At 39.9% G+C, this 223,471-nt stretch overlaps 6 protein-coding genes and 2 pseudogenes across 22 annotated transcripts; 3 read left to right on the top strand and 5 right to left on the bottom strand.

The window, feature by feature from the left end:
- Positions 1 to 13,804: 13,804 nt before the first annotated feature.
- On the top strand, positions 13,805 to 23,449 carry LOC109554446 (L-lactate dehydrogenase A chain). The gene is made up of 8 exons (XM_019954957.2): positions 13,805 to 13,959; positions 16,214 to 16,363; positions 17,906 to 18,023; positions 18,965 to 19,138; positions 19,801 to 19,974; positions 20,618 to 20,735; positions 21,986 to 22,109; positions 22,689 to 23,449. The coding sequence occupies exons 2-8, from the start codon at positions 16,238 to 16,240 to the stop codon at positions 22,851 to 22,853; spliced, it is 999 nt and encodes a 332-aa protein (XP_019810516.1). The 5' UTR covers positions 13,805 to 13,959; positions 16,214 to 16,237; the 3' UTR covers positions 22,854 to 23,449.
- A 4,473-nt stretch (positions 23,450 to 27,922) lies between these two features.
- LOC109554479 (L-lactate dehydrogenase C chain) lies at positions 27,923 to 60,941 on the top strand. 5 transcript variants are annotated; one of them, XM_070783077.1, is made up of 8 exons: positions 27,924 to 28,034; positions 28,371 to 28,505; positions 34,087 to 34,204; positions 39,478 to 39,609; positions 43,616 to 43,789; positions 45,081 to 45,198; positions 54,222 to 54,345; positions 60,668 to 60,941. In XM_070783077.1, exons 2-8 carry the CDS (start codon positions 28,380 to 28,382, stop codon positions 60,830 to 60,832), a joined length of 957 nt encoding a protein of 318 aa, XP_070639178.1. In that variant the 5' UTR covers positions 27,924 to 28,034; positions 28,371 to 28,379; the 3' UTR covers positions 60,833 to 60,941. The 5 variants fall into 5 exon arrangements, with proteins under 5 accessions (XP_070639179.1, XP_070639178.1, XP_070639180.1 ...); XM_070783076.1 differs by having other exon boundaries at positions 27,925 to 28,034; positions 39,436 to 39,609; XM_019954998.2 differs by having other exon boundaries at positions 27,964 to 28,249; positions 39,436 to 39,609.
- On the bottom strand, positions 59,848 to 60,672 carry LOC139180723 (WW domain-binding protein 2 pseudogene; annotated as a pseudogene).
- A 14,209-nt stretch (positions 60,942 to 75,150) lies between the features above and the next one.
- On the bottom strand, positions 75,151 to 116,846 carry TSG101 (tumor susceptibility 101). Of its 3 annotated transcripts, none has more exons than XM_070783075.1 (11): positions 116,689 to 116,846; positions 111,749 to 111,833; positions 109,492 to 109,557; positions 105,842 to 106,005; positions 99,088 to 99,214; positions 98,892 to 98,984; positions 95,705 to 95,771; positions 92,878 to 92,969; positions 78,430 to 78,632; positions 76,960 to 77,199; positions 75,151 to 75,508 (listed from the first exon to the last, which is right to left on the bottom strand). In XM_070783075.1, exons 1-11 carry the CDS (start codon positions 116,728 to 116,730, stop codon positions 75,419 to 75,421), a joined length of 1,269 nt encoding a protein of 422 aa, XP_070639176.1. In that variant the 5' UTR covers positions 116,731 to 116,846; the 3' UTR covers positions 75,151 to 75,418. The 3 variants fall into 3 exon arrangements, with proteins under 3 accessions (XP_070639176.1, XP_019810552.1, XP_019810553.1); XM_019954993.2 differs by having other exon boundaries at positions 98,958 to 98,984; positions 116,689 to 116,845; XM_019954994.2 differs by lacking the exon at positions 98,892 to 98,984 and having other exon boundaries at positions 116,689 to 116,845.
- A 116-nt stretch (positions 116,847 to 116,962) lies between these two features.
- LOC109554016 (NADH dehydrogenase [ubiquinone] flavoprotein 2, mitochondrial pseudogene) lies at positions 116,963 to 121,248 on the bottom strand (annotated as a pseudogene).
- UEVLD (UEV and lactate/malate dehyrogenase domains) lies at positions 119,535 to 186,638 on the bottom strand. 9 transcript variants are annotated; one of them, XM_070783073.1, is made up of 13 exons: positions 176,729 to 176,851; positions 169,826 to 169,920; positions 169,263 to 169,347; positions 161,755 to 161,820; positions 156,147 to 156,310; positions 149,973 to 150,108; positions 149,151 to 149,269; positions 144,657 to 144,759; positions 137,226 to 137,396; positions 136,024 to 136,197; positions 127,069 to 127,132; positions 124,679 to 124,802; positions 119,535 to 122,919 (listed from the first exon to the last, which is right to left on the bottom strand). In XM_070783073.1, the coding sequence occupies exons 3-13, from the start codon at positions 169,300 to 169,302 to the stop codon at positions 122,752 to 122,754; spliced, it is 1,329 nt and encodes a 442-aa protein (XP_070639174.1). In that variant the 5' UTR covers positions 169,303 to 169,347; positions 169,826 to 169,920; positions 176,729 to 176,851; the 3' UTR covers positions 119,535 to 122,751. The 9 variants fall into 9 exon arrangements, 8 of the variants coding, with proteins under 8 accessions (XP_070639174.1, XP_070639173.1, XP_019810595.2 ...); XM_070783072.1 differs by lacking the exons at positions 169,826 to 169,920; positions 176,729 to 176,851 and adding an exon at positions 186,560 to 186,638; XM_019955036.2 differs by lacking the exons at positions 169,826 to 169,920; positions 176,729 to 176,851 and adding an exon at positions 176,959 to 177,092.
- MISFA (mitochondrial sheath formation associated) lies at positions 176,943 to 192,046 on the top strand. 3 transcript variants are annotated; one of them, XR_011564979.1, is made up of 4 exons: positions 176,943 to 177,074; positions 186,054 to 186,541; positions 187,355 to 189,345; positions 190,008 to 192,046. XR_011564979.1 is itself a non-coding variant. In XM_070783080.1 (3 exons), exons 1-2 carry the CDS (start codon positions 186,856 to 186,858, stop codon positions 187,445 to 187,447), a joined length of 162 nt encoding a protein of 53 aa, XP_070639181.1. In that variant the 5' UTR covers positions 186,808 to 186,855; the 3' UTR covers positions 187,448 to 189,345; positions 190,008 to 192,046. The 3 variants fall into 3 exon arrangements, 1 of the variants encoding a protein (XP_070639181.1); XR_011564978.1 differs by having other exon boundaries at positions 176,996 to 177,190; XM_070783080.1 differs by lacking the exons at positions 176,943 to 177,074; positions 186,054 to 186,541 and adding an exon at positions 186,808 to 186,924.
- On the bottom strand, positions 192,018 to 211,146 carry SPTY2D1 (SPT2 chromatin protein domain containing 1). The gene is made up of 6 exons (XM_019954907.2): positions 210,914 to 211,146; positions 201,660 to 201,774; positions 199,066 to 200,589; positions 197,312 to 197,486; positions 196,072 to 196,149; positions 192,018 to 195,132 (listed from the first exon to the last, which is right to left on the bottom strand). Exons 1-6 carry the CDS (start codon positions 210,971 to 210,973, stop codon positions 195,039 to 195,041), a joined length of 2,046 nt encoding a protein of 681 aa, XP_019810466.2. The 5' UTR covers positions 210,974 to 211,146; the 3' UTR covers positions 192,018 to 195,038.
- Positions 211,147 to 223,471: the final 12,325 nt, after the last annotated feature.

Genomic DNA, 223,471 nt, shown 5'->3' with positions numbered 1-223,471 from the left:
CTAAGTGTTTTGCAGGGCAAATCAGCTTCCATCTCTTCCCCACGCCCCTCTGTGAACACTTGAATTTCATCTGGTGCTGGTCACGCTGATTTCAACCTTCTAAACAATTGTCAGCAGACCCCATCTGTGGTTGTCTCCTCTTCCAGTCTCTGGGTCTTTGTATGATTATACTTTTGTATGTTCTTTTCCCATTACTTTAGTGGGATCTAGGGAAGGACCTAAGATAAACATGTGAGTTCAACCCACCATGTTTAACCAGAGAGTCATTATTGAATTTTGGTGGTTTGGTTTTAGAATCAAGATGAATGTTCACCATTTCATGACTAGAGGCCCCATAAGATGATTGCTTTAAACTGGAGGGAAAAAAAAAAAGCACAACCAAAAAGCTTGAGAATTACATTTTATTCAGCAGACATACTGAAGACTTAAGCCCAAGAGACAGACTCTCAGCTCTGAAGGACTGTCCTGAGCAGGTAAGGGAAGAGGCAGGATATATAGGAGTGTTGCGAAAAACAAACCAGGTAGTTGAACACGAAAAGATTTCTGCAAATTAAAGAAAAAAACAAATATCTGAAGTTAATGAATTTAGCACTTTGTATGGGAAGATTCACTTTGTCTAGGCTTAATGAAATTATTCCTTTGGCATGCACCTCAGCTGTCTGGTGTGAGCATCCTATTCTTTTTCATCTGCTCAGGGTGCACTGTTGGGAGTGGCTACAGTGGCTGATGACTTGATGGCCACGACATCCTTTGTTCACTGATTTGGCCAGTGATTTGGGTTCTTTGTCCACAACCCAAACCCCTAGGAGCTATCTTCAGGTCCTTGTGATAGAGCAGCAAAGTTACTGAGCTCATGCTTTTACCCCTGATGTGTGTATGAGCTTGTCACATGACCCAACTGCTAGGTGTCCACTAGCCCAGTGTTTTCTACGGTGTGGTTAGCACCCCTCCAGGGGCTTGAGTAAGGATCAGATAGAGATATCAGTTTAGTTCAGTTCAGCCACTCAGTCATGTCCGACTCTTTGTGACCCCATGAACCACAGCACACCAGGCCTCCCTGTCCATCACCAACTCCTGGAGTTCACCCAAACCATGTCCATTGAGTCGGTGATGCCATCCAACCATTTCATCCTCTGTCGTCCCCTTCCCCTCTGCCTTCAATCTTTCCCAGCATCAAGGTCTTTTCAAATGAGTCAGCTCTTTGCATCAGGTGGCCAAAGTATTGGAGTTTCAGCTTCAACTTCAGTCCTTCCAATGAATACCCAGGGCTCATCTCCTTTAGGATGGACTGGTTGGATCTCCTTGCAGTCCAAGGGACTCTCAAGAGTCTTCTCCAACACCACAGTTCAAAAGCATCAATTCTTTGGCACTCAGCTTTCTTTATAGTCCAACTCTCACATCCATACATGACTACTGGAAAAACCATAGCCTTGACTAGACAGACCTTTGTTGGCAAAGTAATGTCTTTGCTTTGTAATATGCTGTCTAGGTTGGTCATAACTTTCCCTCCAAGGAGTAAGCGTCTTTTAATTTCATGGTTGCAATCACCATCTGAAGTGATTTTGGAGCCCAGAAAAATAAAGTCAGCCACTGTTTCCACTGTTTTCCCATCTATTTGCCATGAAGTGATGGGACCAGATGCCATGATCTTCATTTTCTGAATGTTGAGCTTTAAGCCAACTTTTTCACTCTCCACTTTCACTTTTATCAAGAGGCTCTTTAGTTCTTCTTCACTTTCTGCCATAAGGGTGATGTCATCTGCATATCTGAGGTTATTGATATTTCTCCCGGTAATCTTGATTCCAGCTTGTGCTTCTTCCAGACCAGTGTTTCTCATGATGTACTCTGCATATAAGTTAAACAAGCAGGGTGATAACATACAGCCTTGACGTACTCCCTTTCCTATTTGGAACCAGTCTGTTGTTCCATGTCCAGCTCTAACTGTTGCTTCCTGACCTGCATACAGATTTCTCAAAAGGCAGGTCAGGCGGTCTGGTATTCTCATCTCTTGAAGAATTTTCCACAGTTTATTGTGATCCACACAGTCAAAGGCTTTGGCATAGTCAATAAAGCAGAAATATATGTTTTTCTGGAACTCTCTTGCTTATTCGATGATCTAGCGGATATTGGCAATTTGATCTCTGGTTCATCCGCCTTTTCTAAAACCAGTGATATACTTTTTTGTAAATTAAACGAAACTGGTTTATCAGGCACATACTTGTTAAAGATGAGACTGTGTAAAACAGTGAGTTTAGGGAAGTGCATTGAATAGGGTGGTGTAAGTGCTGTTTGCGAATGGCAAACATTGTGACAATGACTGATATTTGCTGAACACCAGTGCTGCTCAGTTGCAGCTGGCTAGTGCTACACGATTCAGAAAGAAGACTTAAGAAACACATTTCTTTCCCAAAAAAGCCCTAGGCCCTGTGCTCTTCCTTCAGCTGGAATGGAAACTAAGACTGTCCGGTGTGGGCATCTGTCTGTCTGTTGTTGTGGAATGGGTGCAGAAATCCTTCCAGCCTGACTGGAGTTGGCCAGTTGTGCATTGCAAGAGGGTGTCTGCCGAGTGTGGGAACTAGAAGAGCAAAGCAGGCCTGTGGAGACGGCCTTCCTCTTATCTGTGTTTCTGTCCCCAGAGACCTCCCCTCCTTGGCACCTTTGCTCCCGTAGCTCTGAGATGCAGCCTGAGCACATGGAGGGGCTGGTACCCGACAGTTGGCTGGAGTGTCTGGTTCTTGGCCTCAGGGAGGCTGCTCACTTGTCTCAGAATGGCCCTGGCCCAGCTCCTGCTCAGAGGAGGCAGCGCAGGTGGGGAGGCAGGTGGTATCATCGGTCTCCCCCGGCTCCCGGCGACCTTTCTCTTCTTAGCCCGGGGCTCTCGAGGGCTTCCTAGTGTTAGCGCCTCGGTGGTGTCTGACTCTTTGCCACCCCCATGGACTGTAGCCCGCCAGGCTCCTCTGTCCCTGGGATTTCCCAGGCAAGAAACCTGGAGTGAGTTGCCTTTTCCTTTCTCTGGGGGATCTTCCCAACCCAGGGATTGAACCCAGGTCTGCTGCATTGCAGGCAGACTCATTACCATCTGAGCCACCAAGGAAGCCCCTAGGAAGTGTCTTCAGTTCAACATTCCCGATTGCCCCACAAGAATTGAAAAGGAAGCTAATATTTATTGGGGACCTACTGGGTGCTGGGAGCTTTACATTTAAAGCTATTTCACAACCTATGAAAAATAATACTATCCCCATTTTACAGAGGCTCCATGAGAGGAGGTAATTTGCTCAAGTTCTTGCAGTGAGTGGCGGAGCCAGGAATCAAACCCAGGGCAATGTGAGGCCAAAGCAAAGAGCCTCCCTGAGGGAGAGACACCAGCATGACTGTCCTCTGGAGACAAGGGCCTTACACTGCTGCTCTGTCTGGACACTGTATGGCTGTGTGCCTTTCCAAACTGTGAGAAAAACACCAGTGAGGGAGGCCAGGGTCTCATGGGCAGAGGCTGCCTTTCTGGGTCCATGCAAAGGGTGGAGACCAGCCGGTGTGTGGCAATGACCAGGCAGCATGGCCAGGGGTGGCCAGAAACAGCCACATGCTTTGCATCATAAGCTAAAGGATTATGCACAGAAAAATTAGGAAAACTGTAGTCCCTCCCTGACCAGCCCAGACTTGTATATACAACCAACTGTAGTACTAGGTAATAAAGTATATTAAAAAAAAAAAAAAGGTTGGATAAGGCAGGTATGCACAGGTTCTGGAAGAGCTTCACCTAAGGAAAGGGTCGAGCTATGCCTGGGCGCAGGGCCAAGAAGAATGCTCAGAACCAATTAGAGTCCAAAGTAGATAAAACACACTGTCAGACCAGTGACCGCAAACTCGACTCTCTCCTCAGCTCATTTCCTGAGATAGGAATATGGCCTATTGAGCAATTTCCTTGTGCCAAGTAATTCTGTTGGCCTTAAACCTATTAGGTGGGTACTACTGGTTTTCGTATTTCACCGAGGCATGAGGTTTAGAAAGTGACTTGTCCAGATGGAATCATGTCAGAGCTTCCTGTGGGAAGGGTGGTTCGAACCCACTGACTCCCAAACCGGAGGCTCCCACAGAGACCCTCTTCCTGAGGGACAGTAGGTCTGGAGCCACAGAGGAAGGCAGTACAGATGGAGGCTGTGCCATCTGCCCCTCCTTGTCCCTCAGGACTCTCCAAGTGCTGGGAGCTTGCCAGGGGATGTTTGCATTCTGAAAGGCCTCGACAGAAAGGTAGACAGGGCCCTCCTCAGAGGGGGTTAATCTGGGCCGTGTGTTCCCCCACGCATCAGTCCCAGGACTCACAAGAGGCTGACAGGAGCTGTCCTAGATGATCACGTTAGCTCCCGGCACATTCCTGACGCTCAGAGCCGAGGAGGGGCAGCTTCCATGGAGCCATGCCTCGTGACAGCTTGGATTTTCTGCTTTGCTGGATCAGTGAGAGGTGGCGGCTTCCACAGAGAGCCCTCTTCAGCGCAGCCTAGCAATTTCCAGAGAGGAGCTCCCCATCGTGCTTGCTGTACCTGGCCTCCCTGCAGAAAACTTGCCTGGACACCACCCGGATTTCATGCCTTCGAGGCCAGGTGACAGCTCATCTGGCTGTGTGACTTTGGGCAAGTGTCATTACCTCCTGTGACTCAGTTCTGTTTCTGGAAAATAGGAATAATGATGTTCCCCTCTCCACAGGGCAGTTGGGAAGATTAAATCAAACAATGCCTTCAAAGGTTTTAGTAGGAGGGCTGGGAGGCTTCCCTAAGTGGCTCAGATGGTAAAGGAGACACAGGTTCAATCCCTGGGCCCAGAAGATCCCCTGGAGGAGGGCATGGCAACCCACTCCAGTATTCTTGCCTGGAGAATCCCATGGACAGAGGAGCCTGGAGGTCCAGGAGTCAGACACGACTGAGCGGCTGACCAACAGCAACAAAAAGGACTGCTGGGTACATACATATTAAGTATTCCAGAAACATGAGAGTGATTATTATTACAATTCTCACAAAGTCTGGATCCACGAGGTTTAGTGTCCTAGCACTGACTAGGAAGCACCCTTCAGCAGTCACAAGTAATTTCCAAATAGCTCAAACCTGAGACTTGCCCTTTGGCAAAGTGAGAGGGGAGATTGATGGTGATGACCATGGCAGCACTGACCATGAATTCTCTGTCCTGTCAAATCTCCTCTCATCAGTCAGCAGAACTTAGGGCAACTCTCTTCCAATTTCCCACCTCCACTGCCTCCAAAATTTCCTTGAGATATTTTCTTTTTCTCTTTATTATATAGACTAATACCCTGTAGACCCCAATCCTTCTTTCCACTGCCAGTCCAACCACAGAATCTTCCCCAACTGGGTATTGATTCTGCATTATAAAAGCCCAACGAACAAGATGAGCAAAACCAAACTCCCCTCCCCCGAGACTGGGAAAAGAAGTTGACAAGGAGAAGGAATCCCCCAGGGAGCAGAGAAGGCTGTGAACTGTGCCTGTACAGTATCCACACAACTGAATTTCAGGTTCCCTCCCGGAGATTTGCAGAGGGCAGAGAGGAAAGGCAGGTTGAACTAGGCACAGATCTACTTTGCATTCTGATTTGGCTTTCTCCTGGAGATGGAATCTCTAGGAAGAAGCCTCCCCAGTTCTTGACATTGTGGTGGTGAATTTCAGCTCCATTTATGCTCCCGGGGTGCCCACCCCACCATCCCTTTCACTCTCGAGTCTTTGACTCCACATGGATAAACACCCACCTGGTTAAGATCCTGCCAGGTCCTCAAATGCCTCAGAGGTCATTTATCGGGTGGGGGTAGCAAGGATCTGGGATTGTTGCCTAATCCATTGCAAACTGTCTCCTGTCCACCACCAGCACCCCTTCTGCCAGGGAGAGCAAAGTCTAAAGCCAACTAGCACACTGTGAAATTGTCAACTTTCACCCATTACCCTAAAGAAGGTTTACCACCAGAAGCCCCACAGTCTGCCCTGAGAAATCAATGGGAGGGAGAGGGTGGATTCCAGTGAAGAGCCTTCCCAGCCTGCCCCGTTCCAGGACTTTTCTCAGAGAACTCCCAACGGGTCTGAAGTCTTCCAGGGAAACTCAGCTGGGCTTCCTCCCTAGGCTGTTCCTAAGTTCCAGGAAATGACAGCAGGGTGTGATGGGCCCGCAGCAACAGTCAGCCCCACTGGGGTCTGCAAGGGAGCCCTCCACGGGTCTTGGCTCTGGATCATCGCCCAAGGCAGGAAACAGGGGCCTCTGGTTGCCATGGAGATCTTGGCACAGCCTGTGCCCATCTGTGGCTGATAGTCAGCCTCCCTTAAGAAAATGAGGAGGAGAAATTTGGTTGCTTGAGAACTAGCTCAGCTGAGGGGAAGGGTCTGTGACATTATGAGCCTGCAGCTGAGGGAGCTGCAGAGGAGGCTGAGTGTGGGAGCTCTGCAAGAACTGTGCTCCACTGAGATGGCCTCCTGCCAATCCTCTGACTTTAATGGCTGGGGTGTGGCCTCCTGCAGAGTGAGGTCTCTCTGTCAAGCTGCCAATCCAAGACAGGGCTATTGGAAGAGGCTCTGGTACAGTGGAAAAACCCCAGAAGTTGAGCTGGGAGTGGAGCCACACCCACAGTGCTGGGAAAGAGCCCAGGCTGGTGGAGAAGGCTGTGGTGTCTGGTGCAGAGGAGAGAGCGCTAGACTGGTTGGGAGGTTCCTGTTTCTTAGTCAACACCCTGAAACACTAAAGTAGGGTCAAGAGCATGTCACTGCCCTCCCCTTCTCCCAGCCCTACTTCCCCAACACGTAATGATGGCTTCCCTGTAGGCCCATCCTATTTGAGCGTGTAAGCAAAGAGTGTGTGCGTGTGAGGGGCTTGCCTCCCTCTGATTCAGGGGGTAAGGGAGGGCCAAGGCTGCGAGGGCCTCTCCTAAGCTTTCATCCCTTCTGTGGCTAAAACTGGTAGATGAGCTCAGTTAACATGTCCTTTAAGATGCCTGACACTGCAAGTGTGTTTGTGCAAAGGGCACGGCTTAACCCTGCACACACGTGGACTGTGCAAGGCTAATGGAGCCCCAGGAAGAGGGAGGCTTTATTAGAAAGGGCCCTGAAGCAGCCCTGGGGGCAGGTGAGCCATCTGGACCTTCCGGCAGCCCTGGATGGGGTACCTTGCAGAGGATTTATCACAGTCACCCTTTGATATTCAGGGAGCAAGGGGTCAACTGCTCCCCAGTCAGTGAGCCACCCCAGGAAAGACTGAGGCACAGAGTTGTGGAGGAGAAGGAAGACTAGGGCAGGAGTTTGAAATCCACCTGCCTGCCTTCCATCTATGAGGGCTGAAGTGGTTACACTTTTGAGGCTGGGCAGTGTCACCAGTGAGACAGAGGTAAAAATTCTTGTTCTGCTTTCCTCTCTTGGTTGAGGTGAAAACCTTGAGAGAATCAATACGAAAGCCTGCCCCGTTCCCACAAGCTACACATAAAAGAAGGACCCAACGAGCTTTATCCAGCTGCAGGGAGGCCTTCTCCACATCTGGACCCATTGTGGCCTCTGGTCCCTCCTGGGTTTCAAAGGAACTCTCTTCTGTTCTTCTTAACACAAGCATGTGTGTTAGTCACTCAATTATGTCCGACTCTTGGCAACCCCACGGACTGTAGCCCACCAGGCTCCTCTGTCCATGGGATTCTCCAGGCAAGAACAGTGGGGTGGGTAGCCATTTCCTTCTTCAGGGGAATCTTCCTGACCCAGAGATCAAACCTGGGTCTACTGCATTGCAGGTGGATTCTTTACCATCTGAGCCACCAGGGAAGCCTTCAACACAATCCCAGGCTCCCTTCTTGTACCCTTGAAAAATGAGGTGGGTCTACCTTTTCAGCTCAGGGTCCTCTGAGCAGGCTCAAATGACAGGGCAGAGGGACTCCTTCTCCAGAAGACCCTGCTTTGTGAGGTGGAGCTAGATGAGTGCCTGAGCAAAATCTTAGGACCAAAATTTCAGTGAAGGTGCTCTGCAGTCAGCAGCTGCACAGACAAGAAGACCTCCATTCATTTCCCACACCCTGCCCCAGGAAATTACCAATAAACTTCCCTGGCCATATTCCTATTTACAACTGGCTTGATCCTCTTGGAATTTTAGAGGAAATTGTTCTTCTTCTTTGAGGTAGGCTTTGGAATGTAATTCTCCATTTGGTAAGGTTTAAAGGTTTGAAACATCTACCCAGGAATCAAAGAGAGATGGGCTCCTGTTATCAGTGATTCACTTTCACAGCCCTGTGAGACTGTTTTTATTAACAAATCCGGTACCCACCAGAGCCTTAGGAATGTTGGACCCCATTTTGGAACTATTATGGGGACAAGAGAGTGCCAGGCATGGATTTCCTGTTACCACAAGTGGAGCCAGGAGCCTTGAATGTCTGCTTCCGGTCCCAGAGCAGCCCCAATCACTTTCCAAAGTAGGAGGGGGCCTTGTCATTGAGTCCTGAGCAAAACTGTAAAAATGAAGGTGTGTGCGGAGGCTCAACTCCCTAGCTCTGAGCTTCCCTGGATGTTTGAACTGAAAGAGACAGACCCTCTTCTGTTTACAGTCAGGGATGCTGGGACTACTGAAGGAATCTGATTGCCACGATATCTTCATGAAAAGCTGGAGTGAGAACCCCAGGTCAGTGTCGCCTTTCTATCAGGCCACTCACTCATCTTCGCTAAGCCATGACTGTCACTGTCCTTGCCATCCAACCTGTCAGAGGGAAAGGCTATTAAAGGTTCCCACAGTTCTCCCCTGCTGTGATTAGATAAGGGGCACATTCCGTCACAATGAGAATTGTCTGGCTTGGAGAGGTCCTGAGACTCCCTCTGCAGCACCGATTTCTGAAGGTCTCAGTTTGGAAGCCACTTACATTCTGGTGAGTCTTTGCCTTGGAATCCATCAATGGGATGGAAGACTTGAGGCCTAACTCCCTGCCTCTTCCTACTGTCCATGGGGTTCACCAGGCAAGAGGATGCAAAGGTTAAATAGCACCATCAACTCAACTGACATGAATTTGAGCAAACTCCAGGAGATAGTGGAGGAGAGAGGAACCTGGTGTGCTACGGTCCGTGGGGTTGAACAACAACAACGATAAATCCCTGCTAGGAGAGTGTGAAGATAAAAGGACACAGGTCTAATCTCTTTCCTGGGGTAGAAAGTGGCTAGAAGGGTAATGCTTTAGTCTGTTCAGGCTGCTATAACAAAAGACCATAGACTGAATGGCTTATAAACAACAAACATTTCTCACAGTTCTGGAGGCTTGGAAGTTTAAGAGCAAGGTAATGGCAAGTTTCTAGTGAGGGTCTGCTTTCAAGTTCATAGATGGCAATCTTTTCGCTGTGTCTTCACATGGCAGAAGGGACAAGGAATCTCTCTAGGGTCTCCTTTATAAGGGCACTAACTCTATTCATGAAGTCTCTACCTTCATGACCTAATAACCTCCTAACAGCCCCACTTCTAAATACTAGTGTCTTGGGAATTAGCTTTCAACATATGGCTTTTGGGGAGACACAGGCGTTTTGCATACAGCAAAGGGAATCAGGAGTTTCTGAGGGCCTTCTATTAGGGAGTCAAGTGAGGAATGAACTCTGGAGGGAATGACAGTCTAATTCAAAAAGAGAAACAGAGGCAGCATCCAGTGCCTGACGGTGAGCCCAGCTGGAAGGAGGGGAGAAGGAGTTGGGGGTAGGGAGCCATCAGGGTTCCAGAAGAGATGGCACCCAGGAGAACTTGAGGAGTCAGGGCAGAGTCTTCAGCTGCTACTCCCATCATGAGAGAAGTAGACGGGGTTGGGAGGGTGATGTAAAGTGGTCTCCCACTTCATGAGCAGGGAGGCACCTGCTCTCTTCCCAGAGAAAGGAGCTTCCACTGTGGCACATACACAGCAGGCCCTGGTCTGTCAGAGATGGAGACCAATAAGGCAATCTGCATCTTGGACCCTGCAACTGTGGAAAGTCATCAGCTTTATAGTCATGGAAAAGGTGGAAAAAAAAAAAAAAAAAGTCAGGCTGTCAGTGAGTCTTCAGAGGGGCTGTAGGGGCATGCATAGTGTGTTAGAGAAGTGAATGTTTCGTCCAGAGTTGGTTGGAACTGTGTGTGTCCTATATTTTCTGTTGTGTATATGCAACACTGCCCTTACTCAGCCCTCAACCATCACCTCTCAACCGTCTTGCTTTCACCCCATCTCTCCCATTCCCCCAAAACTTCGGTGACTTCCATTGACCACCAAAAACCAAAAAAGCAAACTGCCAAATCTCTTAGCCTGGCATTAAAAGCTAAAGATTCACCAGATACACCTTGAATTTCCTGACTCCAGGCATTTGTTTTCTGCTTTTTCAACACCTGATCTTCATTGGTTCAAGTCTCTCTCTCTCTCTCTCTTTTTTTAAGGCTGAGTTCAGATCCTACCTCTTCCAGAAAGCCCTCACAGGTATCCCTGGCCAAAGGACCTGTCTCTCATCTGAATGCTAGAGCATTACTTTCTACCTCTTTTGTGTCAATGCTACATTTTATCTTGCACTTTAATTACTGAGTGGGATGCTGTTGGTTTTCTCCATTAAATTTGTGGAGAAGCCTTATAAATTTGTCTTATTCATTTTTGTATCCCCAGCGCCTATAATGATACTCTTTACATAGCAGGCATGTAATCTGAAATATATTTATTTATTAAACTAAATGCTGGTGATATGGAGATAGATGAATGAGAAAGTTTCTGCCCATTAGGAGCTTACAATCTAATCCGAGAAAGAGATGCACAGAAGTAAGAACTAATTTAATATAAAGCCAAAGGAACAGCGCTTGACCTGTGGAGGTATGGGGTTTGGGTGGGCAGGGATGGTGGCAAGGGGGATTATGTAGATTGAAGGAACTGCCTAGGTGGAAGTGAGTGGCATATTTGGGGAATGTGGTAAGTACCCTTGGGAATGGCATGCAGGAAAATAGGAGATAAGGCCAGAGAGGGGATGTGGGCTTTGGATCATAGAAAGTCTACTGAGCCTTTTCAAAGAATTTGGATTTTATTCTGGAGGCCATTGACTGAGGGGCCACTGAATGCTCTTGAGGAGGAAGATAATATATACTTACTGGATGAAGGTATGACATGTGTTTTGGGTAGACACCATTCTCTGGCCAAGGTCACTTTAGGAAAATCTTAGGTTGGATGCGGAACAGCACCCATTCTCTGCTCAACAGCCAGCTTGTCCCCTGATCACATCACCTCTTTGTGAGATTTTCCCTTTTGAAGAAACTGCCCCTGCCCCCCCCAAAAACCACTTCGTCAGGATGAAAAGTCTGTTCTGCCTTCTGAAACAGTTTCCTGCCCCACCCTCAGCTTTGACTTTAGTACAGAAATTCTTGTGTTTGGATTGCATTAGTCAGGATTCTGTGTTAGTCAGGGTTCTCCAGAGAAAGCGAATATTTATATATAAAATGAGATGTATTGTAAAGAATTGGCTCACGCGATTATGGAGGCTGAGAAGTCCCACGATCTGCTGTCTGCAAGCTGGAGATCCAGGAAAGCAGGTGGTGTGCATCCCAGTCCCAGCCAAAGGCCTGAGAAGTCGGAGTGTCAGCAGTGTAAGTCCCATGAGGATCAGAGACCCATGTCTTGGCTCAAGCAGATGGGCAGAGACACCCACTGACGCCCACTGCCTCTCACTGGAAACTCTGAACTTTCTGAACCTGGGACTGGCTTGGGCTCCCCTATATGATTTCTTGGCCTTTGTGGAATTGGTGGGGGGTGAGGGGTAGGAACTCCAATACTTTGGCCACTTCATGCGAAGAGCTGACTGATTGGAAAAGACCCTGATGTTGGGAGGGATTGGGGGCAGGAGGAGAAGGGAACGACAGAGGATGAGATGGCTGGATGGCATCACCGACTCAATGGACACGAGTTCAGGTAAACTTCGGGAGTTGGTGAAGGACAGGGAGGCCTGGCGTGCTGCAATTCATGGGGTCGCAAAGAGTCGGACACGACTGAGCGACTGAACTGAACTGAACTGAGGGGCAGGAGGGGGACAACATCCTATAGAGGAAAAACTCCTAGTTTGGAGTCCTCAGCCTGGATTAAAGTGCCAGCTGAAATCAATGATTAGCTGTAGAACTTTGGCAAAACCAGTAATCTGTTTGTGCCTCAGTTTTCTCATCTGAAAAATCAGGATAATTATGTCTATTCCAAACAATTAAAGTGAAGATGAGGATGGGGACTGTCTAGCTTGCTGCCTGACACACAGGAGGTGCTGAGTAAACAGTACTTGTTTGATTCATATTTGTAGAATAAAATAGAAGCTCCAGTTCTACATAAACAGAGGGAAGCTGTGCTTGGAATGAGCTGTTGTTGGACACCTTAATTTAGAGGACTGCAAACTCTCTGCCTAGATTATCTTCAGAGGTGGTCCCAAAGCCCAACTGTTGAATGTTCCTGTCTTCCCAGCCTAACCTCTGCTCTCCAGGCTCTGCCCTCCTACTGACAGCTGTGGTTGCACTGATAGGAAGGCAGGGGCCCAGCCCTGGCTGAATGAGCCCCTTGTTGCAAAGGCTGATGAACCACAGACACTGCTGCAATTCGCCCTGCCCTGAGGAACCCTGGAGAACCTGTGGCTGGCCCTCAGTCCCTCCAGCTGTGTGTTTGGGAAGACAGACTAGATTCCTGAGCCTCCTGGAGTGGTGGGAAAACTGTTTTTTGTTGTTTAGTTGCTAAGTCATCTCTGACTCTTACAACCCCATGAATTGTAGCTGGCCAGGCTCCTCTGTCCATGGGATTTCCCAGGCAAGACTACTGGAGTGGGTTGCCATTCCCTTCTCCAGGGAATCTTCCTGATTCAGGGATCAAACGCGTCTCCTGCACTGGCAGGTGGATTCTTTACCACTAAGCCACCTAGGAAGCCCGGGGAAACTGTTAGGATGTGCTAGAAAGCTGCCCTGTTTTCTGGAGCTGAGCTTAGAGTTTTCCCTTCAAAACCAAGGAACTCACCAGTAGGGATATTTTTCACAGCTGGCAGCTATTAATCGGTGCCCCAGGTGCATGGAGGAAGTGGATTCACCTATACCCTTAAAACATTCATGGGCAGGTAGGACAGGTGAGTCACACACACACTTCTACTGCAAAGCGGTTGGCAGGATGTACAGACTGGTGTGGTGCAAGCAGACAGGAGCGGGATACCAACTCTGTGGGTGTGTGGGGTTGCGGGGAGGGTGAGAAGATGGGTACAGTTGAAAGAGACAGCAGAGGAAGGCCGGCCAGGAACCAGGGTGAGCCAAGGCTGGACGTAAAAATATCACGTTAAAAACATAAGACCTAGGCTGCTCTGGGGCGTGGCTGGGACACAGGTGCTTGACCGGTAGGGCAGCAGGGAGTGCAATCAAGAGGCTGAGGTTTTACTTTGAGTTGTGAGACTTGCAAGTTTTAGCCCTGGGGGACAGGCAGGGTCACGTTTTGGAAATCACACGACTTGGGTTAAGTAGACTGACGCTGTGCTAAGAATTTTCTTTTTTTCAACAAATATTCTGTCGAGTGTCGGTTATGTGCTAGAAGTTGGGCAGTGGGGAACTGCGGCAAAAATTCAGGTTGAGCATTCCTTGAAAGTAACTTCCACATTTTATGGAAGAGGAAATGGAGGGTCGGCTTGATCCCGGCTTACGGCTCTGTGTTTTGTGCCAGAGATAGCACACCTCTGCTCAGTCCTTCTGAAGTCTCGGCGCACGTGGGTCGGCCCGCCTGCGGGTCCTCCGCCTGCGCGCGCCGCCGGGGCATCTTCACCGCCCAGCCCGGCTGGGAGCCCGCCCCCACCCCAGCGCACACGTGGGTTCTCGCACGTCCGCCCGGTTCCCCCTTGACGTCAGCCTCGCGGTTCCATTTAAGGCCCCTCCCGCGCCCCACTCCGAGTACCGGAGCTGCTGCAGCCAAGTCCGGATCCCACGCCGTGCGCCTCCGACGCCCGCCCGCTCGACGGTCACTCCCGGTACGGTCCGGCCTGGCGCTCTCTGCGCCCGAGGGCAAGGGCGATCGCTCTAGGCTTCACTGGCCCAGGCGCTGCCCATGGGGGGGTCCCCGCTCTTGGGAGGTGTAGGCGCTGCTTCCAAAGGGCATAGTCCTGAGACCTGGGCGGTGGCCCCACACTACCAAATGGTCTCGGGGGCCGGCTCCTGAACGGCTGCTGCTGCTCTAAGTGGGCACAATGGCCTCTGGCCGGGCTGGGGAACCAAGGAGGTGGTCACACCTAACCTGGGGTCGAAGGTCCGGGTAGATGCAGACGGAATAGGAGACGACTGGTTGGGGAGGGGGGATTGGGGGATGGAGTACACCCCCGGGCTTGAAATGAGCAAGCCGCACGGAGCTTGAAGTCAGGTTGCCGGAGTCCACGGAACCGAAAAAGCTTCAGCAGTCTGGGGCGGATTCCCGGAAGCTGGAAAGCCGCTGGGTGCGCTCGGATCGCATTGTAATCCTGGCATTCTTGGGAGGTGGGCTCCTTGGGGCAGCCGCTGCCTGCAGATGAGAAGGAGTTCTTGGCGCAAGTTACTTTTGTTAAGCAGCTGCCGCTGTATCGGTCGCTGAACTAGACGTGGTGCATATAAATACGAAGGAGAAAGGGTACCAGCTCTCCCGCGTCTCAGTAGAATCAGAGGATTATCTGGTACCTTCATCTCCTTTTAACAAACGGGGAACCTAAGGCCGATTAGGGCATCTCTAAGGTCACAGTGAGGGCCTGGCAGAGTTGGGGGGAGATAGACCCTCTTTCTCCAGGGCTCCACTTCCCATCCGTATCCCCACACTGAAGGGAGCGTTGGAGCCCAGAGCTTCGGTTTTGGTGAAACCAGGAGATGTCTGCAGAAAGCACTCCCTTCCCCCTGCCGGGCTGCAGAAACCTTTCAGGGCTGTCTAGAAATAGCAATGATTTGTCAGGAGAGACTCGATTCCAGCTTGGTGACTCTGGGCTGCCTGCCTGTAAGTCCTCTCAGATATTTTTGCCCTTTGGAGCAGTGTCAAGATTAGACGTAGTGCTTTCGGGATGCAATCTATGAAAATCTCTCCAGTGAACGCAGAACCACCCCTACCCAACCCTACCCCCCACCCCCCACCTCCCTGGCTCTGGAAATCGAGGCTTCCACCAAGAGGAACTTTACTGATGAACTTTAGGGGTCTCTGCAGCTACTGCTACATTCCCTGTAGTAACAAAATTTCCTTATATCAGTCCTCACGCCTTTGCAACTAAGATCACGGCAGAAGCCACGCGAGGTGCCTCCATGTGAATTGGCTAACAGCCCCTGGTGCCTGGTATCAAGATTTAAACTCTGGTTCTGGCAGCGCGCCAGGCCGGGGAGGCAGCCAGCCGGGCTTCACGAACAAGTGTGCTTCAGAGCACGAGTTCAGTCTGGAAAAGTCTTTTGATTCCGAGCTCATTCAGACCCACAGAGCAGTAGACTCCCTCCTTATCAGGTCCGCTTACGGGCGGGGCTCTGCAAGCCAGCGCCGGGCTGTCCGGGCTAGCGCTCACCTCTCAGTAGCCAGCGGCGCGGAGGCACTCGGCTCTGGCCTCCACCCAGCGCTGTGAAGTGCGCTTGCGCACAAGATGAGCGGCGCGGTGCTTGGGTGGGGGAGGGGCGGCCGCTAATCTTCCGGGTCTGGGCGGGGCGTAAACTCCGCGGGCCTCTGCACACTGGCCACTGGATGTTCACTGCTTCTTCGGGGCGGGGGTTGGGGACAGGGAGGCGAAAACTAGAGCTGCGCATGAGCAGAGCTCCCACGGGTTCCGGCTAGTGTGTGAAGGCGGTTAGAGCCGCTTTATGCACGTATCTGTGGTCCTTGCAGTGCTTGGCAAGAGTCCTGGGGATTGGAATAGAGCTGTACCTGTGGTCCTTAAGGGCTTGGCAGGAGCCCAAGGTGGGCCGGCGGCTTATAGCGATCTTGTTTGAAGAAAGGCTAGCTCCACTTGGAGTTAATAAGTCAAGATGAGTAAGCCTTCAGGAGGCTATACTTATACCCAAACTTCTGTATTATTTTTCCACGCCAAGGTGAGGAACTTTATACCAAGACCAGAGCCCGGCATTAGGCCTTTCAGTTCTTCTTTGTCTCTTCGTAGGTTTCTTCCCTCCTCCCCCGCTTTTAGTCATTTCTTGTGATTTTTAGGGGCAGGTATCCCAAAAAGAAGCAAAAGAAGCTTTTTCAGAACAGTTTTCGGAAGGATGCAAGTGACAGGGCATGTTTTTCCCTTATAGGTTCCTTTAGGGTCTAAGTCCAAGATGGCAACTCTCAAGGATCAGCTGATTCAGAATCTTCTTAAGGAAGAACATGTCCCCCAGAATAAGATTACAATTGTTGGGGTTGGTGCTGTTGGCATGGCCTGTGCCATCAGTATCTTAATGAAGGTAAGTGAGAGCCTTGCACTTTGCAAGTCCCTTAAAGATACCTTGACTCCACCCGTCTACCATTTACTCTCCAAGATTGCATTATCACATTGTATATACAAATATATAAGCTCATGCACTCACTGAAAGAACTTCATGTGAAACAAACTTTTTAAAACCTGATGCTAAACCAAAAGGGTTATCTAAACTACAAAAATTAAAGGTTTCTAGGTTGGAAACCCAGTTCCTTAAATTCGCTGTGCTTTATTTAACCTCGTTAGTTGCCTACAAATGAAAAAGTAGAGTCTATGCCTTTAAGCAAGCTAAAATTATTTAAAAGTAATTTTTGAATTGAAATTGATGCATATACATGGTAAAATTAAACTGAATGTGGGAAGTCTTTTGCCCATAGTAATCCCATCTGCCCCGCTCCTTGGGTAGCAGTTTTGGTATCAATAGTGGAACTAACATTTAATTAGAAAAAATTTGTGAATGAATAAAAAACACTTTTTATAGCATTCAAGCCTGGTTTGTATTAAAAAGAAATTGAGAGAGCTTACAATATTAAAATATTTTGAAGTTCAGATTTGGAGTTACTAGTAAGAAAGTGAAGTGATGAATTCTGGATTCTGAACAAAAAGGACTGAAATGAGAAGGGACTGAAGGCAGAAATGAGCTCTGCAAAGGTCTTGTAATCACGAAAGTTGCTGTGTGTGTTCTTAAAAGAGACCACATGTTATTCAAAGTCTTCATTTGGATCAGACATTGATGCCATTTATTTCTCCCAAACCAGTGAACCACCTGTGGTCGTTTTCTGTGATGCCCCCTAACTCAGGTGTGGCTAAGAGTAACTGGCAGACCACTTATTACACTGTAAATGATTAGGGGTAGATCTGCACCTCAGCTCTTATAATCTCTTTGGTTGTGATAGTCCACATTCCATTTGTATTAAAGCTATTATTGGTGCTCCTTGTCTGAGATGCACCTATGAACTTCTGTAGGTTCACTTGAAAGGATATTTTTCACCAACATTTTGTAATGCACAAATCTGTCTATAAGTAAAACTTTTATGTTGATTAACATATGGAAAACATGTAACCAGGGAATGATCTAGAATACCACTTTTTAGGCCTTAATACTAGTTGGTATCATCTATTTAATGACTAACAACCTAAAATCAATGTGTAAAACTGAATTCGAGAGACTAAATAGAGCAGTTTCACATGACGGGGGGGTACTCACTGCAAATTCGGTGTTCTGCTTCTAAATAGAGCAGTTTCACATGACGGGGGGGTACTCACTGCAAATTCGGTGTTCTGCTGCTGTGCAGTGGTGGTGGAGCCCTTGCCGAGGGTGCTCCAGTGAGAGAGGGGGTCAGTTCTTTTTCCTATGTATATGTCATCTATGAGTGAGCTTTTAATGGGAGCCTGCCTCTACTTTGAGGTACGTACTGATGATAAAGTAGCAGAATTCTCCTATACCAGAAATATGGAAATTTTTCATGCTTGTCTAAAAATTTGGAAATGGCTATTTTCCACTGAACTAAAATTTTATGTCTTTCAGGACTTGGCAGATGAAGTTGCTCTTGTTGATGTCATGGAAGATAAACTGAAGGGAGAGATGATGGATCTCCAACATGGCAGCCTTTTCCTTAGAACACCAAAAATTGTCTCTGGCAAAGGTTGATTTTGGCAAATTTATATTACATTCTGTGTCAGGCTTAATTCTTTATCAGGCTTGAAAATCCTATCAGTTCTTCAAAGACTTCTTCTTTATACAGGATAAGAGAGCCTTTTGAACAATTTTGCATTGGTATCTATAGATATCAATGTTTGAATTTCCAAAAGTGTTTTTAAATGAAAACCCAGTTTGTCCATGATGTGGAAAACATCTGAATTATAATATAACTAGCAAAGCTTCTTGGGTTCATAGTTTACCACATTGCTTCAAATAGTTAAATACACTTACTTCCATTACTTCCTTTCATACACTAACACAAGGTAGAGACCAGGGTAAATGAGCCTGTTCAGATATTCCTGGCTTGACCCTGTCACACTTTACAAGCACCAGCCAGGAAACGGACATGGGCCGAAATAGTCTGTTTTAACACTTGAAAACCATTGACCATTTATCTGATAGATTACTCGTTTCATTGTCTTCAACCCAGGATTAACCATACTGTGCCACAGGATATATAGAAGCAAGACATGCTTGATAAGTGTGAAGTTGCCTCTGCTTTAAAGAAAAAACCCATCCCTGAGCTGATATGACCACAATTAAGTAGAAATAGGAATATGGAAAAGTGTTAAGCTCAGGCGGCAAAAAATTGGGGTGTGTCTCATTTGATATGAATGTGAAATAAATGTGATTCCTTTCAGCTCCCCCCAGTCATAGTTATATAAAGCCACAACCTACTTACATAATACAAGGAAGGTGTCGGTGTAGTCTTCCTCCATGTAAGTGGCCACAGTGATAAAACTCCAAAAGTAAAGGAGTCTGGGCATATATATGCCACATACACAAAACCCTGATAAAACTGTCCATTTAAAAAGTTAATGGAACAAATTTTTGCTGGAGTTTTCTTAAAAGCCTTAATCTAGTTATTGTTTCTCTTTTGTCTAGACTATAATGTGACAGCAAACTCCAGGCTGGTTATTATCACAGCTGGGGCACGTCAGCAAGAGGGAGAGAGCCGTCTGAATTTGGTCCAGCGTAACGTGAACATCTTTAAATTCATCATTCCTAATATTGTAAAATACAGCCCAAATTGCAAGTTGCTTGTTGTTTCCAATCCAGGTGAGACTTTTAATGGCATAAAAATAGATGAGCTAGAGTAAAACTGATAGTATGTATCATAATCTATATATATTTCTCATATTTTTCATTTTCCTCCTGAGAGTGAATTTGTGTTTTTGTAAAATAGTTACATTTAAAACATCAAGGGGAAACAAAGTCTTTAATGTAGTTGGCACTTTAAAATTTGTAACTTGCCTAGGAAGACCTTGGATAAGGAATAATTATGAATAATGTGTTATTGATGCACAACTTATTTTCATTAAACTACACTTCTTGAATTCTTAATGTATTTGTTATACACAATACAGAGGCTTAAAAATATTAACAGAAATATTGATTGGTCATGATAAATACCAAGATCTATACAGAGCCATGAATCTTGAGTAGTCAGTCATTAGCTCATGATTCACATAGTGAAAATGTTAGTCTCTCAATTGTGTCCAACTCTTTGCGACCCCGTGGACTGGGGCCTGCCAGGTTCCTCTGTCCATGGAGTTCTGCAGCGAAAATACTGGAGTGGGTAGCCATTCCATTTTCCAGGGGATCTTCCCGACTCAGGGATCAAACCCGGGTCTCCTGCATTGTGGGCAGATTTGTTACCTTCTGAGCTACCAGGAAAGCCCAATTTACATAATACCTCTGCCTAAATGTTTTCTCCACAGTCGATATTTTGACCTATGTGGCTTGGAAGATAAGTGGCTTTCCCAAAAACCGTGTTATTGGAAGTGGTTGCAATCTGGATTCAGCTCGCTTCCGTTATCTCATGGGGGAGAGGCTGGGAGTTCACCCATTAAGCTGCCATGGGTGGATCCTTGGGGAGCATGGTGACTCTAGTGGTAAGTATGACTTCTTTTATTGTTTGTAAAAAGATTGTGTAAAAAAATTGACAGGAGTATAATTACTGAATCAGAGTCTAAATCAGATATCCATTTATTAGGGTAGATGGTTTCCAGAAATCTTATCTCTTGGTATAATTATATGCTAGAATTGTTAAAGATTTTAGCCATTTTTGTGTGACATATTTTGGTATAAGGGATGAGGAATGAAATTTATTACAATGAACATATTAAATAAGATGATAGTTCTTAATATCACAGCTGTTTATAGGCAAACTGCTTGTCCTGAAAAGGTCAGCTGATCCAAATGCAATGTATGAGAAAAAATCTGTTATCACAGTTGAAAGATGTTATAATTTGTGCAGAGTTCTCGGTTCCTATGGCAAGAAAATTCCTCTTAAGATCTCATAATATCCCGTCTCAATATTTCCCATTAGGAAAAAGCAGATTAGCATACAGTGAAAATTCTTAGCTTTACATAATTTAATCAGAGAAAATCTAAAAGTATTGGTAGTCTTGACCACCTACCAAAAGGGGATAATCTTCCTCAAATAAGAAAACACAGTTTTTGGAGAATGGGTCAGAATTACTGGTCAGCTAGGCAGTGCTTGGGAGTGAATATATTCTGTACTCTTTTGTTTAGTGCCTGTATGGAGTGGAGTGAATGTTGCTGGTGTCTCCCTGAAGAATTTACACCCTGAATTAGGCACTGATGCAGATAAGGAACAGTGGAAAGCGGTTCACAAACAAGTGGTTGACAGGTAATAGATCTCATAGTTTGTAACAGGTTAAAATTTATTATTTTTATTTAAGAAATTAAAAGTTTTGGAAATGCCCTGGTTGTCTAGTGGTTAGGACTTGAGCTTTCACTGCCGAACTTGTGAGTTCATCCCTGGTTGAGGAACTGAGATCTGGCGAGCCCTGCACGTGGCCAGAAAGATAAAAGATGAAAAGTTTAATAACCTGTGCATTTGGTAACTGTCAGAAAACTTGTTTTCTAAAGCTTGTTAAAACTCGTACTATAAAACAGGTAAAGGTATTAGATATTGCAGGCATGTGTTAATGTTACAGTTTATAGTATGATAATTCTTCCTGTATTTGTAAACGAAGATATAAAACAAGTCTACCTGATTTGAGATTCAGTCTTTACTTCAAAAGCATGTATCATTGATTTAGTTAGGAATAAGAATTTTTTAATCTAAGTTCTTATAATCATGAATACAAATACAACTAGCTGCTTGTTTACTCAGATTATAAAGTTTTAAGCAAGATACAAATTCATCATGGTACAAAAAAATAATTAACTGTTAGAAATTGTTCAAATAAGGAAACTTGCAACTTACTGGCATTATTTACTTTAAATAAGGTAGCCATGTGTAGACCTCAGGTCTATGGAATTGAAGAATGAATCATGATTGGTCTAAGCAAGGCCCTCTGATTTGTATTTATTAAAACCTGTGACCCCATCATCCAACCCAAGAAATGTTGACAGTTGCTGTCAACTAACTGTAGTGTTTGTTGAATTGGAATTCTTAGGCTGCTGGTGCTTGGAAATGAGTGGATTCTGTGCTCTTCCCACTTACCTCTCTACGCCTAACCCCCCACCCCCACATACACACTCCTGAGATAATCCCAAGTCAAGCATGCAATATGTAATCTTCTCGGATCTGCTTTTTTAAGTTTAGCATTGCCTTTATAAGAATCATCTATTTTGTTGCCTGAGCCATAGTTGTTTGTTTTGACAGCTATGTATAATTTATCCATCCTCCCGTTGAAGAGCACTGGGGTTGTTGCCAGGTTCTTGCTATTACCAACAGTACTATTGTAAACATCCCCATACATGATATCCTGGCATACATGTGCAAGGGTTATACTTAGGTATATAATGCAACTTTATTATTTATATAGTATTACTTATTATATCAGTGATTTCTTATAAAGCACGTGTTCAGTGAAAGCTTTTTCTTTGTTCCTCCTACCCTACTTTTTCCTGTCCTTCGCTATCCTACAGTGCTTATGAGGTGATCAAACTGAAAGGCTACACATCCTGGGCCATTGGACTGTCAGTGGCCGATTTGGCAGAAAGTATAATGAAGAATCTTAGGCGGGTGCATCCGATTTCCACCATGATTAAGGTAGGTCTGTGTAGTAAAATGTACTTGAATGCCGTTATTTCCTGTTTTGTTTTTTTTAAACTCATTTCAGAAAGCAATTAGATTAAGGTAAGTCCTCAATCATTGATTTGAGTGAAATTAGTACACCTGCAGCTTTCTTTTTTGAAAAGACATGGTTGAGCTTTAGGATTAATGTCTACTAGTACTGTGGTTATTAACACATAGCTACTTAATAATGACCTGTTGACTGAAAAACTTGATTCAATTTTGTTGATGAGTGGAAGACTATAAAAGACACAAATTTTTCTCCTTTGGGGAAAAATAGAAATCACGCTCAAAGTTACCAAAGTGTCAGACAATAAAAATTGGGAAGTATGAGGGGTAATAGCAATAATATAGATTTTCTTTTAGAATGGAAGTCTTGCTGCTATTTTAATGACTTTCTTTTACACTGTTCATTACATCCTAAGTGAAAATCTAGGAAGAAATTTTACTTGCCAAGTTGTATTAAGTAAGCTTCATGATTGTAGAGAATAGAAAGTCTTGGGAGATCCCAGAATGCATAGAAAAAACATAAAATATTTTTCATTTCATCCTCAGGGTCTCTATGGAATAAAAGAGGATGTCTTCCTTAGTGTTCCTTGCATCTTGGGACAGAATGGAATCTCAGACGTTGTGAAAGTGACTCTGACTCATGAAGAAGAGGCCTGTTTGAAGAAGAGTGCAGATACACTTTGGGGGATCCAGAAAGAACTGCAGTTTTAAAGTCTTCTAATGTTGTATCACTTCACTGTCTAGGCTACACAGGATTTTAGTTGGAGGTTGTAATTCATATTGTCCTTTATATCTGATCTGTGATTAAAACAGTAATGTTAAGACAGCCTAGGAAAAAATCAATTTCCTAATGTTAGAAATAGGAATGGTTCATAAAACCCTGCTGGATGGCAAGGAATGGTTCATGAAACCTTGCAGCTGTACCCTGATGCTGGATGGCACTTACCTTGTGTGGTCCTAAATTGGTTTGTCAAATAATTCAACTTCCTCAAGAGGTACCACTGCCCATGTTGCAGATGCTACAGTTGCCCTTCAAACCAGATGTGTATTTACTGTGTAATATAACCTCTGGTTCCTTTAGCCAAGGTGCCTAGTCCAACTTTTTTCCCTCCAGTTGATCACTTCCTGGGATCCAATGTACAAATCCAGTATTGCATGCCATGTGCATAACTGTTCTAAAGAATCTTATGTACTGTATGTATCAGAATAGTGTACATTGCCTTGTAATGTAAAAAGGGAAAATTACATAAATAATGCAACCAACTAAGTTATACCAACTAAAACAATAAATAAAGCTTGAACAGTGACTACTCTGTTAATTAAGATACAAAGTCGTAAAGCTGTTATTTGTTCATTACATAAATGGGAGCCACTGGGTTATTGGGCTATACTACACTGATTTTTTTAAGGGGTACTGTTTACTAATAATGAGACTTTATTAACATATTAAGGGTGTGATTAGATTGGCTAGACTGTTTTGTTACCATTTCCATTGTAATCATTTTAATATACTAAGCCCTCAAATATTATGAGATAATTTGATTATAGTGCTAATCATAACTGGTACTCTACAATTCACATAGGTAATACCCTATCAGTTCAGTTCAGTCAATCAGTTGTGTCTGACTCTGCAACCCCATGAATCGCAGCATGCCAGGCCTCCCTGTCCATCACCCACTCCCAGAGTTCACTCAAACTCATGTCCATCAAGTCGATGATGCCACCCAGCCATCTCATCCTCTGTCGTCCCCTTCTCCTCCTGCCCCCAATCTCTCCCAGCATCAGGGTCTTTTCCAATGAGTCCACTCTTTGCATGAGGTGGCCTAACTATTGGAGTTTCAGCCTCAGCATCAGTCCTTCCAATGAACACCCAGGACTGATCTTTAGGATGGACTGGTTGGATCTCCTTGCAGTCCAAGGGACTCTCAGGAGTCTTCTCCAACACCACAGTTCAAAAGCATCAATTCTTCAGCGCTCAGCTTGCTTTATAGTCCAACTCTCACATCCATACATGACCACTGGAAGAACCATAGCCTTGACTAGATGGACCTTTGTTGGCAAGGTAATATCTCTGCTTTTCAATATGCTATCTAGGTTGGTCATAACTTTCCTTCCAAGGAGTAAGTGTCTTTTAATTTCATGTCTGAAATCACCATCTGCAGTGATTTTGGAGCCTAAAAATATAAAGTCTGACACTGTTTCCACTGTTTCCCATCTATTTCCCATGATGTGATGGGACCAGATGCCATGATCTTCATTTTCTGAATGTTGAGCTTTAAGCCAACTTTTTCACTCTCCTCTTTCATCAAGAGGCTTTTTAGTTCCTCTTCACTTTCTGCCTTAAGGGTGGTGTCATCTGCATATCTGAGGTTATTGATATTTCTCCTGGCAATCTTGACTCCAGCTTGTGCTTCTTTCAGCCCAGCATTTCTCCTGATGTACTCTGCATATAAGTTAAATAAGCAGGGTGACAATATACAGCCTTGACGTACTCCTTTTCCTATTTGGAACCAGTCTGTTCCATGTCCAGTTCTAACTGTTGCTTCCTGACCTGCATACAGGTTTCTCAAGAGGCAGGTCAGGTTGTCTGGTATTCCCATCTCTTGAAGAATTTTCCACAGTTTATTGTGATCCACACAGTCAAAGGCTTTGGCATAGTCAATAAAGCAGAAATAGATGTTTTTCTGGAACTCTCTTGCTTTTTCCATGATCCAGTGGATGTTGGCAATTTGATCTCTGGTTCCTCTGCCTTTTCTAAAACTAGCTTGAACATGTGGAAGTTCATGGTTCACATATTGCTGAAGCCTGGCTTGGAGAATTTTGAGCATTACTTTACTAGAGTGTGAGATGAGTACAATTGTACAGTAGTTTCACATTGTACAGGAGACAGGGATCAAGACCATCCCTATGGAAAAGAAATGCAAAAAAGCAAAATGGCTGTCTGAGGAGGCCTTACAAATAGCTGTGAAAAGAAGAGAAGTGAAAAGCACAGGAGAAAAGGAAAGATATAAGCATCTGAATGCAGAGTTCCAAAGAATAGCAAGAAGAGATAAGAAAGCTTTCCTCAGTGATCAATGCAAAGAAATAGAGGAAAACAACAGAATGGGAAAGACTCTCTTCAAGAAAATTAGAGATACCAAGGGAACATTTCATGCAAAGATGGGCTTGATAAAGGACAGAAATGGTATGGACCTAACAGAAGCAGAAGATATAAAGAAGAGGTGGCAAGAATACACAGAAGAACTGTACAAAAGAGAGCTTCATGACCCAGATAATCACGATGGTGTGATCACTCACCTAGAGACATCCTGGAATATGAAGTCAAGTGGGCCTTAGAAAGCACCAGTACAAAGTTAGTGGAGGTGATGGAAGTCCAGTTGAGCTATTTCAAATCCTGAAAGATGACGCTGTGAAAGTGCTACACTCAATATGCCAGCAAATTTGGAAAACTCATCAGTGGCCACAGGACTGGTAAACGTTAGTTTTCATTCCAATCCCAAAGAAAGGTAACACCCTATACACAGGTGTAAAAAACATTACTTGCCAACTGAACATAAGCAGTGGTTCTGTGCCACTACAGGGGGAGATTTTGTAAGAACCTTCACTCTGGAGGCCAGTAACAACTGTTTTTCAGTCACTTAGTTGTGTCCAACTCTGTGACACCATGGTCTGCAGCATACCAGACTTCCCTGTCCTTCACTATCTCTTGGGAGTTTGTTCAAACTCATGTCCACTGAGTCACTGATGCCATCCAACCATCTCGTGGTACTTAATTTTAAACCAAATAGTCCTGGTAGTTATCTATTCAAAAATTTTCTTTAGATCTCCCTCAAAATATTTCTATAACTATGACCTTCTTCAGGCCTAAAAACCATACTTCCAGAGGTTAACTAGAACAATGTTATGGTCATCACTTCCAAACTTTCCTATTTGAGAGACAGTTAAGAGAACTATGTTTTTTAATGGGTCTCAAATGTAGAAGGATAAGACGAGCCTACATAGGCCTTACAATTAGCTGTTATAATAGGATTTGCCTTCCTATAGACTTCAATAGCCTTAAGATATGTTACAGAGCACAAAATTCACTCTTTTAAAGTGTATAGTTCTATGGATTCACATAGTTATGCAACTATTACCACTAAGAACTGTTAATTATCCCCCCAAAGAAATATTAAGTTATTCCTATACCCTTTTGTAGACTCTGATGCAGTCTTTTAAAAAAACATATTTACCCTTATTTCGTGTTCACACAATAAATTAGCTAATATCAACATGACAAAATGCTTAACAGATTAAATATTTCATGAATTTTCAGATTTAATCTTGTAAAGCTTCCTTACTTTCTGGCACATTACATGTTCCATGTTCACCATGTATCTTCCTGCCCTAGGCAAGGGTAGGCCAACTCTGCAAGGAGCCCTGATTGTTTTTAATGGAATATGATCTCATTTTAATAACCTTGGGAAGTGGACAAAGCAGGCCTTAGCCCCATCTTAAAATAAGTCGCCAGTTGGTAGGAGAAGCAAAGGGGATGTTCAGAATATGTGCCTTGGGCAGGTATGAAGAGCCTCTTTCTTCACCTAAGTAGGAGTTTGATCACTATGAAAATGACACTTCTTTTGGCATGCAGGTGTAGAGCTTGGATCTGGAAGTCATCCAAGTCAGCACTATCTCACAGTCTCTAGTAAATGAGGTACAAGGGCCAGAAGATGTTGTGGAAGTAAACAAGCCAAGTAGTAGTACAGATTCAGTAGCCACTGCCACACCTGAGAAGCCCTTGCCTGGGGCTAGTAATAGGTTGTGAAAAGTGCCATAAGAGAAACGAGAGATGTTGGGAGGGGAATGGTAGTTGATATATTTGTCAAGGAAAGTTAGAGGAACTGCCGTTTTTGTTCAAAACAAAATGAGGAACCAACTTTTGACAAGGGCTGGTGAGGGACAGGGAGGCCTGGCCTGCTGCGATTCATGGGGTCGTAAAGAGTCAGACACGACTGAACGAGTGGACTGAACTGAACTGAACTGGGGAAGAACTTTGCTGACATACGCAACAGCAGAAAGTCCTGAAATGGGAAAAAGCTGTCCAAAAGCTGGAAGGAAGTGGTGTCTTGAGAAGTTGGAGGGATGAAAGGAGGCCACGTATTGACCACTTCTTAGATTGTAGTAAAAATTAGTTAAGTGCATCAGAAAGCCATTGAAGGATTTTAAGCAGACTTACTGCATGATCTAAACTACATTAAAAAAAAAAAAAAAAAAAACTACTAGCTTTTATACAGAAAATGGATTATCTTTTATATTTTGAAAAGGGATTCAGATGCAAGTGATGACAAAAGATGACAGGTGAGGTTGTGTCCCAACCTGTGAGTTATAAATTCCTCGCATAAATTAAAATCACCTTAGAACACTAACCATGCCCTTTTCATTACCACCTTGTTTTCTCAATTCAGCATTTCGAAGCATCGTCCTCAGGATGCTAGTTTTAGCTGGCCCACTGGTGAACAGGAGGTGCTCGCCTGAGAGTTCTTTCCCACGAAGGCTTCGAGCTTGCCCCCTTGCCCCCCAGGTGGGTCTGGTCTCCGAAGTTTCAGCTTTTAAATCAGTCTCAGGCCTAGACCAGCCGAAGGAAATGAAACGACACACCAATATCCCTCTCTTGCACAGTCTTTGAGACCAACTAAAATTCCTTACACGAAGATTACGACAACACGACAGCAGGTACTCACGAACCCACTCACACCAAAGGCCAAGCCCCTGCCAATGCGCCTGCGCACGAGGCGGCCATGGGGCGGAGCTTGTGTGCTGACGGAGAAGAGGCGTGCGTGCGTAGGAGCGTGCTTGCCTAACGGTTCAGACAGTAACGGTCGCTGGGCTTCACGCGTCTACTCACATCGCTATGTAGGTTTTCGTGGTGTAGCTTAAAAAGCGACTTAAAGGTCGTGCGTTGTGCATTCCGGCCTTGGGCCACAAGATAAGCGTTTGTGAGTGACTGGGACTGGAGCGAAAGTGGTGGCTTGGGGCAGGGAGACGTTTTAAAAACTTCTCGGTGCCCCAGTCTCTAACACTGATAGATACACTCGTCGGTTTTCTACCCCTCCACACCTGGCGAGCAGGTATTTTTTTCCTTTGGCTTCCCCCTTCTGACATTCTGCAAACTCAAGAGGTACTTCCATAGATATTAGAGTGATTAGTTCAGGGAGATTGCTTCCTCTGAAATTACATTATCTCTATCAGGTTCTCAAAATGTCATCTGTCAAGGAGCAGCTTATTGAGAATCTAATTGAGGAAGATGAAGTCTCCCAGAGTAAGATCACCATTGTTGGAACTGGTGCTGTAGGCATGGCGTGTGCGATTTGTATCTTGCTGAAGGTAAGTGATAAGCTTATACTGTGGCTGAAAATAAATGAGCACTGATAGGTCTTGTAGATGTTGAGCGCAGGGTTGCAGGGTTAACCCCTTGACAGCAAAGAAGTATCACCTGATTTTTTACTTAAGAAACATTTATTTAGAGTTTACCATGTGTGAAGCATTGCCAGGCTGTGTAAATTTATTCATAGGAGACACACTGATTAAATTATTTTTGTTAAGATTAAAATGTAACCTTAGCAAAATAATGCTAATATTACGGGCTTCCCCGATGGCTCAGCTGGTAAAGAATCGACTTGTAATGCAGGAGACACAGGAGACCAGGGTTCAATCCATGGATCGAAAAGATCCCCTGGAGGAGGAAATGGCAACCTATCCCACTATTCTTGCCTGGAAAAAAATCCATGAACAGAGGATCCTGGCAGGCTGCAGTCCAAAGGGTGGCAAAGAATTGGACATAACTGAGTGACTAAGCACACATATGTGTTTAGTCAGACTATTTAAATTTATTCATAGAAACATTTATTACATTATTTTGTTAATATGATATAACGTTTTCTGTTAAAGTAATTCATCACTTTGCCTTTCTTGAAGAGTAATGTATGAAAATCATATTTCCCAATGGCTTATACTTACATTTTTTTAATTATATAAGCATTACCTGCTCATTATAAAACAAAAGCACCTAATTTGATAAAATAACAATGGAAGTCCTTTAATTTTCCTTACTATTTCCAGAATATCTTTCCACGTGCCTGTTGGCTATTTGTATAGCTTTGAAGACGTGTCTGTTTCAAATCTTTTGCCCATTTTTAAGTTGAGTTTGTTGTTGTAGGAGTACTTTTTATATTCTAAATATTAACTGCTTATTAGGGTAAATGATTTTCAAATACTAGGTTTCCCTTGTGGCTCAGCTGGTAAAGAATCCACCTGCAATGCTGGTGACCTGGGTTTGATCCCTGGGTTGGGGAGATCCCCTGGAGAAGGCAAAGGCTGCCCACTCCAGTATTCTGGCCTAGAGAATTCCATGGACTGTATAGTCCATGGGATTGCCAAGAGTTGGACATGACTCAGTGATTTTCATTTCACTTTCAAAATTTTTCACCCATTCCTTGGGTTTCCTTTTTGTTCTGTTGGTTGTGTCCTTTGATACACACAAGTTTTAAATTAAAAAATTTATTGGAATATAGTTGCTTTACAGTGTTGTGTTTCTGCTGTACAGTGGAGTGAATCAGCTATATGTATACATTTTTGTTGTTCGGTTGCTCAGTCGTGTCTGACTCTTTGCCACCCCATGGATTACAGTACACCAGGCTTCCCTGTCCTTCACCATCTCCCAGAGCTTGCTCAGGCTTATGTCCATTGAATCAGTGATGGCATCCAACCATCTCATTGTATGTCGTCCCCTCCTCCTCCTGCCTTCAATCTTTCACTGCATCAGGGTCTCTTCTAATGAGTCGGCTCTTCACATCAGGTGGCCAAAGTATGGGAGCTTCAGCTTCCAATGAATATTCAGGGCTGATTTCCTTTAGGATTGACTGGTTTGATCTCCTTGCAATCAAAGGGACTCTCAAGAGTCTTCTCCAACATCACAGTTCTAAAGCATCAATTCTTTGGTGATCAGCTCTTTTGGTCCAACTCTCACATCCATACATGACTGGATATGAGAAAAACCATCCAGACCTTTGACTACTTTGTGGGCAAAGTGATGTGTCTGCTTTTTATACGCTGTCTAGGTTTGTCATAACTTTTCTTCCAAGGAGCAAGTGTCTTTTAATTTCATGCCTGCAGTCACCATCTGCAGTGATTTTGGAGCCCAAACAAATTGTCTGTCACTGTCTCCATTGTTTCCCAGCTATTTACCATGAAGTGATGGGACCGGATGCCATGATCTTAGTTTTTTGAATGTTGAGGTTTAAGCCAGCTTTTTCACTCCCTTCTTTCACCTTCATCAAGAGGCTCTTTAGTTCCTCTTTGCTTTCCACCATAAGGATGATGTCATGTGCATATCTGGGTTATTGATATTTCTCCTGGCGGTCTTGATTCCAGCTTGAGCTTCATCTAGCCCGGCATTTCCCATGATGTATTCTGCATATAAGTTAAGCAGAATAACAACATACAGCCTTGACACACTCCTTTCCCAATTTTGAATCAGTTCAAATTGTTCCATGTCCCATTCTAACTGTTGCTTCTTGACCTGCATACAGATTTCTCAGGAGGCAGGTAAGGTGGTCTGATAGTCCCATCTCTTTAAGAATTTTCCACAGTTTGTTGTGATTCACACAAAGGCTTTAGCATAGTCAATGAAGCAGAAGATGTTTTTCTAGAATTCTCTTGCTCTTTTCTATGATCCAATGGATGTTGGCAATTTGATCTCTGGTTCCTCTGCCTTTTCTAAATCCAGCTTGAACATCTGGAAGTTCTCGGTTAACATATTGTTGAAGCCTGGCTTGGAGAATTTTGAGCATTAGTTTGCTAGCTTGTGAAATGAGTGCAATTGTGTGGTGGTTTGAAAAGTCTTGGCATTGCTTTCTTTGGGATTGGAATGAAAGCTGACCTTTTCCAGTCCTGTGGCCCCTGTTGAGTTTTCCAAATTTGCTGACATATTGAGTGCAGCACTTTTAACAGCATCATCTTTTAGGATTTGAAATAGCTCAGCTGGAATTCCATCACCTCCACTAGCTTTGTTTGCAGTACTTCTTCCTAAGGCCCGCTTGACTTCTTAGGCAGAACCCATTTGAAGAAAGGCAGATTCCAAAGCAAATACATAGTTTCATTAACATAGCTTAAGAAAAATATTTCCATAAGAAAAATGCATTGGTTTGTTGAGCCATTAGCAGCTCAAAGTTAAGTTCAGGTGTAACCAAGTGTCCCGACAACACAGGATTCAAGCCAAATAATCTCAAGACGGATAAATAAAAATCCCCATCTAGACACAGTCTTGTGAAATTAGAAAATATTAAAAACAAAGAGAATTTTAAAATGATCAGAAAAGAAATTACCTACAGAAAAGGGAGCGGGAGGCAGACTGACTTATCAAGATCTTTCTTTCCTCTTAACTCTACAAAATCAGAGCTGATATGGGCTGCTGCTGCTGCTGCTAAATCGCTTCAGTCGTGTCCAACTCTGTGCGACCCCATGGATGGCAGCCCACCAGGCTCCCCTGTCCCTGGGATTCTCCAGGCGAGAACACTGGAGTGGGTTGCCACTTCCTTCTCCAGTGCAGAAAAGTGAAAAGTGAAAGTGAAGTCGCTCAGTCGTGTCCGACTCTTAGCGACCCCCTGGACTGCAGCCTGCCAGGATCCTCCGTCCATGGGATTTTCCAGGCAAGAGTACTGGAGTGGAGTGCCATTGCCTTCTCCGAGGATTAGAAGAGAGAGAAAAACGTCTGCCACTTGCAGTTTATTTCCTCCTGCCCCTTAGGGATCCCTAGCCTTCCTACCTGACTGTCATTCCTAGCCCCTCTTTTTTGGACTTCCTTCCATTTAGATCACCACAGAGCACTGAGTATAGAGTTCCCTGTGCTATAGAGTAGGTTCTCATCAGTTATCTATTTTATGGATAGTATCAATAGTGTATATATATCAATCTCAGTTTCCCAATTCATCCTACCTCCTTCTCCCCCTTGGTGTCCATATGTTCTCTACATCTGTGTCTCTTATTTCTGCTCTGCAAATAAGAGTTCATATGTACCATATGTACCATTTTTCTAGATTCCATATATATGCATTACCATGCAATATTTGTTTTCTTTTTCTGACTTTGTAGTTCAATGTATCTTTTTATTTTTGTTATTGTGCTTTTGGTGTTATATCCAAAAATCACTGCCAAACCTAATGTCGTGAAGTTTTCCCTCTATCTTTTCTTCTAAGAGTTTTATAGTTTTGGGGCTTACATTTAGCTCTTTGATCCATTTTTGGTTAATTTTATCTATGGTATAATGTAAACAGTCCAACCTTATTCTTTTGCATGTGAGTGTGCAGTTATCCCAATACCATTTGTTGAAAATGCTGTCCTTTCCCTATTGAATAATCCTGGCACTCTTGTTAAAAAATACCTGACCACATATGTGGGAGTTTCCCCCCTGGACTCTCTTGTGCTGCATTGGTCTATATGTCTCATTATGTCAGTACCACACTGTTTTGATTACTGTAGCTTTGTCATAAATATTGAAATCAGGAAGCTTGAGATCACCTTCTTTATTCCTTTTGAAGATTGTTTTGGTTATACAGAGTCTCTTGAGATTCCATAAGAATTTTAGAATGGAATTTTCTAATTCTTGAAACAAATTTTGTAGTGGTTGCATTAAATCTGAAGATTGCTTGGAGTAGTATTGACATCTTAATAATACTTTATCTTCCAGTCCATGAACATAGGATGTCTGTTTATTTGTTTCTTCTTTAATTTGTTTCAGCAGTTTTGTAGTTTTCATTAAGTTTTTCACCTCTCTAAATGTTTTAAAGGTATTTTTAAATCTTTATAACAACCTTAGGAGGCAGGTACTGTTATCATCTCCATTTATAGATGAAAATACTGAAGCATATATGTTAAAGAGCTTGCTCCTGGTCACATGCCTAGGAGGTGAAAGGGCCAGAATTCACTTCCACTTTCTAAGCTCACAGACACTGTGCTCATTTGTTATGCCTGGGCCGTATGCCCATTTGTGAAGTAACTGCTGAGTCCAGAAGGAAGGATGAAACAATTGGTTGGGTCTGGGTGTATGGTTACTTACCTGCCCCTAAGTTGGAGGGCTAATGTTAATTGTAATATACCAAGCTACATGAAGTGGTTTCCCAGAGGTGCCTACCTTTCATTTTTGGCCATAAGGATTCATACTAAAAAACAGCTTCAAGTTCAGAAATTAGGCATAAGGGTTAAATATAATAAAATCCTTTGAAAGGATTTCATAAGTTTTTGTTTGTTTTAAAGATGTTATCTGAAGTGGGGAGAAAAAACAATTCTAAAAAACTTAACAATTACTTGAAGGCAAAACAATTAATACTTTTTGCTGCATTCTGTTGTTTACCTTAACTTCTGGTGTCTTTACTACATTCAGTTCAGTTCAGTTGCTCAGTAGTGTCCGAATCTTTGCGACCTCATGAACCGCAGGACTCCAGGCCTCCCTGTCCATCACCAACTCCCGGAGTTTACTCAAACTCATGTCCATTGATCAATGGTGCCATCCAACCATCTCATCCTCTGTCGTCCCCTTCTCCTCTCGCCTTCAATCTTTCCCAGCATCAGGGTCTTTTCAAATGAGTCAGCTCTTCGCATCAGGTGGCCAAAGTATAGGCACATTAAAAGACTTTTTTTCTTTTTGGCCAAGCCTTGCAGCTTACAGGATCTCTGTTCCCTGACCAGGGATCAGTGAAAGTCCAAAATCCCAACCACTAGGCCACCAAAGAACTCCTGTAAAGAATTATTATTTTATACCACTTTTTCTACAAAAATGTAGCACTTCTTTGCAGATTATTTACCATCTGAGCTATAGGGAAGTCTGATTATAAAATAACCACATAAACTTTTTTCTTTTTCTCTTAAAATTGAAATGGGAACATTTTTTCAGACCTTTCATGTATTTTAGGATTTGGCTGATGAGCTTGCCCTTGTTGATGTTGTGACAGACAAACTGAAGGGAGAAACAATGGATCTTCAGCATGGCAGTCTTTTCTTTAACACTCCAAAGATTGTCTCTGGAAAAGGTTAGTTTTATAAAATTATTTTCAAAACTTAAAAAAAAATAGTGAAGTCTATCAAATTGTTGTCAATAAGTATAAAATTTAAAATAGCACCTTTGTAATTAGGACATATAATTTAGAAGGTTAATATTTTTAACAAAGAACATTCCATTCTGATTGGAGAATATTTGATAAATATAAAAACAGTATTAAATTTTTAAAATCTCTCTTGTTAATGGTTTTGTGTATTTCTTTACTTTTTTCTATTCATTTGTTTTTTACACAACTGACATTGTATTATATAAATGCTTTTTAAGCTTGTCATTCAGTTGTATATGTTTTCCCAAAGATATGCAGTCTCAAATAGTTTTTGTAATATTATTGATACATTTATCTATATTCTTGTTTTTTTTCATATGTGTATCTATATTTTTTAACCAGTTTTTTAGACAACCAGGTTTCAGGGTATAGTTTGAAGCTATAGAAGAGGAAATGGAGAGCTTAGCCCGATTAGCATTAACATTATGTTTTGGCCAACTAATAATTAAATAATTATTTAATCATAAAGTAGTATGTATAGTGTGCTTTTTGGTAATGTGATTCAACAGATTTACTTGCTACTAGAAGTCCTCTTGTCTAACATGATTGGAACTGAAAGTGGTTCAGTTCAGTTCAGTTCAGTCACTCAGTTGTGTCAGACTCTTTGTGACCCCATGAATCACAGCACACCAGGCCTCCCTGTCCATCACCAACTCCCGGAGTTCACTCAAACTCATGTCCATCAAGTTGGTGATGCCATCCAGCCTTCTCATCCTCTGTTGTCCCTATCTCCTCCTGCCCCGAATCCCTCCCAGCATCAGAGTCTTTTCCAATGAGTCAACTCTTCGCATGAGGTGGCCAAAGTACTGGAGTTTCAGCTTTAGCATCACTCCTTCCAAAGAACATTCAGGACTGATCTCCTTTAGGATGGACTTGTTGGATCTCCTTGCAGTCCAAGGGATGCTCAAGAGTCTTCTCCAACACTACAGTTCAAAAGTATCAATTCTTTGGCTCTCAGCTTTCTTCACAGTCCAACTCTCACATCCATACATGACCACTGGAAAAACCATAGCCTTGACCAGACGGACCTTTGTTAGCAAAGTAATGTCTCTGCTTTTCAATATGCTATCTAGGTTGGTCATAACTTTCCTTCCAAGGAGTGTCTTTTAATTTCATGGCTGCAATCACCATCTGCAGTGATTTTGGAGCCCAATTATTTACTTTTAAAAGTAAGTGCCTGTTAGAACCATCATAAAATTTTATGTTGACCTGAAACATGTAAATGTACAAGAACTTCATTTGCTAATTTTCTGATTGGAGGGTAAGACCTTTGAGCATGGCTCAGCTGATTGGAGTTTTTGCAGTATTTTTTTTTTTTTAAATAGCATACCAGTAATAATCATTTCTATTTCTTTAAAGTACTATAATTAGTTTAAAGATACTCATGAAGCAGTCTAATCACAAAATGCTAATAAATTTTTATGGTTTTTCTTCATTTTTATTTCTCATAACTAAAAGAAAGATTTTTAAACAGCTTTATTTTAACATGTCTTTCTAAAGCATTCAACTTAATTTTCATAGTAACAGTCATTAAAAAATTAACTATGAAATACTTGAGACATAAAAAAGAGCTAGAGCTTAAGTATAACAAACATCAATGCAGCCAGCACATAGCAAAAGAAGTAAAACATTACCAATTCACTTGACACATTCTCTGTGTTAAATCTATTCACATCTTAATCCTGAATGTCGTGTTTACTATGTATTTCTTTCTCCTTCATATTCTAGTGGTTTATGTCATATTATGTAATTAATATATCTGGCCTAAATATGTTTGGGTAGAAACATGACAAATTCTTGATATGCAGCAACTCACAAGCACAGAAGTATACAGACATACTAGAAGTCTACTATTAATAGTTGAGAGTGTTCAATATACCTTGGGTATCAGTATGTTTTACATCAGTTAATCTGTTGAATTTGTTGAGCAGAGTCAAGTTAAAAAGCTACTCCTGTATTAAAATACTTTTAAAAATCATTCAGCTTTTAATTTCTAGTAATATGGCAGGATAAGTACCTGAATCAATCCTTTTGCTATAAATAACAAAACTTCTGCAAAAAATATGAAAGAATAAATATCAATACTTAAAGAATTGATAAGCTCTTAATAAAGTTAAGACATTTTCAGAACAGGGACTGAATGAAGGCAGGAAATGGTAGAGTTAAACAGCACTGTTGCTAGTTTTCACTAGCTAGTGTTAGCCAAACCTAGGGAACTTGAATTTTGGTTTTCCCTGCCTCAAAGGAGTTAGCAGACTGGAGACAGCCTAATTTGAGGAGGTGCATAGGAAATAACCCCATAAAGCAAGACCCCAGTGGACTACACCAGGGATCAGTAAACTTTTTTCTGTAAAGGGTCACATAGTAAGTATTTTAGGCTTTGTGAGCAGCATAGTCTCTGTCAAAACTTGCAGCCCTTCTGTTGTATTAAAGCATCCATTGACAGTACATAAGCATGTGGGTGTAGCTATATTCCAATGAGACTTTATTTACAAAAACAGGTAGTAGAACAGATTTGGCTTGCTGGCCTTAATTTGCCAATTTCTTAATGTAAGAATGACCTGGAAATAATTCCCTTCTCTGTATCTCTGGGAACTACAAGTAAAATTGACTGTCTCAGAAATGCTTTAGTAAAAGAGGGAAATGGCTGCTAAGGATTTGGAGCCACAAGTTGGCCCTTAATTCCAATAAAAGCTTAGCAATCTTAAGATAGTCTCTGGAGGAAATACATTTTATTTAAGGCTTCAAAGAACTTCCCCAAATAAAGTTTCATGGAAGGTAAACATCTCACAGTATGAATAATTAAATCTACAAGAAAAAATGAGCAGGAACCAACAGAGGCCGCAGTAGATTTCTGATAAAGAAATTATAAAACAAATTATAATTTAACTGTGATTATTTAAAGAATAAAGTGCAAGCTTGAAAATATCAGGATAAGATAGGAAACTATAAGAAAAAGAACAGATTTTTAGAAATAACCAGATATTAATATAACTTCTGAATGTGAAATGGAATGAAATAAAAAATTAATAAATTTAATAATAGAGCAGACATATTTGAAGAAACAAGTGGTGAATCTAAGGCAATTACCCAGAAGATGGCAAGAAGGAGAAAATATGACAGGTTAAGAATCATAGCGTATAGACTGAGACAGTGTAAAATACTACTTAGAAGAGTGAATCAGGCAGAGGAAATACTTGAAAAGATTTTGATTCAGCATTTTGGAGAACTAATGAAAAACAACCCATGGATTCAAGCCAAATAATCTCAAGACAGATAAATAAAAATCCCCATCTAGACACAGTCTTATGAAATTATAAAATATTAAAAACAAAGAGAATTTTAAAATGATCAGAAAACAAATTACCTACAGAAAAGGGAGGGGGAGGCAGACTGACTTATCAATAGTAGCAGTGAGAGCTGAAAACAATGGAATGATATCTTTAATGTGTGTCTGAACTTAGTTGCCCCAGGCATATGGGGTTTTAGTTCCCACACCAGGGATGGAACCTGACTCTTCTGCATTGGACCGTGGATTCTTCTTTTTTTTTTTAAACCCTTATGTGGAGGTCTGACTTTCAGTAGATTGCTGTAAGGGAGCCACTCTGCTACGTATGAAACCCAGACCCAGAAGCAGGTCCTCTAGGAATGGTTTAGCACCAGGTTCCCAGAAACCATGCTGTGCGTGTCAGGGGAGGGGGCAACCTCCTTTCTGGGCTGTACACTGTGTTCCAGGATGAAGCACTCTCTGCACCGGACCCTAGTCCCTATGTGGTGGGTGCACAGCCCCAAGGGACGTGGGTGGCAGCCCAAGGAATGCAGATTCTTAACCACTGGACCACCAAGGAAGTCCTATAATACTTTTTTAAAAAGTCCAATATGGGATACTGAACATCGTGTTGTTGGGCTTTATAAGTGAAATATTTTACAACTGGTCATCAGATTTAGAAGGTTAATTTTCTTATGTGAATGAAGAACTTTTTTATGATCTTAAGCATAGCCCCTCACAATAATCGTTATACATTCTCACTCTTTGAATCCTCAAACACACATAAATTCTCAGAATTCTAAACCTCTGATTCATATGGTATTTCTAAGAATCCAGAGAGTTGAGTTGCATTGCCTCAGGCTTTAATAAAAAATAGAAATGTGGGCTAAAAGGGATGGTAGGTTCTATTATTTTGTTTTTTTAAATCATGTGAACATTGGTAAATCATTAGTGACAAGATTTCCTTCAGGTTATACTGGGTAACACTGTTGTTCAGTCACTCAGTTGTGTCCCACTCTTTGCAACCTCATGGACACCATGAGCAGGCTCAAGCATGCCAGGCTTCCCTGTTCTTCACCATTTCCCTGAGTTTGCTCAAACCCATGTCCATTGAGTCAGTGATGCCTTCCAACTGTCTCATCCTCTGTCACCCTATTCTCCTCCTGCCCTCAATTTTTCTGAGCGTCAGGGTCTTTTCCAATGAGTCAGCTCTTAATAATCAGGTGACCAGTGTATTGGAGCTTCAGCTTCAGCATCAGTCCTTCCAATGAATATTCAGGGTTAATTTCCTTTAGGATTGACTGGTTTGATCTCCTTGCTTTCAAAAGGACTCTCAAGAGTCTTCTCCAACACCACAGTTCTAAAGGATCAATTCGTCAAGGCTCAGCCTTCATGGTCCAACTCTCACATCAGAACATGACTACTGGAAAAACCCTAGCTTTGACTATAAGGACCTTTGTCAGCAAAGTGATGTGTCTGCTTTTTAATACATTGTCTAGGTTTGTCATAACTTTTCTTCCAAGGAGCAAACGTCTTTTAATTTCATGGCTTCCCTGGTGGCTCAAACAGTAAAGAATCCACCTATGATTCAAGATATGCAGATTTGATCCCTGCGTCAGAAAGATCTCCTGGAGAAGGGATTGGCTACCAACTCTAGTATTCTTGCCTGGAGGATTCCATGAACAAAGGAGCCTGGCAAGCTATAGTCCATAGGATCCCAAAGAGTCAGACGTGACTAAGATAACACTAGTGTGTGGAAAATCTGTTCATTTGGAAGTGTGAGCCATGACAGTAGTGAAGTACTTTAATACCATCACCATACAATAGACTTTTAAAGAATTAAGGCACAGAGATCATGGCAGTCTTGATCTTTTGTTTCTTTCTTTAGATTACACTGTATCTGCAAATTCCAAATTAGTTATTATTACAGCAGGTGCACGGCAGCAAGAGGGAGAAAGTCGCCTTAACCTGGTCCAGCGTAATGTGGATATCATGAAGTCAGTCATTCCTGCCATAGTCCAAAATAGTCCTGACTGTAAGATGCTTATTGTTTCAAATCCAGGTGAGTCTTTTCTATTCCCTTTAACTGCATAAGGATGATATTTCCATTCAGTTCAGTTACTCAGTCATGTCCAACTCTTTGCGACCCCACGGACTGTAGTACGCCAGGCCTCCCTATCTGTCAGCAACTCCCAGAGCTTACTCAAACTCAAGTCTATCGCATCAGTGATGGTATCCAACCATCTCATCTTCTTTCGTCCCCTTTTCCTCCTGCCTTCAATCTTCCCAGCATCAAGGGTCTTTTCCAATGAGTCAGTTCTTCACATCAGGTGGCCAAAGTATTGGAGGTTCAACTTCAGCATCAGTCCTTCCAATGAATATTCAGGACTGATTTCCTTGGGATGGACTGGTTGGATCTCCTTGCAGTCCAAGGAACTCTCAAGAGTCTTCTCCAACACCACAGTTCAAAAGCATCAATTCTTTAGCACTCAGCTTTTTTTATAGTCCAACTTTCACATCCATACATGACTACTGGAAAAACCATAGCTTTGCCTAGACAGACCTTTGTTGGCAAAGTAATGTCTCTGCTTTTTAATATGCTATCTAGGTTGGTCATAACTTTTCTTCTAAGAAGCAAGCATCTTTTAATTTCATGGCTGCAATCACCATCTGCAGTGATTTTGGAGCCCCAAATAATAAGGTCTCTCACTGTTTGCATTGTTTCCCCATCTATCTGCCATGAAGTGATGGGACCGGATGCCATGATCTTAGTTTTCCTAATGTTGAGTTTTAAGCCAGCCTTTTTACTCTCCTCTTTCATTTTCATCAAGAGGCTCTTTAGTTCTTCTTCGCTTTCTGCCTTAAGGTTGGTGTCATCTGCGTATCTGAGGTTCTTGATATTTCTCCCGGAAATCTTGATTCCAGCTTGTGCTTCATCTAACCCGGCATTTCGCATGATATACTCTGCATGTAAATTAAATAAGCAGGGTGACAATATACAGCCTTGACGTACTCCTTTTCCGATTTGGAACCCGTCTTGTTGTTCCATGTACAGTGCTAACTGTTGCTTCTTGACCTGCGTACAGATTTCCCAGGAGACAGGTCAGGTGGTCTGATATTCCCATCTCTTTAAGAATTTTCCACAGTTTGTTGTGATCCACACAGTCAAAGGCTTTGGCATAGTCAATAAATCAAAAGTAGATGTTTTTCTGGAACTCTCGATTTTTCAATGATTCAGTGGATGTTGGCAATTTGATCCCTGGTTCCTCTGCCTTTTCTGAATCCAGCTAGAACATCTGGAAGTTCATGGTTCATGTACTTGTTGAAGCCTGGCTTGGAGAATTTTGAGTATTTTGCTAGCGTGTAAGATGAGTGCAATTGTGCAGTAGTATGAATATTCTTTGGCATTGCCTTTCTTTGATATTGGAACGAAAACTGATCTTTCCATACCATTTCTTTTTTTTTTTTCTTTTTAAAACAATGTCATTTAGCAAATTTATGATGATAAACCACACCCATCCAAAGTACACAATACTTTTGTTTTTCCCAGAATTATTGGTATATAATTGACATGTAAATTTTATGCATTGTTGTTTAGTCACTAAGTTGTGTCCAGCTCTTGTGTGACCTCTTGGACTGTAGCCTGCCAGGCTTCTCTGTCCATGGGATTTCCCAGGTAAGAATAAAGGAGTGGGTTGCTATTTCCTTCTGTAGGGGATCTTCCCAACCTAGGGATCAAACCCATGTCTCCTGCACTGGCAGCTGGATTCTTTACCACTGAGCCACCAGGGAAGCCTATCATATGCTGTGAACTTATCATATACAGATGAACATATCATATACAGATGAACTTATTTACAAAACAAGTATAGTCACGGATGTAGAAAACAAACTTACGGTTTACCAGGGGACGGGGAGGGAAGGATAAATTGGGAGATTGGAATTTATGTATGCACACTACTACACATAAAATAGACAACTAATAAGCACTAATGTATGGCACAGGGAGCTCTAATCAGTACTCCATAATGGCCTATATAGGAAAAGAATCTTAAAAAGAGTGGATATATGTACATATATATATATTGTTTTGTGTGACTTTTATGAGTTAATTCTATCAAGTCTGTATTCTTTATTATACATGGACACAGAAGTCTGTTTCATCTGTTTAGTGATCTACCAGGAGTGGATATAGGTATAACCGATTCACTTTGCTGTGTACCTGAAACTGACAAAACATTGTAAATCAGCTATACTCCAAAAAGGGGCTTCCCAGGTGGTGGAGTGGTAAAGAATCTGCCTGCCAGTGTAGGAGACACGAGAAACAGATTCAATCCCTGGGTCAGGAAAATCCCCTAGAGAAGGGAATCGCAACCCACTCCAGTGTTATTGCCTGGAAAATTCCATGGACAGAAGGAGCCTGGTGTAGGCTACAGTCCATGGGCTTGCAAAGAGTTGGACAGGACTGAGCACACACACAGAATACTCTAATAAAAATTGAAAAAAATATTTTATTCAAAAGAGAATAAAAAGACAGTAAAGTGAAAATAAAATGATGGAAAAAGATATTGCATACAAATAGGAGCTAAAAGAGAGCTGGAGTTGCTATACTGATATCACATAAATTAGACTTTAACACAAAAATTATTGTTGCAGACCAGAGTATTATATAATGATAAAAGGCTAATAGATGCAGATAAGGCAGTAAACAAAATTCCACACTGAATTATGATTTTAAAAAATAATTTACTAACCCATGAATGAAAGGAATTTTCTTCAACCTCATAAAAAAATATTTATGAAAAAACCCCAGCTAGCCTTATACTTTATGGTACTAGACTGAATGATTTTACTTCTAAGACCAGGAATGAGGCAATGAGACTTGCTTTTGCCACTTCTGTTTAGCATCATGCTAGAAATTCTAGCCAGAGTAACTGAATAGAGATTTATCAGATATTTTAAATGAACTATTTTAACTGTGGTTAACGAACTAAAACAAAGCATGTCTAAAGAACTAAAGGAAATAATTAGTCTGATCTCTCACCAAATGGTGAATATTACTAAATAGATAAATATTATTTTTTTAAAAAGAATAGAAATTCTGAAGCTAAAAAGTTAAATGAACATTAACTGGAGGGACTCAATAGCAGAGTGAGAAAGCAGAAGGAAGAATCAGTGGACTTGAAGACAGGGTAGTTGTTTAATGCCTGGGCTTTCTCAGGGACAGTTCCTGTTGATGTTTTTTTCTGTTTGTATGACATGTATTTCCTTATTTTGTTTCATGCCTCATAATTTGTTGAAACTTGAACATTAAAAAAGTACAATAGGGAAACTCTGTAAATGAAATTCTTTCTTCTCAGCGTTTGCTCTGCATCAGCTTGTTGTTTGTTTTGTGACTTTTATGAGTTAATTCTGTGAAGTCTGTGTTTTTTCTTATATGTGGACCCAGAAGTCTGTGTTTCATCTGTTTAGTGATCTGCCATTGATTGGACAAAACTTTCCTTAAATTCTTGGAACCAAAAGATACCTCCCAGTCTTTGCTGCAGGGCTCTGTGTACAAGTTGGGGCATGCCTTCAATACTTAGCCAGGCAGTTTATAACTGTGCCTTTGCCTTTACTTCCTGCTTTCATAGAACCTCATGATTAGACAGAGCTAAAGTTTACAATCTTCTCTTGTTTTTCCTGAGCATGCACACACCTGCATACAATCCTAAGCATGCGTGTGGCTTTATTCTAAGTAGGAGACTCTGATAGTTTACATGAGGCCGTGGTGATGGAGAGGAAAAATCTAGGTGATCTTAAAGAGATCATTCACCGATCATTAAATATACAGAGGCATATATGTTATTTCAAAAAAGAATCTTTCATTTTAAAATTCTGATGGTGAATCATTTAATCTTTTAAAACCCATCTGAGAGATTATCTTTTTTTCTTTGTTGACTTGCTTCATTTTGAACTCTAATGAATCTATATTTGACTCTAAGTCAATTGATCTGTCTATTCAGAAAATCAAATTGTAAGAAGAAGTTACTATGAATCTTTCTCTAACAAGAAATTTTTCTTCCTAGTGGATATTTTGACATACGTTGTCTGGAAGTTAAGTGGTTTACCTGCAACTCGTGTAATTGGAAGTGGTTGTAATCTAGACTCTGCCCGTTTCCGTTACCTAATTGGACAGAAGTTAGGTGTACATCCCTCCAGCTGCCATGGTTGGATTATTGGTGAACATGGTGATTCTAGTGGTAAGTGTAAACTCATTACAATTATATAATCGCACTTCTCATCTTTAATAATGCTTATTGTCCTTAAAGTGTTGGCATTTTACTGTTTGTTTTCCTTAACTTTCAGTCTTTTGTGGCATTGATTTAGCTACCTCACACAAAATAGTGCATAGAGCATATAGCTATTTTAAAATTCAATTTTTTTTTTTTGGTCTGGAGCACTTTCATTGTGGTTTTAAGGACAGAATTATTAAGATATAATACACATCTCATAAATTTTACCCATTTAAAGTGTGTAATTCACTGCATTTTTATTCACAAAGTTGTGCAACCATCACCACAGTCTAATAGTAGAAAATTTGCATCACCCCCAAGAACTCCCATTCCTGCACTCACGCCCTGCCCTAACCACAGGCAACCATTAATCTACTTTGTGACTCTTGAGATTTGTTTTTCCCTGACTTTACACAGAAATAAAAATTTTTAATGTGTGATTTAAACTATTACTTAGGTCATATGTCTTGGCTCTTTTCCTAACTTAAACATTTAATCTCTGCTACACAATTAGAACTTCATGCTTATAATGCTCTCTAATTCTGTGATGTGTATCAGTCTTCTTTCCATAATGCCAGTAGATCCATTGAGAATAGGCACCATTTATTCTTTTATTCAATCATCCATTTGTTCAAAACATTTAATAAGTAAGTACTTCTCTTTTCTTCATACTTCAATGGTCATAGTATAATAAGTATTTTTTATTTGATTTAAACACAGTTTTTTGACCAGTGCCTTAATTTGGCACCTTTTGGCTTCTGTTATTGTCTTAGCTTAAAAGACAATAATCATTAAAAATAATTTTCCAGATATGTTTTAATTTCTCCCATTTAATATTCCATGATTTTATTTTTTTAAAAACTCTGTATGGTTTAATAGTATGATATTAATTTATTGCTCTTTGCCCTCTTATAATATTTTGTAATTTCTTATAGATTATTTTCTTTGTGTATTCTATATTTGTATCTTGCTTTAACATGCCTCCTTACCACAAATTACAAATAAATTCTACTGCATATTTTATGATACTTTATAATTTTAGTTTTTACATTTCTCTCTTTTGTCTATTTGAAACTTATTTTTATATATGGTGTAAGGTAGGAACCTAACTTTATTCTTAAAAACCACACTAAACTTACCATATATGTATAAATTAATAAAATATGATAAAGCCAACACCTGGGTAAAAAAAATCCACTGCACTTAAACAACTGAAGTATTGGGAAGAACGGTTCCTTATGAGATTTATTTCTTTTAGTGCCTTTATGGAGTGGAGTAAATGTTGCTGGTGTTGCTCTGAAGAGTCTAGACCCTAAGTTAGGAAGTGATTCAGACAAGGACTCTTGGAAAAATATCCATAAGGAAGTTGTTGGAAGGTAACATTAGTTACTCGCTTTCTTAGTACCTTAATAATCAGTTGTAACAACATATTTTACAGACAAAAAGTATAAAAGTTGATTTTTGCTTTTTGTGAGGTAAATAACATTCTGAAAATTCCCAAAGTTGGACTCACATAATGCATAGCTTTCTTTTGGAGGACATTTTTCAAACAGAAAAGAAGACAGTAAGTACTTTCTGTTTCTATGATTTTGACTAAGTATATCATATAGGTGGAATCCTTCAGTATTTGTCTCTTAGTGACTAGTTTATTTTGCTTAGCATAATGTCCTTAAGGTTCATCCATATTATAGTATATGTCAGAGTTTCCTTACATTTTAGGACTGAATAATATTCTGTTGTATGTAAACATACCACATATTGCTTATTCATTCATCTCTTGATGGATTCTTGGTTGGCTTCCATGCTTTAGCTATTGTGAATAATGCTGCTGTGAATATGCATGTACAGATCTCTTTGAGACTCTGTTTTCAGTTCTTTTGGGTATATACCCATAAGTGAAATTGCTGCCGCTGTTGTTCAGTCGCCCAGTTGTGTCCGACTCTTTGCAACCCCATGAACTGCAGCACACCAGGCCTCCCTGTCCCTCACCATCTCCTGGAGTTTGCCCAAGTTCATGTCCATTGCATCGGTGATGCTGTCCAAGTGTCTCTGATGCCCTCTTCTCCCTTTGCCCTTTGTTTTGAGGAACCACCATACTGTTTTCCACAGTGGCTATACCATTTTACATTCCCATCAATACTGTAGAGAAGTTCCAATTTCTCCACATCCTCACCAACACTTGTTATTTTCTCTTTGACAGTGGCCATCCTAATGGATGTGAGATGGTATCTTATTGTAGTTTTGATTTGCATTTCCTTGATTAGTGATGCTGAGCATTTTGTCCTGTGCTATTTGGCCGTCTGTATATCTTATTTGGAGAAATGTCTATTCAAGTCTTTTGCCTAGATTTGAATTGGATTTTTTGTTGGTTGTTGAGTTTTAAGAGTCCTTACTGTATTCTGGATATTAATCTCTCATCAGACAATTTACAAATATTTTCTTCCATTCCATAGGTTCTTTTTTAAAACCCTAGTCATAGTGTCTTTTGATGTACAAAACTTAGAAATTTTCATAAAGTCCTTTTGTCTGTTTTTTCTTTTGTTGCCTTTTGTGTTCTATTCCAAGAAATTGCCAGGTGCAATGTTATGAAGTTTTGCCCTGTGTTTTCATGTAAGAGTATCATAGTTTTAGGTCTTATATTCAGATCTTTGATTATCTTGAATTCGTTTTTGTAAATAGTTTTAGGAAAGGGTCCAATTTTAATCTTTTGCATGTGGATATCCAGTTTCCCCAGAATCGTTGGTTGAAATGACCGCCCTATTCCCATTCAGTGATGTTGGCACAATTTTTGAAAACCAGTTGAACAGATTTTCAGATATGGAGGTTTACTTCTGAGCTTTCTATTCTATCTCACTGGTCTATATGTTTATGTTGATGCCAGTACCATGCAATTTTGATTACTGTAGTTTTATAGTTTAGTAAGTTTTGAGGTCAGAAAGTGTGAGTCCTTCAGCTTTCAAGGTTGTTTTAGCTATTCCGAATCTCTTGAGATTCCATATGAATTTTAGGGTGAGTTGTTCAACTTCTGCAAAATCTATCCTTGGGAATTTTATGGGAATTTCACTAAATCTGTAGATGGTTTAGGGTAGTATTAGCATCTTAATATATTAAGTCTCCAAAGTAATTAACCTCCAATTAAAATAAATAAATTAAAAAAATATATTGTCTCCAATTCATAAACATAGGTCGTGTTTCCATTTATTTATGTCTTCTTTAATTTCTTTCATCAGTGTTTTGTGGTTTTCACTGTTCAAGTCTTTTACCTGCTTGGTTAATTCTGAAGTACTCTTTTTTTGGTGCTATTGTAAATGGGATTGTTTTACTAATTTCCTTTTTAGCTTGTTCATTGTCATTAAATAGGAATGCAGTATTTTAATGTTGACTCTACCTGCTGCTGCTGCTGCTGCTGCTAAGTCGCTTCAGTCGTGTCCGACTCTGTGTGACCCCAAAGACAGCAGCCCACTAGGCTCCCCATCCCTGGGATTCTCCAGGCAAGAACACTGGAGAGGGTTGCCATTTCCTTCTCCAATGCATGAAAGTGAAGAGTGAAAGTGAAGTCGCTTAGTCGTGTCTGACTCTTAGCGACCCCATGGACTGTAGCCTACCAGGCTCCTCCATCCATGGGATTTTCCAGACAAAAGTACTAGAGTGGGGTGCCATTGCTTTCTCCCTGCTACTTTCCTGAATTCGTTTATTAAAAGTTTTTTTGTTGCTGTTGTTGTGTGTATGGAATCTTCATGGTTTTTGTATATAAGATCATGTCATCTATAAGTAGAGGTACTTTTATTGCTTCCTTTCCAAATTTGAATGCCTTTTATTTGTCTTTCTTATCTAATTTTCTGGTTAGAACTTAGAATGTTGTGATGAATGGAACTGGCAAAAGTGAGCATCTTTGCCTTATTCTTGATCTTAAAGGAAAAGCTTTTAGTTTTTAACCATTGGGTATAACTTTCACTATGGGCTTTTCATATACGGCTTTTATTATGTTGAGGTAATTTTTTCTACTCCTGGCTTCTAAGGTGTTTTTATCATGAAAAAGTGTTATAAATTTTATCAAATGATTTCTCTGTGTCGATTGTAATGACAATGTGGTTTTCCTCTTTTATTCTCTTACTGTGATATATTACATTGGTGGATTTTGGTATGTTGAACCATCTTTGCTTCCTAGGACTGAATCATGGTGTATAATCCATTAAATACTGTTGAATTCAGTTTGCTAGTATTTTGTTCAGGATTTTTGCTTCACTGTTTGTAAGGGATAACGGTCTGTAGTTTTTTCTTTTCTCTCTTTCTCCCCCGTCTGCCCCCCACCGCCGCCACTTTTTAACTATTTTAATTTAAAAAAAAATAGTGACTTTGTCTTTCTTTGGTATCTGTGTAATGCTTAGAATTAATACTAATGTCTTCACTTTCATTTCTGATTTTAGTAATTTGAGTCTTCTCTCTTTCTTCTTAATCCATCTAGCTAAAAGTTGTCAATTTTGTTGACCTTTTCAAAAAACTGTTGATTTTTTTTTATTGTTTTTCCATTCTTTATTTTGTTATTTCCACTCTAATCTGTACTATTTACTTCCATCTGCTAGATTTGGGTTTAATGTGTTCTTCTTTTCCTAGTTCCTTAAGTTGTAATGTTAGATTGTTGATTTGACATCTTTCTTGCTTTTTAGTGTAAGCATATATGGCTGGCTATAAGTTTCCCTTTAGCACTGCTTTCTTTGTCTAATAAGTTTTATCTTATGTTTTCATTTCCATTCATCTCTTAAATATTTCCTAATTTCTATTGTGATTTCTTTTTGACCCATTGGGTTGTTATAGTGTGCTTTTTAATTTCCGCAAATTTGTGAATTTTTCAGTTTTACTTGTGTTATTGATTTCTAAATTCCCCTGTTGTGTCAGAGAGTATACTATGATGCCTGTCTTATTAAATCTGCTGAGACTAGCGATTTCCCTAGTGGTCCAGTGTCTAAGACTCCATGCTCCCAATGCAGGGTGCTCAGGTTTGATCCCTGGTCAGGGAACTAGATCCCACATGCTGCCACTAAGAGTTCACATGCTGTAACTAAAGGGTCCTGCATGCACAATGAAGATTGAAGATCCATGTGCCACAACTAAGACCCGGTGCAGCCAAATAAATGAATATTCTTCAAAACTGAAAAGAACTAAATCTATTGAGACTTAATTTGTGGCATAACATTTAGTCTACTCTAGAAAATATCCCATGTATACTTGAGAACACAGATACTGTTGTTGTTGAGTAAAGTGTTCTGCTAGATCTAGTTGGTCTATTGTGTTGAATTCTCAGTTTCTTTCCTTACTTTCTGATTGAGAGTGGGGTATTGAAGTCTTCAATTATTCTTGTAGAACTGTCTATTTCTTCCTAATATCTTCACTATTTGTTTCATGTATTTTGATGGTTTGCTATTAGATGCATATATGTTTATATAATTATTGTTTTATTTTCTTGAACCTCTGGTTAGTATATAATGTCATTTGTCTATTGTAAACTCTTTGATTTAAAGTCTGTTTTGTCTGACATTAGTATAGCCACCCCTGCTCTCTTTTGGTTACTATTTGTATAAAATATCTTTTAATCTATTTGTGTCTTTGGTTTTACTTACTTTTAAATAAGTTTCATGTGATAGCTTGTACTTGGTTCATGTGTTTTTATCCATTCTGTCAATCTCTTTTGCTTGGAGAGTTTAATTCATTTACATTTAAAGTAGTTACTGATAAGGAGTGGCTTCTGTCATTGTGCTCTTTGTTTTCTATATGCCCTAGAGCTTTTGTTCCTCATTTCCTGTATTACTGTTTTGTGTTTATTTTTCATAGTGGAATATTTAAATTTCTTTCTTATTTTCTTTTGTATATATCCTACAGCTATTTCTTATAGCTGTTTTTATTCTGGTTGCCATGGGGGATTACCTTTAGCACCCTAAAGTTATAATACTTTTAACTGAATTTCTACCAGCTTAACTTCAGTAATGTACAAAACCTCTGCTACTTCATAGTTCCATCCTCACCCCTTTTGATTGTTAATATCATAAAATTGCATCTTTATACACTGTTTGCCCAAAAATATAAATTAATAATTCTTTTAAATGCAATTTCTTAAATTTGAAAATGAGAGTTACATATCAAAGTCACAGTGATACTACCTTTTTGACCAATTGTTCTTTTAAATGTATTAGTTTCTAAAATTATGCAGAAAACAAAAAGTGGAAGTAGAAATTATTGTTACCATATTACTAGCTTTTATAAATATCCATGCATTTACCTTTATTGAGATCTTTATTTTTTCACATGACTTAAAATTACTGTTTATTTCACCCTGCAGGACTGCCTTGACTAATTCTTGCAGGGCAGGTTTAGTGGCGATGAACTCCCTTTGCTTTTATTTCTTTCGCAATGTCTTAATTTTTCCCTCACTTTTAAAAAATAGTTTTGCCAGATGTAAGATTCTCGATTGACATTTGTTTTCTTTTTTATCAGTTTAAATATATCTGCCCAGTACTTTCTGGCTTCCAAAGTTTCTGGTGATGATCTTATTTTTCACTTTTCTTCAAACTTTTTTCTTTCTGTTTCTCAGGCTCAGTTATTTGCATTGTCCTGTCTTTTAAGTTTGCTGATTCTGTCTTCTGCCTGCTCAAATCTGTTGTTTAATCCATCTAGTGATTTCTTTTTTTCATTTCACTTATTATACTTTTCAGCTCTAGGATTTGGGGCCTAGGGTTTATTTTTAGGTTTTATGTTTCTTTTTTGGTATTTCCATGTTGTTCACTCATCATTTTCTTGACTTTCACTATAGCTTCCTTTAGTTTTTTGAGCGTCTTGAAGACAGTTGTTTTAAAGTCTTTGTCCAGTATATCTGCCATCAGTTTTTTTCCTCCAGGGACAGTTTCTGTTGATTCATTTTTTCCTTTGAATGGGCTGTACTTTCATGTATCTTTGTATACCTTGTGATTTTTTTGTTGTTGAAAACTGGATGTTTTAATCTAATAATGTGGCAACTTTAGAAATCAGAATCTATCCGGTCCCCAGGGTTTGCTGAGTTTTTGTTCTTGTTGGTATTGCTTTTGTTTTTGATTGTTGAAAGCTGTTTTTGTGCCAAGGACCAGCCTGAGTTGTAATCTTATGGTCTTTGATGTTGTTTCTAAGCCTGTGCACATAGGTGGTTACTTTCTAATTTCCTCAAAATATGCAATTGCTTTTGTATATTCTGGTCTTCAGTGTCTGGCTCCTAAGTGGAAATAAGAAATATTAAGGGAAGAGGAAAAGGGTACTTGCTCTTTACATTCCCTAGAGGCCACCTGAATAAAAAGGGGAGAAGCTTGCAATAGTTGTGGGGAGATGAAACAGTAATGGCTTTGCCCTCTTTGTCTCCACCTTTGTTATCAGAAGCAGTAATCATTCATTAGAAAACAGATCTCCGATATTTGAAGAAAAGAGTCCTTTTCACAGGCTGTGCACAAGCTGCTTTGGGTACATGTGAACAGCTGCTACTGTGCTAAGAGCTGAAATTAACCACAATTTAATATACAAGCCTTCCCTTGGAAGTTTTGAGCTTTCAGAAGACTCCAGAGTTTCCCCAAAAGTTATATCAAACAGAATCTGGCATTGCATTTATTGTCTAGGTGGAGAGATAGATTCCTGGTGCTCCCTACTCTCCATCTTCCTAGAACCCTCCAGTACTTGAAGGTGAAAGTTGCTCAGTTGTGTCCAACTCCTTGTGACCCCATGTACTGTAGCCCTCCAGGCTCCTCTGGTCCATGAAATTCTCCAGGCAAGAATACTAGAGTGGGTAGTCATTCCCTTCTCCAGGGGATCTTCCCAACCCAGGGATCAAACCCGAGTCTCCCACACTGCAGGCAGATTCTTTACTATCTGAGCCACCTAGGTTTTTAAACCTAGACAACTGTTTTGTGAAAAAGCATACTCAAAGCCATCTTTCCAGATACTCTTACATTTACCTTGATATCTCATCATGACCTGGGTGATTATCTTTGTGTTATATATTGCTCATAATTCTTATGACAAACATGTCCTAATATTTTATACATAGAAAAAAACAAGCTTTTTATACCTATAATCACCAGAATGTATAAGATCAAATAGGTAACCAAAATCCCTCACCAGATGTTTTGATAATTCTTAATTAATTGTACTATCTTATTTTTCCTTTTACCATCATTTGTACCTTATTAAAGTTATTTGATAGCTGCATTTAATTATGTGTTCAGTTTCTCTGAACCAAACTTATTTCCTCTTCTGGTCAAACTATTCCCACATCAATTGGAAATTTCAGGTTAATATCCAAAAAATATCTTTTCTTTGATGGTTGTTAGTGGTATGTTTTATTTTCTTAAATTTTCTTAAGAGGACCTACAAACATTTGTTATGCCATATAGCTTTGGATAAGAGATTAAATTAATGCCTACCAAATGAAATGTATGTTAATATTACAGAATCACTTCATATCATTCTCAACAAAAATGTCCCTTTCCCCTGTCTACTATATATTTCCCATTATAGGGGCTATTGGGAGCTGTTTCCCAGTAAATGCAGGAATCTATCTGATCTGGCAGGACAACTATAACCTAGACACTAAGCAACGTGTTTTAGCCAAGACTGGTTTCCAGACGTCACGGAGTAACCCATCTTTATAGGGATGTTGCATTGTTGGACTTTTGTCTGCCCAGTCCCTGATAATTGTTCTACAGGGACTGTTAGTTTCTTTTTCATTTGAAACACTGTTGCTGTAAGGGAATAGTGATTAAGATCACATTTTCCACTGAAGTCCTGTGTGATCTGAATACCAAATACTGCAACACATTACAGATCAATACTCATTCCAGTTAGTCCTTAACCATGCAGTGTCCAAAATTAAATTATTTACCCCTTTTTCATTTAGCAGAGGGTCTATAGTTATAAAGACTCCTCAGGATACTGCTAGTACTTTCCTTAAAACAACTCAACTCTTACATTACTCAACTCTAATTTTTCAGTGCCTAACTAACAATTGCAGGGGAGTGACAACATGATTTGATAGGATGTCCTTCCAGTTTCTGAATGGAGCATTTACTTTACAATATGAGTCAGTTTTTGTCTTAAAATACCTGCCTTAAAACTGCTTTTTCTTGATTCTCCCTTTTATATCAGCAGTTTTAATTTCATTAGGAAGGTTAACAACAACTAAAGGATTATGTTCTTAGCCATTTTCTTCTGAACCCTCTTCTCCAGATTCCACTATTAAGATTTGTTCTCAGTTACCTAAGGCATAGCTTTCTTCAGCTTTAAACACCACCAGTCAGTCAGTCACTAGGCTAAACTTCCTTTCCTTTTTTTTTTTTTTACTTACCCCACAAAGTCTTGGTTATATTGAGAGTCTGAAAGTTAATCTTAATTTTGATACCAATCTTCACGGCCTCTAATAGTGCCCTGGTTTTGGATTGATAGTCAAATCACAGGACACCACAATAAGTATAGTCCATGTTGAGTTGATACATTTGCTACTGAGTGTGTTGTGTGCAGTCCTGGAGCCTTGAAACTGTGCCTAGGTGGTTGCAAGAACCCCTGATACAAATAATGATGCTGTACATTCTGTGTTTCTTGTCTTGGATCCTTTTCTCAAAAATATATAAAATCCGAGCTAAGTTAAAACGTCTTTGTCCTTTAAGTTTTACTGTCAATCCAAACTCAAGATTGCTATTGGTGGCAATGCAAAAATAAAATACATATTTATTACAGAAAATAAGAAAATTCATAAGCATAAAGAAGAGGTCACCTGTAAGCCTGTTACTCAAAAATAATCATGTAATAATTTGGTGGATTGATTTAATTCTAAAGTTCCTATAAAAGTACATTATGTTTTTTACAAGCCTGAGATAAGAAATTACATAATATTTAGGATTATGCTATTTTCCTTTGACAAAATATCAAAACATTTCCCCATGCTTTAATATATTATTGGTTTAATAATATATCCTTAGGGAAAGTATGTAACTTAAAATTATATAAAGTTTAAAGTTACATTGACACCTTAAAAATTTTATGTGGTCAGCAAGATATATATGCTTTCAAGGTGATCAGATTCTATGTTTGGATATTTAAGCAAAAATACAAAAATTTGAAGCTAAGTTTCATTTCGAGTGGCACAAATGACCTAGTTCTCTGCCTTTATGGTAAACAAAAGATAAATTACTACTTACAGTGAATAATGAAGTTTATGAGAATAATATAGAAATTTTTATTGCCTATTCAGAGATAATTTCAAGAAGAGATCTCTAAGAAAATTTTAAGAGTGTTATTGACATATAGGTTGCTTTAGAATGGATGCTTGAAAAATATGTTCTCTCTGAATCAATTCTCATGAATTTGATTTTCTTACTTTCCACAACTGTAGTGCCTATGAGATTATCAAGCTGAAGGGGTATACCTCTTGGGGTATTGGACTGTCTGTGACAGATCTGGTAAAATCAATTTTGAAAAATCTTAGGAGAGTGCATCCAGTATCCACTATGGTGAAGGTAGGCTTAAATAGAATCTTCACTTATCATTCTTTTAATAATGCTGAGTCCTTACTATGTGCCAGTCATTACACAAAATGTTGAGAATATATTGGTGAACAAAACAGTCAGAAACCCTGACCTTATAGAGTTTAATGAAAGATAGCAACTTAATAAAACAGTTACAAAAGCAAATAATAACACATTTTGTTAAGTGCCATGATGACAAACTATGAAGTTCTTAGAGCATACAAGAAAAGAATTTAACTGCTCTGGGGAGGGGGCATTCTTGGTACAGGCAGGCAAGCTTTTCTAAGGAAGTAAAATGTGACCTAATCTGAATAATGAGTAGGAGTTAATTTGGAAGGCTGGACTAATATTCCAAGCAGAGGGAGGAACACATGTGAAGGGGACCTGAGGTAGATATAAAAAGAGGACACTTGAGAATCTGGAAGGAAAAAAAAGGTCAGTTATTGAAATGCACAGAGCAAAGGGAACATAGGGAGGTGTATGATAAGGCTGGGGGAAGTAGGCAGGTTGGGCCACTGAAAGTCTTATAAATGTTATAAAGGTGTTTGGGTCCTTACCATAAGAGCTATGGAAATCTACCAAAGAACTTAAGAAAGGAACTGGTTTTACAGTCTTTGTTTTTGTTGTTAAAAAGATTCCTGGGGTTGTGATAGACAGAACAAATTTGAAGGGGACAAGAGTATAGGTGGGTAAACTTGGGAAGAGGCTGTGTATTACAGAAAAAAGTAGTAGTAGAGATGAAGAGCGGAGAAGGCAATGGCACCCCAACTCCAGTTCTTTTGCCTGGAAAATCCCATGGACGGAGGAGCCTGGGAGGCTGCAGTCCATGGGGTCACTAGAGTCAGACACCACTGAGCGACTTCACTTTCACTTTTCACTTTCATGCATTGGAGAAGGAAATGGTGACCCACTCCAGTGTTCTTGCCTGGAGAATCCCAGAGACGGGGGAGCCTGGTGGGCTGCCATCTATGGGGTCGCACAGAGTCGGACACGACTGAAGTGACTTCAGCAGCAGCAGCAGCAGCAGAGATGAACAGATGGGGACAAATTTGAGATACATTGTGTTTAAGAGGTAAAATTCATAGGTCTTGGTAATGGAGTGAGGTGGCAAATGAGGGAGACAAAGGTCATTTTTAGATTTCTGTTTTGCACAGTTAAATGGTAGTATAATCCACTGAGGGAAGGCATATTCAAAGAGAATCAGATTTGAAGATCATGTTTGCAATTAGGGAGAAATTGAATTTGAGGTGCCTTTGTAATGTCTGAAAAAACAGGCAGTTGGGTACAAGCTTCTGGAATTCATGAAAGAGTTTTGGGTTGCAGTTATAAATGTGAGCATCATCAGCATGAAAACGGTAAGCAACAGAAGCCAACTCAAACTAGCTTAGGCAAAAGAAGATATGTTGACTCATGTAACAGAAATGCCAAGGAGGCCTGAACCACATGCTCAAATTGTATCATTAGAGCTATTTTTTCTCTCAATCTCAATCTCAAAGCTATTTTTTTCTCGAAACAATCTTTGCTCATCTTTTCACTCTTGTTGGCATTAATATCCTGTGGACATTTTTCATAGAACAACAAAGATGGCATGCTTAGAGCCGACAGTAGCAGTACCCTGCCTCTCCATTGCCCATATTAATTTCTTGATAATTGGCTTTTTGGGGATTACTTGTCCATTCCCATGATACTTGTCGGTTAGGGAGAGGAAGTTACTGAAAGGAAAAGAGAGGTTCTGTGCTAAAAAAAAAAAAGATAAAGAGATACTTGACAGGCAAAGACAATAGATATCCCTTACACATGGTAACTGAAATCATGAATTTCAATGAGCTTGCCTAAGGAGAGAGTATAAAGTGACAAGACCGATTGAGTCTTGAGGAATTTCAGTTTTGAAAGCTGAGTTTATAGTATGAGTCCACGGAGCTGACTAAGTGGTGGCCAGAGTTAAAAGAGAAACCAAGAGAACACAAAACCATGGTAAGCAAGTGAAAGGAGGATGCCTTAAAGATGAAAGGATTGGTTTTCTGTTGTTGATTGATGTGAAGTCATGTAAAAAGAGGGTTTGAAAATGCAAGGAAGATACAGTCACATATGTCATTGAAAGCCTTAGCAGGAGATGTTTAATAAAGTAATAGGAATGAAAAAGTCTGATTGGAGAACACCAGGGTCGTCTTAACTTTGGCAGTATTGACTTTCGGACCAGGTAATTCTTCATTGTTCAGGATGACTTTTGTGTTGTGGGATGTTAGCAGCATCCCTGGCCTCTACTCATTAGATGCCAGTACATATCAATTTTGACAATCAAAAATGTCTCCAGATATTACCAAATGTCCCTTGGGAGGCAAAATCATTTCCACCTGACAGAACCTCTTAAGTAGCTGGGGAAATTAAAGCCAGTGTGGAAGTAACTCAGTCATGTCCAACTCTTTGCGACCCCATGGACTGTTGCCTGCCAGGCTCCTCTGCCCATGAAATTCTCCAGGCAAGAATACTGGAGTGGGCAGCCATTCCTTTCTTCAGGGGATCTTCCTGACCCAGGGATTGAACCCAGATCTCCTGCATTGCAGGCAGATTCTTTACCATCTGAGCTACCAGGGAAGCCCAAAAGCCAGTGTAAACAGCTCTTTTGACGTAAGTGACTGTGAAAATAGAGCAGTAATTGGGGAGGAAAATCAGGGCAAGGCAAGTTTTTTTCTTTTAAAAGATAAGACGTAAAGAAGATATTGGAGATAGAAATAATAAGCAGAGAGAGTGTTGGTTAATAAGCAGAGCATTTGTGAGGATATTAGACCTAGGAATGAGGAGGAATAGATATCTGTTTTAATAGAATGGATGTGAGAGTTGGACTGTGAAGGCTGAGCGCCAAAGAAATGATGCTTTTGAACTGTGGTGTTGGAGAAGACTCTTGAGAGTCCCTTGGACTGCAAAGAGATCCAACCAGTCCATTCTGAAGGAGATCAGCCCTGGGATTTCTTTGGAAGGAATGATGCTAAAGCTGAAACTCCAGTACTTTGGCCACCTCATGCGAAGAGTTGACTCATTGGAAAAGACTCTGATGCTGGGAGGGATTGGGGGCAGGAGGAGACAGGGACGACAGAGGATGAGATGGCTGGATGGCATCACTGACTCAATGGATGTGAGTCTGAGTGAACTCCGGGAGTTGGTGATGGACAGGGAGGCCTGGCGTGCTGCGATTCATGGGGTCACAAAGAGTCGGACACAACTGAGCGACTGAACTGAACTGAACAAAGAAAACAGTGAATCACAGATTTGTAAGTTTGGCATTAGAAGCATCTGATGATGTCTATCTTTTTAGTGAAAGGAGACAAAATCATCTGCTACAAGTCAAGGGAGATAGAGAAAAGTCAGATGTTTGAGAAGATTTGAAATCACCGTTGTAGATAATAAGAAATAGAAGTTAACAGAATCAAGGCAGAATTTCTATCAAGTGGACTCATTTGAGATTGAAAAGCATTAATTTTAACATATTAACAACTTTGTTGTGTCATTTTTCTCTAGGGATCTGAGTGTAGGAATGGAGAAATAGCTGAATTCATTGGGGTTTGGGTTTTATTTTAGGAGTGTTAAGGAGAGAGAGGAAGACTGAGATAGATATAGGTAGTTTTGGTTTCTACACGTTAAAAATGAGTTTGACCTTCTACTAAAGGGTCACTGTCAAGTTCAAGACCTTTGCCCTTAAATATTATATACATACAAATGAATAAATTACAAAAGAAAATGATTAATAAAGATTTAAGAAATATTTATAAAAGCTAAAAATTAAAATAGGCAAAGGGTCTTAGAGTATGGCAAAAGGGTTACAGAATGGACCCAAGAAATGAATCTTAAGTTGGAAGAATCTCATAACAAAGTTCAGAGTGGGATACTTGGGGTGGGAAGAGAGGGTCTCATGAACTAAAGAAAGAAGACAAGGAACTGGAAAGAAAGGGAATTGGTTGATTTATCCACATGGACAATGACATCACCAAGGATAAGGGCAGAAACTGAGAGGGAAGATTATTAGGTGTTAGAGTCTTTTATGAATAACATGAAATACTCAATAGGTTTGGAGATGGTGATTAGAAAGAGAAGAGCTAAATAAGATGAGCCTCAAAAAATAGGGGGAATTTTTTTAAGAGGGCAAGGGATTAATAATTTGGAAGAGATGGGAGTGATTCCACACACTGTTCCTCTTTTGAGGATACAAGGGGCTCTGGGAGAATAAGCAATTACCTCTAGAGGGCTCCTGAAGAAGAGTTAGGTATCAAATGAAGGCTCCTCAAAAAAGATTGAGTAATTTGGGAATTTCTTAGTCACTACTGAACAAATCAATAGATGAGTTATATTTTATAGGAAATACTTAAACATTTGACATTAAGAGCAGAATCACTTGTATGCTGTTATTCTTTTTTCCCAGTTCATTTTTATTCACATTTTCAGCAAATAAAGTTGGCAATAGAGTTTATTTATTATATTAACTTGACTTTTTTTGGTCAATAAATAGAGAATTCTCTTTAAATAACCATTTCCTCACTTCATGGCCAGTCTAGGAGAAAAGGAAGCAAATTTCAGTGCATCCAGGGGTCATATTGCCAGCCAGGCATGATGCTTAAAGGGAAAGAGGGTAGACTGAGGGGCTGGCAGCAGGTCATGGTCAGCACACAGGGATAGGTCAGGGTAGGGCCCTTATTTCCAGTCCATCCAGCAGCCCCCAAGTGGGATGGACATGCATTTCCAGTTCTAAGAAGCCCCTTCTATAGGAAGAGAGACAGTGAAAGTAGAGGGAACAAATTCCTGAATCACTAGCAGGGAAGGAGAATGGCTTCTGCTCCAGCCACACTAGCCTTTTTCCTGATGCCACCCAACCAACCCCTGCAGCTCATGTTCAAGCTCCAAAAGGCATTGTGCTACACAGAGGTAGCACCAGAAGGACCACGGACAGGAAAGGGAAGTGGGAGGAGGTAAGTGTAACTGGAGCTGGAATGTGACTGGGAAGGGAATGTGCGCTGGCAGTCTGGTGGGCCAGTGGCCTTCCGTGGCTAGGCATAGACCAGAGTGAAGTGAATGTGAGTAGAGCCTGGTGGGGAACCCTGCCAGGAGAAGACATGTAACTAGTCTGAGGAAATCATGAGGTTGAGTATCACGTGGCTACCAAAATGAGGGAGTTGGACTGCAGTGGAGGAGATGGATAGGGAGTCCTTCTGTGGGCCACTAGAATAAAACAGGAACACTGAGCTCCTGAGGAGAGCCCCAGAGATGGTGAGAGGGAGGCTTGGTTGAGTAGTGCCAGTAGACTCTGAGCTATCAGGGGAAGCTGGGAGGCACCACTCCAGAGTCAAGGAGCCTCTTCCCTTGCTCTGTGCTAGTTCCTGGTAACTTAACAGTCAGATTTGGAGGAAGAGCAAGACCTTCCCATTGCCGCCTCCAACCCTGTGTTCAACCCCAAGGGGTGAGGTAGGAAAATGCAATGGGTAGTGGGAGGCAGAGGTGTGAGATCTACTGAGTCTTCTTATCTTCCAGGGAGGAGGTGGAGGCTGGTGTGTGGTCATGTAGGCATTGTGTGAGTTACCCAGGTTGTAATAGGCTCTGGCAGCTGCCTCTATGGCCTTGGCTTCAGCTCCAGGGTTGGAGGGAACATCAGGGTTGCTGATGGAAGGTTCCATGGCCCCAGGATAGGGTGGTGGCCATGGCTGCACCTATTCCATGGCCCTGTCCATCATTGAAGGACCTGGATAGAAGTCAGGTGCCAGCCAAGAGGGCAGGGGTGCATTCCATTAGTGACTGGCAGGGAGATTACATAAACCCTGCTGGGCATGTGAGAGGACCTTGTACCCTTAGGCTCTACCTCTGGAAACTTGAGAAGCCACCTGTTAGCACCTGTTGTCCAAACTTAATGGCATCCCCTGGTATAGAGATTATGCAGAGCAGAGCTTTTCTAGCTACTTCCGCCTTCACTGTTCTCTTATTTTACACCAAAAAACAAACACAGGCTGCTAGATCTCACAGGCTGCATAGTCCTTCATCAGACTGCATGACATCCTTTCGCTTAGACAGAAATATGACAAAGGTTAGGGGTAAAGTAGACAATGCCTTTCTTTGTTCCTTTGAAGTCCTCTGGAATGTTCTTTGTGTCATTAAACACAAGTTCTTACATGGTCTTAAGACATTAGGATGCTTTTGGTGGTATGCTCTCCACTGCCCTCAGTGACTCTTCTTGAGTTCCATATTCTCTCTGTATATTCTAATTCTGAAGCTCTCTTGCGTAGCAGCTTTTCCATATCACATTACTGAATAATAACCTAATTTTGCCTTTTAGGGCTCATATGGAATAAAAGAAGAAATCTTTCTCAGTATCCCTTGTGTCTTGGGACGAAATGGTGTCTCAGATGTTGTGAAAGTTAACTTGAATTCTGAGGAGGAGGCCCTTTTAAAGAAGAGTGCAAGCACACTTTGGAACGTCCAAAAAGACCTGAAATTTTAAAACTTTTTAATGTTCCGTGTTTTAGAGAACAGAAGATAGTAGGCTGTATATTTATATTTTGAAAGTATTCTCACCTGATCTGTAAAAAATAAAAAGAATATTGGACCTATGACATAACTCCAGTCTCTCAAGACTAGAAAAAGGAAATGGTAAAGAATTTCTCCCCTTTAGGAATCTCTTATAGCTCTATTCTAATGGGCTCAACCTGTACAAATGTGTCATAAATGTAAAAGTTGGCTTCAGGTTTATTAGAATATGTATAATAGTCCATTTATACAGAGCTTATGATTCTTCTCATAAAACAATGGGATTTCTAGTATTGAAATTTCATCTTGTGCTTTATTCCATTAAGACATCAGCATATTCACTTTATATTGCTTCAGTAACTTCATGCATTTACATATAATCATTACAATTAATATCAATGTATATCAGAAGGAAAATAGAAATAAAACTTTATGGCCTAAAAAAATTAAATGAGGTATCTTCACCCTGCAAGTATTATAGCAATTAATATAAACTCAAATAGTTGATGTGGTCCCACTGTTAAAATACCACACAGGGAGTTTAGACCAGGTTATTAATTTAGCAAACTACTACTCTGCTTGCTGTATTATGGTTATGAGGTCAGTATGACATGATTTCTGCCTTCAAGTATCTCACAGGGAGATTTAGGGTACCTCATCTAACTGGTTATAGATGGATGCTTGAAACAGTCAACTGGTAGCTCCCTCTTGGTGTCCAATGTTAGGAGTACATGTGCTTCATACGAAAATATATATTTCCTTGATTCCACAAAGAATTTAAGGCAGCTATAGGAAATAGACAATGAAACAAAAACTGAAAAATCAGGACCAAGGTAATTTATAAATTAGGACAGGATCAGTGGGAAAATTAGAAGGCATATATACAGGCCCTGAGGACTTACATGGCTCTAGTGGAGGCAAACCCATTTGGTTAGAGAATTACGGTTCACTCTCTTGTTATTCTTGCTATTTAATAGCTTTCAGTCATCTACTACAGAATGTGGTTGGTTTCCCATTATTTTGTTCTCTTTCCTTTTTTTTCACCTCTTCCCTTGAATGTACAAAATATGGTCGTGAGTGAGAGTTTCATTAGGATGGGGAGGAGGGGAGTCTAATGTGGGTTTGTCTTTTTATTTTTTAAAGTTCCTCTTGTATACCAAATTAAAACTTCATTTTAGGAAAACCTTGCAGAGATTAAAAAAAAAAAAAAGCTGCAAAATATACTTTCTACAGGGAATATTCTAGGGAATAAAATTGCTCTACATTGTGTGTTCTCAACTGGACCATTATTGTCCCAAGGGGTGAAAATTGGTTCTTGGGTAGGAGGTTGGTGAAAAGTCTTTGATATTACAAAGGTTTGACTTGCCAAAGTTCAGGCCTACCAGACAAAAATCTCATTCTATAATACTTAATTTGACGATGTGGGGACGGGTGAGGGAGCTGAACTATTAGGGATAATGTCTGAAAAAGCTTTTGAGGAAAAGACAATGAAAATAAAAAGGTTGAGAAACACTGCCCTGCATTTTATAAAAGAATTTGTCAGATGTGTATTATGTTTTATGATTCACAAGTGCGTTAGAAAACAGTCAAGTAGAATGTGGTGGGAGAAGTAAGGAATGAGGGGGGATTTTATTATATTCTACATTTAACAGACTTCATAAATAATGAGTTGTAGAAATGGTTATCAGTTGTGTCTATGGTTATCAATTAGCACTGCCCTGATCAAAGTCTTAGTTTTGCATCTCACTTAAAAAATCTCTTGCATAGAGAGGGTTTAAAATTTTTTTCTACTTCACTTCAGCTCATATTTGTGGGTGGTAAAAAGTAGCCCTGAGATTCCTTTCTCCCACAGCCCTGGTGAAAAATTCCCAGTGAAAAAGTGAAAGTGACAGTGTTGGTCTCTCAGTCGTGACTCTTCTTGACCCCAAGAACTGTAGCCCGCCAGGCTCTTCTGTCCATGGGATTCTCCAGGCAAGAATACTGGAGTGAGTAGCCATTCCATTCTCCAGAGGAACTTTCTGAATCAAGAATCAAAAGCCCTTACTTATCCTATACATTTAGACAAGGTTTGTTAAAAATAAATTGACTTGGGCTCCCCTGTAGCTGGATTCTGGGCAAGGAATGCTGTGTGTGATGGCCGAGGCCTTTTGGTTCAGCGTGCCTGCTTCACCCCGTGCGCTTGGAGCCCAGTGAGCCTCTGAAGCCCGCCGGCCAGAAGCCTCAGCCTGCAGGCCGCGCAGGTGGCAGGCAGCGGGCGCGCCGCCTCAGCGCTGAGTGGCCAGCGCCCGCTCCAGGGGTCCTTGGCACCGCGAGCTGTGCGCGGGCTGGCCGCCGCCTCGCACAGCCTCAATAGCCAGCGGCTGTCCTCTGAGCTTCCGCCAGCTTTCTCCATCTTCCTCTTCCTCTTGCGTGGGCAGCCGGAGTTGGGCTGCGGGAGTCACGTGCACCTGTGGGAGAATGGGGGGCTGTGGGAGTGAATTTCTGTTTCCTGGCGTTGACTCCGTGTTCCCTGCGGGCTGGTGGTATGCCTGCCGGTCAGGGGAGGCTGGCTCTGCATCCATCTGAAGGTGGGCCGAGGTACTGCGCGCCTGGACCTTCTGGCCTGGGGCCTGTGAACTCCCCATGGATGCTGGGCTCCAGCCTGGAGCTAAGAGCTGGGGAGGGCAAATGGGAGGAAGAGCTTTCCCAGTGGTAAGTCTCATTTTTGGTGGAGCAGCCCCTTTTCCTTCCTTCATTCCCTCTTAACTCCTCTCTACTGCACCTTTTTCCTCCTCCTCCACTTGGTTTGTCTTCTGGATCATTCCCTAAGTGTCTGCAGCACCTCCTTCCCCACTGGCGCCCAGGAGTTCTGTATATGCCCCCTCTCACTACAGACCAATTCCAAATCGGAAGAGGCTTTGCAGTTTTTCCTCAGGATGGCCACCATCAAGTATGAACTTCAGAAGAGGAAGAGCTTCACTATAGGAAGTGGATTGGTTGCCACGGCCTGTGCAGTCAGCATCTTACTAAAAGTAAGTTGTACACTGTTCTCAACAAGTCAGTGCAATCAGCCTCTTAAGAAAAAAAAATTAAGCTTAGGGGATCATATATAAGCTAATACGTGATAATAGAAATTAGCTATGCCAGAGAGCCATTTGAGTACGTTGCCTTTAAAGAGAAAGTTTTTTCATCTGCCTGTGCTGCCTTGCTCCATGGCTGCTTCCTAGCACAGTCAGCTATAGCCCCAGGAAAGCAGCTGTTGCTCAAGAGCGGTCAGTCGCTTGCTGCTTCAGCTCTGATCAAGTCTGTCAGGTGCTTGGACACATTGAAGAAGCAGGTGGGTAGGTATATGGCATTTTCAGAAGTGGCGAGGTCCTCAAGTGAGTTACCACGTCAGCAAAATAACTCAATTTTTGACAGATTATGAACAAACCAGAAAACTTCTCTTCATGTACTTTATTATTCTAAAATAAAATATATACATATTTTAGAAAGCTGCTTTAATAAACTTTCCTTTAACCATTTAACAAGCCTAATCTTGACTCAAGCAGTGAAGCCTGTAAACATAATAAATGAAAAACAAAAAAGTGTCATTTATAGCCTGTCAATCTCTTACTGTCTTCCAGCAAAAATAAACAGCCTGGTGGAGAATTATCTTCATACCTGCAAATGATGGAGGCTGTTTTTGTTAAGGCTGTCAGAACACAATTATGACATACAGTCCAAAGAATGAAGTCACCTCCTTATCATGTTAATTAATTGTTCTCTTTTGAAGATCTATCGTGTTGACTAATTGAACAATAATTCAAGTAGAGTGTCCCAGAAAAACCACTTGAGCTCCCTCTTTGGAATCTGGCTGGTGGCTCTGAGATTACCAAAGGCCCTGACTCACCCTGACTTGTGTCCTCTTTTAGAGGCCTCATGTTCTGCGCGTGGCTTCTTTCCCAGTGGGCTGGAGACAACCAGGGATTGTATTTTTTTGGCCAGGGCCTATAGAACAGTAGTGTTCTAGTGAAGTAGCAGATACTTATTTATGTAAGAATGAAAAACAAAAAACAGTAATATCCTTTCAGAAATTTCTAACTCCTTTTAACTACGTGACTTAACCTGGTGATAAAAGCAGTTATTAAAAGTCTGCCTCCTCTCCCCCTTCTCCAGATAAGTTATGTGCTCTGAGCCCTGGCGGGTCAGACAGTGAAGAATCCGCCTGCAATGCAGGACACCTGGTGGGTTCGATCCCTGGGTTGGGAAGATCCCCTTGAGAAGGGAAAGGCTACCCACCCCAGTAATCTGGCCTGGAGAATTCCATGGACAGAGGAGCCTGCCAGGCTACCGTCCATGGGGTCGCAGAGTTGGACACGACTCAGCGATTTTCGTTCATTCATTCTGTGCCATTGGGTTAAGCCAACTTTCCTCAGGTGCAGGCAAGTCCACTGCATGTGGTTGTGCAGGTTGCGTCTAGTTCAAGAGGTGAGTGGGGGGCCTATCCAGCCCTGTTGGCTTACCCCAGAGCAACAGGTGCTGTTTTCTAATTGTTCCATCCAGAGGGGGGCTGCTTTTTATAGTTCTTATGATGGTATCCTCTGTGTTAGAAACATCTCTATGTGAAAGCAGGTTGGTATTTGACTTTCACTCATGTAGTAACAGTATGAGGTACCCCTTTGCTTGACTAGGAAACTCAGCTCACTAGAACAACTGGAGAAATAGGTAGCAGAAAAAGAGTGTGCAACCTGTCAGTTGACAACTGTGTCCTTTTGACATACCTCCAATCAATATAGAATTTTTGTTTTGAGCACTTCCTTAGTTTCTGGCATGTAAGATGTCTCAGCTTCTTCATCTCATATATTTCCTGCCTCGATCATAAATCAGCCTTTTTATCAGGGAGCCTGATTCCTTTTCTTAAGAGTATGATATAATCTGAGTGCTACGTGTGCTCATTTCTACAGAGCATTTTAAAAACTATGTTTTGAAGGTAGTTTTGTCAGTTCTGCTCCATGCTACTAAGTCTCTGTACTAATTCAGAGCATCTAGAAAGCATTGGCGTCTCATTAAGCAACAACCTTTTCCTTGTGATACAGTTTTGACTTCTAGGCTAGTAAGTTATAGTCTAAAGTGCTTGACTTTGAAGTTCCACTAATTAGAATACAGGAAAAAGATCCAACAGTATAAGCTGGACATGTACTTTAATTATGGATACTTGATCATTTATTTCTAAGTACTAGCTCAAATCATTAGGTTTTTTTTCAGTGCAAATTTTAATGATATATACTAAAGATAATATGTACTTATCTACAACATTATTTTTCAAAAGGTAATACATTCACAAGGTTAAAAAATAAAAGTAATATAAAAAGATATGCATATGTCATACTTTCATTCTGTTTCCATCCCCTAAATTCCGCTTTAGGAAACCATTTGTCTATTTCCTGTATATCTTCTAGAGTTTCTTTTGCAAATACAAATATATTATTTCCCACCTTTATTACAACAATGTAGCATGCTAGAAATATATAGTAGTGATTCCTTTTTGCAAGTAACATTGCCTGATTAAAGAGCTATAAAATTCTAAAGTTGGAAAGGGCCCTATATTTTAATCTACTTATTCAGAAAACTTACTGAGCTTCTGTATGCCAGGTAAATGCTAAGCACCAGATGAGTGAAAATGAATGATTTCCTCTTCTCTAGGAAGATGTCATTAATTTTCTCTACTGACTTTCTATTTTTTACTTCCATTCTAGCCTTTACTATTTCTTGTTTTCTTTGCATTTAGGCTGCTCTTCTTTTTCTTGTTTCTTAAGATAGTTATTGATTTAAGATCTTTCCTGTTTTCTGTTAGGCATTTGCAGGCATTTCTAAAATTAACTTATTTGGCTGCACCAGGTCTTAGTTGTGGCATGCAGACTCTTCCATCTTTGTTGCGGCAAGCGGACTCTTAGCTGCAGCTCATGGGATCTAGATCTCCAGCCAGGGATCAAACCTGGGCCCCTTGCACTGGAGCACAGTCTTAGCCACTGGACCACCAGCGAAGTCCCAACGGGCGCTGAGTTTTTCCCTTTAAGCACTGTATAAGTTGCACCCCATACATTTTGGTATGTTGTGTTTTTGTTTTCATTTGTTTCGGTATTTCTAAATTTCTCTTACAATTTTTCTTTTTTGAGGTACAGGATTAAGTTTTTTATTTGTCATTTCTTAAATTTGAAATACTCCTTGATGACATCCTTGGCCTGAGATTCTTTGCCACAGTTCTTAACTATCACAACTTCAAGGAAGCTCTTTACAGACTTTTTTCTTCTCTATTAATTTTATAGAGGCTATCCATTACCCTAGTTTCTTGTTTTCATCAAATTACTTTGCTTTGGTGTTCAACTCAGAGGTCCTCCACCAATTTGACATATATAGACTCATAATTGGATGCAAACAAGCAAAGATGGGTTTAGTGCTTTTCAAAGGCTTTGGAAAATAGTACTCAAAAAAAGGTGCCTCTTCTAGAAAGCAGTATAGATCTCATTTTATTCAGTGTGAAAATCTCTGCATTTTGAATGGCTTGTTTATTCACATTTAATGTTATTTTAATGTTCGGATTTGTGCCTGCCATTTTGCTATTTTTCTATGTCTTGTGTCTTCTGTTTCTTGATTTGTCCTTTACTCTTTTTTTGCCTTAAGGGGATAGTTTCTAAAGTGTCATTTTAATTATTTGTTGTTGTTTAGATGCTAAGTTGTGTCTGACTCTCTGAGACTCGACTGCAGTGCGTCAGGCTTCCCTGCTCTTCTCTATCTCCCAAAGTTTGCTCTAACTCTTGTCCATTGAGTTGGTGATGCCATCCAACCATCTCATCCTCTGTTGCCCCCTTCTCCTCTTGCCCTCTCTTTCCTAGCATCAGGATCTTTTCCAGTGAGTTGTCTCTTCTCATCAGGTGGCCAAAGTTTTGGAGTTTTAGCTTCAGCATCAGTCCTTCCAATGAATATTCAGGACTGATTTATTTGAGGATTGACTGGTTTGATCTCCTTGCAGTCCAAGGAACTCTCAAGAGTCTTCTCCAACAGCACAGTTCAAAAGCGTCAGTTCTTCAGTGCTCAGACTCTTACATCCATACATGAGTATTGGAAAAACCATAGCTTTGACTAGACGGACCTTTATTGGCAAAGTAATGTCTCTGCTTTTTAATATGCTGTCTAGGCTTGTCATAGCTTTCTTTGCAAGGAGCAAGTGTCTTTTAATTTCATGGCTGCAGTCACCATCCACAGTGATTTGGGAGCCCAAGAAAATAAAATCTGTTACTGTTTCTACTTTTCCCCTTCTATTTGCCATGAAGTGATGGGACTGGTTGCCATGATCTCTTAATTTTTTGAATGCTGAGTTTTAAGCCAGCTTTTTCACTCTCCTCTTTCACCTTCATAAAAAAGCTTTTTAGTTCCTCTTTGCTTTCTATTAAGAGTGGTATCATTTGCGTATCTGAGGTTGTTGATACTTCTCCTCACAATCTTGATTCCAGCTTGTGATTCATCCAGCCCAGCATTTCACATGATGTACTCTGCATATATGCAAAGTTAAATAAGCAGAGTGACGATATATTTAATACATTTTAAATTCTGTTTTTTGAGGATCTTTTTTTCTTTAGGGTTTTCTCTTGCGGTTACAATATCAGCGTAAAGTTCCAGGACATACTTCATAATTTTGCACACTTAATTCTAATAAAATACAGAAACTTTGCTCCATTATAGCTTCAGTATCTCACCACTTTTGTGTTGTTTTATATGTCTATATGTATTAAAAATGTGATAAAGTGTCACAATTGCTTTATATAATCTTAAGTCTTTTGTAGAAGCTAATAGAAAAAATGTAGTTTTTTTTATATTAACTTTTTCATTTTTTGGTATTCATTTCTTTGTCTAGATATGAGTTACTGTCTGGTGTCACTTCCGTGCTCTACTAGTGTCTTTCCCTTCCTGCTTTGGATTGCTGTTGTCAAATACCTTCTGTATCTTGTAGGCCCAAAAATAAATTTTATAGTTTTATGCAGCTGTGTTTTAAATAAAAGAGGTATGTGTATACATTTTCTGCTAGACACATCTACCACCTCCAATAAGGCCTTTTTTCTATATTTTATAAGACCTTTATCTTTTTCCTGTACTACTGCACTGGCTGTAGGAACTCCAGTAAAATGTTAAATATAAACAGTGATAGTGGGTATCTTTGTCTTGTTCTTGGTTGCAATGGAAATCCTTCTAATTTTTATTCATTATTTGTGATGCTTGTTTTGGATTTTTGACACCTTTTCAGGTTGTTTCCTTTTCTCCCTAGATTGTTGAAATTTACTTTTATTAAACTCAATTCATTTGGAATTTCATCAGGTTTTTCTACAACTCCAATGATCTTTTTCTTTAAATCTCATATGGTGTGATATATTAATAGACTTTCTGATACTGAACCATCTTTGCATTTCTGGGTAAAACTTTCTTGGTCATGAACTATTTTTCAAAACCCCCACTTATTTGTAATATTTTATTTAGTATGTGTGTATCTGTGTAAATAATATTTACTATTTTTCATGTGCTCTTTGCTCAGTTTTGGTGTCAAGGTTTTACTATGTCCCCACCAAAAGTTTTTTCCTATTATCTAATCAAATAGGTTGCCTGAGATAAGAATGAACTGTTCTTGAAATTTTGATAAAACAATTCGAAGGGTGAAGGGCTAGATTTGTGATAAAACTTCATCAATGTAATTTGTTCAGATTTTCCATTCTTAAGTCATTTGAGGTTATTTTTTTTTTTTTTTAGGTTATTTTTTGAGTTGTCCCTTTCGTCCAAGGTTTAAAATATACTGGCAAGTGTTTTATGAGTTTTTAAACCTCTACTGTATCTGTCCTGACCTCTTCTGTTTCCTATTTGTTGGGGATGTTGTGCCCTAGTATTGCTAGTTATTTTTCTAATTTATTAGTCCTCCTCTCCCTAAGAATTAGCTATTTTATTGATACTGGTGTTTTTAATCTTACCACTTTCAGCTCATTTATAAAAACTTCCTTTTACTTTATGATTAATACTCAATCTTTCTTGTTTAAAAAATGCATTTAAGAATATAAACTTTAACAGTACCACATTTTGTTTTGTGGTACTTTTACTATCAGTTATAAACATTTTGTAACTCCTAGTTTTCTCTTTGATTCAGTGAGTCATTTAAGAGTATGCTTTTAGCCTTGAAGCATTTTAAAATGTGTTATATTGTGGTTGATTCTAACTTAGCTGAATTGAGATCACAGAAATGTGGGTTAACATTCACCTTCTGAAATCTGTTAAGGTTTACACTGTGACCCAGGTAACAGACAGTCTTTATAAATGTTCTTTATGTATTTGGGGGAGGGGGATGGACTTAATTGTATCATCTTTCTGTATCCATTCACACTTACTGACTTTACTATTTAGTTTTACTAAATTACTAATTTTTAATGATCTGTCAACCTCTGATAAAAGTAGTTAATCAAATCCATTTAGCATTTCCTAGTTTTTTTTCCAATATATTTTGAGGGCATTTCATGAGTTGTGTCTTGGTTCATTATTATTATATACTGTTGGATTGTTTCATATTTTGTTACATAGTACTCATCCTTATTAATACTTTTTTATTGTTGAAAATTCTCTTTTGTCTTCCATTACTACATCTCCACTAACCTTTTGGCTAATAATTACCACTTTTTAAACTCAAGAAGAAAAAAACCCTGATAAAATAACGTTTAAAACGTCAGACTGTGTCAAGTTGTTTGCCTTGTCTAGAGGGGCAGTCATATTCCATGTTTAGTTGTTTCTGTTTCCCTTTCAGCTAAGCTTTTGATCTAAATGGATTATTCCTGACAAAAATTATTTCAAAGACTTCACAAAGGAATATTATTTCTTAAATGTTTTATGGAATGAATGGATATGTTTTTGCACAAGAGGCTAAGAGGAGTAGCAACAAAAGTTTTTCATAATTTATTCTTATTGGGTAAATATTGTTGAAACTATGGTACACAGCTGGAGCTGGATAGAGAACTATGTTTTTTTCCTCCATGAAACATCAGACTTATCAGTTTTAATTTAGGTAAGTGTAAAAAAGTTTATCATTTAAGATGAGAACTTTTTCTGTCAGTGGCTATCTTAACTTTGTAGCATGGAAATTAAAAGCATTTCCCCCAAAACTCTTGTTACTGGGAGCAGCTTGTCACCGAGCAGTGATCTGGCCACTGCTCCTGCTCCTTTCTGGAGAAGGTGATGGCACCCTACTCCAGTACTCTTGCCTGGAAAATCCCATGGACGGAGGAGCCTGGTAGGCTTCAGTCCATGGGGTCGCGAAGAGTCGGACACGACTGAGCGACTTCACTTTGACTTTTCACTTTCATGTACTGGAGAAGGAAATGGCAACCCACTCCAGTGTTCTTGCCTGGAGAATCCCAGGGACAGGGGAGCCTGGTGGGCTGCCGTCTATGGGGTCACATCGAGTCGGACACGACTGAAGCGACTTAGCAGCAGCAGCAGCAGCCTGCTCCTTTCTGTTTCTTGACTGGGCAGAGGCTTGGTGTCCAGTCTGAAAGCTGTTGTGGTTTTTGACCTTTTAGAGCACAGAGACTGGAGTGGTAAGCCCAAAAATGCCACTGAGCTATGCACGCACTCTGAAATATATTTAGACTATATTGATCATATATTTAATCACAAAATACCTCTTGAGTGGGGAAAAAGGACTTTTATCCTACTTTAGGCCCTTGAGTAGTGTTTAAAATTTTAGCAAATTATTTTTATAATAAAATAACTTACCAGAAATACAGGTTTGAAAAAAATGAGAATGTTACCATAATCCTGCGTATGTATGATTAAGAGTATAAGGCTTTCTTATTAACACAGCACGAAACAAAATGTAGTTTATATTTAACTTGGGATACTCTAGTTCAGAAAGGTCAGAAATAATTCAGTTAACATGAATTCTATTTCATGGAGAAAATTAAAGGGAAGAGGAGGAAGGGGTGCTAATATGATAGCAGTCCTTATTACCATCTTAGTTTCTTCTGGCTAAGAACCCTTGAAATCTAATACAAACCCTGGCTATGGAAAAGGACTTGAAGTGATAAAAGTTAAAACTTAACTTATAGTTGGCCATTTCAAACTGTCCCTTTTTTGTTTGGTGTCTCTCTGCCAAGAGGATCAAATTGTAGGCTCCATCCCTGAAGATTTACATTTAGCTGATTTGGGATAGGGCTTAGACATCTGAATTTGTTGAGTTTTGCTAAAAATTCCTAGTTGTAAACCTCTCAGGGCAATTGTAACAGTTTTGCTAAGGTTTTTTAAAAAAAGCAAAACACTTGTTATATATAACACTATGTAATAAATGGATTTGGGGGTATTTTTTCCTTAGTTTCTGTGTGAATTGGGGTGAACATTACTGGGGTCTCTCTGAAGGATCTAAACTCAGATAAAGGAACTGATAAAGATCTGAGTAGTAGGGCAATGTCCACAAAGAAGTGGTTGCCAGGGCAATATGTTAGTTTTTCATCTTCAGTACCTTGGAAGTTAGCTATAAGGCTGAATTGTGCCACAGGGATGAGATTTGGGTCCCTTAAATACACGTTGTTGTGTCTCCGATACTTTTTTTTCATTAGCACTTTTTATTTTTGTGTGATCATATTCACCAGATAATAAACTCTTAAGCAGTCAGGAACTAAGTCTTTCTTGCTCCTTTCTGAACCTAACCCAGTGTCTACCATATTGTAGGCACTTATTTGTTAAATTCTTGTTTAAAAGAATATATTTTTAAATTGTTGCTATAAATTCTTTACTGTTAATAGTAAAATTGATTTCACATTAATTTCTAGGTCTCGTAACTCTCACTTATCCTCATAACTATTTTCTACCTTAAATAACCAAGTCCTGTAAGAAATTCCTAGGAAAAATTACTGATGGAAACAATTCAGATTTGTGGCATTGTCAGGCTGCCACATATTGACGTTCAAAGACACATATAGTGTACAGAAAGGGAGCCCTCTCTTGGGTCCCAGCTAGTCATGTACTTATGTTCATTTCTTCCAAATCTACAGTGGCTGTGAGATGATTAAAAAGAAATGGGGTGCTGCCCTATCTGTGCTGATATAACAGCAAGTATTCTGAACAGTCTTAGGAGAGCATCCAGTTTCCAACATGAATAAGGTAGGATGTTTATGTTTGAAAAAATGTGTATCATCAACATAAAATGAGATAAAAGAGCATTTATGGGGGATAATTCCTGAAGTTGATTCTGTGGAAGCACCTCTTCCTAGAATATATTCTTTACTGCTGTTGAAGAGAGACAAAGGGATGGGTGGTAGAGGAGGAAGAGACCTACCTTTGTAGACCTTTCTCCTGGCCTAGTGTGGTATGTCTTACTATATCTGATTAGATGAAAGTAAGTCTTATTGCATCTTTGTTATTTAACTAAGTGAACTAGCTCTATAAATATCTAGTAACATTGGGAACCACTGTGTGGGTAGGTCTTGTACTATTTTGAGTTGTTATCTAAACGTTTTCAATTGGTCCAAGAAGAGACCTAAGAAATCAGCACTGGTCACAAAGATATCAGCAGTTAAGTCTCCTGGGGTGGGGGAAGTTGGGGCCCAGGTATGAAGCCTCCGCTAGTCTGAATGGGAGAGGGTAAAGTAAAATAGAATTAAATCACTGGGAATAAAGTAACAGAAGTTTTAAAGTAGTTCCTTATAGGAAGTGGACTGTGGGCAAGGAGATAGGAAAAGAAGGGTAGGTCTCAGCAAACATGGCAAGAGGTTGGGGCCTGTGTGGAAAGATGGCAGATGAATCTGAACAATAAATGTCTAGTCATCTGTTTTAAACTATTCTTTCCTGGTGGTCTTTTTTTCTGCCACAATTCATACTACAAATCTGTTAAATACTATTCACCCAGCAACTGGTGTTTCTCATATTGCAGACCTTTGTTAGAAAAAAAGAAAAAGGAATACTTTTTAAGTCTTTACTTTCAGGGCCACTACTGAATAAATGAAGACTATACCTAGTGTTCCATGCGTCCTGGAGAGAATGGCACTACAGACCTCGTAAAGGTAAAGCTGACCCCTGAAGATGAGGCCCATTTGAAAGAAACTGCAGAAACTCTTTGGGAAATTCAAAAGGAGCTCAAGCTTTAAAGTTACTTAAAACTACTATTCTGAGGTTATTGAAAAAGAGAGGGTAGTTACAGGCTTACATATGTCAAACTTCTGAATAAACCTGAATTCCTAAAAGTTGGAAAAAAGGGGGGCAGAGTGAGTCCTCTATTTAGCCCTCAGCTCTTTTAGTTATCATCCAACATTTGGAGGCAAATCCCTAAATGACTGCATCAGAGAAGGTGTTTTGGTGCCTCTGATATATCAGTACTTGCCTTGTGTATTATATATGTAGTAGCCATTTGGTCCAAAAGGATGTTACAATGTATGTTTACTGTGTTAGAAACTGATGCTTTTCATCAAGTTTATGCTAATTATTTTGTTTTGGCTGGCTGATATATCCATGTTCATTTATATGCTGTAATAAAGCTGTAACTTCCTCTACCATGTAAAAATAAAAGTATATTTACCCAAAAATAACTCATATAAATGTCAGCTTCAATCCTGACACTGAATTAAACCTTGTTAGTTTTTATTCTGATAATTTTTACAAGTGGATTTTAATTTTTTAAGAGTTAAACTATAAATTCTTCAGTGATGAGACGAAATTGGTCTTTCTTCTCTTGGGAAAGATTGCTTCACACCCTACATACCTTAAAAGTATCTTAAATTAGAACGTTCGTTTCTTTAGAACCTGCCAGCTCTCACCTGACAGGAACACTGTTCTGCTGGGTTACCTCTATGGGACATATGGGACGTATGGGTGACCACAGTCTTACCCAGAGTCACTCACCAGGGAGACTGGCTGCAAATGACAGTAAGTGCAGACAGGCAGTGTACACTGTACCTTCCTCCTGTGGCCAGGGCATCCTGCTGAGTTAACATAAACTCTCAGATGTGTAGCTTGGCACTGGCCACTGTGCTACTTTCATGATGAAAACAGTTATGGTTCTGTCAGGTCTGAAAAGGAAAAAAACTACACAGAATTTGGCAGGAGGATATGAGGACCTTTCACAGAAAAAGTCATTCAAATCCAAACATTTGAACATTTAGATTTCTATGTATTATATCCCATATTGAGTGGAATCCACTTTATATGCTAGAGAATAATACTAAATTTCAACTCATGTTGGATATTATACTTTGCTAAATTAGAAGCTGAACTTTACTAAGGTTTCACTTATTTTGTTTCATATATTCTGTTCAGTAAAGAAGAGAAAAATTATGCAACAAATTTTATTTAGCATAGTCAGTCCCAACATTCAGCACAAAAAGAGTTTACAGAGGATAGAAAGTGCATTAATAAAAGCCAGTCTTTACCAAAAGAAAACAGAAAATATATTATTGATTCAAAATATTTTACACTTGAATGATAAACTGCAATAACTTATTTTGGGCACCTACTGATATAAGAGAAAGGAAGAGAAGAAAAGAATACTTTAGAAGAGTTCAGTTTCCATCTGGTATCAGAGAAGTCAGTAGAGGTCACTGAGACCGGCAGTCTTTCTTGCTTTCTGCATTAGTGCCCTCAGCTGGAACTGTTTACGGGACAGAAGACGTACATGCTGTGAGGGGGAAGAAGTCAAACAGTTTAGAGTAGCCCTTATCCAGGTCCAGGCGTAAACTAGCAGACAGTTTGTAACCTAGTGGGAGTTAGGAACCCTAAACTCATCAACATTCCTTTGGAGCCCAATACTACATTTTATGTGGCTGTTACCTCACCGGATTGATGCTGGCAGGCTGTGTTAAGGAACCTGTGGAGGCTTTCCTGGTGACTCAGATGGTAAAGAATCTGCCTGCAGTGCAGGAGAAACGTGTTCAATCCCTGGGACAGGAAGATCTCCTGGAGAAGAGAATGGCTACCCACTCCAAAACCCTAGCCTGGAGAATTCCATGGACAGAAGAGCCTGACAGGCTACAGCCCACGAAGTCGCAAAGAGTTGGAAACAACTGATCAACTAACACACTTGTACTCAGGAAAGTAGTCTTCTGAGACCCTACAATGTGTCACAGGGAAAGCACCCCCATGCAGGATCTGGCTCAGTTCAAGCTACATCTTGAGACAACCAAGATGCCAGGGAAACTTGTACTGTGATCCTAACAAAAGTTAACAAAAAACTTTTAGAACTGACTGTCACTACTTAGCTAAAAAAGGGGAAGTGCAGGGATGAGTAGCACCAGGCCACCTTTGGTCCAGTGCCTAGCAACAGCATCCTTTCCTCACCTCTCCATGTTTATCTTGGCCTCAGTTATGCCACCCAAGCAGAGGACAGCGTACAGAAGGGAGCCCTCTCTTGGGTCCCAGCTGTTCATATGCTTCTACCAGGTCCAAGAGTGGTTTGGCCATACACTCACAGTGAGATAGGCAGGGTCAGCAGGCAACCTGACCAGCCTCGCAGGGACACTGAAGCCTCAGAAGCAGCTGTACTGAATATCCAAAGGGTGGCTGTTATCCCTAAAGCCATGCTCTTCATGACCCAACAGAGAACAGTAGCCAAACTTGGCTTACAGATCTTCCACGTCTGTACGGTAGCATTAAGCCTGGAATCATTTAGAAGGGCTCTATTGCTAGCAGGGCAAGCCCCATACTCTACAAGGGGAAACAGGTATAAAAGTATGCAAGTCTAAGAAAATTAACAGAGGGAAAAAAGAAAGCAACAAGGATGGCGCAGTCAATGATCTTAATTTAGATGGTGTGACCTGAAAGAATGGAAATCTGACTGTGCCTGCGATCCACCCGGGTGCAGCAGTAAGAATTACATTCAGCTTGATGCCGCCTTGGGGCAGGAACTGCAGCCACCAAGCCCACTTTTCTTCCCATACTCAGATTATCCTCAGTCCTCTCTGCAGGTGGGAAGACACTGCTCATAGCCATTTACCCCACCTGCTTGCTTTTGGAAAGAAAAAGAATTTTAACTCATCCCCTACAGACAAACCCTCTTGATTTGTGGTTTTCAGCAACAGTGGTTCTAAAACATGTTCCGAAACTCTGGAAAGCAGAGTGAAGAAGACATACCTTTAGGAAGACATCTAAGTCTATGACTCCCCGCCTCAAGGCTTCTCCCAGGTAAAAAATAGTGTCTTCAATAGCATTTTCCTCTGCATACAGATTTAGGATCTGTTTGTATAGTGGGGCTGTGGGAATGATAACTTCATCAATATCATTGTTTTCAGACTGATTTTCCATTTTCTCCAGAGCAGAACTGAGTTCTTCATCCTTCTTTCTCAAAAGTTCTATGTTTTTATCAACCTCAGCCTGAAAACAGAACAGTCCAAGCATGATGATTTTACACTAATTGTAATTATCCATTTGTCAGACATCTACAACTCAACTTCATACAAGCAGACTTGCTAATAAAACAATGCTTAAACAACTCATGGATGAGATTCATGTTTCAAATACAACACATTTCAAAGTTAGAGGATAAGGTGTGCTCTAACATGCTAAGTGCAGACAGGAGATGCTAAGCTGAGCACTTTTGGCGGCAGTGATAAGCCTGTCACTTACCAGTGATAAATACTGCAAACTAAGCCATCACACAAGACACTTTCCAGAGGAGGTTTCTTAAAATCATAAAAGAAGCCCTTCTTTCAAAACAAGTGGACATCTGCCCCAGAGGAAGAACTTTCCCCAGTCTATACAGACAATTCAATGCACAGAACCCCACAAACACTTGAATCTTAGTCCCAAGATACAGCAGGTGGTGGCTGCAGGCTCTGAATTGTACGGGTGCCACTTCCCTCATTTGAAAATAGCTGACTATCAAGAAGGCCGTTTTACACCCCAGAACCATTTATTAGACTAACGTGTACATACCAATCACTTTCTCCAAAGCCCTCAAACACTCAATAAACTCTCTATCCTTTCATCAAAAATGCACACTTCCTGGAACAGATTCTCCCTCACAAGAATGAAAGTGAAGAGTGAAGCTGGTGTTCAAATTAAGCTAGTGCCTCTACATCTTTAAACAAAAGAAGGCACAGGGCTGACTTCTACTGACTCTTCAGGGCACAGCAGTCTGATAAAAATGTGAGAAAGCTGAAGAGCTAAAGGTTGCATACCAAAGATACTTTACATATAGTTCAAACAATGTTTGGAAACAAAAAAGAACTGATCCTTAAGTCTGCACCCCAGGTCTGCAGATCTTTATCATGGCTTAGAACTCTCTCAAATTCTTATTTCTGGATTAACCGTCTGGTAACATCAACACTCAAACAGTCCTCCTATGGGTCAAAACATTATCCCTCAGCGTGAAGGTGCAGGCGAAAAATCCTCTAAAATACATCCACTTCCCAGTCAAAGAATGTATTTCAACCACAGGCTCTGTTCTTTAACAAGCTGTATAGGAGCTATGTTCAAGTGCTTAAAGACTGTGTACAATCGTTTGAACTCTAATACCCACAGTACTCAGGGTAGCCATAGTACATACAGGAAACTTTGCTATAGCTACAATTAAGATATACAGTTATGCAATGAGTTACTTACTACTTCTTGATCTAAACGGTTAACCATCTCCTCGAGTTTCTGGTGACCTTTTTTCAGGTCTTCCTCTGTTCGTTTCAAGGCGTTGAGTTCTGCCTGGGCACGATCCATCTCCTCCTTCATCCGCCATCTCAGTTTGTCGCTGACCGCTGAGATGAGAGAGGCTCGGATAGTGTCCTCACTGATTGTGCCATCTCTACTGGGACCTACAGGAGGAAAAGGCAAAACGCTTGCTTACTTTCCAACCTCTCTCTATTCCTTTCACGGGAATCATCACAGAACAGGACAAAATACGAGTCAACACTTTAAAAGTGTGAGGAAAGAAAATGTTGTATGCTGCAACTTCATTAAACATAACATTAGAACAGGAGCTGATTCAGAAATACCCTCCCCATGAGAGGTTACTTCTTGTTCAGTCACTAAGCCGTGTCCAGCTCTTTGCAATCCCATGGGACTGCAGCATGGGAGGCTGCAGTGGAGGCTCCTTTGTCCTCCACTATCTCCTAGAGTTTGCTCAAATTCATGTCCACTGAGATGGTGATGCTAACCATCTTATCCACTGCTGCCTGCTTCTCCTTTTGCCTCAATCTTTCCCAGCATCAGGGTCTTTTCCAATGAGTTGGTTCTTCACAAAAGGTGGCTAAAGTATTGGAGATTCAGCATCAGTCCTTCCAATGAATATTCAGGGTTGATTTCCTTTAGGATTGACTGGTTTGACCTCCCTGCAGTCCAAGAGACCCTCAAGTCTTCTCCAGTACTACAATTTGAGATTACTGTTTATCCATATTTACCCACTTTCTTGGCTTACAGCCCAAACAATTAGCTATTTTCTCAATGAGACAGAGGCTCATTGAGAGCCTCTACAGATATCCCTACAGATTACAAAGATCCCTAAATCTCCAACAAATGGAACAACAAATTTATAACAAGGAAAAACATCTGATTCAGGTCAAGTCCATTCTCAGGCTTTACTGCTAAGCTGAAGGGAAAAGGCACCACCCACTCTAGAGGCCATTAAGATTGAGAATGGGCAGTTTCCTTAAACTAATGTACAGGTTAATACGGCTTCCTTTCTGTAAGATGTTTATTCCTTTACCAAAAGAACAGGAAAGAACAGATGTTACTGGTTTCAAAAATAGAGTCTAAGTCTACAGTTCTGTTTTCCCCCTCTTTTTTGTTTCTACCACAGAAGAACTGTTTTTTTGTGACTTGGGTTCTATTCTTCTTGCAAGTGAAAATGAGCAAAAACAGTATCTCCCATGGCCAGGTTTCCCTGAGGAGTGTCCTTCGTCCATCTGTGCTAAGGACACTACATGTATACGGTACAAGGAAAAGCCCACCATCAGACTCTCCTGCTAAGTCTCCCTCTTTCCTGTTAGGAACGTCCTGCTAAGAAGCACCCAAACAGCACCCATACTCCAGCATTTACAAAGAGGCAATTAATATTTTTGATTATTACCACATAAATCCATATATGCTTTTCAGAATTTACTTCCAATTTTATAGAAGTATGTCAGCTTATTATTTCACATTTCTGAGAAGCAAAACTATTAACTTTCAGATGTGTGCTTTGGAATTCAGAGTTGTAAAGCCAGAGGGTAACTTGAGGTCTTATTTTTCATATCCCTGACCTCTTAATACCTGACTTTTCCAAAGTGTTCTCATCAATTTACAGTTACTGTATCATCTCTGGGCTCATTCCCCTCAAATTTTCCCATAATCTTCCTCAGTGACCACTTCTCTATTCACATCCTCTTGTACAGACACCTCTTAGCAACCTCCCAGAATTCACCAATTCATATCTCCACTTATTCCTTCTCGTACCTTTGACCTCTTGCTTCTTCCACTCCTGTTTCCCATGAGTACCTCCCCTCAGTCCTAACTTCTTGCCCATCTCTTAGTCCTGAACACAGGCTGCCTGCCATGACAGCCTCTCTCTCATTGTGTCAGATCACCAGGCATCTTCCAAAGGCCTTGTCTGCCATAACATAAACTAAAATCTTGATCCTTTGGATTCTTTCCTAAAGCCCTAAGCCCTCTTTCATCTTCTCATAAAAGAAAAAACAAAAACTAAAGTCCTCAGAACATGTTCAAAGACTGAAACTACCAGATGGGAGTCTTCCACTCTCTTCTCCCATTCTGCTTTGGAACAAGAATCCTAATCCTTTAATTATGTGCCTGACTCCTCACTATTCAAAAGCACTCACTTCCCTTTCTCAGGAAGACAACCTGCTTTCCTCTCAGTATGACTTAAAGATTTAGCTGTTTTAGACAAAACATTTTTGACCTAAATTAATGTCAATCTCCCAAGACAATAGAAATAAAAACGAAAATAAGCAAATGGGACCTAATCAAACTTACAAGCCTTTGCACAGCAAAGGAAATCATAAACCAAATGAAAAGACAACCCACAGAATAAGAGAAAATATTTGCAAATGATGAGCGCGATGAGGGCTTAAATTTCCAAAATATACAAACAGCTCATCCACCTTGACAATAAAAAAACAATCCAATTGAAAAATGGGCAGAAGACCTAAGTAGACATTTCTCCAAAGAAGAATAAAGATGGTCAATAGGCACGTGAAAAGATGCTCAACATCGCTAATTATTATAGAGAAATGAAAAAAGTACAATGAGGTATCACCCCACACCAGTCAAATTAAAAAGTCTACTAATTACAAATGCTAGAGAGGGTATGCAGAAAATGGAAACCCCCTACACGGTTGGTGGGAGTGTAAGTTGGTGTAGCCACTGTGGAAAACAGCTTGAAGGTTCCTCAGAAAACTAAAACTAGAATTACCATATGATCCAGCAATTCCACTCCTGGGCATATACCTGGAAAAAATTATAGTTTAAAAAAAAACATATACCCCAATGCTCACAGCAGCACTACTTACAACAGTCACGACATGGAAGCAACCTAAATGCTCATCAACATTGTATGATGATACATACATATGTACATACATACATAAAGAGGATACAGTGTATATATACAACAATACCACTCAGCCACAAAAGAACTAAATAATGCCATCTGCAGCAACATGGACGCAATGAGAGGTTCACACGAAGTGAAGTCAGAAAGAGAAAGACAAACACCAGATGGCAGTACTTCCATCTCACATGTGACACAAATGAACCTATCAATGAAACACAATCAGTGACAGAGAGCAGACCGGTGGCTGCCAAGGAGGCGGGTGGGGGAGAGACGCTTGAGAGTTTGGGGTTAGCAGACACCAACTGGGGACGTCCTACTGCGCAGCTCAGGGCATTATATTCAACATCTTGTGACAGAGCATCATGGGAAAGAAAATGAACAACGTGTGCATATGCATGCATAACAGTCATTTTGCTGAACAGCAGCAATTAACACTATAAACCAACTCTACTTCAATTTTTAAAGAAGACTTTAAGAAAAAAAGACTTTATTTGGACAGAATTTATGCCAAATCAAAATCTCTAGTTTTTCACATTGCATTAATTTAAGTCCTAAGTGACAGCAAAAAAGGGTACAACAATTTAGAATTTTGTGCTCAAAAGGTGATTTACAAAATAATGACTAGTAGAGATGGTACTTCACTAAGCCCTCATTTTATGATAGATGCATTAACAATAGGAATTTTAAAACTTTTTTCTGAAAGAACTTTCTTATTACGCCCATCTGAAACGTTACTATGATTCCTGTGAGATACAACAAAACTATTCCGAGAGATTAGGAACCCAAATGATATGAATATGGTTAGGCATTCAAACATGTGGTCAATCACATGCTGTCAAAGTGTCCCAATCATCTGTGCAGAAATGATCTGAACTAGTACAAACTTAAGGGTCTTCTTGGAACTAGTCTGGATGTTTTACACATAGACACATCAACAAACTTTGGTAAAATTATTATATTAAAATGGATCAAGTTATACTGATGCTAAATTTTCAAAGCCCAATTAAAAAACTTTAAGTCCTGGAATTTATATTGTTTCTCTTATAAAATACATTAGGGCAAATGAAATGCTACCATACAGGACCAAATAAGTCCTTTGAAATAACTCTCCAGCTAAAGCCACTAACATTCAAGATGAGAAGGAAGCTGAGGCAGCAGTCACTTGGCTTTCAAGAAAGGTCACAGTTCACCCGAGGTGCCTAGAAATGCCAAGGCTAGACCTAATCCTCTCCCTTATCACACAGAGACATGTACAGTATATCTGAACATTTTAAGATATGTTCAATATATGTGAACATTTTAACATCCATCAACTTTCTAAATAGAAGAAATGAATTGTAATTAAGTTATGAAATGTGAACGCCAAGAGAAAAGCCCAGATTAAAGTTCAAAATTAAATGAACCATGACAAAGAGATTGTTTATGGGGGGTGGGAGGGAGCTTCTAGAGGGAGGGGATATATACACACAGTGATGACTGATACACGATGTATAGCAGAAACCAGCACAATGTAGAGCAATTATCCTATTAAAAATGGAAAATAATAAAATACATTTAAAAAAAGATTGTTTATATAAACAAGTAAGAAAAAAGTTTGGTAGAAAATTCTTTTCTTCTTCCTGATTACATTTCAAAAAATCTTTTTTTCTTCTCAAATGTCTTAAGAGAAATTTTAATTTCTGTTATAATGAGCCTTGGATTAATAAGAGTTTATGGCAAACTGCCAAACCTCAAGTCCCTACACATTGACCTTTACTCATGCAGAATCAGATTTCAGACGTGCCTTTCTACAACTCCAGATTAGCAGCAATTGAAAAGGTAACACAGATTTTGAGAAACAATCCTAAACAAAACTTAATTTAATTGTCAGATAGGATTCAATCACTAACCTTAATGCTTAAGAAGTGAGATAATTTTTCTACTATTAGGAAACCAATACTCTACTCAGTGAATCTGATAATTCAATTAATAATTTGGGCCTTCCTGATTTAGAACCATTTTTTAAACATTTAAAGATAATCAGTTTTATTTATCTCCTAACAATACTTACTGATGATCACTACTTTCTACAACTCAAAAAGAAGCTCATTAGAGAAAGAATCCATGGTAACCCCAAGGAAAAATACAAAATAACTAGTAACTTTTCTGACCTCACATCTAACCAGCAAAAGTGAGTCATTTGCCCCCCAGTATTTTTACTTCTGATGTTACCTGCTCAAGACTCACATAATCATCTTCAGTAATAATGGTATTTGTGCTACAGAGCAAATTACAGAGCCTAAGCAATCTGAAACAGAAGCTTACTGACCATCTACTCAGAAACTAGGTCAAGAGGACCCTGGGGATCACCGGATCAAGCCCATGTTAGTTCCTTTTATAATAAAAACAAAAAAACAGGTCGCTCTGAAACAGAAACATTTCAAACAACTATATGAGCAAAGTCACTCTGATTTATGCTATTAAACACAAATCAAGCAAATTCATTAAGCTGCTTACAAAGGGCTTTTTATTTATAGTCTATGAACAAGTAAGCTTCTAATACTTCTGGCCAGGCTCTGGGCAGGTCATGGAACTTTCTTCCAAAGAAATCAGGGGACCTTAATTTTTCTTTTTTAATCTTTTAAATACTATTAGAGCAATACTCTAAAGTTTTTATAACCACAACCAATGAGAAAAAAGGAAAACATGAGCAGGTTAACACTTCTTGAAAATAAACACAGCAGAAAAAAAGATTTAAATTAATTTACAGAACAGTTCAAGTATTCAAAAATGAAGGTTAAGTACAGACCTTATTAAAATACGATACCAAAGTACTATTTTAAAAAAATGGTGCTACTATCATAATAATGAAAGATACTACTGGCAAGGTTTGAGCACAAAGGCCAATTAATTTGAGGGACAGATTCCATCCTTAAAAAAATGGGTCAGAATCAGTCATTCCTTAAGATTATTTTGTGAAGGAGCACAATTAAAGTCTATAATACTAAAGAACAAAACCAGAGGTATCGTGCTCCATGATTTCAAACTATAGTACAAAGCTTTTCAGTAATCTAAACACTATGGTGCTGGGATAAAAACAGACACAAAGATTAATGGGACACAACAGACAGCCCAGAAATAAACCCACACTCACACGGTCAATTGATATCTCACAAAGGAGGCAAAAATACAGAACGGGAAAAAGACAGCCTCTTTAGTAAGTGGTTTTGGAAAGACTGGACAGCTTCATGTAAAAGAATCAAACTGAACTACTTTCTCACACTATATACAAAAATAAACTCAAAATGAATTAAACTTAAATGTTTGTAAGACCTGAAACAAGACGCCTAGGAGAAAACACAGGCAATACTAGGGATGAAACATACAACATGACTAATGTAATCAACGGTGCTATACAGGAAAGCTGTTAAAGAGTAAATCCTAAAGAGTTCTTATTTTTTTTAGTATTTTTTTCCTTTTGTATCTACAGAAGATGGCAGATGTTCATTAAACTTACTGTGGTAATCATTTCATGATGTATGTAAGTCAAATCATTACGCTGTACATTTTAAACTTATACAGTACTATATGTCAATTATATCTAAATACAACTGTAAGAAAGAAACTTTAAAAGAAAACATAGGCAGTATACTCTGTTTGACACTGGTCTTCACATTTTTTTGGATATGCTTCCTCAGGTAAGGGAAACTAAAGAAAAAAAAAGCACCTCCCCCCAAAAAAAACCCAAACGAAAAAACCAAATGGGACTACATCAAATTAAAAAAGCTTCTGATTAGCAAAAACTATCAACAAAACGAAAAGGCACCCTACTGAATGGAAGAAGATACCTGCAAATGATATATCTAATAAGGGGTTAAGATCCAAAATATACAAAGAACTCATACAACTCAGGATTAAAAAAGACAACCTGATAAAAAACGGGCAGAGGACCTCAACAGCCGTTTCTCTGCAGAAGACATACAGATGCCGTGAAAAGTTCACCACCACTGGCCCTCAGGGCGCTGCAAGCAAAGCCAGAGTCAGAATGGCTGTTACCAAAAGGAGAACACGTGCTGGTGAGGATGCGGAGAAAAGGGAACCCTCGTACATCGTAAACTGGTGCATCCACTACAGAAAACACTATGGAGGTTCCTCAAAAAAAATTAAAAATAAAACTACCATGTGACACAGCAATTCCACTTCTGGGTATTTTTCTGAAGAAAACAAAAACAATGATTCAAAACCATATATGCACCCTATGTATTGTAGCATCATTTACAATAGTCAAGATACGGAAGCAACCTCAGCATCCATCAACAGATGAATGGGTACCCCTCTTCAGCACATGTGACCACGTCCTCTATCCTCACACAGGTCCAGGCCACCATCTCAGACCTGGAGTCTTTTAATGGCCTCTTCAAGGAGGCCACCGTTCCCTCCCAGGGTCTGGCACAGAGGTATCTGTTAGAACATCAATCAGATCAGATCACTCCTCTGCTCCAAGCCTGCCCATGGCTCACCAGCTCACACAGAGGAAAAGCCATAGGCCTCAACCTGACCCACAGGGACTTAGTTGAGCCAGCTGTTTCCTCTCCAACCCCATCTCCCCACACACCCTTAACTAACACCACTGGCCTCGCTGCTGTTCCTTGAACCAGAAACATACTCCCACATCAAAGTATAAGGTGTAGAAGCCTTTTTCCAGGCTTGGAGAGAACTCTTCAAGCAGAGGTAACAGCAGTGAATAGATCTCCAGATCACCATACAAGCAAGCAGAGCACAGATGGGGTTGAAACAGCAAACCAGGGTGTTTGCTGCTCAGGGGGCTGCAGGAAGCCAGTGGTGTAAGCAAGGTGGATGTAAAGGAGGTGAGAAGAGGAGGCAGTCCTCCCCGTCCAGGTCTTCCTGTGCCCCTCTTCAATTTGAATGTTTCTAGATGGCATTCACCTGGGTATCTCCACCTGGCACACTGAGTATTTTCTGTAAGTTTGTTTCCTGTCCTCCCTCACTGGAACGCAAACTCCATGAAGGCAGTAAGTTACTTTGTGTTGTTCCCAGTGGGGTTCTTAGTCCTGGCATGTAGCAAGCACTCAGTAATTATACACTAAATGACCACATTAATAAATAACTGAAAAAAACCAAGGGCTTCCCTTGTGGCTCAGCTGGTAAAGAATCCGCCTGCAGTGCAGGAGACCTGGGTTCAATCCCTGGGTTGGGAAGATCCCCTGCAGAAGGGAAAGGCTACCCACTCCAGTATTCTGGTCTGGAGAATTTCATGGACTGTAGAGTCCACAGGGTTGCAAAGAGCTGGACACGACTAAGCAACTGAGCAACTTTCATTTCACTTCAACTGAAAAAACAGATGAACAGATAAAGAAAAGGTGGTATGTGTATGTATGTGTGTGTTTGATGAACTGACAGTACATCCTCTAATGAACTTCATAAGGGAGCCGGTGTGTCGATGGACTTTCTTCACATGTATATTCAAAACGTGCAGGTTTCACTGAGTGGCACCATACTTTTCTGGGTACCATATGGGACCACACTTCAGTAACATTCTTGAACATTTGCTTGATAAATCTTAAATCTTTCTTAATTTGGACTATCATATCCAACAACTTCATCACTCCTAGACTGCCACCTGGGTGCACCCCCAGCATGCCGGAGTCTGACAGAGTGCTACATGTGAATCAAGGTGGGAGTGACTGGTCCATATCACGCCACTCTTTGCTATCCAACAGAGTTTGGCCTTCTCCATGGGAATGCCCTGCTGGGGACCAAAGCTTTTCAAGGTGCCTGTTTTTCAGCCCTGAAAACATACAAATGACCACATATTCATACCTGCTTCTGCTTTTTTCTGGGATCTGCTATTAGAACAAACAAATACTAATGCTGTCTCCTAAACTTATTCTTTATAATTTGGTGATGGTCAAGTAGTTTTAAGCCTTTAAGATCAAGTTCTCTTATAGTTTTGGCAATGCCAACTTGGTAAAAGTTATATGCCCAGTCCTAATAAAAATGTTTGAGTCTTAAAGAAATATATACTTGAATCTGAAAAAACAGAAATTAAAAATTTTAAGATTTTTTTAGATATCAAGGAAAGTTCACCTTCCTTCTGATGTTTTGTTAATAAATAATGGGCCGAAAATCTCAGGAAAACCATCCAAATTCCTCATCTTTTCCCACTGATCTTCCAGTATAAAATGTTTTTGATAGTCAAGTGCAAAGATGACATCCAAAAAATAAACCTGATTTTACAAGAACTTCAAGGAAGAATTTAAGTTACAGATCAAAATTTCTCCCTCATTAAATTATATAAATGTATTAAAATATCACTACAGTTGCCCAGACCTGATAGAAAAGCACCATCAAAAGGCTTTTCTTTATTCAACAGCTGCTGTCACTGTTTAGTCAATGCCCTCTGCTGCTGCTGCTAAGTCGCTTCAGTCGTGTCTGACTCTGTGCGACCCCATAGACGGCAGCCCACCAGGCTCCCCCGTCCCTGGGATTCTCCAGGCAAGAACACTGGAGTGGGTTGCCATTTCCTTCTCCAGTGACGAAAGTGAAAAGTTAAAGCGGAGCTGCTTAGTTGTGTCCGACCCTTAGTGACCCCATGGACTGCAGGCTACCAGGCTCCTCCGTCCATGGGAGTTTCCAGGCAAGAGTACTGGAGTGGGGTGCCATTTCCTTCTCCAAGTCAATGCCCTCAGTGACCATCAATCTCATGAATGTAGTTTTAAAGGTCAGGTTAGGCCAGAAGCTGTCTGAGAGGTAACCAAAAAGGTATAAAATGAGATGACAAAACAAATTCTCTTATTTTCTTTTAAATGGTGTTCAAAATCTACATGGAATGGAGTCAGAAAGAGCTGTTTTAAGTCCCAAGATCTGCATCAATCCTCAGTCTTCTGTATTATTTCAGAAGAGACTGCTATACAGAATGTAATTTCCCTCTTCCAGTAAGCAGCCTAACTAAGGTGACCTCTAAAAATGATGTGCTATTCACTTGACCCAGAAAACTCCACAAAATCCAGCAAACCAAGGAGTTCAAATCTTCATGTTCCCTTTAAGAACACTTGTGAAACTACCCAGGGCACTAAGCGTACGCATATCCAAAAAGCCACCAAGTATCTGAAGGATGTCACTCTACAGAAGCGACGTGTGCCATTCTGTCGTCAATAGTACAGTGGAGTTGGTAGGTGTGCACAGGCCAAACACTGGGGCTGGATGCAGGATTGACAGCCCAGAAAGAGTGCTGAATTTTCATTGCACATGCTCAAAAATGCAGAGAGTAAAGCTGAACTGAAGGGCTTAGATGTAGATTCTCTGCTCACTGAGGACATCCAGGTGAACAAAGCCCCCAAAATGCGGGGCAGGACTTACAGAGCTCACAGGGGGATCAAGCAGTACCTGAGCTCTCCCTGCCACACTGAGACGATCCTAACTGAAAAAGAACAGACTGTTCCAAAACCAGAAGAGGAGGTTGCACGGAAGAAAAAGATATCCCAGAAGAAACGGAAGAAACAAAAACTTACAGTCTGGGAATAAATGTCGCCAAAAAAAAAAAAGCAAATAAAAGTGTTGGTTACATTAAAAAAAGTAATCTCTATCAATTCATTTTAAGTGGTTCTTTTACTTCTATATTGTTCAATATTGCACAAGCATCCACACTAATAATAAGGTACGAGTTAATTAATGATGCCTTGAAACAAGTCTTTGTTTTATATCATAAGATCAAATCTTTAAACTATCAAGATCCACAAAAGATAAATAAACACATCAATTCTTTCTCATGCCTTAATAGTACAAATCCTGAGGACCACAGGCAGATTGAGAAAATGCTGACTACTTGTGAACTCTATATTCAAATGATACTTTTATGTTTCTGCTTTCCTTTATGACAATTTTGAAGTTCAAGAGTGTTTTTCACAATGTACTACTAAAATATGATGAAAAAAATCAAGTAGACAAGCAACAAAGGGTAAAAAGCAACATACATTAATGGATATTCTAGATAATCATAGAATGATAATTTGTTTCTAGACTTTCTAAGAAAGTACTCTTAGAAATACAATAAAATATTGCTTTGATAACTTGTTCTAAAAACAAACAGTAGATTTAATTCAAAATATACCATTTTCCCCATATTCCTATTTCTTGTTATATGGATGTCATTTATTCTAAGCTATAAAATGCTTCATACCTATTGCATTGAAATAGGTTAACATAAAAGATCTTTGGAAACTTAGGTTCTCTACAAATCAGACACCATCATCCCAATGAGAAATAATATGGGGTTAACAAACAGCACTATTAATTTATTGATCATGCCTGAGCCCAAATGGAGAACCTAACAGGAATTAGTACGTTTTGCTTATTGGATTAAGGATCGCCCATCATCAGGTTTCTAACCCAAGCATTTAAATTACATGGTAGGACTTCCCTGGTGCTAAATGGATAAGAATCTGCCTGACAATGCAAAGGATACAGGTTTGATCCCTGGTCCAGGAAGATGCCACATGCTGCAGAGCAACTAAGCCAGTGAGTCACAACTACTGCACCTGTGCTCTACAGCCTGCGAGCGCAACCTCTGCGCCCACGACTAGCGAAGCCTGTGCACTCAAGCCTGTATTCCACAAGAAGCCACCGCAGTGAGAAGCCAGTGGCCACAAGGAAGGGCAGCCTCCGCTCACCACAACTAGACAAAGCCTGCACACAGTAATGAAGACCCAGCACAGTCAAACACAGATAAATAAAATCACACTGTAAAAAAAAAAAAAGACCTGTATTACAAAAAACAAAACCAATGCCACTAGAATCTCAATAATTAGAATGTATCAATGACGAAAACAACTGAAGAAAACATTTTTGCTGGAGGGAGGGATATTTACAACAGATATCAGGATGGTTACAATCTATCAGAAAATGTAATAGAAAAATAAACTTCACAAGATCTATTGGGTTGGCCAAAAAGGTCGTTTGGCTTTTCCCATTTTACAGAAAAACCTGTATGAACTTTCTAGATGTTCCACATGTTTGTATACGTGTGCAGGGTGGTGGTGAGAATAGATTGGTCAGGGTAGGCCTGACTACTCCCTGCAAAGGAAACAGGCAGTGGACAAATCCTAAAACCAAGAGGAGGAGGGGATGAGTCGGAGATGAGGTCAGAAGTAATGGGGAGGAAAGCAGGATCCTAAAGGGGCTTCTAAGCCTCAGAAATGTGGAATGAATTCTGAGTGAAACAGCAAAACCTTGGAAGGTTTTGAGTAGAGAAGTGATATAATTTATTTATCTTTTAATAGGCTCATTCTAGCTGTTATGCTAAAAACAGATATGGGGCTAAGGACAGAAGAAGGCTTTTGAAGTAAATCAGATGAGAGAACGGTGATTTGGATCAGCACTGGATATGATCAGATTCTAGATATATTCTGAAAACAACAGGTTCCTGATGAAAAATCAAGGATGATGCCAAAATCAGAGTGTTAAGTAGGAATCATGGAGGTGATACCTTCAAGGATCACAGCCTTGTCATGGCAAAGGGGCCTGTATAACTCATTGAAGCTATGAGCCGTCCTGTGCAGGGCCACCTAAGACAGATGGGTCATAGTAAAGAGTTCTGACAAATCGTGGTTCACTGGAGGAAGACATGCAATCCACTTAAGCATTCTCGACACGAGAACCCCATGAACAGTATGAAAAGACAAAACAGATATGACACTAGAAGATGAGCCCCCCAGGTTGGAAGGTGTCCAATATGCTTCTTGGGTAGAGAAGAGGGCAATTATTAGCTCCATGAAAGAATGAAGCAGATGGGCCAAAGCGGAAACAATGCTCAGTTGTGGATGTGTCTGGTGGTGAAAGTAAAGTCCAAAACTGTAAAGAACAATACTGCACAGGAACCTGGAATGTTAGGTCCATGAATCAAGGTAAATGGGAGGTGGTCAAGCAGGAGATGGCAAGAGTTAACATCAACATCTTAGGAATCAGTGGACTAAAATGGAAGAGAACCGGCGAATTTAATTCAGATGACCATTATATCTACTACCGTAGGAAAGAATCCCTTAGAAGAAATGGAGTAGCCCTCATGATCAACAAGAGAGTCCAAAATACAGTACTTAGGTGCAATCTCAAAAACAACAAAATGATCTTGGTTTGTTTCCAAGGCAACCATTTAACATTAATGGTTTAATGTTGGACAGTAATCCAAGTCTATGCCCCAACCACTGATGCCAAAGAGAGTTGGCAGAAAGAGTGCCTGAAAAACAATGGACAAGAGATTCATAACATTGTTGTACAGGAGACAGTGACCAAAATCATCCCAAAGAAAAAGAAAAGCAAGAAGGCAAAGTGATTGTCTGAGGAGGCTTTACAAATAGCTGAGGAAAGGAGAGAAGTGAAAGGCAAGGGAGAAAGGGAAAAATATTTATAACTGAATGCAGAGTTCTCAAGAATAGCAAGGAGAGATGAAAAGACCTTCTTAAATGAACAATGCAAAGAAAGAGAGGAAAACAATAGAATGGGAAAGACCCATTCTCTTTAAGAGTAGGGAAAAGGCAAATACGGTGGTACAGGTGGTAGTAGATAGTCAGGAAGGGTGGTGGGAGTCTGCAGAAGTTCCTGTATCACTTTCATTTTCTCAGTTGAAGAAAATTACATTTCAGGTGACTCTACTAATAAGCAACATAAAAAAGCAAGAACTACTGGTCAGAAATAATAGGTCTTACCTGACCCATTCATATTTCCCAATGGTGATTTCTTCTCCTAAAAATGCACATTTATCTTTACATATAACCAGGCTGGAAAACCCAAGAATCTTTTGATAGTTCAACATATACAAGGTTCACCAATAAAAACACAGGAAAAAGTGATTAAGAATCAGTCAAATTTATTTCTATGCTCTGGTAGAAGGCTCATTTATATGATGATAAATCACTTCAAGATTTAGAGTATAGGGCACTGACCATTAAGAGCTTTAGTTCTAAAAAGAAAGAGTACTCTAACAATTCACATATAAAAGTGAAATGGGAGGAGGGTGATAAAATTGATGGTATTTAAGGGTAAAAATCTGTAACAAGTAATAAACCATAGGGGTTTCCCTGGTGGCTCAGTGGTAAAGAATCCTCCTCACAATGCAGGAGATGTGGATTCAATCCCTGGATTGGGAAGATGCCCTAGGGAAATGGCAACCCACTCCAGTATTCCTGTCTGGGAAAGTCCGTGGACAGAGCCTGGTGGCTTCAGTTCAAGGGGTCACAAAAGAGTCAGACATGACTTAGTGACTAACAGCAAAAGCAGCAGCAGTAAACCATAGTAATCTAATGCACAGCATAATGGATATAGAATATAATAGTGTACAATAATTATGTAATCACATTATAATATATAAATCTATCAAAATAACACACTGCACTCCTTAAACTTACACAACGTTACATGTCAAACTTACTCAATAAAAAAGAAAAGTGAAATGCACTTTTCACAACAGGAGACTGAATTTCCTTCTGAGCAGAAACACAATTTTGAAGGGTACTTACCAACAGTGGTCACAGGAGGCTGGGAAGGGTACTGGGAACTTGTTGTGGCAGGATACTGACCACCAGGTGGGTAAGGACAGCCTGTGTAACCACTAAAGAAAAGAACAGAAAACATTAAATACTGTGATGGCCCAAACTCTACAGTATCTTTAAGAACCCCAGGAAGCTAAGCTGGATATTCTGTTGTTTTACAAATTAATGACTTTCCAGTTTTAGAGCTACAGTCGTCTATTTAAGCAAAGTTCTACAGAAATTCCATTAATGACACTGGATTCAGTGAATACATTTGCTTGGCCGTGGTTTTTGTTTGCTTTTTCTTGCCCCACAGCATGCAGGATCTTAGTGCCCCAATCAACTATGCCCCTTACAGCGGAAGCACAGAGTCTTAACCACTGAACTGCCAGGGAAGTCCCTTGGCCCTGGTTATTTGAGGGCCATCTTCACAGTAGCAGAAAGCAACGTGAGTTTTTCTAAAGGCAATCCAACAATATCAGAACTGAAAGCAACAGGTATTTTGTGAGAACTTTTCCATTCTGATTTCCTAGCATGTAGTACTCATATTCCATGAAAATTGCACCTTTATTCTTTCCAGTTCTCCTACTCATAATCCTGTATTTTCCTGCCATATTAGGGTGTTTCCTTATTCTTTGCTGGGTTTTTTTTTTGTTTTCATATCATAGCTGTGACTACATAAATGAGCTGCTGAATTTGATGACCAATAAGTTTCCTCTCAGCTATAAAATGCTATTACTGTTTGCTGCTCCCTCCACCTCTAAATGGAGAAGGAAATGGCAACCCACTCCAGTGTTCTTGCCTGGAGAATCCCAGGCATGGGGGAGCCTGGTGGGCTGCTGTCTATGGGGTCGCACAGAGTTGGATACAAATGAAGTGACTTAGCAGCAGCCACCTCTAAATGCTTTCTTTTCTTCTTAAGGTCATCCTCATAAATCAGTTCCTTCATGTATGAAGCCACCTCTGAGCTCCCACCTCCAAATCAGATGTGACCTCTCCTTTAAAGCTCAGTTTATCACAGTATTTACCATTTTCTGTCTTTTCTGATATCAGAAACTCTAATAATACATGCTTGCTAGTATATATACCAAAACTGAAACAACTATTCTTGACATATTTTTTAATTCCCTTGTATACATGCTGCAGGTGCTAAATAAAACTTTCAAAAGATCTTAAAATTTGAAAGAGACCTTAGAGGTTATCTAGTCCAACTTTCTACAACAAGAATAAATACTCTCATATTCACTGTTTTAAAAATACAGATTCCTGAGTCATTGACTTATTAACTCTCCTTTAGGATAAAGGGAGAAGGGAAAGAGGTTCTCAAGCTCTTTTGCCAAGACCTTTCATATGCTGAAAGATATAGATACCAATTTTAATAAAGTTACCCTTAACTCATAGCATGTCATGAGATTAAAAGTTATATCACACACACACACAACTCCATTAAATCTTTGAAAAATAGCTGCCTCAAAAAGCAACTTCTTACCAATAACCTTACAAAAGACACTTTGAAGGTTATGTAAGATTAAGTGAATATGATTCACATTCTGTCAACAGTCAATATTTTCAGCCTTCATTTTTATCTACAAGTCTTTTATGAAGTGGCTTTATTGTTCAGAAGTCCATTTCCTTATTGTGCTTCTAATAATCATTCCCTATATACCTGAAGTTCATTCTAGTTTACTAGAAACTGTTGATTATAAAGGCTTCAGACAAAATTCCATTTCTGTAACTTAATCAGAAAATTAACAGCCTTAAGAAATCTAAAACTGATAACCTGTTACTGTATATAACAACCACAGGAATCTGTCTCTCTTGTCTCTGATGGATGTTCATCTAGTCTCTGCTTACTCATCTAAATGTAAAAGAATATTTACTACCTTATTAAGCTAGTCCCTGAACTAAGAAAGGCTCCCAAATAAATATGCTTGCTAAATTTAACTTATAAGAGCCGGCGTATTAGGTATGTACATACATATGTTTATTTATGGCAGGTGTTGAGGAAATTTGGCTGCATTTATTTGTGAGGTTTTTCTGAAGCTGAGAAGAATTGAGGGTTAAAATTTTGGTAATTCTTATTAATTTCTAGTAGCTGTAAATTTCTTCTAGGCACCAAGTGCAGGCCTGTCTTGCATTCTAAGCTAGTCCCAAGACTACCTTGGATTCTAAGTTAACCCCAAGGAGTGGACACTACTCCTAGACTACCACTGAAACAGGGACACATTTAAAACATGGGTTAATAATTATTTCTTACTGATTTTTCTCACATGTATTATTCACAGACTGATTTTACTATTAATTTACTTCTATAATATTACCATCATATGGGTAATAAAGGTTGGCAATAAACTGAATAAAGAGTAGTCTATGAACTGAATAAATAAATATCATGGGGACAAGAGTGAACCCATCATATGAACTATTAATTCATTCCCTATAGTTTACAGAAAAGGTCAGTTTTTTAAAAAGGATATTAAAATATTTTTCTCCATGGCTGAATTCATCATAATTAGTATTCCACTAACCTTTCAGCTATTTACAACGGATATACAGCGTTCTCAAAAGTAAAGAAGCAAAGATTTCAAGGTCCAAAACTAATCAAGATTATCGTCATTTCCCATTCCTTTTCTCTCTGTAAACAGAATAGAGCTGCATTTCCTTAGAATGGAAAAAACTCCTGTTCAACTATGTACATACCATAAAATTTCACCAATAAACTGAGTTTTACCTTCCATTAAATTACAACCCATTATTTTATTCTAGATCTAACAGAATTTCTAAAACAATTATTCAAAAGATATTTTTTCATTACCTGGGATTGGGAGGGTACCCGGATGGGTATGCAGAAATCCCACTTGGCATGCCTGGCATGTAGGAAGCTAAAAATAAATTTTAACATTTTAAAATAATATGCACAGTCCTGGATATACAGGTTATTAAATAAGACTTACATCACCATCAAACCACAGCAAAATTTCATACAGGTAAAGAATTCAAATCTTGCCAAAAAAACAAATACTCCATCCATATTAGTTCTTTACTACAGCTAATAAATATCTTCAAATCACATAATTCTAAAAGCATTAAACATGAGTTATGACAACACACATGACAATCCCAACAAGGAATAACTGGCCAACAGGTCAACTTGGTTAGCTCTTTAAGCCTAAAGGAGCCTACAATCTGAGAGACAGGAGTCAATTCAGTTTGGAATTTGGAGGAAGGGGTCTAAGGTCAGCTTCTTACAAAGTGACCTCTTTATTATATCTAAGATATCTTTTGATATTTCTTACAAGATTATGTTGACCAATTAGCACAGTTGGTTTTGTTGGCTTGAGTGAAGATTTTAAAAGACATCAGATTACTATTAAGAAGTCCTACACAAAACTTATACTCACCTCAATTAGTTAAAACAAAACAAACAAAAGCTTGGAAATACTAAGGGGGAATACTAAGGGGTTCAAAGCTAGTATGCTTAAAGAATGTTTTATATACATTTTAAAGAGAACACTAATGATATAGAAGCTAGTCAGTGGTGCCAAGAAGCTAACCAACACTGAAGAAGAAAAAGAGAATTTCAGCCTTAACTGGAAATGACTTGTCTGAGAATCAAATTATCCTCAATGAAATTTTTCTCACTGAATATAATGATGAATTAGCTATTAATTCAATCAATAAATATTTTAGTGCCTTCCTATGAAAGGTATCAGATTGAAAAAAAAAAAGACTTCCTGGCCTCAAGCTGCTTATAGTCTTATGAGATAAACAAAGGAATATCAATACAGAGGGACAAGTTGTTATGACAGGGTGAGTACAGAGTGTTATATACGGGATCGTATAGGAGGTAGCTAATTTCAACATAGGACATGGTGGTAAAGAAGAGTGATCGAGTAGATGAATAGTATACAAAGGCTTGAAGAGAGGCAGAACCTTCGAGAAATAAATTTTTGGAGTACATAATGCAAGTAGATGGGAAAAGCTTGCTGGGCTCTGACTACAGGCCTTAAAGTCTTTATCAGAGTTGCTGAGCTTACATCTCCAAGTATCAGTGTTCATAGTGTTCTTGTTAAGTTGAATCTATAGGTGTCAGAAGTAAATTTTTTCTTAAGAAAAATGAAGCTAAGGATGATGTTTAATGCTATTTCAGAAAGGGAAAACACCTTCCAAAATGTCACAACTGCTAAATCTCATAAAATATTTCTTCTTCCCGGGTCAAAACACGGTTGATCTTTATGAACATCAAATGATGAGGCCGGCTACTGTTAGGTATCAGCAACATGTACAGTCACTTACTAGTTTCTCTCTCCACGTTAGTTTCTCTCGCACACATATAAATGACATTTCACCATTATAAGCAATTTTCTCATAATCATAAGTAATTTTCCTTTTCTAAGGTTCTGCAAAGCTATTAATTTGACCAAACTCTTCAAATTTTGATTTTGGGAAACAACAAAAGTTATCTGAGTCCAAGACTGATAAGGAAGCAGATAATGAGATGAAATAATTTCAGGGCTAAAATAAAATGGAATACAAATAAGCATAACATATATAAGGATTAAATAAGAACTAATACGAAGTGTTTAGCTGTGTCTCACAGTTACCACTGATTAAGTGTTGACTATTACTGTCAAAAAAATGAGGTTTGGCCATAGCACACTTTTTTGGTGTGACTTCTACCAAAGATCAAAAATATTTAAAGATAATGATGATAATAATAATAGAAGTACATAATTTTTCAACTAGAAGATCGTATTTGTTTAAGTATGGATCCAAATTTGTGGGCTATTCCTTGATGTCTATTTAGACCTTCATTTCTTTGCAGTCATACCTAATAATAAAGAATATTATTTAAATGTATAAAAAGTATTGAAACTGTAATGGGTAGACAGTAAGTTGGTCTCTGAGTAATTCACATATATTAGCTCTAGACTGTTTAGTGATTTACAGTGAGTGAGTACAAAATGGAACTGTAACAGTAATCTATTTAGTGAGCTCTCTTTCTAGAGTGCTGCACTTCCAATGTTAATATAAAACTAGAAGAAATTTAGGAAAAACGTGTTGCGTAGGAGACTAACTTTCTTACCTTTATCGTTAAGTGGTCACTGGCTGTGTTATTTGAGCAAATAAATATGAATGATGAGCTAGGAAATATTTGGCATTTCAAACTTAGATGGGCAAGATTAATCTTGTATATTAAAATCAACAGAATTTATTAAGATGAAAACAAATTTCTGGACCAAAAGAATCCCTAGAATCTACTTTATTAAAGGAGCTACAAAATGCTACAACCAAACTTTTTCTGGGAAAGTAGGGAAGGAAAAGGATTCAGGAAATTCTCTTAGATTCCCATTCAGCTTGTGAGTCAAGATGCTACTCAAGATAGAATGAATTAAAGAGGAAGAGGATAATTTTCAGCAGAAGGAAAATGAAAGTTCATGTAATCTAACTTATAAGACAAATAAATTTGGTTAATTATAATAGTAAACAAAGTCTGTTAAAACAAACAAACCACAGCTCAAAACACAGTAAACAGGTTTAGTAAAATCAAAACAAGTACAACCAACTCTCAATTATCTATGGTGATTTTAAAGTATCAGTAAGAATTATTACAAAAAAAAATACCAGAAATAATAGAGATAACGTACACCAATTAGGGGAGAATTGATACTGACTCCATGCCCCATCCCCTGGACTCAAAGTAAAATGAATTGGCTGTACTCAAGAGAAGAAAGCTGAGAGCTAGAAGGTCATTGTGTATACCCAGAATAGCTGAACATGAATGATATAGTTGATTTTATAATTATTATCTACAACACTGATCCTGGAGTTGCAAAGAAAAGGAGAGGTCAGATTGCCTTTCAAGTTGTATCTGCCTCCAAATTGATCAAATAAAGCTATTCCATGGCATGCATAATTAAAAAAAAAATTCCAGCTCTATTCCAGCACTCTTTCTTCTCCATTTTGGAATCCAGCACACCCATAGTTAGATTTCTACCCACAAACGAAAGCCCAAATGCCAGTCTTTGTTGGGAATCTGTACATGCAGATGTGGGGCCTCAGAATACCTCCAAAAAATCCACTAACTTGATAAGCTAAAAAAGCAAAGGGAAGTCATTAAAAAAAAAATTCTTTTACAAGATTTTCTGTTTTCTTTAGTTTATATGAGTTTGAAAATCAAATCTCAATTCTACTTACTATTTGGTGGCCCTGTTGCCTGGTATGGTGGATAGGATGCTGAAACAGTAGGACGAGAGAAGACCGGAGGTTCATCTCCAAACACCACAATCATGACTTGAATAAGCCCCAACAAGTCTGACTGTGGCTAAAAATGGAAAACAAATTTAAGGCAGTTACAGATTTAATTTTTGGTAAACAGGAAATGTCTGGCTGGTTATCTGTTTTCAACTTAGCTCCACAATTTTCTTTGTAGGACTCCAAATGTGAAAATTACATTTAATTAACAGAGAGCTATGTGATTTCTTATTATTTATGTGTAGCAAGGCTGCTGTTTTATGTATAGAAAACCAGCACTAGCAAAAGCACTATACTGCAAAGTTCAGATAGTAGTGTTCTTCATGTGACTCCATACAGCTAACCAAGATTTATTATATTTCCAGAGGACAAATTAAGGATTCTGGTACAAATTTAGGTACAGATGTAAGCACTAGTCACAAATACTATTTAAGGCCTTTGAAAACACATGTTCCTCAACTAATTTTTATTAAAGATAGTACTGGAATTTCTTAAATTATAAGTAGACTCCATCTTAGAAATTACTAGATTGTTGTACAGAAGATACAAATTGTTAAAGGATCTTTCCTTCTAATACCATAGTTACAAAGAGAGTGCTGTATCCCATAAAGGCTGCTAAACTTTTTTCTCAAATATCTAGTGATCACTAATTTAAGACAAACTATGCTAGGCAAAGTCGTTCAACCTGACTTATCTGATGATCCCGTTTCCACCCCTTACTATATTTTGTGTGTAGCTCATCTCACATACTTTATTCATGAGTTCATCAAGTTCTGAAGGATTACTCAATGATCTTGATCAGCTAACCATCTTCATAACTTTCCTTCTCCTAACAGAAGAATTTACTACCTGTTTTCAACTTTCCTAAGCATCAATTTTGTTTACTTCTGTCCCAAATATGGTCAATGACAACAGATAACATTTCAGAAAGCTTCTTATGAAAACTTACTGATTCTCACTAGTCCAATATCTTTCTTATGTATGTCTGTGAATTTACACGCTGAGGCTGGGAGCAAGCATGTGAAGTACCTGTGTAGCACTGAAGACAGTGGGCTAGAGACCATGGCTGGTGTGTGTGTGGGGTTGCTGTTGAGAACCACAAAATGTAATCTTTTACTTTTAGTCCAAGAAAACTCCCAGACTAACTCATAAAATGATTTTAAAATCATGCAACTTAAAAACTGAGATATAGCATAAAATTTACCATCTAAAGGTATACAGTTCAGTGGGTTTTTTCCCCCTATCATCACTATCTAATTCAGAACACTGCCATCATCCTCAAAAGAAATCTGTACCTATTAGTGATCACTTCCAATTTCCCCCTCCCTCCAGCCCCTGGTAACCACTAATCTATTTTGTCAATGGATTGCCTACTCTGAATATTTCATGTAAATGGAATAATATAATATGTGTCTGACTTTTTTCACTTAGCATATTAATTTCAAAGGCTCACTCATGTTGTAGTATGAATAACTACTTCATTTATACAGTCTCATAACCATCATTTTGTCAAGATAAGGTTTATTTTAATTATCATACCATTCCTTTCATGTTAGTTCTTGAAGGAAGGAAAATGAATTGTTTATATCTACTTCCAGGCCTATTATAAAGCAACAGGTCATTAATATTTCAGAATGACAAATGACTAATTCGGAATAATACAGGAAGGATACCAAAAAAATAGCAAGAATATTAGTTTATTTTAGCTCAAATGCCTAAAGGTCAACTGAAACATATCTTTATAAAACTGCTTTCCTATTGAAAACCTGCAAAGAGCAAAACTGCTTCCTTCCCTCTCCCTTTCTGTCTGCTTTTCCAGAAAACAATAAAAAGGTTAATTTTACATTCCAAGCAGTATATATGTTCAGAATTAAGATTAATAAGCAATTGGTAAGATCAAGATAAATGACAGCAGCCCTCATTCATCTTCTGTATGCTAGACTCCTGCAACAGCCTTCTGTGTGGCTTCTAGTTTTACTTCTTTGCTATGATTGAGAGGATTTTCTATAGAAGTTCATGCTCCTCGCCCCTAATACAGCGTTGGTGCTGAGAATCAGTTGTTTATGCAGTAACTGCATTTTCCAGTCTCTCTTGCAACTAGATTTTACTAACGGACCATAAGCAGAAGAGATTTAACTTCTAAGCCAAGGTGCATAAGGAAGGCAGTCCCTCACTAGTCCCTCCTTGCTTGTCTTCGTTGATGCAGAGGACTCTGAAGCCCTGGAAGGTGGTGGCACCACAAACTGGAAAGAGCCTGGCGCCTGAAGCTCTAGTGAAGGAAAGCTGGCTGCCAGCAAGGAACACTCCCAGTGGACTATTGTGTGGGCAAGAAATTTCTAGTGTTAAGTTTCTAGAATGTTTTAGAGCAACTAGTGATTTTTCAGTCAGAAAACTAATTAATTTATTTATCTAGTGCACTTCAGATATTATATCTGATAATCACTGTAGTTAATACCCTACTCTTGTTCAAACATCTAAAATGACTCCCAACTGCTTATTAAAGGACAAAATTTGTAGCTAAAAATCAGGATCTTCCATGATATAACCTTGAATACCATGCCAAAGTTAGCTACTGTTATGTCTTGTTAGGTCTGCGGAATATATCATACATAGATAAAAGCATAAAACAAATATAACTTTAAAGAGAAACCATAAAGGAAATATTTTTGTAGCCATCATCCAAGTTATGAAGCAGAAGATTGCCAGTAACTTATAAGTTCTGGACTGCATTCCCATCTATCTATAGTTACCCACTTTTCTGACTTAGTGGATAATCATTCTTTTCTTTAAACATAGTATATCTTATAAACAATTTTCTAAACAGTATGTTTAATTTTTCCTATTTCTGAACTTCATATGAATTAAATCAAACTGTGTATTCTATTCAGACTTATTTCAGCAATGTAAGATACATTCTTGTTCAAGAATATAATTATAAATTCATTTTGATCACTGTATGGTATTCTACTAAGTGAATATACAACTTCCTTATTCATGCTTCTATACTGCTAAGAGTCATATGGACTATTTATGTTGTCATGAACATTCTTGCTATGTTTCCTAGTATATATGTGCAAGGTTTACTCTTGTGCAGTGGTTTTCAACTAGGGGTGCTATTTTAGCCTCCTAATGAATATTAGCAATGTCTACCCACTCCAGTGGAGAATCCCAGGGATGGGGGAGCCTGGTGGGCTGCCATCTATGGGGTCCCACAGAGTCGGACACGACTGAAGTGACTTAGCAGCAGCAGAGACATTTACAGTTGTCACAACTGTGCCATGCTACTGGCATCTTGCGGATAACGGGCAGGGATCCTATATCCTGTAATGAACAGGACAGCCTTTCTACAGTAAAGAATTATCCAACCCCCAGCTCACAACGCCAGCAGCACTGACGTTGAGAAACGCTGCTCTAGTGTAAAGCAGAACCAAGGCGTAGAACTGCTAGGACACAGGGCTCGGGCACTTACAGCTAACGTTACCAGGTGAAGCCAAACTGATCTCGAGCAGCCGTGTAAACCTCCATCAGCGGGCCTAAGAGTTCTCTTTGTTCCACATCCTCTCTAACTCTTGGTATGGTCAACTGGGAGTGAAAATTTAATGGACATGTAATGGTATCTCATGATTTTAAATTATTATATATTTCCCTCTCCACTAGCAGGATTAAAATCTTTCTATATATATATTTATTGGCCATTAGGATTTTTTGTGAAATACTTATCCAATAGTTTCATCTATTTTTCTATTGGGCTTCCTTCTTTTTATAATTCCCAAAGTTATTTTTATGTTCTGGATATTATACTGTAGGTAATAAGTATATTCTTTCAGTTTATGGTTAGTCTTTTCACACTTTTTAATGTGTGTTTAATGAACAGAAGTCCTTAATTTGCATAAACTCAAGGTAAAATTTAGTCTTTTCCTTTATAGTAAAAGTTTTGCATCTTCTTTAAAAAAACCCCACCTATTACCAGATCATGAAGGCAGTCTCCTATATTAAGTTTTACTTTTCTGCTTTTCACAATCTATCTGAAATTAATTTTTGTATACGATACAAATAGGAATTTGTCCCAACTCCACTACTGAAGTTCTTAATCTTATTCCCAGTGATCTTCTATACCATCACTGTTATACATTAAGTGTTTATACTTAGGCATAACTTTTTTTTTTTTTCTGTGCTTAGCTTTACTGTGTTTTGCAGATACTGCAATTTTTACAAATTGAAGGTTTGTTGCAACCCTGTGTTGTCAGATAATAGTTAACATTTTTTACCAATATTAAAATATTTTAAAATATTTTTTAAAAACTTTTTTGAAGTATACTGGATTTACATTGTTCTGTTAAGTTCTGCTGTATAGCAATGTGATTCAATTATACATATTCTTTTTCATATTCTATTATGGTTTGTTATAGTATACAACAGTTTTTTTTTTTTAATGAAGGTATCAACATTGGTTTTTTTGACCTAACACTATTGCACACTTCAGAAACTACAGCACAGTGTAAACTAACTTTTATATGCATTGGGAAACCATGCAATTCATGGGACTCGTTTTATTGCAATATTCACTTTATTGCTATGGTCTGGAATCAAGTCTGCAATGTCTCCAACATATGCCTGCACAGTGGATCTTTTTTTCTGGGTTATTTATTATGTTCCATCTATCCATTTGAATACTTCTCTGACAATTCCAAGCCATCTTAATTACTAATTTTTTAAAAGACATTTTGATATCTATAGGGCAAGTCCTTTCCATCTTATTCTTCTTGGGTATTCTCAATCTTTTGCATTTCCATATAAATTTTAGATTCAGCTTATCAAGTTCACAAAATTAACAAATACACAAAGAAACAAAAGCTTCTCTTAGGAGAACAGTTCAGTTTGTAGATATACTACAAACTGAAGAGTCTATATAATACTGAATCTTCCAATCCATGAATAAGGTTTTCTTTCTTTTGACTTAAGTCTTCTTCAGTGTCTTTCAATAAAATTTAAAATTTTCTCTGTAATAGATGTGTACATCTTTTGTAAGGTTTATTTCTAGGTCTCTAGCATTAAAAATATAAAGTATTCATATGCCAGTTCATTGATTCTCTATTCTGCTGAGTCCAATCTGCTACTAACCCACCTATTGAGTTTTTTTAAATTTTAGTTTTTTTATTTTTTTAAATTTCTATTATTCTATTTTTCAGTTCTAAGATTTCTATTTGGTTCATTTTTAATATAATTATACCTAATATAGTTCTTCACCTTGAACACATTAGTCATAATCATTTTCAAGTCTGTCTGATAACTGGGTTACCTGAGGGCAGTGCCTGTTTCTAGTGTCTTTTTCCCCCACTCTAAGCCCTATCTCTTGATGTACTTGATAATTTTATATTGTATGCTTGACACTATTCATGAATAATTACACAGGTTCTATATACTATCTTCCTCCAGCCAAAGTTCACTTTATCTTACCGCTGGCAGATAAGTGTGGAAAATCACCTTAATATAGTCAGGGGCTGAGCTGATTCAAGGCTGGAGTTTTACAGGGCTCATTCTGCCCTGAGTTCTCACTCACAGGGTGTGTTCCTCCAGCATGCCAACTAAGAATTTAGGGTATTTACTTCTACCCATCCCTTGTGGCTCAGACAGTAAAGTGTCTACCTACAATGCAGGAGACCTGGGTTTGGTCCCTGGGTCGGGAACTTCCCCTGGAGAAGGAAATGGCAACCCACTCCAGTATTCTTGCCTGGAAAATCCCATGGATGGAGGAGCCCAGTAGGCTACAGTCCATAGGGTTGTAAAGAGTTGGACACGACTGAGCGACTTCTCTCATCCTCCTTGATAAGGTTTTGAACTCCTACTGCTCCCACAACCTAAGACTGCTGAGAACTTGGCTGTGTTTTTCAGAGGCTCTCTGCTTAGCTTTTTTAACATCGTGTCTTTGAAATTTAGGAATTCTGCAAATGTCTTGAGTGGGAAACTCAGATTGTATCTGGCTCACTTCTTTGTAGCTTCCTTTTCTCCTAAATTCTTGGCTCCTAAAATACTGGGTACCTAGCAGACAGAGCAACAACTGTTGTCTTTTGAGCTCTAGGAGACTGTTAGAAACTTTGCAGTCTTTGCCTCTAGCTAAGGCCTTCCGCCCAGATTCTCAGCCTCTCACCTTGCACCAAGAATCAGTAAATACTCCTAGGGAAAACTGGCAGAAGGTTGATTCATCTTTTTGCAGTTTCCTTCTTCATAGGATCTTGGCCCTTCAAGTCCTAATTGTCTCACTGTTCTGCAAAGCATTCCACAGATGTTGGTTCTACTTTGTTTGGCTTTTTTAGCAATATTTTGGATAGAAATTGTCAGAGCTAAACCATCAAAAGTTTCTTCCTATTACTTCTTGACTGGAACACTTTGAGTAATGAGATTTGAACAGTTTCACAAATACATGCCAAAGAATACTACTTTTTAAAATGTATTCCCCATATGTGAATTCTATCTATTCTTAAAGGTTCAACTCAAGCAAACAAAATAGTGACTACACGTATTCTGTAACTACCAAGCTCTATAAAAATACAAGACATGTTTCTTTCAAAGAGCCTTTTTCAAGCTCAGTGATTAGTGATCTTAAATGAATTTATCCTCCTTGAATGTTAACATAAAGTAGATGCTAGTGAACAAAATATACAATACAACAAATTCACAGAACACCATTAATACTTACGTGCTTCCATTCATGTAGATAAGGAAGATATATCTTCCCATTAGCATCCACATGCTTTCCTGTTTTAATAGTCATTGAGCTAGTAGGCTTAACGAAACAGATAGGGGGATTATACGGATATGTGTCCAGCAGCCACAGGCAGATTGGAATATTGTATGTATTACCTGAAAGAGAAAGAGAAACTTCAGTTACTCTAATGGTTTAGTAGGTAAGCAAGAAAGAGCTACAACTAAGCAACACTTTAAAAGAAAAAAATCACAACAAATAGTTTATGCTTCAAAGTCTGTTTAAGATCAATTTCTCAAATCTTCAGTTTGTAAAATACAAGAGCTGGATTAAGGAGTTAACTGATCACTACTCTACCAGTGTGAGCTTACAGCTGTAAACATATTATTCACAAATTATCTTTTGGTTCAAGCCATTCTTTATTATTTGACTTCTGTCACTTCAGTTACTAAAATTTCCTGGGAAGACCAGAGACAATGGCGTTCTACCAGAAAGGGATATACACTGGACTTGAAACTCCCATGCCAAAAGTCAGACTGTGTAAAACCTAACCCAAATGTCAAACAGATGGTAACTATTGGTAACAGCCTGACCAATGAATGGCTTTTCAGAGGTAGTTTCAAAATCAATGATGTCATCTCCTTCTCTTTGCTTTATGAAATAGAATCTCTCTCAGTTGAGAAATCTGCCTACATATAGTCAAAATGAACAGTGTTTCAAAGGATCCAATCGAGTTAATATACTGAACATAAATCAAAGACTTTTCTTACCAAGCTCAAAGCCCAATGTCCCAAGCAATCATCTGAATCACCTAACAATTCAGATATATGTCCCCTTCTTAGAAACAGTGGTACTTCGTAAAAGTATACATATATACATTTCACTTGAAAAAAATCAGTGATAGGACTGTGGGTTTATTTTTTTATTCAAAAGTACTTCTACAATGACCCCCCCCAACCCCCACAAGGGTACATCTTAATACATGAAACATAACTTTATTTCCACCACCTAGAATTCTTTGTTTTGTGAAAATGATGCTTTCTCCAGAATTACTCAGGCTTAAGAACTATGCCATATAAAAAAATGGTGAGGGAACAGAGGTTTAGTTTAGATAAAATGCACATAAAAAAGGGAACCCTTGTGCACTGTTGGTGGGAATACAAACTGGTGCAGCCACCGTGGAAAACAGTATGGAGATTCCTCAAAAAGGAAAAACAGAAAAACAGAACAAAATACGATTCGGCAATTCTACTTCTGAGTATTTATCTGAAGAAAATTAAAATACTAATTTGGAAAGCTGCAACATTAGTTACAATAGCCAAGATATGGAAGCACCCTAAATACCTACTAATAGATGAATGGATAAAGATGTGGTATACAGATACACAATGAAGTAATACTGAGCCATAAAAAAGAACGAAATCTTGCCACTTGTGACAACATGGATGGACCCAGAGGGTATTATGTTAACTGAAATAAGTCAAACAGAGAAAGACAAATAAAGTATGGCCTCACTTACAAGTGGAATTGAAAAAACAAAACAAATGAACAAACAAAACTAAACAGAAACAGATTCATAGATCCAAAGAACAAATAGGCAGTTGCCACACGGGAGAAAAGTGGGGAGGGAGAAATAAGTGAAGGAGATCAAGAGGTACAAACTTCCAGCTGCAGAATAAATGAATCATGGGTATGAAAATGTATAGTGAGGGGAAAGTCAATAATTATGTAATGATTTGTATGGTGACAGATGGTAACGAGACTTATCACAATGATCACTTTGAAATGCACAAAAATATCAAATCACTGTGTTGTGTAACAAAAACTAACATAGTGTTATAGGTGAATTATCCTTCATACATGCACAAATAAGCAAACATAGAAAAAGAGATCAGATTTGTGGTTATCAGAGGTGAGGGCTGGGGGGAAGGGTGAATTATAGGAAGGTATCAAAAGGTACAAACTTCCAGATCATAAAATAAGTACTAGGAAAGTAATGTACCACATGATAAATGCCATGAACACTGCTTTATGTTATATATGAAAGTTGAGAGTACACATCACAAGAGGAAAATATTTTTTTTCTATTTCTCTAATTGTATCTGTAAGACATGATGGATGTTTACTAAACTTACTGTGGTAATCATTTTTTGATGTATGAAATCAAATCATTTCACTGTATACCTTAAACTTATCAATGCTATTATCAATTATATCTCAATAAAACTGGAAGAAAAAATAATGCTTTTAATTATGTCTATACGAGTTTTCTGCCTCCTACTCTCACTCATACCTATTTCCTCACCAGAGCTTACTTCCTGGGGTAAAGGCAAAGTCAGCTATCCTGCATTTTACTCATACTTGCTCTATGAAATGCTGATGCCCAAGTGTTTTTTCCCTCTGAATGGTTGATTCATCCCTAATATTAAGTTTGAACATCATTTCTTGGATGACCTTCCTGTATGTTCCTGTTCTCCTCTATAATCTCACAGCATATATTTTATTATTCTATAGCAGGTATAGAATAGTATAAATATCTATCTATTACCCATTTCCTCTATTTGTGTATGTTCTTCCAGAGACAGTACATCTTTTGTTCACGTTTATATCCCTAGCCCTTAACCCCTACGCATAGCAGGTACTATATAAGATCAGTGGGTAGGTTACAGGCTTTAACTAGTCACAAGAAACAACCAACAAAAACAGAACAGCTGCTTATGAAGCTGAATGCTCCATTATCGCTTTAAGTATTTTAGCAAAGGGTGGCTGACTGGCTAAGAGATGTAATTATCCTTCATTAACATTACAACCATAGATAATAGCTAATTTTGGTACCTCTTTATTATATACCAGTCTCTGAGCTAAGTCCTTTACAATATATATTATTACAAATTAATTATTCTTTGAGTTAGGACCATTATACAAATGCTATAGATTATAGATGACCACTACCACAAAGCTTGGAGAAGGCAATGGCAACCCACTCCAGTACTCTTGCCTGGAGAATCCCATTGACGGAGGAGCCTGGTAGGCTACCGTCCATGGGGTTGCAAAGACTCGGACACAACTGAGCGACTTCACTCACTTCATACTTTATCACTGGAGAAGGAAATGGCAACCCACTCTAGTATTCTTGCCTGAAGAATCCCAGAGGACCCTGGAGGGCCATGGTCCATGGGGTCGCAGAGTCAGATACAACTGAAGTGACTAAGATTCACCACAAAGCTAACTGATTACAAAGCAAGAACTAAAACCCTACTCCGCCCTGACTGTTAAGCCTCTATCTTAGTCACTACATTACACAGCTTCCCATTGTCAGGTAAGTTTGAATAGGGTGGGAGGCTGAACTAGGAGGCAGCCAAGATCCCTTTCTAGTTCTCAGATTCTCTGAAACAAAACTCTCCAGTGCTCCTAGGCACATACTTGATATATCTTTGTAAGGAAGGTGGTGGTGGAAGGAAGCTTTGTAAGGAAGCCGAAAATATTAGGGGCTGCTGGCAAATGAACTTCAATTAGAAGTGAAAGTCTCTATATTATCATGAAAGTCATGAGAAAGCAAGCTTAATTTACCTACAATTCTTTGGCAACTAAGTATGAATTAAAATGCATCTATGCTAGAAACATAAATCACATAAGACACTTACCTCTATAAGGCACAGGAATTGTTCCAGTAAGGTTCATTAGTTCCCTGGAACTGCCATCATTAAAAACTGAAAGGTGAGAATACTGAGTTAATCAATAAGCATTTTGACAGATACTCTTACGTAAGTTATTCTTTCAGAAACAATGGCTACAATGCATTACTACTCTTGAAAGGGACAAACCTGCTAATGTTCAAACATTTTGTCCAATAACAAATAATCTTTTGTTGATTCACTTAATGGGATCAGCTTTTGAAAGAGTAAAGATACTATGAATTACTTGGGAAAATATATGTGAATGCTACAGTATCAATAAATAAGAGCTCTGGGTCTTCAACCAACATGATTATAAGATTACTTAAAAATCACTATTAATTGCTGCCTTGGTAGCTCAGATGATAAAGAATCCACCTGCAATGCAGGAGACCTGGGTTTGATTCCTGGGTCAGGAAGATCGCCTGGAAAAGGGAATGGCTACCCATTTCATTATTCTTGCCTGGAGACTTCCATGGACAGAGGAGCCTGGTGGACTACAGTCCATAGGGCTGCAGAGTGGGACACGACTGAGCGACTAATGCTTTCACTTCCACAAATATTAACCTAATAGCATTAAATTTTAGATTTCTCAGATGTTCACTCCCACTCACTGTCATTTTCAATCCCAATGTAGTATCCCACAGTAATAAAAAGGAAAAAAGATTTTCACAAATATGGACATCTTTTAATACAAGTATTTCTCACATCACACAAGTTTTCCTATCTATAATTGACTGAATAACTAGGGTACATAATCTGTATTCCATGGACAGCTATTATTTGCAACAATTTGGAATTAACCCTGTACTACATGGGAAAGGGCTATAATGTACAGTGCAAGAACACAGAACTATACTGTTGACCTCAGTTCTTTTATCTACTATTGACACTTAAACCCTATGAGGTAATTAACTCTGATTTTGTGTTTTAAAAAGACTACTTCATTAAATTCTAGGATTATATTTACTCTAAAAGCATGTTGATGATAATGGTTTAGACTTGGTCCAGTCACACAAAGCTATATAAGATTTGTTCAATGAGGCTGCAGTCTTTGTCAATTTTGATCACTTATTCTTTCAGTATTCAATAAAAACTACACACTTACCATAACTTTCTAGCCTTAGTCACTTTATTCCCCCAGAGAAGCCATTTTAAAAGTAACTCTAACTTCGGAAAGATGAGTTTTTGCAGCTCTAAACACCACAGTGCAGCACGTGGACAGAAGGGAGAGCTGGGCCCTCGTGTGAGAAAGGACTTCCGGTTCATGACTGCTCAGGAAATTCAGGGCCGATTCCCTCTCTGCTGCCTCACACCTCTCTACCAGGATCCTTTTTACAAAGCCCTTGGGGTGAGTAGAGTTTAGAGCAAGTCTCAGCTACAAATTTCAGCTCCTTGTACTCCCTGCCAGGGGCCTCTCTACAGGCACAAGGCAGCATGGTTTCCCTGGGCCCTGGTACCTTGTCCACAAGGAGACGGGATTGGAGAGAGTATGTTAGGACCGGTGGGGCCAAAAAGACTATTAAAAAACACCTCTAAATATTGTCATTTCTTACTTAAATCACAACTTCATTTCATCTCAATAGAGAGTGGACACAAACCGTCACCTACACCAGAATTAAGGACAACAGTTTTTAAGTGTTTTCTTCATCTATAAAATGAAAAGAATAGTCTAGAATATAATTTTACAAAATGTGTTCCTAAGAATACAAAGAGATGCTCTAGAGAGAAAAAACGGTTCACTAATTAACTCTAGAATATACTGAACAATGTATTATCTTCTCTCCCCTCTTGGTAAGACAAAATACATAAACATATTAAAGGTTCTGAGAAATCTTGCTCCAAAGAAACCCATTTAATTTTGTTTAACCTGTAAGTATTCAAACTTAATCACAGAATCCCCTCCATCTCCCCACCCCCCAAAGCAACATTCTTCACAACTATGGATAATATTTCTGGAAATGATGGACTATATTATCTATAACATCACTTCTAGGTCTAAATTTGCACCATTTTTGTTAGAGTAGTATTTTAAAACTTAAAATAACTAAACAAATATAAGATGGTATTATTAGATCTTGTAATTTCCTATCCCCCCAACACATTTTTAGGTAAAGGCTCAGTCCTACAATGAAAAGAACCAACAGACTTAAAAGGAAAATGGAAAACCTACAATTATTAACAAAAAGAGAAAACTCCAACTTAATATTTTTATATATAAACTTACCATATGAATCCAATACAGGTTTGAGATCTTTGTATAAACTAATAACGTTAACAGTTTCACGTACAGTTAGGTCTCTGTATTTGTACTGAAAAGGAAAATTAAAAATGTATTTAGTTTAAAACCAACACACAAATTATACTGCTAGTTCAATTTTTTAAAAACTATTTTCTTAATAGCACTTTTCTTTAAAGTATAATGGTTCTGACTAATCAATAACAATTAAATAAAGACTGAAAGAACCCAGTAGCTTTCTCTGTCACCTCTTCAAACCTTTACCTTCATTTCAGCTCTTTTTCCAACTTAAAATATGCTTTCCACCAAATCAAATCTTCAAAGACCTAGCTGACATCTCTTTCCCTATCAATGAATTCTGTTCCAGACTTCCCTTTAGCCCATACCAGTCTTTCCCTGTCCCAGCATTTACTGTCAATACCGACTCTTTCTCAATGTATCATGTGCTGTATTGTATTCTCATACCCCTGCCTTGTGCCACTCAAGTCCAGGAAACCTACGAACCTTGCTTACAGCTCTGAGCAGACTAGGAAACCAGAAAATGGGAATCTCCATGCGTTCACAACACCCTGAAGCTTCAGTTGACAAGCTCCACTCACGCGCACAAAGCTTTCAATCAGCTTTTAGTGCTTCTCTTCTTAAAAAGGAAGAGTCAGCTATTCCAAAAAGAAAGTCTCCAAAAAGCATGTCACAGACCTAAACAAACATAAAAGAAGGAACTAAAAATAAAAATGGGTGTTCCCTGACAGCTCAGTTGGTAAAGTATCCGCCTGCAATGCAGGAGACCCCGGTTTGATTCCTGGGTCGGGAAGATCCACTGGAGAAGGAATAGGCTACCCACTCCAGTATTACTGGCCTTCCCTTGTGGCTTAGCTGGTAAAGAATCCCCCTGCAATGCGGGAGAAATGGGTTCTATCCCTGGCTTGGGAACATCCCCTGGAGAACGGAAAGGCTACCCAATCCAGTATCCTGGCCTGGAGAATTCCATGGAATGTATAGTCCATGGGGTCGCAAAAAGTCAGACAGGACTGAGCGACTTTCACTTTTAAGAATAACAATAATGAAAGGAACAGAAGAAAACTTCAAAAACAATCAGCGTTAAAAATTTCAAAGAAAGAAGAAATGATATTGTAGTGATGAAATAACTCTCAGAAAAGGACGGACTCTTGGACATTTAAACAAAAATAAAAGGAGAAACAAGACATTCTTTTTCCTCTTCTCTGTGTCTGCCCCTTCTCAAGTGTTTTTGCTGGTTCTTTCTCTTCTCCTAAGCTTTGATCTTAATTTCATTGAGCCCCAGGGCTCAGTCCTTGATCTTCTTTGTCTAACCTTACTCAGGTGTTGACCTCCATGCACGGCTTAAAATACCATTTATACACTGATAACTTCCAAATTTAAAAATTCCACTTTCCTGAACTCCAGACATGTATATCCAATTTGATATCTCCACTTAGATATCTAATGAAAGTCAAACATAACATGATCAAATTGAACCCTTCGTCTTCCCCCCAATTCTATACCTCTTGCTGCTACCGCTAAGTCACTTCAGTTGTGTCCGACTCTGTGCGACCCCACAGACAGCAGCCCACCAGGCTCCCCGTCCCGGGGATTCTCCAGGCAAAAACACCACTGGAGTGGGTTGCCATTTCCTTCTCCAACGCATGCAAGTGAAAAGTGAAAGTAAAGTCGCTCAGTCGTGTCTGACTCTTAGCAACCCCATGGACTGCAGCCCACCAGGCTCCTCCGTCCATGGGATTTTCCAGGCAAGAGTGCTGGAGTGGGGTGCCATAGCCTTCTCCCTCTACCTCTCTTACATTCTTCCATATCCATATCCTTCTAGATGCTCAGCACAAACACTTCGACATTATCCTGGATGCCTTGGTTTCCTACACACCCACAGTGAGTCCGTCAGAAAATCCTGTTAGTTCTACCTTCAAAAATCTCCAGCATCTGATCACTTCACACTACCTTCATAGCCACACGTAGGTTATTATTATACAACAGCCTTTTTAGAGGTGGCTATCCCTACTGAATCCTCTACGGTCTAGCCTCAGTACAGCAGCTTGAGCTATGCTGTTAATACAGCCCCACCACACTGCAAGGACATGCCCAAATGCTGACAGTGGCCTGCAGGACCCTCCAAAATCTACCACTCCTTTGTTTAGCAGCACTGTTCCCCTTTTCTCACTCCAGTCCAGCCCCTTTAGGTCCCTTTGCTGTTTCTCTATCATGCATGACAAGAGGGCCCTTGAGCTTGTTCTTCCTTCTTCCTGGAATGTTCTTACTCCAGACTGTTCCAGTTTGCTTCCTCACCGCTTTCAGGGTTTCTGATCAAACAGACTTCAGGAAGGCCTTCCTTTACTATTCTATAAAACGGCAACCTATCCTATCCTCACATTTGAGAACTCTATCACCCTTTCTTGCTTTACTTTTCTCCAAAGCACTTACCATCCTCCAACATGCTACTTAATGAACTTACTGAGTTGTTTATTCCATGAGAATTTAAATTCCACAGGTATAGAGTTTTCTATCTGTTCATTACTGTACCCCTAGAATCTAATAAAACAGTGTGAAGTCCATTACAATTGCTAATGTATCAGCTCTCTCCTAACTCGTTGGCAGTGACTCCACTGATAGGAATGCTATTACATACAGCATGAAAGAATACAGACAGTTGTCTGTATGAAAAATCTGAATAATTTGTGTAAAGCAAGATGGACCAACAGTATATATATACCCTCTCTTAATTACAAAGATGATGACAGAAAAGGATGTTAAACTAAAAGCTATATTTAAGTTGGAAGCTAAAAGTTACTCTAAGGAAAAAAATAACTGTAGTAATATATAAAAAGATAATATAATGTTGTATGTCAATTATACTTCAAAAAATATATGTCAAAGCAGGTAGCCCAAAGTAATACGATGGGTGATGGAAGTCCCACAGTCAGATTAAGAGTAAAGGACCATCACCCTAGCAATGTGTCCCAGGTCCTGGCTACCAATTCCTTCATTGGGCCACATCCAACTGAAAGGATAACTGAAGCTAATCCTCCACCAGAAGGAAAAAACTCCACAAACAGGTTCTATTATCTTACTTACTATTCCTACATATCTACATATCTATCTATTAACAAGCTGGACAGAAAAGATGCCAGTAATCAGAAGTGACATCACCACTTGGAAGAGACTCAATTTTTCAGGTATTGGGTCAAGAACCAGATGAAAGACAAATGTTCTCTCCCACCTCTGCTCTATGTCTTTTATAAAAAAATATTTATTTTTAATTGAAGGATAATTGCTTTACAGTATTGAGCTGGTTTCCACCAAACTATGTCCTTTTTTGCTCTTAGGATATAGAGGATGGAGGGAGGAGATAGTAGGTGTAGGTATAAAATATCTTTTAAAGATGTCTTGCCTCAGTCTTCAAAGGCAGGTTCCTCAATAGAAAGTTTAGGAAACTTAATTATGGTTTCTACAATTCCAAACCAGTATTTGAATATTCTTGTCCTTATATATAGATACTTTGATATACATACATGAAGGAATAAACTTTAAGGACAATGTAATCAATTAAAGGGTTTGTTTAAATGGTATGGAACAGACACCCTTCAGTTACATAGTATATAAAATAATGTACTTCAAGAAATTAAATGCTACATCACAGATCCAGGCCACTGTTTTCTAAGGCTCCCTAAAACTTTCTCTGCAATTAAAGATAAGTTTACTCTATCAAAAGAAAATCAACTATATTTTAATTAGAAAAAAGAAAATCAGAAGCCTAGAAAATATGATTCGAAAAATCAAAGAGTAGCTCGCTTTATTTCAAAGATCATTAATTTCTCCTTAGAGATTATTTGCTCTTCAATCAAAGACTATAGGGATGATTTTACTGGGTAAAAAAGTATATTTTTCAAAGAAATAAGTTTACACATAATAATGTGTTTTAATAATACTGAAAATTGTTTTAAACTACTCCACTTTCTACCATTCTTATTTTGACAAAAGTATCTAAAGCTAAACCTGTTTAACTGGAGAATATTCAACTCTCAACCATTTCACATACATCTTATTCCCATTAATTAGCTTTGATAAATTGGAAAAAAAAAACCACAAAGCAACAAACAAACCAAAAAGCACCAAATTCACTCTGGTATCAGGTGCCATATTTTTAGCAGTTGTTAAAATAATTCACGGCTTTAAATATAACTAAAAAATACAACTTTTTTAGAAAAGGAGAAAAACCAAAAAACAAACCCACACCGGTCTTGAACTGTTTAGATTAAAAATTTCAAAGTAAATAAACTGGTTTTATAAGCAGCATACAATTAAAAGGGAGTCACTCTGAGTCAATCAAAGACTCTGGAATGGTAATGGAATTCTATTTCACCCGAAGTAATGAGCTTCTCAGGACGTTTCTATTTATAATTGAGCCAATTCAACCAACAGTTACGATTTCCCGCGGGGTGGGCTATTGAGCTGCGTGAAGAATACAAACTGAAAAGGACACCACCTCAGGAAGCCGGGAGGGAAGGGCGAATACGAATGAAGAGCCAGCGTTGGGACAAGAGGGGAGGGGGTGCCCAAGACCGAGTTTTAAGTACAACCCCCTCCTTGTGTTGAAGAAAACTATGCTGCCCCACAGACTGCTCCAAACTCTCTCCCCGAAAAGAGGAGGGCGGGCGGCAGGTGGCAGGCGGCAGGCGGCCTCGGCTCCGTTCCATTGTTGACCGTCGCCGCCCCCCGCCGGCTCCGGCCCAGGGACTCCGGCCCCGGGCGACAGGCATCAGGCGCGGGCGGCAGCAGAGGCGGCCGGAGGAAGCCCAGGGCTTCGGGCCCGCCTGGGGGGCTCGTTGGGCTGATCGGGCAGGCCCTGCTGGCGCTGGGGGGAGTGGTGGGTGTGCGCCGAGGAGAGCGCGGCGCAGCCTCACCTTGGACACCATTTTCTTGAGCTGGCTCTCCGACCCCGCCATGGCGGCCGCCTCGCGACTCCGTTCCCTGCAGGCAGAGGGTCAGCCGCTCCGGGGCCGCCCCAGGCCGCCCCACACAACCGCACACGGACCAGCCAGCCCCCCACCCCCCCGGCCTCTAGCAACAGGAAGTCGGCCTCCACGCCAGCGCTTCCGCTTCCCTTACGTCACTTCCGGGGTCGGCCGTGGGTAGGGGTTGACGGCCTAGGTTAGGTCCAGAGAAACCCGTTCCTAGCGTGGAATTGCTGAGCCGGGATAATAAGATCGGGAGCCCTTTCACGGTTGCCCTCACACTAAAAGAGCAGGTGCAGGGAGGGTAAAAAGTAGGAATACCTTTCCAGTGAGCTTTAATGACTGATGCGTCAAGTGGGAAGACTGGACTGGAGTCAGAAAACTGTTCTGCCACTGACTCACCCTTCTGACAATTGCAGGCAAGTGCACGGCTTGCTCGGAGAAGGCAATGGCACCCCACTCCAGTACTTTTGCCTGGAAAATCCCATGGATGGAGGAGCCTGGTAGGCTGCAGTCCATGGGGTCGCTAGAGTCGGACACGACTGAGCGACTTCACTTTCACTTTTCTCTTTCATGCATTGGAGAAGGAAATGGCAACCCACTCCAGTGTTCTTGCCTGGAGAATCCCAGGGACGGGGGGAGCCTGGTGGGCTGCCGTCTATGTGGTCTCACAGAGTCGGACACGACTGAATCGACGCAGCAGCAGCACGGCTTGCTCGGGGCTTGTTTTTTCCAACTCAGAGGAAAGGCTTGCATTAGGCGATGCCCAGGGTGTCTCTGGTTGTCAGGTTGTTTTTCATTTTTAAGCTTCATATTACATTCACAAGGGCAAAGTGCAGAGCTCTCATTTCACAGGAAGCCAGGCAGTAATTTCTTTACAAGAGACCATTCACCATTCACAGGTCAGAACTCCACTGTGCCCGACATGGATGATAATACAGGGTAATTTCTTCCTTAGACTTGGTGTGTCTACCAGCCTGTCCACTATAAAAATGCACGTCTTTGAAATCAGGCTCAGCTTTAGGTCCTCATGGTCTTGTACAGCGCAAGAGTAGGTACTCTTTTTTTTTTAATTTGAGAGAATTTTTATTTCACAGTACCCTAATATTGATGAAAGTGAACAGGCAGTTGAAAATGGTGCTCTGTAATTCTGACATGATACTTAACAGCTGTAAGTTGCTAGGTTACAAGCAAGGTGTACACAGATGGAAATGAACAAGTAATATAAAAAGTTTAATAGGAGATTCATATTTTATTTCTCCACCGACGTATTTACAGCTGAATATAAATTAAAGGCCTGCTTGCACACCAAACCCAGGTCCTTTTGGTGGCTCAGTTAAAGAGGTAAGACCTCCAGCTGGCTCACAGGAGAAGCGTCCACTCCTTGGCCCAGGTTTTGGGATTTTGCCAGCCTTGAGTTCATCAATAATTTCTACAATGTCCTTAGGTGTCAGATCCTCATAGTAGTTGTCATTTATATGAACCATTGGTGCATTTACACAGGCCCCTAAACACTCCACTTCCATAAGAGTGAAAAGTTTGTCAGGTGTTGTCTCCAAATTTATTCCAAGATTTTTTCTGAATGGCCTCCAGGATGCTTTCGGAGTTTCGGAGCAGGCAAGACCTAGTAGTGCAGAGTTGAATGTGATACAACTGGCTTTCGATTATACATTGTATAAAAAGTTGATACTTCATACACTCTCATTGGAGGTACTTGTAAAATTTCTTCAACCTTGTGCATAGCAGAGGTGGGCAGCCATCCATTCTGTCTCTGGGCTAAATCCAGAACTGGAAGCACAGCTGCTGCCTTATGCCCTTCTGAGTAGTTTCTCACAACGGCCTCTATCCTCTTACAGTTTTCTGGTGTGGAATCAAATGGAGTTTCTGGGTTATTCTCAGGAGTATCTCTGTGCACAAATAAGCCTCCTCCAGCTCCATTCTGAACAGCTGTCTTATGCAAATTTCTTATATGTCTTCCCCAGTGGGCGCCGCGGAGAGGAATATGGCTGGCCAAACTGCGGGCCTTCGGGCCTCACCGGGCACGGTCCCGAGCGGTCGGCACGCATAGCGTGCACGCCCAAGAATAGGTACTCTTAACTGAATTTCTACTACCCATAAAAGTTTCTCATGGTCATTTATATTAGTCATTATTGCACCTCACTACCGGTTTTGTAAGTACAATGCCATTCAGGGCACTTGGGTTTGAGGGGGTGTGGAGTATTATTATTTGGATAATTTTAGCATTGTGCTACTGAGAAACAGGCTGTAGTATTAATTCTCTTCTAAATTGGCATCTAAATGAAGGTCACATAAACAAAGAAGGCCTAAGTGAAGATACGTGGAAGCATCATTCCATATTGTTGCCAACACACACACATAAAATATTCTATTCTAACAGGTATCTTTCTTTGGACACTATACTAGTTAAGCATACAGCTTCAGTCAAACCAAACTATAGGACAGTCTATCCTTCCCTGTACCTCTTCTTTGTCACTTAAAAATATATGGTTTTCAAGCTATTCTTAAAGACACAGCTTATTAGCCAGAAGCACCTTCAATTAGAGCAACTCTGCTTTTATCAATTGGAAGAATGTAGGTTATATATTTTTCAAAAGGTTTTACTAAAAATCATTTTTAAAAGTTTGAAAATAACAAAATCCATTCTCTTCATTTTGCAGTTTAGCCACTTAAAATGAAGTAACTAAATATCCTGAGGACTTAGGAATCATATGAAAGACTCTTTCTCTTCAATCTGAATAAATTTCCTTCCACTCAATAAATTAGGAATCTCCTGGTAATTTTCAAGTCAAAATTTATTTTATTCATTATTCTTGATATTTAAGAATAATTATTTGATACAGTGTAAGTTGGAAAATATTTACCTCTGTTACAATATCAAAGAAGCATTTTAATCCAAGCCCCATTAAAACATAACAAGTAGAAGGAATGCATAATTTTGGAAAGATGAAAAAAAAAATGAAGGTTAACAGAAGCCATCATGAATGTCAAATTATCACCAATTCACACGGAGATGGTGGTGGTACTACGTCTTAACTTACATGTGCAAAATTATCCAAGTTTTTAAGAGGAAGATTTGGCAACACCTGATCTAGAAACACCAGTCCATTCTAAAGGAGATCAGCCCTGGGTGTTCTTTGGAAGGAATGATGCGAAAGCTGAAACTCCAGTACTTTGGCCACCTCATTCAAAGCGTTGACTCACTGGAAAAGACCCTGATGCTGGGAGGGATTGGGGGCAGGAGGAGAAGGGGACGACAGAAGATGAGATGGCTGGATGGCATCACTGACTCAACACTCAAGAAAATATGTGTGGAGAAGGAAATGGCAACCCACTCCAGTATTCTTGCCTGGAAAATCCCATGGACGGAGAAGCCTAGTGGGCTATAGTCCATGGGGTCACAAAGAGTCAGACACGACTGAGCGACTTGACTTGACTTACTTTACTTCCCATGCTTAGACCATACCACTGCTTTTCTCATAAGAACATTTAAGTACTTGAGCATTGTTAAGTTAAAGATACCTTACTTCTGAGCTTTCACTTGGAATGTTTATTTTAATGTGTTCTTTATTTTGCACTGGCTCTGCCTATAGTTACATGGTATATGTATGCCTGACTTGTAGTGATTCTAGAACAGTGCTGCTTAAACGATTTGCGATGAAAAAAAAAAAAAAAAGAAAATATGTGATAGAATTACTTCTATATTGTGGGCTTCTGCAGGGCAAGGACTATAACTATTCATCTTTTTTTTTTTTGCTTTTTTATTCCCTCCCCCACCCCATCCCCCCAATTTTTTGTTATTCACCTTTGACTACTCATTCTAACACAGTTCTTGGAATAACAGTACAGTCAGTAAATATTGTACTGACATGGTCTTTTTATAATGCAGTTAATTCTTAGCAATTCCTCTGTTTATACAGTATCTTGTAATTATGTTATTTTTCAAGAGCATAATTAGGTATCTGATATTAGAAAAGGCTGGTATAAAAACACAAGCAATGGTCCTTTTAGTTTTACTTTCCTACTTCATACAAAAGGACAGTGAGGATGCACTGTTACAATTAACACCAAAATAACCTATTCATGTAGTGAAATTACACAGAACTAATACTCATTTCTTCAAATGTCCAATGTTTTTACACCTTTCCAAGCATATTAAGTACTTTTCTTTTTTCATGGAACATTGAATAAATTTCACCTTTATGATTTAAGCTCATTATTATAAGCATCCATTATTATGCTAAATCAGCATTAGTTTAACTACTTCCTCTCTGCCTAAAATGTGTCTGCTCTTATAATCCTTTGGCTCCCATCTCACTGACCAGGTTTAGGCTCACCTGTAATATGCTTTCAAAGCACCTGGGACTTCTTCATGTTCCACACTTGGAACTGCACATTTACTTGTGCGGTTTGTCCCTGTGCTAGATTATAAGCACCATGGGGGCCTGTCCTAGTCCAGGGTTTGTCACCATTGTATCTGCGGTGCCTCATACGGCACCTGGTGCATAGCAGCCTCCAAGTCTAGACTATCTGAACGACTAAATAACTAAACACCTACTTCAGTGCGTACAGTTTGTGCCCCACCCTCCACCCCCGACCAAGCTATTTACTAAGGGAAGTCAAAGAATCAGTGTTTCTAAAAAATATGTCGAAGAAAAAAAGCCCCTACATGAGAGTATCTGAGTACAGACCCCCAGCTTTAGGGTCTTGTGGTAACTGTTTTGACTCTTAGGCCTTTTTCCTCTTCTAGAGTTTAGAAAAAGTAGAGGTTGTATGGATAAGTGTCCCTTAGTCATGAGATTTTGGGCATTAAACCTCAATTTCCTCCTCTACAAAATGATGATAATAGTCCCTACCTCAGTGGGTTACTGTGAGGATTAATAAATAATCCTGAGGAATAAAACAATAAAGTGCTCATCACACTACCTGAAATATTGGAAGTGTTGATGCTAGCTGCTGCTATTAGTTATGTGTCACATTCCTAATAATATGCTGTCTTTCACATATGAAGATGTTATTGACCCATCACCCATTCAGGGTGCATAATGGTGCACCCTGAATCACTTCTTCAGGAGTAGTTAAAGGATGCACCGTGAATCATTTCTTCAGTAGTTAAAAGAATATGCTCAGAACAATCAGCCCATTCAATCAGTCTCTCCCCATTAAGACCAATGCCTTTATGAAAGCCTCATATATTAGCTTTAAAGTAAATGCTTGGCTTTCATTCATAACTTATTTCCACTAAAAATATGCATGTCTCTATGGTTCTACTTATGGCATGGTGTGTTCTTGAGATGCTGGAAATCTTATATAGGCCAGAAGAGATGATAGAAAATTGCAGAAAGGACAGTCCTGCTGGATATTAAACTACACTTCTTGTTCATATATTTAAAATTTTCATTTTCCTTTTTACTATATTAAAGTATGTGTACAAAGAAAAGTATGTGCACACTTCTTTTCTATTTTTTTGGTAGCTAATTAATTTGAAGAGGGAAAACAAAACCCTTTATTGTTTATTATTATGCTTGTTACCAACATTATTTTAAAGAAGAACTGTAAATAGCATAAACTGGATCCTTTGAATGTAGAGCTAGCACAGATTCTGAAATACATACTGGGCCTTCAGCTTATGATGTTTATTGTAACAGTTACAGGGTAATTTTCTTTTAAAAAGGTATGATTTTTTAAATATTCCCCAAGTGCTGAATGTGCTAATTGAGGATACATAATTTTTAAATGATGTATATCGCAGATGAATGTTTATCTCTGCTTAGGTTTAAAGAACAGTATAGATAATCTCAAGAACAGAGAAAATTAGATTTTTTTTCCTTCTTATCTAACTACCTAAGGATTTAAATTACAAAGCCAACCAAGAACCACTGACCTTAACCAAGCAGTTTGTAAGGATAAATAATAAGATAGAGAAGTTCTCCACCCCATATATATGTGTTGGTAAAATTAAACTTTCCTTTCAGGTAACTCTGAACTTTAGAATCAAAGTTTTAACTGTTGCTGGAGACCATGGATGGAGGATGCACTGCTTTGGAGTTTCTCAATCACTGTTTCTCCTTTCACTGTGGTCTTGATGACTTCAGACACGCCACTTGTTCCAAGGATGCAAGGCAAACTTAAAAACACTTCACTATTTATATCATAATATCCCTGAAAGGAAAAAAAAATAGGATTAGAGCTGAATCACTGCAAAAAAGTTAATATCATAAATATGGATATTTTCTTCCTTTTATGGTCCTAGCACTACAAAGTGATACAAGCTGAATTTTTAAAAAACTTTGCTCATTTATTTTCTAAATGAACTCCAGTTACTGTTTCCGAAAATTTTTGTGAGATGGGAAGAACTTGGTCAAAGATACTCCCTTTATGGGGAGGTAAGCTAGCACCCTGCAATATGGGTAATAGGATAGAGGTAAAGAAAAAAGACTGTCATTGGTTTGATACCTGGAGCAGAGAGGGGAAAAGCCCAGGGATGTAGTGAAAGGACGTGACCTGTTGCATCCCAGGGGCTAACTTTCTGAGCTCCGTATCCAAAGCTGGCTTTATTCCATAACCGCTGGTGCTCCTGCGTCTCACAGGTATACCCTGTTTGTCTGTCCTCTCCTCTCTGTATCTCATTGTCCCCATTCCCTGTCCTGGACATGGGGAAGGTCAGCACTGAAAGCGTTAAGCATCAGGCTTTGGTTCATGGTTTTAATTCCTTGGTAAAGTAAATTAGGCAATGCCAAAGGTTGTGGATTTGATCTTTGGAGGAAATGTGAGAGTAAATTTTGAAGGGTTTTATTGAAGAAATAAAAGATATTTTTTATATCTCTCTTCCCTGGAGACCCTCATTTTCATAACTTGGTTCCTGTTGGTTTAGTTAAACATGGAAAGTTAAGATATTGTGTCCACCTGCCTTGGAGCTGACCCAGGTCTGAACTTTTTCAAATCCTTGATGCATTTAACTTGAAGGATATGAAACATGCAAGCATAGGTTACATAGTTCAGATTTATGTTCTCCTGGATTAAGTTTTTCTTTAATGTCTGAAAGCATAGTTTTATAGTAGTCTTTTTGGGGAAGAACCCAGTATTATCTAACAATATTGGCAAAGTTAAATGTATTTTATATAACAAAGTTCTTAAAATGTTGAGAAGTAACTGAAAAAAGAGTGATGAGTAAATGTTTAGGCTGAGATAATTTATTTCAATAAATCTTTCAAAAGCCTTTTTTAAAATGCTGTTAATAAATTTCTGTGATTTTGTTTCTTTTTAAATTCATTTTTCTGAGAGCATAGCTATTTGTTTTCTATTGTAAAACAACAACAATAATAATAATAATAATAAAGCAAACTCTCAAAAAAGAAAGAAAGAAAGAAAAAAGATTGTTAGAGTGGATTCCCAGTGGAGGGGTTAACGTGGGCTCTGAGGGCAGTCAAATTTGGTGACCTGTTTTCAGTTTTCCCTTCCATGTTTTTTTTCCCTTCCAGTATTCCTAAGTTTTTGTGAATATTTGATTAAGCATTTGGGCCTCATCTTAGCTGTGCTTTAGGAACTTTATACTTGGAATAAAGCAGTAAAGGACAACCTGAACTGGAGAAACAGACTGATGACCAGCTAAGACCAGTTGGCATGTCAGCCTGGGGTGACCTGGCTGGCTGGGGAGATAAATGACAACCAGAAGTTTATGGAATATATAAACGTTTCTTGGGAATTCCAAGAATTAATGGGGGTGAAGGGCAACCTTATAGAAGTCCAGACTTCCCATAGCCAAGCAAGATAGGGGTTAGACCAAACTATCTTCTCCCATGTGTTACTCTGAAAGCTGGTGGTACTCACGACTCCAGGTTACAGTGTGAATAGCACTTTTTTGTTATATTAATAATATAAATATTTAAAACTGTGATGAGAGAATGAGAATAGCAATTACCTTTGCTAAAATTGATACAGAATGGACCTTCTTTTTATCATTCACAATACTGTCAAGCAGGTCAGCTACTGATAGTCCAACAGACCATGATCTTTGACCTTTTACCCTTAATAGTTCCATGGCCCTAGGTTATAAAAATAAAACAGACAAATCATGATTTCATAAAATGCACAAAATATGTATAAACAGTTTTAGCTTATGTATAAGGTATTAATTAGATATTTTTATGACACAAGAGTTATATGACAATTGTTAGGAAAACCAACAGACAGCCCAGTAATTAAGCTTTTCTTAAAATATTAGGCAGTCCACAGTGAGTCAATACAGATGGCCTAATAATATAAAAAGATGCTTACCACCACTAATACTTACTAAATATGAGCTAAAATAATAAATACATTAATTTTTCCCATCAAAATTGGCAAAGAATAAAAAGACTAATGGGCTTCCCTGGTGGCTCAGCTGGTCAATCTGCCTGTAATGCGGGAGACCTGGTTTCAATACCCCTGGGTTGGGAAGATCCCTTGGAGGAGGGAAAGGCTACCCACTCCAGTATTCTGGCTTGGAGAATTCCATGGACTGTATAGTCCATGGGGTCACAAAGAGTCAGACTTGACTGAGCGACTTTCACAAAAAGACTGATAACTACTTTTAGAGAAGCTACAGACAAATTGGCATTCCCATAATTGCTGTTCAAAGTGCAAAATTATCCAAGTTTTTAAGAGGAAGATTTGGCAACACCTGATCTAGAAACACCAGTCCATTCTAAAGGAGATCATTCTAAAGGAGATCAGCCCTGGGTGTTCTTTGGGAAGAATGATGCGAAAGCTGAAACTCCAGTACTTTGGCCACCTCATGCGAAGAGTTGACTCATTGGAAAAGACCCTGATGCTGGGAGGGATTGGGGGCAGGAGGAGAAGGGGATGACAGAGGATGAGATGGCTGGATGGCATCACTGACTCAATGGATGTGAGTTTGAGTGAACTCTGGGAGTTGATGATGGACACGGAGGCCTGGTGTGCTGCGAATCATGGGGTCACAAAGAGTCGGACACAACTGAGCGACTGAACTGAACTGATCTACAAATTACTCTTCTAGGAATTTGTCCTATAGCAATATGCTCAACTATGCAAAGATATACATACAAGTATGCTTGCCTTATTGGAGACAGAAAAAATTTTGGAAACAATTCATCCAAAGAGGACTTATTAAATAGATCACTACCAAATGTAGGACCATATATAGATCTTGAGAAGAACATAAAGTACATTTATGTGTAAAATATGGGAAAATATCCAACATTTATTATTAAGGAAATAAAGTAAGTTGCAGGATAATACGAATAGCATAAATGTATTATAAAAACAACAATAATGATGATAATCCTTGCAGAAGCATGAGAAAACAACGTTTGGACACATGGACGCTAAATTGTTAATAGTGGCTGTTTCTGGAGAATGGAATTACCCCTGCTTTTCACTTTATAGACATCTGCAGTACTTAAAGCTTTATCTTTGCTGTACACCAGAAACTAACACAACATTGTAAATCAACTATACTTTAATTAAAACATAGTTTTATAAGCGCATACGTTCTTTTTGTAACTAATTAAAAATTATACAAATTAAACAAACATGTTTGAATTTATTCCTCTTGAAAGCTATAAATGCAGGATTATATAGAGAAGCAGATTAGAATGGATTCTACAACATATTACTATTCTCAATATAAGGCTATTCTTTCCAGTTGTTACAGTCTAAAAATCATAAACTGAAGGTTTAAAAAGCTAAAATCACCTGAACCAGAATTGTTATATTATGAGATAGTAAAACAACAAATGGCATGAAAATATATAGTATGTAGAGTCCAACCTATGGGGTCCAGACCCCTAGAAGGCCTCTGAATAAACACAAAAGAGTCAAGGATCTGTGCATTATACTTGGTTTCTACCTGAAATTATAATGGGGGTTATCTACATTAGACTAATTTCCAAATGTATTTAACTAGGATTAATAAATACATATTGATTTTTAAGTGGTATGGGCCAATTCTCCTCTACTTTTAAGAAAATAGCCAATATCCTCAGATACAAGATCCTATATCTTAAATATAGAAGTGGTAAATCACTGCCTACAAATAAGGAGTCTATTCCACCCTTTAAAAAGTCAACTTCGTATCTAAGTATTAGGCTTGTAAAACACTCTTAGATCTACTTTGAGATAAGAAATCGAAGAACAGAAAATACTGCTCCCATGCACTCTGGATTTGTCCATACTAGTTAGTTTTATTTGCAGAAGCCTGGTAAGTGCATGCCATGCAAATAGCCATTATGTTAGCTATGAAGTGTATGGTTTTTAGTTGGATACATGCAAATCTACATTCAGCATTACCTGTTGGACAGCTGCATCTGAGAGTCATGATTTGTTACTTCCTCTTGGCCACTCCATATGGGCACTAAAAATTAAATGAAAAATTGATTATTATCTTGTCAATAACTCTCTTAGGAGGAAGATGTGATAAAGGATCATTTGCAGTCAAGGGTACCTATATCAAACTTCATAAACATTTCCCCCCTTCTGGATAGAGTTGCATACTTCCACTGGTAGCACTAAATGTGCTGTATTGATTGCCTGGGGTGAGAAGGCATACAGCTGTAGTTCCCTCAAAACATGATCCCAAAGTCTACTTGCAGCCTGTTACCTGTTCTCTCTCAACACTGGGCCATTTTACTGACTGAGTAGAAAGATTTTCTCAGCAGGCAGTGTATAATAGGCTCCCATGTGCTGTAAGCTCTTGGCATTTGCTCCACTAGGAACCACACAGGCTAATTTCTATCACCAGAGGACAAATAATTTGGTCACCTACGGCTTCCCTGGTAGCTCAGCTGGTAAAGAATCTGCCTGCAGTGCAGGAGATCCCTGTTTGATTCCTGGGTCGAGAAGATCCCCTGGAGAAGGGATAGGCTACATACTCCAGTATTCTTGGGCTTCTCTCATGGTTTAGGTGGTAAAGAACCTGCCTGCAATGGGCGAGACCTCAGTTCAATCCCTGGATTGGGAAGATCCTCTGGAGGAGGGCATGGCAACCCACTCTAGTATTCTTGCTTGGAGAATCCCATGGACAGAGGAGCCTGGCAGGCTACAGTCCATGGGGTTGCAGAGAGCCAGATATGATTAAGCAACTAAGCACATACACTCTGGATGAGACTTCCACAGGTGTCAGAGAGCAGGGTCTTGTTTTGTAAAAGCATATTTGGGTTTTCCATTTCCTCTCACTAAACCATTTATAAAAACAATTTAAAAACTCAAAGCTATACATGTGAAATAGATATTTATACCATACTTGAATACGAAATTTAAAATAACATTCTGAAACCTTTTTAATAGTCATTGATTTCTCATCACTGTAAAGACATTCTTTGATACAAACCTTTGGGTAGGCAAAATAGAAATACATTCAGATATGTAAGACATATTTTACACTTAAGATACAAGTCTTCTTTTTCTTGTTTTATTTTTCTGCTGCGCCATGCAGCCTGTAGGATCTTAGTTCCCTGATCAGGGACTGAAACCAGCCCCTGGCAGTAGAAGTGTCAAGCCCTAACCACTAGACTGCCAGAGAATTCCCACAGCTCTTCTAAACTGCATTAAAAATGAGGCCAATTAGTGATTTCTCAGCATCAGCAACAAAGGACACCTTCCCTTCTCAAACTGATTGTAAGCTTCCAGGGGGCAGGGATCATGTGTCCTTCTGTGTCCTCTGGCACAGATTCTCTACCAAAAGAATGCACAAGAAGCAATAGAGAACCAACCTCACATACAATCCATAATTATGTTAAACAAAGAGCAAAATATACTTGGAACGGTTAAGTTGGAAAACATGGAAAAGTTTTAGAAGTTTTTTTTTTTTTTTTGCTTTTATATACATATATATTTGTAGATATTAAAAATCAGTTTTCATCTTTCTCTATGGTTCCCTTATTATTTAATGTTAATGGGGTCACTAGAGATTGCAGTTTAGATCTTTAAGTTTCAAGATACCCAAGAGAGAGAATGATTGAGCTAGAAAAGAAATGAACACTATCGAGATGAATAGAATGGTATATGGGATTTTGTATCTCCCCTTTTGGGAGATGACTATGGCTTTGACTTTACAAAGATTTTCCTCTGAGAAGAATTCAGGACATTTGGAAGGCTGAAGTGAAGGGAAGTCATTACTCCCTGACAGAAATGAAGTTCACAGTAGTACCACGGCAAGCTCTTGAGGACTACCCCCTTCACTGTAACAGACTGGATTATTTGTGGGAGATCCTCAGGAGTCCTCAAAGAATGTAGCAGCTTCCAGGCAGACACTTGAGCATCTCTGGTTCGGTTAATTAAGATAAAAAGAAAAACAACAACAAAAAACCTCAGCATCAGTGTCTATGTCAATGACAGCCACTGAAGGTCATAGAAGTTTTTATATTAAGTAAAAAAAGCAAAACCAGAAATTGTTACATGAACAATATAAATGCATGTGGACAAATTAATAAGGGTCTTTTTTTTAATGTTTCACTTGAATAGGACTATACATGAATTATTTTCTAAAAGTTTGGTACATTAGTATATTCACAAAAGACAGAAAATTGCAGAGAATAGTCTGCTAGATGAACGAGCGTTTACAGACGTTGGGAAAATAAATAAAAAGGGAAAGGTAGGTATGGGAAAAGAAAGGACACCAGGAAGTCTGGAATTTAATTATGAGTACTACTGCTATTATTACAAACATAATCACGTTTCATCTTTCCTCTCTGAGTTTAGACTTTTAAGAGCCATGAGAAAACAATGTTCAGAGAGATGGAGAAAGCTTCACTATGCTCAAATTTGCTTCTGACACAGTCAGGATTTTCAGTTAAGTTTAGATAGACTTAATTATTTCATTTTTTGTTCACTTATTGCCCAACCGTTCACACTTCCTAAATGCATATTTATCCTAGTTTAAGGATCCCTTTCAAATATTGCATCTAATCAATCCTTATCTTTCTGATTCTATTCCTTAAGAATAGTAATCCTCTGATCCCAAAAATTTTAATAAAAAATGACCATGGGATATTTCTTTTCCCTTAAACATAACACCTACCCCTTAGGTAAGACTGATGCACACAGCAGATGAGCTAACACTGTCTTGAGGTCCAGTCCTTGGATTTCTAAAACACCACTTGAAGGAGTTACCTGCACTTTACATGAATTCACTATCACAGCTAAAAACGCAGCTCCAAATCACATGTAACTAATTTGGTGGAGCACAGCAATGACCTATGATTACAAAAAGATGGTATCAGGATCATTCAAAATATTTCAAAACATATTTACTGAGGCCATTCCAAGTTCAAGGAGTTTACAGTCTGGTGGGGTGAAGACAGGTAAACATGCAATTGTAGCACTGTGATAAGGAGTGTAACAGAGGCATGAGCTTACTTAACCTGGAGAATTAAGGAAGGCTTCCTGGGAGAGGTGGCACTAAAGCCCAGTCTTGAAGGATAAGCAGGACTTAGCCAAGTGAATGAATGTTCAGGGAAAGCAAGTATCAGGTGCAAAGGCAAGGAAGCATGAGAGTGCATGAGCCCCTCAGGAAGCTGCAAGTTGATCATGTGACTAGCATAAAATGCTTGTCCGAATGGCAGAAGATGAGGCCCAGGAAGGAAGCAGGAAACAGATCCTAAAGGGTCTTACATGTCATAGAATTCTTCCCCATGTCATGCTGTAATTGTCATTTGTAGAGGAAATAACTAAAGAGAATAATTTTACTTACACGTATCTGTTATTCTTGTAACTGTTTCTAAATCTTAATGTTGCCTATTTCCAAGTATAGTTTTCCACGTCCCTTTGCCAATTTTCTATTCCTCACCATCTTTCCATCTTGATCACTGTCATAACAGCTACCATTTACTGAGTGTTAATCTGTGCCAGACACTATATACTAAAGGCTTAAGAGAAATTATCTAATTAAGTCACTGCAAGAAAAAGTACAGCTTTGCAGTCAAACCCAGGGTTCAAATCTCAGTTCTGCCCTTACTAAATGTGTAACCTTGGACAAGTTGTTAAACTCACTGAGTCTTAAGCTTCCTTGTATATTGATTTGGAAAAAACCACCACCTCCTTTTTGGGGTGTTTTTAAATTTTAAATAAGATTACAAAGCATTTAATACACACACTAAGCACTCAATAAAAAAACAATTCTAATTTTGCTATGGTGTCACCAATACAAAGACATAACCAACTGGTGTCTACACATGAAACCAGCAGAAAGTGAATCACTCAGTCATGTCTGACTCTTTGTGACCCCATGGACTGTAGCCTGCCAGACTCCTCTGTCCATGGGATTCTCCAGACAAAAACACTGGAGTGGGTAGCCATTCCCTTCTCCAGCAGATTTTCCCAATCCAGGAGTCGAACCCAGGTTCTCCCACATTGCAGGTGGATTCCCACCAGGGAAGCCCAGCAGAGGAAAACCAGCAGAGGGAGCCTCTAATCCGAGGGAAGACTACCTATCAGTGCATGTGTGCCTGCTAAGTCACTTCAGTCGTGTCCAACTCTTTGCAACCATACGGACTGTAGCCCACCAGGCTCCTCTGTCCATTGGATTCTCCAGGCAGGAATACTGGAATCGGTAAGCCACGTCCTTCTCCAGGGGATCTTCCCCACCCAGGGATCGATTCAGCATCTCTTATGTCTCCTGCATTGGCAGGTGGGTTCTTTACTGCTAGCACCACCTGAGAAACCCAAGAATACTAGAACCATTCCCACCTCCAGAGAGGATCTTCCCAATGCAGGGATGGAACCTGGATCTCCTGCATCGCAGACAGATTCTTTACCGTCTGAGCCACCAGGGAAACCCACCAATCAGTGGATGTAATTATTTCTGAAACAAAGTAGAAGACATGATAAAAAAGTGACCTGACAGCAGTCCAAGGCTCAGTGGGAAAGAATCCGCCTGTAATGCAGGAGATGCAGGTTCGATCCCTGGATTGGGAAGATCCCCTAAAGGAGAAAATGGCAACCCATTCCAGTCTTTCCTGGAAAATTCCATGGACAGAGGAGCCTGGTGGGCTACAGTCCATGGGCTCACAAAGACTCAGACACGACTGGGCATGAACATGAGACAAGACTAGACTTAGGGAGATGGGTCAGGGAGTACATAAATAGCTTCCCTGGCATTCATAATGTTCTTAATTGAGTATGGATCCATGAATGTTTGGTCAACTATGTTTTAAAACAAATATATACATTATATATATTCTATGTATCAAATATTACATAAATTATATATTTAAGTAATCTCAATTCACATCCATCTACATCTATTTCTAGTTCCTACTTGAGAGTTCCATTCCTTGTACTTAAAAAATATGTATTTACTTATTCATTTATTTATTTTTTGGCTGTGGTGTCTTCACTGCTGCATGTAGGCTTCCTCTAGCTGCAGGGAGTGGGGCTACTCTTCCTTGTGGCGCATGGGCTCTAGGCACGAGGGCTTCAGTAGTTGCAGCTCTCAGGCTTAGCTGCTCCCAGGAATGTGCAATCTTCCTGGACCAGGGGTGGAACTGGTGTGCCTTGCGTTGCAAAGCAGAATCTTAACCACTAGACCACCAGGGAAGCCCAGTTCCTTGTGCTTTTACCCTACTTCTCTTGGACCTCTCTTAAGGCTCATCAATACTGCCTGTTATAGTCACTTTCTGTATCAGTCTCTAACCTGCCTAAAGACAGGGTCTTTATTCATTTATGCGGCTCCAACAGCAGTCAGCAAAGTGTCTTAGGTTTACTTATCAAGTCACACCATCCTTTATTTTCTCTTTACAATTTGAGATACTCATATAACCATAATGTAAAATGTTCTTATTAATTCAAAAATTATCACTTAGGCGATTGGTTACATTTTGGTATTCCAGTACTTAAAAAGAATGAATGATATCTATATATGTTATTATGCAGTCATTTCCAAGTCATAACAATTAGAAAGAAGACAAGGTGGAGAATGATGTATATTTCATATGCTTGTCCTTACACAGAACATTTCTAAAAGGTGGCATTGTTTCTAGAGAGAGGGACTAGGTGTCTGGCATAGAAGGGAGACATTTTTCTCTACATTATCTTTTTGTACTATTTAATTGTTTTGCAATGTGAATATGACTTTTTCAACTAAAAGAACAGCTTAATAATTTACACTTTAAATAAGGAGAAGGTACACAGACAAAATTCAAATTGGATCAGAATAAACAGCAACTTTACAAAAGAATAAACATCTTGAGACAATATATGGTTAATTACATTTAGCTAGCAAAAGCTTTGAACTCAAACGAATGAAGGAATCTGTGCGATGATGTGATCAGGAAAAACTTCAAAGCATAAGTAAGAGGGACTTGACTGAGACCTTGAAGAATAAGGTTTGAATATGCTGAGTGAGGAGGAGAAGGGATTATGAAAAAAGTAAACACAATGGGCAAAGATGCCTGTGGCTGAAGCAAAGCTGTGGGGCAGGGCCGAGAGGCACAAGGCCTGGTTTTAGTCCTTCTTTGACCTGAAAAGGCTCTTGGAACGGTCACTCCTACTATTCCCGCATTCACTGCTGACTCCCTACCACAAACTGTAATCGATGACCCTCTGAGTGGCTTCCAGCTGTCTAACAACATGACTGCCTTCATAACTATAACTGGGAAGGAAGATTAGGGCTGTATTTTGGGACTACTTGAATGGCAAGTAAAAGAATTGAATGATTTGGTCAGAGGAAGCCTGTGAAAGTTTTTGAAAAGAGGAATGTGATTTAGGAAGACTAAATTAATATGTGAAACATACTGCAAACCCTGTAAGTTTTAGCTAATATCATTATTAATTTGGCATCATTTAGAGGGCACACAAGAGGGGAAAGAGCAAATTAACTGGGAGATTTACAATAATCAGACAAGCAAGAGATCAACATGGACCACAACTCAAATGGCAATAGTGAGTAACAATTTGGGTCTTGGGTTTATTTGCATCCCTAGACATGTTACTCAAATACATCTGCTCCAAGTTCTTACTTGCTCCCCTATTCTTGTTCTATTGATTAGTCTTTAGTGTCAGCATTTTGGGCCTGAAAAGCTATGTCTGCTTGAATCACATAGTCAGGTTTTATAAAGGTTTATTCTATTGCCTGAGTCTTTCTAGCGTTGAACTTTCTAGGTAGCCAGTGCAGATTTATACAGATTTTAAATCTTCCTCCGGTTCTTGAGTTAAATGATCACTTCCTCACAGGCAGAGAAGTTCTTTTCTACAATATGCTCTACCCCTCAGCACCGATAGGATGAATAAAGCAGTAATAATACACTTTAAGAGTCAGACACGACTTAGCAACTGGAACAACAATACACTTTAAATGAGGAAGCAATGATTAATTTCCTCCAGATTACCTTTTCAACATATCACTGGCATGCTCAAATACCTTTAATAGCTCCCCTCTGCCTGATAATCTTTCCAACCCTTTACCAGGTATTCAAGAAAAAAATACCTCCTAAATGAGTTATCAACCAAGCTTATCTGGTTGAAACTGTGCAACAAGCAGTCTAGATATTTTTATCCCATGAACACACCATACCTAAGTGTGTACCTTTGCCTGTTTTCCCATTCCTGGAATGTCTCTCTGACTCTTTGCTATTTATTTGAATCCTATTCATTCTTCCAAAGTGCAGTTCAATGATGGCCTGCATAGAATTTTCTCCAGTCATTTCAACCCATGTTAAATGCTCACTCATAAATGTCTAAGCACTGTAAGTCTAAAATATATTCATTCTGGCCCTTAATCAAAGACTGCCCTATACTTTTAATGTCAACCAAAATAGCTTTATAAAAAATTTTATCTAATCACTCTAAAATAATTTTTTAAAAGATGTTTAGATGTGGACCATTTTAAAAATCTTTAATTTTTTACAAGATTGCTTCTATTTTATGTCTTGGTTTTCTGGCCCCAGGCATGTGGGATCTCAGCTCCCCGACCAGGGACTGAATGCACCCCTCTGCATTGGAAGGCAAAGTCTTCACCGCTGGACTACCAGGGAAGCCCCCAGAATAATTTTTAAGAGTGGCGAAGGCAGAGGCTGTGTTCTGTGCCTCTTCTGGATCACACTGGCATCTTACATAGTGAATAGATATACTTGCTTAAAATGAATGAAAATTAGCAAACTTAGGATAGTGCACTTTTATCACCAGACCAACCTGACTTTACAGCATGAGAGAAATAATAAAGAAAAAAAAGAGATTATTGAATTAAATAGGGAAAGCAATCTTGTGGGATAGGAAAAAGGGCTTTCAAATCCAGGGGGACTAGATTTTATGAATGGTTTCTATGGTAGGGACAGAGCACAGAGCAAGTAGCTGGTTAAAAGAAAAAAAGGGTCGGGGCCATAAGGGTAAATAAAGAGTGAATATTCTGTTTAAAAGGTGAGAAAGAGACAGGAGGTATGCACCTAGGGAGAAAGTCTGGACTTAGGAAAGGAAAGCAAGACTGCAGGATGGGAAAGTAAAGGAAAGAGTTCTGTACATGCTTTGAAGTGAAGTGAAGTCGCTCAGTCGTGTCCGACTCTTTGTGACCCCATGGACTGTAGCCCACCAGGCTCCTCTGTCCATGGGATTTTCCAGGCAAGGATACTGGAGTGGGTTGCCATTTCCTTCTCCAGGGAATCTTCCCAATCTTCAGGAAATGCACTCAGTTTCCAAGTCACACACCCAGGGATCGAACCCAGGTCTCCAGCATTGCAGGCAGATGCTTTAACCTCTGAGTACATGCTTTACATGTGTGTAAAAGTCGTTCAGTCAAGTCTGACTCTTTGCGACACTATGGACTGTAGCCTGCCAGGCTCCTCTGTCCAGGGGATTTTCTAGGAAAGAATGCTCGACTAGGTTCCCATGCCCTCCTCCAGGGGATGGTCCAGACCCAGCGACTGAACCTGGGTCTCCTGCATTGCAGGCAGATTCTTTACCATCTGAGCCACCAAGGAAGACCTGTGTATGCTTTAAGGTTTATTTAAATGTTGCTCGCCCGAAAATTAAACTTTTAAATTCATCCTGGATGCTGAAATTCAAATATAAAATATAAAAATAAAAATACATAACCTAAGGAGTCTTGCCTTTTATTTACAAGAGTAAATACAATTAGAATGACACATTTGTAGAGTTTATTCACAATACAGGGCTCCACACACAAAAGGCACTCAAATGTGGAAGGAAAACCAACTAGGCTCCACAAGTGGGAGTCCCCAGAACTGTGCATATATGCATACCATGGTCTCTGGTGATATCAATTATCAATATAACTAATAAACATGTATTTCTTACCTTTGTCTTCTCCCTGCTCACCAATAACCCATACTTCTTTTCCCGAAGTCTGTGCCTTCAAGACATTTGTAATAATATATTGTAATCTCTGTGAATCCAGATTGCACCCAATTCCAATCACTCGGTTTGCAGGAAATGCACTCAGTTTCCAAGTCACATAGGTCATGATTTCCACTAAATATTACATACAAGGTGAAAATATAAATTATTTTTTAATATATACTTCTAGCCTAGTTCCTGAACAAAATACTTTAATAAGTATATCAAAACCTTTATACATTCTTCTTAGATCTTACATGCACTTGGAAGCATTATTTATTATTATAGAAATTTATTTTAATAATTAAAAACAACTAACAAGTATTCAGCATCATTTTACATAAATTTGTATTAAATATAAATTTTTAAGAGTGGAAAACAGATCATGTCCTAGAGCAGTTAAGGATGAAAGATGAAAACTGGGTATAGAAAACCAGAAGATAAATTTTTTCATTGATCAAGTTCTCTTTTACATCTAGCTTAAGGTGAATTTCTACCTTGAAATTAAAACACTGGTTCATACACCACCACCATGTGGTACAGCATTATCAACAAAAACACAACCATTTTTTAATTCTGTGCCAAAAAGGTGTCAGGAATTTAAAACCAACATCTTTCAATCAATTACTGTAAGAAAACAAGTGAAATGCCTATCATACTCCTCTAGTGGGAACATTAAAAAAAAAAAAAAAAAAAAATCTGTTCACCCATTTGAGTCTAGTACCATCTAATCCTTTGAAAAAGTTTCTCAAGTAATTTGAGAAACAATTTAAAATAAAAATTTTAATGTTAAAAATCCACTCTGGTGTGCTCACTAGCATCTTATGACACTTCAGAGTTAACAAAAGACCCTTCCTATAAGATATTGCATCTTTCTCTTGGGCGTTTAACTGTGTTCTCACTGAGAAAGGCATGGCTAACAACCTGGAATATATTAAAAGTAGTACTGCATAAAAAATTGTAAGTTGTAACCTTCTAGTTACTCCAGTCAGTAGTAGTGACTGGCTGACAGGATGTGGAAAGCACTGCCTTGTTCATCGAAAGAGCAATTTAACTGAAGACTCCAGCTGTCCCTTTACAACCCCGTTTTATGACTTTTATCAGAAATGGCAATTCTACTGAGGAACTGGGCCATCAAATTCATTTAGAATAAAACTTTATACCTGGTTGAGATGCAACGAGCAGGATGGCGTGCTGACTATAATGTCCCAGAGCTGGGACAAGGGCTCTGAACATGTCCACATTGCTCTGCACCACATCGAGGTAGGACTGAGAACTACCCAGAGAGTTGACTGTGAAGATCACCACCTTGGAATGAGCAGAGGCAGACAAATCTAATGAATAAAAAGAAACAGTCTGAGCTCAAGATAAAGGTTTTAACCAAGTTCTTGTTCATGATGATCAGGTTTTTCTTTTCTACAATTACACAGCTTTTAGCAGTTGCCTCCAGATCAACCCTGTCTTCATAGGAAGGATACAAAATGCTGAGATCTGCTCCAGAAAGAGAATTAGAAGCAACAGTGTATCCCAAGGGAGGAAAGAGCAGAAAAGATAAAATAAATTACAGGATCCAGACTTTACAAGCAGGGAGGGATTTGGGTTTTTATATAATCCACAATTTTTTTTAGAAAAAATAAATATATGCTATAGGCAGAATGCACCTATAATCACTTACATCACTGATTTTTAACCTTAAGTTTAGGAGTCCTACAGTTCCTTGAAAGTGACTCAGAGACCATGCAGGAATAGTAGAAAGTAGAAACATGGCTGGCAGGCACAGCTTCATGCTATTTACTTTGACCTCTGCAAGCAGTGCAGTGCTGCTTCTATCTGCTTTATTTATTAAGGATTCTACTCCAAAGAGGAAAAAAATGATTTGACTTTAAATCATTAAATTTTTAATTTTTAATTTAAATAGTGTTTAAATAGTGTTGGCTCATTTTCTACTTTTCCTTACGCTGAAGTCCAGTATCTTGGTTTTAGGTTCAAGTGAAAGAGGAGAGTGAAAAAGTTGGCTTAAAGCTCAACATTCAGAAAACGAAGATCATGGCATCTGGCCTCACCACTTCAGGGGAAATACATGGAGAAACAGTGGAAACAGTGTCAGACTTTATTTTTTTGGGCTCCAAAACCACTGCAGATGGTGACTGCAGCCATGAAATTAAAAGACGCTTACTCCTTGGAAGGAAAGTTATGACCAACCTAGATAGCATATTGAAAAGCAGAGACATTACTTTGCCAACAAAGGTCCGTCTAGTCAAGGCTATGGTTTTTCCTGTGGTCATGTATGGATGTGAGAGTTGGACTGTGAAGAAAGCTGAGTGCCGAAGAATTGATGCTTTTGAACAGTGGTGTTGGAGAAGACTCTTGAGAGTCCCTTGGACTGCAAGGAGATCCAACCAGGCCATTCTGAAGGAGATCAGCCCTGGGATTTCTTTGGAGGGAATGATGCTAAAGCTGAAACTCCAGTACTTTGGCCACCTCATGTGAAGAGTTGACTCACTGGAAAAGACTCTGATGGTGGGAAGGATTGGGGGCAGGAGGAGAAGGGGACAACAGAGGATGAGATGGCTGGATGGCATTGCCGACTCGATCGACTGAGTTTGAGTGAACTCCAGGAGTTGGTGATGGACAAGGAGACCTGGCGTGCTCCAATTCATGGGGTCGCAAAGAGTTGGACACGACTGAGCAACTGAACTGAATTGAACTGAACTGAATGGGACTTACATATAAGCAACTGTTATGACGTAGAAAAAGCTGTTCAAAATTCATGCCTCTGACCCTTAAGCACACTTAAGCTATTTCACAACTGCATTACTCTCTACAACACAGTATGTCTTGCAGTAAACTGAGACTGAAGTTGCTCAGTCATGTCCAACTCTTTATAAGCCCATGGACTGTAGCCTACCAGGCTCCTCTGTCCATGGGGTTTCCCAGGCAAGTGTACTGGAGTGGGTTGCCATTTCCTTCTCCAGGGGATCTTCTCGACCCAGGGATCAAACCCAGGTCTCCCGCATTGCAGGCAGCACTTTACTGTCTGAGCCACCAGGGAAGCATTGTCTTGTAGTAACTGCATGTCAAAACAGTGGCCAGAATTATCAGCAGCAGTAACAGCAGAAAAATAATAAAGTAATAGAGAGATACCAGTTCAGTCAACATGTATAAATCTTTATTAGCATCCTAGTGAGACAATGAGTAGATTCCAGGGTTTACAGTCTTAATTAAGCCTCTTAAGGCCATTTTTCTAAACAAGTTGCAGAAGGGAACCTGTGTGCTATGTGTCTGTGAGATGCATTATCCAATTTCAGTTGATATTCTGACACAATTGTGGGGGTAGAGATCCAAAAACTGAAGTCCTAGATTTTAATTATGTCTGTTCATGAGTATTCTTAATTCCTATGTTCTAATGCTCATACGAAAAACCTGGTGATGAGTCTAAATCTCAGTACTGGAAGACATTAGAAGTGAAAGGTATATAGTTAACACTTCAATACCACTTCTATGTGCCAGGTACTGTTTTAAGACCTTGACATGTACGTACTCACTTAATGTAATCCACAACACACTCTGGGGTCCATATCATCCCCATTTTACAGGTGAGGAGTCTGAGGCATAGAGAAGTTTAGTTAACTTGCTCAAAGTTATAGAGCTAGTAAATAGCAGAGTCAGAATTCAAGCCCAGGCAATCTGGCTTCAGGGTGCTGATAAACATTATGCTATATTTTGAAACTCAGTCCTATACTCTCATAAAATGGAAGGAAATTGATATCTGGAAGGTCGAGGGAGCTTGTCCATAGTATTAAATATCAGTGAACGGTTGAACTATGACTCTACAACCAAGACAGGCCCCAACCGATCTTGCCAAGATTTTTCTTTTCTTTTCTTTTCCTCCTGTAGCTTCCTCTACTTCGAATGATGGAAATGCCCTCACCCTCAAGGATGACTCAGAAGTAAACAGAGCAGTACCAAATGCAAGAAAGGCTTCCTGCTTCAAAGCCTTTTACTCTCTCCATAGGCCTGGGGTGGACACCAGGCTTCTGTAAGTTTAAAAACCACACGGGTGATTCTCACACAAGAGATCAACCTATAACCTGCTGACTATTGAGCAAATTTTACTTTGTTCCCTATGTCGTCAGCAACAATTTATAATATTCAACTGCTGCTGCTAAGTCACTTCAGTCGTGTCTGACTCTGTGTGATCCCACAGACGGCAGCCCACCAGGCTCCCCCGTCCCTGGGATTCTCCAGGCAAGAACACTGGAGTGGGTTGCCATTTCCTTCTCCAATGCATGAAAGTGAAAAGTGAAAGTGAAGTCGCTCAGTCGTGTCCGACTCTTAGCGACCCCATGGACTGCAGCCTACCAGGCTTCTCCACCCATGGGATTTTCCAGGCAAGAGTACTGGAGTGGGGTACCATTGCCTTCTCCGAATATTCAACTACTGAACATTTTTTTCTCTAGGCACAGACATACCCATACACACATTTTGCTTATGTATCCAGAGACTATTTATTTCTGGAGTGAATCATAAGAAATTGGTAACAAACTCATTTGAAATGCCAGCTCAGCTGCTTACTGTGTGACTAAAGCCACAATCTGAGCAAACTATAAAATAAAGTAAGAGCAGTAATGGGATATGAATACATGTAAATTAGCTAGAATATATTGCTGATTCCCTGAAAAAACATGGCATCTGTAATTATTATTAAGGGATAAGAGACCAACATAATAGTGTCATCAGCCAGGAAATAACATAATCAAAATAATATCATAGGATAATTATTCTATTAGCTCTGTTTAATATAAAAGAAATCAGCAAGAAGGAAACAGGAACCTTCTTATACTGCTGGTGAGAGTATAAATTAGTACAACTCAAAAATATATATTTTAAAAAACACCTTTTATGAATTCCCTGGTAGACCAGTGGTTAGGACTCTGTGCTTCCACTGCAGAGGGTAAGCACTGAATCCCTGGTCTGGGAACTAATTTCCTGAATGCCTCAAGGCACAGCCAAAATTAAAGAAAAATTTTACTTAACATAAATAGAAACAACTTTTGACCCAGTAATTCTACTTTATCCTACTGGGTAGAGAAATACATAGAGATTTTTACATTACAATGTTCTCTGTAGCATTATTTATAATCACCAAAAAATAAACAAACAACAAAATTAAATGTCTACCAATAGAAGATACTCATCCGATGGAGTATTATTAAGAAGCTGTTCAAGAAATATAAGTATTTAGATCTCTATGTGCTGTTAACAATGATCTTCAAAATGATAATATAAATTCATCAATAACTTAAACACAGAATTGCCATATGTTCTGGCAATTCCACTTCTGGGGACATCCCTAAAGGAACTGAAAAGAGGTGTTCAAACAAATACTTGTACATACATGCTCATAGCAGGACTACTCACAAGACCAAAAAGATGCAACCCAAATGTATAGCAACTGATAAACAGATAAATAAAATGTGGCACACGGAACATTATTCAGCCATAAACAGGAGGGGTGCACTGATACACACTACAATGTGGACAAACCCTGAAAACACTGCGCTAAGTGAAGAAGGCCAGGCACAAAGGCCACGTGCTATGTACTTCCATTAAAGGCAGGTCCACAGAACAGGCCGGTGACTGCCAGGGCCTTGGGCAGAGGGGAAAAAGGGGAGTGACTGCTTAAGGGATGGTGGGTTTCCTTCGGGGGTAGGAAAATGTTCTGGAACTAGACGGTGGTGATGGCTGCACAGCACTGTGAAAGTGCTGACCGTCACTAATGTAAATTTACGTACATGTATGTTAGCACAATAGGAAAAAAAAGGGATAAAAATATCAAGTGCAAAATCAAGTGCAGAACCAGTTTCCCCAATATGACTCCTAAAGCAACTACTCTTTTAACGGTTCCCTCAGTGTTTCTCCAGATTTAGTCTATGCACACACTGTTTGTTTACATACATATAGTATGGACATTTGCAGGATCATATACACATATGTATATACTTCTCCAAAGTATTTTAGCAGCTATTTTAAAAAATCCAAATGGAGCAAAGTACAACTCTAGGATGATCATCAATGCCTGTCATGATGGGGCACTAGTAAAATGTCAAAATGAGCTTCAGTTCAGTTCAGTTCAGTCTCTCAGTCATGTCCGACTCTTTGCAACACCATGAATCGCAGCACGCCAGGCCTCCCAGTCCATCACCAACTCCCGGAGTTCACTCAAACTCATGTCCATCAAGTCGGTGACGCCATCCAGCTATCTCATCCTCTGCCGTCCCCTTCTCCTCCTGCCCCCAATCCCTTCCAGCATCAGGGTCTTTTCCAATGAATCAACTCTTCACATGAGGTGGCCAAAGTATTGGAGTTTCAGCTTTAGCATCAGTCCTTCCAAAGAACACCCAGGACTGATCTCCTTTAGAATAGACTGGTTGGATCTCCTTGCAGTCCAAGGGACTCTCAAGTCTTCTCCAACAACACAGTTCAAAAGCATCAATTCTTCAGCACTCAGCTTTCTTCACAGTCCAACTCTCACATCCATACATGACCACTGGAAAAACCATAGCCTTGACTAGACGGACCTTTGTTGACAAAGTAATGTCTCTGCTTTTCAATATGCTATCTAGGTTGGTCATAACTTTCCTTCCAAGGAGTAAGCGTCTTTTAATTTCATGGCTGCAATCACCATCTGCAGCTTACAATAATTATTAATGTGCTTTTCCATATCATAGACCATATCTGAGATGTTAGTAACATTAAATCACTTCATATAATAGTAATTAAATTGTTATCAGGACTATGCAATCAAAATTAACAAGGGGAACATAAAAGTTACCCCAAAATAGTACTCATTCATTCAAAACTCCTTACTTGGTGGCCAGCACCAAACACTATATATCTACTCCAAGGATTGTAGTATTTCAATTATCTGAAACAATTGTTACTGATGGTTAATGAGACACACAGGAAGAAACAATTTCCTCAGGTCCTAAATGGCCCCATAACCTCTAGGGTCCATGTACTAAGCAGTCTCTCCTGGAGAGATTTGGAAGGGTTAAGAGGTCCCTTAAGAACTTCAGTACCTAGAAAGGACAGGCACAAGAGAATACTCAGCTCCCCAAAGGATCCTACAAAAGGATCATTAAGGCAACTATTGTACTCTTTCCAGAGAAGGAAAATAAATGCATTGTATCCTACAGGGATCAAGAGACTTGCCACAACTACTATATCCAATGTTTATAACCTATAGGTACAATTTCAACTTTTCTGATCCACTGTGGTTCTTAGTACATTCAGGCGTGTGAAATCATATGTCTCATTATTTCACTTGGAAAATATGGTTAAGAATACTGGAGACCTGCGTAAGGAAAGGCAAAGGAAAGCGAAGCAACTATAACATATTACAACCTGACTGACCGTAGCTATAACCTGGTTTCTGAGACTAAACATTCTCTAGTTCAATGGTCTTCCAATTTTTTTGCTGATGTATCCCTGGTAATAAAGTAATTTTAATCCCTAATCATATTTATATTCACCTACATATATATGTGTCTATACTAATATATTACATACATTGTTAAATAGATGCAAATCTTTTGAGTTAAAAAGAGGAAATAAAAATTACTTTTTAACATTTTAAATTTGACTTGTTAATGATATAAATTCTCTTTTTGTTCTTGTTAAAATTCACTTTAACAATATATTTTTAGTGAAATCAATGTGAATTCAATTTTTAAAAAAATTTTTTAATTCAAAAGATTTGCATCTATTTAACAATGTATGTAATATACATAGGGTTTGGTGCTTGCCACCAAGTAAGGAGTTGCTATATATAGCACTTCATTATATACCAAGAGATATATATTAATTCCCATTTTACAGATAATAAGATTGAACTTTGAGAGGTTATATAATCTGGCAAATGGCAAAACTAGTATGCAAAGCCTAATCTGTCTAACTCTAAAAACAGTGTTGTTAACCAATCTATTATGAAAAAGGAAGCATTTAGAGAAAATAATTAATACTAAGGTGTGAGTCAGATACCAAGAATAAATCTTTCCAACCAATACGAATGTTATCTGCTTATCTCTTATTAACATCATTAGTTGTAATCTCTCTATGACTTAAGGTAAGTCCCTTAATTTATATGAATCTTAGTTTTCCCAATATGTAAACTGAGGGACTTGGACTAAGTGATCTTCAAGATGCTTTCAGCATTAAAATTCTAGGACTCCAGGCAGAACACAGAGACTTTTTAGGGCAGTGAAATACTGGTTGATACTATAATGGTAAATACATGTTTGATTTGTCCACATTCATAGAATACACAGACAAGAGTGAATCCTAATGTAAACTATGGACTTTAGATGATAATCATGTGTCCACGGAGGTCTGTCAATTGTACTACTCAGGTAGGGGACGTTGACAATGCAGAGCCTATGCATGTACAGGGCAGGAGGTACACAGAAAAAAACCTCTGTACCTTCTGCCCAACAGCACCCTGAACCTGAAACTGCCCTAAAATAACGTACAGAAAAACTGACTCAAATACAGAGGCGAACAAGGCACAAATCTTTGAAGCAGAATAGCCAGACCTTTGCTGATCTCCACATTAGGCAGGTTGAAGATGTCAAGGTCCATCATCCCTCCTTTAGTCCCTTCTGAGAAGTCTAAAAGGACCAGTTTGTCTGCAATGCCCTGGACAGTGCAAAAAGAAAAAGAACAGTATTACACTGAACATGCTCAGTTACTCAGTTGAAATTTATTCAGAGATGACAGCTAAAGAGTGTGTGTGTGTGTGTCTACTCAGGTCCTCAGTTGTGTCCAACTCTTTGTGACGCCATGGACTGTAGCCCACCAGGCTTCTCTGTCCATGGAATTTTTCAGGTAAGAATACTGGAACAAGTTGCCATTTCCTACTCTAGGGGATCTTCCTGACCTTGAGCTGTTGCATCTCCCGCATTGGCAGGCAGATTCCTTGCCACTGCACCACCTGGGAAGCCCACAGAAAAACACACGTAGGCCTTACGACTCTCTCATGAAGGAAGTAACACAGCAGCAACAAAAGGGGTATGCAAGCAGGAAAGCAGTATCATGCACTTGAATGATGTGATCCTTTGGCTTAACCAAAAACCGTGTTCTGAAGGAGATCAGCCCTGGGATTTCTTTTTTTTTTTTTTTTTTTCAGTGTCTCTTTTGCTGTCTCGTATACAGGGTTATCGTTACCATCTTTCTAAATTCCATATATATGCGTTAGTATACTGTATTGGTGTTTTTCCTTCTGGCTTACTTCACTCTGTATAATAGGCTCCAGTTTCATCCACCTCATTAGAATTGATTCAAATGTATTCTTTTTAATGGCTGAGTAATACTCCATTGTGTATATGTACCACAGCTTTCTTATCCATTCATCTGCTGATGGACATCTAGGTTGCTTCCATGTCCTGGCTATTATAAACAGTGCTGCGATGTACATTGGGGTACACGTGTCTCTTTCCCTTCTGGTTTCCTCAGTGTGTATGCCCAGCAGTGGGATTGCTGGATCATAAGGCAGTTCTATTTCCAGTTTTTTAAGGAATCTCCACACTGTTCTCCATAGTGGCTGTACTAGTTTGCATTCCCACCAACAGTGTAAGAGGGTTCCCTTTTCTCCACACCCTCTCCAGCATTTATTATTTGTAAACTTTTGGATCGCAGCCATCTGGGATTTCTTTGGAGGGAATGATGTGCTGAAGCTGAAACTCCAGTACTCTGGCCACCTCATGCGAAGAGCTGACTCACTGGAAAAGACTCTGATGCTGGGAGGGATTGGGGGCAGGAGGAGAAGGGGATGACAGAGGATGAGATGGCTGGATGGCATTACTGACTCGATGGACGTGAGTCTGAGTGAACTCCGGGAGTTGGTGATGGACAGGGAGGCCTGGTGTGCTGCAATTCATGGGGTCACAAAGAGTCGGACATGACTGAGCGACTGAACTGAACTGAACTGAAAAGGGTTTAAATAGAAAGTCTCAAATTGCAGGTTTCTTTGGATGGGATAATGAGTAATAAAGATGACACAGTACACTCAATATATTTGCTGTTGTTTTTGAGTTTGTTTTCATAACTTCCCATTCTAAAGAATCTAGAGTGATTTTTTGGTCTATTTTAGCACCATTGGTCATTTAGCATTTGGTTATTTTAGCACCATTTGGTCATTTCTAGCATGAAAGTCAACATTAATGCCAAGTTTCTCTAAAGAAAACAGATAATAGACATAGAGCTAAAACAGAACCAATTATCATGCAGTTTTCTCTCCCAGAGATCTCATGGAAACTACTCCACATGCAGTAGACAGCTCCCTGGGAGCCATGGTGGGCTGACTGTTCATGACGGCACAGAAACTCCTGAGAGTCAATTTACCTTTGTGAGAGTTCTTTTTCCAAAAAGTAAAGGACCTGGGCATCTCTCCTAACTTAGAGCTTCTCAACCTTTAAGAAAGAGGTCATCATTTAATACATCAGTGAAGCACACTGATCATGAGGGATACTTTTAAACTGCAGATCTGGAACAGGGCCTGAGATTAGGCATTTCTAATAAGATCTCAGATGATGCCAATGCCACACATTGGGTAGTAAGGATCTAGAATACAGGATCCATAAACAGAATGCCAGCCTCAAACCCTGGCTCCTTTTATTAACAGTATGATTTGGGGCAAATTGGGTAACCTCCCTATGCCCTGGTTTCTCCACTTGTCAAACGACAGTAATGACAGTACCTAAGCCATAAGGTTGTTGCAAAAATGAATCAAGTGTTTAGATGAGTGCCTGGTACCTAGCAAACATTTAGTAAAGGTGAGTTATTGCTGTGACCATCATTACAACGACTGCCATTATTATGACTACTACTGCACTAGTGGAATATTGTTGCACTATTTGAATACTGTACCTCGTATCAAAATATTAACTTTTTTTCCTTTTGTTTTGCTTTTTTTGGGCCGCATGGGCATGTGGGATCTTTGTTCCCCAAACAAGGATCAAACTCGTACCTCTGCATTGGAAGTGCAGAGTCTTAACCACTGGCATGCCAGGGAATTCCTCAGAATACTAATGTTTAACAGGAAAAACAGAAAAAAACTTTCCATCTAGACAGTTCACAGACAAATACGGACAGTGAGACTTCTAACCATTTAATATGACTTTAAGGGGCCTTCTTGTGCTGTGCTGTGCTGTCCTGAGTCGCTCAGTCATGTCCAGTTCTTTGCAATCCCATGGACTGCAGCCTGCCAGGCTCCTCTGTCCATGGGGATTCTCCAGGCAAGAATACTAGAGTGGGTTGCCATGCCCTCCTCCAGGGATCTTCCCCATCCAGGGATCGGACCCAGGTCTCTCGCATTGCAGGTGGATTCTTTACCATCTGAGCCACCAGGTAAGCCCAAGAATAGGGTAGCCTATCCCTTCTCCAGGGGATCTTCCTGACCCAGGAATCAAACCAGAGTCTCCTGCATTGCAGGAGGATTCTTTATCAGCTGAGCTACCAGAGAAGCCCACTTACTACACTTACCAAATGCAAATAAAATCGATAAAACTCTTAAACACTTACCAAATGCAAATAAAATCAATAAAACAGTACTCAACTCAGTACTGTTGTCGCTGCTGCTAACTCGCCTCAGTCATGTCCAACTCTGTGCGACCCCATAGACGGCAGCCCACCAGGCTCCCCCATCCCTGGGATTCTCCAGGCAAGAACACTGGAGTGGGTTGCCATTTCCTTCTCCAATGCGTGAAAGTGAAGTCGCTTAATCGTGTCCGACTCTTAGAGACCCCATGGACTGCAGCCCACCAGGCTCCTTCGTCCATGGGATTTTCCAGGCAAGAGTACTGGAGTAGGGTGCCACTGCCTTTTCCGACACTTAGCAAAAGCAAGTAAAATCAATAAAACTCAGTACTGTTAGGGATACCGAAATGAGGTTGATGTGTACATTGTTATTAGCAGCATAAATTACTTCTGCCTGTCTGAAGAGCAATCTAGCAATATATAGTAAGTGCCATAAGAACTATTCATGCCCTCTGATTCACAGTACTACTTCTGAGATTCTGTACACCTAAAAGAAAATTCAGACAAGAAAATAAGCAACTTCTAAGGCAATGTTTATAGAAATACTCTATTTAGTAACAAAAGATCTGCAAACATTTCAAATTCCAATTAAGAAGAGGAGTGCATTCAAATGGAGGATGGAGGAAATGAAACTATAATGTGCTACAAGTTAGCATATATTGTCCTGAATAGTCAGCTTTTAAAATCTTCTAGCGCCCTGGATACAATTTCACTCTTTGCTTAAGTAGAACCTACCTCCAAGACATAAGTGAATCTTAAATAGAAAGAGACGAATTTACATGTCAATCAATCAAATTTTAATAGAACAGAAACTCAAACACCAGCTACCAAACAAATATATCAAGGGAGAGCCAGTCTATTTTGGGCTACATTGCTCAAATGCCACAGACATGCTATTACCACGACACTGGGGATACTGGGCTGGGGAGGGTCTTTTCAACTTCCCTGGAGGGAGATTTAAGCCTTTCTAAACATAATTTATATAGAAAAGATCCAGTAAAAAAGGATTGATGAAAAAATAGACAAATTTCAGACCACTGTAAAATATCAAATCAGGAACTATGATCCTAAAAGAAAGTGGAGTAATTACACTTTCAAGAAAAGGCAATTTAAGAAAATGTTAACGTTGGAAAGAGCTAAATTAAGTATTATATTAAATAGAGTTTAATTAAAGCAGCATGACTCAGAAAACACAAAAGCATTTGTGACTAAGTCAGATGAGTGTCAACCTGAGGTTCCCTTGGATTAGGATGATGAGCCCATTGTTCAAACCAGGTTTTCAAAGCCTAGTCCACGTCTAACTACTAATTATGAAACAACATTACTAATGAGAGCTTTCAGCTGTTTTTTTGTCAACTTACTAAATATATTTTAAGGCAAAATGAGGTTTTCCCACATGACAAAATGAAGCTATTATTTCTTGTGTGTTAAAACAGAAACTGCCTAAAAGTGTAGCAATATGACGTGTATTTATAACCACTATGCTTACGTACTTTGGCTGAAATTGCTAGTGTGCAGGCAATTCCCAGTTCTCCACCTCCAACCACGGTAATTTTATTGACTGTTTTATTCTCACGATTTGCCCAGTTCTTTGAATTTATATCTGAGACACCTAAAAAGAAAAGCAGATTATCATAATTTAAAAATAATATCAAAAGTCTTTTTAGCATTTAAAAAAAACCCAAACTTTAATAACTTGGACAGAAAAGATGGTACTAAGCATTCCATACAGGCATTCAAAAATATTTTTGAACAAATGAAACGCAAGGAAGACAGGAATCTCATATTAAATACTTTACGCAGAGGCTACCACTTTAAAAAGAAAAGGTCTTTCTAAGCTTGAAAAAAATAAGATTTCCTAATTTTGAAAAACATTGTGACTCTTCCTGCTCTAGTCTACAATGCAAAAAAATGTTTAAAACTTACTAAATTGTTGCAAGCATGGTTATTTTCCTTTGTCTTCAATGAAAAACAATGAGAATCACAGATTCTCTGGTCCAATATACTGAACGAGGCAAAAAGCTACGTACACATATAATGAAAAAGGTTTGGGATCATTAATATATATCAAGTGGTTTTGAACAAAACAAACTATTTTATCTGTCAGAATAAAAGTAATCTTTTACATTTTAAGAAGCCATATTCATTGGAACTATATGGTAAACCTTATGATAAATATATAGGAATTTTTTGATCCAACACAATTATGTATATACACAAGTATGTATTTATTTACAGAAATCAAATAGCAGAGAATAAAGGATATTAGTGAGAAACTGTAAACTCATAACGCTATTATTAACAGAAATACAAACCTTCAGTGATTTTTGCAATATAGGCTAGCAAGTCTACCTGCCGTGCCTCGTCAGATGATGAAAGAGAACACAGGGGAAGTTCGTCTTGAAATTTGGCAATCATTTCTTTAATTAATCCAACAATGACAGATTTAGGCTACAGAATACACAAAGGGAAAAGTTATGCAGAAATTTTGCTAAGGAATACTACCTTATTAATCTATACACTGTCAGAGTAGCCGAAAGAATATTAATGCTCTCATTTTTTGAAAACCCATACAAACCCATACAAAAATTACATAGTACTTTTAACTGGAAAACTTAATTCTTTTAAATTAAAAAATACAGGGAGAAGTGTTAAAACATCTCCAAAAATTGCAACAACAGTATAAATGTGTTTAGTAGTAGAGTACCTGTATGTGGGAACAGTCTTGTCTATCTGCCTTTCTAAAATTTTTTTATTTTTAAATAACTGCAGATTTACAGAAAAGCTGGCAAAAGAATAGTACAAAGAATTTTCATATGTTCTCTACTCAGATTGCTCAAATTTTAACATTTTATCTCATGTGCTTTCTCAGTGCCTTTTCCTCTATTTTCTGAACCAACTGAGAATAAACTGAAGATACAACACGCCTTCACCCCAAATACTTTAGCATATATTTCCCAAATGAAAAAACAAAACACTGTCCTATACAGCCACTATCAAATAAGAAAATTACTGCTCATAAAATACTTATCTAATCCATTACTGCTTATTTGAACTGGTAAAACAACCTTAATGAAATGCACTTAACCTCTCTGAGCTTCAGTATTATTAGTAATATAATGTGAATAATAAATTCCAATAAATATGAGAAACAAATGAGCTAATGTATGCAAATTATGTTTTGAGTGTAAAATATATGTTTATTATTATTATAAGGAATACTTAAAGTGGTTTGCTCATTTTAAAAATTGCTTAATTCTTCAATCTGAGTTTCACTCTTTATAAAGACAAAGAAGCCATTAGAATAAAAACACTTAAATACTTTTAAAGACCAAGCAGATAATATAATATGTGAAGTTGTCAAGTGTAAGAAAATTTGGGGAGATGGTCACTGTGGCAAATTGGAAAGAGTACATGTACAGTCACTTAAATTTATATTAAGAACATAACAAAACAAAGCAAAACAAAACCTCTTTGCTGTTCAAACAAAATTCCGTAGGCCTACTGCTGCACACTGACTCTCTTGGGGAAAATGTCTGCAATCCTTAGCCTAAGTGACCTCCAGATTCCTTCTAGCTCCAAAACACTATACAATCATATTAATACTATACAATTTAAACTGCATGTGGGACTTAATGCAGTACTTTTTAAATCATAACTCATACTTTTTTGAAGTGAAATATAGCTGATTTACAATGTGGTGTTAGTTTCAGGTATACAGCAGAGTGAATCAGATATAGATATACAGATAGATTATAGACATAAGTATATCTATCTATCTAGTCTCTTCCAGATGCCTTTCATTATAGCTTATTACAAGATATTGAAATATAGGGCTTTCCTGGTGGCTCAGTGGTAAAGAATCTGCCTGCCGATGCAGGAGACACAGATTCGAGCCCTGATCTGCTAACACCCCACATGCCATGGAGCAACTGAGCACATGCGTTACCACTATTAAGCCTGTGCTCTAGAGCCCGGGAGCTGCAAGTACTAGCCACGTGACACAACTACCGAAGTCCATGCGCTCTCGCGCCTGTGCTGCGTGCGCACCAGGAGAAGGCGCAGCAACGAGAAGCTCGGGCCCTGCAGCTAGAGAGTACCGCTATATTAAGAAAGACCCAGCATAGCCAAAAATGAATAAATAAATAAACATTAAAAAAAGGATATTGAATATAGTTCTCTGTGCTATCCCGTAGATCTTTTTAACCTATTTTTATTTTTTGGCCACACAGCACTACATGTAGGATCTTAATTCCCTGACCCTGCATTGGAAGCGCAGAGTCTTAACCACTGGACCACCAGGGAAGTCTCTATGTATTTTATATATAGTAGTGTGTATCTGTTCATCCCAAACCCCTAATTTATCCCTCCATTCCCCCTAAATGTAACTCTTCTAAATAGGGCCATTTAAATAATGTAAGACTAGTTTTGGCTTATAATAAAGAGGTTCAGAAGAGTAAAGTGAAATTAACACTGTCTGAACTGAAACCAAGCACAACTTTGACTAGATTTTAGAACTACCTCTGAGTATTTATTAAACAAACTATGAGAAGAGATGCCAAAGTAAACCAGAAAGATGAAATAGGGAAGATAAGTTCACACAACAGGGCACAGATGTAAAAAAAAAAAAAAGTTTTTTGTTTAAAAGAGTAAAAATGGATGAAGGAGATAGGCAATTCAAAAATGAAGAAACATACATGATAAATAAATACATGATAAGATTCCAATTTCTCAAGTAACCAAAAAACTAAGCATTAAGGTTAAGACATCAATTTTGTTCTTCCAACTAACAAATTTTTATCATGCCCTAGGGAAAACCACTAGACCATTCAGGTATGACCTCAATCAAATCCCTTACGATTATACAGTGGAAGTGACAAATAGATTCAAGGAATTAGATCTAATAGACAGAGTGCCTGAAGAAATGGATGGGGGTTCATGACACTGCACAGGAGGCAATTATCAAGACCATCCCCAAGAAAAAGAAACACAAAAGGCAAAATGGTTCTCTGAGGAGGCCTTACAAATAGCTGAGAAAAGAAGAGAAGCCAAAGGCAAAGGAAAGATACAAGCATCTGAATTCAGAGTTCCAAAGAATAGCAAGAAGAGAAGCCAAAGGCAAAGGAAAGATATAAGCATCTGAATTCAGAGTTCCAAAGAATAGCAAGAAGAGATAAGAAAGCCTTCCTCAATGATCAATGCAAAGAAATAAAGGAAAAAAATAGAATGGGAAAAACTAGACATAAGAAAGACTACCTCTTCAAGAAAATGAGAGATAACAAGAGAATATTTCATGCAAAGATGGGCACAATAAAGGACAGAAATGGTATGGACCTAACAGAAGCAGAAGATATTAAGAAGAGGGGGCAAGAATACACAGAACTGTACAAAAAAGATCTTCATGACCCACAATACCACGATGGTGTGATCACTCACCTAGAGCCAGCCAGACAACCTGGAATGCAAAGTCAAATGGGCCTTAGGAAGCATCACTACGAACAAAGCTAGTGGAGGTGATGCAATTCCAGTTGAGCTATTTCAAATCCTAAAAGATGATGCTGTGAAAGTACTGCACTCAATATGCCAGAAATTTGGAAAACTCAGCAGTGGCCACAGGACTGGAAAAGGTCAGTTTTCATTCCAATCCCAAAGAAAGGCAATGCCAGAGAATGCTCAAACTACCCCATAACTGCACTCATCTCACACACTAGCAAAGTAATGTTCAAAATTCTCCAAGCCAGGCTTCAACAGTACATAAAACGAGAACTTCCAGACATTCAAGCTGGATTTAGAAAAGGCAGAGGAACCAGGGATCAGATTGCCAACATCCGTTGGATCATCAAAAAAGCAAGAGAGTTCCGGGAAAACATCTATTTCTGCTTTATTGACTAGGCCAAAACCTTTGATTGTGTGGATCAAAACAAACTGAAAAATTCTTAAAGAGATGGGAATACCAGACCACCTTACCTACCTCCAGAGAAGTCTGTATGCAGGTCAAGAGGCAAGTTACAACTGGACATGGAAAAACAGACTGGTTCCAAATCAAGGCTGTATATTGTCACCCTGCTTATTTAACTTATATGCAGAGTACATCATGAGAAATGCCAGGCTGGATGAAGCAGAATCTGGAACCAAGATTACCGGGAGAAATATCAATAACCTCAGATACACAGATGACACCACCCTTATGGCAGAAAGTAAAGAAGAACTAAAGAGCCTCTTGATGAATGTAAAAGAGAAGAGAGAAAAAGCTGGCCTAAAACTCAACATTCAGAAAACTAATATCATGGCATCTGGTCCCATCACTTCATGGCAAATAGATGGGGAAACAATGGAAACAGTGAGAGACTTTATTTTGGGGGGCTCCCAAATCACTCCAGATGGTGATTGCAGCCAAGAAATTAAAAGACGCTTGCTGCTTGGAAGAAAAGCTATGACCAACCTAGACAGCATATTAAAAAGCAGAGACATTACTTTGCCAACAAAGGTCCATCTAGTCAAGGCTATGGTTTTTCCAGTAGCCATGTATGGATGTGAGAGTTGGACCATAAAGAAAGCTGAGTGCCAAGAATTGATGCTTCTGAACTGTGGTGTTGGAGAAGACTCTTGAAAGTCACTTGGACTGCAAGGAGATCCAAGTCCATCCTAAAGGAAATCAGTCCTGAATATTCATTGGAAGGACTGATGTTGAAGCTGAACCTCCAATACTTTGGCCACCTGATGCAAAGAACTGACTCATTGGAAAAGACTCTGATGCTGGGAAAGACTGAAGGCAGGAGGAGAAGGGGCCGATAGAGGATAAGACGGTTTGGATGGCATCACCGACTCAAGGGACATGAGTGTGAGCAAGCTCCAGGAGTTGGTGATAGACAGGGATGCCTGGCATGCTGCAGTCCATGGGGTTGCAAAGGGGCAGACACAACTGAGCGACTGAACTGAACTGAATTCATCACATTTAACTGGTAATTTTATTATTTAAATCACCAAGCAACACAAATAATCTACAAGTTCATCAAGTAAACTCCCCATCTAAACTCCACTACTGACAATTTGGTGTGAATCCTTTCCTTTTCTTACTCTTTTTTTTCCTTCTTTTTAGAAGTTTTCTTTATATGAAAAATACAGAAAACCGTAAAACAAAGTGAAATGCATCCACAGTTGCACACCCTTTTACAGTGCATACACAAAATAAGACATGATAATTCTAACACCACCCTATACTTCAACCTCACTCCTCTCTGATATCCCTGTCCTACAACTTTCTCAGTATATACAAATATATTATAAATTCTTTTCATAAAAGTTTTACTTACAAAACTGAGAGCATAATCTGTATCCATAATAATAAATGAACCACAGGGATAAGCCAAAGCTTGTTTTGTTTTAAAGATAATGCCTTCTTTTACAGCACCCTTTAGAGCAAGGGTGCTATAAACCAGATACCCTCCTTCGCTGATTTCTATAAGTGGCAGAATCACAGATTGTGTCTACTTCTTGGAAGCCAATTTAGGAAAATATAAGAATAGCCTTCAAAACATTTTAAAACTTTGATCCAATAATTCCATTCCTAGAGATTTATCATTAGCAAATTATTAAAGATTTATAAGATATACAAACATTTTATATTTACAAATATTTATATTTAAGGATGCTCATCATTAAATTTCTAACAAAGCAATCTACAAATATATCATGCAATATCCTAATGCTGGATCATCAGGCAACCATTTAAAAACCATGTGTTTTGAAAATACTGTCTAATATGGAAAAACGCTCAATATAATGATAGATGAAATATGTAGAATGTGTAATCTGAGGGTTTCTTTTTGTTTTGTGTTTTAAACCTAGGCCATATTTTTTTATTTTTTTACTTTGATTTATCTATTTATTTGGCTGTGTCCCATGGCACGCAGGATTAGTGCCCTGAAACTGTGCTCCCTGCAGTGGAAGCTTGGAGTCTTACCCACTGGACTCCAGGGAAGTCCTTGTGAGAGCTTATAAAAGATATAAACTAGTTTCATGAATCATCGGGGTGAATTTTTAAAACTTAACACTCAGTTAAAACAAGGCATGTAATAGAAGATTATACACAATATGATTAAATTTACATAAAGGTTAAAAACAGGCAAAGCTACAAATAAATATACCTATTACACAAGAATCTTTACAAGGGAGGAACTAGGAAATAATGCCTCAATATTTTGCTAATAGTTCTTCATTTGCTTTATCAAACAGCAAACTACTGTAAAAAGACAGGGAGTAAACAATGGTTGGCTCCCAGACTTGGAGAGAGCAGATTCAAGCAGGCTGCTGTCACCAGGGTGCTGGGACTTGGGTGACCCCCAGGGAGTTCAATTTCAAATTATTTTTCAAGACCAAAAGAAGAATATCACTGAAAGAAAATTCAGTAACTTATTTGTACCATCAGTATCAAAGATAAACATTCAGAAAAATAAAAATTTTCAAAAGAAAATCCAAATTGATCTTACATGGCTCCAGTTTTGGAGATAGGGCAAGTATATTCTGCCTTGAGCATCCACATGCTTTCCAACTAAGATTCCCATATTTGCAGTTGGTTTTAAGAAGCAAATGGGGGGAGCAAAAGGGTGAGAATCCAAAATCCACAAACGAATAGGTATGTTATATGTATTACCTATTTGAGACAAAACAAACACATCTTCAAACAATAATGAAAAGCACACATGTTACATTTACGGTATAGCTACGTGGCATTTTAAGACACAAGTCTAGTCAAATATATAGGTAAAGGCTTTATGTAAACTGAGGCCTATTTCCCAATATTCATCCACATTCACGTCGGAAATATGTTTCCATTAAAGGACCAGCATAACATTTGAGGAAAATTAATCAAGACAATGGCCAGCTTATTCAATTCAATCCAGTAAATATTTATAGGACCTATTATACTAGGAGTATGGGATACAACTTTTTCTCTATGTAACATTCTGTGCTCCACCCAAGTTATTTGTCTACAAGTCTATTTCCCCTTTAACACTATAAATGTCTAGAGGCGACTATATATTATTCATTTCCATGTTCCCTACTACAGTGCCTAACACATTGGATGCTCAATAAAAGTTTCTTATATAAATAAATAATGAATGAATGAATGAACAAATGAAAGATGAATTTGAGACTAGCCCTCAAGGTGCTCATTAATTAAAGATACTGTAATATACAAGCTGGGTTAGATACACAAAACTCAGAGCTGAAAATAACCTTAACAGTCACCTTGTTCAGTGGCTCTTAAATTTTAGTGCACCGAGATAGGAATCAAAGTGAAAGCTCCTCCATGTACATGTACCATGTAACGTGCTATATAACCATGTACATCATGCCTCATTTCAGTTTAGTTCAGTCATTCAGTCGTGTCTGACTATTTGCAACCCCATGGACTGCAGGACGCCAGGCCTCCCTGTCCATCCCCAACTCCCGGAGCTTACTCAAACTCATGTCCATTGAGTCATCCAACCATCTCATCCTCTGTCATCCCCTTCTTCTCCTGCCTTCAGTCTCTGCCAGCATCATCATCTTTTCTAGTGAATCAGTTCTTCATGTCAGGTGTGAGAGCCAAAATCTCTGATTGCTTTGGTTTAGAGGAAGCCCAAAGCTAAACTCAAGTGCAAAAACTAACCTTAAACTAGAAATCTGATCAATTACCTTAACCCTTCCATTGGATCTCCCGATATTTGTTCCTGCTTTCATAGTCTTACTGCATGTTTTTCAGTGTATTTCAAACACGGCTGCTCAGGAGCAAGAATGCCTAGGTTCAAATCCTAGTTCCACACATTACTAGTTATAGGATTTTAGGCAAGTTACTTAATTCCTCTGTGCCTCAATTCCTTCCTATACAAAAAAGAGTAATAAAAGCTCCTACTTCATAGGACTGTTATGGATAAAATCAACTAAGGTACATAAAATGCTTAGAATAGTACATGACATAGTAAGTACCATGTTGTGCTCAGTTGCTAAGTCATGCCTGACTCTGCGACCACATGGACTACAGTCCGCCAGGCTTTTCTGTCCATGGGATCCCAGGTAAGAATACTGAAGTGGGTTACCATTTCCTTTTCCAGGAGATCCTCCCAACCCAGAGATTAAACCCGCAATTCCTGCATTGGCAGGAGGATTCTTTACCACCAAGCCACATGGGAAGGACAGTAAGTACCATGATGGTTTGGCAATTTTTTAAATTTTCTTCAAACCCATTTTGGAAATAAGCAAGGTATAAATAAAAAGTTGTCTCCTCTACTGAAGAAATCTTTTCTCACTAAGGAAATCCTCTATTTTTTTTCATCTTGCTTCCTTCTCCCCTAAGCACAATGATACTCAGCTCTGCCTGTGTATTAGAAACTCTTTAGGAACTCTGAAATATACCAATACCCAGTCCTTGCCCCCCAAGTTTATGATTCAATGGGACCAGGTCTGGACAACATTTTTTAAAAGCTTCCCATGTAATTCTAAAGGACTCAAAGTCAGTACATAATAGTAATGTCCTGGTATGATTTTTACTATTTTATATCAGCAGTTCTCAGAACCATATTCCTCTTCTAACTTTATTGAAGTATTTTAAAATTTTGTTTTTATTTGGGTATAACTGACATATAACACATTTGTTTCAGGTATACAGCATAATGATTCAATATTTCTGTATACTGCAAAATAATCGCCACAATAAGTCTAGTTACACCAGACACCATACACAGCACCTAAGTACTTACAGTATGGGAACAGACACAGCTGTTGGTCCAAACTTAACTTTATGATTATAAAGTCATGTGATCACAGCACCACAAAATGACTGACAAGTACTGAGACACATCGTCACATTCCTCCAGAATTCACTCTAACATTATATACTCTAGACCAGTGTTTTTCAAAGGCTGGTCACAATCAATAGCTTGTGAAATTAATTTAGTGGACTGCAAACAATAAAATTTTTAAATGGAATCAAACAGAAAAAAACAATGGCAGGTAGTATGGAATGTTAGTTATATACATATATAACTATGCATATAAAAGTATTTCTTATTGTGGATCACAATCAAACATTTACAAGCCACTCTTTAGGCCATGCAATTTTTTTGTTTTGGAGTGGTAGTCCCAATCTCAATGGAGCCATTTTCTAATGTTAATCGCTACCCTTTAAAGAAAAGGAAACTAATGTCTACTGAAGTTATCTTCCTGGTTGATCAAGGTTCTGCTGCCTCCATCAATGCCCCTCCCCAGCAGTATTTATGCATTTTAATATCACACTCATGACAAAGCACGTGTGAGCCTGATTCCCATGGCATCTGGTCCTATCACTTCATGGCAAATAGATGGGGAAACAGTGGAAACAGTGACAGACTTTATTATTTAGGGCTCCAAAATCACTGCAGATGGTTGACTGCAGCCACGAAATTAAGACACTTGCTCCTTGGAAGAAAAGTTATGACCAACCTAGACAGCATACTAAAAAGCAGAGACATTACTTTGCCAACAAAGGTCCGTCTAGTCAAAGTTACGGTTTTTCCAGTAGTCATGTATGGATGTGAGAGTTGTACTATAAAGAAAGCTGAGCACTGAAGAATTGATGCTTTTGAACTATGGTGTTGGAGAAGACTCTTGAGAGTCCCTTGGTCTGCAAGGAGATCCAACCAGTCCATCCTAAAGGAAATCAGTCCTGAATATTCATTGGAAGGACTGATGCTGAAGCTGAACCTCCAATACTTTGGCCACCTGATGCGAAAAGCTGACTCATTTGAAAAGACCCTGATGCTGGGAAAGATTGAAGGCGGGAGGAGAAGGGGATGACAGGGGATGAGATGGTTGGATGGCATCACCAACTCAATGGACATGAGTTTGAGTAAACTCTGGGAGTTGGTGATGGACAGGGAGGCCTGGCGTGCTGTAGTCCATGGGGTTGCAGAGTCGGACATGACTTAGCAACTGAACTGAACTGAACTTGTAAGATTTCACTACTGGTATTCTCTCTGCCCTTCTTCCTTCTTTCTCATTCCTTTTTGTCAGCAAATGCCCTGCCTCCTAGCCTGCCCATTTACTTTCAGTAATCCATTACTGAAGATTCAGAACTCCTGGTAAAGTCGTTGGATTAAAAGTAATTATATCATAAGAAAATAATTTGAGTTAGCTGTAAATAAAGTTCAGATGGGTATGATACACATCTCTAAAGAATGGGTGAATGAAGAAAAAGTGTATCACAACCTTGACACAATCTGGAGGGATAAGAAATAGTCCAAAAAATTTCTGCAGGTATATATTAGGAAATAGCAACAGAAGATTCACCTGCAGATTAGGACTGGGTAATGGGAGGTTAGATATAAGCTTAACCTCATCTTTTCTCAACTGTTTGAATTTTTTTAGCATAAACATGTGTTTTTAAAAATTTTATTTGATAAGACTTGGCCTCTATTTTAAAATTTTTTATTTATTTATTTTTGGCTGTGCTGGGTCTTTCTTGCTGCACAGCTTTTCTCTAATTGCTGTGAGCGGTTGCAGTGCACGGGCTTCTCATTGAGGTGGCTTCTCTTAGAGCATGGGATCTAAAGCACTTGGTCTTCAATAGTTGTGGCACATGGGCTCAGTAGTTCCCAGGCTCTACAGCACAGGCTCAACAGTTGTAGAGCATGGGCTTAGCTGTCCTCAGCATGTGGGATCTTCCCTGAGGAGACAACAAACCCGTGTCTCCTGCGCTGGCAGGTGGATTCTTGACCACTGAGCTACCAAGGAAGCCCAGTATGTATTATTACATTAATAAAACTAGTAACCAGAATAGAGCAACAAAGGCAAGAAATAATAATGGGCACTTACTATGTGCCAGGAACTGTAAAAGCCAAGAGCTTTATTTAAGAGCAGCATATTTAATCCTCAAAATTCTAGAGTTAAGCTCTACCATTGGCCCACTTTACAGACGAGAAAGATAATACACTCTGACCTCCTCCTATCAGCTTAGAAATAACTAGTGTGCATCACAAGGAGTTGATATAATTCTAGTCAAAAGCAAAAGGGAAAAAAAGGGTGTACTACAAAATGGAAACGTATTACATTACTACCTTGGAATTACTACTAGCATCAGAATCAATGACTCTACAGCTCCAGGAAGATGCAGAGGGCCAGCGAGTGACATTTTAAGATAACTTTTATGCCCTCTTGTTACCTCCCTACAGGATTTAACAAGCAATGATTCATTTAAATCCATAAGTTCCTCTGTCGATATGCAACTACCCTTGAAATCACAGGGGTTGCTAAGAACTATGAATTAATAGTGATTTAGTTAGTGATTAGTTAGTGATTTTTTTTTTTCTATTTAGGCCAATACTTAACTATTTTAACCTGTCAGGTCATCTGAAAATGTGTTGCTTTTTTTGAGTTTTAATGGGCTCTGTGTTTTAAAAATTTCCTATTGGAGTTCTAAGTTCCAGTCTGATAACCAGCTATGTGGGCTCAGATAAACAACGTGACCAGGATTCAATTTCACCTATAGAATAGGGATAATGCTACATCATACAGAGGCAAAGGAAGGGGAACAAAACATACAATGGGGAAAAAAAAGGTGGAACCCCTGCAGTTTGCTATGGAAAGCAGAGTAAACTCTTCACAAGCACAGGCTTATGTCTGTCCAGATCACTTGTGTACCTCAAAACCTAACAGGGTAGTGGGCAGACAGCTGACATTCAATAAGTAAATATCTGTTGAACTGAACTGAATTTGTTGATATTAACACCTAGGCCTTCCTTCTCTGGGACAGCATTCTGCTATATCCAGTAAGGTTCAGTACAGATCATTTACATTTTAAGTGAGGGAATTCCCTGCCAGTCCAGTGGTTAGAACTCCAGGCTTCCATTGCTGGGGGCCAGGATTTGATTCCTGGTTAGGGGAATAAAGATCCCACAAGCCACATGGTGTGCCAAAAAAATTAATTAAAAATAAATAATTACTTAATTAAAAATCAACCAGCTTTTTAAAATGTTCTTTAAAAAGTACTTTGAGAATGTTTTGGAACTAAATGAATACAAGTTCTAATTAAATTGCTCTTTTAGAAAATTCCCACATTTTCTCAACTTCCATACTTACCCTGATATATCACAGGAATAGTACCAGTGAAATTCAGTAGGTCTTTCTGGGAACTATCTTTGAAAACTAGAAGAAAAAAAAAAAGTCCCAAAAAGTGCAATCAGAAGTAGGAAGAACTGTATTATTAATGTGCATGCATGTACATACACACATACAGAAACACAAAATTTGTAAATACCATAATCTACGAATCAGTAAATACATTGACAAAGGCAAAGTACTAAATGATGTTCTCTTAGAAAGCAGAGCAAGTAGGTGAAAGAACACAGGACTTTGATATTAAATCCCAAGTTCTTGGCCTGCTTTCCTACTTAGAGGTGATGGAAGAAACTTTTACATTTTGAGATATGGGGAAGTCATCCTGGCTCATACATTATTTAACTTAAGCTTTATGCTAACTAGAATAGCCAGTTTTGTGGCCCCTTAAACATACATCGTGTTAAATTTGTTTTAACAGTGAAAGAAAAGGATACATTGTCCAGAAGCAAAGAATGTTTGTTTTGAAGACAGAGACAAATGCCTCTCTTCCCTAAAACATCAATGCTAGTACTCCTTCAGTGATCAATCCCTTCACAGGTGTCAAGACCATGTTGACTCACTGTGTGTATGCTCACGAATGTTTTTTTTGAAACCCTGAAGCAATGAACCCCTGTCACATTTGATGTTCTTTGTTCTGACATATAAAACTGTGCTAAAAACCATGCTTCTTCAGACTAGCCCTTCAAAACTTTATGCGAGGCTGTCTCCTAAGCTATGATCCTCGCTTGGCTTGAATAAAACTCCTTTCTGAACTTCCCTGGTGGCTCAGTAGCTAAGAATCCACCTGCCAATGCAGAGAACACGGGTTCGATCCCTGGTCCAGAAGATACCACGTGACGCACTGCAACTAAGCTTGTGCACCACAACTACGGAGCGTGTACGCTAGAACCCTCGAGCCACAACTGCCAAGCCTGAGTGCTGCCACTACTGAGGCCTGCCTGCGCTCTGCAACAAGAGGAGCCGCCACAGTGAGACGCCCGCGCGCCATGAAGAACAGCCCCCACGCGCCGCAACTAGAGAGAGCCCACACAAAGCGATGAAGACCCAGCACAGGCATAAATAAATAAAAATAAAACTCTTTTCTATTCCTATTACAGACTGTTTATTGATTACTTCCAGCAACAGAGGCATATGACTTTTGGTTAGTCTCTTTGACCCTCAGTTTCATCATCTGTAAAATAAAGACTGCATCTCAAAGTTGTCACAAGGATCAAATGAGGCCATGTGAAAACCCATTATAAATAAAGGATTATAAAATGTGTGGACGCTATCATATAATTGTCAGGTCTAAGTAACATCAGTTAACAATCACTTTCAGATATCAGATTATAAATTTTATAATCAGAAAAAAAGGTTTTATTTTTGAAAGTGACCTTTCAGAAAGATTACTAATAATCTTTGACTTCTCAAACTCCATTATTCTCAACCTTTTTTCAGTCTTCACATTCCTGAAGATTCAACTTATCCATCAATAATTGGAACACACTGACGGACAGCTAATGCCCTATTTTCTGACCTGGATACAGAAAACACTACATGTGGTTTCTAACTGTCAAACTGCCTTAGAACAAGGTCCTTTTAAGACCTCAGTAGCTAACTATACTACTTGGGCAGTGTAAGAAAAAAGTCTAAATAGATTTGATGACTTATCAGAAAGGGAGAAGAGGAAAAGCTAGGCTAACAGAAAACTCAAGGCCAAGAGTGCACATAAGTACACATATTTACCTTGAACCATATATGAGTGGAAAACAACAGCAGGTGAAGGGGTCACTCTCAGGCAAAAACTAAAATGGACAGAGGAGTAGAACAGAGATTGTTTCTCAGGGACACAGAACAATCTGGAAATGTGGTACAGAAACTACAGTCATTGTCCAAGCAAATTATTCAAAAAGCCAAAAGAGAAATGATTATAATAACACATGACCAAAACTGTCTTCAGTAACAAAATGTACATTGGCAATATTAATTCTATAGCTTGAGGGTTTAATGGCACCACAGCTCATTTCTCTAGATGAGAGAAAAGAGATAAAGAATTAACTGGTACAACAAAGCTTTAAATCTATAAGATGAAGGAAGACATCATAAAAGAACATTTATTATTTAAGCAGAGGGCAAGATGAACACGAGCACAGGCTCTAAGCCCACGCCTAACTAGCTGTGTAATCGTAAGCAAGTTATTTAAACTCTCTGAAAACTGAAGATGATAATACTCACCTCACAGTTCTGGTTGTAAAAGAGTATGTAAAATAATATAGATAAAACATTTGGAAACATATTTGGTGTTCAACAAATGGTAGCTGTTAAATCCCCCATCCCAGGCATTTATGTACCAGATGCCAGGGTGTTATTCAAGAAAGGCAAGAAACAGATGGGCCAAAATCTAATCATTTCTTTCCACACATAAAATTAGCTATTCTTTGGCCATCATGAAAAAATCTACAAACAATAAATGCTGGACAGGGTGTGGATAAAAGGGAACCCTCTTGCATTGTTGGTGGGAATGCAAATTGATACAGCCACCATAGAAGGTGGTACAGATCAGATCAGATCAACCGCTCAGTCGTGTCCAACTCTTTGCGACCCCATGAATCGCAGCACACCAGGCCTCCCTATCCATCACCAACTCCCGGAGTTCACTCAGACTCACGTCCATCGAGTCAGTGATGCCATCCAGCCATCTCATCCTCTGTCGTCCCCTTCTCCTCCTGCCCCCAATCCCTCCCAGCATCAGAGTCTTTTCCAGTGAGTCAGCTCTTCGCATGAGGTGGCCAAAGTACTGGAGTTTCAGCTTTAGCATCATTCCTTCCAAAGAAATCCCAGGGCTGATCTCCTTCAGAATGGACTGGTTGGATCTCCTTGCAGTGCAAGGGACTCTCAAGAGTCTTCTCCAACACCACAGTTCAAAAGCATCAATTCTTTGGCACTCAGCTTTCTTCACAGTCCAACTCTCACATCCATACATGACCACAGGAAAAACCATAGCCTTGACTAGACAGACCTTTGTTGGCAAAGTAATGTCTCTGCTTTTGAATATGCTATCTAGGTTGGTCATAACTTTCCTTCCAAGCAGTAAGCATCTTTTAATTTCATGGCTGCAATCACCATCTGCCGTGATTTTGGAACCCAAACAAATAAAGTCTGACACTGTTTCCACTGTTTCCCCATCTACTTGCCATGAAGTGATGGGACCAGATGCCATGATCTTAGTTTTCTGAAGGTTGAACTTTAGGCCAACTTTTTCACCCTCCTCTTTCACTTTTATCAAGAGGCTCTTCAGTTCCTCTTCACTTTCTGCCATAAGGGTGGTGTCATCTGCATATCTGAGGTTATTGGTATTTCTCCCACTCTTGATTCCAGCTTGTGCTTCTTCCAGCCCAGTGTTTCTCATGATGTACTCTGCATATAACTTAAATAAGCAGTGACAATATACAGCCTTGACGTACTCCTTTTCCTGTTTGGAACCAGTCTGTTGTTCCATGTCCAGTCCTAACTGTTGCTTCCTGACCTGCATATAGGTTTCTCAAGAGGCAGGTCAGATGGTCTGGTACTCTCATCTCTTTCAGAATTTTCCACAGTTTATTGTGATCCACACAGTCAAAGGCTTTGGCATAGTCAATAAAGCAGAAATAGATGTTTTCTGGAACTCTCTTGCTTTTTCCATGATCCAGCAGATGTTGGCAATTTGATCTCTGGCTCCTCTGCCTTTTCTAAAACCAGCTTGAACATCTGCAAGCTCATGGTTCACATATTGTTGAAGCCTGACTTGGAGAATTTTGAGCATTTACTCAGCCATAAAAAGGGACACATTTGAGTCAATTCTAATGAGGTAGATGAACCTAGAGTCTATGATACAGGTAAAGTAAGTCAGAAAAACAATTATCGTATACTCATACACATATATGGAATCTAGAAAGATGGTACTGACAAACAATGGAAAGCTAGTGGAGGTGATGGAATTCCAGTTGAGCTATTTCAAATCCTGAAAGATGATGCTGTGAAAGTGCTGCACTCAATATGCCAGCAAATTTGGAAAACTCAGCAGTGGCCACAGGACTGGAAAAGGTCAGTTTTCATTCCAATCCCAAAGAAAGGAAATGCCAAAGAATGCTCAAACTACTGTACAATTGCACTCATCTCACATGTTAGTAAAGTAATGCTTAAAATTCTCCAAGCCAGGCTTCAGCAATATGTGAACCGTGAACTTCCAGATGGTCAAGCTGCTTTTAGAAAAGGCAGAAGAACCTGAGATCAAATTGCCAACATCTGCTGGATCAAAGAGTTCCAGAAAAACGTCTATTTCTGCTTTATTGACTATGCCAAAGCCTTTGACTGTGTGGATCACAATAAACTGTGGAAAATTCCAAAAGAAATGGAAATACCAGACCACCTGATCTGCCTCTTGAGAAACCTGTATGCGGGCCAGTAATCAACAGTTAGAACTGGACATGGAACAACAGACTGGTTCCAAATAGGAAAAGGAGTTATGTCAAGGCTGTATATTGTCACTCTGCTTATTTAACTTACATGAAATGCTGGGCTGAAGAAGCACAAGCTGGAATCAAGAGTGCTGGGAGAAATACCAATAACCTCAGATATGCAGATGACACCACCCTTATGGCAGAAAGTGAAGAAGAACTAAAGAGCCTCTTGATGAAAGTGAAAGAGAGTGAGAAAGTTGGCTTAAAGCTCAACATTCAGAAAACGAAGATCATGGCATCTGGTCCCATCACTTCATGGCAAATAGATGGGGAAACAGTGGAAACAGTGGCTGACTTTATTTTGGGGGGCTCCAAAATCACTGCAGATGGTGACCACCACCATGAAATTAAATTAGTCCTTGGAAGGAGAGCTATGACCAACCTAGATAGCATATTAAAAAGCAAAGACATTACTTTGCAAACAAAGGTCTGTCTGGTCAAGGCTATGGTTTTTCCAGTAGTCAAGTATGGATGTGAGAGTTATAAAGAAAGCTGAGCACCAAAGAATTGATGCTTTTGAACTGTGGTGTTGGAGGAGACTCTTGAGAGTCCCTTGGACTACAAGGAGATCCAACTAGTTCATCCTAAAGGAGATCAGTCCTGGTGTTCATTGGAAGGACTGATGTTGAAGCTGAGACTCCAATACTTTGGCCACCTGATATGAAGAACTGACTCATTTGAAAAGACCCTTATGTTGGGAAAGATTGAAGGCGGGAGGAGAAGGGGACGACAGAGAATGAGATGGTTAGATGGCATCACTGACTCAATGGACATGAGTATGAGTAAACTCCAGGAGTTGGTGATGGACAGGGAGGCCTGGCGTGCTGCAGTCCATAGGGCTGCAAAGAGTTGGACGTGACTAAGCGACTGAACTGAACTGATACGTAAAATAGATAGCCAAAGGGAATTTGCTGTATGACTCTGGGAACTCAAACGGGGCTAGCAACAACCTAGAGCAGTGGGATGGGGAGGGATGTTCAAGTGGGAGGGGGCATGGGTAAACCTGTGGCTGATTCATGTTGATGTTAGGTAGAAACCAACACCAGGGACTTCACTTGTGGCCCATTGGCTTAAGACTCCATGTTCCCAATACGGGGTGGGGTGCCTGGGTTCAATCCCTGCTTAGGGAATTAAGGTCCCACACGCCACAACTAAGACCTGGTAGAACCAAATATATTCATTAAATAAATAAATAAGAATTAAAAAAAAAAAAAAAGAAACCAACACCATACCGTAAAGCAATTTGCCTTCAATTAAAAATAAATTAATTAAAAACAAAACAAAAATTAGCTATTCCTAAGAAATACTTCAATTAACACCCCAAATTTCCCAATACAAGAAGCTGAATTCAATATATTTTCTTAACTCAAGCTAATTCAAATACAAAACATACTCATATAAAGTTTTCAAAACTCTGTGCTTTGACTAATTCATAAGTCCTGAAATCAATTTAGTCAGTCTTAATCACCATTTGTTTTCGAATGGGATGGAATAGAAAATGCCAGAGTGTACATAATATTTTAGTTATGTATACATGGGATTATGATAGAAAATGGATTTCCAAGTGTGGACTGGGGTCAGAAATTTTGAAAGATGAAGAAGTAAAATCTTTCTCAGGTAACCAGACTCTATATTAAACTAAAAAGATAACTAAAACGTTATTAATTTATTAGCAACCATATATGTGATAAGCAAAATTATGGCCTCTGAAGACGTCCAAAACTCTAATCCTTGGAACACACATATATATATTACCTTGCTTGGCACAGAAACTTTTTTAGATGCAATTAAGTTAAGGACCCTGACAATTTCCCTGAGGAAATTATCCTGTATGATTAGAGTGGATCTAAGCTAATCACATTTGGTTCTTTCTTTTTCATTATTTACTTATTTTTCACTGCGCTGGACCTTCATTGCTGCACAGCATTTTCTCCAGTTGTGGCCAGTGGGGGCTACTCTCTAGTAGCAGGGCGTGGGCTTCTCACTGCAGTGGTTTCTCTTCTTGCGGAGCATGGGCTCTAAGGCATGTGGGCTTCAGCAGCTGCAGCACATGGGCTGAGTAGTTGCGGCTCCCAGGCTCCAGAGTACAGGCTCAATAGTTTGGTGCATGAACCCATGCTCCCTGCATTGGCAGGCAGATTCTTTACCAATGAGCCACCAGGGAAGCCCCACAATTGGTTCTTAAAAGCAGAGAACCTGGGTTTCCCCAGTAGTCCAGACAGTAAGAATCTGCCTTGCAACACAGGAGACACCAGTTCAATCCCTGGTCTGGGAAGACCCCACATGACCGGGGCAGCTAAGCCCACACGCCACAACTACTGAAGCCTGAGAACTCCAGAGCCCGTGCTCCACAGCCAGAGAAGCCACCACACAGAAAAGCCCAAGCACCGCAACTAGAGAGCAGCCCCTGCTTGCCGCAAGTAGAGAAGGCCGTGAGAGAAGGCCGTGCGCAGCAATGAAGACCCAACACAGCCAAACAGATTAAAAAAAAAAATTTTTTTTAAGCCGAAAACACTTCCTGTGGAGATTTGTGAAGGATGGTCAGAGAGATGCAAATTGCTAGCTTTAAAGATGGAGGAAGGTGACTCTGAGCCAAAGAATATGGGCGACCTTTAGAAACTAAAAAAGGTAGAGTCTTTTTTGCCTTTTCTCTTTTTTTAATCTCCCAGAGCCTCCAGAAAGAAACTAAGACCTACCAATGTTTCCAACCTACAGAGACTTATGCTGGGCTTCTAATTTACAGAACCCTAAGATAGTAAATTTGTTTCAAGACACTAACTGTGTGCTAATTTGTTACAGCAGCAATAGGAAACTAATACAATACAAATTTTATTAACTTCAAGTTTCCTTAAAAACCACAGGTCATAAAGTGTAGCTCAGAATCAGGGGGTAAAAGAGAGAAATGAGAAATTATAACACAGTTATAGCTCTCTAAGAACAAATAATTAATAGTTTACTAATGGAGCAAAAACTAGAGTAAATGATTCTTACCATACGTATCCATGGAATATCTGAAATGTGGGAAAAACATGTTTACGTTCTTCAGTTCTTCCACAGTTAAATCCCTGAACTTGTACTGAAAAGAGAAAAATGAACACAGAATAAGAATAAAACTATAGGCAATGGAATAATTACAAATTAACATTTAACTGAACACTTACTATGGGCTAGGCCCTGGGCTCTGAGTTTTACAATCATGAATAGTATTTGCTTTAATAACAACCCTGTGAAGTAGGTAGGGCTTATAACTGCTCGACTTTATAGAAAACGAAAGCTAGAGAATCAAAATAACTTGCTGAGTTAGATAGCAAGTGAAACCAGAGCTCAAACCCAGCGCCTGGGCCTTTAATATCTATATGAAATTACACTCCTGACATCATGGTTAAAGATCCACCTCTCATGCCTGAATACCTCATTCACTTGAGATACCTTGAATTTCCCTTCCTGGTACTATAACTGAGTTTCAAAGAAAGAACAGAAAGCATGCAAGGGTTTGCAGTCAGGCTGAAAGAACTGCCTCCTCATTCATTCAGATGTAGTCTCAGAAACACTACCTTGGTTGCCCTGTGGGTAAAATCATTTAACTTCCTTGATCTTTTCTCACAGGCAAAAAGAAGGAGACTCCTACACTCCACCTCTTAGATTTGTGCTGGGGATTAAATGAAAAAAAAAAAAAAGTATATTAAGAGTCTATTACCATTTTGAAAATGAAATTGAGAAAACAATCAAAAAAAAAATAAAATACTTAGGAATACATTTAACAAGATGCAAAACAGACTCTAAAAACTACAAAACATTGTTGAAAGAAATTAAAGTGGGTCTAAGTAAATAGAAAGACATCCCTTGTTGCTACATCAGAAAACTTCATATTGTTAAGATGGCAATAGTCCCCAACAGATTCAATGATCAACAATTCACATTAAAATCCCATTTGACTTTTTTTTTGCTCATTTGCAAAAATTCACATAGCGATCTTAAAATTCATATGGAAATTCAAAGAACACAGCCAAAACAATCTTAAAAAAGAACAAAAAAATCAGAAGAGTCATACTATAATCAAAAGACAAGCTACAATAAGAGAGACAGACAATATGTGGGAGAGGATGAGGAGAAATCAGAACCGTCTACGCACACACCACTACTGGAGGTAAAACGGTGCAGCTGCTGTGGAAGCGTCTGGCAGTTCTTCAGAAGATTAAAGAAGAGTCACCACTGTTGTTGCTCAGTCGCTAAGTCGTGTCTGACTCTTTGTGACCCTATGAACTTAGCCCACCAGGCCCCTTTGTCCGTGGGATGTCCCAGGCCAGCATACTGGAGTGGGCTGCCATTTCCTTTTCTGGGGGACCTTTCCAACACAGGGACCAAACCCACATCTCCTGCAATGGCAGGTGGATTCATCACCACTGAGCCACTAGGGAAACCTGTTAGAGTTACCGTATGACCTAGCAATTCCACTCTGAGGCATATACCCAAGAAAAATGAAAACATGTCCACACAAAAACTTGTGCACAACTGTTCATAGCAGCATTACTTATAACAGTCAATAAGGAAAACAATCCAAATGTCCAGTATGATATATCTATAAAATGGAATTCAGCCATAAAAATGAATAAAGAACTGATATATACATGGATAAATCATGAAAACATTATACTAAGCAAAAGAAAACAGACAAAAAGCCACATATTAAATGACTTGCATATAAAGTACAAAAATAGGCAAATCCATAGAAACAAAAAGTAGATTAGTGAGTGCCTAGGGCTGGAGGTGACTAGGAGAAAATCAAGAATAACCTCTAACAGATCCTGTTTCCTCTCTCTGAATCTTTTTTTTTCCATGTACAAGATCAATTTTTCATGTGCAAGAGAAATAGCTCTACCACCTGGCAACTTCAGCAGGAAAGTATGAAAATCTTATGATTAACATTTGTAAAAGTGAGGTATTAAATGAAATGTGTGTACAACCCTAAGTGCAGACAGGAAATGATGAATCGACAACATATCTAAGTTACAGAAAGGCCTCGGAAAAGAGCTGTCTACAATTCATGTTAGAGCCTAGAACAGTATAGGAAAATAGAGGGAAGAAAGAAGGTCATTTTAGGAGAAGGTCATTTTGTTTTGGGGAAAAAATTTGGCAGCAGAAAAAGCATATCATTTTATTAACAACTTGAAAACAGAAAACTCTTACTCATCTTTGTATGTTCCCCACAGCAATTTGCACAGGGCATGCCTTCAATAAATGTAGGCTAACTGGATGGCAGCCAGCGAAGAGACAGAGTCATACAAGTAGAGTGGATATAGAAAGCAATTATGATCCACAGGGGCATCAATCACTAAGATCACTAAAATAAAGGGTCGACCTGTATTAACTACAGCAGGGTAAACATGAATCCCAGATTCAGTGTTCCTGATTCAGTGAAATCAAAAGTGAATGAAATCATCCCAATTCGAAACACTAAACAAATGTACAAAAAGCTGCACTGATGTCACTTGGATTACACATTTATTATGAATCATATCATTTCTCTTTTGTTTTCTACTTGATATTATATGCTGTTTTCTACATTCTTAACATCCTCTGAGAATATAATAATTAATGGCTGCATAGGGATATATATTAAAATTGATCTAATTGCAAAGTAATATGAAAGTCTGTTGAAAAAGAGCAAAAGCACTCTTTGTTACAGCTTGAAAACCCAAATATCACTACTAGTCAAATAGGTGATTTTCATTCTTGACGAAAAAGATCTATTTTATCTGTTAAAAAATATATATATTACAGAAAAATCCCTAGAGGTCCAGTGGTTAGGACTCCATGTTCTCACTGCGACGGGCCCAGGTTCAATCCCCTGTTGGAGAACTAAGATCCTGCATGCCTTGCAGCATAGCCAAAAAAGAAAAAAAAAAAAGTCATGTCACTTTTAGTCTATATGAAATAGAGTATCTTCTTAGTGTAATAGTAAATATAATCCATGACTATTAACACATAATCCATGACTATTCCTATACCACCTAAGTCTGTGTAACATTCTATAAAGATATACCTCAGACAATGCCATTTGCTTAAAGGGTGCAAGCAGCAAACTAAAGAGGAAAACTGGCCCATGAAATCCTAAAACTAAAACAATTATACTATCATAAAAATCATTACGACTGGGGTTTCCCTGGTGGCTCAGTGGTAAAGAATCTGCCTGCCAATGCAGGAGACATGGGTCCGATCCCTGTTTCCATATGCCAAGAACAACTAAGCCCACGTGCCACGCTATTGATTGAGCCTGTGCTCCAGAGCCTGGGAGCCACAACTACTGAACCCACGTGCTGCAACTGCTGAAGCCCATGCGCCCTAGAGCCGTGCTCCATAGCAAGAGAAGCCACCTCAGTGAGAGGCCCATGCACCGAAACTAGAGAGCAGCTCCTGCTCACCGCGACTAGAGAAAAGCCTGTGCAGCAGTGAAGATCCGGCACAGCCAAATAAACAAATAAATAAAATTATATATTAAAAAATGGGTACGACTGAAAAACTGAGAAGTTACTAACATTCAATCTTAATCTGCTCCACTGCAATATGCTTATTTAGTAGACTGATATTTATGAACATCAGAGTACTCCTGTATGACACTGCTCAAATGTTGGACACTGAGGAGTATTTTATGGCATCATTTCATTTTTTTAAACAAATTAAGCATTAAGGAATCTTATAAATTAAGTCCAATCCTATTATTTTATGAGTGAGCAAATCTAGGTTAAGTTACCTGTTCAAGGTAACTCAGCCAGGGAAGGTAGAAATAGAAATTAGGGAACCAGAAAATCTTTCCAAACCTAGTATATAATATATACTAAAGAATATATATATATACACACACATAAACATATATGTACATATATACACATTTTGAAAAATAAACACTTATAAACCAACCTACCCTCCAGTGCTGTCCAGCAAAACTTTCTGCCATAATGGAAAAGATCATTGTGTGTGCTGTTGAATACAGTAGCCACGTGTGGCTACCGACACTTGTGGCTGGTGTGACTTGAGAAAAAGTTTTAATTTTATCTAATTTTGATGAATGTAAAAAGCCACATGTGGTGAGTGTCTACCATACTACTGGACAGCACAGACCTTTCCAATCCCATCACATCTGTCTGGGTTTTTCTTCTCTCAACCATTCAACTGCCTACCTTAAATTGTATAGTCATATTCCTCTGCCTTTCCCCCTCCATAGTTTTTACCATATTTGTGTGCATCCTTAAATACCACTCTCTCTTGCTTAGCTGCTTCTTGGTTTAATTAAAATATAATTTTGTATATAATCTCCAACTTTTTTCCTGAACATACTGTTTCTAAGATTCACTCCTATTGCTACATGTTGTAGTATTTCATTCATTTTCACTGCTGCAGAGTAGTGTTTTCCATTGTGTGAATGAATATAGAACTATCTTTCCATCAATGAACATCTGGATTGTTTCTAATTTTGAATTATGAATAATTCTGCAAATGTCTCTTGCTTCATATATTATGAATCATCTATGGTATCTACTTAGATGTGCTGCTGCTGCTGCTGCTAGGTCGCTTCAGTCGTGTCCGACTCTGTGCGACCCCATAGACGGCAGCCCATCAGGCTCCCCCGTCCCTGGAATTCTCCAGGCAAGAACACTGGAGTGGGTTGCCATTTCCTTCTCCAATGCATGAAAGTGAAAAGTGAAAGGGAAGTCGCTCAGTCGTGTCCGACTCTTAGCTACCCCATGGACTGCAGCCTACCAGGCTCCTCCGTCCCTGGGATTCTCCAGGCAAGAACACTGGAGTGGGTTGCCATTGCCTTCTCCATCTACTTAGATGTAGAAGGACATAAAATAGACATAATCAAATTAATTTTTAAAAGCCCAAGCTGTTTCCCCAAATGGTTAAATAATAACCATTTAACCAACAGTGGGGCTTTCCAGGTGACACAGTGGTAAAGAATTAGCCTGACAATGCAAGAGACCCCTGGGTCAGGGACATCTCCTGGAGGAGAAAATGGCAACCCTCTCTAGTATTCTCGCTGGGAAAATTCCAAGGACAAAGGGGTCTGGTGGGCTACAGTCCATGGGGTCACAAAGAATCAGACAAGACTGAGCAACTAAGTCACCCACATAGTGAGAGAAAATGGTGTTTTACCATGGTCTCAATTTGCTTTTCCATGGTTACTAATGGATTGGGCAAACACTCATTTCCCTGTTGTCTTCTTTTATTTTTCAAAAAATGATTATTCATGCCTTTTGTCCAATTTTGTATTGGTTTTAATATTGATATGTAGGCTAATTTATATATTCTGGATACCAATACTTTCTCAATTATGCATTACAATATTATTCACCAAGTTTGTATTCTGCCTTTTCACTCTCTTCATGGTGTCTTTTTATACATAAAAGTTCTTAATTTGAATGCAGTCAAATTTATCAGTCTCTTGGAGTATTTTACATCTTGTTTAAAAAATGTTTGCATACTCTGAGTTCATGAAGATTCTTTCCTCCATTTTATCTCTATATGTTTTAAAGCTCATCTCTTATATTTAAATCTTTAATCCAAGGGGAATTTTTAGTTAGTTAGTAAGGTCCAATTTCATTTTCTCCAACATGGATAATCATTTGTCCCTGTATTCTCCTTTCTGTAGTTTTCTGCAATGCTTCTTCTGTTTTATACAGCATTTTCAAAACATATGTGAACATGATTCCAAGCCCTCTAGTCTGTTCCCCTGGTTAATCAGTCTATCCTATACCAATACCACACTAAGTCTCAATTACTAGACTTGATATCTGGTAGAGCAAGCCCCACACCTAATCTTCTGTACGAATGTCAAGATTATTCTCAGCCTTTTGTCCTTCCAAATGAATTTTAGCATCAGTTTGAAAATTTCCCAAAATACCCTGTTAGAATTTTGATTGGAATTGCATTGACTCTATAGATCAATGTGGAGAAAGCAGATATCTTCATATCCATGAAGTTGGAATATTTATCTACGCAGGAATATTTATAAGGTTTCCTTTGTTTTCAAGATTTTTCACGTTCTCCATACAGTTGCTTGATTTTAATGTACTGTTCACAAAATTTGCAGCACTAAAATTATTTCTAAATATTAAGTTGTTATATTATTTGCCTACTTCAAGGACTAAGGAACTTTGGAAATATCTGCTAGACTGACTTGTTTCTAACTGGTTCCCTTAATTTATATATCCAACAGACATTTATTAAGCACCAATGTGCCAGACTATCCTATGCATTGATAAAAACCTTCCTCAACTATTCTGCTCCAACCCTTGAGAAAATCACTGTCTCTCTTTTATCTTTTTCCTGCATTCCAGTCCCACCAAAATTATGAAGTTTTTTTTTTTTTTTTTTTCTCGTCTCAACTTCAGCAATTCTTCCCCCTGGACAATACACCATGCTCCCCTCATTGAAAAACTTGATAGAGTGATTCTTTTAATTTAACATTCTCTGAAGAGGAGCCAGAAAGCCTGTAACGCTAGGTACGATGATATTTCTTTTCCTACAAGACCTACACATCTGTCACAATAGATAAAATCATCCAAATCAGGCATATAAAAAATTTCAATCAAAAAGACACGAACCCAACAAAAACGTCACAAATGTACGCTTTCCGCACAGGGAAGTCTTAAAAAGCGTTATGAACCACTGAACTAAGAAACTGGTGGAAAAGTTTGCCTCAGATTGTACACTGGTCGGGAATCAGACAGCCTGGACTAAGAGCCTGGTGTAACATGGAAACTGACCTTAGTCATGTCCTAGAATTGCAGGTCAGACTTCTAGGTCAGCCCTCCCAGTCAACCTTTCAACGTTAAGAGGATCTCTTCTGGGCCTTCCAACCCCATTTTCATTCCCAAATCTACACCAGTCTTTCATTTACCGCAGTTACTCAGCACCCCCGTCGTTGTCAGGCACAGGGCTAGATGAGGGAATAAATATAGCACTGTCTGTGCCGCCATGAAGTTCACCTTCAAAGAGTAAGGTCTGTATAGAAATAATTACTCCACGATGTGATAATCGATATATCCGAAAGCAAGGAGAGAGGAGGGAGTGATTCTGTCTCCTAGGGAGTAACATCTGAGTCCCAAAGAATGAACACTCAAGTCAAAAACAGAGGGGTGTGGGTGGGGGTAGGCCATTTCTGCTGAGAGAAAGGCGTGGTTAAAGAGATAGGCGAGTGCTGGACGCTGAGACAGAGAGAAGCTGGTGGCGTGAGAAGGTGTAAGAGCGGGTGGAGGTTGGGGGGATCTCAGAACTGCTGCGGGAGCCAGAGCCGCGGCCGCACTGCACCCATTCCCCGCAGCCGGCTTCAGGCCAGCCCACCCTGGCTCCGAGCCCCGAGAAAAGCCGGTAAACGCCCCGAGGAAGTAGGCCGGCCACGGGCGGACGCCCCGGGACCCCGGCGCCCCAGACACTGCCTGGCCGGCTGCCCGCACCTTGCCAAGGAGTCGCCTGAGAGCCTCGCTGTCGAACTCCATCTCCAGCCAAGACCGCGAGACCGGTTCCGCGACCCCAGCCCCAGGATCTCCTTCCGCACTTTCCCTGGACGGAGGCTGCTGCGGACCAAACTTCCCGAGCGGTCCTAGACCCCGCCCCTTCCCAGGCTCGAAAGTCCACCCGCGTCCAACCCCTGGGCTCAGCCAAGCTCCGCCCGAAGTCTGCTCACCGTTCCGCGGAAAACCGTGAGCGCCCACGGAACCGTGACCCGGCTTGCTGGAGGGAAACTCGGGGACATCTGTGAAGAAAGGAATAGGAAGGACCCGAGGAGAGGCAGTAAAGGAGGTAGAAGATATTGGCGCTGTTCTGGGGAGAGAGTTTCGAGAAGGATGTGTTAAATTCGGCCGAGTATCGAGAAAGATCAAGACCCCCGAGTTGTAGTTGCATTTAGAAAGGAAGAGGTAATGGAACTTCAAAAGCAAATCCTCGGGGGGGCTAGACAGGAAAATGGAACAGGTCTAGAACCTTGTTAAAACTGGGAGGTAAGACAGCTGAGTGAGGGTTGTGCAACGTGGGGGAAGGGGTTGGCTTTGCGGGACGGGGCGGGGCAGAGCATAACCACGCTGGTGGCAGAAAGAGGGAAAAAGTCAGGTGACAAAAAGATTTTGAAGACAAAAGTAGGAGATTCGTGGATAAGGTCATCTGGAGCCGTAAGACGAAGAGATGCAATTTGCTGGCCTTGTTTGGTCTGCTTGAATGAGTTACTTACCAGCTTACCCTGGTTTGAGCCAGTCTCCAGAGCTTGCTATTGTAACTCTAAAGAGGTTGTGTGGGCAGGAGGGTGATTGTATTTATAGAAAGAACCACAGGTAGGAATACTGTGACTGTATTAGTAGATGATGATGAAAGGTTGGAAGGAGCACTTATTTATTCAACAAACTTTTGTTGAACATCAACTATTTACTAGATACTGTTGGGGAGGAAGAAATTTTCCTCTATTCTTGTAGCTTCTTCTCGCTGGTCTAAAAAGTAAACTGACACCAGACAGAAAAACAGGAGAAAATCAGACTAAAATTAATAACACGTATACCTGGGAGAGACCCAGCAGAACTGTGAGTAACCATAATGGCTGAAGCCACCACCTTAAATACCATCTTCAGCTTTTGCCTTTGCAAAAGAGGATGTTGGAGGTTGTGGTTTGAAACCTCAAAGGGGAGACAGTTTACATGGAGATGAAAAGTAAATGTTTGATAAACAAATATTTGCTGAGCCTTGCAGAGCCTAGGAGACTCTGACTTCTAGGCTCTGCCCAGTTACTCCCACCACGCCTAGCTCATATTCCTTGTGGGTGATAGCTTAACTGGGGAACAGACCCTCTATCTAAAACCTTTGAGACAGTTAGGGGAAGGTCAGAGAGTCTTCCTGAGTCTCTTGGGCTTTAAAAATAATCATTGTAAATTAATCCTCCTACCAAAGGGACACATTTTAGGGTGGCAAATTTTGCTCCCCTACAGTATTTTTCTAGATCTGACAATAGAGAAGTAAACAAAATAGACAAAAGTATTGGCAGTCCTCAGGATGTCATTCTTTTATTAGTAAGAGCAAAACAATAAATATACTAAGTAAATGAGACCATATGTTGAAGTGATTACATGTCGTGGGGAATAGATTTTTAAAAGGCAGGGTAAGAAGGTAAGGGTAGGTCTCCCTGACAGACTAAGCATTCCGTGTTACAGAACATCCAGGGCCTTTAGACAGGTGTGTGCTTGGGGAAACTCAAAACTGCAGGGAGGCCAGTGTGGCTGAAGCCAAATGAAGAGGTGAGGAAGCAATTCAAAGAAACACGGGGGAGCCACAGATGGTTTAGGGCAATGATCCTTCCAGTATGGTCCCCAGACTTCCTCGGCATCACTTGGATCTTTACAGAAATATGCATTCTAAGGCCCCACCCCAGACTTAAATAGGAAACCCTGGGGATTGGGTCAAGCAGTCTTTTGTTTCTTTGCTTTTGTTTTTAATTGGAGTATAAGGACTTCCCTGGTGGCTCAGATGGTAAAGCGTCTGTCTACAATGTGAGAGACCTGGGTTCGATCCCTGGGTTGGGAAGATTCCCTGGAGAAGGAAATGGCAACCCACTCCAGTACTCTTGCTTTGAAAATCCCATGGACAGAGGAGCTTGGTGCAGGCTACTATCCATGGGGTCGCAAAGAGTCGGGCACGACTGAGCGACTTCACTCCCTGGAATATAACTGCTTTACAGTGTTGTGTTAGTTTCTGTTGTAAAGCAATCTTTACATGCCTGGGTGATTCTAATGCATGATAAAGTCTGAGAACCATTAAAGGGATTTTGTGGACAATTGTGACTCTGGCTTGGTAGTGCCGTCCCGCTAGAGACCATCAGGAACACACCCATACTCAAGTAGGGTTGATGCCTCCTTGTGGTAATGGAGCAGGTACTGTGGAAAACTGCCAGGACGACTGAGTAAGCACGTGGAAAGAACCTATTTCAGGATTTGGGCTCTGGGTAATTTGGGAGAAGACTTAAGGAATCAAAGCTTTACTTTGGATTGGGTATTTTCAGAAGCCAGGGACAATTCTGAGATTGGATATCTCAATAAATATTATCTCTCAGATGGCCAAATGGGAGCAAGGTTAAGGCTGTAATTGGTAAAGCAGCAGTAGTCACATCAGCAGAGAGAAGAGGATGTTTGATATTTCCTGGGTTGCACAATAACCTTGTTTTTGTCTCTGCTTAGATGAAATTATGATAAGGACTTGTTTTGTCTCATCTTATCATGGTCTGTGCTGTCTGATGTCAGTGTTCGGAGAGATTGTTTATATCCAACAGGAGATAACAGAAGCTTGGCTGTGAGTCATCTTCTAGCAACACTGAGGCCTATCTGGGTCAGTCCAGTTCTCAGATGTCAGGGGCTGCTTTTTTCTTAAACTTTTGCTCTGAGAAAAAGAGGACACCACTGCAGGGTTTTGAACAGAGGAGTGATATGACCTGAGTTGTAAAAGAAGTCTGACTGCTTCATTGTGAAGAGAGGAGGTGGGGAGTGGAAGCCAGGAGACAGGTAGGAGGTGAGAAGGTTGAAGGATGAGGCCTCTTAAGAGCACATCTCCCAGATCTAACACACCTGAGGAACCGTGAAACTTACAGGGATTCTGAGGTCTTACAGATCCCGTCACAAATCCATTAATCAAGGAAAAGCTATCTAGTTAGAAGTAAGGCCTGAGCAAGCTTCTTCAGTCTTTTATGAAAACCTTTTATGAAAGAGGCCTTCCATTCAAACCAGAAATTCTCTTCTGGTTTAATCACTGTGGATGGATCACAGGCACTAGGAACCCTATGCCTGTTTGTGCATGCACGCATGCTATCATTTCCCACGTGGAGGATACATTGCTCAGAGTTTTATGCACTCTATTGCATGAATTCACCTAGATGGAATTTTTATCAATTATTATTGATAATATTATTATTATTATGAGCAAACTGGGGTTTAGTGAACTATTTATTATCTATGTCCTTGTTTCTGAGATCCTGTTGAATAAGAGACATATTGCTGACAGTGTTTGGAGGGAGAAAAGATTACAAAATTAAATATGTACTAGTTTTAACCTCACTTTGGGGAGTTTGTCTTACAGAAATAAAAGTACCCAGGATGTTTGTGCAAAGATGTTCATTATATTAAAAGGGGGAAAAAAAGCCCCCAGGCTAAGAAATGGGTAATGTGTATATTCTGCACCTTTGTTTATAGCTTGGGAAAAATCACAAGAATGGCTTGTTTAAAATTGTAATATTTTTTATTGGTGCTCTGCTTCTGATCTCTGTTTATATTCTGCTTTCATAGTTATGGGTCCTACCAGACACATTGTTTAGGGATAAAACCTTGGTATTCTGACTATCAGACAAATGTATCCTTATCATTTACTTTTAAAAAAACTTTTTTTTAATTGTAAAATACACATAATGTACAATTTACTATCTTACCCATTTAAGTATGCGGTTCAGTGGTAATAAATACATCCATAATGTTTTATAGCCATCACTACCATCTGTCCCCATACATCTTTTATCTTATGAAACAAAGGCCATACCCATTAAACAATAACTTCCCATTCTTCCCTCCCTCCAACCCCTGAGAACCACCATTCTGCTTTCTGCCTCTATAATTTGTACTAAAGTATGCCACCAATGGAATAGAGAGTCCAGAAACAGATCCTCACATTTATAGTCAATTATTTTTGACAAGAGTGTCAAGACCATTCAATGGAAAAGAATAGTCTTTTCAGCAAATGGCATTGGGAAAACTGACTATCCATATGCAAAAAGGAAGTTAGATCCTTATGCAATACCATATACAAATATTAACTTAAAATGGATCAAAGACCTAAATGTTAAGACCTAAAACAGTAAAACTCTTAGAAGAAAATATAGAAAAAAAACTTCCCTAAGATTAGATTTGGCAGTGATTTCTTGGATATGACATGAAAGATATAGGCAACAAAAGAAAAAAATAAACAAATTGGACCTCATAAAAATTTAGAAGTTTTGTTCACCAGAGGACAGTGTCATTTACTTCTTAGATGTGTGAAGATTGTGGTGTTTTCACTGATGGACAGCATTTGCTGCATCTCAGGCAGTCCTGCCACAAATGTCCTTTGACCTCGTGAAATGAAACTGTAATCTTTCTTTCTAAAACTGGTTCTTTTTTTATAAGGATTTTATATAACCTCTCATGCTCTGTCTGAACCAGCATAACTTTTTGAGGGTCACTTTGCCTTCTCTGGTGAAGAAAAAAAACACAATACTCAAGAGAAATTTGTCTAAGAAATTTTGTTTTTCGCAATCACAATAATGTTCATGGTGGTAAAAAGTTGGGGGAAAAAAGAAGTCTAAACGCACATTTTGCCTATTGCTTGCTTATTACCTTTCAGTTCCAAGCCCACCATTCATTGCTTGCTCTGCTATAGTGGAACTGGACCTTTTAAGCATTTTCCCCTTGCTAGTGGGCTTGATATTAAGTTCTGTCAATAGAGGGCCTAGGGTGATACTAAGGAGGAAGAGACTGCCCCCCTCCAGTGTGCTTTTTTGGTCCTACTGTGTGGCTGCCAGGGGTACGAGTGGGGTGGTGGTGCTCACTCTGTGCAGCTTCAGTGGCCCCTCTGTAAACTCCTCCTCATTGAGTTTCAGTGGCCCCCGTGGTAGTCAGTCAGTTCTACGCGCCGCCCCCTGCCCACAGTGAGATGGCTTTCTAGTCCATTCTACTGGCATATCCCCAGAAGGTAGATTCTTATTGAAGATCAGTAAACCTGACAAACCATCCCCCCACCACCTCCTGCTACCAGAAACTTCCAGCAGACTCCACCAGCATCTCAGTGAGTGGTTCCCTGTGTACCAGCTCCAGCCTACAGCAGCTCATTGGATTTTCCCTACCGTCCAGCTGGTCCTGACCATCACTTCTCTAACAAGTTTTGGATCTCTGCCCTGGAGGGGAAGGCACTCTTTCCAGTTTATTCCTACCTTGGATACTTTGCCTCAGTTCTAGTGGTGATGACTGCTGTCTATATATGCTATGCCTATGATATGTACAGCTTTCAACCTCTTCCATTAATCTCCTGTTCCTAGTTACTAATTCTTTTTGTTGAACTTTCTTTGTCCAAATTATTGCGGTTTCTATCTCCTGACTCAATCTTGCCTGATATATCTATTACTGAGATAAAGATGAGGGAACTCCGTGGCAATGCAGGGGTTAGAAGTGGCACCTTCACTGCTGGGGCCCACGTTTCATCCCTGGTTGGGGAAGCTGCACAGCACAGACAAAGCAAAAAGAAAGAACAAGAGAAAGGAAGAAGGAGGACATACACGTGGAATACTATACAGGAACAAAACATAAGTTAGATTTCTGCTTCTATGAATGATCAGCCTCTACAGGAGTTGCCTTCTTTCCATAAACAAATAGAAAATTGTACAAAATATATGAAATAATTATTTTCAGGTCTTGCACAAGGGCCAGCACCAGTCCGTGAACTTTGAAAGACAGGAAACGAGAGCTGAGCCTTCCAGCTGTCCCAGCCTACTGCATCAAGGCAGCTTTCAGCCGGCAGCACAGACATGGGTTACCCGAACCAAGCTAAGTCAAAAAGAAAGATAGTGGTGTGCCAGGGAAACCAGAGTGCCAGGAACTTGGAGGGTGGAGTCCTGCAAAGAGGTGATTCCACAGAGGAAGCACTCTGGAGATCTCCACAGGGACACCTGTAAGTCTTTGGCTGAGTTCTGTCTGTGCATACGTGGGGTAAAGACTCCGTGAGGCTGGGAACAAGAACCACCCAGAAGCAGTAGGCCAAACACTTCTGGGAGCTCCCAAAGGGGGAGCTGGGGATGTGGAAAATTCCACAGAATGGGAGACCTAACACCATAGGCATCAGGGAGAGTGTTCAGAAGGGTCATAGTTCAGTAATAGGGGTGATTATTCTTAGAGTACGAAGAAGGCAATGGCACCCCACTCCAGTACTCTTGCCTGGAAAATCCCATGGATGGGGGAGCCTGGTGGGCTGCAGTCCACGGGGTCGCTCAGTCGGACATGACTGGGCGACTTCACTTGCACTTTTCACTTTCATGTATTGGAGAAGGAAATGGCAACCCACTCCAGTGTTCTTGCCTGGAAAATCCCAGGGACGGGGGAGCCTGGTGGGCTGCCGTCTTTGGGGTCGCACAGAGTCGGACACAACTGAAGCGACTTAGCAGCAGCAGCAGCAGCAGCATTCTTAGAGTAAAGGCTGCTCTTGATCCACCACCACAGAGCTTAAAACACACCTCAGAGAACCAGACTGACTCAGAGATCGTAACTGAATCCCAGAGGGAAACCCAACACTACTGAACAGGATACAAAAAATTCCTGCACTCAAGTGTAAAATTCCCAATGTTGAACATCTAACCAAAGTTGCCAGGCATTCAAAGAAGCAGAAAAATATCATCCATGACAAAGAGAAAAAACAACCACCGAAACAGCCCCAGAAGTAACAGAAATGGGCCCTTAAAATGTTTATCAATCTCATAAATACAGTCATGATGTAAAGGAAAACATGAACATGATATGGAGAAAACTGAAAGAATTTGAAAAAAAAAAAAAATTCTAAGAGATGAAAAATACATCAAATTTAAAATACACTGTATGGGATTAACAGAAGCTTAGAAGATTAGCAGGAAAGATGATTGAACTTGAAAAAGACTGCAATGGAAAATATCCAAAGTGGAACACAAAGAGAAGAAAAATGAACAGGGGACCAGCAAGCGGTGGGACAAAATCCACATATAATGGGGGTCACAGAAGATGAATTGGGGAGACGGAGAAATGTTTGAAGAAACAGTAGCCAAACATTTCTCCAGTTTTTTATGAAAACCATAAACACACTGATTCAAGAAGTTCGCCAAACCCCAGGTAGGAAAAGCATGCAGAAATGTACACAAAGCAACCTCAAAATCAAATTGCTGAAAATTAGTGATAGAGATGGAGAAGGCGATGGCACCCCACTCCAGTACTCTTGCCTGGAAAATCCCATCGACGGAGGAGCCTGGTAGGCTGCAGTCCATGGGGTCGCTAAGAGTCGGACAGGACTGAGTGATCTTACTTTCACTTTTCACATGCATTGGAGAAGGAAATGGCAACCCACTCCAGTGTTCTTGCCTGGAGAATCCCAGGGACTGGGGAGCCTGGTGGGCTGCCGTCTATGGGATCGCACAGAGTTGGACACGACTGAAGCGACTTAGCCAGCAGCAGCAGCAGCAGTGATAGAGAAATTTTTAAACAGGCACTTTCCCTATGATCCAGTAATCCTCCTCCTGGGATTTACCCTAGAAAAATTAAAACTTATGTTCCCTTTAAAAATTATATTCAAGTATTTATAACATCTCGATTCAAAATAGCACAAAACAGGAAACAACCCTAATGCTATTTGACAGAGAAATTGACAAACTGATACAACCATACAGTGGAATAATATTCATTGAGAAAGAACTGACTATTGTACAACATGAGTGAATCTCAAAAGTGTCATTGCTAAGTGAGAGAAGCCAGTGGAGAAGCCAGTGGAAGAAGGTTATGATTCCATTTACATGAAGTTCAGTGGTTGTCAGGGACCAAGGGATTTAGGGAGAAGGGATTGACTTCAGAGGGGTATGGGGAGTTTTTTGAGATGATCACAGTTTTCTCTGTCCTAATTGTGGTGGTAGTTACAAGATTGATACATTTTAAAAATTGTATCAATCATACACTGAAAATGAATGTGTTTTATCCTATGTAATTTATACCTCAATAAAGCTTCTTCTTAGAAATGGAAAAAGGAATGTGTTTAGATTTTTTTCTCAATTGACCCAGGATGTATTGTTATAGGAGAAAAGCCAGTTATGAGTTAGCAAAAAGTTCGTTCAGGTTTTCCAGTAACAATTTAGAGAAAAAATCTGAACAAACTTTTTGGACAGCCCAATATGTAGTAGCATATGTGGTATGATCACCTTTAATGAAACAACACTAAAAACCCCTCTATGTGTATCGCTGTGTATCCCTGGGTACCTCTATATGTATAGCCCTCTGTGTGTCTAAAGATGTTCACAAGCTCCTGGATAAGTCTTTGGCAGAAGAATACACACTAGACTGTAACACTTGTTACATCATGGAGCTAAGACGAGGAAGAATATTACAGTTTTTCTTTATACATCTTTGGATGATTTCATGTTTTACAATGAATACCCGTTTAGAAAATAATGGAAAAGATACCAGACTAATAGGGGGCTGTGTATGTAGGAAGAACTCTGGTGGGGGGAGGAACCCACCATGTCAGTGCAGGGGCGGTCGTTAAACTTGACAAAAAAGATCTTTGGTAACCTCTGAGAGAGCATTTGGATAGTGGGGTTGGGGCAGAAGTCAAGGTGTGTAGTGTGGAAGCAAAGCATGGACTGGAAAGAAAGGCTTTATGAACCACTTGTTCAGGAAGTTTGTCATAAAAGGCAATTTAACAAACAGGACAGTTAAGAAGGGAGCCACAGGATTAACTGGAGTTTTTTGTGAGAATAGGTAAAAAATGCTTGTGGCTTCTTGAAGGCCAGGAAAACAGAACTAGTGGACAGGAACTGACCAAAAGTGTTAAAGAATGCTATAAAATGATGATGAGGAGAGATGGGAGGGGAAGGGTTGCAGGGACAGAAATAAAGAGTTCTCATTTTCCTAGAATTCAGTTGTGTTTCATTCAGAGTTGTCATAGACCTAGGAATGCACCTTTCCCAACTGCTGTCTTAGTCTAAAGAGCTCAACTTCCTAACAGGCAACTGGGCCCTGATCTGGAGCATCACCTGTGTAACCTAATGCAGATCACTTGGGACCATACCTAAAGCTGAGCTCTGAAGAATTGATGCTTTTGAACTGTGATGTTGGAGAAGACTCTTGAGAGTCCCTTGGACTGCAAGGAGATCAAACCAGTCCATCCTAAAGGAGATCAGTCCTGAATATTTATTGGAAATACTGATGCTGAAGCTGAAGCTCCAATACTTTGGCCACCTGATGCGAAGAGCCAACTCACTGGAAAAGACCCTGATGCTGGGAAAGATTGAAGGCAGGAGAAGGAGATGACAGAGGATGAGATGGTTGGATGGCATCACCAACTTGATGGACATGAGTTTGAGCAGGCTTCAGGAGTTGGTGATGGACAGGGAAGCCTGGAGTGCTGCAGCCCATGGGGTCACAAAGAGTCGGACACGACTGAGTGAACTGACTAGGCTTTGTAAGCCTCAGTTTTCTCATTGGTAAAATGTGGTAAGTAATAGTACCTACCTCATATTGTTGCCCTGAGATAACGCATTCAGAGAGCTTACATTGCCGCTCACTGCTCATCGGGGGCAGTCTCTCTGACCTTCTGTGGTCCAGTCCATGTCATCATGATGTCACAATGCCCTCCTAGACTCCAACTTCTCCACTAGAGAGTTGTGGATGCTTTGGAGCTAAGGACTGGAACTGACATGAGAGACCTCTACCAACTGAGGGTTTCATGAGCACACTCCTTTGTCAAAATCTTGGTGAATAGTCTTTCACTGTGCAGTTGTGTCTTAGAAATTGTTTTACTTGTTATCATGATCGTGCTTGGCTGGATGCTTTTTGTTGGATTTGCATGTTACTTGGGCACATTTCCAGAGTTCGTGGTAAGTAATGACCTTGCCTGTTAATTCTTGGTAGTCAGTCTTGGCTCTGGCTCACCCTCCCAGCTGGGATTTCTGACCAAACAGGAAAGATGGTTGCGGTCTCACCACTAACAAGAGGTCAGGATGTGGTGGGAACAAAGTTAGTTTCCCAGGCTACTTCCCATCCCTTTGGGACATCTTTAAGCCTTTACCCCTCCCCTTGGTTACTTAATACCGCTTATTTCAAAGCCTGATGGAATCTGTAAGGGCTCTGCTAGAGACATTGCCTGACTTCTGGATTTCAGGCCAAGTGGATCAGTGGTTGCTGGGAGGAAAGGGAATGTGGGTATTGGTGGACGTTTCAGCAGCCCTTCCAGTCACATTCAGGGGCAGTTACCTACTGGGACAATGAATAGGGCCAGCTCTGCCTTTAAGTTTCTTTTTGCCTTAGCCTCCAACTCTGAAGTGGAAAGAGAGGTGGGTTGTTCAGGAGAGCAAGACACACCTGAGGAGCCAGCCTTTGGATGAAGATCTGCAACTCTGAGTGACTGTGACGGTCTGTTGAGCCGGATTCCTCCCTTTCAAGAGAACGTGATAGCACCCAGAAATGTCAATGGAAAGTTTACTTTCCTCTGGAAAATAAAATGAACTGTGAAACGGGAAAGAATTTGAGGAACACTGCTGAGGACAGCAAGCCCTGTTTCAAAGATTTGTTAATAACGACACCTCCTGGGTATTCTTTTCAATGACTGTTCCACCTATTATTTTTTCCATGCAGACTCTATAATAAATTAGACCAGCATTTTTAATGCCCCTTTTGGCAGATTCTGAAACTTGAGTTAATGTAAATTTGAGTTCAGGTCCTAACTTTGCAACTTCCTGGCCATATGACCTTAGGAAAGTTTAATCTCTCTGAACCTCAGTTTCTTCATCCATGTGGTGGAGATATTCCAGTATCTTCCTGTTTTTGTGAGAATTACAGTTGGAAATTCATGTGAAGCATTTAATGCAAAACTTGACAAGTTTGTAAATGCTAACTTTAAGTAGTAAATGCTAACTTAACAACTAGGCCAAATAATGGACTAGCCAACAGACTTACTGGTGACTATGACCTTACCTACTTACCTGCTGCTGCTGCTGCTGCTGCTAAGTCGCTTCAGTCGTGTCTGACTCTGCAATCCCATAGATCCCCTACTTAACCTAGGGCCACAAAAACCAACCCATTTGTGAAGCTGAAACATAGCTCTCTGGACTTAAGACCTCTCTCATTCACTCCACTTGACCAGCCTATCTATAGGAAACATTAGTAACAGTGCCCTTTTAGCAAACCATCTCCTGGGTTTCTTGAATCCCATCCCATTTCATTCAGACTGGTTTTTTCAAAGATGTTCCCATTGTTAAAGAAACTTAACTCTTAAGAGTCTTAATATTATAATATGCAATTACAGGAGCAGGTTTTCTGGGAAGCTTCTCCAGAAGGCATGGGTATCAAGCAAGTCCCAGCCCTAGGTATCCTAGGAGCAGGGCATGATGGGGTTCTTTTTTTTTCGCCATATGCTCCAGATTTTCTATGAAAGTATCAGCCCAACAGACCTGTGTGGGGTGGGGTTGCAGGTGGAGTCACTGGGCGCCTATTTAGCTTGAGCCGCTGCCACAGTGTGATCCTGACCAAACCACTGAAATTGTGTGTGCCTCAGTTTCTCCAGCAATGAAATGAGCAGAACAGCCCATCTTCCTCCTCTTCCCTTCTCAGGAAAGTCAAGAGGAGGCTTTCCCTGCATCATGAGGGTTTAACTGTACCATTTCTCAAAATGCAAGACTTTTCTTCTTTGAGTAGCCTAACAACAGTTATTCAAGTTATTTAAGTAATTGCTTATAGTGTACATAGCCAGTCACTCCTCCCCATTAATCCATAGTGAGTTGTTTTGTTCACAGCAATGTCTTGTGCATCTGATTGCATAAAACAGGTAGTCAAACTTTTGGCAGGTGATGAGTTAATAAAGATAAGATGCCAGCTAGATCCTAACCACACAGTCATCAAAGAACAGGGCCCTCCTACTCAGAGTTCTTTAGCCCCAAAACACCGGACACCCTGGCCAACTGTCCCGTACCTTCTCACTCTGACTGGTCCTCAAGGTCACAAGAGTTGATGTCACAATTGGTGTCTGAGCTCTGCCCCCGATAGCCATGGCGAGCCACTTCAGGTCAAACTAGACCACGAAGCTCCCCAGCCAGGAGCTACCATGCTGGGCCATCCACCATCTGGTCTTGAATGAAGACAGCCCAGTTTCCAGGGCTCGGAACAGAACACCACACCTTCCAGAACCACCTGTTTCACTCTGCACACACCACCAGCTAAGAAGCCCTGCAATGATTGTTGTCTTATGGATGCTTCTTATTGCAGGAACAATGTGGAAGGGATACAAATATCCCCCAGGAGGGGTAAGTGTGTTCTCTATTCCTACTTTGAAAATGTATTCCCTGGGATACATGAACCAAGCACCAAAATCCAACTTTAGAATCTCTCTATTTTAAAAAGTTACTCTAGCACACCTACTTCTATTGTTATTCAGTATCTATCTGTTTCGAGTTGAGAGAGTTCCCTGTGCCTTTCATGTGATCTTTTATACATCCTTTCCTGAGTCTTTACTCTTAAATTCTTTAATGTCTTTCCAAAAACAAAAACAAAAAGCTGGAGATACAGAGGTAAAGATATTTCAGGTCTAGAGTCAAAGCTGCCTGACAGACATGACCTATTCTCGTACTTACAGGACACTTCATATGCTCTGCCTTCAATTTCCCTTCTTAAATTAGCCCACATCAGCAACCCAGGCTTAACTGTCCCTCATCACATAAACACTGGGTTGTAAAACTGTCCTGTTGGCAAATGTCTTTCCTCTCTTATGTTAGACCCTGGATGTTTGTCTTTACTACTTGTGTGCTCCCACACTGCTAAGTACCAGTGGCAGCTGGGCTTAGAGGCATTAGGTGAGGCAGAACGGGACACGGCTACCCCTGCCTGCCCTTGGGAAGGAGGGCAGTTCCCGCAGCCCCACACCCTAGCCAACACTAGTCAAGACCCACCTGATCTCATTTTCTCCTAGACCCCAGTGGAAATAAGCAAAGATGATCCTGGTGAAGTGATGCAGCTCTGAAGCTTTCCCACCCAGCTGTACAGTTCCTGATGGTGTCACATATAAAGTAATTGCACATTATTTTGTCACATTTTATGTAACAAGTTACCACACTTTTAAAGATGAATGAAGACATGGTATTCTGTTAGCCCAAAACAGGGAGATGGAGAGCGGGGAGGTAGTTGGGGGAATGGGAGGGATTGGGTCCCCTATTTAATAATCCATAAGACTGGCATTAAGACTAAGATCCTTAGTTCAATTTGCCCCCTATTCAGTACCCTTGAGGAAATTCCATAGGGCTCTTTAGACCTGTTTCCCACATAATACCTTTCTCCTGGGTCCAAGGACCAGGATCCAGGCAGGGGTGGAAAAAAGTTAAGAGACTGAAGCAACTTTAAGCCTGTCCTCTGGGTGGGGCTATTTCTCTGTGGCCTTTTCACAGCTGTCATTAAGAACCCAAAGCTTACACCATATGGGGAAAGGGGATTTTAACACTGGGTGCTAGATACTATTTGGCATTTTAATCCTTGTAGTAACCCTCTTAGCCACTTTTTACAAAGTGGCAAAAATGAAGTTGGGAGTGAGTACATTACCAACCCACACAGTTCTGTGTAGCAGAGATTAAGATCCAGGCCCTCTCCTTGGCATGCTCTTATATGCCAAGGAAAAGAGCTGAGCAAGAGAGACTGCGTTTTCCAAGATCTTGACCACCTTGGTTCAAATGTCTTCCTCACCTAATAGCCCAGCGGTTGCCTTTTCTTTTAGCAGTGACCACTGCTGAGCCTGGCAGCACCAGTAGAAACAAAAGCTAACTGCCCAGCCCTCAACAGGATGCAGTTTTGAGTTCATGAGACCCAGAAAAGGTTCCCATTCTTGTGTATAAGACTCATGCTATTAATCTGGGTATCTGAGCCCTAGGATATGCCTAATAAGCCCTCTAAAACTGGTTTGAGCTTTCTGACCCTAAAAAAGAAAATCTAAAAGGAGCAAATATTTTTAAATTACATGGAACTGCTCCCATTCTATGGTTGCTTGGGGATGACTTAATGGTTTCATTGTTCAGAAGTGCACCCTTTCCAACAAAGCACATCTTTTGGTTATATAGACAGCATTTTGTTAACGACTGTAGTATCAGAGAAGGCAATGGCACCCCACTCCAGTACTCTTGCCTGGAGAATCCCACGGACAGAGGAACCCAGTAAGCTGCAGTCCATGGGGTCTCGAACAGTTAGGCACGACTGAGCGACTTCACTTTCACTTTCATGCATTGGAGAAGGAAATGGCAACCCACTCCAGTATTCTTGCCTGGAGAATCCCAGGAACAGAGGAGCCTGGTGAGCTGCCATCTATGGGGTCACAAAGAGTCAGACACGACTGAAGCGACTTAGCAGTAGCATAGTATATGTTTGCTAAAGTATTTTTAAGTGCCTCTATGCACTGAATGGCTTACCCTTTTTAATAGAACAAGTGAATTCAAAATTTCTATGCAGAAATAGGATACTAGTATCTTTTATACTTGTATGACCTAGAGTCAACACATTACACTGAGTGCATACATTCTCTGGCTTCACGGCTGCACCCACTTGCCTCATATATTCCTAAGGACTCATCTTCCCAGCTATCTCAGGCTCTTTTTATTATAGGGGATTGGAACTGCTCAGTTTCTTGAAAAGAGGTGCTATATACCCAGTTCTTCTTCCCTTGTTCCCTGACTATATCTCCAAACTGTTCTCCTAACTTGTAGGTCTAATACCAGAATAGTTCTCTAAGCTGGTGGGGCGAGAGGGAAGAGGTGTCAGTGGCAGGGGCTGAGCAGACAAGAATGTGTAAGGGAGAAAGAACAGAGGTGTGAGTGTGTGTGTAAGGAGGTAAACCCATCTCTAAGTCTGATGAGTCTGCTGGGGTTTCTAGCTGGAATAATATTCAGGGTGATGAAATAAGGAATATGAGTTTTGTTAAATAAATGCAAACCAGTGAAAATATCAATAAAATATTTTTAATGCCTACAATTTCTTTTATACATAATTGCAAAACTTTTATCTGTATATGCAAAAGTAGATTCTCTTGCAGGTCAACAGCACCAGAAAACAAGCTATGTTATGTAAATGTTTCTTTAAACTTGATTTGTCCATTATGTAAAAGACATGGATTTAATAACTTCAAAGAAGTCTATATCCCACTCTTAATCATACACTAACACCTGAATATTTCATCACATCCACTCACAAAATAAATAGTCTAATATATTCAGCACATTGAAAATAAAATAACCAGTCTCTATATATTTATTCTCTTTCCAAACATGTTTTGGTCTCCTGTTATATCTCAGAAGTGTACTAATAGCTGCTTTTAAATTATAAAATACAAAACAGTAATTTATTTCTTGGAGAAGATCTTAGGGATTACATTAAAAAATGAAATTTCGAGTTCCCATAGACTTTCTTGATAACAGTCTTTGAACCTTCTCACGGCACACATGTAAGGCTGCCTGTGACATGTGGTACCCTGGCCTCCAAATGGACATAATTGCATTTGTAGTTTAGAGAAAATACAAAGACAAGTTCTGAAAGTAGCTTTTAAAGAAAAAGTGCCCCCTGCTTTAACAGCAACGTCTAAAGCAAGTGGGACTGTGCAATCAGAGCTCTACTGAGTTTTATGAAAACTACTTTCCCTTCACATCGTGTTTGAGAATGCTGCATCCATGATCATGTAATATTATTACAATAGTGAAATAACATTACTACATTCATGACTTAACATTACCCAATAAAAGGCACATCTTCAAATATTAATAAAATCTGAAAATCAAAAGAGGATAGACACATTAAAAATCAAGCACTTAATTTGTAAACCTTGATAAAATAACAGCCTATTCCAGTTTCTTTAAAGATTTGTGAGCTGTTTAAGAGTGGTCAGGAGTTACAGAACAAAGTGGAAGACAGGATTTGGAAACAAGGCCAAGATTAAAAGATTCAGAACCTTTTTTTTTTCTTTTCATGAGCTACATACAGAAGTGCTTTTATAATGTTGATGCTGAGGAAAACTGAAATCAACATCTGTATCATAGCAGAATGCAACCCGAGTGATTACACATAAGGACCTTTTCTACCAAGTTCTGTAAATTTTAGCTAGCATAATGGTGCCTTTCTGTACAAGTTACTGTACAATATCATTGAGTAAAGTGCTAGTAAGCTTTAAGCCACCAGAAATCTTTCAGCTATGACAAGCACTTGATTGTAATTACATATTTCAGAGTCTGAATATTAAAATGTATATTATATTCAAGCAAACTTGTGAAGCAGAAAAAAAAAATCACATAAGGGACAGCAAAGGAAATAATGTTCCAAACCTGTTTTATTACATGGAATATCACACTACTCTTGAATCATTAAAGGTATTGGAGATAGGTGAGAGGCAGTCTACAGGCTTTTCTGCCACCAGTGTTTCAACAGTTATATGTGATCATTAATAGTGGTTATCTATAACACCCCATCGTAGAGAAAAAGCAAGCTCTATAGATAAAAAAAAAACTTTCAGATCTTTTGAAGAGTAAATCTTCTTGTAGGATAACCTCTCCTACTTCCTGATCCCCACTGACGGATGGCTTAGGACAGCCACAAGGTTTATTATAGAATTTTCTACAAGCTTATGTCCCATTGTCCCCAGTCCTCCACTCAGAGTCAGGGACACATGCTCTCTGGCATCATCACACCTCATTTTCTATTGCTGACCTTCCTTGAGACTTGGCTTCTCTCCAGCCAGAACCTAGGTCAGCCTGATTGGAATTGCTTGGACTTGAGGCTTAAGAGATATAACAAGTCTACAGATACGACTTGAAGAAAGGTAAGAATGAAGATGTTCCACAGCCTAGTAAGCACAGGAACAGGGAACATCCTCTTCTACCTGGGATAAAATCTCTTCACAGTGCATAGTTTGAAATAAAAGTGCAACATGGGCAAAAAGAGAAAGTGGTGGCCTTGATACACATGAATTTAGTTTTTGGTTTTTTACCATTAATCGCTAAAGAATTTAAGATAAAAATAGAGTCATTAACACAAAAAGGTAAAGGGCACCTTGAATTCCAAAATATCCTTACAATGGGGAGTGGAATGAGGCGGAGGGGAGCCTCACATGTCACTTCCTTAAGTTTGAAACTATTACTCTTCCAAATCTAATGTTTGAATAAAATAAGTATTTTTTCTTCAATATAAAAATGAAATTTTTAGATAAAAATCAAACAGCACAGTGACCTTGTCTATTTTACACCAACAAAACAGTAAATCTGAAAGTAAAATCTGGAAGAGAATACTCTTAAACAAAAATGGCATAACTTGTATTTTAACTTGGAAAATTCTGTTAATTGCCTAATCACCTAAATTAGTGAATAAGAATGCTCAGCATCCAATTCATGAATAATGCAGAATACAATTTATTCTACTTTTTACTTTCAAAGTCACAGAAATGACATCCATATAATTATAACACCTACTCTACATTTTCAAGTTCTCAATCCAAACATAGAGATTAGGACTGGTCACTTTATTGCTGGCAGCATTCCTGGAAGGGCCAGGTTCCTCATCAAAAGACAAATCTGATTGGGAGCCAGGCAGCGCCATACTCACACATCAGCAGAATTATGGAAGTAAAGGAACAATCCTTTCTTTTCCTTTTGAGAGTAGCAAAGGAATAATACAAGATTGGCTGAATTGTGAGCGGCCCCACATGAGAGTGCATAGCTCATGAGGATCAAGGCTGGCTCCTGTGAATAGTTAACTTCGTAAGAGCACTCACTGGGTATTATGTCATCTGCATTATGATTTCACCCTGCAAAGTATGTGAAAATACTTTATGCTCTAACGACAGCCTGCAGATAGATGACAGTATGCATTCCTTCTCCTTGAGTACCCAACTAGAATTCTAAAATGGTAAGGGGCTTCTTCAGTCTGAAGGCAGGACTTCCTTGCAGCAGTCTTCAGAAGTTCACAAAAATACAAGCAGCAGCTAACGCTTCTTCAGCTTTTTGGCCTTTCGACGTCTCATTTCTTCTTCTTCACGTCTCATTTCCTCTAAATCTTCTTGCATACCTAATCTTAAGCTGTCAGGAAAAAATGCAGGTATTTGTCAATATACATGAAATTACCATGTTCTTTAAAAGGCAAGACTGAAATTTCAACTGGGAGCTTACATGGAATGTACTGATGCACTAAAAAGGCCTCAAGACTTTACCAGTGAAAACAAGACTAAGCAGGAATATTTTTTTACCAGGAACCACTGCCTCAAGTTATAGTGGAAGAAAGATCTTACATACAACTCAACAGAAAACACCTGAATATTCCCATTACACTAATAAATATAAATTATCTCATCAGCTTTAAAAAATAAAGAACAAGAAACATTTATGCAATAAATAAGATTCTATTCTTGTCTCTTCCCAACACTCTAGTTTGCTATTTTATCTAGTTAGAGGACAGAGGACAAGAGGGAGAGAGAGGTTTAATATTTGGGTTGAGAATGAGGTGAATTATTTCATCAAGTTAACACTATAAATGAAGTAATCACTTGTTACCCCTACATAAGAAATGATTATTTGTTTGATAGTCAAACAGGAATCCAACATCAGGAATATAATATCCCTCATCGGGTCCTTGAGGTCAGTGGCAGTAAAGGTCAGCAAGACTGCGATGTATCTCATGTGGACAGGGAGTTAAGGATGGGAAAAGAAAAAGAACAACATGCAACAGCGGGATGTGGGGAGCTCTAGCATTTACTGTGTGCCTACGGGTGAGGCGGTGCACCGCGCAACATGCACACATGATCTGAATCCTCACAAAACCTCAGTGAGGAAAAACAGTACATTCCCAGCTTACAAATGGGAAAGCAGATTTAAAAGGCTACTTTGTCTGAAGCCCACAGCAAGCAAGCAGGATTGGAATTTAAACTGAGTGGCCGAAAGCCCCAGCTCCCAAGGATGCATCTGAAGCAGGGAACAGGAATTTTTTAGGAATTTCCACACGTGTAGCTTGTGCTTACTTACCTCTTTGCTTCTTCTTTCTGCTGCTCCTTCCAACTACTCTCCATGTAACGTAAGGCATAATCGCTTTCATCTTTGTATCTGGTAAGAAAAAAATCAAAGTTGTTAGGAAAAAATAAAAAACCCAACTTTCCAAAAGAACTACATCTTGTTTTTAAAACCAACATCTTTATAACTAAATCAAACATATATTTAGGATTATTCCTCCTTGTTTGCAGGGAGTAGGATGGGCAGAGGTTGGGTAAAGGGGAGTTTCTGAAGTAAAGATAAATTATACGAGCCCTTCTAATTTCTCATATCTGTGACATCAAAGGAGAAAACAAGTGCTGACTAATTTACACGTACAGCTGGCCCTCGAACACCACAGGTGTGAACTACATGGGTCCTCTTACTCAAAGATTTCTTTTTCATGCTGCAGTAGGGCACAAGAATTGGTTGCATCTGTACACATGGAACCGCAGAGAGGGAGGAATTTGTACACAGAGGAATCATACATACAGAGGGCTGACTCTTAAGTTACACGTGGATTTTCCCCAACCCTCACACTGTTGTGGGTCAACTGTATGTTACCTCATTTAATCTTCCCAAGTGTCATTTGAAAAATAACTGACTCAAGTTTATCCAGCTAGTAAGCTGTGGAACTTTAATCTAAACCCCAATTTTTCCTCTCCATCAGTGCTTCTCAATCTTTAAGGTTGCTGTGAACCACTGGGGAACCTTATAAAGCTAGTCTGGATTTAGATCTAAGCTGGGGCCTGCAAGCCTGCATTTCTAACAGGTTCCCAAGTGATGTCAATGCTGTTGGTTCCATGGTGCTGTTCAGGAACCACACTTCTGCGTAGCTTTTACACCAAAGAAAAGCAGGTGTCAGATCAGACTTTCAACATAGCTCTGTGGATGGTTTTTTTATTTCAAAGCCACGCCATATCTACTATACCAAGCTGCTTCACTCTTATCAAATATACATCTTATAAGGACAACAGTTAAATAGGGATACTTATTGGCCCTTATACAAGTAACTACATAATTCTGCATTCATTCTTAAATACTAAGTGCCAAAAAAGTAAATCTAAACAATCATTGAAGGATTCCTAATTAAGAATTGTATTCAATGCCTCTACTATTAATGTTTATTTTTTCCCCATAGAATGGATTATTCAAAATAAAAGTGTATATATATATATACACACATATATAAATATATATATATATATATATATAAATAAATCTTCTTTATCCTTACTTTTTTCGGTCATAGCCAAAGATTTCTCTAATGTGCTTGGATATTTCTTCCTGAGGTTCTCCTTCATCTTCAATAAAGTCTTCCATTTCAGAGTCATATTCTTCTTCATCATCTTCCTCCTCTTCATATTCTCGCTGCCTTTTGTAACCACTAGGAAAGGGAAGCCTTTGAGGACCTAAGAATAGAAAGGCCATTATTTATAAGAGCAGTAAAATGTAATAGTCCCAACAAAGTCCTATGCAAGCTGAGATACTAAGACCTCATTAACATGGCAGCCTCAAAAACCAGAGCCAGCAGGCTGGCCCCTAGTGTGAACTCACTACTACAATCCTCTCTGTTGCTTCATGGTACTTAACAAGGAATAGAATTTCTCTGTCCCAAGGCTTACCAGAACTGTTACATTTTTCTAGCTTAGTAGTTTCTATTCTTTTGGATTTAAAAGACTAGTAAAATTTCTTAAAGAGAAAATAAAAAAGTTACAAATCACTGAAGGAACACAAATTTTAATCTTGCCAAAAAGAGACACCAAAGATAACAGTCTACTATTTATTATAATTCCACTACAGTTTTTAAAAGTCCAGTGGAGTATGAAAGAGTCTCAGAAATGGATCATTGTTCGAACTGAGCAACTCTGACTAAAAGGAAAAACTTACCACACCAACCTTATTTTTGTCATTTTGCCAAAAGACTGATTTAAAATTTTGCAAAAGACAGGCACTGATCAACAGACTAGTATCTGGGAACAACTGCTTTCTAGTCCTTGATTATAGACACTCCCTTTGTTGTTCTACAGTTGTTTTTAATATGCATGGCTTGTCTCCTTAGCTCAGAATTCCTTAACTTCAGCACTTTGACATTTTAGGTCAGCTGTTGGCTGTGAGGAGCTGTCCCGTACAGTGAAGGGTAATGGCGTCCGTGGCCTCCATCTACTAGGTGGCAGTAGCAGCCCACCCCACTTGTGTCAATCAAAAACGTCTCCACATGTTGCCAAATGTTCACCAGGGATGAAACTGTCCTTGGTTGAGAACCAATGTTTTGACGAAAGTAGCAAGTTTAACACATGGAATATCATCTTTTGTTTCTTTTTATATTCTCCATGGTGTCTAACAAGTGCTTCAACAAATCCTTACTACCGTGTAGATACGATGATCTAGCAGTTAATAGGTGCCAACAATGATCCCATACCTTGGGACAATAGATTCCTAAAGGACTGGTAGCTTAGGGCCACTCTGAGGAACAGAAACACAAGGACAGTCTGAAATCATTCCTGGCATATCATGGGTGCTCAACAATATTTGATGGGATCAGTTATGCACCAAAAGGCTTCAAGCTTACAAATACACTCCAGTCCCTGAAGACAGGCACTTAGTCTTCATGAAGAGGTAAAGATGAATTCATTCATTGAACCACAAAAGGCATATACAATACATACTTATCCTATCAAACCACAAAAGGCATATACAATATACACTTATCCTATCATACAAATTCCATAGCTAAGCTTATTGCACTTGGAAACATTACAGAGGTGAACAAACAGGGCCCCAGATAAGTCTCTTTCTAAAGACTTTTCCAAGCCATAGTTACTAAAAGAACTCTCTGGCACAGGACAGACAAAACATCAGGATTCTATCAACACAAGAATACATTTAAAAGCACACAGAATTCACAGCATCTTTGGTTCTGTAAAACAAAGCATTCTTTCCAATTTCCTAGTGACAAATAAATACTTTAAGGATAAGGGGAAATCTTACCAGATCTGTAGCCAGATAAGGATGGCTTCATTCCATTCATCTGTCCATTGCTGGGTCGGCTGATTATATTCTTGGAAGAAATTGTTTCTGAGACAACAGTGCATTTGGGCTTCAGAGGGGGACCTGAGGTATTAACTGTTCGCCCGGGTCCCAAGCTGCTCACTGGTCTACCAGGGCCTGAACTGCTGACAGGTCGTCCAGCTGGAGCTGGGCCACTGACTGACCGGCCAGGGCCACTGATTGACCGCCCAGGGGGGCCTGAGCCACTCATTGGTCGTCGATGGTCATGAAGACTGCTTACAGGCCGCCCAGGGCCCCCAGAGCTGCCCACGGGTCGCCCAGAACCACTGGAGCCACTGACAGGTCGCCCAGGGCCACCTGAGCTGCTGGCAGGTCGACCAAGGCCACTTGTACCACTGACTGTCCGTCCTGGGGGACTGAAGTCACTGGTTAGCTTCCTGTTCCCACTGACTGATCGCTCGGGTCCTGAGTTGGAGCTGCCATTCTGGCGCTTGGGCATGGGGCCAGAACTAACCGTGGGCCGGGCAGTCCCTGTACTAGGCCGCCCAGGGGCTGAGCTGGAGCTGCTGCCTGGCGGCCTGACACCTGGACTCTTGGCCTTATTGTGTGGAGTGGCCATGGGTCCAGGCCTGGAATGGCTAGGATGGGGAGGAGATTTTTTGGCTTTGTGCTCGGTAGCAGATTTCTGAGGCCCTTTAGCAGAAGTCTTTGGGACACTTGGTGAATAGGTGCTGGGGTGGGGCTTTCCAGCCCCATTGAAAACAGGTCTATCACGGCCCTCATGAAGCGAGGATTGGGAGCAACTGCCAGGGGCTACTTTGGTCCTCTCCCCTGGCACGGATTTGGACGAAGACAAATGCAGGCGTTTCTCATCAGCTGGGCTGGGTCTGGGTTTCTTCTCAGGATGAGGAAGGACAGTACCCTTGCAAGGAGGATGCGTGTCTCCAGAGCCTCTGCTAAGCTTTGTGCCCACACCCTCTTTCTGAGAGGGTACTCTTCTGGTTGGCGGTAGTCTTGCATCTGTCTCAGGTGTCCTTTTCCTCCGCTTTCGTTCAAGGAATTCTCGCTCCCTAAGTTCTTCTGCAGTCATGGGCCGCTCTTCTGTCTTCTTCACTACCTTTATCTCCACTGGCTCATACTGCTTTTTCTCAGCCAGCCTGAGCAGATCATTGAAGTTCATGACTGGTGGGGCACTTTTAAGGGGGACCTTTGGTTTGCTTTCAACTTTGGGAGGTTCTTGTTCTTCCTCGTACTCCTGCTCTGACTCTGCTTGATTGTATTCTAAGAATTCATCCTCTTCTTCCATCTCGTACTCTTGGTCTGTTCCCTGGCTAGTGTGACTTTGCATTGCCTGCCTCTTCCTTGACTTTTCCTCAACAGGAATCCCATTGTAACCGTGGAAATTATCCTTTGTCCTCTTGGCCATAGCTCTTGCTTTCTTGTCATGTTTTAGCTCAATTCGCTTTTTCACTAGTTCTTCCTTTCTCCTCTTCTCTTCTAAGGCTGAAAAAGACAAAACAACACATTATTTCAAGGTCTTGATAAAACTGTACATTTATCTGAAATCAGTAGGTGGCCGAAACCAAGCAACATTCAAGCTACGGTTTGAAGAAATTTGAAAACTTCTAAGAATCAAATGAGGAAGTCATTCAAACAATTATCAATGAGTCATCTTTACACAATGAGTGGATCACATGTGGGTTTTTCTATATGACTAAGCAAGGGAGAGTCTTGGCTTTTAGCTTAAATACAGAAAATAGTTCATACTAAATAAATATACCAAGTTAAGAGAATATTAGTACCCACTTAATAGTCATTAATTATGAATCAATGGATACTCAAACTTAATCAGTTTCCTTGTCATTTGCATAAAGTACAACTACTGCTTGAGTTTACTGGTTTTCAAAAACTATCCCTATTTTTAACCTTTTAGATAGTACTCTGTATATTTTAAAAAATTAAAATACAAAGTAGGTAGAAACAGATTCAAAACTAAGGTTAAGAGGGAGTTTCCTGTGGTCTGGTGGTTAGGACTCAGCACTTTTCACTGCTGTGGTCCCAGATTTAATTCCTGGTTGGGAAACTAAGATTACACAGGCTGTACAGTACAGGCAAAAAAAGGAAAGGAAAAAGCCTACAAAAATAAACAAACAAACAACAACAGTGGAAAAGAGTATTTTTTAAATGTCTATATGTGTATAACTGAGCCACTTTGCTGCATAGCAGAGAGTGTTACAACATTGTAAATCAACTACACATCAATTAAAAGTACAAAGAAAAAAAAAGAACCAAGGGAAAAGAATGGAATTCTTACTGGAGTTGCTAATATGATCAACTAGAAGATATGGTCACTATTCCCAAAAAGCTTTTAATTTTGAAGAGGAAATAAAAGAAAACATCTATACAAATGACCAACATAAGAACATATATAATGCTACAAATACAGCTGACTCAGACACATACACAACAAATCCAATAGCCGCTTAGGATATTACAAGCATCCCTTGGTTAGTTACAAGCCAGCTGTGAAGACAGAAGACTTTAGAACTGAGAATAAGGCTATAGATCCATACCTTTTCGTCTGAGCTCCTCTTCTTTCCTTCTGAGAAAAGCCTGGACAGCTGCTGACTGGACACCCTTAACTTTTGGGTCTTTTTTGGGAGGTCCCACTGCCAAACTGTATCTTTTCTAAAAATAAAACGAGTAAGAGTTACATAAAATTAACTTTGAAACAATAGAAAGGTCTAAATGTTGACTAAAAAAACCTATTCTGAATAATTAAGAGACCACATAACCCTCATGAAAGCTCAGCTATAAAATTTCAGGCTAAAAATGATTACATATGCCTGTTTCCAGGTGTAGAGTTTCTTTAAACATCTTCAACAATACATAAATGAACAACTCACAGAAACACCATTTTCAAGCTATTTTCCCAAAAAGGTACCTGGACTGGGGGAATTGAAAAAAATCACCACTAAAAAAGACTGTTCTAGAATTCTGATTTAAAAGAGTATCCTTCTTCAGAAGTTTCCAAGTCCATAGTAGAAAAAACTATCACAACTGTTATCCTCCTGCATACCCACTCCAGGTGGTTTTCAGCTGCTACACTGGTTATCTTGCCTACAACATTAAATACCGAGATCCTACTGTGATCTCAGGCAAAGGAGGTGGCAAACCATAGCTAAAAGGCATTTCAAAGAAATCGAAGCAGCAAGAAGGGTCCCAGTCTCTGTAACCTTTAAGTGTAGCTCTATATTCATTAAATATTAATTCTCCACACAAATCATTTCAGACAAGTTTCCAGATCACCCAAGGTACTAACATCATCCTGAAACAGATGGTATTTCTCTGGTCTTTGATTTTTATGCAATTGCACTGGGAAATGACTAAAACTAGAATAATCATTAGAGAAGTATAATTAAACAGAGCTAATAACTCAGACCAGGATGATTACTCTCTAGGACCATCTCACATTAAACTTACGGGCTAGGAAATAAGAATTTTTTAATGCCCTTCTTTCATCTTGGGCAGATGACGTTCTTATCCACTCAACCTTGTTGCTGTGCTAGTTTAAAAAGAAACGTTAACCTATGAGAACAAATTGAGCTACTAAGGAACCAAAAAAGTGACTCCCAAAATGTGTATGAAATTCTGGAGGAAAGCCAAAGGACTCCTGCTTACTATACAGCTGCCAAACAGAAGGCATCTTGAAACAGGCTGGAAGTTCCAGCTAAGTTAGTCTACCCATGAAGCAGCTGGCCAAGAAAGCAGGCCCTAATCTGACCTGAAAATCCTGAGTGATGGCAATGCTTGAGACCTGACACGTCCCTCACACAGAGAAATCCCAAGAGAGCATCCAGATTCCTTTCTCAGTCACCTTGGCTGCCACAGTGAAATTCTTTAGCAAGTCCCTCTCTTTGTAAATTTAGTTGCAGGCCCTTTCCATAGTGGATTGGCCCAATGTTTAAGGGAGAAAAGGAGAGGGAAAGGAAGATAGGAGAAAGAGAATACTGCTTACCTAATTATATAGACATAAAATCTGCCGTGGTTACAAGAACCTCAAACATAGGTCTTATTCATAGGGAACACACATTTTCTTAACAGAAGGGCTACTGTGAAGATGATTCAAGTTGCATAAGACACATAAACTCATAAGCAGAGGCGCACACTCACATCAGGTAGATATATGAGAAGAAGGGTGCATTTGTGCTGCCAAAGCTCCAAGTATTTCTCTCCCTGCCAACTATATAGCCCAGATTCACCTGCCAAATCGAAGCTTAATACAGGGCTCCCCCTGCCCCAAAATACCAATCTTAATGTTAATTATTTAAAATAGGATTAGTTTGTTACCTAGGTATTTCAAGTGAGCAAGTGAGTACTTTCTAATTTGATTTCAAGGTCTGTATCTTTCTTCCTAACCTGGCACTTAAATAGGTAGGTAGTGGGTTAAGTATTCTTGACTAAATACAGACACCAAAAGAGAAAAATAGTGTCAATGGGATATAGTATAATACCGTGTTTAGTAAGCTTCAGTCACTCCCATATCACTGTCATGATTTTTGCCCTTTTAGTATGCCAACTGTATTATTATTTACTAATTTTAAGAAAATATGTAGACTGAACACCAAGACTTATTATTGCACCTTTACCTCAAGCAATAATACTCATGAAACGACAGGCTTGAAAGGCTAGTTATATCTTCCCAAATTCTATCAAAATATCATTTTAAAAATATGCATCTATGAGAATAAAAAGTATGTATGAGTCCCCTAAAACCATGGTGACGCAAGAGCCATGTGTACTGCACTCTGGGAAACACCAGCGGAGGAGCATGAACACAGGAAAGGTGGAGCACAAGAGAGCAGCGAGGGGGGGTCAGGAACTCGGAGTCACTCAGCGGAGAACAAAGCTACACTGAGCTTCTTTCCAAGTATACACCTATTTTCATCAATTCACATGCCAATTTCAAATTCAGCTTTGTTTAAAAAAAGACCTCCAATCCTTAAGGATACTTACTAAGCTGGCCTCACATTTAACTCAACAATTTTGCTGTCCTTGTCCTGTCCCTATGATGGAGAAGGAATTCAATAAATCTATAAAGTGTCTTATTTCGTGGGTCTGCTGGGAAACAATTTACGTAGGACAAGGTCCTGCTTGATGAGGCTTGATCTTATTTACTGACTTGAGCTGAGTCATAATTAATAGCTTCTTACATCCTCTGTAGCTTGATGCACTCAAAGGCAGATACCAGGAGAATATTAAAATATTCTCTTAGGCAAAATTTAGATCAAAATGTAGAAATTTGGGGCAGGAAAAAAAAGGGGGGCTAGGCCTCCAGAGACAGTGATCTTTTTAAAACATTTTTAATGGGATACAATTCACAAACCATAAAATCCACCCATTTAGTGTGTACTAGTATATTCCCAGAGTTGTACAACCATCACCACTATCTATTTCCAGAGCATTTTCACCTTCCCAAAAAGAAATCCCTTACCCTTCAGCAGCCATTCCCCACTCCCCTCACTATGGCCTTGGCAGCCACTAATGTTCTTTCTGCTTCTGTGGATTTGCCAATTCTAGACACTTCATATAAATGAAATCATGCACCCAGTATATACACATAGTGATTGATAATGCATCATAAAATAAACTCTAGAAGCCACAGATACTATATAGATAAGTGATAATTCAAAGTATCTAAGATTTTCCAATTCAAAAAACTTTTTCTCCATCTGCTCCAGAATTTCTATGAGAAACTCTATCCCATCAGACTTTACTGGACACTGAGAAGTGTCATCACAAAATATAAGTTCCTGCCCAAGGCTTTAGTAGGCTGGAGTAGAGAGGCGGATTCAGGTTTTATAGATGGCAAACCTTATTCACATCCCATTCCTGACAGACTACAGTATTAACTCCAGCCTGAGTTTCCAGCCTGTCCTACAAATTTCAGACTTGCCAGTCCCCACAATTATGTGAGCCAATTTCCTAAAACAGATCCTACTGGTTCTGTCTTTCTGGAGACCCCTAACTGCTGCGGGGGTCCTTTGTATTAATATCTTACCACTTTCACTTAATGTTTTAAAAGTTCATGCTGTAACATATGTCAGTACTTCATTGCTTTTCTGGATGAATATTTCATTATATGGATTATACCACATTTATCTAATCATCAGTTAATGGATATGTAGATTGTTTCTGCTTTTTGGCTATTATGAATAAGGCTCTGTGAACATATGTATACAAAGTTTTCTGTGAACGAATGCTTTCCTTTCTCTTGGGTCTATCACTATAGACCTTCTTAACACTGAGCTGGCTAGACTTTTGAAAAAGGGGTTGCAGTCAGACCCTGGTATTAGAAGATTTCCTATAATAGAACATTTTATTAGACAGTTTCCTTCCCCATCATGGGGCGCCCAGCAGAGAACCACGTATTTAAAAGAAAGCTTCAGGCTGGGATTACACTGTATGCCATTTAATAAGGCAGGAGAACTATTTGGCACTTTCTCCCACATCAGATGGTCACATTTAGCTCTAGCGGCAACACATCAAGATGTACCCATCAATTCTGAATCTGATTCAAGGCACCAGGCTGTTTCATTGTCTGAGCTTCATGAAAAGCAGCTGGACAAGAGTTTCTTTTATCCTAAGAGTATCCATTTTATTACACTGCAGGCCAACTCAGTCATTCCGCTGGGCCCCAGTGAATGATCCACAACAGTGAAGCTTATGCCATCTAAATGCAGTATCAGAGATTCTGCCAAGATTTGTGATTCTGAAGCCAAGAGACCTAGAAAACATTAAGTCACTTTAAACATACGTGTTCCTTGCACTGAAACCATACTGTCACAGTCAGATTAAGAAAATCAGGAGTTTTCAGTGTGGAAATACATGTTCACCAAATATGTTATTAATATATAGGAATCAACAGCAATTCCTTCTTGAAAGTTCTTCTTTACTCGAGAGATAATATATTGTTGTAACTGTAAAAAACAAATATTCTGATGCTTTTATATAGAGATTTATCATTGGTTAGAAATCAGAGTTAGAAATATTCAAAGGATATATCCTTAACTTTAATGACTATACAACTTCTACAATCCTCTCAATACATCGTAGTCAAGGAATGAATGCAGCCTGGAAAACCACTGATATGCATTAGGCTTGCTTAGCTGGGTGGCTAAGAGAGTGAAAATAAAACCACCAAAAAGCATGCTATTCAAGACTGCTAAGAGGTCAAATATAAATTTTACTATTACTGTTTATAAAACTATACCTGATTACAAAGTATAGTTTCAGATGGATACCTCAGAGTCTCTAGTTCAACCTCATGTTAGAAATGGCCCAAAAAGGATAACTGTATATTTACTGGCTATCACTCATACCATTTGTAGCAAAGACTGAATTAGAATCTAGATCTCCTGACTCTGGGGCAAAAGTTTTCCTATTACAATGTGCCTCACTTCTAACTTAATCCCAACACTTTCATCTCTAGCTCTAACTTCATTCTTACATGCCCCTCCTTAACTTCCACCTGCTTCCTAGCCAATGCCATTACTCCAAACAAGTCCATCACAGAACCTTCCCCCAGTCTCAGACTCTATTTCCGTTAACCATGCTGGCACTCTCCCAAACAGCCTGTAAATCTCTATTCACCAGTTTTCAAATGCTGTTAGTTTAGCCTTTAAATTTCTCTCCCATCAGACTTTACTGTACAGTGAGAAGTGTCATCAAAAAAACAACGGGGTTGCTGCCTAAGGCTCTATTGGGTTGGAGTTGGGGGTAGGGAACTAGATGGATTCAGGCTTTATAGATGACAACCTTCCTCATCACCCCATTTCCAATAGACTCTCCTCTTTCAACACAGGGTCATGATTAAGAAAGAACTCTGCAGCCACTTTGCCTGGACTAGATTCTCTGCTCGGCCATTACTAGCCCTGCCACTTTTTAGCTGTGTGACTTTGGAAATGTTTCTTCGTCTCCCTGAACCTCAGTTTCCTTATCTGTAAAACAACCTTCCTTATATGGTTACTATGATGATTAAACTAATTAATATATAGAAAGTGCTTAGAACAGTGCCTGGCACAAAGTAAGCATTATAAATGCTAATTGCTGTTGTTATTATCCTTACTATTCATAAAGAGATTGCCTAGGTAGTGATGAGAAAGAGAACACAATCTCCGTGGGGCAATATTACAGATGGACAAAAAGCACATGAAAAGATACTCAACAGCACTAATTATTAGAGAAATGCAAATCAAAACTACAATCACATATCACCTCATACAGTCAGAATGGCCATAATCAAAAAATCTATAAACAATAAATACTGGAGGGGGTATGGAGAAAGGGGAACCCTGTTACACTGCTGATTAGAAAGTAAATTGGTACAATCATTATGGAGAACAGTATGGAGGTTCCTTAAAAAAACTAAATATAGAACTACCTACCATATGATCCAGCAATCCCACTCCTGGGCATATATCCAGAGAAAACCATTATTCAAAAGATAACATGCAAAAAAAAGATACATGCACCCAATGTTCACTGCAGCACTATTTACAACAGCCAAGATATATGGAAGCAACCTAAGTATCCACCGACAGAGAAGTGGATAGAGGAGGATTGGATACAACGGAGTATTACTTAGCCATAAAAAGAATGAAATAATGCCATTTGCAGTAACATGGATGGACCTAGAGATTATCATACTGAGTGAAGTCAAGACAGAGAAAGACAAATACATGATAAATGTGGAACCTAAAAAAATGGTACAAATGAACTTATTTACAAAACAGAAATAGTCACAAATGTAAAAAACAAACTGATGGTTACCAGAGGGAATGGGGAAGAGGGATAAACTGGATGATTGGGGCTGAAATATATACACTACTATACATAAAATCGATAATAAAGACCTAGTGTATTGCACAGGCTTTCCTGGTGGCTCAGACAGTATAGAATCCACCTGCAATGCAGGAGACCCAGGTTCAATCTATAGGTCAGGAAGATCCCCTGGAAAAGGGAATAGCAACCCACTCCAGTATCTTTGGAGAACCTCATGAAAAGAGGAGCCTGGAAGGCTCGTGGGGTCGAAAAAAGTCCAGCACGGCTGAGTGACTGAGCATGCATATATAGCAGAGGCAACTCTACTCAGTACTCTGTAATGACCTATATGGGAAAAGAATCTAAAAAAGAGTGGCTATATGTATATGGAAAACTGACTCATTTTACTGTTCACCTCAAGGGTCCACAGACCCCCAAATCCTTATATCTCTAATACCATATGAAGGCTTCCTCTTTACTTTCTGATTTGAGGGTCACACCACAGTTACAGTATCTTTCCTGGGACAGTTTTCAGTCTGACTGTGAGAAAAACCATGTATCTTGCTTTGTGCACCACAAGACATCAATTATAGTTACTTGAAACCTGCTTTTGCTAGAGGAACTCAGTGAGAAAAATATTAAGGGTAAAGTTACCCAAAATATCTTTTCTCCTTTATATATAAACAAAGCTAATAACAGTGACTGGTTACATCACCTTGATCAGCTGTGGGGTTTTTTTGTATTCAGTTTTCCACTGGGAAAAGACAGCACGCCTGGTATTTCTAGGCATGATGCAATCCTCCTTTGGTTTTAACCAAAATCTTTTACAGATAACTATTTCTCTTAAAAAGAAACAATATGAACGAAAGCTGTCCCAAATAGGAACTGTTCATTGCTTTTCAAGTCAGATATAGTAGACATTTCTTTAAATAAAGAGTTCAAAGTGGCTGTACAGGTGTTTCAGATTTTAGCCTCCCTTGGATTTTAGTCTAATCAACGCCAGTATATTTCCTTTCTGTAACAAAGGTGTGAAAAAGGAACTTGATGACTGAAATTCAAAGTCAACTATGATACGATCCAAATGGAAGGTGGGGACAAAGATGGCTAAAAGAGAAATACAAACCAAGCCCTAGAGAAGGATGGATAACTCAGTATTTGTGAAGCAGGGTATGTGTGCGTGTGTGTGGTGTGTGTGTATTGTAATGCTGTTTGACTTGGATGTTGGTTTATAAGGATACTTGCTTTGTAGTACTCTCACACTGTGCAGTATGTTAGATTTCAGAACTCATAGCGTGAGCTAAAAGGCTTCACTTGGAGCTGATAAACAATATAACTTAAAACAATCAGATGACTTAAGATCATGGATGAAATTTAACACAATCTTGCTCTATTCCTCAATAATTTCTTTTGTGTTTTACTTTTATCTGAAGTAAAAAGATAAGGATTATAGTGCTGATAACTAAATGAAACCTCCAGGCTCACTAGCTTTTGGGGCGAGTGGGAGGGAAAAACATACTTTCATGAAGTATATGCCTATATTCATCTATTAAATTTTAAATGACCTCACCAATTCACCCATTTTCCTTTCTGCTTCCAATCTTTGTTATTCCAATCATAGATCAGTAATGTATATATTCTGAAATACAGACATAATTTGAAATCTCCCTCTCTAGAAATATGTACTTCTCTGTCAGCGATCTTTGGTTTTTAGAAGAAACAACTAACTTGGTTCTGATTCTTCCACAGTCCTGGGCTTCAGGGCAAGTATTATCTTTCTTTGACCTCCACTGAAATTGAGGAGGATGTAGAAAGAAATATGGACCCAATTATGCAAAGATAAATGCTACTAGATCCAATATTGACTTGCCTAGGAAATTTACAGAGGCTGAAAATAATTCTGTCTTTCAAGGTTTCATAACTTCAAGATCATTCAGAGTATTTGAGATGGGATGCGAATACATACAATAAACTGATCAATATCGGTTTTATTTACCAGTTATTTTTACATCAATATCTTCAAAAGAGTAAAAGAATGAGCACAGGAGAGGAAAATAAATATTGCAAGTATACAAAAATCTAAGAAATGCAGAACACATGATGAGAGCTTAGTAAGATCTAGTTGAACTGACTTAAAAAGAGCGCCGTTTGAGCTCCACACCTCGTCGCTCAAACCGCAGGTATCACAATGCAATTTATCGGTTTACAGCTGGGGCTGTGGTACCATCTGAGGATCCTGAAATGATTAGTTTATGCAAAACAGCTACACCCTCGCAAACCAGGCCCTCACCACCACTACCGCATTTAGATACTGAAGTCTTACACCGCTCAGCGAATTAGCGAACCTCACAGGGTAAATGGGACCTAGATTTCAAACAACAACTAATCTGGAAGACCACAGGTAAACGGAAACTGAAACTATTTCTCTCATTCTGTTGGCCAAAATTTCGTGGAATCCACTCACACTCCCTTCCTAGGGAGGTGATAATTCAATCACCTGGTTGGCTGAGTGGGTGGGGAACACAAGTTTAAAAACTTGTTCGGGAAACTACACAACGTTTGACTCAAAGATCAGCGGAAAATCAGCTCAAAAACTATCAGGCCAAGTCCCTAATACTCCTGAACTCCCCAACCTCTGGGTTGAAGTTTATGCCGAAGCTAGAAACTACGAGCATTAGATTCCACTACGTGCCAGGCACGGCTCTACTCTCCAGCTTTCACGCAACTCTAAAATACCCTAAACGCAAAGTTCAAGTTGTAGGGGTAACTAAGCCGAAACAAACCAAATCCGCTCGTCAGCACGCACTCGCTTGCTTATCTCAAGCCCCCAGTAACTTCACCCCCCTGTACCCAGAAGTACATGTCCAAAAGTAAAAAAAGAAAAAATACGGCGTCCAGATCTTTCTTATCCTGGAGCCGGTGTGCTGATTCCTGGAAGTTCCAAGGACCACACACTCGGAACTTGAAGACCAGGATCTCCTATAGTCGCGCCCCGGCTGATACTTACCGGCACGTTGTTGACACCCTGCGCTTTGGAAGCTATCAGGAGAATTTCCCTAAAGTCCATTCTGGTCGAGGAGGAGGACTGGGCCAGCCTCTCGGAGAGGAGGGAAAGCGCGCCTTACCGAGGCGACCAGCAACAGCCTAATGATCTGTCTGGCCAGCCTCTCTCCCACCCCTCCTCTGCACGACCACTTCCGGCGCTTTCCAATGCCGTCTGCCCGCCCACTTTCCTCCAGAGGCCAGTATCCTTTCAGGCCCGCCGCTTCCCTCGCGAGTCTTTGGCGTAACTTCCGCTTTCAGGCTCGAGACACGTAGAAACGTGGTACGTGGCTGCTGGCGTCCGCTCGAAGGGGCGGGACTAAGCCCTTCCCGGACCAAGGAGACGCGACCTGTAAACTGGGGGGCGTGGCCAACGGAAAGAGCCGCTTCCCTGGAGGCGCTGGCGCAAGGCCTGTTTTCGAGCTCCGTGTGCACTCTCGTGCGCTAGAGCTAGGGCGGGGTGAGGCGTTACTACCGGCTATCTGAGTGTCACGGTTGGACGCTCAGGTCCGAGACGGCGGTACCTCAACAGCAGAACCGACAGGTCTCGAGCAGGGGGTTACAGTTAGGCGTTTGTAGGCACTCGCCAGGCTGCGCAGATGCGAACGACACCGACTGGTCCCCTGTCCTGGGAACGCTTGATTCTTCGCATCCCGGCATAGGGTGTGTGGTCACCTCCTACACAGATACAGGCGTGTGATGTATAGAGGCGCCCGCTTACTGCTTTTGCTTCATTTTCGATAATAAGCCCCACGTAGGGCAGCCAACTGTGCTTTGTGTAGTGGCTGAATGGAGAAATTTCTCACAGACCCAGCCTGGATATATTTGGTGCACTGATCAAAATGTACATATATGGCCCAATTTCACATTTGTTGGGAGTCCAGTCCTGGCTTCCTCTTAAGGGTTATTTGGGGTCTCTAAGGTCATTTCTAATTAGTGTAAAGTACACTAATCAGGCAGACTGGCTGTGGCTAAGAATAGGTGGGAATCCACCGCAGCCAAGCAGTAGGGATCTTCCAGTGTGATGAAATTGGTCCAGGACTGGTTATACTGATGGCTGGGCTATATTTTTACTAATCATCGTACTCTTAAAACAAGTCAGTTTTACAGTGTGTAAATTATCTCAATAGGGTAAATTATCTCTGGTGGTGGTATATTCGTTAAAAATCTGACTGCCAATGCAGGGGACAGGGGTTGGATCCCTGGTCTAGGAAGATCCCACAGGCCACTGAGCAACTGAGCCTGTGCTCTATAAACTGTGTTCCACAACAAGCAATGAGAAACCTGCGCACCTGCAAGGAAGAGTAGCCCCTGCTCACTGCAACTATTGAAAGCCGGTGGGCAGCAATGAAGACTCAGAATAGCCATAAATAAATCTTTTAAAAAATCATCTCAATAAAGCTATTTAAAAGTATTAGGCAAAGCCTCTCTATCTTCCTCTTCCAATTAAGTTTTAAGGCTGAGGTGTGACCCTGACTACATTTCCCTGTTTAAGTTTGCCCAAAAAACAGACTGAGATTAAATCTTTGTCCAATGGCAGAACTGTAGTTCGCAAGGTTTTTATTCCATCTGGGGAGTCCAGCATAGCCCACGGTAGCCTATGCCATCTTGTTGTTCAGTCGATAAGTCATGTCCGACTCTTTGTGACCCCATGGACTGCAGCACAGCAGGCTTCCCTGTCCTTCACCATCTCTCTGAGCTTGTTCAAACTCATATCCATCAAGTTGCTGATGCCATCCAACCATCTCATCCTCTGTCCTCCCCCTGGCCCATTTTTCCTCATGCTTTCAATCTTTCTCAGCATCAAGGTCTTTTCCAATGAGTCAGCTCTTCACATCAGGTGGCCAAAGTATTGGAACTTCACCATCAGTCCTTCCAATGACTATTCACGGTTGATTTCCTTTTGGATTGACTGGTTTGATCTTGTAGTCCAAGGGACTCTCAAGTCATCTCCAGTACCACAAATCAGTTCTTCAGTGCTCAGCCTTCTTTATGGTCCAGCTCTCACATCTGTACATGACTACTGGAAAAACCATACCTTTGACTACACTGACCTTCGTCATATTGCCTTGCAAATACATATCAATCTGTTTTAAATAGTTCACTTGCAGAAGGCCAACTCTACAAGTATTTCACCCTCATGGGATTGTGGGTTATAGGGAAGCTTGAGTGTAATATCAATATATTGAAAAAACTAACATGTCAGATTCCTTATCCATTAAAAGTTAAAACATAGATTTTAAAATTTTCTCCTAGTGGTTCTCTATCCAGTAGGCAGAGTCATCCTTCAATGGTTTCCCATTGTTCTTAGGATAAAGGACAAAATCTTAATCCTACCATGGCTTGAAAGGACTGCTATGATCTACCTGCACCCTCATCTTTAACATCATCAGATAGATTCATTTTGTTAGAAGAACCAAGCTCTCTTCTATTCCAGGCCCCTTCTCTATAATCCCATCTGCCTGGTATGTGACCTCTAACATTTGCTGGGCCAGCTCCAACTCGTTTCAGCACTCCATAAGCTGATGGTGATGGATATCAGGGTTCAAGGGCCAGTTTTGTTGATTCCTAGGTATTGTATGAGGCAAGTGCTTAATCTCTCTCTGTACCTCAGTTTAATCTATGATAGTAAGGTAATAATGATAGGATTATTGTAAAATAATTCACGTAAGGACTGTACCTGGCTATAATGGGATGTATTGTGTGCCCCCCCCCCCATTTCATTGTTGTTGACAGAAATAAGCAACAATCTATAATGGGAATGAGAAGACTCTTGAGAGTCCCTTGGACAGCAAAGAAATCCAACCAGTCCATCCTAAAGGAAATCAGTCCTGAATATTCATTGGAAGGACTGATGCTGAGGCTGAAAATCCAATACTTTGGCCACCTTATGGGAAGAACTGACTCATTGGAAAAGACCCTGATGCTGGGAAAGATTGAAAGCAGGAGGAGAAGGGGATGACAGAGGATGAGATGGTTGGGTGGCATCACCAACTCGATGGACATGAGTTTGAGCAAGCTCCAGGAGTTGGTGGTGGCCAAGGAGGCCTGGCGTGCTGCAGTCCACGGAGTTGCAAAGAGTCGGACACAACTGAGCGACTGAACTAAACTGAACTGAATAATGGGACTAGAAAAGAATTTTATTTGAAGAATTGATACTTTTGAACTGTGGTGTTGGAGAAGACTCTTGAGAGTCCCTTGGACTGCAAGGAGATCCAACCAGTCCATTCTAAAGGAGATCAACCCTGGGATTTCTTTGGAAGGAGTGATGCTAAAGCTGAAACTCCAGTACTTTGGCCACCTCATGCGAAGAGCTGACTTATTGGAAAAGACTCTGATGCTGGGAGGGATTGGGGGCAGGAGGAAAAGGGGACGACAGAGGATGAGATGGCTGGATGGCATCACTGACTCGATGGACGTGAGTCTGAGTGAACTCTGGGAGTTGGTGATGGACAGGGAGGCCTGGCATGCTGCAGTTCATGGGGTCGCAAAGAGTCGGACACGACTGAGCAACTGAACTGAACTGAACTGACTGATGGCAATGGATGCCAACTAGACTTAAGTGCTAATCATTTCACAATATATACAAGTATTGAATCATTATGTTGTACACCTGAAATTTATATAATGTTTTATGTCAATTTACCACAAATTGAAAAGAGATCTACCATTTTAAAAAATCACATTTTGGGCCAGTTATTGAAAGCCCTCAATACTCAATATGATAATATTTGATTTAATCATCAGTGCCTGTGGCAAGGTACTTGATCCTATTTTAGAGATGAAAAAACTGAGGTTCAAAGAGATGAAATAACCAAGCTAATACTGTATGACTGGTCAATGGGAGAGCCAAGATTTAAATCTGTGAGAGACTGGCCACCGTACTAGACTGCCTCTTTATTTTTTTAATTATTTAATTAATTAATTAGGCTGTGCCAGGTCTTCGTTGCAGCACGCAGAATCCAGTTTCCTGACCTGAGCCCCCTGCTTTGGGAGTGCAAAGTCTTAGCCATTGGATCATCAAGGAAGTCACTACACTTGTTTATATTTCAGTAAATCCATGAACCTTTTATGTAAAAATCTAAATGAACTTTTTAGCCAACCCAATACATGTGAAATTAAGGATAATTTCATAAGAGAGCTTGGATTAGATAATATATGGTTACTCAAAAACCACTAAAAATAACTACTGGATGTGGGAATGAGGTAAGGAATAAGAGGGAAGGAAGTTTTCTTGTACCCAAAGAAAATTTATATCACTGAATTCAGCAAGTATCTCCTAAGAAACCATTGTGTGCTCAGCCTTATGTACAGTGCAGAGAGAAAAGGCCCAGAGCTTGCCAGGCAGGGGCTCTCGTCCTTGTGTGAACACTAGATACAATGATCTAGTCAGACAAAGTATTACTGCATTAGGGGCACAAGGTACTGGGGGTAGGGTTGCCAGATTTAACAAATAAAATGTTTATCTGAAACACCAAAAGCAATTTGTTGTTTATCTGAAATTCAAATTTCACTGGGTGTCCTGTATTTTATCTGGCAACTCTAGAGGCGATGTAGTTCCAGCCAAAACATGAGCAAAGACAGAGAGGCAGGAAAGCATATGAAAGCATTCAGGGAACAAGTAGGGGAGATGTATTTAGAAGAATATAAGGTGACCCTGGTTGGCTCTGAGGGGTAGGAAGACCCCCTGGAGTAGGAAATGGCAACCCACTCCAGTATTCTTGCCTGGAGAATTCCATGAATGGAGGAGCCTGGTGGGCTACAGTCCATGGGGTGGCAAAGAGTTGGACACAACTGATCAACTAATACACACAAAGTCAGATAAATAGGTAAACCCATGTTGAGAAGGTCTTGAGAGCCAATCCAGGAGAGAAGGAGTAAGAGGAGCCAGTAAAAGGCCAATCAGAAGACTTCCCTGGTGGTTCAGTGGCTAAGACTCCAAAATCCCAATGCAGGGGTCTGGGTTAGATTCCTGGTCAGGGAACTAGATCCCGCATGCTGCAACTAAGACCAGGTGAAGCCAAATAATAATTAATTAATTTAGAAAAAGATCAATCAGAGAGGCAGGAGGAGGACCACAGGAGTAGAGTGCAGCATTCCAGGAGGCCCTAGAGAAACTTGCCTGGGAAGAGAGGACAATCTAGTCGGTCTAGGCTTCAAATGTCAAATGCTGTGAGGAAGCTCTGTATGAATAAGACTCAGAAGGTCACTGAATTCATAATTGAATTTTCATATGAAAATTTAAATCAATGTGATATCATTTATATTATTGTTTAGTCACTAGGTCATGTCTGACTCTTTTTGTGACCTCATGGACTGTGTAGCTCACCACAGTGGGATTTCACAGGCAAGAATACTGGAATAGGTTGCCATTGCCTTCTTTAGAGGCTCTTCCTGACCCAGAGATTGAATCTGCATCTCCTGCATTGCAGGCAGATTCTTTACAGCTGAGCCTGGGAAGCCATCACTTAATTATGAAATCTTAAAAAAAAAAAGAGAGAAATGGATACTAATGAACTTACAGAAGTAGACTCACAGACATAGAAAACAAAGAAAATGTGGGGGATAAATTAGGAATCTGGGATTAATATATACCACTATGTATAAAATAGGTAAACATCAAAGACCAACTACGTAGCACAAGGAACTATCATCAATATCTTGTAATAACCTATTTTTATGGGAAAAATATGTTAATATATATATGAATCATTTTGCTATACACATGAATACAACATACTATACTTCAGTTTTTTACATGGACAAAAAATAAATGAAAAATTAAAATCACAGTGAGATCCCCTTTTCACCCATCAGATTGAACAAATTCAGAAGTTTAAAAAGGAGCAGTGTTGGTGAGTGAAAGTCACTCAGTCATGCCCAACTCTTTGGACTTACAGTCCATGAAATTCTCCAAGCCAGAATACTGGAGTGGGTAGCCTTTCCCTTCTCCAGGGGACCTTCCCAACTCAGGGATCGAACCCAGGTTTCCCGCATTTCGGGTGGATTCTTTACCAGTTGAACCACAAGGAAAGCCCAAGAATACTGGAGTGGGTAGCCTATCCCTTCGCCAGTGGATCTTCCCGACCTAGGAATCGAACCGGGGTCTCCTGCATTGCAGGTGGATTCTTTGAGGGCTAGGGAAATAAGACACTATGGTGGGAACATGTTACTTTAACCTCTTTGAAGGCAATATGACAAAGAATTATAATGAAGGCTAGTGCTATTTTTTATGCGCCAGGTGCTCTTCTAAGCAGTTTTTTTTTCATATATTAACTCATTGAATTTTCACAGCAACCCTATGGGGGAGGTCCTATATAGAGCTGGAGAAACTGTGGTTTTAGAGATGGGGTGGTTAAGGGCTTTGTCCAGGTTCATCCATCTAGTAAGAGGATAAGCCAGCACTTGGCTCCAGTTCGTGCTCTACTACAATATCCTAGTCCCATCAGTCAAAAATCTCAAATGCAACTACTCGGATACAAAAATTACCTTTCTAGGAAAATATTCTACCAGAATATTCACATGTGTGTGCAAAGACACTTGAATGACATTACTCATTGTATCATGGTTTGAAAAGCAATCTGAATGTCCATCAGTAGGAGACTAATTAAACACATTTTGGTATAGCCTTCAAGTGGAAAACTATGCAGCCCTTACAAAGAGTAAGACAGATATACATGTACACAGAGGGAATGAACTCTGAGCTAAGTGTTAGGTGAAAAGAGCAAGACTTAGAGCAATGTGTGCCCCTGCTGGGGTTAAAAAAATAGTGAATATAGATATTATACACACATATGCTTGTATATGGAGAAGGAAATGGCAACCCACTCCAGTATATTCTTGCCTAGAGAATCCTGTGGATAGACGAGCCTGGTGGGCTGCCGTCTATGGGGTCACACAGAGTCAGACACGACTGAAGTGACTTAGCAGCAGGAGCAGCAGCATGCTTGTATACATAAAGATTATCTCTGAAGGAATGGGGGTCAAGAAGATGAGTTAGAAATGATTACTTTGCAGCTCCCCTGGGTCCAGTGCCTAAGACTCCATGCTCCCAGTGCAGGGAGCCCAGGTTCAATCCCTGGTCAGGGAACTAGATCCCACTTTCCACATGGTGCAAGTACGACCCGGCACAGTCAAAAGAAATAAATAAATATTAAAAAAAAGAAAGAAGACGATTGCTTCTCTGGAAAAGTCAGTCACTGGTGGGAGGATGGAAGGAAGGTTTTCTTTCCAGCTCATTCTGTTTGGTAGCATTTGACTATTTTTCCTTATACATGTACCACTTTTCAAAAATACACCATCTTCTTCTTTTTTTTTCATATTTTTACAAAACATTAAAATAGCCAATAGTTTTGTAGCAATCTCCACTTTATAATGTGCACTCAAACACAGGAATGTCTTTGATCCTCAGATGGCCTTCCAGGAAAGCCTTATGAACCCCTTTCCAGAGAGTCATGTTACAAACAGGAGGTAACTCTTTCAGGAGCCTTTGTCTGGAGTGGCCCCTCTGGAGCACTGCATGATTGCAGCTGTGCGTGTATTGCCATTCATGAGAGACAGAGGCCTGAGCGGGGCAGGCCTCTGTGTTTAGCTGTCTCAGCACTCAGAGTTCCTCTAGTGATTAAAGAAACCCAACCTGACGGCAGGGCTTCACTAAGCAGTTTCAGCAGTGTGACCTGGGGAGGACAGTGACTGGGGGCTAATGGGGTAGAAGGAAGAACAGATGACTTTGGGATTTGAAGACATTTGGTGATGTGCAAGGAGGGTGGCGTCTATTGGGAGAAGGGAAATCAGATTGTGTGAACAGGGAATAATGGAATGAACTGTCTTTGCCGGTTGCAGGTCTAGGCTGTCATCTTAGCCCTGCCTTGGAAGGGCTACATGTCCTTAGGCCAGTTACTGTTATACTATTTTTTTTTAAATGCATGTATTGCACAGTATTGGGGTTTAAAAAAATTTTAAGTTGATTTTTATTTGTACCTTTTTTTTTTGTATTGGGGTATAGCCGATTAACAATGTTGTGATAGTTTCAGATGTACAGAGAAGGGACTCAGCCATACATACACATGTATCCATTCACCCCAAACTCCGCCCCCCATCCAGGCCACCACATAACATTGAACAGAGTTCCATAAGCTATGTGTAGGTCCTTATTGATTATCCATTTCAAATATAGCAGTGTGTACAGGTCCATTCCAAACTCCCTAGCTATCCCTTCCAACATTGTTTCCCCACCCACCTCCTGTTTGCATAGTATTTGAATCCAATGCTTGATGTGAAAAAATTTCAAATAATATAAAAGCCCACATCTGCCCTACTCAATTTCCCCTCCCCCTTACCTGAAGAGTCATGTTGCTTGAGATTTTTTGATATGTTTTTATATTCACAATTATATCCAAGGTAAAATATATGGGTAATGCACATATTTAGGGTACAAAATAGATATCTACATAGAATATATAATATTTTCATATCAATACAGATCTAGAACAGGTATATTTGGAAACATGATTTGATATATTTACAGAAATAAGATCATCCTTTGTATGAATGTATATATATAAATTTTTTTTCAGTTTAAAATACATTGTAGAGCTCTTTTCATACCAGTATTGTTAAAAAATTTAACCAAGTAAGTTTGAAGATCTGCTGCTGCTGCTAAGTCACTTCAGTCGTGTCCGACTCTGTGTGACCCCATAGACAGCAGCCCACCAGGCTCCTCCGTCCCTGGGATTCTCCAGGCAAGAACACTGGAGTGGGTTCCCATTTCCTTCTCCAATGCATGCAAGTGAAAAGTGAAAGTGAAGTCGCTCAGTTGTAACTCTTAGTGACCCCATGGACTGCAGCCTACCAGGCTTCTCTGTCCATGTAATTTTCCAGTACTGGAGTGGGGTGCCATCACCTTCTCCGTTTGAAGATCTAGTTAGCTTTAATCAATAATTAGTCCATCAGGCAGAATCCTATCTTATGAATAGATGGGTGCTCTAAGCGGGGTCGTCACAAACTGCAAAGTTCTTATAGGAAGAAAGGTGGGGCAAGGGAGCTATGTTGTCGTTCAGTCACCCAGTCGACTTCAAGAATCTTCTCCAATACCACAGTTGAAAGCATCAGTTCTTCAGCCCTCAGCTTTCTTTATAGTCCAGCTCTCACATCCATACATGACTACTGGAAAAACCATAGCTTTGACTAGACAGACCTTTGTTGGCAAAGTAATGTCTCTGCTTTTTAATATGCCGTCTAGGTTGGTCATAGCTTTTCTTCCAAGGAGCAAGTGTCTTTTAATTTCATGGTTGCAGTCACCATCTGCAGCGATTTTGGAGCCCCCCAAAATAGACAGGTAAGATGCTTTGGTATTCCCTTCTCTCTAAGAGCTTTCCACAGTTTGTTATGATCCACACAAAAGCTTTAGCGTAGTTGATGAAACAGAAGCAGATGTTTTCCTGAAATTCCCTTGCTTTCTCTATAACCCAGTGAAGGTTGGCAATTTTATCTCTAGCTCCTCTTCCTTTTCTAAGCCCAGCTTGGACATCTGGAAGTTCTTGGTTTGCATGATGCTGAAGCCTATCATGCAAGATCTTTAAGCATGACCTTACTAGCATGGGAGATGAATGCGACTATCCAGAGGTTAGCACATTCTTTGGTACTACCCTTTTTGGGAACTGGGATGAGAATTGACCTTTTCCAGTCCTGTGACCACTGCTGTGTCTTCCAGATTTGCTGACATAGTGAATGCAAAACCTTGATGGCATCCTCCTTTAGGGATTTAAATAGTTCTGCTGGAATTTCATCGCATCCACTAGCTTTATTAAAAGCAGTGCTTAGCAAAAGAAAAAAAAATTTAAGGCCAGGATGTCTACTTTTGGGAGGTGGGGAATGGGCAAGGTCTTTATCAAGCAAACTACCTCTTCTTCCGGGAGGAGGATGGGAATGACGAGGGAAAGGTGACAGGTCACCTTTGTGTGCCGACCAGAAAATTCCAAAGACTAGTTAAGATTTCATTTCTGGTAAAAGTCAAAACTACAGTTAGTTTAGGTATTAAATCTACATTTGGTGTCCTGGGCACAAATGACGCCATTTGGAGCTTTTCTCTGTAACAGTACATATTTATCTTTTAATTGTTTATAGTAAAAAATCATATTTCATAGTATGTATTTTGTAGAGTTTATTTAACCAAACTTAATGAAATGTAGGGGCTTCCCTGGTGGCTCAGCCTGCAATGCAGGAGACCGAGGTTTCTCCTGGATTCTTCCAGATCCCTTCGTCTGGAAGATCCCTTGGAGGAGGGCAAGGCAACCCACTTTAGTACTGTTGCCTAGAGAATCCCATGGACAGAGGAGCCCGGCGGGCTACAATCCTTAAAGTCACGCAGAGTTGGGCACGACTGAAGCGACTAAGCAGCAGCAGCAGCAATGAACTGTAAGGCTTTTAACAAATTTTTACTATCACAAAGAGTTCTGCAGTGAGTATCCTCATACGTGCTTTAATGTGTAAATAAATATTCCTCATGTTTTCCTGTGTTAGATATTTAGATACCTAGAAACTGGATTGCTGGGATGAAGTGTATGCACAATAAAAAGTTTGATAGCCACTATTTAATTGTTCCTCCTACTATTTAATTTTACCTACCAATTTAGATGGGGTTCCTCAGTAGCTCAGTGGTAAAGAATCTGCCTGCAATTCAGGAGACACAGGAGATGCAGGTTCAATCCCTGGGTAGGGAAGATCCCCTGGAGGAGAGGATGGCAATGCTAGTATTCCTGCTTGGAGAATCCCAGGGAAAGAGGAGCCTGGCAGGTTACAGCCCATAGGGTTACAAAGAATTGGATGACTGAAGAAGGGACTTACTACGCACGCACCAATTTAGATTCCCATCAATAATATATTGAAGCACTGTTTTCTCTATACATCAGATCTGAATAGTATTAAACTTAAATTTTTGCCAATTTGATGGGTTAAAAATATTTCATTGTTGTCTTATTTTTCCTATCTTCCATTACTAGCTGGAGTCTTTTCATATGCTAATCAACCATTCATTTTTCTTTTTCTTCTGTAAATTGTTCACATCTGCAATGGATATTTTTGATTATTTTGTTGGCATCCATTCCACTCACTCTCCTATAGTGTTAACAGAGATTCCATCTGGGTGTGACCCTACTATCAGCTTTACTGAGTGCCACAACCCAGTCAGCACAATCTCACCTTTGTTTTCCAAGTCATTAAATTAAAAGGCCTAAACCAGTCAAGCAGGAGTCTGTATTCCTTGGACTGAGTACAATGCCTAGGGCCCATAGTCTTTTCATGAGCACATAAAAACATCTTGCTGCTGCTAAGTCACTTCAGTCGTGTCCGACTCTCTGTGACCCCATAGACGGCAGCCCATCAGGCTCCCCCGTCCCTGGGATTCTCCAGGCAAGAACACTGGAGTGGGTTGCCATTTCCTTCTCCAATGCATGAAAGTGAAAAGTGAAAGTGAAGTCACTCAGTCGTGTCCGACTCCTAGCGACCCCATGGACTGCAGCCTATCAGGCTCCTCAGTCCATGGGATTTTCCAGGCAAGAGTACTGGAGTGGGTTGCCATTGCTTTCTCCAAAAACATCTTAATTTCTTCTAAAATCAAAATTAAAAAAAAAAAATTTAGGTTAAAGAAGGTGCTTTAATAAATGTTATGGGAACTTCCCTGGTAGTCCAGTGGCTGACTTCAAGTTCCTAATGCAGGGGGCACAGGTTTGTTTCCTGATCAGGCTTTCTAGGTGGCTCAGTGATAAAGTATATGCCTGCAACGCAGGAGACAAAGGAGACATGGGAGACCTGGGTTTAATCCCTGGGTCAGGAAGATCCCCTGGAGGAAGGCATGGCAACCCACGCCAATATTCTTGCCTGGAAAATTCCATGGACAGAGGAGCCTGGTGGGTTACAGTCCATGGGGACACAAAGAGTCACACACGACTGAGTAGCATGCATTCAGGGAAGTAGATTCCACATGCTGCAACTACAAGATTCTGAGTGCAGCAACTAAAACCGCATGTAGCCAAATAAATACATATTTTTAAAAATAAATGTTCTGGACTGAATTGTGTCCTCCCCCACCAAACTCATCCCAAATCTCCAATATGATTGTATTTGGTGATAGGGCCTTTAAGGAGGTAATTAAGGTTAAATGAAGTCGTGAGAGTGCAATCCTAATCCCATAGGACTGGTGTCCTTAAAAGTAGAGATTGAGATACCAAAGAGTTCTCTCTCCATGCCTACTTGGAAGAAAGGCCATGTATTTTGCCATGGCCACTGAACAGAAGAATACAATACATAATATTTGTGTATCCATCTTAGCTTGCCCAGAGTCAGACACGACTGAAGCCACTTAGCATGCATCCATTTTTGCTATCAGTGAAGTCATAAAATATAATTAAAAAACATTTTTAGTGCAGGAAGGGAACCATGAAGGCAAAGGTGCCTAGAGCCCATGAAAGCCATAATGTGGCCCTGAAATTAGGCCCTAACATCTCTTGGTGCAGGCCTTTAGAAT

This window comes from Bos indicus, chromosome 29 (assembly GCF_029378745.1).
Source record: "Bos indicus isolate NIAB-ARS_2022 breed Sahiwal x Tharparkar chromosome 29, NIAB-ARS_B.indTharparkar_mat_pri_1.0, whole genome shotgun sequence".
Classification (NCBI taxonomy): Eukaryota; Metazoa; Chordata; class Mammalia; order Artiodactyla; family Bovidae; genus Bos; species Bos indicus.
This window is presented reverse-complemented; position numbering and strand designations above follow the sequence as displayed.

What these genes read in the sequence shown, in the direction of transcription:
- LOC109554446 (XM_019954957.2), top strand. Translation starts at nt 16,238, where the DNA reads ATGGCAACTCTCAAGGATCAGCTGATTCAGAATCTTCTTAAGGAAGAA. An exon ending in CCATCAGTATCTTAATGAAG is followed by an intron (nt 16,364 to 17,905) that starts GTAAGTGAGAGC and finishes TATGTCTTTCAG; the next exon opens with GACTTGGCAGATGAAGTTGC. An exon ending in AAAAATTGTCTCTGGCAAAG is followed by an intron (nt 18,024 to 18,964) that starts GTTGATTTTGGC and finishes TCTTTTGTCTAG; the next exon opens with ACTATAATGTGACAGCAAAC.
- LOC109554479 (XM_070783076.1), top strand. Translation starts at nt 28,380, where the DNA reads ATGTCATCTGTCAAGGAGCAGCTTATTGAGAATCTAATTGAGGAAGAT. An exon ending in AAAGATTGTCTCTGGAAAAG is followed by an intron (nt 34,205 to 39,435) that starts GTTAGTTTTATA and finishes TTCTTTCTTTAG; the next exon opens with ATTACACTGTATCTGCAAAT. An exon ending in CAGTATCCACTATGGTGAAG is followed by an intron (nt 54,346 to 60,667) that starts GTAGGCTTAAAT and finishes TTTGCCTTTTAG; the next exon opens with GGCTCATATGGAATAAAAGA.
- TSG101 (XM_070783075.1), bottom strand. Translation starts at nt 116,730, where the DNA reads ATGGCGGGGTCGGAGAGCCAGCTCAAGAAAATGGTGTCCAAG. An exon ending in ACCGTTTAGATCAAGAAGTA is followed by an intron (nt 77,200 to 78,429) that starts GTAAGTAACTCA and finishes TTCTGTTTTCAG; the next exon opens with GCTGAGGTTGATAAAAACAT. An exon ending in ACTTAGATGTCTTCCTAAAG is followed by an intron (nt 75,509 to 76,959) that starts GTATGTCTTCTT and finishes TCCCCCTCACAG; the next exon opens with CATGTACGTCTTCTGTCCCG.
- UEVLD (XM_019955036.2), bottom strand. Translation starts at nt 177,027, where the DNA reads ATGTCCCCGAGTTTCCCTCCAGCAAGCCGGGTCACGGTTCCGTGGGCG. An exon ending in CACTAGCAATTTCAGCCAAA is followed by an intron (nt 144,760 to 149,150) that starts GTACGTAAGCAT and finishes TGCACTGTCCAG; the next exon opens with GGCATTGCAGACAAACTGGT. An exon ending in CAGATGCAGCTGTCCAACAG is followed by an intron (nt 124,803 to 127,068) that starts GTAATGCTGAAT and finishes TTTATAACCTAG; the next exon opens with GGCCATGGAACTATTAAGGG.
- MISFA (XM_070783080.1), top strand. Translation starts at nt 186,856, where the DNA reads ATGATCGTGCTTGGCTGGATGCTTTTTGTTGGATTTGCATGTTACTTG. An exon ending in GCACATTTCCAGAGTTCGTG is followed by an intron (nt 186,925 to 187,354) that starts GTAAGTAATGAC and finishes TTTTTGCCTTAG; the next exon opens with CCTCCAACTCTGAAGTGGAA.
- SPTY2D1 (XM_019954907.2), bottom strand. Translation starts at nt 210,973, where the DNA reads ATGGACTTTAGGGAAATTCTCCTGATAGCTTCCAAAGCGCAGGGTGTC. An exon ending in TTTGGCTATGACCGAAAAAA is followed by an intron (nt 196,150 to 197,311) that starts GTAAGGATAAAG and finishes TTTTCTTACCAG; the next exon opens with ATACAAAGATGAAAGCGATT. An exon ending in CAGAAAGAAGAAGCAAAGAG is followed by an intron (nt 195,133 to 196,071) that starts GTAAGTAAGCAC and finishes TTTTCCTGACAG; the next exon opens with CTTAAGATTAGGTATGCAAG.